The following is a 231803-nucleotide window of genomic DNA, read 5'->3' on the forward strand; positions in this document are numbered from 1 at the left end:
GACAGCATGTTGCATAAAGAGGTTAAGAGCTACACATTTTAACAAGTCTCCGGAGATACTGTAAACCTTCTTTTTAATCCCACAGTTGTCAGTTAGCTTCCAAAAGCAAGGACTGAGGTGTCCCTGGAACCCAGAGGATCCCTCAAAGGGGCCCCTTCCCTGCCATCTTGGTCTTTTGTGGGATGGATGCCTAGATGTTGTATTCACATCCTTGAACAACCCTCAGCATGCAGCTGCTGATGACTTTGGAGTGATGACACAGGAGATACCAATGAAGTCAGCTTGTGGAAGATCAGAACATGGTATGGAATTGTTGCCTGCAAGGATTCATAATTAAGATCTCTGGCCAACTGTTTGTTGCTCCTATAAGCTGCTTTGCTGAAATGCCACAGAGGTGGCACATAAGGGAAGGGAAGCAGACGTGCTGAGATCCATGCCTCTTGTTCTGAAACTTTCTAAAAATTATTTAGAGCTTGCAAAGCACTTAGAGTATTAAAGGGAAGGAAAAATCTAGACTTCATTCAGCACAATGGGAGTAATTGTACGACAGTGCAGTTAGAGAATCTTATAAATGAATACAATATGCAATTGCCTCATCATGAGGGAAGTTCAAATTGCTATCTGTGACAGAGATCTCTCCTCAGAACCTGTTATACCACTAAAAAGTATGTAAGTCAACTTGTGGAAAAGCAGATTTCTTCTCACCTGTTAATTAAAAAAAGCACAATTTCCAAGTTATAGTGTTCTGCATAAAGATATCTTCCCTCTTGCTATTCACAGCAGTAAGAAAGATTAAGTGGAGATTAGTGTACACAAAAACACCAAGCCCACAGTTACCAAAAGAGATATTAAATCATTATAAGTAATGTTGTCTAAAAATAAGTATTAAAGAGTAGAACTTCCTAATAAGGGCAATGTTCATCTAATGCCTTGAACATAGTAAGATCTGGTGGAGTAGGTAGTCTTCAGGCCTGACACTGAAGATAAGCAGGACTCAGAGAGTTAACAATGAGATAAAACAAACACAGAGAGGTGGAAGACTTCCAGGCTCACATGTGAAATGGTGGGTTACTGCAACAATCAGGTCTGTTTTTAATTAGACTTTTGTTTTCTCCAGAGGATCTTCTAAATATAGACTGGACTTAAGAGATTCTCCCTATTTTCAGCAGATTCATATCTTTTGTTCTGGTTTCTGCAATTCATGTAGGTCATTCTATTTCCACTGGTGTAAAAGGTTGATCTCAGGCACCTCCACCAAAGGCAAGGGAGAAGTGAAACTAAACGCTTTTTCACAAAGCTATAGCTGTTCTTTTTATTTGCTTCTGGCTGAAGCAAGAAAACTGGGACACAGGTTCTTTGGGAAAGGCACCTACTCCTCCTCCTGGCCCCACCAAGTTCCACCAGCGTGTCTGGCTTCCAGTTGCTATCACAGTCTGAACAGTAAACAGTAATACTGCTGTGAATTCAGAGAGAAGCTAATTGATCTATGCATTCTTAGTGTGATCACTGCTGGTTACCTCAATTTTGGCCACTGATTACTTACCTGGCTAAGACAATATACCAATAGCCACTAATACAGGCACCTGGGAGCCTTTAAACCACTGTAAACCACTGCAGTTCTGAGTTATCATCTTGACAGGTTAAATATGTGTGGCAAAAGACTACAAATAAATTAAAGTAAAACTTATCATGCAATTTGAACTTAGACCTCAGCATCTAAATGCAAGGATCTGTTGCCTTGGGATCTCCCAGAAGTCTTTCTGCAGCTCAGGCTGCTGGGATTTGAGTTGGCTCCAACTCCAGCTCTTGAGAAAACCACCCTGGTAGTCATGGCAGTTGAGGGTAATGTCTGATAAACCGCACACAAGCATGCACTTGTACTGAGCATTCTTGCTATTTGGGATTTGCTCAGGTGGATAGATACAACCCATCCATTGATCTCCTAAGATACATAAGGCATCTGAGTTTGAGCCAATTTCTGTATTAATAACCACCAGGACATAATTTTAGACACAGTTTCTTGACGTTGTCTAGCAAATACCTTCATCATTGGTAACGTTAACAAAGACAGGACAATAAAATAGAAGTATTTTAATAAGACTGTCATTTCAACATGTTATTTTCTCCTTTTTCAAGAAAATAGTCTCAACCTACTGTTTATCACATCTCTGAAAATGACAGCTCAAGCTGTGCCTCCTACCAGCATGTTCAGAAATACTGAGAACTTTCCACGTAGTATCTGCCTTCACCAAAAGCTCAGGAACTTGTAGAAAGGAAGTCTGCTTAATTCAGAGTCAAACTGAAAGTAGCTGCAATGTTGGTTTTTGTTTTTTTTTTTTTCTGTTGTTTTTCTCCAGCTGCACTGAAAAGTGATATATTGATATTCAGGAAATAAACTATTTTTCAGGCAGCTTTGAAATGTTGCCTTGAGGGGTCTTTGTGGGGATGGCTCCTTGAAATGTGTAGCTTACCCTGGTTAAAATGCTTTGTAAGGACAACTGCATGTACGAGAAAGGTTACTGGCAAGCCACAAGTCTGTGGCAAGTTTATTTCTGCCTTTGCTGCTATCAAATTAAAAAGGAAAGTAAAAGTGGTCAACAGAGTGAGTAAAAAAACTAAGAACACTTTAATTTTTTAGTTGTATCACATCTCCTGGGGCCACATACTACCATGCAGGGGGCTCTGTTCAGTTATTACAAAGTCTAAAGTGGTGCCTGTAGATGTTTATTTTCATTTCCTTTTTCCCCTTGGGTGCTCTCACTTGCACATTTTTGTATCTTTATATATCTTTGTACATATCCTGTCACAGACTACTTCCCCACGTGCTCTCAAGCTACACAGTCACCTGTACTACATTTCTTTATGTCTGCCTCCCTTCACTCCTCCACCTGTCCTTTTCCTCTTCAGACTATCGCACCACTTCAGTGCTGTTCAGGCAAAAACAGCAGGACCATTGTTCCCATTGTTCCAGAAGCCTTCTCTTGCCATCCTTCAGTTTATCCCTCTGTAAAATGTTTCTGTCTTCCTATCTGTGAATAATGAAAGCAGATGCCTGGAACCTTTTTGTTTTCCTGCCAAGTTGCAATGACCCTACAGCCTGGTATCTTAAGAGTTTTCAAAGGGTAGGCATATGTGCTAGTGAGTTCAAACAACCCATACTAGACCATCCTGACTGACAACTGCAGCTGCTTATGCTTTGTACTGAAAGTCAAGAGATATCACAGAGGTATGACTAGGGCATGTTGTTGGAAAAGCAAGATAATTATCCTACAGTGTGACCCTTTTTTTTTTTCTTTTGTTTTTAGAGCACAGCATTATAGGTTAATGCCTAATAATCTGTCATTAACACCCCTAATTGTATGTTTCTGTAATTGGATATCATGGGGGGGAGGAATGTTCACCTTTTGTATTTTCAAGGTGAATTGTCATGGATTTAAGAGTAAGAACTCGTAAGTAGGGTAAATGAAAAACTTGCATCCAAAGTTCAGGAAAAGAAAATCAGCGTTGTTTACCTTTTCAACAGTGAGTGCCTTACCTGGGAAAACTATAGGACAGCTTCTTGGCTTCCCTGCCACGGGGAGTGAGGTCACCAGAGCAGCAATCCAAGGTTCAAAAGAACTGCTCCACTCTGCACCAGCACATCCCCACAGCCTGCGTCACAGCCAGGCTTCCAAATGGCCACAATAAAACAAAATAATCTCACAAAGAAACAGCAAATATATCCCATTGACTGTATCAGGAATAACAGCATGCTTAGCACAAGCTTAGCAAAGGTGGACTTTCGAGCCAGAGAGCTTTTCATATTGTGATGTATATTTTCTGTACCTAATTTCCTAGAATAGGTTCACTGAACCTGCAAGCTGATCAGTGGAGAGTAGCATTTCTCATGGCAAGATCAAAGAGCTTGCAATGCCTTGTATGCAGTGGCAGCTACTTAACTTTCATGGCAGTCTACAGCCATTTTTCTGCATCCAGTACATTAATTACGACAAAGACACTGACAAGTTCCCAAAGCCTATCTAGCTGTAACTAAGCTTACTAAATCCTGGGACAGGAAAAAGCATTCAAATACAAGGAGCTTGCAATAAATTTCTTGGCAAAAAGGTCACACTTTACCTTGTAAAAAGAAAATAAAATTGTCACAAAAGTCCCTAGAAGTACTCCAGAGGTCACTGGGCTAGGAACTGCATGCAGCTTCGTTAGAAGTTAGTCACTGGATATCTGCAGTCCCTAACTCCCATCCTTACAAGACTTATGTTTGTCTGTAGTCTTACTAACTTCAACAATACGATCCACATGCATGCAGTAAATGTGCATGCAGTAGATAGTGACCTAAAGGAATTGGATGCCAAGGGAGGCTGTCAGAGGAAAAAAATGTTTCACTCAGGAACATGGTGTAAGTCACACGGTGTCTGCTCCAGTGAAATGTGCCTGCTTCCTGAGAGGAGGGGGTAAACAATGGGGGTAAACGATGTGAACAAGCTCTGCTGTGACCAGCATGAAGCCTGATTTACAAAGCCTTTAAAAATTAACATGGGAAGTGAAAGCCATCAACAGAGTGAATAAGGAATCTGAACAACCATTTTATTCTTAAGGCCAGACATACTGCTGATACAATGTCTTTTATTACATGCTATTATAGCAATACATATTTTTGGCACATCACAAAGAGTTTGCTTTTATTTATATTTCCTACTGAAAACAAAAAATAAAATAAAATGCTACCCTATATCCCGCTAGGTCCTCAGAAGTTGTATGTTTATTTCAAGCATTCATCTTTACTCTCTACCAGAAGTGCCCTACTCTTCTTCTGAAAGTCCCTTTGAAATACATCAGATCAACGTTTAAAGCCTAATGGTTTGAGAAAAAAAACTGATTACTTTCAAACATCTTGGACAACTAGATTGTTTCCAGAAGTTGGTCCTTACCTTTATGAGTAGAACCAGTTCAGTATCAGCCAAACCTAAAGATCTGGAAAAAAATAGCCTCAAATACGCAGGACATTTTAATAAGTGTTGAACAGCAGAAACAGCAAAAGACCAACGGGGATTCTGACCTAAAAACACTGTGTTCTGAGATGAAGAAAATAAAAACTGTGATGGAAACCGTTTAAAAAAAAAAAAAAAGAGCAAAAAGAAACTCTTAATGTACTTGAAGGTGTCAATTCAGTTAACTTGTGCACAGAGCTGTGTGGAGTAAAGATGGAGAGAGCAAAGTGAAAGAAAGTGGTGGAGCCTGGCACTTAGTTTGTATATACTGCATCTAGGGTGAGATCTCTAATGTGATCAAAGGAATAGTTTCTGAATAATCCATCCACACATGGTATGCTGGATGCTCACAAATCATTTGGGTGTGAATCATCTTCTCTTCCAGTGATTCCAGGCAAGAGGAACCTGAGATAACAGCTGACTGAAATCCATATTTTCCTCCTCTGAACACGTGGGGAAAATGTCACTTTTATTTAATGGTTTAAATGATGTCTTTATTTTATTCATTAAATTCTCGGTCCTTTTATAGCTCCTGTTAGGGAAGGCAAGGCTTTTTAATTTTGCAGAAATGTGGCAGTTAAATATGAATTGGCTTCACAGGAAGCCTTTATCAGTCTATTTGATGCCTGCACCATCCTCTCTCTTAGACTGAAATACCCCAGGCTGAACAGGTCTGACAAAACTCCACACAGAACTGTTTCCTGTAGCCCAACTACCTTAAGGTGTATGGAGACAAGCTGCTCCTACTGAGCTACAACATGGAGCAGGTGTCGCAGTGTGGGAGTTGGACAGAAGCACAAACTACACTGCTACATACTGTTGATGGATGAGACTTTTCAAAACACTGAGTGCCTTGTGCATGCTCAACAGCTGGTACCTTTACAGGACCACTGTTTCCTACAAGTGCTGGGTTCTTTGAAAATTAGGCTGCTTTCTGGCAAACCCTCAGTGGTACTTTTCAAAGAGGGTTGCTAACAACATTCATTATTTCCTGATAAACTTATTACTACAGTAAGTAGCTCAAAACTTTTTATTTTTTATTTTTTGAAATTTGACAAATACAGCATACATGAAACTCATAGATGTGCTGTGATCCATTGGAAAATAGGATCAGCTAGCTGGCAGGAATCCATGCCCACAGACTTCGTAAATTGAAGGCTGTACAGGAAAGACTTTGTCTTTGACCACAACACGAAATTGCTTCCGTTTGTTCTTGTTTTCTGTTCTCATTTCATGCTACTCAGCTCTCCCTTTGTGGAAATCAGGAGGAAAGATAAAGAGATGCCATCACTTGTATAAAATGTTACTCCAGAGATCTCAGCCTAGACGGAGGAAGCCTCAACTTGGTGTGACTCTGAATGTATTTACTCCTGCATTTTGCAGTTCATACAACACCAGTGCAGACAAAGCAGAAGACAGCACTCCTAGGTTGCGTAAGCTGCTCAGGGACTGACTCACTGTGTCACTGTGGCAAACACCATAAGCTTCAGGTGTCTCAATTCACACTTGCAAAAATAAGTGGCTACATACTTCCTGCTTCCTACTTTACTGGAAGAGAGTGACATTTAATGACTGTAAAATGCTCTGACGGCCAAAGATGAAATGTTACTTAGGCATGAAATTCTCCAGCTGCAATACACACGTGTGATGAAGCATGACAATGTGCTCAAGAAAAAAAAATGCATTTTGAAGCCTAGCACAGGGTGTGTTGTAGGACTAGCAGAATAATTATAGCAGCCACAGCTGGCATTTATTGTAAAATTTAAAAAGCTGTTAACAGGTCATTAATAATCTGTGACTACCTGCTTTAATAGTACTCTTCAGTCAACAGGCATGAGAGCAAGGGGGTGGAGGAAATGGGTCACACCTTCTCCCAAGTCACCATAGAAGGCCGATACCTTTCTTCTTCATCACTTTGAAACCTGCTTGTTTACTTCCTCCTGGTGGCTCTTCTGACTGGATCTTCTCTAACTGCTACCTCACATAGCCTTCCAGTCAAGATGGTAAGGACCTTTGTGAGGGGAAGCCAGCAACAGTGTCTGCACTGAGAGCCTGCTCTTGGTGATGGCCCTGATGGGGCCCTGACCCCTGCCCTGGGATGACTACTTTCATTCCTCATAGCTCCCCAGCATGCTCTCCTGCTTTTCAAGATTATTTTGCCTGCAAGGCGTCTCTCTGCATTTACACCACAGAGCAATTTGTTCTGTCTCGTCTTGCTCCTCGCCTTCAGTGCTTAGGCAGATGGTTGAAGAAGAGAAAAGCAACTTGTTTCCTTGCTTCTTCCAACAAACACATGCTCTGCAGAGCAGACAGATGCCTTAAAATCAGATACAGGGCATTAATTCATCTTTTGGGTTCAGCTGTAGCATGTATAAAGCATTTGCTGGCTCTGGTCTAATGCTTTTTGACATTGTCAGACCCTCTTCAGTGAACTTCTGCCTTGAAACCAACTTGACAGCAAGTATTGTTCCACATTTATTAATACCATACACGTCATCTTCAAACTGACTTGTTTCAAAGCCAGGCATCAGCTGTGTTCAGCTCTGGCTTGAAAAAAATGTTCAGACAACAACACAGACCTCCTGCTACTGCCAACTAAATAGATAAATAAGCAAACATATGCCTTTACCATTCTGCTGCTACATCTTTTTACCATTTCCATCTCTATTTTGTAGTTTATTTATATTTTTAAATCGGGGTTTCAGATTTTCAAATACTCACTTCCCTGTGCTCTCCCCTCTTTGGCTTCTTTAGGAAAGTGGGTTGGTTGTTTTGTTTTGGTTTGTTTGTTTGTTTTTTCAATTTGCTCCTTTCTCTCTCTTTTGGATGCAAACTTAAATTCCAGAAACTTGAGTCTACGTAACAGATAATTAATTTCAGAAATTGTTTTTCTTTTCTTTTTTTGTTTTTATTCTTATTTCAGAATGTAAACGCTTTGTTACTATAGCCACTACAATTTTCTATTATTCTTAAAATGTTCAGCTTAGTGGGTTATGTTTACTTAGTCAAGAAACTGATGATGCCCATGACAGGACCAGAGTGTTTGGTTAGCAGCAGGGAAGAAAAAAAAATCAATAACTCCAAGCGTTTGGCAGCTTTGTGGGAAGGAAAACATTTGTATTCTCTGGTTTAAATCAATGACCTTATTTTCTATGCTGTTCCAACAGGAAATTATAAATTCTGTGGACATTATTTGCACAGTGCCTTTCTGCAATACACTTGCATATTCTTGGGCAGAGTAAGATGTTAACCCCAACAGTGCTTCTCTGAGGTCTCTGTCAGCAAAACCCAGACCCAGCTTGGAGTGTTCAAGCTGCAAGCACTTTGTATTATTCTAAGTGGAGGCAGAATAGAGCATGATGTAAAATGATTTCCTTCTTAGTTTTTTTCAACTGCACCATAAAAAAGTGAAGGCACTATTATTTCATCATAGTACTGTCTACTGCAGAGTATGAAAGCACGTAACCTGTCAAAACATTATATTTTCAATATGATGGAGAGAAACTTGCCACTTCACATTAAAGCTGCAATTACCCCTTGGTTTCTTGTTTATCATTATTGCCCTAAGGTGCCAGGTATGGTTTGAAAGCACTGCGCCTTTGCTTGACCTCTACTTAGCATTACAGACTTCATGTCTACAAAAGTTTTAACATCCTCTATCCTGTCCTTTTACTAAATGCACTTAAGGAAGAAAAAGAAATTGCCCACTTGTGCTATTGCCCACCACTACACCAAGTCCACATTATTTATTTCTTAGCATACCAGAGAGCCACCCTTCAAAGACAAGCTAGTTTTACAAGATCAAGAGGGCGTGCAAACCTTTTTTCTATTTTATTTATTTATTTTTCTTCAATGTGATCACAGCGCAGCCCCAAAGCCTGGGATTCTTTTTCATGCCCACAGTGTTGCATCTTTCTGCACCAGCAAATGGCACTGTAGAGCTCCTGAGTCTAAGCACCATCCTTTACATGTTTACCTTCATCCTCTGCAGGAGATTAATGTGGTTTATCAGTCTGAAAAACATGTTTATAGGACCAGAAACCACTACAACCTGAGCAATCTGCACTGGAATTAAATGTCATGAAATTTAGATATCCAAATTTGTCTGCTTTGGTTTTACTTGACAAGTTCTTTCACAGTAGTTCTCAACATCCCTCCTCTGCTTCCAATGCCATCTGCACAAAGCGGCAGTCAAGAGGTGATACCTGAAGTACTGTTATTAGTTATTTCACAGGTCTTCCTAGAACACAGAATAAAATACTATTCTGAGTGGCTGAAGTGAAAGCAATATGTAATCCCAGCATTCATGCTTTTTTCCTGTTGTCAGATGTAAGGCTGTTGATCCTGACCTCACCAAACTTTGTCCTTCCTGCTGCGCATTCTATACGTTCACTGAGGCCCCTTCCAGAGCTGTTGGGTGCTAGAGCACCATGAGTGTTGTCAGAGTTTTCTGTTCCTAGTTGAGGGGAGAAGGTGTCTCACATTCTCACGACAGACAGAGCTCAAAGCAGAATCCAAGAACGGCTGAGGCTGGCAGGGATCTCTGGGTCCATCTGCTCCAACCCCTGTTCCAGCAGACATCCACAGCCGGGTGCCCAGGCCCACGTCCAGGCAGCTGTTGAAGATCTCTGAGGAGACCCTACAGTGTGTGCCAGAGCTCATCACCCACACTGCACAGAAGTGCTGCCTGGCATTCAGAGGGAACCTTCTGCGTTCTGGTTTGTGACCACCAACTCTCGTCTTGGCACCATTGAAAACAGCCTGGCTCCATCTTTTTCACACCCCCTTTCAGGTATGTATACAGATTGATAGGTTACCCAGAGAGGTTGTGGATGCCCCCTCCCTGGAAGCATTCAAGGCCAGGCTGGATGGGGCTCTGAGCAACCTGGTCTAGAGGGTGGTGACCCTGCCTATAGCAGGAGAGTTGGACCCAGATGAGCTTAAAGGTCCCTTCAAACCATTCTAGGATTCTAAGTTTTCTTGTGAGCCTTCTTCCCTCCAGGCTGAACAGTCCCAGAAAGTAGAATGCTAAAAGAAAGGATGAACTTTGTAGCTATTGTTCAGTTGACTTACTTCTATGGAGTGACTCAAAATCAAATGGGCGTTTCTTTCCCTGCTGCTTTTCCTCCCTTCCCCACACACATGTCCTAAAATGCCATGCTGTCACCCTTCCCTGTTGAACACCACATACCTGGAATCTTTCTATATCACAAGAAATGCTTTAATCTGGAGAGTAATGCAAATAGAGTAGCTCACTTCAGAAAAATGAACTGGTATGGTTAGTTTTATGCCTTGGACTGGTTTGTGAGTGATTTATGATTACATCCAAATAAAACATAATCAGAAACTGTGGAGTGATAGTGGTGCATGTACAAAGAAGAGTGGATAGTCTTCCCATGAGAAGAACATCCAGAGGAGCTCCTGTTATACACAGGAAAGTATAGCTCATAATCCAAGTCTTTTGAGGTTGTGAAAGGTGTGTTATGTGACTAACTCATTTCACAAATATAGGACAAGCAATTTTCATAAGGGAATAAATTATTTTCCCAGGTAATTTGTTTTTAATGTTAACCTCTTAAGGCCATGTGTTTTCTAGTATGCAGAAAAATGGTAAAGAAGAAAAAATGCTGATAGACCTAAAAACTTAGCTTCAAAACTGAAGCTTGTGGATTTTTGATTTTGTAATATATATAAAATATATGGTCTTTGAAGTTTTCTTCTCAGAAATCAACCATGTGATATATGTGGTCTGTTTACAAATATATATATATAATTATTTCTGGGAAAACAGAACAAAAGAGAATAAAAAATACAAACCTATACCTTATACCACAGGAAAATGTGATTTAGTGCTGCAGTATTCAGGGTACTTAGATGGAAATTTTGCTCAAAAAATCTACACCAAATTTAGGGCATGGGTTTACCATTCTGCTCTGGTTTTGCATTGCTCTTAAATGTACTGCTGTATTTGTATGGAATTGAATGAGATAGCAAGATTCACTCTTTCTTGAGTTTTACACAGCACTCGGACTTTGCTGAGTTTGTGAAACAGCCTGATGCATTTTTTTTTACACTTATAACATTAGTAACAAGGATCCACGCTCCATTTCTTCAGTATACATCCAATCGTTTTAAATGAGGTATAGCTATCAGAGAAGATAGGATGGGACTGCTTACTCTGTGGATGTACAAACAATAAGAGAGCAAAATTGGCTGATAGTTACACAGAGCTAAAACTTACCAGATCCATTCCTCTGCCCAAGGCTGGCACAGAAAAGAAGAAAATTCATCTTCTTGTGTCCTCTACATTGTGATACATCCTTGAGTGTCTTATTTATTCTTCATTTGAGTTGAGTACTCCTTTCTAAAAGGACATTCTCCTCCACCTAGCAGCTAGGTAAGCAATTGGTGCTATATTCTGGCTTGGAAGTTCCTATAAGCACAGGATTTTCCCCTGGGGATGTTTTGTCTGGGTCTTTTTATGATGCAAAGGTCTTACTGAAAGAAAGAACTGGCATTACAAGGTCTGGGTACCTTGTTGAGAGATGAATACTAGTTGCCATATATAAAACCCAGTCCTAGTGGGGAAAGCAAGAAGAAAACAAGCAATCATTTCTAACATCTGCAGCAAGCTGTGCTCCAGACTGCCTTTCTTCCTCAAATCAGCTTGTTAACTACAATTCAGTTATGTGCAATTCATGATTTACAGGACTGAGAGTCTAAGGCAGTTTTACTGGTGAAAGTAACAACTTGCTCATTAAACATTAATAGCAATGTTTTAATTAGTCCCAGGGTTCTGGTAGAAAGCTAAACCCTTCCTTCAATAACCAGCAGTTACAGATGCAGTAAGTGTTAATAACCTAATAGGAAGCAAACTAGGCAGGCATACATTCCATCACCCAGAAAATAGGTCTCGTGTAGCTTTTTGATGGACTCATGGTGCTCTAAACAAAACAAAACAAAACAAACAAAAAACAATGTTGTTTTTTAATATGAAGAGTTGGGTTTTTGCAGCACATGACACAGCATTCCCATAGTTTACACTTTTTCTCAGCTGTGATGGTTAATGTGCTTTCTGTTACAAAGTTTGAACCTGAAAATGTCACCTGGCTTACCAACAAGGAGGGGAAGAAATTCAGATCAGAGCAGCAACTATTGTCAGACTTTTAGCACTCTGTACTCAGAACTTAAAAGAAGATGAAACATAAAAAATCACAAGAGATTTTAAACAGCTTTGTTTCTGGTATGGGCTTTTCAAGCCACAAATGGACTTCCATGAAAAGAAGCAGTAGTATGCATTGAGATGAGGCAGGAGTGGGAAAGGGCTGTGTATTTAAGTGTGACACCAGAAGGGATTTGCTGGGAACAGCAAAGGAACAAAGTTTTATCAAATCTTGGCCTAAAGGCCAACTGGAACAACCAGCTGATTTTCATCTCCCTGCAAAATGGTAGCAGTCACTTTCACTGCCCCTCCTCCCTTAAAACTACAGTCACCAGGATTTTAGTTGGGGGAAGCTTTCTCTTACAGGAAGTCTAGTAAATTCCAAGGAAAACTACAGATGAAGTTTTTGAAACATTCCCACATCTCTAGGGACAGAGAATTTTCACTTTGATATGTAGTATCTCTTTCTGGTCCTTTTATTTCCTTGTCAAAAAAAGAGACTCACTGTTCATTTCAGTAACTGACCAGTATAGGTGTTGCTGTACTTTCTAGCTTAGGAAGGAAACTGAAGTTGCTAAAAGAAACTTTTTGTCATCTCCAAGAAGCAAGACGGTTGGGGCAGGGCTTTTCTAGTGATCCACTGTGGTTTTCTGGACTCAGCACTGCTGTAACGAAGGGAGTTTTTGAAATAGAACCCCACATCAATGCAATGTTGGAGTGTTCTAAGAAGACCTCATTTACTGTACTTTTAGTGCAACAGAGAGAGATCTGGCAACATAAGTGTTGGCTGTACACCATTGTGCTCTACAGGTCTTTCCCCTGGTTTTATCTAAAACAATTGTATGATAGGCTATAACTAATTATTTTAAGCTCAGTTGTGCTTTGGATGCAGATATCTGAGGCCTAACTTGCCATACTCAGATAGAAGCTCAATGCCTTAAATCTAAATTTTCAGGCAGCTGAGGAAGCAGACTGTTTTTTGACCTGTGCAACACTGCGTAACAACTACTTTTTGGTGCCACTCCCACCACTTGGTAGCCCCAGTCCAGCTAAAAACCTATGATGGTGGTTCTTATTCAGACTCCACCTAGAAGAAAAGGGAAAATGCAAGTGCCTGGGTATGTAATAAAGGAACAGGAAGAATATTTAGTCAGTTTTTAAGGATCTAGCGTCCATTTGCCTTCTTACCTCAAAACGAGACCTAGTAACTGTCAGACCAACTGCCTGTGTTTTCCTTATAATCAATTCACAGTAAAACAAGGTGTTTTGAGATGAAATTAGTCTCCTCAAACCCATTAGGGATCTCCTGCAGCTTTGTCCAGCCTCATTCACAAAAAAAGTATGAAAGTTATCACACATTCTTAGGCATGAAATCACAACTACTCTATAGGTTGTCTAAGCAGTGATAGCAGTACTTGTGAAAAGCAGGTAATACACCAAGGATTTAAATCCTTCAATCAACACAGAATATGAAACATAGTTTTCATAATAGACACTTCTCCTGTATAACTCTTCTTCTGTGGGAGCAAAGAACAACCTATCTCAGCCCATGTACCAGGAGCTCTTGTTTGGCAGTAAATCCAATTTTTTTAAGTAGCCTGAAAGTAGATACATTAATTCTTCTAGTGACACTTCACATTTACCAGTCTCCATGCATGCAGGATGTTTGCTTTGTACATGTAGCAGGAGGTACCATTTTTAGCAGAGCTGCCATTTTTAAAGATAAAACATTTCATGCTGTAGTCAAGATCTTTAAACTAGTAAGTCCTGTGAGAAGTGGAACAAGAAAGCTGGGAGTCTTCCAGATTTCCACATCTGTCCCTGGATGTGTTTAAGAGCCATTTGGATGTGGTGTTGGGAGATATGATTTAGCAGAGGGTTGTTAGAGTTAGGGTACTATGGTTAGGCTGCGGTTGGACTTGATGATCCTTGAGGTCCCTTCCAACCTGAGTAACTCTACGATTCTATGATTTGGGCTCCTCAGATTCCTTAGGGCCAACTGAGAGCACATTTCCATGAAGGCTCTCCTTTACAGAGCAGATCAAGTCTCTCTTCATTACCCAGCCACCTGCTCCCATAAAATTCTTAATTCCTTCAATCACTGGAAGACTCTGTGGCTCTACGTCAGATCTGGTTATAATAGGAAAGAAGGTTCCCAAATGATATATATGTACACGTACACAATGCACACACCAAGAACAGTCTTTCAAGTCTCACTTCTTCAAGAAACCAGCCTTAAGCAGAGAATCAGTTAATATAAAGCCAGGTCATTTTCAAGATAGCTGTTAAAAAGTTCGTTGAACTTAACTGTGAGCTTTTAACAGAGTTGTATTCTATGGCATCTCAACAGGACCTTCTTGAGTAATCCCTGTACGTAAAATGTAATGTTACACTATCACCACAGATTGCTCCAACAGATGTGAGACTTCCATCCGTTGGACATTAGTCTTTATTAATAGGACACTATTCCATTGAACTGCGGTGACATCTTTTGAAAACAAGTTTTATATCTACTGTATTTCTTTTGGACAAAAAAATCTGATCAGCTGCATTCCCAGCTGTATGTTTTGTTTCTCCTGGCCTGCTGTAAGTCACAGCTGCTTAGAAAAACAGTGAGTTATGTCAACTACTAGTATTTTCTACAGTGTATATTGCATCAGCTTCCCTCAGAAACATGTCTGAGCAGATCCTTTTTCTTGCCTTAGTCTTTCATAATGTCCTTCACATTTCTCTTTCAATATTTGTTGTTCCTTTCTGTGGAAGCACAGTTGCTGACATTTTAAGGAAAGGTTGCACAGCAAAAAGGTCACTACTGGAGAGTTTTTTGTGCCCCATCCCATGCTCCTAGAGAGAAAACTGCAAGACACCTTTGGAGAAAAGTCCTTTAGAAAAACCTACAGCCTTTGTTGCTGGTTTCAGAACAAGAAAAGGAATTTGGAGCATAAATTACATTAGCCATTTTAATTCTAAAAGTAAAGACATAAGGAGGAAAAAGAGTAAAAGAAAAAGCAAAACAAGGACAGTAAATTCAACACACTCTGGAGCAAGTAAAATGGCAAACGTCTAAATTATACCCTCATCCCCAGTCTTTAGGCAAGTGTGCCCCTGACCAAATTGTTCAGTCTCTTTGCTTTCTTCTTCACAAGTTAAGTCCTTATGAAATGGCCTTTTAAGTCAACAGACATTTGTCCTAAATGTCCTCTAAAGATTATGTACCAGAGCCAACTGAAGCTGCTGGGAGTCATGATTCCAGTTTACAGGCAATTTAAGAATGAAGTATGTTAAGTTTGACAATAAGATTTGGAATAATCTGCAAATGCAGCCTACAGAAAAAAAATCTATATATAGACACTTCCAACCTTAGGTGTATATGCTTGGAAGGCCTTAATATACAAGCTCAGGCAGCATGTGAGCTGGCTGTTTTCTGTTTGTTTATGTGGGTTCTCTTACAGGCCCTCATTCCAGCAAGGCAGTGTGAGCAATTGACTGATGTGGGCTGTTATGGTGAATCAGCTGAAAAGCCTGTTGAGGATGCTTATTTGGACCGAAGCTAAATGGCTGAATGTAGAGTTGGGAGATATCATCTACTGAAAAGTGGCTCCACTATTCTAAACACAGTGGTTCCACATGATCTCCTTGAGTAGTTCCAGTCTTTCTGTATAAATAAGAAGGAAAACTACTTCACAATCTAGGAAGAGAAGCTCAAATAAGTGCTACTACCAATGGCAAGCATATGTTCTTGGCCTATCTGAGAGCCCACTGAGGTCAAACAAGACCTTTTCATTAACTGCAGTGGAGTCTCTATTACACTCTATTAGCATGATCTGCTTAGGATTAAGCATTTCTTTCCATGCCATGGGACTCAATAACGATTCAGCTCAGCAAAATGCTAAACAATCTGTGTCATGTTTAACAAAAAGGGTAACTGAAGCACCCTGTATCCTGCAGAAGTGCTCCCTGGGTTTCTGTTTGTTAAGGGATCTGTGAAAAATAAATGAAAAAAGCTATTTTGTGCAGGCTTAAATTTGGCACAAATAGGCCTACAACTTTCTTGGAAGACTTCTAAGGGGAGGGGGAGTCATAAATAAAAAATAAAAAGAAAAAAAAAAAAGATTAAAAAGCACTGCACTAGAACAGTAAAGTCTAATTCATAATTTCTAATCTATAAATTCTCTCTAGGGTCACTAAACAGAGAAGATAGCTAAAGCAATGGATAATAAAATAGCCAAGCCTGGGATATCCAGTTGATGGTATATAAGAAATGCTAAAAGAATAGGAAATTATTAAAGCGGAGGGCAATATTTCATTTATTATTCATCTGGGATTTCTGTTTAGGAAATCACTAATGCACACTCATAATGAATACTTAGAAGAGTGTGCAGGCAGAAACATGTTTGTTACCCAAAGGAGTATGACTAGTGCTGAATGTTTCTCTTACTAATCTTAGAGCCCAAACTTCACTTCAGAATGGGAGGTTCCATTTTCACACTTAATTGCAGAATCAGACATGTGGAGCTTTTCCAGGAACAATTTGGGTTTTCATTTATTTTGTCCAAAAAGAACATCAAAGAATATTAAAGCCTTGAGCACCAGCTCTGAACTTGGTTTGCTGAACTGCCAGTGGAGCAGTTGGGTTGGGAACTTCCTTCTCTTTTCTGGGATGTAGAGAAAAAAAGGAAAAGAAGGGAAGAAGAAAAAAAAAAGGGGGGTGGGGGGGCATAATCTGCTCCTGTTCCAATTGATTTGTTTCAAGAAATTCTACAGAATTTAATCACTGACCTCTGCTGGACCAGGAAAGGCTTCAGTGCGTACATAAAACAGTCATCGGAGAACAGGTGGAGATCAGATTAGAAGGGAGCATATCAGAACTAGTTGATGCAGTAAGAGGTCCCTGGCATGTCCAGATCCCATGGTCACACAGTGATATTCCCCTCCCAACCTTGCCCTTTTTTACTGAAACCACTTGTGGGATCGTGTGAGCACTTCGATGGGAATCTTAGACGAATAGGCAGCTGCCTCATGCCAACTGATTGGGAAATGTTAGGCATGAGGTGTGTCTACCAAAAGATCTAAATCAGGATCACAATGCCCAACTCAGATGCCTGAAGTAGGCACTGTCAATCCAGGCCGCCCATTCCCTTTTTTTAAATCCAAAGTTGCACGTTTTCCTATTTGTTTTCAGCTGAAAGAGATTTATGTTGTAAAAAGATGTAATAGTTACTTAATTTTGAACGTGCTAAAAATTCCACAAGGACTACTTTGGGTAATGCTACTGAGGAGTACACGTCACATCCAGAAGCCTCACTGAATGAAGGGTTGCTATCACAGGTTATACCATTTGGATTAGTACGAGGCTGGAAGTTGAAAAGGTGGACTTGGGAAAAACAAAATGACATGAAATAGAAAAGGAATTTCTGAGCATACTGAGCATACAGGCCCACCTTTTTACCCCTCCCTCTCCTCCCTTGTCCCCTTGTCCTTTTGTAAAAATCCAAAGCAGCACTGATCATGTCACTACTACTGATCCTTTCTTGAATCCTCCCTCTTCATATGAGCTCATAGTTCCCAGCAAGCCTCTGGGGTGATGAGTCAGTGGCACAAAGAACTGACAGACTGAATGTGGTATTTATTTTCTTCTGCTTTTTTTTTTTTTTTTTTTTTAAAGTGTGGCATTAATCACATCCATAAGCATAGGGGGAGCAGTGATCAAACACACTGCAGCTGGCAGCTCTGAGGATAATGTCTGCAAAGTCTACAGCTTCCAGTAAAAGCCATACACATTTTCATACTCCTTTTTTGCTACAAGGGATTGCTGGATGTTTACTTAGCGACGCACTGTGTTGAAAGTTGAAACATTCATCTTTGAACATTAATTATCAAGGCATGATTGCTTCAAAAATCCACAGCCTGAGGCCAGGGTATAGGAAGTGGAAAATGTAATTTCGGAAAGAGATGAGAACAAATGCTGAGTGTTTTAATTGCAGGTTGGTACAAATGACTAACAGCAGTATTTGTTGTTCTTAACATTAAATTCAAAACTCAGCAGAGTTGCCTTGTTTGTGGGTTTTTTTTTTCTGCTTTGCTTTTTGTAAAAGTCAGAGAAGCCAGTAACTTTTGGAGAGGTGGTAGAAGTACATTTCTAAACATTCAAAAATCTTCAACTACACAGAAAAGAGAGAGAAAAAATTGTTTAGATGCATGCAGACTTGGACAACAGTTGCAGTAACTGCTGGACAGCTACTGTGCTCATTTTGAGTTTCATTTTGGGATGAAGACTGCAGTAATTCTTAGCATCTATCTCAGACTTCTTCAATTCTACTGAAATCTATCTAGAACTACAAACAGATCAAGCTTGTTTTATAATAGGTAGCAGCAGCAGGAGATTAAGTGCTGCTTTTACTCAACATTGCCATACCCGGTGCCTCAACCTGAAGCTGACAGAACCATTGCAACAGCAGTGGTTATCCATTTTGATTACCAACCTTTCTTGCTGCTGGCAGACTGGGTACAGCATGAGCACCTTTGTAGAGCACCAGAGGCACTTATTTTCCCACAATGGTAGAGAACTCATTCTGTCCACCATCATCTTTCAGTGTTGGCCATGACTGGAGGCATATGATCAAGAGGAGATGTAAATCATGGTCTGGTAGGCTTGTTTCCTGTGTGCCCATAGGACAGGACCTGTGATGATCTTAAAGTTGTAGTTACACACTGAACCTTGGGGCTGCAGAGACTTCTGATGGTGACACACAGCTTTTCTAATGCTGATGTCTACCAGGAACCTCCAGTTCTGCTTCTAGGAGTGCTCAGAAGCCCTTCTGACTTCATAGCACTAAATGGCTTGGTGCCTGCCTTTCTAGGATTGAGAAACAGCATGTGACTTTGTTACCAGAAAGGCCTGGTCCACCAGGTGTATCAAAAACATGCCTAACCTAAGAGGAGTAGAGAGGTGGTGGTGCTGATAGTGCTGGTGTCCCATCTCCTCTCCCCAATTGTTTTTAACTAACAGTTTTGTATTAGAAGCTGCTTCCCCAGAATCTGGGAGATCTGGTTTCAACACTCCATGAATCTTGCTCGTTCAATCTGTATGCTCCTGTTAAATGAGAAATAGCAGGCCATGGTCATTCTCAGCAGGTCTGTACTGTAGACTCCAGCCCACATGCCAGTTTTGCAGAGGGGCTCGTGACCACATCGTTATGTTTGGCTCTACTGAACAGACTGGCTGCAGCCGTGCTGTGTAGCGCTCAGCTCAGATCTCCTCTTTCAACCCTGTGGCTAACACTTGCTATTTTCTGTGCACAGACTTGGTGGTATTTTTCAGTTCAAAGTATGTAAAATAATAATGGGTATAAGCAGGAGGCCAGCAGAACAGTGCTGGGTCAAAACCATGCCAGAATAAAATTGTTGTGTGCTCTAGAAAAAGGATGGGGACAGGGCACAAATAATGCTATAGCCTAATCTGGGATTATATTGAAGCACAATTCTGGTTGTATGGAAACATGTTTGGTGTATTCCACATCTATTTAGTCTGTTTGGAGCAAACCCTGGAGTGAACTACACAGCTCACTTCATTGGCTTTCCCCTGGGAGAAACTGACTGATTTGTTCCAGAAGAGAGCACAAACACTAGCATGAGTGGCTAGGAAACCTGTCCCTGGAGCAAAACAGAAGTTTGCCAAGCTGCTGGGACGGTCACACCATTTTAAAGCAATAAATACTTTGATGGGGCCCACAAAGTTCAGGAAAGGTACCTCTGTTGAACTCACTCCACTAAGGCAGAACATCAAAACTAAGCATAGTGATGTATGGCAGCTATCAGTTGGTGAGGTCAAATAAAAACCATCAGCATTCATTTTCTCACTGTTTCTCTCTCACACACCTTCAAATAACCCAAGTGAGTGTGTGCTGCATTTGTAGAGTGATGCCTGAAGTGTAACATGGCCTGTCAGTGTGCAGGACGTCGGGACTTGCAGTCTGACATCCTCCCTTCTTTTGCCAGCAATTTAGTGACCAATTTTAGTTCTGTTATAGCAAAGGTACATCTGGGAAACTGAGAGGAGTCTCCTATGCCTCTGCTGTTGTCGTTCTTGAATGTTACTTCTTTCTACAGAAAAACAGCTGCCACTACGTTTTCTTGACTCTAAAACAATTGTCAAGGACAACAGATATTAATTCAATTTTAATTAAGTGAATACTATGGGGTTAATTACAGTTATTTAGAGGCAGCGTATGGGATTTGGAGGGCTTTCCTTCTGGTGTTTCTGCACAACGTATTGCCTCTTCCTCTCAGCTCTAATTAGCTGCCTTTTTTTTTCAATAGTCAGCCTCCAACTGATTACTCACTAGCTCCTATTTTGTTCCTCATCAGCAGTTCTCCACCACAGTTGCTACAGAAGTGAAGCAGACTTGCAGTCTGCCTTGCATGGAGTTGGTGATAAAGAATCTATCAGAAGTGGTTTAAACCCCAAACAGGACCCCCTTCTGCCCAAACAAAGAAAAATTTGAGAGGCCCAGCCCAACCTCTGGCATTGTCTAGAAAAGAGATTACGAAGGGAACAAAGGATGTATGACTAGAAACAAGAGGGAACAGCAACATCTGAGGTTGCTGGAGGTCAAAACTCTCCACAGACAGCTCTCTTGTCCAATTGCATGTTCTGCCTTCTTGCTAGTGCATAACACCAAGTGTTATCAACGGGAGACAAGCACGTGGGAAAGGCAGACTGTTCCAGCACTAAGTCAGCTGCACAAGTCTGAACAATTTCTCCTCTTATCTTTATTTTCAACATACATATTTTTTTCCTTCATAGCAAAACCTTTTCAAAATATAAAAGATTATTTGTTTTGAGAACCAGTTACTTTTAGCCACTCAGTGCACATCTATACAGAGCAAGGGTCCTTTCAGCACTTTGTTAAATTACAGGCGTACTGTAAACAGACTGTGCCCTGCTATCAGGAGTTTATTCCTGCCTACTTTTCAGCACCACTACATGTAAATCAATAGCACCTAAGCACCAACACAGAAGAGAGCTTTGAGAGTTACTTTATATGTTTGCTTGTTGGTTTTTTTCCTTAAAAAAAAAAAAAAATCAACACAATCAGCAGACAGCCTGTTGCTTTCACTCAAGTGCATCTCCTGCTTCCTGCCAATGCTCATGAGTGAGTGGCTGCCAAAGAGGGAGTAGAGTGCAGCAGCTGGGGGCTGAAGGTTGGCAGAGGAGCATCAGCCAACTCCCTCTGTCAGGTAGCAGCTGCGTGGGATGCTGCCTGTCTTCTCCTGCCCTTGGCAGCAGCTGGTGCAATGTGGCAGGTGTAGGAGTCTGAACTTGGCTCCTGCTGAGATGAAATGGGGTGAAGAAAAGATGAAAAAGGAGGGCTTTTGTAACCAAAAACAATAATGCTAGGAAGGGAAAATGGGAACAGACCAAGCAACACAGAGAGTAGAATATCCCAAAAAACCCAGCACAGATCTATGTGGTTTCTGAAGATGGAAAATCATTGCCTAAATTAAGAAAGCTTTCTTCCGTCTCAATAAATGAAATGTAAAAGTTAGACTCTCTCTTGCAGAAAAGTCTAACTTGTCTGGCTCTTCAAATGTACTTGAAAATGTTACCCACTTCCCTTTGCAGTGAAATGGTTTCACCTCCCAGGGGCATGAAGCTGAGAGCTCCTCAGTACCATGCTGTCACGAGGCCACCCCTGTAGGCACCACTGCTGACATCTTCAGGTTTCAGGGCCAAAATCCTTCAAGAATTCCCTCTAAAGGAGAAGATAAAGTGATGTCTCTTCTTTTACTATTTAGTAGGTATTTCCTGAGAAATGCATGTCAGGTGGCTTTTTGCTTTCCCAGTGTGTGAAACAACTCAACCATCAGCACCCGTAAACACATCACAAAGTACTCTTTACTAACATATCTGTGCTAGCACCTGCTGAAAGACATCCTCTTAAAAAAAAAAAAAAAAAAAAAAGGAAAAAAGACGGGAAAAAAGAAAGGGAATGATGTATTCAGATAGGTTTTTCTCCACATTAATGGCAAGACAAATTTCGTTATGAGGATGTAAAGACCCCAGTGCTTAAAGCTTTTGATCTTCCCAAGACACAGTTCCTCATTCACTTTGTTAAGATGCTATCTCATCTATGACTACCAGTCACCTCCCCACCAGCTAACCATAGGGGCAAAGCACAAGAACTACACAAAATGAGCACAGTTTTCTTCACAGGCTTAGAGGGAAGGGTTGGGCCCTGGCTTACCCTGTCTTGAGCTAAGAAAGCAGTATCCAGCTGGGAAAAAGTGCCTGGACCAAGGAGGTGTGGACACGCTCAGGCCATCGGTGCCACCTGCTGGATACATGTGCAATAATTTTAGACAGGAAGGTGTCTAATTCAACTACCCCGTCCCTCTTTTCGTGTTTGTGCGTGTCCCCCTCCCATTTAGATCCCTATTTATACAAGACATATCTGCGATTCTGGGGGAGCAGTGCATCAGCAGCAAGGTCAGACTGTGTGCAGCATGGGCAGACTGCTGCCCATCCGACCCTGCCTCTATGGGAAAGTATGTCTGACCAATGAAGCAAAACACTTCCTGCTCTTTGCATTTCCTTTTCTCTGAACATCTCTATAAAACAGCATGAGAAAAGTAAAGAGAGGTTGCTACGTTCAGCTTAAGGGATATCTGTGGGGTTGAGGAGAGCAGGAGCACAAAAGGGGCCCTCACTAACAGCAGTGGAACCATCCCAGGTGCTCACAACTATCCTTCCCACTAAGTACCAGCCTGCAGAGAGGAGTCTGACCCATCTTTCTGCCAGATTAGATTTAACAGCCACGTATGAATGCAGACATCTTGCAGTCTTGCCATGTGTCAACAGCCGTTGCACACTCAAATAAAATTGTTCCCTTCAAAATCCAAACCACAAACCATTGAGTGTGGTTATACCACAGGCATTCCTGTGAGCAAGGCTAAGGTTAGGGAGGCCATCTCATTTCTGAAAAAATCCAAAATTACATCTCGCGAGCAGCAGCTGCAGCTCTAACCATGCCCTACAGCTGCAGAGAGGGAACTGATGACTGTTTCTCAGTGGCAAATTTGGAGAAGATGTCTCCAAGGGATGGTTTAAAACCACAGTTAAGAGCAGCAGATCAGGTGAGAGTTCTGACATTGAAAAATCTGAACTGGTAGAAAGCAAGGAGCCAAAAGGAAGATATATGGGGATGATATGGAAGGCAGGAAGCAATGGAAAGTCATGCTGCAGTGAGACTCCTTGCTGAAGACTCGTCCTTTTGCCCCAAACTAAAACAGAGTGTAAGGAACATGGATTATGTGGAGCTTGAAGCTGGCAAATGCTTGCAACACCCACAAAGCATCTAAAGCAAAGGATCTCAACCCAGTGGCAGCTTTTTTTAGGGATTATTATTATTATGTGGGGTTGTGGCATTATGGGCAAAGTGTCTGACAAAGCGAGCTGGTAATGAAATGTGGTGTTAATGATGTGCTGTATGGAAGCTATTGCTCCTCTATACCGCAAATAGTACTTGTCTCCATTTCAGAGATTAAGGCACAGCAGTGATGTGGAGCCAGGGTTATGGTCCCAAAAGGGTACAGCAGTGGTGGAGCAACGTATTTATTTCAGCAGCTGGTGGAAACAGGAGCAACTTGAAATGTTTTTGTATTCCATTTATTATGAATATGTCAAAGCCTTCCTTTAATATGCACATCATGAAATGTTAAATACCAACTGTGCAGTGATTAAAGACACCTTGTAGCTCTGAAATCCCTGTTAAGATAACATAAGTTGATTTCAGCTGATGATCCAGCTAGGCTGCCAGTTCTTAGAGTGGGGCTCCAGTTCTGTTCCTCCATGTCAGCTTAGTTGCTGAGCAGCTAGCTCAAATTTAAGTACTATTATGCTTTTTTACAAAATAGCTTCACCAGATTTATTTTAATATAGACTTATTGAAAAACAGCAACAGGCTACTTTGCAGACCTGTGTCCTCTGAGCAAGTGATGAAAACAGCAGTTCACTCTCATCAAAATCTAATTCCCGAATCCTAAGCCAGGGCTTAGCTCCCACACCTTTCTGGAAAGAAAACTGATAGCTCCTACCTGGTGTCAACCTCAGCAGGATGTGGCACTCTAAGCCCTAAAGAAAGGGATTAGCAGACCAGTGCTCTGCTCTCTGGCACTGGTACGTAGTACTTGACAATACAGGGGATGTTAAAAGGGGATGTCAGTGGCATCTGTTTGCTCTCATGCTACAACACTAGCGTATTACACATAAACATTTTATAAGTTTGTCTCTGTATCGATTTTAAAAGCATCTTTAGCATGCAAACAGCTGTTTAATGTATTTTGACCTCAAAACAGGGCATTTGCATTAGTATTCCCACTAGAACATTTGTTCTTTCATGTCCATGCATTAAGGCCCTGTTTAAAATCTGTCCATGTCCCTAATCTCCCTGGGGAGCTTTTCCTGAATATTCAATGCTAGTCCACAGCCTGTGACAAAAAGAGGAGGGAAAAGAGACAGAAAGCAGTGTTTATGCATAAAGTTTAACAGCCTTTTCACACACAAAAAAAACATATACAACAGAAAAGTACTACAGAGCCTGGTATGTCCGCTGCAAAGATCTGACAGCGCATGCAGTTTTTCAAGTTAACTAATTTACAATAAGGGCATAGGGTGTCTGAGCTCCAGATGCACACATTCGGGCAGCCAGAGTCATAAATAAAGTAGAAGAGTATGCTCTGACTCCTATGTGGGTATTACAGAAATGTGCTGAAGGCTTAGCAGCTGGGTTTTGCTGTCCCATCTTTTACCTGTGTAACAAAGTAAATGCATGCAGCTGCTTACTGGCTCCTTCAATTCAAAACCTGTGTGTTTGCTCGCATTTGCTCCTGTGAAGATGGTCTAATTTAAGCAGTGAGCAAAATCCTGCCTCCAAGGGAAGGTGATGGCAAAACTCCCACAGGCTCCAGCAGGCTTTGGATGTTGCTCAAAGTAAATGTGACTGTCCAAACCTCGACTAACAGTATAACAAATACTGTAATCAAATTTGTATTCTTTCATCTGCAGATCTGCCACTCTGATGCTGCCTCTGGTGCTGTTGTTGCTCTGCAGTTCTCATGGAAGAGGAAATCAGCAGCATAGTGGCTACCATTCGCTCTACAGCCTTTCACCATGCACACAAATAGCTCTCTTTTGAGAAGGGGCAAGAAATCCGCATCTGAATTTGGAATAAACATCAAAGCATTTCATCAGCAATCACCTTTGTTTTGCTCAATCTATGTGCTGTTCTAATAAACTTCTTATGAAGCAGAAAACTGGAATCTTGAATTTAAAAGAGAGCATATGAGATAGCAGAAAATTCTGACTTTCAAATTAGTTTGCCAGTTGAGAAATTAACTTTTCCCTCATACAGAAGCTTCACCATCATCATCCAGACTATCTTTCATAAACCTGAGGATTCTTTTTGAAGCCAGATTGATGTTTGTGCAGATTACAAGGAAATTTTACAGTCCATTTTATCTCTGATGCACGTAGTCAATACTTGCTGTTAACTGACTACACACACACATATATACAGAAACAGACATGCATATACAGACATGCTAAGAACATACTCTGACATGTTCTGATGAGGAATTAAATTGGTGAAGTCAGATTCCTGGCCTCAGCAGACTCTAGAAACCCAAAGCTGTATACTTGGCTGACTTCGGGAAAAGCCAAACCAAGCCACCCATCTCTAGATTAGTATTTCTGGCAAATCAGTTCCTCTGTGTCTTTCTTAATCTTTGACAAAGTACACCTGCTCACCAGTACTACTCAGTTTGAAACACAACCATTTGGGTGGCCATGTACAGCTTGGGTACTGTGCACGCCCACTATTTACCATGCAAACTCAATACCCCATTGCAAAAGGATCTGTCCTTTCAGGCCTCAGGTCCTCTTGTCAAAAAACAGACTTGGCACTGTGTTAGACTCACTCCATTTCAGAACCAGGGAATATTTTTTTCCTCTCAAGGTTGGATTTAAAACAAGATTTTCCAGCACTAAGACAGGGGGAGGAGACAGGGAGAGGAACATACAGCTGAGACCCCCTTCCTTGTAACACATCCCCAGCTTCCAGTTGCAGCACTGCTTTGTAATACAGCAGAGAAAGAGGGAAGGAGGAAGAAAGGAATAAACGAATTTGAGACTGATGGCTCAGACTCTCTAAAGAGTAAGCTTAAAGAAAGTTTGCTTTGTCATTGGTGGGGCTCTGTTTGTTTACTCCCTTTTAGACGGGGTCATCCTGATTCTTTTCTCCATTTAATATTACATAACCAAGTGGCCAAGAGGAAGCTGCCTCATCTATCATAAAAGCACTGTGCCATAGTCATAGGAGGCTACTGTTCAAGACAAAGCCAAGAAGTCTGCTTTTAAGAATGTGCTGGGCTGTAATTCTGAAGAATGCATTTATTAGCCAACTCCTGTTTTCATAAGCTGCAAATCAAGACACAGCTCCCTTCAGTACTTGACTGGCTTTATGAATCATGAGCCTTGTAGTGCACAGCCATGATACATTGTTTCAGAAATAAAATTGTTTGTTCAGTAGTAGAACACCCCAGTTCAGCCTTCTCTTCTGCAACTGCTGGTTAGTCTCAAACCGGAAAGAAATAACCCTGGAATGACACAGGCATTTAATGTCCTCTCAGTATCCATCAGACTCATATAAAAGCATCATGGTGAGTTTCCATGTCTGACAGCTGCTTAATTAAGCAACATCTTCCTCTCCATATCTGGCTGCTTTGCAAAATGAGGCAGCTAAGTAGAACAGGCCTGGGACAGTCAGTCGTGTGACATTTTTAAATGTTGGGGGAAGTGGGTAAAGGCTTACCAGATATCCCTTATTTCACAGCAGGGAAAAAAAAAAAAAAAAAAGCAACAATGGCTAGCTCTGTAACAAACCACAGGTCTATGGATTTCAATGGGTTAAAACTGGCCTCCATCTAGCTACACACTTGTCCCACAGGTATTAAACAGGAAACTTCTAAAGCTTAAAAATAGTTACAGTTATGTGACTTACTCTTGTAAAAGGTTTTTTTATCGTGTACATGAAGACTAAAAGCTTTCCTCCTTTGAAATGTTATCTCTGTTTGACTTCCTCTATAGCACAGCAAGTCTGTTTTTCTCTCTTGCACAGGCTGTGGGTTGAGTTTTGTTTTGCTGTTTTGTTCTTTCACAAATCAAGCTGTCAGCAACTTGGGAAGTACATCAGTAAATGGGACACATAAGAACTCTGTTCTGAGACTGCATTGCTGCCCCCACTAAAGTCACCCTTGGAAACAAGAGCACTTGAGAATATCTTAGCACACAGTGAAAAGCTGCTTGCCTTCTACAGTTTATTTAGCTGAAAAGAAAAAAAAACATAATTCAAGTAAAAAGCCCCAGAGATTTGAGATGGTCTAAGTATGCACGGTCTCTGCTGATCTTCCTCCTACTGCTGCCACAACCTCTAAAGAACACTGTGTGAAAATCTGCTTTGGCGAGGACATCTTTTGGCTGGGGAGATAAGTCTAGTTTTCTTGGTCTGATATGAAAGCCAAACTATAATCTGTGCTCTTCTGATGCTGCCACAACCACACTGGAAGCTCAGAGCCCTGCCCAGCACTGAGAGCCAAGTGAAACAAAGCCAGCAGCTGCACGAGCTGCTCCACCAGCTGGTACCTGCCTGGGGTACCCAGCCTCAAGGTCTGTCTCTCCAATCCCAGATGCCCCGCTTGGCCACGAGTTCCCAAGTGGTGCAGACTCCCCGGTCTCACTGATCCTGGAGCTGAGCCCCAGCACCAAATGCACTGTGCTCAGCAGCCTGGCCACGCAGTGACCTGTGCAACTGCAGAAGTTGCACTTCTTGGCAGCTCTGAGTCATATATTACACGAGGAGCAGCTCCTGAACACACACTGGTCTTTCCACTCTGTCCCATGGAAAGGACATGAAAGCTTTTGGTGTGCAGAAAAAGGACCAAAGTGAGCTATAATTAACTCTCATGACTACAAAGGTTAACAGCTTCTGCAGTTGCAAAAAGAATCAGATGCAGCTGAGCTGGGAAAGAACTACAGCAGAACAAGTATTGCCTGAGAGCAAACACTGCCAGGGAGCTTGTTATAGAGTGAAAGGCTACGTTCGTAGGCTAGAGCTGTCTACTGAACCAATAGATCACCCTGCTGTGGGCCAAGGTACACTGCATGACCCTTCGATCTACTGACCTACAGACCTACCAGAGTGCTTTTTTTCAGAAACTGAAAAAACAAAAACCCCAGAGAATTTTTCTTACATAATCTGTTCTGACTTTTTTGGTACCATTCTTTCCACAAGGTAGTAGGAATGAATCTTGTATGAAAAAGGAACCTAAAAAGGCTTTACTTCAGCATGAGATGCTTACATTCAGGATGATTATGTGGTTTGCAAAGCAAAAATGAACGGATACATTAAAAGATTTATGGTAAATTAACATGTGACTGTTAACCCTTACTCATATCTCAGTCAGGACATCCAAGCTGCAGTGCACAACGTGCCCCTACAGTTTCTAACACTTTAAGAGCACCGCAGCCTTTCAGCCTCAGGAGCTGGCCTGCTGCTAGCAGCGTGCTCTGTCACCTCCATGTGCCACTAACTTAAAATACTAGGACAATGAACACATGCTGCCCATGTTTTGTAAGAAACAGAGGAAAAGAGCTGGGATTTGGGAAATGTTTTTTTTTAAGGCAGCCAACATTCACTCTGAAAATTAGAAGTAAAATGTATTCTGATAATCACCAGAAAAAAAACTATATCTGACCTGGAAACACACATGAAATAATGAGTAAAAATTTCTTTTCTACATGAACTGCTTTACACTGATTATAAACTTAAGGGATTTGCCAGGGATTAAAGATTCATCTGTCAGCTGCTGTGTCCTTTAATAAGCTTCTTAACATCTATACTGACAGAAGCAGCATGTCCCCAATTTAGCAGACCAGGTTGCCTCTGTCCAGGCTTCAGTGCAGCTCCTGGAAACTGGAAAAAGCATTAAATGCAGTGATTCTTTTGCCTTCTTCCAGGAAATAATCTACTAAATAGATTTGTTTCAAACTTAGTTTTTGTGGAGTGGACAATAAAAGTATTAACTAGATTTCCAGCAGCTGCACAAAGTGCGTGGCTCTTCACGCTCTGCTGAGAGGAAATTCATACAACAAAAACCGGTGTTGCAGTGGGCTGTCGCATGGTCTTGTACCTCCTGCCTTAGATCAAGTGCACAGAAAGCTGCTTCTCGAAGACTTAGCCCTGTAAGCATGCCCTTGTTTTTTGAAGTATCTGACAGCAACAGTATCCGCCACAGCTGGCACAGCAGCTCCTTAGCCCTGTCAAGTCATCTTAAGCTCTGTTTTGCATCCTCACCTGTAACATGTAGATGCAAAAAATTATTTCACCTTTCTAGGTAAGTATTCTTCTCCTTTTTAAACGGTACACTTCTTAGGACAGAGAGCTGTCCATATACTTAGCCACAATAAAGCATAAAGCACCCTTTGCTTTAATTCTTTGCAATCTTTGGGTAACAGTCACTAAGAGGCTGAATACTTTTTGCTTAATAGCATTTATAGTTCAAACCAATGCAACACAAACCAGGCAGGTTCTGACACTGGGCCCTTAGCTTCACCTGGTTTCCATCCTCCTATCTTCCTATGTTCTGGACAATTCCAAGCAAGTTCCTTGCTGGTCTTACATGTTTTATACAATCTTACACTGCAGAACCGTGCAAGTAAGGAACCGTAATAACAATACTAACTGTTTAGTTTTGACAGGATATAGCTATTTTTACTGGATTACATTTCTGGCATAGCACTTAAAACACCAAATGATTTGACACCTGTAATTTTATACTTGGAATAACACTAGGTATTCATACTTCTTTTGTAAAATAAGATAAAAGCAAACACTGCATATATTCTCATTCCAGTGCTGCTGTCTAGCAACTATTTGCCTGGGGGGTGAGGGGGAGAAAAAAAAATACTGTTGCATTACAGAATATGTGGAAAAATAAAAGCTATGGAAAAGAAATTATTAAGTATTTGACTTATTCCCCTGCTAGCACTAGACTGCTTTCTGCAGCATGTTTCAGTGTTACGTCCAGTCTGGTTTTACAAGTTTCACATTACTTTCATTTATACCTTTACTACAGTGCTGAGTCCAACGCACTTTGATACTGCTTACTTTCTTCACCTTTCAACTATAAGTCTCAGAAATAGACCAGCTGTTCACATAGCCTGCTCTAAAACTACTGAAAAAAGTCTGGACTTCTTCCACTGACTTCAACAGGCTTTGGATCAGGCTCACCAAAAGGAGAATACATTTCATGTTAGACTAAACAGGTTACAGAGAGCAAAGCAGAAAGAGGATTAGTTGTGTACGGTCCAAAGGTGTATTACCTTGCATGCTTCAGAGACAACTGGCTAGCATACTTTCACAGGAAGGAATGGCCAGATTCATTTCTGGTGCCCTGCCATTAAGCCAGCACACCATGCCAGCAGCAAATTTGATCTAGACGCTGCCCGCTGGCCTCGTTAAAACAGGGATTTGCCCAAACTGGATGTGCATAAATGTGTTTTGTATAAATACAAAAACAATAAACAAATGATTTCTGCTTTCCAATTGAAGTTTAGCTTTTTTTCGAGAGATTCCTGTGGAATAAGGATCAGGACAATGTATTCTGTCTCTTCCTTCTGTTAGGAAAAGATGGACTCTCTTCCCTCTTAAGAACCTAAAACACATCACATTTGGTTTAAAAGACATATCCTTAGGCCTTCACCAGATTGGCAGCCCTAACTTCTAATTCAAGCATATTGACGGACCACCGATACTTCAGCTTGTTCAACATTCTCTGTGTGTGCTTTGATTGTACCACTGCTGAAAGCTAAAATGTTTCGTCAAGAATTACATTATCAGAGGAGTATTCATTCTCAACAATACACCCAAAGATGGCGTGTGCAGTTGTTCTTCCCACTCTTTCAAGGTTCACAGCAAATCATGTCAATCGTGTTTTCAGCTGCTGAGAATGCTTTAATCAATCAGACTTTTCTGCTCTCCTTCTTCCCTGTGGACAGGGGACATCATGGCACTGCTTTGTTGTATGTGTAGAGTTATAACCTATGTTAAAAGTACGCCATCAGTGAATGAACACTGGGGGTGGGTGTCAAGCAGATGAGGATGTTCTTCTGACATTCTGTGCTCCACCACTAGTGGCAGACAAATGTCTAAGCTGCTTTCTTAATGCACTCAAGTCTTCTATCATATCTCAGATATTTTATTTTTAGCACATTTTATTTTCTGCTCTTCTACCCCAAATCTAGCTAGATGTTATGTAGTTGGGAAAAAAAAAAAAAAAAAAAAAAAAAGGTTTTTTTTTCTAGTTATTCCTTTTCCAGAGGGTTAGAAAGAAGATATCATGGACTACACGTTCTCTGTAACAGTCATCGTAAGCTTCTCAAAATTTTGTTTAATTTCAAAACAGTTTGCACAAGATGTGATTTCCTGCAAAAGCATGACATAGAATGTTCCTAATAACCCTTCCAAAAAGTATGATTTTTAAGCAGTGGTATAGTGAAAACTGAATCCACTTACTCACATTTCCACAGATTGAATGACAAAGCTATAAACATCAAGGGTAAGAGAAAAAGGGGCAAAGTAGCGCCTCTGTTCTGTAAAAGAAAGAAGTCAAACGAGCATTTCTCAGACATTTAAGCTGAACTACTAAGCCACTGTTGCCAAAGTTGGAGGACAAGTCTCAGTCTTTTTCTCAGACTCCCGGCTATATTTGCAGCCGCTCAGGTGCTCCTCTGGTCCTTTACCTTGTGTTTGTTATTTAGCTAGGTGATTTACCTCAATATTCCAGAGAAAAGTGTCCATCTTTCTGCTGTTAGGTTCAGAGGAGGCACTGAGATGATCAGAGGGCTGGAGCAGCTCTCCTGTGAGGAAAGGTTGAGGGAACTGGGATTGTTTAGCTGGGAGAAGAGAAGGCTGCAGGGAGACCTCATTGTGGCCTTCCAGTACTTGAAGGGAGTGAACAAACAGGAGGGGGAACGGCTGTTTGTGAGGGTGGATGGTGATGGGACAAGGGGGAATGGTTTTAAAGTGAGACAGGGGAGGTTTAGGTTGGATATTAGGAGGAAGTTTTTCAGCCAGAGGGTGGTGAGGCACTGGAACAGGTTGCCCAAGGAGGCTGTGGATGCCCCATCCCTGGAGGCATTCAAGGCCAGGCTGGATGTGGCTCTGGGCAGCCACTGTGGTCCTTTTCCACCCAGGCCATTCTATGATTCTATTTTTCTTCCAGGATAGTAGATCAAAGGAGATAATGGAGGATGGCTGCACACACCAGAACCCATCCAATGTCAGCAGCAAGATGACTGAGAACAAGAGAGCTGGAAGGGGAAGGAACTGGGGATTGCCACTTCTCCTCTGGCATTGGCACACAATAAAATTGTCTCATGGTGTCTCATGGAAGCACTGTCTTAGTCCAAGTACTTGTTAGAAGGAAAATGGAAATCAAATGCAGAACTGGAATCTCCAAACTGAGAAAGAGAACTGTGTTCTCTTTGGTGTTTCTTTGGAAGGTGTGGATACATGGAGGCGAACTTGAGGGATAGGAATCTCATATGTCTGCAGAGGATTTAATGTGTGAAAGAAATTGTGCATATGCAGCAGCTGCAGCACACACTAGAGCAAGTGGACGTATAATCTATTTGCAGATAACTGGGTAGTTCTCTCAACAGTGTATGGGGTTGATTGCACACTTAGTAGCTGCAAACTATGTTTACAGCAAGCGTGCTACTTCTGAAGAGTCCTGTACTTAATGGCAAGAGAGCACAGCACACAGCTGCTCTTGCTAAGCTGCTTCATGTTCTGCAGCTGCAGAGCACGCTTGGTCCTGACACTTAGTTTCCAGACATGCAGCAACAACTTCAGAAAAGTCTGCTTCCTGTAACTATTTGCATTCCAGAAAGCCCAGAAAAATTTATGAAGTTTTCAAAATCTGCCTAAATGGGATTTCCAGACAGAAAGAGTAAATGTGTCTGGGAAAAAGACACCTGCAACTTTCAGAAAGTCCTTCTCTACCTGTAGAAACCTGGGACAACAGAAATTTAGGCAAGTCTGTTCTTAAGAAATGAAGACAGAGCTGTAGCTCAAGTCTCAAACTCTTCACCTGTCTTCTCTACTGACCTGATTTACCATAACTCCACTACGCTATGAAGTTGCAATGACATGCTTTCTCATAATGGAAATATGAAAGATGTCATGCAGTTCAGCATCACAAATTTTCCTGCTGCTGTAGACATTTCAAAACAAATTCTACATTAGTAATTTATTTCAGGTCTAGACACCAGTCTAGAAAATAACTGTAAAAGAATAAGAAGCTATGTACTAATGAGAGAATCCACCCTTTCCTTTGTATGGCATTGGCTTCTAAAATTAATTACCTGCATACCTCACCAAGACACAATACTTAGTATTTGTTAAGTGCTTTGAAATTCTGATGGAAGACATCATGCTAGTGTGCATGATGATCAACAGAGCAAAAGGGATGCCAATGGTGTTGCTTAAGCAGAATGCTGGAGGGATATTTACTCAGTTTCTCATTTAAAATAGGGAGTGAGGATGAAGAAGGTTTAGGAATGTGTTTTAAGATTCAGTTTATCCTAATGGAAGAGAAAGAGCTCAGGAAGGGTGCTACAACAGCTTTCAAAGAAACTTAACTATGCAGTGTGCATTAATTCCTAGAAAGTAAGATAAGCACCTACAGTAAAACCCTGGCTCCAGTCTAGCACAGAGAAAATGTTTCATCAATTCCAGTGAAGTGAGGATTGTATTTTAGAATTAGCTTTTCTCATAATTTCCCAGAGATTTATCCAGCATTCCATACACAAGTTTTCAACTTGCATGGTTGCTTATTTACAGTTCAGGTTCAGGAAACAGCCTCATTAAGCTTACCATGTAAAAGCAACCTCAAATAATCTTTCTACTATGCCCCACATTCAGAGTAAATCTTTCCATTCTGTTAATGAATTGGAACCTGAGCTACCTATACAAGACGGTGGCAAAACTTAAATTAAATGGAAGCAGAGTGGAGATCACTGTAGATTTTGTAATGAAAGGAGGAAGAAAAGATGCTGTGTTTAACAGTGCTTGTAATATATATACAGCCCAAGATTCCAGTTTGTTTATTCTGAAGTCTGCTGAATTTTTGTTTGTCTCTGACAATGGAGAAAACAAAGTAACTTAAGCTCAGACAACATATTCTTTTCATGCAAGATGGGTAACATTTGTATTTCAAAATTAGTCCTCGGTGCCTAGCAAGATTAAAGACTGGAAGAAGTGTGCTCCTCTCCACTCCAGGGTAAGGCAGAGAGAGCTAAGGAGCACAATTTCCAACAGGAAGCCTTATGCCTGGGGAGGCTGGAAGAACGGCTGTAGAAAGTAGCAGGCTATAGGCAGTAAGAATTTTAAAAAGGTATCTGAGAGCTTTCTGCATCAAGAGGAGTCATTTTACTGCTGGAGTCTTGGCTGGAAAAATATACATTGCAGCCTAAATGGGTGACTAGCCCTTGGGAAAGAGCTCACGATAGCTTGGGAATGCACGTAAACCTCTAGCTTATGCACGCAGCTGGAAGAAACTGGTATGTGGGAAACTGCACTGTAGCTGTAACTAAGTCTCCTTGCTTTCTGTGAATGACCTCGCTCATACATGAGCTCTACTGTCTCCTGCTGATATATATATGGCCATGGTATCAAGGGGGGAAGTATCTGCTCGGGGAAGCTCCAGAGCGGACACGCTTCTGGCTGGCCACCACTGTACTGAGAACTTGGAGGGGACTGACTGGCCAGCTGCCTCCTGTGAGTACCTCTATTAAACTAATGAATGTTAACTTGACTCTGTTTATTTTCTTCAGGACTGGTAAACCTTACACAGAAGTGTTGGTGCTTTTGCATTACAAGTCTACAGATACTTTAGGCAGGAGACTAAATGTGCTATGATACAAAATTTGTTTGTGTTTAAGGGACTGAAGCTTGTTACTTGGTGTATAAGGGGTCCTTGGTAAGCTTTTACTTACCATTTTTTTATATTGTGTTATGGCTTCTGTTGAATATCTCTTAGTGTATTCCTATGTCGCATAGGGGATCCTGGAGGTACTAAGGTACTACTTACTGCAAATCATCTCTTAAGGTAGGCTTACCAGATATGCCATGTGCAGAAATATAATACTACAAGCCAGCATTTCTAAAGCTGTACTGTCTGCGCAGTTGCCTAGATCAAATGTAAAGATAAGAGAACACTAATATTATGCACATAAATTTGTAACTGCAGTTCTAATAACTTGTGTGCAGTTCTCTACTTTCTACTTAACAAAAGGTATTCTCAAGCATCCTGCAGCATCTCATGCTGTAGCTGTGTGTGCTGAGAGTTGCTTTCCAGTCCTAGTGGAATAAGCAACATCGTTCTTCCACCTAAACTTAATAGCCAGAATGGTTTGGCATATGACCTAAATCGTGTTGCAGCACCCAGATTCCCAAAGGGGAATGATGGTAAAGGGCCAAGGCAGAAATTCAAGCCTAAAGCTTTTATTCGCTGCAAGTTAAATGTCTGATATCCAAAGTCATGTGAAACAGTGCCACGTCACTTCTTTAGACAGATAAGCAGTCTCCCTCCTCAGAATATTCATTAATAGCACACTTGCTGGACAATCAGTCCCATCAAACAAGGCAAAAGTTTATTTGCAGTCTGCCTTTTACTATGGCTAGAAATAATGACGGAAAGGAAGGCAGCATAGAGGAAAAATGATTGTCTGCTGCTTGGCAAGGTTTCTTACAGGGAAGGCCTCTGGAAAGATGCTTATGTTGTGCTTTAGAGAGAGCTCATTTTGTGTAGAGGACAAAAGAAAATTATATAAGAGATCAGAGAATACCACATTATGTGCAAGTCAAAGATTTAATTAGTGATGTCCACATGGAACTAACATGACATATAAGTTTTTTAACTCAAAGTCCATTCCTCATTTTAAGACTTAAAAAAAAAAAAAAAAAAAAGGTTTTTATGACTTGTTCTCCTCACTAGAGGAGACAGACTAGGACTCCATCCATTCTGTTTCTGGCTAACCCTAGCTTTCTTCTACTGATTCATACTTATTTTTTCCTCTGGTAGGTTGAGGAGCAGCCTAGTGGAAATATCTCTCAAAACCAAGAAAAACAAATAAAAAACTCTTGCTAAATAGTCTATTCATCATGCATTTACAACTGAATCTGAATACTCAAGAATTTTCTTTTCTCCCAGCTCCTAAGTACCCAACATAATTTCCTACCTTCGAGTGAATAATTTTCCACATTACATCAAACCAAACGTTATTCAGATGAGCCTATCTCTTCGAACAGTCCAACTTTTTGTGTACCAACCCTTGTTTACACCTTCAATTTGTGGTGTTCACCAACACCACACAAACAGTTGTAGTGACTCCTGCAGAAGGCTAAGAGAGTTGGAAGTACTGACTATTTGAGACTTGGCCAGATTTTTAGTGGATCAAACTTCCCAATGTGTGTACCTATTCCCTGTGTGTCCTCCTTCTGTGAGAACTGAACTATAACAGTTTCTAATTAGTTTAACACCAGGCTGATAATCTTACTATTATTGCTGGCTCTATCTACATCAAGAAATAGTGCAGGTCAAAATATCCTATGCTGAGGACTCTTTTTGCACTATGAAGGCTTTGTGTGCACGTGTAGTTAGCTGGGACTAGTACCTGCCTGCTCTCAGGTACTCTTCCACCCATCTGGTGTGGGAGGGTGTGAAGCAAGCTCCTGAGGTGCAGCTTCTGGTGGTCCATCTGAAAATGTCAAGGCCAAGCCAACAATCTGCTTCAAAAGCACACTCTTGGCTCATTTAACATCAAAGTGAGCATCAGCCCTAGTAGTGAGATATAGACCAACACCTGCCAGACAGACTGGGAGACTGCTGCTGGCATTAATGAGGTTAATCTGCATCTGGAGCACGCACACATGGATGTGGAAGATTTCTATCTCTTTGTTAGTTAATAATAGGAGAAGCTTACAAAGCTGTTCTTCAAAGCAGATACAGTGACAGATATGAAAAAGGAAAGCATTCCCTGTTCATGTGCCTCCAGTTTGATCTGTGAGGGGCCTAATAACATGATGGCAGAATCCATTGTTAGCTAAAGGATAATAATCCTCACTGTGCTTATTGCAGTCATTTTAAAAAGTTGTCATTTTGATTGATTTAGGTGAAAAAGTGAGAAAGGTGAAGAAGGAGCAAAAAAACCCACACCAAATTATCTGCACATGCAGAGTATTCTGAGATACCTCCAGAAACAGGGACTAGGTAGTCGTAGCTTGTGTTATACTGTACAATTATTTAATGAAAATGTGTCAGTACAAACAAAAGCAAATTACAGTATCCTGGGTGAGAAGGAGTTTTAAATGTGACTGTTATTACTGCTGTGCAGTTCTTAAAGAAGAAAACAGCCCTGTCTCCCCAACGTATTTTCACATATTCTATCATGTCTTCTATCATCTAACTATACACACTCTCACATCAGACCAGAAAGTATCCCTGGAACACACTTAACAGCAAATGTTAGTGAAAGTAATTGGTAAGACTAAGATGTAACACTGAACTGACAACTGTTAAAAAGATTTCAATTTCTCCTGTGTAACAGGTACACTCTCACATCATTTTTATTCCTTACAATATACTCAGCAGATAAAAATAAGACAGCATCTTCAAGCTACATTAACTTTATGGTCATGAAACTACTGCTTACATATAGAAACTCGGAAAAAATGCAGGCATTTTCTATAGCCTCAGTTGTGCAAAATCACAGCTCTAAATACTAGATTGAGTCAATATAGACAAATTGAAAAATTCAGCTGAGTTCCTTCTTCCTCTCCTGTTAGAATATGTAAGCATATCAAATACGTACATCAGCTGTTGACTTCTGCTTTCTGGCAAATGTACAGTTGAGAGCCAGACAAGTGGTGTGTTGTCTCAGCAAAAAGTAGATGAGGACTGATGTGTTCTTCAGTTCTGTACATCAAGATCAGTTATGGTTCTCAGAACAACTTCAAGTATGGCTGTCACATGCGTCATGGTTTTATAATTTTGATTATTGGTATTCCACATCATAACATCATGTAGTGCACTGGGAGTTAAAGAGTTAATGCTCTGGTTCTTGACACCTGTCTGGAAGAGAAGAAGAACTGCATTCTCCAGAACACTTTGCATTCAAAGAGGAGATATAACCCCTGGCAAGGTCGCCTGATGCCCCTATTTCCTTTAGCTCTCCTCCCTGCTGCTCAACCCAACTGCGTGCCTCACCTCAGCGTTATGGTGAGGCCTACCCACCTTTTGGACATTCTCTCTCATTATATTTGATTTATTAGCTTAAATTCTAATTATACTGTATTATAGTGTATTATCTTACATTCTGATACCGTATTTAGTAAATTAGTTTGTTTCTCCTCAGATCATTGCCGCTGTTTTTAATTATTTGGTGTCCCGTTTCCCCTTTCTGGAGGTGTGGATCTGCAGGTTGCTCTGCCCCACTAGTGGAACCAGGCCAGTCCAGCCCGTAAACCGCAGACACACATGAATCCTCAGAGCTGCTCCAAGAGCTGCCCTGCAAACTTTCATAGGTAAGCCAGTCAGAGCAAATAAGAGAATGTTATGAAATACTGCTCGAGTGGACCTCTGATGTTGAATACATCAGTCACATTCACCTGTGCTGGTCAGACTGTGCAAGGTACAAGCCAAGTGCTGGAACAGCCACATTGCTGGGCAGGGCATGTGCCTGCCTCTCCCTCTGTGTAAGCAGCAACAGTAAAGCTACCTTAGTTGTAGTGAAAACAACCACCAGCATCAAATCTTCCTCCTGCTTGACCTTATGCTGTGGTCAGATCTGTGTAGGTATTTTGCTCCTTTGCTCCTCTGGCATTGAGTCAAAACTCAGAAGTTTGTGTGAGTGCTTTCTCAGCCATGTTTCTCCATCAACAGACACGCAAAGCCTGACTTCCAGGGAATAGCTGGCTTTGAATTAAAATGTGCAGCAATAATCCTTGAATGCTTCATTAACTTCACATCTGCTGCAGCAAAGTAGTACTTAGAAAAAGTTGTAACATAGTAATGAAGCAATTGGGTTTTATTTTTCTAATCCTGAAAGCACCTTATCTCTATTCTATGTTTGTGGGTTGGTTTTGTTTGTTGTTGTTTTTTTTTTTTTTAATTCAATTTACATTTTTAGTCCAAATCAAAGGTCATAAAAAAAAAAAAGACACTATTTTTTTTACTACTTTCTTTATCCTGTTCTGTCCCTCCTTCATGAGAATTCTTTCTTCCTTAGGGGAATAAATGCAACAACTGCAACTGCTACATTCCTTAAGGTAACAGTAACTTAAAGTGCTGAAATATTCAGAAAAAGCCAAATACAGCGCACACCAAATACGTGCAAAGTTAGAATAGAGCTAGCAATTATTTTGAAGTCTGAACTGTGACGAAACAATCTCTAAGCACTACACTGCCAAAAGGGCAGTATTTTGTTATCCGTCAGCGTGCATGCCTCTTTTTCTACCGCACTCCCGATCACACTGAATAACTTTTAACACAGGCTACTGCGTTAAATGAAGCTAGTCTACCGCTCCAATTTCAGTCTAAACCAATGGCCAAAACGGTTCGGCATAAGGCTACATGTAAGTGCAGCTCTGAGTTTCTGCTGAAAGGGGCACTCTCGCCCCTTCTGCTGGACGGGGCAGCAGCGGGGTACTCCGAGCCCGGAAAACTGGGACACGCCGGAGCAACAGGGGGTGCCGCCGGGGCAGGGGAACAGGGCCATCTTGCTGTCGCTGCCTGCTACTGCTCCAGCATGTAAGGCGACCTATGGGAGGCTCGCTCCTGTGTCAGTGCTTCAGTTCATTGGCATTAAAAGAAGCTATCCAGTCCACGCTTTTGCACCCTGAGCTACATGCTCTTTTAGTGCTTCGCGAGTTCATGCAATTAAGCAGAGTGTAGCTGACTTAGATCAACCAGCGTGGGAGTTCGCTTCAATAGCGAAAAGGGACGGGGGAAGAGCCTTGTCTTCAGGAATAACCGACCTTAGACTGGGGGGCTCTGATTTTTAGAGAAGGATAGCAATTCCTTTTCTTCAAAGTGTCATAAAAAGTGTATTAAAATAGGCTGATGAGGCCTCAATCAAGTCATACCTAAATGGTGAAGCAACGTTAGCGGCACTTTTCCTTCTGTGTATCTGACAGAAGAACTGACCTGCTTTAAGTCTGCCTTAATTCCTCGAATTTCTCCGACCACGCCTGCACGCCGGGCGGCAGCGGCAGCACCCCGTCCACCCAAACCCTGCAGCACCACGTCTGGAACCGACGTCCACACGGCTGAAACTCCCTCTGAGGGAGCGGCAGCCTCGAGCTCTCACTAGAACGCCAGCTATTTTCCATTTACAGGCTTTTGTTTGTAGCGCACTAGATTGAATCTGCCTCACATCTAAAAGCAGGCAAGATGCATTTAAAATACAATTACCGTCCACGCCGTCCCGGTAATCACACGGCGATTATCGCACTTCACTCCCTCACACGCCTAAGGCTCCAGCCGGGCGCGCAGCCTCCCGCCCACACAGCTCCCCCTGCGGCGGGCCGCCCACGCAGCGCTCCCACCTGCCCCCGTGCCGCGCCGTCCCTTCCCCGGCCCTTTCCCCCGCCGCCATTTTGTGCAGCGCTGTGCCCACCCGGCGCCGGGGGTCTCGCCGGGTGCGGCGGCGGGGCGCTGCCCCAATCGCCGTGACGGCTGTAATCGCGATCCGGGCGCGGCCGCCCCTCCCCACTGACGGCAGCGACGGTGGGCGGAAGGGTTCACGCGTGGGCTGTGGGGAGCCGCAATGGCAGCTACCTGTGACGCAGCCGGAGGCGGCAGGGAGCGATTCTGCTGCGACGGCTGGACGCCGCCGTGAATTGTTAATCAGCCCTTGTTTTTCTTTTTCTTTTTCTTTTTTTTTTTGGGGGGGGGGGAAGGGAGAGATTGAGAGAGGAAGAGAGTGAGTCCCACTGCCCTCTCCTCGAGGATAGGGTTGGGGTTTCCTCGGTCTCTGCCTTGCCCTTTCCATCTGTCCCACAAGCTTGGCGTCGGCTGTGGGGATGAACTAGTAATGGGAACAGCTCCGAGTAGGATGATAGAATTTAGTTACCTGTGCTCATGTGGCTAAAATATAAAATACTGCCTTTTTTTTTTTTTTTTCCTTTTCTTTGGATGCTTCATGCCTTTCCAAGGATAGCAGGGTATACAGTGAACGGAGATCCATCCTGCAAAGCTATGTAGGGACAGCTGCAGCTCTCAGACTGCTATCATGGCAAAGCACTGGCCTGGGCAGAACCCAAACCCTGCTAGCTTTGAAATAATAACCCCCCAGTAGCCCCTCCTTTCCCCTCCCTCCCCCCCCCCCCCCCCCAGAAAAAAACACCAGGCCTTTCAGTCTTGCTTTGGAATTTACTTTTGGGAGGGAGGAGGAGGTACTTAATTTTATTTTTCCAGGACAAGACCCAAACCAAAGGATATGATAAAACATACACCTATATATTAAAATGAATTGGAAAAAAAAAAACACCAAACCCATTCTCAACTATTTCTGTCCCTTTTCAATAATCTAGAAAGTTTAGTTCCAAAATTCATTGCATCTCTTGATCTGATTCCATAAACTGATACGCATGCTTAATTTCTGCTCTTATCTTTTCCTTTCAGATTTATCCCTCATCACTGTACCACATAGCTGATGTCCCTGCAAGAGTTTATTTGGCAGGTTTTCTACGGCTACAACAGATCAGCACTTAGGCTTTTGCAGCTTTTGTAAAGGGCATGAGCATGTTCTTAGAGTAGAGGATCCTGAGTGTCAGCTCACAATAGCGTTGATTCATCTGAAATTAAATGGTGACTGTACCAGTAATTTCAGAGTTTGCTCTCCTATTATTTCTCAGTGCATCATACATAGTTTGATGTATACTGAGTACTGTATGCTCCTGACTGAGGAGCTGAACTGAACATCCTTCTCGGTACTGCTGCCATGCCAGTTTGTTTTGTTATCCAAGTCATTTTCAATTTCTTATTTACACTTTTTGGCTTGTCATTGTGATTTAGTGGAATACTATTTGCTATTGAATTCACCCAAACACAAGTGGTTTTTTTTTTCCCTTCAAGAGCTTCTAGTTGTTGCCAGGCAAGTCTTATCACTAGAATGATGATTACTTTTTGCACTGTTTATGTGATCCTGACAAAGTTGAAAAGTGAGAGATTGCTAGATTGTAGCTGAAGTTAGTTTATACATCTGCTATATGCTATGACTTGTAATGTTCCTAGGACTATGGCTCTGTCAGCCTGGAGAAAAGACAGGCATGAAAAGGCAACCAACAAAATAAAACAATATGCAGGTAAAACAAAAAATGCTGTGAGAAATATGGTACAACTAGGAAGGAGGATGGCAGCCCACATTACTGGGAACTCATCCTATGCTCATGCCAATAAAGCTTGTTCAGAGGCTGTTTTGTGTGCAAAGCTGCAGGCTTTTTAACCTTCATTCTTTCCTCCTGCCTCTCTGCTAACATTCCTTCTTTGTGAAATCAGTTACTTTTATGCTCATGACTCCAACATACCTAATTACTTAAAAAAAATAAATAAATAAAAAGCCAGCCTTAGTACCCGTACAAACTGTGTCCTTACTAGTTTACAGTGGTGGAAGCTATAAAATATCCACCCGATGCTGTTGGGATTTTTTTGTTTGTTTTATTCTGTGCGCATGATGAAAAGCTCTTCATTATTTATAGACACTTTATTTCTCTGCTTTCCTGTGGAAAGAGGAACAGTCTGTTGAAGACATTTGTATACCAGTAGACCTACAGTTATGCTGGGTGCTATTTGCTGTGGGACAAAGAAAGACATTGTGAACAAAAGACCTCGCAAATGAGTAAGCATGTACAAGGTGCCCGGTTGGTACATGTGACCAAGGGGTTGTTACAGGGGTGTAAAAGGTTGTAAGCATGTACATGTATAAAGGTCTTCCTTCTGCACCAGCAACAGAGTCTGTGACTCTCCTGCCACAAATGGTAGCCAAACAGGGACCCTGCATCGGGGTTAGCCTCGGGAAATAATGAGCTATCAAGCTGACCGGTGGCAAGGAATTAGGGCCGCTGAAAAGAAGCAGAACCTAAAAAATTGCTGAAAGGAAGCAGAAATTGGGGTTGCTGAGAGGAAGCTGGACCCAAAATTTGCTGAAAGGAAGCAGGACTGTTGGAAATATCCGAATAATTTTGCCAGGACGGTATCTCTGATAAAAGCAGATTTTATTCGCGATTGCAATGGCGGGCGTCCCGCAAGCAGGAGCGCACCTATGGACACAGCATGACAACTTTTATACTCTTTTTCTCTCCCTTACCTCCCCCTTCTCCCCCGTTTCCCCACTTGCTGGGTACTCCGGGTTCACAATCTTATCGGAGGATTTAATTGGATCGTTATCTGATGTTCAGTGCTCTTCTTGTCCTATTGATAAGGTGATTTGCTTGGAATTCTTGTTAAACAAAGAGTACGGAGGGGAGGGGAGATGTCCGATCTTCTCCAGGCATTCCCCGTATCATGTAGTGAATTGTTCTTTTTTAAATTGGCAGAATACTGTTGCAATGTGTGAAATATATTCTCAATGTTGGCTATACATATATACATACATATTACTTTAACTTATAGAACTCTAATAAAGTAGTAAGGCCCCTGAAACGAACTATAAAACAAAAACCCCAAACGGTAAAGACCATGAAGTTAACAAAATTCTTATTTTGTTCTGATGCAGAAACAACATTCAATTCTCACAGGACCAGCTGCACAGCCCAAGCACTTCTGCAGGACAGAGGTGAGCAATGGGCAATGACGGGAACAAGTGTAACAAACCACGCTGAAGTGGAAAGCTTCCATCTAAGTGACTTTTTGTGTGGGTCTCTCGTAACGTAGGAGTGGATGGGGCTACGATCTGTGACACAGAAACTTGGGACAAAGCTGGAGTGAGGCTGTGGGATGCAACAAGTGCTCTGACCTGTGGCTAAAGACCTTCTGGGGCCCTGGAGATCGGTTTTTGAATTGCTAAAAGAATAAGCGGAATCCACCGTCCCGATAGAGCCCACTGCTCCATCTGTGGTGTAAGCCGCTGTAAATGACCACGATTGTAAGGACATAATTGTCCCTTTAGACCTCAATCTAGTGAGCCCGAGGAAGGAACCAGACTTGCACCTTCCAGATCCACATGATGTTTGGCATGTGATCCTCAAAGAAGCGGAGCGGGAGGGGGATTTTGACATGGTCCAGCCAGCTCTGTAATTTATGAACCTAATAAGTGCCTGAGATGGAAGGGTATAAGCTTTCAAATTATAAAAGAACTCGGGGAAGCAGTTCTTGAATTTGGGCTGGGCTCTCCCTATATTGGTAATCTGTTGCGTTCCGTTATGAAAAATTACACTCTTAGTCCTCGTGATTGCAAGACCTTGGCAGAACTGATTTTAACAAGTACTCAATACATGATGCGGATGGACTTTTGGAGAGAATCTGCACAACAAAAGGCAATGGAGAATCTGGGTAGACTGAATGAGGACCCTTTATAAGTCATTGGTATGGAAGCCCTGCTTGGGGAAGGTAATTATGCTGCCACAAGGGCTCAAGTGCAATTGAATGTTGCGGCTTTAGACCAATCCAAAGACTTAGCCCTAGGTGCCTTTCTAAAGGTCCTTGATGTGGGTAAGCCCCAGCATTCATTTATTAAAAAAAAAGTAGGGGCCAGGTGAACCTTTCATGCAGTTTATTGATAAATTGAAAGATACTGTGGACAAACAGGTGAAAAATGAGGAGGCACAGCAATACTGCTACAAAAGATGGCTATAGAAAATGATAATGAGGATGTCAGAAAATGATAATGATAATGTCAGAAAGTTCTCCGCCCTCTGAATAAACCTATCCTTTTACTAGGTCTGTTTGGGGGTTATAGATGCAGATTTCTTAGGGAGATGAAAATTATGGTATGGATGCCAGTGCCTTCTTGTGCCATTGGGTGCCCATATTGCACAACTGATATATTTTTATGCACAACGGGTACTAGCGATTGACAAAGAGTGAGGGGCTGAGAGGTTTGGCTGTACAGATTCCCCACATATACTGTGGGCTCAAAAAGTATCACACATTTGGCTAACCCTGACTTGCATGCTAGAGTCAGGGAGTCCATCACAGAAATTTGCGGTGTCTGACATCAAGGACACTGGGGCAGATGTAACAGTAATTGCCCAAAGTTCCTGGCCACCGCATTGGCCCACCTCCCAGGTTCATACCGCGTTAACAGGTATAGGAGGACAGACTCTCCCTGTAGAGAGTGCACATGTGATTCAAGTAGTGGGTCCTGAAGGCAAAAGAGCCTGTGTTCATGCTTACATCCTCCACCACCTCCACCACCATTGACTCTTGGGGATGAGACTGCCTCTATCAGTGAGGATTGATTTTGGGGACAAATCAAAAAAGCATTACCACTCATATGGAAGACATCTGCACCACTTGTATGAGCTGGTTCAGGAACAATTAACAGCTGGCCACATAATTCCTACTACCAGCCCATGTGTTTGTAACTAGGAAGAAGAATGGGAAATGACATCTGATATAAGACTTACGATAAATTAATGTTGTCATGGAATAAATGGGACCATTGCAGTCTGGACTACCATCCCCTACCATGATATCAAAACACTGATGTTTGACTGTTATTGATTTAAGGGAGTGTGCTTCCTTACCATTCCGCTGGATCTTCATGATGTGCCTAAATTTGCATTCTCAGTTCCCTTCATTAATGCATCTGAACCAGCTAAACAATACCATTAGACAGTGCTATCCCAGGGAATGAAAAACAGTCCCACTATGTGTCAGTGGTTTGTAGCAAGGGCTCTATCCCCTGCAAGGGAAAAGTTGCCCCACACAACTATTTGTCACTATATGGATAACATTCTCATGGCAACTCAGTCAGGGGAAGCGATACAACATGCAATGACCATAGTTCTTGAATGCATCAGAAGTCAGAGATTAGAAGTGGCTCCTGAGAAAGTTCAGGAGAGCTCGCCCTGGTGATATTTGGGTTGGCAAATTATGAATCAGAACATAGCCCCACAATGCTTAAATATAAGCTCAGAGGTTGGCACCCTGAATTATATGCAAAAACTATTAGGAGCCATAAATTGGGTCCCACCCACACTTGGCATAACCAACAAAATGTTGCACCCATTATTCCAATTATTAAAAAGGGACACGACATTAAATTCAAGGTGAACTTTGACACCCGAAGTGCAAATCACCATTAAGGAGGTTGCCACAGCAGTGTCAGGACAACAGGTTCAGCGATATGATCCAGTTCTCCCCTTTCAGCTGTTAATTATGAATCCGGACTTCCAGCCATACGCACTCCTATTTCAATGGGATGCAAAATTAAAAGACCCACTCCTGATGTTGGAATGGATCTTCCTGCCTCATCAATTTTCAAAAACTTTCACTGCAAGGGTTGAAATGATCACCACCCTCATCATCAGGGGATGGCAAAGAGTATTGTCACTGAGTGAGTTAGAGCCTTCAGTGCTTATTTTGCCAGTATCTCTAAATATGTTACAATGGTTGTTGCAAAGTTTGCTGCTTTTTCAGGTGGCCGTGGAAGACTTCCCTGGAACAATATCTGCGCATCCGCCAGGGCACAGATTATTACAATCCCATTTTTGGTTACAGGATCTTCCTAAATGCTCTCCTATTCCGTTAGATGTGTTGACTGTCTTTACGGATAGATCAGAGGGGACAAGACGTTCGGTTATTGTTGGCGGGACTCTCGAGGATGGTGGATGTCTGATATTCATATTGTAGAGTGATCTCCACAGATGATAGAGTTAGCTGCGGTGGTGCGGGTATTTAAAAAATGGTCTGACCCTATTAATATTGTTACAGACTCGGCATATGTAACTGCAATAGTCACCAGGATAGAAGCAGCATATTTAAAAGTGGTGTCTAATGAGCGGCTATTTGCGTTACTGTATTCCCTTTTGATTTTGATTAATATGCAAAAGGAATGTTACTGCACTGCACATGTTTGATCCCATACCATTTTGCCTGGACCATTAACAGAAGGTAATAGAGTCACAGATCAACTGGCAGGTATTGTGGTTGTACCTAGTATGTTTGAACAGGTGCGGTTATTGCATACCTTTTTCCACCAAAAGGCGACAGCACTACAGAAATCATTTGGACCTACACTGAACCAGGTGCCAAATAACCACTGCATGCCCTGATTGTCAGCAGATCACACCATCGCTGTCTTACGGAGTCAATTCAAGGGGGTTGAAACCACTAGAACTGTGGTAGATGGATGTTACTCATATTCCTGAGTTTGGCCACCTGAAATAATGTTCATGTTACAGTGGACACCTTCTCTGGTGTGATCATAGCCTCCCCTCATACTGGAGAAAAGGCATGGGACGTTTGTAAGCATCTCTTGTTCGCATTTGCAACTCTAGGAGTCACACAAACCATAAAAACAGATAATGGCCCCAGTCACATCTCAGTATGTGTCAGAGATTTCTTAAAGGCCTGGGGCATTAAACATGTTACAGGTATTCCACACACACACAGGCCAAGCCATTATTGAATGCACCCACAGCACGCTGAAGGCCGTGCTACTAAAACAAAAATGGGGAATGGGTGGTGTATCCCTAACCGAGAAACTGGCCAAAGCAAAATACGTATTAAATTTTTTGTACTGGTGGCAGGATGAGAATGGATCACCAATAGCTTGACATTTTGCTTTAACGAATGGTAAACAAGAGAACACTCCAGGGAGGGCACCTGTGATGGTTAAAAACTTGGGTTCTGATCAATGTGAGGGTCCACTTCTGTTAATAACTTGGGGAAGAGGTGATGGTTGTGTTTCCACAGGTGCTAGACCACGATGGGTTCCAGCCACAGTCATAAAGCCCTGCTTGACTGCACCATCAACATCTCCTGCTGCTTCTTCAGATCTGTGACAACCTTCTGCGTATCCTCCCAACCGAAGCCTTACGGAGACAACTGGACTGTGGATACTACAGCCAATATCTCAGTGTCAAGCAATGTGACAACTACCTCACAAAATTTTCTATCTGTGGGGCAAAAGCTACATGTTGAAGATCATGGGTTTAGTTTGATGGGTGGTATCAAGGTTTGGGACCGTGGGTCTGAAAGATCATGCAGATTAATGTGTTTTTTGTTTTTTGCATGTTTCTTAGTACATACACTTTATATTAATACCAAATGCTTGCTGTTCAAACTATTAAAGAAGGGGGAGATGTGGGACAAAGAAAGACATTACAAACAAAAGACCTTGCAAATGTGTAAGCAAACTTGATAGCTACGTGCACCAAATGTAAACACGCACGAGGCGCCTGGTTGGTACATGTGTCTAGGAGGTTGTTGTGTGAGTGTAAAAGGTTGTAAGCATGTATATGTATAAAGGTCTTCGTTCTGCACCAGCAGCGAATCCGTGACTCTCCTGCCACAATATGCTGCTGCTCCAAAGTCATCATCCCAAAGACTCCCCAGCTTCTCTTGCCACATTTCCTGCTCATCTCACAGCCACAAATGGTCACTCCGGAGTCCAGGTTCCATTCTACCCCTTCAAAGAAGCAGCTCCCTCACTCCCTAATCTTGCTCAGGTCTGGCTCCAAGTGTTGCATTTGTTATCTAGCCATATGAATAAACAAACAAACCAACGGCAGAGCATGGAGGCAAACAGCAAGCAGTGGAGCCAGAAAGTGTAGTTACCCAACAAGTTTAAACCAGCCTAAATGCTGGAACTTCCAACATGCTGGGAAGAAGCAGTTCTGTATTCCTGTTCTGCTTTCTGTTGCCACTCCTACCCATGTTTTGGGAGCTGATCCATTGAAAAAGTAGAGATTTTTCTCTTTTATAAGGTTAGTACTGAGATCAAATAGGCCCTGGGTACTGTAGAACATGTGGCTGTACAAATGCTAGCATTATTACTGAAGCCGAATACTGAGCTACATCTGCCTCTAATCAGTCCATATGCATTATTTCATACATTCTGCTATTCAGCATGGTTTCTTATCATGCTAATTGATTCATTACTTTATGCTAAGCATACAGTCACATGCTAGTTATTAGCTGTACCATATGTTGAACTTGCTTTGTGTATCTTTAAATGCCATACACCCTGGTCTGCTAATGCTTCTATATGCAATACAACACATATGTTGCCAACCTTCATTCATGCTTTGATGTTCTTCAAACTTCCTGCTCATCAGTCTTGTAAGTAATTCTTTAGCCACACTCTGGAGCTCCTCCTTATTGCAGTTGTGTAATTACTATAAATTAGAACTTCTGATGGGTAGATCTGTGCCTTGGCCACCTTGAACTGTGATGCTCCAAAGTGCCTGAAAGAGGCAAGTTATTTTGAAACATTCTGTGACATATTTGAAATATTCAGCATAATCATGTCAGTATAAACCCCATGTTCAGATAATGTTCTGTTAGACCATGGAGGCTGTGCCTGTGTTAGGACTCTGTAAGTGGCTCCGATAACATAGATAACATGACTACAGAAAAGGACATGTAGCTACAAGGAGGCTAAGTGTGTTCCTGACTTCTTGCTGGTGAGGAAGTTAGCTGCGAGAAGGAATGAGTGAGAAAATCTCAAAAGAATCCCATCCTGCAGAATTTTAGAATAAAGAATGTAAGGGATATATAACTGAATTTTTAAGCCTAGCAGGAAAAGACAAACTATGCTATTACTTCTTACTTAAATACAGCGTGATCTAAGAGTTACTTCAAATAGGCTGAATAGAACATGCTCAGGTGGAAAAGTGTTTTGTTACTGATTTCAGCAGAGTTGTTTCTACTTTACATCTGAGGCAAATTTATTCAGAAGTTGTTTGTTGCTGTTGTTTGTTGTTGTTGTTGTTTTAGTTTTTGTATCTCTAGACTGACTTTGGCAGTTTTAGGTGTCAGCATGGTCTGTAAATGGCCCACATCAGCATGATATAACATGAGCTGTGTAATTCACATTTTCATCCTTTCATACCCTGTTTATTGCAGGAACTACTGGCCTCTGGGAAGACAGCTGCACCTTCTCTGGCTTTTATCTTTCAAGCCCTGAGCACAAGCTCTCTTTCATGTAGATAAAAAGCCCAAGATGCAAGGTTAGTAAAGAGGGTAGAAGAAAGAGCTGGGCAGAGTGTTTCTCTAAGGAGAAGCTAGTGCTGAAGCCTAGCATTTTGTGTGCCAGGAACCAGTCTCTGTTGGACGAGGGGAAATAGCCCTGAGTAAGAGCTTGTGTAACGCCTGCTTTGTCCCAACAGCTACTTTCCATATGCAGCTTGCTAGGGCAAAGCCAGGCACAGACGTCATTGCTTTTCTTCTGGGAGGCTTGGCGCTGCTGAAACTCCCATCTTCCTGAGTAACGACTCAGCCTACTGCATGAAGCCAGCGGATGCAAGTGCTAATGGGTACCAGCCTCAACAAGCCTCGGCACGTAGGGGTCTGGGTTGCTTTGGCTTAACTGGGGTCTTCCCCAGACCCCCGGGGGAATCCGTCCCTCGCGACCCTGCTCAGCGTTTTCTGGTGAGGTGAAAGCTCGCAGCCTCAACGCCCGTGCAGCCTTTCTGTGGCTGTATCTGCTTCTGGCTATAGCCCGCCCCTACGATGTCCTTATTGGACTCCCGGCCAAGGGGTGTTGCTGCGATGATAGCAGCAGGGCGAGCTGTGCATTGATATGCCGGATCTGCAGGGCGTTGTGTAAGAAGGAGCTGCAGGGAGCGGAGGAGAATTAAACAGGATCACGTTTCTCCTCTGTGAATTTAAGAGGTTAGTGACTATACTTAATCCCTGCTAACAGTAATTAGGGTTTGGAAGCACCGTTTTTGGTTTGTGAACCCGTTCTGCCTTTCTGAAAATTTCTTGCCACCAGCGTTTCCCCCCCCTGCTGGGAAGCAGTATGGGAGTCCTGCACCTCTTGGGCTTCCTAGCTGCTGCAGGGCACCCGCCGTATCGAGGGGACAGCCCAGTCCCGGGAACGGGGGAACAGAGAGAACAGGGAACCCCTTTAGAAAAATGACTGAGCTGCACCGAAGCGGAGAATTATCTCAAAAATGACAAAAAGTATCTAGTTAGCATCGTGGGGTGGCCGGCAAAAGTTCATTCAAAACCTTTTCCCAGATTGTTTTCGAGCTTGCACAAAGGAGTGCTGAGCTTCCTGCAAGCCCTGTTAAAATCTGTGGCTGCTGCACGAATCTGGCATCTCCTCCTGAAGTAGTAGCCCGTTACCTTGATGCACTTCACTTTACCTGTGTGTGGTGTGGGGATGATGATATGTACGTTTTTGGAAGGAATGCGGTGGGGTCATATTCCAAACTACTTCTGGTGGGAAAACCGTGGTTCTCATTTTCTCAGATACAGAGTGGAATCTGTGTGTAAAGCTGACTCTTCATTATTATTATTTAATCCTTCAGTCACACCTGCCATTTATCTTTGTTTAAAAAAAAATGCATCATGGCTCTGTCTATGCACAGAAAGGGAGGCTCAGCCTTTATATAACTCTCCTGTCATTCTGAACTTCTTTGTTGGAAGTTGTTCAAAAAATCAAGCTAGTGTTAATTAGGGCAGCAGTTTACTAAACTGATTTTCTGTGAAATCATTTTTACCGAATTCCTTAAAATGGTTTGCCACATTAATTTTCCTGAGCTGAAGGTAGTCATTCAGCTGTTACTTATCTGGCTAATGCAGTGCAATTTGATACCATGCCAAAAATCTAAAACATAGTGTTTGAGCATCTTTCTGCCATCTATGTGAGTCATGGGAAAATAAAGACAAATCTGTTTCAATAATACAAATCCAACTTGAAGTTTAATTTTCACAGAATTAAGAGCAGTAGTTAAATGTTCAAAATTCAGCTAAGTGAAAGAAGACCAGCCTACCTAATGAGGTTTCCAGCTTGGAAGAAAATATCCTTTACAAATTTTATAATTAAAAGATGATAATATTTTCTAAGGAAACATTAGTTTTATTTCACCAACGCATGTCATTATGTCGCTGCCTTACTACAAAGGGAATCATATTGTTTCCAGTGGAAACTAACAGCATGAAACTTCCTTCGAAGCGCCAGAAGACTTCAGTTGGAGTTTAACTGAACAGATATTTAGCAAACACTTGTTCACTAAAGTTATAAATGAACTTAGACATTCCATGACTGATAGTAAAATACACAATTGTAATGGTTAATATGATTTCTACTGTAGGATCAGGGAACGTGAGAGCTAATGTATTTTGGACTTGTCTTCGTAAATTCACATGAATACTGTCAAAAGCCTTTATTCTAATACTAACCTCCGTTTCTTTAGCACATAAACTGAGTTTCTGGAAAGAAACTGGAGTTTAAGTCAATTCAGTATGGTTTGTATTTACCTTGAGGAAAGGGCAGTGCATATTTTGTATAACTAAAAAGGAGGATCAATCTTTGTAGTTTCTGTTTTTTGTTTTTTTTTTTTGTTTTTTTTTTAAACTGTCATCAATACTTCGTAAGTTATCAGGCTAACCAAACATTTCCAGAATAAACAGGCATACCACCACATTCAGTTCTGAGATGTATCATTTTAACTAAGGGTCAAATATCAGTATCTGCTGACTTCAGAAACCAACTCTAGCAGATAGAACAGGACGGCAGGAGGGCTGCTTCTATGTACTGAGAAGGAATCATTCTTGTTGAAACAAGTGAAGGTGAGTCTATACATGAACTGACAAGAGCTTGAATTACAACCGAAGTCACTTCCTGTCTTGCACTTTTGTATCAAAATTTCAGTAAGATAAGAGAATTAAATGCACATTGGCATTTTTGTTTTGCAATGATAAATCTTCAGTCACCTCAGTTTTCTATGCCTTATAGGAAGGATATTATGCTGCATGCAGTTCTGTGCAGATTTTTTATAAGAAGCTTTAGAGAATAAGTGTTTTCCAACATTGCTGATGTGGTCCATTGTAGTTTTGTCTCTGCTTCTCCTGCTATTCAGGTAAGGAGCAGTCAGGCACAAGGCATAAGTGTAAACCAGAGCCGATAAGAAGCAGAGAAACCAAGATGAAGGATTTGAATATTTGTCAGAAGGGTTTGCAGTAGGAGAATAACTCCCCAGGGGAAGAAGTAAGAAGTTGATTCGTTTGACATGTAGTCATATCAACATACATAGGACCAGCAATAACCTTTTAATTTTTAGGCAACCACATATCTTTCTGAAGCCTGCCGTTACTGCTTATTGTAGTAGGACTTGCTTAATAAAGGACAACGTAAACAATATTGTAAGGCATCAAAATCTTTACTTCATGGAGAGGGGAGAGAACAGGTCTTGCAGAAGAAAACCTGTCAGAAAAACAAGGCTTAGCACGTTAATCTTGGGTTAGGAAACATGGAATGTGTACATGTCCTGTTGTTACTCGTTAGAGCAAAGGTTGCTGAGGGGCTGCCTCCTCCTCGGGAGCCAGCCTTGAGCAGTGTTGTTATGCATGTAGGGCAAATAGGTTGGGCTTGCACCTGGAAGCTCAATAGTAATGCAAACATAAAAATACTTTTGACCTGTTTCTTCTCAAGTAAGCAAAAATTGGATTTTTGTTTATTTGTTTTGTTTTGTTTTTTTTCCAAATTAAATTTAATGAACTTAAGCATTCTTTACACTAATATTTGCACCCAGACACAGCTTTACTGTTCTACTTGGAAAAAAATTGCAGAAAAATCTCACCTGACTGGGAAAGATAATGACATGAATTTGCTAATCCAGTTATTCCAGATGTGTGAAATTCACTGTGTTAAATAGAACTGAACTTTGACAACATAAATTTAAACAGAATAAAAGAAGTCTGGGTTTTTTTTTTTTCCTCTTTCTTATTAGTATACCATTATAAACTTTGTAAGACCCTGGCTTGGGCAACCGGTGTTCCTGCTATGTTACAGTAACTATCCTGAATGCTAAATTAAAGGCTGTCCTATGCTTATAAAGAAAGCCATTCTCATGGCTCAAGTAATGTTGCTGTGTTTATTACTTTTCCTTCTTAGTGAAATGTGGAGACAGCATCTTTATTGTCTTACTTTGTTCCATGAGGAAAAAAGCAAATGAAGGCTTCCAGAGAGAATATAGAATTATTAGATCATCCCATAATCCCTAATTAAGAAAGAGAGAAGTAGTACAGTTTGTGAGGGGAAGAGCCAAGACCACTGTTGTTCCAGCCGAAACAACGTGGAAGGATTTAGCTATGATAAAAGTTGTGAAGCCTTGTGAACCTTTCTGTTTTTAGGGAGAGCAGCACTTAGTATTTATTAAGTGCATGCTCTGACACAGATTAGCAGCAGCAGTTGGGTTAGTCTGACATTTAGTTAGGCATTTAGAGACCACAGAGGCTTGTTCAAACTTATCTTCAGAGTAATTAGTTAATTTTTCTCAGGCAGAATTGTGTGGTTGGGAGTGTGATTAACGTATCTGTATAAATCCCTATCTGTATTTACACCTAATGACAGACACAGATTTGTATAGGACTGAGATTTTTGTCCCCATCAGATCAGATTCATAAGATATGGATGGAGAAGGCAAATTAACTCTTGACCTGTGTTCTCTTCTAAAGCAATGATTCTACAGAGTCAAAAATCTGGGAGGAATTAAAAGAAAAGGATAAAAATCTATACCAGTGACAGTTCACAGTTAAGTGCCAAGGCTGTAAACAGAAATGGTACAGTTCTGTCATTGGCAGTAATGTGAATTTTGTCCACTTTCAGTCTTGGTGTCCAATGTAAGACAGAATAGAGTTGTTATTTTGTGTTGTTTGTTTTTTGTTTTTTGTTTTTTTTTTCCTAAATATCCAGTGCTTGCATTTGCCATTTGAGTAATCTGGAGTGCAGTATCTTAGAAACAGTGAGATGTCTTAGGTTCATTGACATCAGAAACTGCTAGAAATATTTGCTTTGGAAAACATGTTTTTCATCTGGAATTTGTAACCTTCTCTAATGGCAGCAGCTGAGCAAAACTTTGATTTTTGGAGTCTAACTTACTTTCTTGGGGACTGTGAAGTGGAATAGTTTTGTGATTTAACCTGTCAACCATATAGCCTTTCTCTTACCCCATCATCCCAGTGGGATGGGAGAAAGAATAGGTAAAAAGATTTTTACTAAGACAGGAAAAGAAATGAGGAATAACAGTCAATTACTTTTATTACTGTTAACAGTTAATTACTGTTATGATAATTACTCTTATCATATACATATATATGATATATTTTACGAAATGTGATGCACAACACAGTTGCTCACCACGTGACAACCAGTGCCCAGCCAATCCTTGAGCATTGTCTGCCCCCCTGGCCAACTCTCTTCGGTTCTATACCTCTTGCATAACACGATATGGTATAGAACTTTGGCCAGTTTAAATGAGCTCTCCTGGTTCTGTCCCTTTCCTAACCCTTGTGCTCCCCCAGCCCCTTCAGTGGCAGAACAGTACAACAAGCTTAGAAGTCTTTGGCTCTGTACAGCACTGTTCATCAACAACTGTAACATTGTGTAGTATCAACGTCATTCTTCTCCTGAAGCCAAAACATAGCATCATAGCAAACAATGTAAGGAAAATAAACTCTGTCCTAGCCAAAGCCAGAATGAACAGCTATCCTTGCATTTAGGCCAGTATTTACAAAAATAAGACATATTATCTACTTTTATTATGTCTGGCATTTGAAAAGAGGCCTTAAGACTGAGGGTTGTTCTGTAAATCTTTCCAAAATAAACAAGCTATTTGCCTGACTGATTACTGCTTAAAAATAACAATATTCTGACAATCTGTGTTTCTAGCCCAGTCCTTCCTGGGTAGGGCCTGGTGACAGCCAGCCTGCTCTAATGATATTTGCAATATTGATGCAAATAAAACACAGAAGAACCATAAAAATGTCGAGCTGATCTTTTAAAATAGACTTAGATTGACTGGATGTCGTGGCCTTTTGTCACAGGGAGAGAAGAAATATAGATCTCTTGCACTCTGAGCAGGGAATGTGAGAACATATTTCTCTGGCTGCTCTGAACCTGGTTTTTCTGTTAGACTCCACCAGGAAAGATGCTGCCTTCCCAGGAGGCAGAAAGGGAGAACTGTCTTTATTCCCTGCTGGCTACACAAGGAGGCTCAATTTTGAGGGCTAGCTTTATTTTTTAAATGCCAGATAACAGTGTTCTTCCTTTCGTGTACTCAGTTGAGAGAACACTTATCAGAGAAAGTTCTGGTCCAGTTTACTACCATCCACATCAACTGACCAGTAGTTTCCCAGCTTAAATGGCCCGTAATACCAGAAACAAAATATTCCTGTTTTTAAAATATGGGTGGTGAAGACCTCCTGTGTGGGATGCTGCTGAACTCCTAAAGAAGCATGAAGGTGCTGATAACCTAGGAGAAGTAACCATTAAGCTTTGTTTGGCTAAACAATTACTAAAGGAATCTTCAACTCTTTAGCTTTCACCTTTGGGTTCTCATACTGACGTGCTGACAGAGATGATGTTTTTCATCAAGAAGCTCACCATCAGTGCAGGGAGAATAAATGGAAGTTCAAAGTACTTTCTTCTCTGCTCATAATTATCTTTGCCAGCCCCTACGTGACCTTAGATGTTTATATGCCTTCTCGGAATAAGCTTTATTTATTCCAGACTGTGGAAACAAAATTGATATAGTCACTGGGAAAAACCATCCAGCCTGAATGCAAGTATAGCCAAATGGCTTGTGACCTGCAAATATGGCTCACGAGCCGTTGTCTGGCCACACTGTCATTCTCTTTCTTTGGATCAAATCCAAAGCAAGGGGGATCTAAGTGGACTCAGAGGACTGCCATTGCAAACAGTTATGGCTTACATATTCTTATCTACCAAGGCTCCTTTACTTTCTTTATCTACATGAATTTGACCTGATATCTTTTGAGGGAATGTATAAAACAGTGACAACTTACAAATACCTATATGTAGTGAGAGTGCTTATGATGCTCAGGTAGGTTGCCTTATATCTTCCATTTCTAAGGACCAAAACATGAGATAATTTGTCTGAAACCCATTTTGTGGAGTTACCACAATTGTGCCTGAGATGCATATGGCTTAAATAATAGAAATTAACCTTGAACAGTTCTCACCCAGAACCTCAAAATAAAGAGAAATGAATGCATTTAGACTGAATTATTTTAAAGCTGTGAGGCTGAAAAATGTAATGAACAGGATTACTGGTACATTACAGAGTATCTTTTATGCTGCCATTGATAGCTTAGGATGGTAACGGTTCAGTACAGCCACTTTCTATTTCTCAGAACTTAGTGACCTCTTTGGCCACTTATAGGAATGGTGCAGTTACATTTATGCTGCATTTATGTTTTAGAAGTATTCATTTTGGAAATCTCTTGCTTCCATGACTGAGTTCTTTTTCTGCCTTTCTTACAAGGTACATTGCCTGCTTATAGTGACTTTAGTATTGTTGGCAGCTGAACCTCTATGGGAGTTTGCTTAAGTTACTGCAAAACTAGGCAAATGCACCAATCCTGCCATCAACAAGGTATTATCCAGCTATTGAACCACAGTGGTTAGAATAAATTACTGGTGCACATCTAGTAGATATTTTTGGATTAGGTTTTTGGGTAGGTTGTGTTTCTAAAATATTCTTCTGAGAAGGTAATTAGCTTCACTAACACCACTGAACACATCTGAAGGCAGATTGGGAAAAGTAAAGCATTCTTTTAAGCCAACTCACCAATTTTAGGTACAGACGTACTGAGATTTTGGATAAGGTCACAAGTTTTGTAGATGGTGCCAGCAGCCTCAGCAATCACTATCCAGCAAGATTTAACAGAGTGCGTTGAACCTACAATGCCTCTAGAATACTGTCACAATCCATCCTGTATCCTTCTTCAGCAAACGTTACTGCATGGGCCCAACCATCAAGTCAGGTTATCAGTTTCAGTGGGTTCTGTATTCATGACGCATGTTCCTGCTCAATGAACGGAGGTACCTGACCTGTGTGTTAAGGTATGCTCTCATTTCTCCTTAGATGTTTTTTGAATATTAGTAGTAGTTGGAGGGGATTGAGTTGGAATCTTCTCTTTTGCTGATGGCTGTTTTTAGGTCCCTTTGAGACTAGGCAGTGATTCTGGTGATGGTGAATCTGTAAATACACAGCTGTAAGTTGAGACCATTTTGTGAGTCTTTTTTTTTTTTTTTTAGTAGCTTCAAGCTTTGGGTTAGCACATGTTCAGGTCTTAGAGATGCTCAAAGCTATCTAACTGTACATGGAAACTAAAACTTCTGAGTAATTCAGCTACTCACTATATAAAACTGCCTCTCTCATTTTAGAAATCTCTTTGATTTGAAGGGGTAAACCTAGAAGTTGGAAGAGATGAAGAATTCACTTTTGAACTGTGTCCAGTTAAACACAAAGCATTGTCTTTCCTAAAACTACATAAGATTTTCTGGAAAGTTGAAGTACTTTGGAAAAGTACTTTACAGAGTTCCTATAGTCTTTATATAAAATGTTTTAATTAACTTTTTTTTTATTGGTATGATACCAAGCACTCCTTCTAGTGGCTGATAAAGACTTTTTTCAGTTTCTTGGGATATTCTTAAGAGGAGTAGCATGTGAGGACTGCTTGGCTGCTAAAAGACATAAAATTGCAGACTGACCGTTCGTGTGAAAAGAGCTTGGTGGCTGGCTAGTGGCAATTCTTGAGTTCTATGATGGTCAGTAGCATGAAAAATATTGGGCTGGAAAAGTATCAGGAATGTGAGTAGCCTTCGTTCTTTCTCCTAATTCAAGAGCTGTTTTTTTCCCCTACAATGAAGCAATTGCTATCATTGATAGATTTCCAGGATATAATTGAGAGCTTCGATTACATTTTTCAGGCCCTGTTGAAAAGGGGTAGACTGATAAAATGGTGGAGGTACTAGCCATTGTATGAATTATTTTTATATTATTACTATATTATATTATCCACTTTCGAAGTTAAATTAATCTAGTAATAAGTTTTCAGTCAATATCAATTTATTTTAAAGAATTTAAACATTTTTCTGGGTTAGGAGAAGAGAAACTCAGCAAAAAAAATTAATTTGTCTGACCAACTACAATTTTCTGACCAGCTTCAGACAAGATGTATGTTGTTTACTCTGCAGACAGCGTAGGCCAGGCTCCTGGTACTATGAGCTGAAGTGCTTATGATGGACACAGGAGGTTTCATCAGCCATGGCAAGCAATATCTTTGTGGTGACTGCAGGTAGCTTCTAGCAGGAGCGCTGTATTTTACTTATCTCTGTCAGTCTGTCTGTCTGTCTTTTTATCTCTTTATTTATTTTTGGGTGGGGGCAGTTCTCAAAATAGGCCAGCCTTTCACAGAGCTGGAATGCAGTGACCTTCTGTGGACCGGAAGATAGGTATCATCTTTTGGGTTGAGTTCATAAAGATATTAAAAGAACATGCTTGTGGCTGGGTATGTGCTTTGTTCTTGTGCCCACTAATGTTATGGTGAAATCTCTTATTTCCTGATGTAATTCTATAAGTATTCTCATTTATCAGAGGGATTAGTCATGATTAAAGCTAAGCATGCATATAATTAATTACTTGTAGGTCTAGGGCTTCAGTTGAATTTAACAGCAAGAAAAAGGAAATATGAAATGTTTGTTGTAGCTTATATTGTATGTTTTAAATAGGTATTTGAACACAAAACGTGGTTATACCCACCTTTTCTAGATGCCTAATCTGTGTGGGGTTTCCTACAGCAAAGGGGAAGAACACAGGTTGTAGTGATGCCTACTTACTGCATTACATTAAACATCAGAAGACCCGAGGATGCTTTGCAGTAGAGAGAGATTTCCCTTGCTTTGGAACTGGGAGGACTGACAGGGAAAAGGATCTGATTTGCTTGCTTTAGGTCACCAAGAGAACTTCTGGGAGAAAGTGAGAACACAGTCTGGAAATTGAGCTTTCCTGTGGCTCCGCAGCTGCTTGGCTGTGCAGAGATCCTGGTGGCTTTATTCTGGTTCTGCTTGGAAACCACGGAATGCATATGAATTTAGTGCCTGCACAGGTGTTAAGCAAACAAAGGTTGGAGAATGCATTTTGAGGAAAAGGAGATCATTCACTAGCGCCATATATTTTGTTTGAGTTAGAATTTACTCAGGCCTGTTTTCTCCAAGCTGTGTTCTGTCAAGACTTGAACTGTAGCAATACTATTGTTTGATCCCATGGAAAAAACAGGATCTGTGAATTGCTGATCGCTCCATACTACAGCTCATTCTTCTGAATGCTCATCTAAACTTGGGCTTTAAAGAAATTGACACTTGTCTATTAAAACATTCTTTTCTTCTTCTATAACCATGTATAAATTCACTTTCAAATATTGTTATAGCACACTAAAGCCCAAAATAACTTCTTTGAGATTGCTTGTGGCTCTTTCCTTTACTAATTAACCGCAGCCTTTTGGTTAACTAATAGTTCTTATGTGGGATTATTCATCCACCCAGGAGTTTCACAAGACTCTAATTCTCTCCAGAGTATTTCCTGGAAATTTCAAGAGCTTTTTTGAATAGTATATTTTTTATTAAATCAAAACTGGATCCCTTCATTTCTTGCGCTTAGCTTTTTTTTTTTTTTTTTTTTTTTGGAGTGCTGAAAGGTGAGCTCAGTTCTTTCCTGGCCAGTTTTGGTGCTAGCAGTGCAGATACATTCAAAAGGAGTTTGGCCATCTGCAGTCACCTGTAGAAATCAGTTGTCTCTTGCAAAGCATGTACAGTAGGCAAGGACCACCATTGAAACTGGCCCCACAAATCACCGTTATTCCCCCCACCCCCTCACTGAAATAATACAATATTCCAGTATCTCAGGGCAGATTTTGAAACAAAACAAGCCAGACCAAGAAGGACTTGGTTTCTTTGTATGTCTGTCTCTGGAACTCTGCCTCAAAAGTGTTACTTGCTTTGTTTTTTTTCTCTTCTGACTCTTTGACCAAATCTGAACCTCAAAGGCTCACTAGGGATGGAGAAAAGCAACAGGACAAGATGATCATTCATGCTCACACCGGTATTTCACAGCACTTCTGATTCCACAGGGTGGAAGATCTGATGTATTAAAGACAGATCTTCAGCTTCTCACAGTACCTCTCACAGTTTTATGAGTTTTGTGAAAAGTTTTTACTGCCTGTATGGAGTTGCAGGATGTGGAGTGCAGCCTTTCTGGGATGTGAGTCAGGGCAGCTATGGACTCTGGACTTGGTGGAGTTAGGCTGCAACAAGTATGCTTTAGTAAAATTTTTCCACTCTGCTCAGTTATTAATGCTGGAGACAGTATATTGGTTATAAGTCATCATTTATTGTTAACTTTCACTTTTTAGTGAAGGTGTTTGTTGGGCACCTGTAACACAATGAATGGCTGGCTAGATCTCAATCTAACTATATCAACTTCAGCTTTGGAAGCCAGCTGGAAAAACAGAATTTCATCAGAAAGCCTGGACAAGTAAACATGCCTGTAATTGTAAAAGCATGCAGATGTTTGCATTTAAAAGCCAGGAAGAGAAGCTTACTCTGGCTATTCCAAGGTGTAGTAGGGCCAGTCAGGATGAGAGACTGTTGTCTGATGGTAAACCTCTGTGAGAGTTGGTGCCTCAAAGTTTTAACTCACCTACCAGGCTCTGTGTGCCTGCCAGGAAGTTGTGGACTGAGATGTGCTAGCCAAAAAAGGGGTGCTAGCAAAGGACAAATGCTTGGGGAGGGTTGGTAAGACTGTTATAAGCAGCTCAAGGACAGCTCTGAAACTACTAGGTGCTGTTTTCTTCTGAAACAGGTGGATGGATGGTAAAGGATGGTAAATGGGTCTGACAGATTTTTGAGGTTACTTATCTTTGGTTCTCATTTTCTGTTTGTGTTCTGGAAGAGAAGTAACAGTGATAGAGTGCTGGGCGTTGCCTTCTTGATAATCTCTTTCTTGCAGAAGGGTACTATCTCATGGTTGCAGCAAAGTAGAGCAAAACCACAAACTGCTGCTCTAGCATGTTAGTGTTCAAACAATTACTTTCTCCATCTCCATTTTGTTTCTCCTTTTTTGTTTCAAGTTCTGTCTTTAGTTAGGACTGATGAAAGTGACCCATGCCAGGTTTACTTCTAATTTGTATATACTCTTTGTATATGCTTCGTATTTACAACACTAGGCTTCACTGCATGCAAAGGCTGAAGTGTTTAAGTAGTCCCCTCTAGAACAAAAGGTGTTTATGCTTTTAAAAAATGTGCTAAATGGGAGTATTTGTGCTGTTCTTCTCTTTTCTAAACTACACCAACAAAAGCCATACTGTTCAACTTCTGCTTTTTCTGCTCCAGGCAGATGTGTCTTGCAGTATGAGAGTAAAATGTGGCGGTGTCAGCAGTAAAATGTAACTAACATCTCAAGTACAGCATCTTCAGGACTCTGGGTGTTTGAAATGAGAGATGTAGCTCTGGAAGGATTCTCAGTGTTTCAACTTGTCATTTCTACACCCGCTGTCTGGTGTTCCCCTAAAAATCTTTGCTGAGAAAGGTGCCACAACCCCTTCTCTAGGCTTTACTGCCATAATAGGGAAAACATTATCTGTCTAATCCACAAGTCTGCTGCAAAATAAATTCTGAGGAACTCCCTCAAACAAATCTGGGTTATATTAGGGGAATATATTGGGCTGGATCTGAAAGTCTGGGAGGGGTGAGGCTGCTCTAGCTCCATGCTCTCAGGTCCAACCAGTAGTGTGGATGAAAATGTATTCCCTGTCAGCTCATTCACACGGAGCACAGACATATACCGTATACGGACATGTATGTGGCTGGCCCCATAGATCACAGGCGTTCAGGGCACTTGCATGAACGTAGCACCAGCAGCCTCGTCCTGCTGACTTCTCTGGTTGAGCAGGATGTGGTCTACCAGTAGATCCCTCTAGCGGCTGGGCTCGGATGCTCAATCAGTCCGGTAACTGCCCCTGCATCCCGGTCTCCCCAGTTGCCGGCCATCTGAATGTAGGAATTCCTCCTCTCCCTGTTTCTCATAGCAGTAGCAGAATACAGTCACCAGGCTACTGTATGTATGATGATGTATAATATATCTACTGCTGGTGGTTGCATTCTGTGTTTTTAAGTGGTAGGAGTAAGTGACAACATGTGAGGACTCTAGCTCTGGAGAGATAGAGATCTAATGTAAGCAAGGATATGACTTCTACAGAAGGGGACACTGGAGAAACTAACAATTACCATTCAATAACTGTGGGAATCAAATGTTTCAGCTATTGAATATGCAAAGTTTTGCTAACCTTCATGGCAGCATATTCAGATTAAGTACTGATATGCAAGGTTTCTGCTTCTCCTGGTACGTGTAGCAGTCATTTGAAGCAGCACACTTAGACTGGATTGGAATTGCTCGAGGAAGGCTTCTCACATCAGTGTGATAGTGCTGCTGCAGGTGAAACTGATTGCAAAATATTTTGATTTCTAATGTGAGTCACTCATTTGTACTTGTGGGAATGAGACTTGAAAAACTGCAGGAAATGTGTGACGCTTTATTAAAACACTTGGTGTGTGATAAGAGAAGGTACCTGTTACCTGCAGTGTGTAGATATGGCATGAAAAATATTTAGTGAGTAGGGCGATAATTAAGATCTGTCTTTTTATCATGCCTGTGCATTGGTTTTGCATGGCCTTAGTGATGTTGCACCAAATGGAGGTAAAGCTTACCTGTGTGAGCACTAGAAAGTTTTTTGAGATGTAAAGGCTGAAGTCCTGCTGTGGTTGCACCAGGGAGGAATGCATTTGCTGTGTGACCAATCCTTTCGGACATGCTCCATTGCCAGTTCTGTTGCTGAATATTCCTTTTACTACTGAATTTCCTAAGAATGCATAGAGAATACATTTTGCTGCATACCTGTTTACAGCTATCCAATGGAGGAAACAAGCAGCACAAGCACAGAAAGCTCGACAGAGAGCAGGAGGGTGATGGGGTTATGATACATCTGTGTGGCATAAATGAGCCTCTTCAGCTAAATGCTGTTCTCAGGGTAACTTCTGTGTCATGCTGGTCTCCTGGATGCTGGACCCTTTGGTGCTGGCCAATGTACTGTTGTATCACTACTTTTTTTTTTTTTTTTTTTCCCCCAGTACTACAGGAGCCAAGATTCAGCAGCCTTGTCGAAGCTTTAACTGAGATGACAGGTTTTAAGAAGAAGGCATGAAAGGCAGGCACAGCAGTTTATGGTTTGGGCTTTCTCTTTCATCAGCTTTGTAACTGAAAGATAACTGTAGTTGTTATTCTAGCATAAAAGCTTGAAATAATGAGTAAATTTTCATATATTCATCTGGGCTCTTAGGTGAATATTCTTTATTCTGCTTTGGTAGGTGAAAACAAAACATCCAATTTACCTTTCTCGCTAAGCAGTTTCCAGATACATTGTGTGAACAAAATGAGGGTAATAAAAACCATCAGCAGGGATGCAGACACCATGATTTTTCTCTTGGCTATGCACATAAGCAAAGCTCTGCAGTGTGCATGTCGTAGCTGTCTCTGTTTGTGTGAATACTGTATTAACCTGGAAAACCTTGGGAGCCTGCTCACTGTGCCTCGCAGCTAGTTGCTGTGGCAACAGGTTGCTTAGTAACAGCTTTTGTTCTTTGGTTGAAATCATCTTGACTCCCTTAAATTTCACTTTTTGGGAGGTCAGAAGTTTTTTCTCAGATGAAAGCAGGAGAGCTCTTCAAAGGAGATGCAAAAACACTGGTATTTGGTGAAATGTTCTTTATTTGTGGTGGTGGAAAGAAGACAGCTCCCACATCTTCTTTCCTTAGATGAAACTGGTGTTAGCATCTCACCAACAGATACAGCAGTACTTGGAAACAGGGTGGCTGTAGGAGGTCAGGGGAATTTGTCTGCCATGCAACCATTAGTCCCACTAAGGGCAGTAGGCAAATAGTAACAGCTTAAAACTCCCATAACCTAGAAAATACCTGAACTTAAAATAAGGCCTCGATTTACTGTTCTCTAGCAGGACCACTTCTAAGCCTCCATTGACTTGGTCCTGGTCTATACTGGAGTCCTTTATGAATCAGAATTTAAAGAGTGACAACCATAGGTTTCAGAAGAGTGGTTTTTGGATATTTACGGATGTGCTTGACAAGATCTCATGGGAGGCTGCCTTGGAGGGCAGAGAGCACAAGTACTCTGGTGTATAGCAAGCCGAATGTGACAGAATGCTGTGACGTGTGAAATCAAACTCTATAATCCACGTAAGGTTATGAAGCAGTATGTTTATTTCAGCACTGGGTGCGAGGGGGATATGTCCTAACTCGCACACCAAGAAAAGCTGTAGGTACGTATTTAAAGACATAATGTACACATACTCATTACATTCCAAGAAAATGGGCCAGAATTCCAAGAAATCGTTAACATATTGACCCACGCTCTTGAGCGTGCGTCTTTAAAATGTGGTGAGGACCTCTGGTAGTCAATGGACTAGTAGTTTACCTTTGCTGTGGACTTCCAACCTTTTAAGGGGAGTTAGCCTGAAGCAGCTCATACTGGTGTTGTGTTGAGCTGAGTCATCTGTTTCACTGTCCTATCTTCCACAACAGGGCATCAATTCTTTCTTATCAGTGTTTAGCAGTGAGTTTCCACTGACTCTGCATTATCTTCTTGAGCTTATGTGTATGCAGACATCTTGTCCTTCAGTTTGTATCCTCTGAAGTTACGGAATAAGGCTGTTCTCACCATATTGGAAAGCTGTTCTCATGATTCAGCTGGTGTGGATCAACAGGAACCATCTGACTGACCTCAGGTACACAGAGAAAGTACATGGAGGCAGATATCAGGCAGGACTTCCTAGGAGAGACACAGAGACAGCACCAGGATTACAGTGATGAAGCTGGGAAGGCAAAGCTCAGCTGGCGCTTAAACTAGCAACAGGAAGGGCTTCTGTGGCATCAAGACTAAACGTGGGCCTGCTGTTCCATTGGGCCAGAGGCAAGTGAAAATTGAAAGTGTTTAGCGCCTTTTATACCTTGGCTTTCACCAGTCTGTTCTCAGGCCTCCCAGGTTTCAGAACCGACTAACAGTCTGTGGTAATATATCACTGGAGGTTGGTGGCCCTGCGTGTGGCAGGGGGGTTGGAGATTCATGATCCCTGAGGTCTCTTCCAACTCCGGCCATTCTGTGATTCTGTGTGATTCTGTGATCATTACCCACAGCAGAGATGGACAGTGATATAGCTCTTTTGCTCATTGAACATGCAGCAGTCCCTGACATCCGATGTTACTGTGAGGCAAAAAGGCAAGTGTTTGCCTTGTTTTCAAGGTAGGAAAGTGAGTATCATGGGAATTGTAGGCTGGTTACCCTCACTTTGGTCACTGGGAAAGCAATGGAGCAAATCCTCCTGGAAGACATGCAAGCATGTAAGGTACAAGAAGATGTTTGCGAACAGCCACTATTGGATTTACTGAAGGCAAATAGTGCCTGACCAATCCAATCACCTTCCGTGATGAGATGACTGCTGCTGTTGACAAGAAGAAAATGGTGAATAGTTTTTAAGTTTGACTCTAGCAAGGCCTTTGATGTGATCTTCTGTAGTATTCTTATGACCAAATTGGTGAGATGTGGACTGAGTACGTGAGCTGTATGGTGTGTGGAAAACTGGCTCAAATATTTGTGATCTGTGACATAAAGTTCAAGCAATAGCCATCAAATTTGCACAGTCAATTGGTGACATCCCTCAAGGGATATCATGGCCCATAGTATTTAATATCATTACTAACCACCTGGATGTTGGGATTGAGTGCACCTTCAGCCATTCTGTGAGTAAAATCAAACTCTGGGGAGTGATCGGTACACCAGTAAAAAGAGCTGCTATTTAGAGGGGTCTGGGCATGCTGAAGAAATGGCACATCATGAATTCCAGTAAAGGCAAGTGTAGAGAGCTGTGCCTAGAATGGAATAACCCTTGTGCACCAGTTCCTGGCTGGAACACCAGAAAGTACCTTGCAGAAGGTGGTGGACAAACTGAACCTCAGTCCATATTGTCCTCTTCTTGCAAAGGTCAGCAGTGTTCTGGACTGCATTAGAAAGGACATGGCTACAGCTGCAGAGCTTTGTCCAGTTTTGTGTTCCGTGGTGCAAAGAAGTGTATTGAATACAAGAAGGAGTCCAAGGAAGAGCTTCAAAGATGGCCATGGTAAAGATGGATATTACTGCTGCCTAGAGCTTTCTGATGGGAGGGGGTAGAGGAGCTGAAGCCATGTGCTTTTTGGAAATGAATAGTGAAATGGCAGAGGGCTACACAGGGCAGTGGAGGGAGGGACACCAGAAAAGAAGAAGCAGGGTCTGAAGGGAAGCTTCAGTTGGATGAAATTAACAACAAACAAACAAACAAACAAACAAAAACCCCAAAACAAACAAAAAACAACAAACAAAAAAAACACAAAAAAACAGAGGCTGACTTGGATTGTCTTAAAGCTATTTTTTCCCATAAATTTTAGAATTACTTTACAAAGCATTACTTGTCCTTGCGGTAGATGAACAGCTCTCATTAGAGGTTTCTAAGGTTATGCTAATTGACTTCAGCTTCAACACATTGATGGCAAATCAGAATACAAAGAGTTCATCACCAGTGGACTGGCCCATGAAAGTACTGCCCTGCTCATCCTCCCTGTGATGCTGTTGTGGTAGGGATATGCACTTGGGAGATATAAATCTTTAAGCCATGCCTGCTTGTCATTAAAGAGATCACACAGCTTTCTTCATGCATGGAAATGTCAAACGTCTTGACCAAGTTATCAGATGTTTGGTTGCATCTTGGCAGTGTAGGACATACCAGCAGTTACATCGGGGAAGACAAGATAAATGTTCTTTGCTTTCTGTCTAAGAATACTTTGGCTGTGCTGCTGTGCAGTTAATGGCCATATGGCAGCCCAGGACAGGCTGTATTGCATACTCTCAGAAAGTCAGCTGGCTTTATATAAAACTCCGCTGGATTTGCAGAACTTTTTGGCTTCTTTCCAGAAAGGAAGCTATTATATAAATAGAAAAATGTCTCACTTTTAAAGTCTGCCATCCATTCATGGAAAGGAAGGACTTTCTGTTGGGGCTGTGATATGCTAGCTATATACAGGTCTTAAGAAAAGTTCTGTGATTTGATGAACCACTTGAACACATTTCAAAGGGATTTGAGTGAACTCAGTAGCCTATTGCATTACATTTCTGTTAGCTACTTGCTGACATCTGAATAAGGTTTGGCTATATGAAAGCAGAGTTAAAGAATAATCCATCCTCCCAATCCCCCTCCCCCCCAAATAGAGAGCTGCTTCTCTCTCTCTTAAGTGAAAAAAATGTTGTGTTTTTCTTTTTTCCTCTAGTCAGATTAACAGAATGTTTGGGACTGTGGTGGTTGGAGTTGGAATTGCTGGCTTAGCACGGATTCGAGATTTGATGAATCCAATGCCTGCTAGCCCTTCAGAGCATCTGAAGCTCCTTGGATTTGTATCCAGGTTAGATATTTCTTCTTAATGTGTGTATTGTAATGTTTCTTTCTTCTGGTGTACATGCCTTTTAATATGGAGGACATAATTTGGTGGGGACAGGGAGTGAGTATCAGAAATGTTATATTTCTCTTAATGCTGTCTGCAAAGGGAAAATTAATGCAAATGTGTCTGTCATTCTGAGTGTCAGCTGGGAAATGAGTACAGAAAGCTTTGCAGGAGAGAACAAATAGGCTACCTTGTCGAGATACCTTGCAGAAGTGACTCTCTTTAAAATAAAAAGTAAGAGACCTTCTCACCACAGAATTTGTGTGACAAATGCAGTTCTGTCTGGGTTAAATCTCGTGTAGGTTCAGGATGTACAGACGTACAATATTTATACTAATGAGCTAAAGTCTGTATGAAACTTTCAGAAATGTTTAAAAAACATAAGGTTTACAAATTTTAAAAGTGTATTGAAGATAAAATTTTATGAAAATATTTGTTGTAAAGCTCTTCACACTGCAATTTCATCATTAAGTTCTTTTTTTTTTTAAAACCAGATACTGTAACTTTAAAGAAACTCCCACAATTTAGTACTTACAGTAAGGCTGCCTTTCAGAGAGCAATGTTATTTTTTCTTGCCAGATTGGAGCAACAGAAATTTAGTGGGACTGTTATGCTATACTTCCTTCTTAGTATTCCTGCTAGACTCTCTGCTCCATAACAATAAAGCATGAAAGTTTTAAATAGTTACGGGCACATGTGTGGGTTTCAAACTGTGAATGTATTTTTTTCCAGCTATATTTAAGTCATGTAGTCAGATTGTTTGAGACTGAAAGGATCCAGTAGGTCATCCAATTTATCTCCCTGCCAAATGCAGTCCTGGTTCTCTGATGCCTTTGTTAGGGCTACAGCTAGTCTGGAACCCACTAAGGATAGGATTTCCACTACTTCTGTTGAGAAACAATTCTATTGAAATGCACAGTTAATAGGCAGCTTGCTTGTGTGTATGTACTGCCTTTCTCTTCACATTCCAGTCACACACAAGCATTGCCTGTCTTTCTTTTCAAGACCTGATTATGGCCTATCCTTGTTCTCAGAGTCATCTACCATAACACAGCCAAGTGTATGCTCTGTTTACTAATGTGAGGGGCATTTGCTGTTGGTGCATGTTTTGTTTTCATGTGGAGACATGCTTAGTGTGTTGACCAAGAGAGCCTTTGCCTTAGTACTGGCATGGTGCATGTGCTGCAGGTCACAAGCCATCACAGCCAAGTGTTTGTTTTGTCCATTGCATTGCATGTAGTCCTGCCAACTCAGGTGCTTTTGACCATGTGGCCAACACTGAGGAGTAGTTCTCCCGCAGGAACACTGTCCTCCCTCAAATTACTCTTATAAAACTGCTCCTTTTATGATGCTTCTAAAAATATGTTTCAACAGGTGGGCTACTGATATCACCACCTGCACACTGACCCATCTGTTTTGTTCTTTTTTGTGTTCCTCTTCTGTCTGTAAGTGCTTTGCCCTTCCTGGATCACAAACTTCCTTTGCTCTGCCTTCGTTTATCTCAGTGGTCCGTAGCAGCAGTTTGTAAGTGCTGCTGCAGAATGTGCAATTGGGAAGAAAGAACTGAAATAATTATGCTCTGGTTGTATTTATGCAAAATACACAGGAGAAGTTTTGGCAATATTAATGAGGCCAAGCAGATTAGCCTGGAAGATGCTCTGAGCAGCAAAGAGATTCATGCAGCCTTTATCAGCACAGAGAACAAAAGCCATGAAGAAGCCATCAGGTATTTTGTATTGCTTTTTCTGTTGTTTTCCCTTGCCTCCACCTTCCATGTTAATTTAGGAGCACAAAGAGTCAATGTAAAGCTGTTGCAGGAGAACACGTGGACACCTGAGGAGAGACAGAAACCTGAAGTAATGACTGTGACTTCCCTGAAGTACCACATAAGCCATGTAATGGGTTCATAGAACCATAGAATAACCTGAGTTGAAAAGTACCTCAAAGATCATCTAGTTTCAACTCCCCTGCTGTGGGCAGTGTTGCCAGCCACCAGACCAGGCTGCCCAGAGCCACATCCAGCCTGGCCTTGAATGCCTCCAGGGATGGGGCATCCACAGCCTCCTTGGGCAACCTGTTCCAGTGCCTCACCACCCTCTGGCTGAAAAACTTCCTCCTAATATCCAACCTAAACCTCCCCTGTCTCACTTTAAAACCATTCCCCCTTGTCCCATCACCATCCACCCTCACAAACAGCCGTTCCCCCTCCTGTTTATCCGCTCCCTTCAAGCACTGGAAGGCCACAATGAGGTCTCCCTGCAGCGTTCTCTTCTCCCAGCTAAACAATCCCAGTTCCCTCAACCTTTCCTCACAGGAGAGCTGCTCCAGCCCTCTGATCATCTCAGTGCCTCCTCTGGCCCTGCTCCAAGAGCTCCACGTCCTTCTTGTGCTGGGGGCCCCAGGCCTGGATGCAGTGCTGCAGATGGGGCCTCACAAGAGCCGAGCAGAGGAGGACAATCACCTCCCTCTCCCTGCTGGCCACCCCTTTTTTCATGCAGCCCAGATCACAGTTGGCCTTCCAGGCTGCAGGCGCACACTGCTAGCTCATGTCAGTGAGAATCAGCTAGCACAGTGAGAAATGATTATGACAGTACACTTTTTAAAGACTGATCTTGTATCCCTTTCAGAATGTTTTTAGAAGCTGGGAAACATGTCCTTGTTGAGTACCCCATGGCTTTGTCTGCTAAGGCAGCCCACGAGCTCTGGGAGATGGCTGAGCAAAAAGGTAATGGAATTTCTTCTCAGTGCTGCAAGCAGCATTACCTACTGAATAGCACTAAAGGCATCAAACCCAAAGGCAGGACCCTCCAGTCTACTATTAGTTACAGTATGCAAGGCAGTATGCCTGTCTGAGATGTCAGCCTAGGATTTAAGATGTGTGCCAACAGGGAAATAAATACACAGATGTCAAAGCTAAGGGTAAGGTGTGTTTAACGTCACTAAAGGTCAGCTTCTGGTACTGCTAGTGCTGTTGAAGAGAAGTTCCATCACAGTGATAGTCGGGCATTTAATAAACATAGCCTTAGGACTATGCACCTCCCTGTCTTTTCCCTGAAAATAAAGCTGGAAACAGCTCCTCTAGCTTCTAGCATTTGCGACTTGCTGGTCACACACAACTGCTTATGCATTTGCAGTCCAGCAAGACATCCCAGTTTGAAAGAAAGATGTTTTTAACCAAGCAAGATGTTTTTAACTGCAGAAAGCCTGTGGCCCCATCCCTGCAGTACAATGGATGAGAAGGTGGCAGTTCGGCTGAGGCCGGTAAATGGACTCAAGAAAAAGAACAATGTTGGCAGAATCAGAGTGCAAATCATTTGGATAGGCTGCACTGTTTATATTATCACTTCTTAAAAACTTTTGTCCTAAAATACTGAAGGTATAGGATTTCTGCTTTGTGCTTTCCTTATTCCGACACCAACTTGCTGCCTTGTTGCTAGCAAAATGGGTTCCCATTGAGCAAAATTAATACCTCTGCTCTTGAAGCAGCAGCAACTACTTTAAGCAGCTTGACTCTCTTGAAAACTTACCAAAAAAAAAAAAAAAAAAGATACTGAATGAGAGCCAGATTTAATTTTTATTAGATGGCATTTTTTCCAGAGTAGCCCAATTAATTACAGTGGGAGGGGTAGTTTTTATCATATTGTTACAATCTCGGTCTAAGTATTGTGCTATGTTTTTATGCTTCGTCTTCTATCCTTCTACTCTGGGAAGAAGAATGCAGAACAGGAAGCATGAGAGGAAAGGGGACAAGAATTCACCCATCTTTTACTTTGAAGTCTGATTTTTCAGCTTTAATTGGGTATTGGGTTTTGTTGCAGCATTTCTGTTGAACATAGTGGATACTGTTACTGTGGTCACTGCATTCGTTATCTCCTGAAAATCACAAACCCAAACAGATGCCTCAACATAGGGCCTGCATTTTCTTTTCCTCCAAACAAAATTTTGCAAGCCAATTGTGAGAGCATTTTTAAGTGAGCTCCCACTGGTGGCTGGTGAAGCCTTTACTGCTTAGATGTGTTTCATACAGAAAGTTCTTATTTAATCTGGCCTGATTTCACTATTTATTTATTAATGACAGGTAAAGTCCTCCATGTGGAACATATTGAACTTCTGACTGAAGAATACAAGCAGCTGAAAAAGGAGGTGGCTGGGAAAGACCTAGTGAAGGGAACGTTGCATTTCACAGGTCAGTAGTTGTGTGGAAATTGAAGTTCAACCAGATTTGTTGGCTTGCGCCACAGAAATGAATCCAGGCCTTCCAGACCAGACCTTTTAGATGACAGTCTGCCTATAAATTGACTTAACACACAAATATCACCTCTTGATTTTTCCTTTAAATTACAGAAGGGTCTGGAAAACACTTGCCTTACTAGTTGTCATCTGTGACCTATTTTCTATTCTCTTTCTACTACCGCTTGTGAAGAAAGCAACCCTGTATTTTTCAAGGGGCGGATCGTCTCTTCACCTCTCCTGTGCTTTGGTGATATCAACTAGCTCCCTCATTCTAATACCAATATGAGCTCTGAGGACATGTCCACATTTCCAGTGGAGACTTCTAGCCTTCCACACTAGTGATGGAAGTGATGGGAGAGATTTTTGTGCATTTCTTTCTCTCTGTGTGAATCCACATATGCCCTTCTGTCCTCAGCACATCTTTAAGGCATATTGCGTATGTACTTCGTACAGTGTTCTCTGTCATAGCACTCCAACAAATCCATTTCAAGGTCAGTCATGTTTGTTGATTTGCTACTCAGTTCATCCACTGATGGCCTTTTTACACCCTGCTCTCTAAGCCTGCAATACTGCAATTTCTTCAGCCTTTACTGTGCAGCACACATTATTATTTTCCATTTCTCAAGTCTTTCTGTTGCTATTGCACCAGGCAGTGTCCTCGATGAAACAAAAGCAGGGTTCCCAGCTTTCAGTGGAATTGCCCGACTGACTTGGCTGATTGACCTCTTTGGAGACCTCACTGTTACCTCTGCCACCAGAGAAGAGCAGAAGGATAAGAATTATTCTAGAATGACTGTCCATTTTCAGACTGCAAACAAGAGGTGAGTAATGGTTATGGCAGCAGATGAACCAGCCTGTTTGGGTATCATCTGTAGGAGGTCTACATCCTTTCTCTCATGGAAATAGAATATGTTTTTAGAACTGGTTTTAGAGCGTTACAAGCAAAAGAGACCTAAGAGTATTTCCTGTAGCAGTCATGGTAAAGAAGAGCCACAACCAAGCAATGTCTGTGGAAGAGCACAAGAATGTTTTAAAAGTTCTTTCCTGATGTCTGAATGTGGGAATGGGTTCATAATGCATTTATGCATTTCCTGTGCCTTAGATTGAAAAGCCTTTTTCTTGCATCCAGAAAAGGTTTTCAGAGGCAGGATATTTTTTGTTTAACAGTACACATTGTAGATGTATGTTGAACACTAACCCTTGTTTAAAGGTTAGAAATATATGACTATTTGAAAACCCAGTGGAGTAGTCATAATACGTAGCCTGTAGCACTGTAATGCTGTAGTTGTGTGCTACTAGCTGAAGGTTAAGAGAAAATGACACATTTTAAGCACTGTATTTTGATGCTACAGAGAGGTCTGCTCTCGATTAATGTCTGTCTTGGAGTACTGACATTGATTTTTCCTGAATGGGTCATCAGTCTATTTTCCGTATCTTGTTTTGTACTTGTTTGTTTGTTTTTCATTTATGTTTCACCAGTCTGTCAGACTGTGAGAGTGAGAATCCAGCAGCCAGGATTACTTATTATTTTGTCCAGCTGCTGTTATATGACTTCCTTGCAGAAAACTCTACTGATACTACAATTTATAATGCTGAATTAGATCTCCATTTTATTACGTTAACAATAACCTTGCTATAAAGTAGCATTTTATTAGTGACCTTGCTAAAAAATATGTTTCTAAATATTTTATGAGCACGCCATGTTGAGAACTAAGTACCCACCCAGTGCACAGTATGTTGTTGAATTTTGCTGGAAACTCTTAATTTTGATTATTGTGGACCATCTGCATGGAAGTCATCTCCTTTTCAAGTAAGTTGAAGTTGAAAAAAGGCTGAAGCATGCTAGAGCTGTAAGAATTGTCTGACTTTAAAAGATACAGAGAAGTTACCGGTCTCTGTGTGTTTCCTAGCGGGTAGGAATGGCGATAGAACAGTTTGTTCCTTTCTTTTCCTGTTTTTCCATAAAGTGTGTTCTGCCTTTATGGGCAAATGAGAAGACTAGGGAGAACCAGGGAAAAGATGACCACACAGGAAAACATCCTGACCTACCTTTGTTCATAATGAATTACCTTTTGTATGTAGAATAATGATCTGTAGAACTATATGTCTGGGCAGAGAAAAATCAAGGCTCACTTGGTCCATTGGTTTCACTGCAGATTTTGTTGAGCTCCTACAAAGCCCGTTTCAGTTTATGATGTGATAAAAGCATCTTGTCTTAGTGATCTTTCTTCCTCTCTAAATAAAAAAGTAAGTTCTGTCCTCTCTTAACTACAGAAATCCATACACCATCCATGTTTACCCTCTTAGCAATTTGGAAGTAAGGAGAGTATCTGTAAAGCTCAGTGTAGAGTGAGATTTTGAACTAATTCCAGCAGGTGGAACTAGTGGATGGTTTAAGCATTTCCCTGGCTGCCCTGTCTCTAAGTAGTCCTTAGCTGCCATGTATGATATTTACTAGGTACGGAACTGTTTCTGGATTATTTTTCTTGCAACACAGCTGACAGATAGCTGCTTTTCTTAGCTCACGGCTAAGTCTGCATGTGGGTCAGTCAGTAAGTATTTTGTCACCATAAGCATTTTCATGATCCCCGTGACAGTTGTTTTATGCTTCAGGATAACTTAACACTGGCTGGAAAGTTACATAGCGTGCCAGTATGCCTGTCGGTCTCTGCACTGCGTTTCCTGCTGACCTTCCCCCACTGACGTCAGTGAACGTACAACAGGAGGGAATTTGGCCCACCACTCTCCAAGTGAAGTTATGAACCCACAGCTCTATGAACTTACAGCTCTCACGTGCTCAAGTTCTATCTTGCTTAAGGGATGGGAAAGCTCTGCAGCTTTCCTGAAAGCTAGCACACCCTTCTTTGAAAGACATAAATACACTAACCTTGAGAAATCAGGTTAATTCAGCCCACTTTCTGCCTTAGAAAAAGCAGCAGGTGCAGAGCACAGCAGCCTGCGTTCTGCTTGTTTGAGCAGGGATTTGTGCAGAGGCAATGGCATGTCCCTGCTGCATAGCCTGCACTGGCTGCTAATCTGTCTCAGATGGATTTTGGAGATGCGCATTAACATCCCAAGCTCAGTTATCTGAGAGATGACCTCTGTCTCTTTTGTGTTTCCAAGGCAGTTGAGCTGACAGCCTTTCTGCGGTAAAATGTTAAGCAATCCAGGAAAAGGCAGACCTCAACTGACAGTACGGCTGGTGTGGGACTGCAGTGCCTGTCCTACTGTTATAGAGCCTGGATTCAATAAATGTCAATGTTTTACTGCAAGCTTGAAAGATAATGATCTGTGCAACATCTGTTCTGATGTTAGCTAGAAATAAAGTCTAGTTCTCATGTGAGGTTAGGCAGCCCTTGTTGATTGTTTAGTAAATAAAGATTACTGGTGTTTTCAACATGTGAAACAGGAGTTTAGAAGAAACAGAAGACATTTTCTGAACACATACTGCTTGAATAATTGTATTGATTGCAATTGTATTGCAATAACTGCTTGAAATTGTATTGAGAATGAAGCTTATGGAGTCTAAAAAAATAACTTCAGCATGAATACCCAAAAAAAAAAAAAAGTAAAACATGCTTTCTGTATCAAATGTTGCTTAAAATATTAAGTTGAGTGGATCCAGAACGCTTTCAAGCATGAAACCAGGTTAATTCTTCTGCAGGTAGGTACAAAGGGTATTTTCTTCATTTTGGTTTTTCAGCATGTTCAAGCAGCATGGTTACTTATCACTGAGGCAACAGAGAGTCAGAAAAGATTAAATATCTTCTAATCTGAAGGAAATGTAGCTGTGTAAGCTGTGATGGCCTAAAATCTGGAAAGACAAAATGACTCTATAAAATCAGTGTGGGTTTTTTTTCGTAGTAGTGCTTCCTTTTGAAATCAGTGTAAAAGTGGTTTCTCAGTGTTCAATTTAACTCTCCTTTTCTTTCTTAACTCTCCTTTTCTTTGGTTAACTGTCCAACCAAATCAGTTATGGCTTTCTCTAGCTACCAAAAATACCGGGTTTGTTATTTTCAAATAAAACCACTAATGCTACTAAATGACTAATTACTTGCATTACCAGATAGCGCTTTGATGAAGATCTTAAATGGAAGTGGATAAATTGCCTAATAAAAAACATCAGCGCTATTAAAAAGTAATTTTCTGATATGAAATGCAAACCTGGTTCTTAAGCAACATAATTGCTTAAATAGTACGCAGAGTTGCAGCATATGTGTCTTTATAGTGATTAAGGACAAATTTTAATGTGGAAGTTGTTAATTAAAAAGTAACATGTTTTAGTTAGCAATCAAGTGGAACATCTCTTTGGGAAAATAACTAAAAACCCAATCACAAAAGAGGATAAATCTATTAGTAAAACCAACATTTCCTGCTCGCAGATCTAAATCAGCCATTTCTATCTTTTTTTCTTTCTTTCTTTTTTTGTTTTTTAATTTTGCCTAACTTATGTGATTGTGCTTCTGGTTCAGTGGCTCCCCCAAGCTAGAGTGGAGGACAGCATAAGTTTGAATCTGGCCGTTGATGTGCATCTGCTCTCGATCACCCCAGGGATGGGACCCCATACTGATACTGCCTGTTTTGGATCATCCCATGCACTTCCCACTGTTACATGGGAAAGGTCTTTGCCTGTATCTGCCCAATGGTTTCTTCACACCAGCCTACCTGAGATAAAGCAGCTTCGCACAGCAGTGGTCTAAACCCTCCATGGTTATTTGCTGCCATAAGGAAAAATGCAGCAAAAGCAGCCACCTCAGTGGCCTGCCTCTGGCTGTGGTCAGCAGGAGATGCCTCAGGGAAGGAGAATGAGAACATAAAACCACACAGTGGTGCAGTCCTCAGGCACCCCTGTGGCCTGCAGCCTTAGGACTTCCTGAAACACGAGAGATTTGCATTTATTAGTCCTGTGGGGATTTTCCTTTATGCATTTTTTGCAGATTGTGGTTTGGATCCCTTTTTTTTTTTTTTTTTTTTCCTTTCCCTACAGTAGCTTAAATCTGTGGGTCCTGATTATGTATCTTACTGACAGTTTATTCTTGCTGGAGGAACGACTAAACATTGAGGCCTTGATTAAATCACTCACAAAGTGTTTAGATGTTTAACTGCACTTTTCATTCAACTCCACAATTGAATGAATGGATTAAACTTCTCAATTCCTCTCAAGGCGGCCAAACATGTCTGGCTTCGTTGTCCATAGAGAAAAAGCCGGGGAGAGTTTAGGTGTGCTGAAAGCAGTGGCATGCAGCAGTGGCTGCATGTTTAGGCTGTATCCTGGTGTTCAGCTCTGTAACCAGCCACAAGGCTTGTTGATCAGAACATCCTAAGTGAATGTGCAGTGACTGAAATTTTAAAAAGGTGCGTTTACTAGAGCATTTTCTGTAAGTACTGCAAAACATGTTTTAAAGTAGAATTGTTGATTCAATTTCTTCATAAACACTCTTTTGTTCCACTGTTTCTCCATATTAGGCCTCTGACTTGGGTTGAAGAAAGAGGACCAGGAATGAGACGTGAAAAGAAAATCAATTTCTGTTTCACCAGTGGTTGCCTGGAGAACTTCCCTCAAGCCCCAAGGTCTGCTGTGGGCCTTTTCATGCAGGATCAGAACCTCTTCGCCAAAAAACTGCTGGGACAGGTATCCAAGGAAGAGCTGGCTGCTGAGAAATGGCGAATTTTGCGGTGCCTTGACCTGGCTGGGATGATTCAACAGCAGTGTGAACAGCCTGAGAAAATCTGTTCTTGAGGTTGTTCTTCCAAGAGGAACACGGCAGACAGGAAAGCTGTAGGTCTAGAGCTAAGTGCTGCCATTAGGCAATTGCTGTTTCTCTTTGACTGAATGTCACTCCTAGGTCTCTATGTGGGCTGGAGATCCTGGGCTAATCCCCATGCCTTCTGGTGTTTGCTAGAACAAAGCAACGTGTTACCCTGCTCTGATGCATTGCTGTCCTTTCAGGCAGACAGGAATCTAACAGCAACAAGGTTTCTCGTGGGTACTTCCAAGCAGTTCAGTTGGTAATGTCCCTGAAATCAGATCATGGAGGATTGCAAATAGGTAACGTGGTTTTCCTTCTTGAGTTTTCTTTCTCTTTTATTTAGATGTATCTGGAAATGAGACATACAGGATTATCTAGAACAAAGCTCTAAATGAGTTTTTGACCTCTCTGCTTGATCTGCAAAAGTTGTGCCTCCTCAGTACCAACCTTTTTCTTCTGGGTACTCTAAATTGGTTTGTGTGCTTGCTTTGTTAGAAGTTGTGCCTGTTTTGTTTTGTGTTTCACGCTGGAAATCATCTACCTTCAAACAGAACCTATAGTGGTACCAAAACAGAATAGAAATATCTTGTTTCTGACAGATGCCAAGTTGAGCCCATTCTATTTCTCTGATGCCCTATGCCATCACAGAAATGTTTTTCCAGAAGAGATTAAAACAATACATTAAATTAATACATTGCCTGCTTACTTTCCTTTTTTTTTTTTTTTTTTTTTTTTTGCATTGGAAGCATTGTGTTATTGTCTTTCATTGTCTTTCATTTGTGCTCTGTGTTCTGATTCAGCATGTGAATGATTCTCACCTAAAAATAATATATGTCCTGATATTAAGAAAAAACTAACTGGTGTTCTCCTGGAAACAGTAAAAGTCATTAGAAATAGTGATAAAATTAGAATAGAACTGTAGAAAATAGAACAATTTGCAAATATAGCCATGCAATTAGCAAGTATCACACCTGTGGGGATGGATGTGTGGCATTTTACAGTAGTCCCAGGGTCACATATGAAGACATTATCACTTCCCTAAAGAATCATTTTATTGGAGAAGAAGCCTGAATGGTGCACAAAACTATTAACAATTTCTCTGTTTGCCTTGCCTTTATTTTCTAATTACAGCATTTGCCTGTGCTGTATTAATATAGTAGCGAACTTCAGTCTGCACAGTTGTTCTCTCAAATGCAGAACCACCATCTCTTTACCGTGTTATCACTCTGGCAATTTTGAATAAGGACTTTATATGTTATGGATGTGTATATAACTATGACTACACAGAACCGATGGAAAAAGGTTTTCCATTAAGTCAATCGTGTTTATTCTCAAGTTAGATACAGTTCAGTTGGAGTTTGAATCAGAGAAGGAAGTAAAGGCTGTATTTTTTTTCCCAAATAATTCAGATTTTAGGAGCAACTAGGGCTTGATATGTAAATGAATTCTCCATACAAAATACATTTAAATTTATTATATCTGTTAAAGTAAGTGAAAAGCATTTCAAGCGTTTGAAATCTACGTGTGTCACTAGCAGATCTGTGCAAGCAGATCACGTGCTTGTCCACCCAAACAGATTCCTTACTGAGAATTCTCAGGGATTTATTTACGAATGTAATGGACTTTGCTTGGGTGGACCTGATGCTAAGTGAGTGGGAAGGATTTTATCCCTATGGTTTCATGGCAAAACACAAGAAGTCCATCCTGGATCAAAATGAAATTAAAATCTGCTGCGTATGTGTATCTGCTATGTATGACAGCACACAGTTTCCTGCTTACTGTCAAACTCCTCGTCTGTGAGTCAGGGGTGAATACCACTTGCTAACTGACAGCGGGTAGTCAGGGAGGGACAGCAAAGGGAAGGGAGATTTCGCGCTCCAGAAGCATCTAAATTAACCACTGAGTCTCCCTGGGGCTGCTCTGTAGTTACTCATGAGAGCTGTAGTTAGCAGTATTCCTCTAAGGAGTAGGAAATAAGCTCGTGGGAGCACTGTAAAGCAGCATTGTAGCCATTCAGTGAATCGCCCTGGAGAAACCTGTTTCTGTAGCAAGCGTCTGGAGAAATTAACTGGTTATTTTGAGCTGGTGGAGACAGATTCTGGGCATCCTGCACTGTCCTCCATCCCCACTGTTCCTCCCAGCAAATCTACTGCACTTGAAAGCCTGGAGCAATTCAAACTGCGTTGTCTCTGACACTGTGAATTTGCTGATGTACTGCCATGGTTTGTATACAAGAACTACTGTGTATCAAGCTTCAAATGTATGTGTTCCTTAATCAGATGTCAAACTCACCAATAAAAGAACTGGAGTTCTTAATCATTCCTTTTAGTTCTGTTGTTCTTCTTAGCAATTCCCATTGTCTGTGCTGAAAACTGAAAATCTCTCTGTCCCAACGGGTTCTATTCCCCTTATGCCCTGTGAAGTTCTGCCAGCAACTGCATGCTGTGACCCTTTTCTAAAGCCCACAGCTGTCTCCTTCTCCTGTTTCAGAGTTTTGAATACAAGTGTCCTGGGGTCGGAGGCCTTATCTCAACTTGTGATCCCTCCCACAAAATTCCTGCTCCTCTGATCCTAGTCTGCCCCCTGCCCATGAGTGCATGAAAATTTAAATCTCAGCTGGACACTTCCAGCTTTCTATTCAAAAACTGGTGATTTCGAGCACCCTTTTTGAACCTGATAAATATAATCTAAAACGTGTTGAAAGAGGTTTCCTTGTGGTTTAATGAGTAGCTTAATCGTAGCAGAAGAACTTTCAGAAGAGTTTCTCGGATAGTATTTGGCACAGTCTGAACTAAGCCAGTTTATAGAAGTATGAAAAGCTAAGTATGAGGTATGGCATGGACGAATTGGTATACATTCTTTGTATCTGTTTTTTTGCTACTTCTGCTGGAACTGTCCCTGCTCTCGTGGCACAGCTGAAGAAATCCACTGAAGTATGCTTTGTTAACTGCTTAGTGCTACGGAGTTGATGCAGAAATTGCTGTTTGTAAAATGTTCCTATGTGAAGGAGGAAGCCTCCTCAAGGCTTGAGCTTTGTCTCTTGCCATTGAGCTGCTAAATTCATTCAACTGGACAGCTCAGCTGAGTTGGTTTGTTCCAAGCTCATTTTCAGAGAGTTAGAGGTAAGAGAAATGGAAAATTTCCATGGAGCAAAGAAACGATGATATGAGGTCAAGCAAAGCTGTGGAGGAAGTTCTCACTCAAGATGTTAGGTCCCTTCAGGCTGGCAGCATGGCCTTGAGCCTCACAATGTACTGGTGAGTGGCCCACAGGAGCAGCCTAGTGGGACAACCAGCTCCATGTTTCCAGCAGGCCAGAGATCTGCGCAGTGTGTTATGTAGTGTGTTCTGGACAATGTGAATAAGATTTGACACCAGAAAACTAAGTGTATCCAGAAAAATAACTCAAGATTTTTGGCAAAGAAAGCAAGTTCTTTGGGTAGCCTTAAGGGCTGGAAGCTATTATCTGTAGAGACTGGGTTAAATGAAATTGCAGGTGTCTGTTGACAAACCTCTGCTTTTATTCACAGAAGTTATGCAGCACTGGTATGATCAGAGCAAAATTCAGCCCTAACCTAGAAGACAGGAGGTGTCTGTGCACTACACTGTGATTTTGTACAAAATACCTGAGCCAGCTCTGAGTGGCCTCCTCAGGTACTACACGGGGCTGGCTACTTCAGTAATTGCATCTGAACAAATGCGTTCTGTTCCTCAGTGATGTTTGCCCTTGTGGACATACAGGTCAGACTGAAGGACCTGGTCAGCTCCTGGTCTTCCGCCTAAAACTGCCATTATCAATAATATTTTCTTCCTGTTCACACTTATTTGTGGGGCACCAGTAAGAACTGTAGCTTTTGCTTTCCTGCTGACCCATGCTGATTAAAACCAACACTTTGGAACAGAGGCATGAGGCTTGGGGCTGCCACGTAGCAACGCTTGTGAAGCTGTGGGAATGCTGCCTGTGTCACAGCTGGCAAAGCTCTGTACTTAGTGCTTCTCTTCCGTGTCCTGACAATGCATGCGCCTCTCTCGGGCCTGTGTGCAGGTAAATGAGAAAAGGAACCTCAAAACCATAACTGAAGTTCAAAATACTATAATCAAGAACTTCAAAAAATAGCCTGCGAACACACCTGCTAGTTCTTACAAGTATATATAGCCTGATCTAATGTAAATAGTTTGTTTAGCCCTGGTTACTGCTTCACAACTTCTCAGGAAGTTCATACTAGTGCATTCTAGGTGGCATTCAGTGTGAGCTGACTTTCTGATTTTGTCACTGCTGCTAATTTTGCAAGCTGCCTGCTAACGTTGCTGTTTGCCACACATGTGTGACATGTCATCCTACTGACAACCACAGAGCCACTGCTTTTCCCTGGTGAAGGTTCCTATACAAAGAGAACAGCAACTGGTCTGTAAAACTAGATTGCCTCCATGTAATGAACAACTAACACAGTAAATCAGGGCTTTCTGATGCTTTAGGCATGGGTGTTACTCAAGCAACAGATAAGCAAAAATAATTCTTAAATGTTGTGTCAAATACAAACAGAAAATCAAGAAAAAAAAACACAACAGGAATAATGTCCCCTCGTGGATAATGTATCATATGGGATATCTGAAGTCCAGAAACAAATACGTAAATTAGAAATTACTCTGTGTTTGTAGGAAGCAGTGGGTGAACTTTTTTTTTTGTTCTTTTTTCTCTTATGTAATTCAAAAACAGTCAAGTGTAATTCAAATAATTCACTGAATCTCTGCCTGTGATTTGGGACACAGCACACCAGTAGTGTTTGGTTTTAATAATTCGTTGGCGTGCTATCTTGATGAGTTCCTTGAGAGAAAGCCTGGGACTGTACTTGTCTTTCATGAGGTTCTGGTAACTGACTGGAGTTGTTTGTGCAAGGAATGTGCCTTGTGCAGGAATTTATGGCTGATCTCCTACGCAGGGCAGGCAGCAGTATCCTTCTACTGCATAGTTCCAAAGGCTACATCTCCCTCTCTCTCTCTCTCTCTCTTTATATATTATATATATGTATATGGGGTCAAATTGCACATTATTGTTCTTTGTAATCTAACCTGTTCCAATGATGACTTATTTTATTTTCAAAAATACACCATTTTATGGTAAGTTGAAGTGCCTCTTTTATTCTGGTTATCTTTAGCAGTAATGGAGGTGTGAGTTTGCTAAGTGATCATGGCATTTCAAATGAATGAGGATACTTTTTAAAAGGATTTTTCTTTCTACTACTGGCACAAAATACACATTTATATAGGAAAGGCCTAAATTCTGACATTTTCCTATTAATGACTGTACCTACATTTTAACGTAGAATTTTTGCATGCGAATAGTGTTTAATTTCACAGTCTTGTTCACACAGTGTTAATGTTTACTTTTTTCCTTTAACACTGATGAAGTCTGTTTGTGTCCAAAATTTGAATGTTATGGAAATTTCTTTAGGAACTTGTTAAGGTTTGGAATTCCAAATGCATTATCATACTGTCTTTACCTTATTTTGTCCTAGGGTAGAAAGCCAGTAAACCTAAACCATGTATGTCACTGTTTCCACACTATATGCCCTGAGCATTTCTGTTATGCAAAATGCAGTGAATTTGAATTTGTATTGATTTGTATGTAATTTTTCATGTACATCTTCCCTCTTGCTGGACATGCTTTTTTGCTTTACACAGTGCAATCCACCTCTGCCGCTAACCTGCCGTGTAAATACATTTCCTTCCCTCATAGTGCCATGTCCTGCTGTTTTGCCTTCACCTCTGTGTGCTCATGAGACTGTTGCTCATATCTGTTTTTTCAGATACCAGCTTAATTATGTGGCTATGCACAATATTACTTCCATATAGTTACAGCATACGTTTTTCTGTTAAATTATCAGCTCTTAAAGCTTTCTCTACTGCTTTTGAGCTTGATTTCATTAAGAATTCATCTTTTAGCCTGTCATCTCATCCTGTTAAGGCACAGCCACCTTACTTCAGTTATAGCCAGGCGGTACACTCAAGAATCATTTTGGAATGTTTTCTATTTCAGACATCAGAGCAGCTCTTTGCAGGGAAATGTCTTTCACAGGAAAACGAGTTTTTTTGTTGCTCAGGTAATGCACCTATTTTTTTTCTATTCAGCATCATGAGTGATGTGCTCTGCAGCTATCCTTACTTTTTCCCTGGTGCATAGCATTATGGGCACCTCAGTACAGAAAGGACACGGAGGTGCTGGAGCAGGTCCAAAGAAGGGCAACAGGGCTGTGAAGGACTTGGAGAATATGGACTATGAGGAGAGACGAAGGAAAATGCTCCCCAAGGAGGTGGTTGAGTCACCATCGCTGGATATGTTTAAGAACTGTTTGGATGTGGTGCTCAGGGACATGATTTATGGGAGGGTTGTTAGAGTTAGGGTAGTATGGTTAGGTTGCAGTTGGACTTGATGATCTTGGAGGTCTTTTCCAACCTGAGAAATTCTATGATTCTATGATTCGATGTGGGCTACACCACCCAACATCTTTGAGACAATCAGGTTTATTGAGTGCTTCTCTGCAGCCTGTCTCTCTGCAGTCCTAATAGTGTGAAAAACCATGGCAAGCAATATGTTTCTTCCATTCATATTATCTTCTAGCAGGATGGATTTTATATCCAGCAAGGGCAGAGTAAAGCAAAGAGTTTTCTATATTCTTGTTGCTTGTAAATCCTCTCAAAGCCATTATGCTCTCGGCTCAGCATGTAGCAGGGCTTAGCCATGGTGTCTTAGGCTGCAATTTGACATGTCTTCAAGCAGGGCCACCAAGCACCCACAGCTTGTCCCTGCCTGGCTGCCTCCATGCACCTGCAGTACCTCTATCTTCTGCTACTCTTGCCCTACCTGCTGAAGTTCCTCCAAATGCGCAGCGCTGCTACTGCTGTGGTCCTGTTCCCAGTACCTCAAGATGCTTCTTCTAGATGACTAGTGGGGTGATTGCAACAAGGGCTGAGGAGGGCTGAGAGGGAGGATGCTCAAAATCTGGCCAGCATCTGAAGGGATGGAGTCTAGTATGGACAGAGGAGTCAAGAGAGCAAACTGTAACTCTTGGTTGGCACTTCACCAACATTCTCACAAGGAAGAAAGAATTAGAAAAAGGAAGCTTTTTTTTTTTTTTGCTTTTTTTTTTTTTTTTTTGTATGGGTGTAGACAATAACTCAAAAAACATGGATCACCTTTCTTTTCTAGTGCTTGTTTCCAAATACTCCAGACTATAGTCAAAGCTGCAGTTTTTTTTGTTGAAAGTAGTTTGAAGGACCCAGATACCAGTAAGTGCATCTTTTTTCAGGTGATGCATTGATTTTTCATGGGTAAAAAGCCCCACTGTAATTGGCCTACTCTGCACTGATAGGTTTTCTCCATGCAGATGCACTGTTTGCTAAGGAAGATCCAGTGGTAGTAGGGCTTTTAAAACAAAGTAAGAAAAAGGAGGACAAAAAACAACTCATGAGCTCAAGTTTCTCTTGAAGGCGAGCCAATTTCTCTTGAATTAATCCTTAATTAATTGGTAGTTCCTCCTATCTCGGGAGTTGTTGTGTCTGGTTTAATGTTTGTTGTTGGATATTGGGAGGATCTTCTTGCACTTTGACGCGGACAAGAGCTTGAACAGGGGATATGTCATGGGTACTTACGTGCTAGACTGCATGGTCAGTTGTAATGGCAGAGGAATGACACTGGGGATTCAGTCCTATGTCACAAGCTTGATCTCCTCCTTGATGTTCTAGCAGAGATAGACAACAGTCACAGAAATAAATTTCATAAAGCAAGTCTCCCAGCCCTGTATCCCTTCTTCATGTAGACCTTCTTCAGATGTACTTTGCTTCCTTTTGAGTATCAGCCTAGCTGTGTTCTCTTTAGCAGCCATCTCAGGGTGTTCCTCCTTGCCAATCCATGGCACTACTCAGTTCTGGAAAGGAGGTGAGATGAAGGAGTGACGTGACATGGTGCTGAGTTACACCTCCTTGTGAAAGCAAGGGGAATGGTGGAAATGCAGCCAGAAGCAGCGGGCAGGATTTCACCAAGATGTCTTGGCCTCTTTTTGTGCCGGCTAAGTTCCTACCACGTGATTTGCAATTGTAACTGCTTATCTTCTGGCTTTGGAAAGTCTGGAGTGGAGAATTTGGAAATTTTAATGTGGGGCAAAGCTCTGGATCCAGTATGGGATCGGTCTGATCACTGTAATTTGACTTCTGCCTATCATCCTTAAAACAGCAGAATTGCACCTTCTCTTTTTGACAGCTTTGCTAAAGTCATCCTCTGAAGGAAGAAGCAGTGCCTTGAGTAGCCACATTAATGCTGATGATCATGCCACTCCACTAGAGGCAAGCCTTACATTAACAATACTTTTTGCATCTGCTTTTTGCAAGTAAAATTTAAAGTGAAGCTTGGTCACTTGACCATGAATACTACTGAGTTTGAGCCTGACTATTTCCTTGCTTCGCCATGCATAGACCTCTTTATTCTTCATGTGTGTTTTGTGCAGATTCAAGCTGCCAGCTCTGGTACAAAGCGGCTGTTATGAAGAGTGAGAAATTATAACATGGGCATATGGGGAAAGGATAAAACAGGGGAAGACAAATCATTGTTAAAAAAAAAAAAAAAGCATAATGAAAATTTTAGCTTTACACTTTTCAACATCAATAAAATACACTAGAAGGTTGATGTAACCTCTACGTATGTAATGGAAAGGATTTTTTCTTAATTGATATTCATTTTGCAACAGCTTGTAATAGGATGTCACTATCAATGCTGTGGTCGCTGAATATGTTAAAGTTTGTTTATCATGAGAAAACTGCAGTAAATCATATCAGGTAGCTATTACTGGCAGTAAGTCCTGCTATCAAAGCAGCTCTGATCTTTTGGAAACTCAGGACGCAAACTAAGATATGCCAATATCTCAGACTATCCTGGAAACATATCCCACTGATTCTTAATGCATTAAATAACCACATTTTAATCTGCCTGCCTGCTTTTAGTCATTCATGTCTGGGATCAAGTTTGCTTTAAATGTCTTGCAGCTATTTTCTTTTTGACTATTTAGCTCATTCAAACTAAAGAAAGAAATCTTGATGCCTAAAGCCTTGTGTAGATTATTATCCATGCAAAACAGTACAAAAGAGCAACTATACTGAAATGCACCACATCTCTGAACAAAGCGATAAACAGTGTGGAGTCTGCTGAAGTGTTAGGAAATTGGTACTTGCCCATTGAACTCCACTGAGGACTCTTTCAGAGGAGCTGCGCCATGAGCCCATCCAAGTGAGAGGGAGAAGTGGAGCTGGAGGACAAGCATTGATTGAAGATGTGACAAAATCACTCCCACAAACACTGAGAAAGGCAGAGGGCAGGGGAGGGGAGGAGAGGGCAGGGGATGGGAGAGGAGGGGAGACGAGGTGTCTAATTGCCTTGTGCAGATGCAGAAGTAGAACCAAGTCACCAATCTTGCTGTTGCTGAGAGCTCAGAAAATAAGTGCCAGAAGCATCCTGAAGCAGAGGTGGCAGGAGAATAACTGCATTTAGTGGTGCTGCATTTAGTGTTATTAAGACTGGGATAAAGAAGAATTCCCAGAAAATTTTTTGTGGACACAAACAATGAGTTCAAATAGTGATTGAGATCTATAACACCCAAAGTTACATCTGTATTTTACTTTATTCCTAACAGAATTATCTTGTTTACCATCTCTTTCCCATATCATTCCTAATCAGGTGGAACACAAATTTCAGGGACCGGTGTTTTTGTCATTCACTGCAGACTCTATTTCTCTGTGAGAAAATATTCTGATTTAATAAAACAGCAAATAGAAAACAGTTTTGTTTGGAAGACTGAAGGATGTTTTCCCAGGACTGAGCACCACTATGTGAGATTTCATTTTTCCAAGCCAGTTCAATATTTGTATTTTAAGGACTGTAGACAAAAATAGTCATGAGATAAATCAGAGCTTAAAAAAAAATGAAACAAAACAAAACTCACAAAACTCACAAAACCCCAACAAACTTTAAAAAAAACTAGCTAAAATTGCATTTGAAATTTAAATTCAATGTCTCTATTTACTATATTAAAATAATGTGATGAAAATGATAAATAAAGCAATGCATTTTTGCCACCTAAATTTAATATGAAGATGCTGGAACTGTGGGAAGCTCTTCACAGAATGGCAGGAGCCAGAGCTTGCTGAATTGTTGAAAAAGCTTTTTGTAGCCCTGATTTCGCATAGAACGGTTCGTTCATGTTACTCTATTTATTTCAGTGTAGTTCCCTCCAAAGAATAATTAAATGAATGCCTGGAAGTTTAAAAAGGATGAATGCTTACTTCGTTCTTTGGCCCTGTGCTTATGAACTATAAGAGGCCATCTAAACATTTGAAAATTTTCAGTCTTCTATTCACCTACTCCAAATAATACTTTCTTAGCAACAAACAAGTTTTAAATACAGCACATTTTAGGGGTAAACATACTATTTTTCTTCTCTATTCACTATATTCAACATAATTCTACATTATTGCCCTTTGGATCTGCCATCCAAAGCAAATAATGAGTGAAGTATTTAATAGATCAATTAACAATAAATGTAATTTTTAAAAAGATTTCAATATCAATGGGAATCTGAATGTATTTTTGGTTAAATGAGTATTTGTATCCTTTTATTATATCTTCCTGCATGCTAAGAGATAAGTAAAACTGAAAAGTAAATTTTGCACAAAAGTTGTTTTTGCTGTCTTTAGTGGTTTTTCACTGATACAGTTCAATTTTGGTTTAAAAAATAAATGGAGAGTACATATTCAACACAGGATTAAAGCCTGTTGTTTAAGTTGAGTCATTTTATGTTGCTGACTTAATTCCCAATTAGAATCAGGGTTCTAAATCACTTTGATTAAAATTTTTCCACATTATTCTCCACGGAGACTGCTAGGCATCATGAGTGCTGGATTTCCTGCCTTGGACAGCTGTGCAGGCACCACAGCCCTAATCCTAACATCCTTCCACACAGGTTCACAACAAATATCAGATAGCAATTGCTTTTGATCATATCAGAGTTAGGTTGAATGACAAACCAGAAGCTGAAGATAAAATGTCTGCTAGTCTGGTCCTCCTGCTTCCAACTTCCACTCCATCAGCTGTCAAGTCTTTCTTTTTGGTGCATTTTAATGGAATATCTGTGGATTCACTTCTATCAGGATAGGGCCATCACCAAACTCATCTTGCAAAAATAAAGCCTAAATTGATATCCAAAGTAAGTTGCATGTGGTTTGCAGAGGAGTGTGCATAGATGTCTTCTCATCTCAGAGTGTGATTTTTACATGAGCTCTGAATTGAAGGACTTTTGAGCCTTGTAGGATAAAGATGTATCCAAAAGCAGCTTTGGAGGTACCACGGTATGCATTATCCACCTGTTTGAGCAAATTATTTCACCTAGAAGAACAAAGTTGGCTATGATCTCTCAGGGCTCTGATGTTTTACCAAAGATTAATCCTCATTATCTTCAGTTATGGAATCTGTAGTGCAGCCTGTCAACGACAGCCAGTCCAACTGATTAATTGCTGCTCAGCCCTTCACATGCTTTTGCAATTGGTTCTGCCCAAATAGCAGCAGCTTCACATCCAGGTGGCTCCATTTTTAGGCAGCTTGGTGGGAACAGTGGAGACCATCCTGACCCTCTTTGAACACTTTCCACCCTCTCGTCGAAGGGAGCACACACATGGGATGAAGAGGGGTTTGAAGCACCTGCAGGTCCCTGTGCCCAAGGGGAAGCCATTCTCTTTAGCAAGCAAAATGGGACAGGGGAAAGACTCCCAGGAAACAGGCCCTCAGGTCCCCCACCCTCCTCCTTCTCCTCTCAGCCATAGGCCCCAGCTCCCAACACACTGCCGTGTTTTGGTCACTGTGGGACACTGTTAGAATGGCATCACCACAGGGCCTCCTGATGTCACAAGTCATCCCACAATCTTTGTTCTAAGCTCTGTAAGTAGGAGTCCCTGCATCCAGAACTTCCAGTCACTGAGTGACAAATGCCAGTGACAACTTACCCTTGAGCTTCAGAGCTGCCAAAGTGCCTTTTCTTCCAAGGAGGCAGGACAGATTACCCTCCTGCCAAGATGAGGCAGCTGACAGGGAAGTTCTGCACCGAGTTGTTGAAGGTGGACCCACCTGAGATCATTGAGGAGCTGATGGAGGTGGATGCAGAGCTGGAGGAAGAGCTGATAGGAGCAGATCCACCTCCATCAGGGCAGAACCTTCACAGAACCATTGCTCTCAGGCAGTAGTGGAGGAGACCCAGAACCCACCCCTACCATCACATGGTTGATGTATTTAACAATAGAAGTAATGCCCCCTATCTTATTCTGGTGGCCCATGACATCAGAGGTGGATGTTGGAAGTAGGGCTGCAGAGACTGAACCCTCCTGACAATATTCCATTACATGTTGCTGCCGTGTAACAGACGGCAGCAGAGGGGCAGTCTGACAGAATAGCATCTTAGATGTAAGTGTGTATGAAGCAAAGGTTTGGAACTGAGTACCTCCATGCTGAAAAAAATGGCACCCACTGACATTCTTTGACACTTGCTGAATATTTATGGAGATCAAATGGTAGATGTGAGCAGTGTGGTGGAAAGGGCTCAGGTGCTGAAGGAAAGACCTATCACCTCTTCAGTCAAGAGTCTGGGCATGGTTGTTTTTTTCTTAATCCTTCTCTTCTTAAGGAGCATTTTGTGTGCCGAGGTGACAGGCAGCAGGCCACTGAGCAAACTCTGTCCTCTCACTTACTCCAACTATGTCCTCTCCCATTTCTCCAAACCCTGAAGAATCCAGAGCCATTTGGACCATGTTGAGGACATATGGGGATTTTTTTGTTTTTTTTTTCCTTTTTCGTTTTTCTCTTTTTTTTTGTTTTTTTCTTATTTTTTTCTTTTTTACTTGTAGAAAAAGATTGTAACAGATTGTAACTGGCACAGGCTAAGATTGAGCAAGACAAAGTCCTCTGGGATCTGTGAGAAAAAAACTTCCCTTTGTAGGATCAAGAAGACTGGATCAGCTTAATACCTTCCAGATGTTTGGTAAGCAGATATATGAGATGCAGGAGTGATGCTGAAATATCCGCATTTCCTCATACTTGTGGGTTTGAGCTAAGTGAAAAAAAAGAAGTCTCAGCTGTGGCAAGGGAGGCTCGGACTCCATTGCAGGTGTAGAATGAAGACATTTATTGTAAGTGCTTACAACCTCTTATACTCTTATATCAAGTACCCCTTGATCACATATACTAGCCAGGCACCTTGTACTGTACTTGTCTGGCACAAGTAGCTGCAGAGTTGGCTTGCTCATTTGCAAGGCCATTTGTTCATAATGTCTTTGTTTGTCCAACATATCCCCCTCTTTACTAGTTTGAACAACAAGCACTTGGTTGATCACCTTATTAATATAAAGAATATATACCAACAAACATGCAAAAGCTGAAAAATACATTAGTCCGCCCATCAAACCAACCCCATGAGTTTTCAACATGTAGCTTTTGCCCCGCAGATAGAAAATTTTGTGAGGTAGTTGTCACATTGCTTGACACTGAGATATTGGCTGTAGTATCCACAGTCCAGTTGTCTCCGTAAGGCTTCGGTTGGGAGGATACGCAGAAGGTTGTCACAGATCTGAAGAAGCAGCAGGAGATGTTGATGGTGCAGTCAAGCAGGGCTTTATGACTGTGGCTGGAACCCATCGTGGTCTAGCACCTGTGGAAACACAACCATCAGCTCTTCACCCCCTTCCTCCCCCCCTATTTTTTAACAGGGATTTTTTTTTTAATCATTAAAATTACATATTCAGAACCAGAATTATGAAAGCCAAACAGGTGCAGGTAAGATATCAGTTGTAAATACATGTTTGTACACATTATATTAAAGAAGAGAATCTTTGCTTGGATTCCCACAAGTATCCCATCTTAAATAACTTAGTGAGTAAAGAGCTAGTTAAAATTTTAAGAGTAGTTGAGCATAAACAGTGGGAATGATATGGAGTCATTAGTTAGGGGTGGAGTTTGGGATGCAGAATAGGCATGGAATATTGTAATTAATTTCTAGAATTAATTGCAGTAACCACTTCTTGTACCATGAATATGCACGTATTCCCTCTATAAATAGAAATGTTTACCTGCTGTCGGTGTGCAGGCTAGGAAAGAGTTATCCCCCCTGCACCCGGTTGGCCAAATAAAACATACCTACTCTACAACTACTTCATGTTATAGAGTTTGTTCCACAAGTCACCAGGGCCCCAGAAGGTCTTTAGCCACAGGTCAGAGCACGTAGCTGTGTCCCACAGCCTCACTCCAGCTTTGTCCCAAGTTTCTGTGTCACAGATCGTAGCGCCATCCACTCCTACGTTACGAGAGACCCACACAAAAAGTCACTTAGATGGAAGCTTTCCACTTCAGCGTGGTGCTTCTGCAAAATCGTTTCCTTTATTTTGCAGACCGCCTCCTGCTCCTTTGTTACACTTGTTCCCGTCATTGCCCATTGCTCACCTCTGTCCTGCAGAAGTGCTTGGGCTGTGCAGCTGGTCCTGCTTCCTTTCAGCAAATTTTGGGTCCAGTTTCCTATCAGTGGCCCTTGGGTCCAGCTTCCTCTCAGCAACCCCAATTTCTGTTTCCTTTCAGCAAATTTTGGGTTCTGCTTCCTTTCAGTGGCCCTAATTCCTTGCCACCGGTCAGCTTGATAGCTGATTATTTCCGGAGGCTGACCCTGATGCAGGGTCCCTGTTTGGGTGCCATTTGTGGCAAGTGATGCATGGACTCCATTGCTGGTGCAGAACGAAGACTTTTACTATAGGTGCTTACAACCTCTTATACCCCTATAACAACCCCTTGTCACATATACCAACCAGGCACCTTGTACATGTTTACATCTGGCGCAAGTAGCTGCCGAGCTAATTTCTCAATTTTAACACTGTTCTAACTGTAGCTCTGGTACTCGGGTGGGTGTCTGTGGAAAAAAATATCAGGAAAAAAGGTACAAAATGATATATTTCTTCCTAAGTATCAAGGATGTTTGGTTCATTTTATGAACAACAACAACAAAGCTTCAACAAATAAATGGAAAACAAGCTATAGCAGGATTAACATGTAGAGTATTACTTGAGATACAAGTTATCAGAGATTTCACTCTCTGAAAGGCATCTCTTTGTGAGAAGATTCTGCCAGGCCAAGGATTGAGTTGATTATATTTATTTACTAATGCTTATTTTCTGGCATGGAAAAAAACAATATTCTCAGAGGAAGGAAGAAGGGGCAGAAAGGATGTACTTTTGTCCTCTGGGGGAAAGAAGGACATCTGAAAATTATCTCTGTATCCAAACTGGGAGCTGGCTTTTTCCCCCAGGGAAATGTTTCCCCATCTGCATTGCTGTTCCAAATCAGTGCTTCAGAGAAGCTGCAAGAGCTCATGGCTGGGGAGAGATTAGCAGAGCCAAGGGTCATCATGTGTAATGGGGACTCAGAGAAGACAGAGAGACTAGAAGGGAATAAAGTTTCCCTTGAAACAGTCCTTGGGAATGATATCGTTGGTTTTGATCAGGAATTATTAACAGTATGAGTGCTCTCCAAAACTAGGTAAACCCAGCTGATGCTAAGTTATTTCTCTTAGGAAATGAGATGAGTCCAAAGTTACTGAACAGTCCTCACCTCATGAATTGTACTAGCTGAATTGTACTGGCTTTAGACAATGTCAGAATTGAGGTCTGGTAGACCTTTTTCCTGCCCATTGTCTTGATTTAAGTTTATTGACCTGGAAAATGCAGCCCTCAGTCAGATCTTCCAAATTCAGAGGTATAGTGACAGTCTGTCTTGATCACAACTGGCTGCAAAAATGGCACCTCAAAGCTCTATGCAAAACCTCCTGGCTTGGCAAATTCAGTCTTCTGCACCTGTCACATAAAAGGACATTTTTTCTGCAGCCCAGTAAGCTTCCCCCACAATACGCGATTCTGAAATTATTGAACCTTTTCATCTTGTATGCAAATCTGGTTCTCATTCTGCTTTTGACTAGTACTTGCTAGAGTTAAGTGCTGTGGCCACCAGATTTTCTCTGTCATGACAAACAGGTAATGCCTCTATTTGTACACACACAGAGTACAGTTGGATTAAACACCAAGGCTGAATGAAGACAGCTTATGAATACTATTCGATCAGTATAAATCAACTGGGCTAGGATTATTTTAATCAGCTTCTTTTTTTCTGTATATGTGAATCCACTTTCTTTTGAATACAGAGAAATCCTCTGAATATCCTCATAGCTAATACATGCTTACTACCTTCTATTGCTGGTTCTATTTTCTTGTTATCTTTGTCCCACCATAAAATTTGGAGCATGTTGCCTAATTTGTGCAGGATGCCTCATAAATGCTGTGACACTGTGTAAATTTAAGCAGAACCAGATTTTATTAGTCTATTTAATGTGGCTTGTTGGAGCACAATGTGTACAATTTGCCTGGAAGGGCTGAGAGACAATTCAAGACAATGAAAACCCACGAAATATTCAATATTATTAAAACGTATGGAGCTTCTAAAAAAAAAAAAAAGAAGAAAGAGTCTGCAAAATGCTGGATGGAACTGATGTTACTACTGGAGAATCTTCTTTACTGTTGGTCATGTGCTAAAGCTTGCTGTTGGTGTCAGTGGAACGAATCCTCTCCACGGTTTCTTCCGTTTGCTAAATGAGCCAATCCAGCTGTTGCAGAACAGCTAGAGATAAAGCAGTTTCAGAGAAACAGTGACTCACTTATCCTTTGAGAAGCCTTTGTTGATATCATTTGGAGATTTATGAAGTGGAAGCTTCTTCATATGAGCTACTATACAGCCTGGCTGGCTCCACACCAGCAAAAGCCTTGAAAAGAGCTGGGTGCAGGTGAGGGATGCCCAGTGACCTCAAGCAAGATGAGATTTGCAGGTCAAATTAGAGTTTAGGCAAAGACTGAAAAACATCTGGCAGAAAATCTGTTGAGAGCAGGCCTCGGAGCAAGTCTCAAAGAGAAGAAAAAGGGACATGTAAGAGGGAGCATGAGGGAAGGAAAGTGTGAGTTTGTTGGTTGAGTAGGAAAGTGAAGTACTCAGGAAATGGAAGAAGCCGTTTAAAGATAAAAATTGAAGTTGGAGTGTTTGCATAAAGTAGCAGCCAGGCAACAATGGGAAAAAATATATGTATTAGTGACAAGAAGTTGTTAGAAATAGGTGTATATGTACTTATTGAAAGAAGAGCTTTATTTAAAGAGGCAGACTTGAGGAAAGAATAGGAAATATAATGTGTTTGGAAATGCTCATGAGAGGTAGAGTGACTTTTAGACAACTAAAATAAAATAGGGAAAGAAGAAAGAAGCTTACAGTTCAGAGGGAAGATAGACCTACAGAGCAGTAGAAAGAGTATGGGTGTTCCAACAGAGGTAAGATAATACAAGGAACAGAATGTCAGGACCAAAGCCTGAACTGAATATAAAAGAAACATATGAATTCAGAGGAAAAAGAGTTTTCTGGATAGAGAGAAGGATACAGCCCCACTCAGTAGCACTTTATTCTCCTCCATTGTCTACTTGATACTTGCTTTGCCTTTTATTCTATTTTTGCCTTTTATTTTTATTTTATCCATTTGTCCCTCCATCCATCCACCCTCACTCATCAGGAAGTAGTTCAGAAGTTCCCTCAGGTTGAATTTAGCAGATATTTTAAGCAGAATATTAGTTGCACGACTGACTTCTGATAAATCACAGATAGCTGAGAAAGCAGAGAAAGCACTCTGCTTTTCTATTGATCATGCTGATTTGTCTATGGTTTACTTTCTTGGAAAAAACTCTTTTTATCTCTTTATTTGAGAAAGGTGTTTCTCTTCCAAACAATATTGGGTTCTTGTTTGTTTGTTTGTTTTTGTTTTTATTGCTCTTTACAATTTGCAAACAGCTGGAAATCCTTCTTTGTTGTGGGAAGAACAGGTCACTTGGAAACGCAATATAAAAAGACTATTTACAGAAATCAATACATCCAAACACAACCATTGTAGCAGTGAGAGGAAATGATGTATCCATGAAAGAAGGCACGAAGTCTAAATCTGATCACTGAGTGAGAGCTACTTCCAGTAAAAGCTACTACCTTCTGATATAAAAGCCTGTGCAATTATATTAATCATGAACTGACTCAAACTAAAAGGACCTACGGTGACATCAAAAGAGTTAAAAAAGAAAGATATTAGTATTGGAGAAGGGATTTTGAGAGTGTTTATAAAGTTAGCATGATGAAGATTCAGAGATGGAGAAGCTGATGATCCCAGAGGATAAAAACAGTACTATTTGTAGCCAGTTTTCAGATTAGATTGCTACCAATCTTGAACATATGGATTGGAATTACTGAAATCAGTAGATAAGAGATATGGCATATGAGGTATTCTGGAAAGATGTGCTGGTAATTATTCAGCAGCATCTGGTATTGAAACCCTCAAAAATGTTGTTATACAAATAAGTCAGAATGTGTCTGAAACAGGTGCTGGAAATTTCTAAATCTCTCCTTTTTTCTTTCTTTCTTTCTTTTTTTTTTTTAAACAAACAGAAAATTGACAAGAATAGGACATGGCTTCAGATGTTCAGGGTTTTACAGATACCAACTACTGTTATAGCAGAGCAAAATGGGGCCTTGAAAGAGGATGTGAAAAATTCAACGCATTAATCAAGAAATAGATGAAGGTGAAAACCAAAAACTTGAACAGAAGGTCACAGAGTTGAAAGCTGATGAGCACTGTCGCATCTGATGCCCTGTGGTAGAAAAAGCCAAGAAATGCTGTGACGTATCAAAGAAGCAGATAGGTAGTTTGATAGTTACTGGAATGAATGTGGAAGATGGAAAGCTCACAGAGGACACTGCAAGAGAGAAGTGGTAGGATACAAAGGCATTCACCTCGGAAATGGATGTTTGTCAAGAGATCCCTCCCTAGGTAGCAAGCCAGAATTTCCACTGTTACTCTCCTTCTTCCTCTAGCAAAATCAGAAAGGGAGGAAAAGTCTTATGCAGAGGAGGAAAAGTACTGAGTCTGCCACAAAGCAACAGAGTGTGTCTTTGAGTATTTCAGAAAGCATAGAAAGCAACAGAGTTCCTAACTTGATTAGAGGGATAGATTGCAGATAATCCTGACTTTAAATTAAGCTATCTATGTCTCTCTTGTATCCATTAACATGGGAATGGATTTGTAGCGCATCACGGTGACATCTGCATATACCATGTGATAATAGCAGCTCCTGAGAAATGCTGGTGAAAACTGCAAGAGTGTTCTCCTCAGAGGTGCTGGAGAATAACACTGGGATGCTGCTGTGCAAAGCATAGAGTGAGGGTCTGTGGGAAGGCAATGTGTGCAGTTCTGCCTGATGTCTCTCCAGAACCAGTGACAACACATGCTATTAACATCTTGTTGTCATCTTTTATCCTAGGATGTTCCTAGAGGGATCAAATATTTTTTAAAAAAGTGTGAAGTTTTTCAGAGGATACAGGGAAAATGTAATTTGCCATCAAAGAAATGAATAACCCAGAAGTCACTCTGCATATAGAGAGAAAAAAAGGAAGTTCATGTATTACTTTATTACTTATTAAGCAATTCATTATTTTAATTCTTGGCAATGAGTTCAGTAATTATTGATTTATTAAGACAGTTTTAGAAAGTACAAAAAGTTTATTGGGAATTGAAAAATGGGATTTTTAAAAATTAGAAATCAGACAAGACGTTTCACCTGATTAAATCTTGATTTCCACAGAGAGAAGCAGTCTTTGTATCCTTTCTGAAAGCAAGAATTTTTTGCAAGGTGAATTAATTCCAGTAATTCCAGTTTGTTTCCTATTAAGAAGAAAATCAGGTAACAGATGGAAAAATACTTGCATGCAACTACATTTAATGTTAAATGAAAGGAAATAAAATGGTCTCCACACACTGACCCTTAATAAAAAATAGTTATCAATTTGCCACAAACTGCAGGCTAAGCCAGGCCCAGAATAGGTGCTCCTAAGTCAAATAAAATAGGAAATGAAATGAGTGAATTAAATGTAGTGTAGATTTTTATGAAATGTCCAGCTTTGTCAGCCACAGACAAGCAGGAAAGTTAGGGCTGCTCAGTACCTCCTAGGGTTTCAGCATAATGTAGTAGATTATGTAATAGTACCTGTTACATAGATACTTTACTCTAGTTGAAAAAATTGTGAGTACCAACACAGATTGTGCTTGGAAGCAGGTGACATCAGCTGTTGTATCGCATTCTTAAGGCTCAGTGGATGAGTGCAGAGGTAATCACATTCCCTAGCAGCCCACCCTCCTGAAGCTCTTAAGTCCATCCAACAGTGGGGACAGAAATGTGTTAGAGATTTTGATCTAGTCTATGTCTGCTCCAAGCATGATGAAAAAGCACCCTCCCTCCTTGATGCCCTGCAGCAATGATTAGTTAATCTGGAAGTCTTCTTCAGGATGACAGATGTTGACTGAATATAGCAGTGCGAACTGGTAGTGGAATAATTTGCAAGTAATTGGGAGCATCAGAACATGTTTAATAATGTGCAGTTTTGCAGATTACGCATAATGCGAAAATATGACAAACTTTAAGTTGCCATGACAGCTTTGTTACAAAAACTGTGTGTGCTTTTATATGGAAATGGTGACAGAAGCGATGCCTGATTTTTAAGTAACCAGTAGATGAGCTAGTATTGAGGCAGGGAGGAAATTCACAGCATTCCAGGAGGGGAATTACCATGTGGGGAGAAACGTGAGCTTAGGGATGTCAGCCCTGTGGACAATTGAGACTGGTGGGAGGAGAAGCAGAGAGTGAGGGCCCAGGAGCAGAGGTTATTGATGGACATAAATAGTTCTCAGGACTAAAAAAAAAAAAAAAAGACTTAAAAGCTGTTCAGAATGTGAGTAAAAAGATGTCCTGTTAACAAGTATAAAAATATCAGCTAAACCATTGTGTGCCAGAGATTTCTGTGTATTATACAGCACCCTACTTAGTTCTGAGGTTGCAAGTAGGATGTAGAAACATCTAGAGTGGAAGGTATTTGGATTCATATATCACAAGGCAGGGGAACAGGGAAAATAATAACTGTATACTGTTAGGGAAGGGAGGGAAAGGAGAACTTGGGGGTCCACTGTGCTTGGTCCACTCTCACTCTAGAGGATGGAACTCCTCACTATATGGTAGTGTCAGATAGCCTGTATGTCTGCATGAACCATGGAGATGGCTGTGTCACAGAGGTGTTTGTCCTCCATAGATAGAGGTAGGAATGCACAATGAGTTTAGGAAGTCCTAGATGCCTTATGTTTTCAGGGAGATGGTGGCTGGAGATGCTGCTTTGAGATGCTGAGAGTGCATTGCTGGCAAGTGATTTCCCTGGGATGAAGAGCCCCTGGACTGCATACTGCAGTTAAGGCAGCTGCTGGGGAAAAGATGAAACCTGGGCTGCAGGGGCTGAAGAAGGCATGTACTGATTAACCACTGAGGTAGTCAGAGTCCAGTATGTGCCAAAAACCCACTGACACTGTTGGAAGTTTTATTTAGCGATCAAGCAAGTAGCACAAGCAGGAGACACTTGACCACAAGTCGCAGACATCGAGCTGTTGATCTTTTGCTGTTAACACACTGGAAGCTGCAAATCAGCATAACTGAGTCCTAATTCCTCTCTAGTCAGGCATGATGAGCTAATGAACAGACAGCTAAAGGAGTTGATAGGAGTTTACGTGTCCAAAGATACACAGAATTGCTAGGAAATTCTGCTTGGTTGGAGTTACTCCATGCATAATCAGAGTATTCACTGTGTGCCAGAATTCAGTGAGCTTTTTCTAATGAAGTGACTTTATAATAGTGCTGATCATTCTCATGGACAAAGCTAAAGAGTTAGAAGGACACTTGAAGAAATGTGCAGGAAGCACAGATTTCAAATCTCTGGAAAGGATTTAGAAATTCCAAAATATTGAGATATTGTTATGAGATCTTGCTGGATAGTTTTTGAGGAAACAGAAATGAGCGTTAATAAAGTTTCAGAAGACTGATGTGTATAGAGAAAGTACACTACAGATATGAGACTGCAGAAAAAGAAGAAAATGCAGATGAAAAAAAGGTAATTTAAAAGTTAGCTGAAACTGATGTGAACTAGCAAGGGCTACATTAACAACAAAATAAGGAAATTCAGAAACTAAAAGTTAGCACAGCGGTTTAAAGAAAGTTTATTTGCCCCAGGCAATCCTACAGACTTGGGGAGGAGTGGCTGGAAAGCTGCCTGATGGAAAGGGACCTTGGTGTAGTGATGGACAGGGGGCTGAATATGAGCCAGCAGTGTGCCCAGGTGGCCAAGAAGGCCAATAGCATCCTGGCTTGGATCAGGAATGGTGTGGGGAGCAGGACCAGGGAAGTCATCCTGCCCTGTACTCGGCACTGGTGAGGCCTCACCTCGAGTGCTGTGTTCAGTTTTGGGCACCTCAGTACAGAAAGGACATGGAGGTGCTGGAGCAGGTGCAAAGAAGGACAGCAAGGCTTGTGAAGGGCTTGGAGAGTATGGCCTATGAGGAGAGACTGAAGGAACTGGGGCTGTTCAGTCTGGGGAAGAGGAGGCTGAGGGGGGACCTTATGGCTCTCTTCAAATACGTGAAAGGTGATTGCAGCGGAGCGGGGCTGGTCTCTTCTCACTAGTGACAGGACGAGGGGAAATGGCCTCAAGCTGTGGCAGGGTAAGTTTAGGTTGGATATCAGAAAGAATTTCTTTACAGAAAGGGTTGTTAAGCACGGGAATAGGCTCCCCAGGGAGGTGGTTGAGTCACCATCCCTGGATGTGTTTAAAAACAATTTGGATGTGGTGCTCAGAGAGGGTTGTTAGAGTTAGGGTAGTATGGTTAGGTTGCAGTTGGACTTGATGATCTTGAAGGTCTTTTCCAACCTGAGCAATTCTATGGTTCTATGTTAACACAGGAAAAGGCTAGGGAGTTCCAGGGGCATTGATCCCAGAGGGAAGAGAATGAATGATACTGCACTCCTGCTGTCCTCTTAGACTTGTGTCTGGATCCTTCTTTGGTTTTGGCTCAAAGTTTGCTTTCTGAGGCATTTCTTGCAATAAGACTCTGACTTATGTAGGAGATGAGAGGTAGGTGTTGCCCTGTGGCAATCAACATCACTTTGTGGACAGCTTCACATTTGAAAGCATTTCTTTGGAGCTGTTTGCCTCTGGAAGAGAGTGCCCAGGAGTGTTTTCTGGCAGAAGATCTGGCCTGTAACCAAATAACTCCAGCTTGGTGTGGGAAAACTGGGGAATTATACCATCATGTCCTGTGAAAAAAAAAAGATGAGGTGGGCACCTACCTGCTCCCTTTTATCTGCTGGCATGGCCCAGAAGATGGGAACAAAGAAGTTTCTGCTGAGATCTCAAAGCCAGAAGCTGCTGGCTCGACCACTTAGGACTTATAAATAAGTTTGTACTACCACTGGAAAGTCATCGTCGTCAACCGAACAACAACACCTGACGACCCACCACTACTGAAGATCAGCGACTGACCTAGGAATCACGCTGGACCCATGGTGGTGACTGTCTCCCTCTTGCTCTCTACAAGGACTCCTTGCTTTTATTTCCTATCTTTTCTATTGCCCATCTTCCCTTCCCCATCTCCCTAAACGACAAGGATTTGTAAATAAACTGGTCAGGCTAACATTTGACCTGTTGTCTCTTAATCTCACTGTTGGGTATAAATACATTAAAAGAACCTCCTCTCTCTCCTATAAACTGGAGTGAGACAACTAGTAGGTTACTTCACATAATCAGTTAAAATGTTACCCATAACTCATCTATGTAGGGAACTTTATTCCAAACACTGTTTCTTCCTGCATCTGAAATAGGAATCTGTAGCCTTGCCAAGGAGTTGTTTACTTTCTAAGGCCAAGTTCATCCAAGTTTATCCCCCGGTTACTATTAGTTTCATCTTCAAAGATCAGTGTGTCAGTGATGTCCACATCTAACTCCGCAAAATCTTAGTCCTTTAAGGGAGTTCTACATAAAACCTAACTGGAAGAATGTTTGGATATTGAAAGGGAACCCTTTCCCAGGTAAGAATGGAGAGAAATTTCCCTAGAGAAGCTTTATCAGACTTGGATCTCATTCATGCTGTCTGTCTTACCATGTTCCACGGGAGAGCAAGCCTCAAGATAGCCATTTTGCATCTCTGGGACAAGAAGGAGCTGCCTGGCATTTCTTCAATGTTTCATCCAATAAATGAAAAAAAAAACCAACATGAGCCAATTAGAACAAATTCCAACCAGGACTCAGTAAGGTCCAACTGTGTATTAGCAGCTGCCAGTGCAGGAACCTAGACCAATGTAACAGGGCAGGGTGTGTCTTTCAGCCTGGTGAGATGGGTTTATCTGTTCTTGATTTCACGATTCTGAGAAAGAAACGAAGAGCAGCCTGAGATTTATAGATAGTGTTATCTGTATGAAGACTCTCTGGAGCACTGGAGTGGCTTAACAGATGGGGGCAAGGCAGAGATTCACACTGTGATGCTTATTTATTAATCCAGCTTTTCCTGAGATGTAGGAAAAATATGCTGTTGTAGGAAACCTTTCTCCCTTCCCTGGAATGGAAAAAGAATGACATCTGGTCCTCTTCTGTTCAGCTGTGCTGGGGCTGAATATTTTCCCCAGACAAGCATTTCTGAATCCTGTGATGTTCTGGCTGCTCAGAATTAGCTCTGGTACCCCATTTCTTTTTCCTACAGAAAATGGTTTGCACGAAGTAATGGTTTTGATGCACATTGGTGCCCTGTTTCTGCTTTTATGTATCTATCCAGAAAATGTTTAAAAATATAACAGAGTCAAAACTGACCAGGGGCAGTTCTTGCTTGATGGGTACGGTAGCAGGCTGTTGTTAACTATGTTGTCTGTAAGAGCTTTGAAACGGTGGGAAGAAGGTTGATTTTTACTGCCCATTTTCCTGACAGGCAGAGAAAAAAAAAAAAGCAGTATTGATGGAGGAGGCACTATGAGCTCTCCTTTCCACTCATCAGTCTACATGAAAAATATGAAAATATCCTCATGTCCTCTTTGGTTCTCGGCCCAGGGCATCTTTGTTGTTTGCTTGTCTTTAAGGCGAGGCTGTGGGGTTTTGCACATGGGAATGATTTATTTTGAGAGAGGACCATCAGCAAATGCTGCATTAAGCCCAGGATTACCTATTCTGCCTTTGCGCTTCGGTAGCAGTCCTTCTGCCAGATGAATGACTTGCAGAGAGATACGTCGTGGTCTGGATTTGTGAGGATGATCTGGGTTAAAAAAAAAAAATAGCTGAGAGGGAAAAGGTGGTTATTTTTAACCCAGATCAGTTCATTATTCATGCTCAGCAGGACAACCTTATAGAGTCAGCGAGGCATCACTGGGAGGGCTGCATGTTGCTGGGCAGGGCATGGTTACAGCCACCTCAAGTCAGGGCTGTGGGACTGGGTTTTAGCCCCTGCTGTGAGCTCAGCTACTGGGAATGTGGCAGGTCTCACTTTGCTCAGGGTTTTATTTTTGCATGTGTTGGAAGATATCAGTCTGGTTATGAACAGTTGAAGATTAACTGTTAAAAGCTGCTGCTTTTCCAGGAAGAGTATCCTTATTCTATTTTTTATTTTTAAGATTCTTAAGTTGGTGAAAGTGCCCATCTCTGCAGGGAAGAGAAAACAATGTGTATGCTACCACTGAGGCAGTACCTAAGGCATGCTGAGGTGCAGCATGACCAAGGCTGGCCATACAGCTGGGGAACAGGCTTCAGAGCAGGGCCTGAAGTACATAAAATACTTTATCTTCTTCTTTTCTTGTTGTCTTTTATCTTGGGAGATTACTGAACTGAGTGCTTGTCTTTTCATAATGAGGCCAGAGTACATTGGAAATATCTTCAGGCATCAGTTAATAAACCACAGAATAAAGGGAGAAGAGCTGGTTAAGTGCAATCCGTAGTGGTCCTTGTCATCAGATCTGCAGAAAACAGCAGGTTGCTTCTGTGCTGGCAGGGGAAGAAGAGTGTTGGGGCAAGAGGCTACACCCACACCAATTTTGACAGCTCAGACCCATGCCTGGTGCAATTAAACCAAATTGCCTGGCTCTATTATCTACTGCCCTGTTGGAAAGCAAGTATCTAATCTGCTGTCAGGGTACAGCTGCTAATGAGACTGAGCTGTGCAGTGGCATGGCTAGTTTACCCTCTGCTGTGGAGGGTGGGATTATAGATGGTGGGCCACATAAAAATCCCACAACCTTCTGTAAGAGAAAGCCATTAAGTAGTGGCTGTGGCGAGTGGTTTGCAGTTACCACTGATCGGCACAGCTGGATGTTGGAACAATGCAAGTGAGAGTGTTATTCATTTTCTGTCCTTTTTATCACAGAATTTCAGAATAGCTGAGGCTGGCAGGGACCTTTCAGTCCATCTGGTCCAACCCCTGCTCAAGCAGGGGCACCCAGAGCAGGTTGAACAGTCCCAGCTCTCATCTTATTACTGTTTCACACAGAACTTGTTGCACTGCTATCAGTAGCGTGTCCAACACTTCCCTTTGTGAAAAGCTGTTTTCAACTGCTTGTAAAAATTCCTAAACATTTGGGCTGTAATTTTCCACACCAGATACCTGGCTCAACATAACTAGTCTTGGAAAATTTTCACGCATTCTGGTTCTAAGGCTTTTTTAGAGGCATTACTTAAAGAATATGCATTATTTTGTCTGTGGTAAAGCTCTAATACATTTCTAGTAGTTTAAAGTGAGAACATAGCAGTTGCTGTCCCCATAATGATCCACCAAGATTTGGCAATACTAAAAACGTACAGAAAAAGTCCTCAGTACAGGATCCCTTGGTACAGGAGAGACGTGGACCTGTTGGATTGTATCTAGAAGGACACAAAAATGATCCAAGGGGTGGAAAGCCTCCCCTATGAGGACAGGCTAAGTGAGCTGGGGCTGTTCAGCATGGAAAAGAGAAGGCTTTGGGGAGACCTGATAGCAGCCTTTCAGTACCTCAAGAGGGGCTATAAGAAAGAAGGGGACAGACTCTTTAGCAGATCCTGTTGTGATAGGACAAGGAGAAATCGTTTCAAATTAAAATGGGAGATTTAGATTCGATATAAGAAAAAAAAATATGATAAGAGTAGTGAAGTACTGGAACAGGTTGCCTGGAGATGTGGTGGATGGCCCATCCCTGGAGACATTCAAGGTCAGGCAGAACAAGGCTTGGAGCAACCTGATCCATCTGTAGATGTCCCTGTTCACTGCAGGGGAGTTGGATTAGATGACTTTTAAGGGTCTCTCCCAACTCAAATGAAAAATATCAGAAAATTCTTCACTGAGCACCATGCCTCAACTCCAAACTCTAGCAGAAACGAATGTCATGCTCCAGGAATAACTGAGCAAATAATCATGTGCGGTTTGTTTGCTGAGTCTCTGGTTGTCTTGTCAGAATGAAGCTTGCAAGTTTCTGTATTTCTATGTATGTTCATGCATTGAAAGTGAAGCTACTTTGTCTCAGCTCTTAAAGTAGTAACAACGTACTTTCTTTGAATAAGGTCTGCAGGATTTGTCCCTCAAAGCTCCCCAGTTTGAGCCAATATGAGTTTGTAATTCAAACCTCTGTCCTTAGTTCACAGTTACATTTATTTTTGATGGACCTGGGAGATGAATTTAGAAATGAGGAGTGCCTTTCCTGCCTTCAGGGAAACACTGCAATTAGTCAAAGGCGATTGTCTCGATAGAACAACACACACTCAGCTATTTGTCTAGTTTTGTGACTTTAGCAACGAAGATAAAATCTCATGTGTTCATCTGTTCGGATCAAGGAACATACAAACAGTGATAGTCTATTTATTTTAATGGTTGCTGAACTTCTATTAAGAGGTATTATGCATGGTATTTGATTTTTCTGCCTTCACATCTTTGTATCTCCATGGTTACTGTTCGGTTAAACTGTGATCAAAGAGAAGACAAATTGTGTACTTAGTTGTTTAACCCCCTGTGGAAAGGATTCCTAGGATAAGAAAATCAATCCTAATTCATACGAGGACAAAATCTAAAATCCTTTGTCAAGTAAAGTTCTCACCGAATTAAAATATATATATTTGTAGAACATGGAAGAGATGTAGTTTTATTCTTCTCTTTTTTTTTTTTTTTCCTGGTATAAACTTGCCATTCCTTGTTTTTCATCTGTTGACTAGAATTGTCTGCTCAAGAAAGAAAAAACTTGATAGTTAAAAGAACACCTTATATTCAGTGTTAGTGACATTGGCAATCAATACTTGATTAGAAAATCAATGCCACTTTCTTTCCATTCTTTGAAAATGTTTGCTTATTTGCATCATCGCAGGCTGAGTGTTGAAGATGGATAAGATATATTAGTAACATCCTGTTATCCTGACCAACTTCAGCTATTTGCTGGGAGAGAAAGGACTCACAGAGAATGATAAAGGGCAGCCTGGAGCTCATCATGTACCCATGTATATAAGAATTTAAGCATTAGCAACACATTCTTCTTTGATGTGTGAAGAGCCAGCCCAGGTTTAGGGAGTACTTTCCTGTGGGGCTTGTTTGGGCAGCAGTGCTTATGCCTGGTATTGCCAAGCCCATAGTCAGAAGGATCGAGATGGGGAAGTTGCCCTCTTCTGAGACTCACTTAGGTGTTTGTCTACTACTTTTGAATCAAACCTCGTGGTGCAACACAGCTGGCTCTTCTCAGAAGTGGGGTGAAGGTTCAGGATCAGGTCAGCCTGATCCCATGTGCATTGGAGCAAGGAGTGTTCAAGGCCTTGCAGTGTAGTTTAACAAGTCAACATATCTTAAGACAGGCTACAAGTCTCAGTGAAGGAGTATTCACAGGGAACCTGTGACATTCACTGCAGTACTTGTACTGGAAAGAGCGGAGTAAATTGCAAAAGTGAGGAGTGTGGGACCCCACCACAGGGAATGCTGGAAGCATTAGGCTGCCAAGTTGGGTGGAAAGGAGGGATTCCCATCTGTTTCATAGTTCTTGAAGTGGTTGGAAAAAATGTTATATTTTGTATAAACCAGGAAGCTGGCCATCAGAAAAGGTAGAGAGAAGCAACTCAGGTAAATACTAATACTGTAACAAAATGAGTCACAGTCAGGAGAACTGTTTGAAGTATAAAATAGTCCAGGGATAGGCATCGCAGACACTTCGGGGAAAGTCCTTCAAATAATGTGGAAAATAGGACAAGGAGACAGAAAACAGAGTTTTGGTTAGGCTGAGGCAGCTAAACAAACTTGATAGCAACCTGGCTAGTAAATGAGCCTTTGAAGGTGTGAGATATGCAGGAGTTTGGGGCTCTCATGCATAGATAAATCTGATAGTACTAAGAGACACAGAAATTAACTATCAAATCATCTTAAATGGGAAAAAGTGGCTAGGGGATTCTTTCGATGAAGAAGGGAATTACTCTAGAACTGCAGGCTTGGGTCATGTAAGCAAGAAGATACGACAGCCAAGTAGTTCATCTGGATTTCATTATAATGGAAAAAATGTATGAGATAAGAACGTGTTTGAGAGACACACAATTTGTGGTAAGATATGATAGCTCCTTCCCTACTCACACAAATCAGGGAATAAATGCCTTATTCATTTCTACATAACTGAGGTTCATTAATCATCTGCCCTGACAATGGTCAGAGACAAAAACATCTTGAAAGTATCTCAGATTGAAACATCTCATCAATCTCAGATTAATTATAATTTGCCATGAATTTAAACACAGATGCAAAGAAAGTTGTCAAGATATGTTAAACAGATAGGAATGTGTGATGCTGTCTGTTTGGACAGAGGACTTTGCTCCTTTCTTCCTTGCTTCTCTGCCTTGTTTGGCTTTGGAATATCTCTCATGGCTATGGAGTATCACCAAATGTTGATGGACAATGAGATTGACTGCCTAGGATGTAACTCATGCCATGACCCAAAACACTTCCAGCACTTTAAAACCACTACTTTTTATGCCACATGGGAAACAGCATCCAGTTGTCCACATATCAACTCCTCCCTTCATACAATCAGGATAAAGGGCAGTAGGAAGAACAACGCAGTAGACTTTGAAACAGGAAAACTCTGTCAAGGGGCAGTTTAGGCTAACTCCAGAATACAAGCTAAAGTGAGTGAAACTTCATAATGCTCTGCTAAGGACAGAAATGTATCATCTCAGTTTTGTCATTTAAGCATCAACAGAAATAAGCAGAGCTCTGAACTGAAAACTCTTTAGAAATGGCCACAGTAGTGTTCTTCTTTTAAGTCCTAAATATAGAGCATACGAGTATGCCATTATGGTTGATGTGGAAGATCCTGGATTGATTGAACCTTTAAGGTCTACCTCTTTCTTCTCTCTCTTCAGCTGACAGGCAAAATTGCTGAAGCAACAAAAATGCTGCTCAGTCAGACAAGCGGCAGACAGATGCCTGGATCATCTGTGTAGAAAATAGCCATTTCTGGTTACCAGAAAATGAGTTTAATTTGGGGACTTCTTTGGCTGATGTCACCATTTTTGAAAGGATCAGAAATGCAAAGTGCTTTATTGAGCCTCTGAACTTTTCATTGTCTGTCATGGAGTTCAGTGTGGGTCATTACTAGATGATGTTGTATACTTATGCCTATTTCTTGTTTGCTAGCTAACGTGAAATGATTGGAAAAGTCAGCTTTAAAGATGTCTTATGCTAGTTGTGCTCCTCCTTTTGCAGCACTGCTGGACAAACGTGAGAAAGAGAATAAATGACAAATGAGAAGCAGACAGTAAGTGGCTGTCACACAAGAAGCTGAAAAGAAAAGCAATGAGAACTCTAAGCACTTATTCTCTCCTACAGTTTTTTGAAGGATATACATTTATGATGCTTGTACCTGGGACCACACATACACATTTAAAATGCACTTACAAGGGGCTACTCTTGGTTTCCTTGAAAACAGCCTCCTCCTGCTTGGTTACTCCTCCACCTTTCTCTGCCTATCAAGAGAAAGCTTCTGCAAGTTCTCCTGCTTCTCCCTGCTGTCTCCTAGTTCTTTGGCACTTCCCACGGTTCTCACTTCCAGCAGCCAGAAAGGATTTTGGTTCTGCCTGTAAGATTCAAGCTCAGCCCCTGAAAGTGGACCAAGCCTGGTCCCTAAGGGGACATTAGTAACAGCTCCACAGCAGCACTGGAAATCTTTCTACCTATCCTAGCACATGCTAGAGCTGGAAATAGAAATATAAATATTTACAAATTGTAGGGGGAAAAAAAAAAAAAAGTAACGATGCTCTTCTGAAAAAGAAATTGGAGAAATGAGAGTTGTTACTGCAAAAGCTGCTTATCACACAATCAGTAAAAAGGGAATTTCCATCATCAGAAATAAATGCAGAACTGTTCAAATTGGGCAAACTCCCCAAATACTCACAGAAGATAGATATATACAGGCCTCTGATCTTATCAGGGGAGCTTTACCAATATGGCAAAAAGATTGTGACAGTTTACAAAAAAGGGGAACCCAGAATTTACCAGACTGCAAAAAAAACCTCTTGAGACTGTTCTCATTTTAACCTACTCACATTTTAACCTCCTGGGAGAGGATAAAAAGAAAAAAGAAAAAAGGGGTTAGCAGAGTTCAGAAAGTCTTGACACAAATATATCTGGGAAAGAAAAACATTTTCACGTCTGCTACTATAATTGATAATGCAGTGATGGCAGATCAGATCTGGAGTCAGCATAATAACAAATTTCTCCACCCAAAAGCAGTGGACAGGTATGAGGAATCCTAGAAAGCTATGAGAACAAGGTTAAATGCAGCTGCAGTGTTACTGCAACACATCAGGTAATGCTAATAGGGGAGCATGTTGGTCTGTGAACTATGGCCAGTTAGTCTTCACCTTGGTTGAACAATAAGCAGGCAAACTGTAAAGAAGTTAAAAGGATATTTAATTTGGAAGTTAATTTAGATTTGAGTTTGGTCTCCTCAGGGCACCAAGGAGTTCAGAAAGTGTTTGGACAACTCTCTCAGACATAAGGTTTGATTTTTGGGTCATCCTGTGCGGCACCAAGAGGACTTGATGGTCCTTGTGGGTCTCTTTCAATTTGGGATATTCTATGATTCTATTCTTGGATTACTTTCCTAACATGCAAACATGGAGTAATGAGTTTGCACAGGTTGTTTTTTTTTTAATTGTTAATTTTTCTTCAGTTTTCAACAGAAATGGATCAGTGGCAAGATCAATTTTTTTATAAAATTATGGTGAAATTTAGGTCCAGAGATAGTCACAGTCCTTGGTAATTCATCTCCTTCAAGTCAAACAAAAGTACAATTCAAGCCATTTTATGCAGTAAAGCATGATAGGCTGGGAAAACAGATTTTGGGCTAAAACTAGAGTAACCTCTAGAAGCTGCTTGAGGTTGAGAATGAGTGTGTTGGAGCAAGAAATATGAGGAAGGCATGGCCTTGAGAAGGTATGGAAAGTGTCTTGGATGTGGTACTGCTGGAGAGCTAATCAGTTGTGAATCAGAGCACTCTGCAGGCAGCAATTTCCTCTTCTGCTCAGGAAACAGTTTTTGTGTACAGCAGTATAATGAGACAAGACTATATTAAGAATTCATCTGCTTGGTTTTGCATAGAAATGTTATCCTTCAGGGAAGATACATGCGAGATCTTTTAAACTAACCATGTTTGGGTGAAAAGGGGCATCAGTGTTTTTTTCTGTATATCTAGATAATAAAGCTGTATCTTTTTGATGACTTTGTTCACTTGTTAGAGGTGAAAATTTAAGAAGTGCAGTGAATACTGCATGTGGATGCTGAGACAAAGAGGGACTTTCACTGGGGTGCACTCGTGGGGGTTCTACAACTTTTTCCTGAAGGATTTGTGTCTCTTGTGAAGGTGGAATTATTGAAGAAAATGAATGAATTACAGATGCTCACCAGAGCACCAAGCATTTTAATTCCTTCACTGCATACAGAATAATTATAGAAGGATGAAAGGATGAAGTACAGAGGCATCAGGTCAAACACTGCCTCCATCTCCTCCTTTTTTCCTAATGACCTGTCATTTTAATTCAGCATTAACTACCCACTTCCTTTAAATAGCTTTTTATCCTAACCCACCCTCCTAATTCTCAAAGCTGCTTGGTCTTATTTTTGTTGCCTGCCTGTCTCAGAAGGCTTTAATGCTTCATTTATTGTAACTGAGTAAGCTCTGAGTACTCTGCTTACATTGCTTCAAGCAACCAGGCAAAGGTTATCAGGCCTCAAAGTGCTAGCTTGGCTTCTTGAGCTAGAGGCAAAATAAACTCCATGAGTTTTGGGAGTAGGAGAAGGTGAAGGAGGAAATGTAAGTAAGAATTGGGGAGAGCTCCTATCTTGTATCAGTAAACACAAATGGGAAGAATTCTGTTTCATTTAGCTGCAGACTTAGAATAATTCTTTTTAATTTCTTCTTCCTTGGAATTAAATGACAGCATATAAAGCAATCATGTTATTAATTCAGACCAGTAGAACACATCCCTGCATTACATAATTATTTCATTACAGTGAAGGATCAGTTTAAAACTTCATTAAAATCAAAACAGTAGAAAATAATATGATTCCACTGACATTTGATTTAATTAAAATCTCTAAGTTAGGAATATTAAAATGCATATCAACTCTTGAACATCTCTAAAAGCTGCATTCCAGGTATCCTACTCCTCAGTGCACCCAGCTGCTCAGACAGCTGAAGGCAACACAGGGACATGAGGTGTTCCTGGGGTCCTGGCTCAGTAACGCTCAGCACACTGGCAATAGAGCTTGTGTGCACCCAGCCATTCAAAACATTCTTGAATCAGTCAAGCTGGCCTTCACATTATCAAAATTAGTATTATTTGTTCAATTCAGCCTCGACAGTCAAAGAAGCAAATTGGTTCTCTGAACTATGAGAAACAATGGCTGTGAGCCAAAGCCCACTGAAATTAAGAAGGAGATCCCTTGCTGACTTCAACAGCTTGCTGGATCTCACCCAATGTGAGTAAATTGCTCTAAAGTACATTTCTTTTTTTCCTGCAACACCTTCACACAGCATTTTCCATTTTGAACACTGCTGTTCTTGTATGTTCAATTTCACTCTTGTATTGTTCCCAATACTTTGTAATTTTACATTGTCAGGATAGTTTTCTCTGTGGTTTCGTAGAGTAAATTGACCTAGTTAAAATTAAACGCTGCCAGCATAAATCAGATTAGGTTGGCCTAGTGATCTGAAAAAGAACTGTAACATGCTGTTTGTCTTTATTTCTATAAGCGAGAGTGTCTGGATGAAAGGGCAGCTATTAGAGCAACTTCATGTACGCTGTTACAATTACAGGTCTGATGGTATGCTATTAGGATGCAACAAAACAAAGTGATCAGTCATTTCATTTGGAAACATAATAATTTCACTGCTTTACTTTCAGCTATTACATTTTACCTTCCATTTGAAACGTGTGTGAATCTAGTTAGTATTAAAGGAATGCAGTTTACTGACAGCAAGGATATGTCTACATTAAGTCTATCTACATTGTAAGCCCTCGAGCCTGAGATAAAAAGAACAACATATTCTAAGATTTGGAGATTGCAGAAAGCATCTATCCTTACACTTCATACCCCAGCATAGGCTCTGCCATTCATGAACAGATATAAAATGGATTATGCCTGTTATCAGCTTCATCTACTAATATGTATCTAAAGTTTTACTTTACAGAGTAGCCACAGTATAAATACTTGGAGTCTGAGCTGCAAAAATCTCTGGCTCAGGCTTTTAAAAATTTTTTTATTTTTAATTTTTTTTCATTTTATTTATTTATTTATTTATTTAAGTAGAAAAGCCAGACTACTATCTTGTTTAAGAAGGTTATTCTCCCATCGGTCTTATTTTTCATGTAAATATCACTTCCTACCACTAAAAAGGGACAAGAGGATAATGGGTATTTATACTAAATGGAGTCCAGAAGCACTTTAGCTTGGGAAATGCATCATTCTTCACAGGCAGAAGCCATGTAAACATCAAAGGGAGCTTTATTAATGGTAATAAATAGATAATAATTAGTGAATAATTGATGTTGACATTGCCACTTGCTGCTGTATCTAACTGCTGTGTACATAGTGAGCTGGATGTTTATCTTCACTGGTAAAAGCTGCATTGCTTTGTTGATGCTTGGCTGTCCCTCGCTCCAGTATTTAACCATGCAGACTGAACTGCAGGATACCAGCAATCCCATATTGTGGGTGCAGTTCTCCACAATTGTGTATCAGAGCACAACCCTTTCTTCTCAAGCAGCCCCAACTGACTTTTCTGCATTCATTTCATCAATGTTTGCTATCCCAGTAACTTTTATCCTCTACCACATCCTGTCTCCTGTGCCCAAAGACAGCCTTATGTCTACAGTTGGGCACATATCCCCTCTTCTGCATCAGTAAGCCTAGAAAATCCATACCTTCTTTCCCAGAAAGCAAGGAGATCCTGGAACTTGTTCACATGGTTTCTCAAGGCTGGGCCATCTGGAAAAAGAAATGGGCACGGGAGTACATGAATGTATATGAATGATTTTAATGATAGGACTTGAAATTGACTGATGACCAGGCAAATATGTGCTAAACTAAGACATGTGATGGTGATAAAATCTAGCGTAGTCAAAACAGAGCTGCCTAGAAGTCATTTGACAGTGCACAGCACACAGCAGCAGGTTAGGAACATCAGTGATAAGTGTTTTAGATAAAAAAAACCTGTAGTGCAGCTTAGGTAGGTGTGAGATGTTGGCCATGCAGAATAGCATTATCAGCTTCTTAAGGCCAAATAAACAATAAATCACTGACTTCATCTGACTTTACTGTTTACCAAGTCCCTACATTGAGATTTACACAATAAACTAGACTGATAGAATGCATTTTTAATTAGTATAGAAAACTGATACTCCTCGGCTGACGGACTTATCTTGATTTTCATGACAAGCAGCATAAATACACCAAGAAAATCAACGTGGTTTCCTCATGTAGGGCCTTACATGCTTCAGTGCCTTCATTCATTCTCACTTTTGTGCTAGTGCCAGGAAGAAATTCTTTGCTCTGGTTCCCAGGTCTCCTGAGGAAGGTCAACCTGATGGCTGGAAATAGTTGTTTTTAAGGGGAATAAAGCCACTACCTAATATCTTCAGTGCAGAAAAGTGGTAGGAGTTGTAGCAGGAAATCTTTGGAGAATAGGTGGATGGAGTTGCCACTGAGGCAAATATTCCCTGCCTAACAGTTGTGTGTACGCATGAATGTATGAGAGACACCAGATCCCAAATAAGGTTGAGTAAAGGTTAAATAATCTTCCTTTCCCCATGAGGCTTTTGAAGGCTGCTACAACAGAGCAAGTGAGTAGCATCACTGCATGGTTCTTTCTGTAGTCCTACATATTTTCCTTTACTAAAAATGTTTTTTTTTACAGACCAGATGCCCCATTATCCCTGTTACGATTTCTATTTATTCTGACAGTAGTTAAATTTTATCCCTTGTGATTTCTAGAATAAACCTAGTGCTGATTTTTTAAAATTTTCAATCCAGCAACAGCTTAATTCTCTTTCTATCTCATAACAACATGAGAAAATTGAGACTAATGGGGAAATGTTAGCTAATGAACCCATTCCCTGTAGTTCCCAGACAACCGATGCATTTTTTCCCATCTATATTTAATGAGACATTATTTCTCACATTGAAATAGCAAGGCTATCGTGGTAGAAAAATTCTCAGTATGCTATGTGTATTCATAGCATGCTGCACATCAGATAGATTCACAGTAAGGGGAAAAATACAAAACAAAGCAAAACAAAAAAACAGGAAATAATTACTACTTTAAATGGATAAGGAAAATCCCTATTAAGCAACTTGAACATTTTGTTTAACTTAGATCTGAAATCTCAAATTTTATTCTCCACTTGCACTGGCTTTAGATTTTTTCCCATTGGCTTCAGTGGAATTAATCCTAATTTACATTGGTCTGAGAAGAATGGGATCACCAGGGGCTCATTATTCCCATTTATAACCAAAATCCTCATAGAGCTTTTTATTGTTTGGATACAAAGATGCTGTTTTAGGTTTAAAAGACTGTGGTGCAGACAGGAAGACAAGATAAAGCAAAAATGAAGTGCTCCAGACTGTTTCATTCCAGGGGGATTGTTCTCATGAGCTACAAGGCATAGCTTTGCATTTCTACTCTGTCACCTTCTGCTTGGGATTACTTCCTCTAGGAAGGCAGCATGAAAAGTTCCCATTGTAACTTGACAAGCTTTTGTACTTACCTTGCTCAGGTCTGAGGTAGTCCAGAATACACGTGGCTCCAAAAGAACATGTTTAGGCTTCTAATTATCCACTGAACTCAACAGTAATTCTTTGGAGACTAAATGTTTCATTGACTCAAGATTATGTTCCTATAACAGTACCATGAATCCTTCTTTAATCCTCCCACCAAGCAAATATTTCACCTTTCACCACAGACTGTCAGCAAAGAGTTTGAATTTATAAATGATCCATCTTTCAGGAAAAAAATAACCACTTTCAGATCCTGAGTTCTTTAACACAAAGCATTAATATCTTTGCTGAGAGGATAAACTTCATTCTTGATCAAGAAAACAGAACGAAAAAAATATATACATATTATTTGATTCATACAGCTATTCTGGTTGCATTTTATAGTATGTCCAATCAATAAACTTCATCCTCCTGATTACTAATGCCTATCTCATGCTTGGTGCTCCTCAAGATACTGTTCATTATACAACTACTTACTTAATACGATGGACAAATACCTGACTCTGTGAGGAGTCTCAAAGCCACAGAATGTGAGCAGCAGTTTTCTGGAGCATAGGTATGGCAGTTTGTGTGCAATCCTTCCACCCTTTGTTTCTTAGCAAATCAGCTAAACATGGTGCTCTTCATGGGTGCAAGAAGTGCCTACTGTGATAGTATTTAGTAACTATGACTACTGTGGGCTCTCATCTGAAAATCTCAGAATACAGTCTAGTCAGAAGTAATTTTCTTCCAGTTTGATGATTTTTATTTAATTTCAATAGTTATGGAAAACAGCAGGAATTCTGACCCTTCCATGAGCTTTGCAGATGTTGATGATGTTGCTGGCATTGCATTAAAAAAATAGTATATGGATGTATTGCAATACTAATCAGTAATTTTTTTACTCATGCTGATCAGATCAATAATATCTTTCCATATTAAAACTAAGCTGTAGGATGTATAAATGGAAATTTACATTTCCATTTCAAGAAAGGCAAGCATATCCGTATCATCTCACTGAAATTCCATAGACATTGCCTAAAGATGTAAGCACTGAAGACAGGGGCACTGGGTTAATATGTTAATGACTTTGGAGCAGATTGCTAAAGCTTAAACAAGTCTCTCAGTCAGACTTCCTTTAACGTTTTATTTGAAGTAATTTGTAAACTTCTCCCTCTGCCACACAGGTAGAAAGAAAAAGGCACATTTTTTCAGGAAATGGCTCACGTCTTATGAGATGCATAGGATCTCATAAAGAAAAAAAAAAGTGCTTTGAAAAAGATACAGAAGCTGCAAAAACACAGCATGTTTGCACTGGTGGGTTACTGTATTTGTGAATACAATATTTTTCTGTTTTCAAATGAATAATGCTAATGTGATTTCTCAAAAGAAAACTGAGAATTTAGGAAGATATTTATGCATATTTTGTGCAATTCAAAAGAGCTTTCTTTCACTGAAAAGTGGTACTGATAAAAGCTATTTCCATTAAAATAATTATAAAGGGGAATCTTGAAGTATATTGGAATTTGTCTTACATTTAAATCACAGTTTGGAGAACAAACATAATTTGACAAATTCTAATAGCACATGTGAAGGAAGTAATAGCAGTAAATAATAAAATAAATTCAAAATTGTAGTTGTTTACGATTCATGCAAAGAAGTAAACAAGAATATTGTATTTGTTTACATAAAGTTGTTACCTGCTTCACTCACAGCTCTTGTGGAATCAAATGCTTCTCAGTAGTATTAGGAACAACTGTCCCGACATGAACAAGAAAACACTCAATAAAAAGCAGTTTAGAAGCATTGTACACTGCAAAAATATTCACCTGTCTGGTTTCAGAATAAATAAAACCTAGAAAATACCTTCATACATATGTATTCTAAGTTCATCAACACCTGTTACTCAATTAGAAAAAGAATTGGTAGAGAAGTGGCAGTCTCAAAAATAACATATTCTTTCAAGTTTCAGGAATAGAAATGGCTGAATAAAAGAAATACGATATTACTGGTACCTCCACTGAACAAAGGATTGCAGTATTTTTAAGGAATGCGTAAGAAAAGAGTGTAAGCCTTGATGAGATAAAATAAAGCTTATTAATATTGCTGATCATGGAATTAGATTATTTGTTTCTATGCATTCACTTCTGGGCACTTAGGTGTATTACTACTTGAACAGTGTACCAGAAGAAAGGCTAAAATCAGACTGGGGAATGAGGAGCTTTTTTCTACCCAGAGACCTGGCCTCCAATAAAAACCTTATCTCATTTTCCTGTTCCATCAAAACAATGCAGTGTGTACCCTCTCTTCTTCGCTGACTAGCTGTACATGGCAGATGGAAAGTGTTCATTAGAGCCTAGATGAACTCTAAGGGGTTCTGCTACAACTTGCACTTTAGCTGAGAAAATGTCACACGCTGGGCTAAGTCCATTTGTACTCTAACTCCACTAAAGCTAATGGTCTTTCCACAGGAATGAAGGTGGTTCCCCGAATTTAGGCAGAAATGAGAGAAGACATCACTTAAGGGAGCAGAGATATGGCCAAAATGAAATCTGAAACCATTTATGCCTGGGTCAGGAGGTGCTTTTCTTGTTTCAATTTATCCTTTGGCCTAGAAAGAATTCTGTAGTTAGGATATCAGTGCCCTTATCTAGGTTGGATAATATACGCACAAGAAAACATATGCTTCCAGACTGTGGCTTTCTCTTTCTCCTTCCTCTTACCTCTATCTCACTGTAACTAATCTTCTCATTGGGGAAAAAACAAAAAACAAACAAACAAAGAAACCCAACAGTCTTCATTTCTTTCTTTTTTGCCTCAGCTGAAACCTTCCTTTTCCTAGGAAAATAAATAAATAAATAAATAAATTAATGCTTTCTTGGGTCTCAGCATTAACTCAGAAGGGTTATACATGCTCATAATTAACTGATGTGAATCTGATACCTGGCTCTTGCCTAGGCATACCTGGGGCCATCAGCTGAAAGTACAGGCAGAGTTGGCCTTTAGGAACCACAATGCCTATAGTAACATGATCCCAGAGTCCTCTCCTAACTTTACTTCCCACCTTCATGTTTCCAAAGTCCTGCAAGAATTTGTGCCAGCAGCAGCAGCACAGGGCACTCACATTCAGCACAGCTGTTCAGATTCATTTGCTGCCTCTAGATGGATCAGGCTGGTTTCTGCGTGAGGTTATCATCAAGTATTGGTGTGACCCCAGAAGACTGCTACTTAGGTCATGAAACACAGAAAATAGGGGTGGAAAAGGAGTTCAGTGTTAAAGCTGTATGTCAGGGTAGAGACCTGGAAACAAATGATGCGTGTGCCCTTTTCAAACTTCCATGCAGTGTAACGTTTTTGATGTAATTCTCAACTTTGTTTGTCATGACAACGTGAGCTGACTTATCTTAGATGATACCTGATACACGATGTGTCTTTCTCTATAGCACAGGTTAAATAAAGTGGGACTTTCCAACTCATCAGACCTTACAGAGATTTGTGTGTACCGCTCAAAAGTTACCTCACCAAGCCTTTACTCTCGGGCAAAGTGATGGCTGTCACACCTTCTTAGATTCTTCTAGCATATTCCATTTGAAATGTGTGTATTCATCTGAAAAATGTACCTCACAGCTTTGGACTGAATGGTATCAAATAGAGATAATCAAATGTCTCATTGGAAACATCAGAATCAGTGGTCATTTAGGTAAAATGTGCACAGGCTGCCTGTGAGTGCACAATGTCATGCAGCGTGTGGGAGGTCCTTAGTCTACAGGCACTTGTTATATACAGCATATAGAGGATGTATGATGGCTGCCTGAAAAGTTACGTGTGCTATTTTATTATGGTGGCCCTCGACATCAGAGGCAGATGTTGGTGGTTGGGCAGTTGAGGTTGAACCTTTCCACCAACATTCTGTCGCATTTTGTTGCCATGTCACAGATGGCAGCAGAGAGGCAGACTGACTATATAGCATCTGACATGGAACAGCATAATGAAACAAAAGTGTGGAAAAAATGACACTTGTTGACATTCATCGACACTTACAGAACGTTATGGAGACCAAACAGTGGATTTGAACACAACAAGGTGGTGGGCGGTGTATTTCAGCAGTAGCAACAGCAACATGGAAGACAAGCCATGTTGCACATGGCCATGCAGATTTTTATGAGCACAACATGCAGGCTCTTGTTCATCACTGCTGAAAATGCATAGCTAATGGTGGTGATTCTGCTAGAAAAAAAAATGCAGAGAATTTGCTCTGTCAAACAGTGGTATTGTACTCTTACCCGAATGTGAAGAACATTGTTTGTCCCTGAAGCGATGCCAGGACTAACTGTGGTAAGGGTGGGAATGGGCTTGGGTAAGGAGCCTCCAAGCACCTCAACAAGATGGCAGTGAAATAAACATCCATGACATAACTACACTGGCCATGCATTACAGGGCTCAGTGCACCTGATGGTGCTCAAGAAAGTTCCTGAGATTTTCTTGAGAAGGTGGCCAAGGCTGTTGGTAACTAATTGAGTACACGAAAGATGACGATGGGGACACAGCCTCTCTGACAAGCCAAAGGCACACTCCATAATCATGTGGGTGCAAAGCCCATTCACATAGCTCCTGTTCTCTATCCATAAAGTGGCACAGTCCACTTCCTCCTCCTCTTCCTCAGGGCCCCATGTGCTGCTGTGCACTCCTGGCCTCCACAACACGAATTCTAGGAGCTGCCTTCCCCTGGTCTGGCCACTCCCCATCACACAAGTCACATCATGGAAGCAACCATCAGAAGAGGGGTGGCAGCACGGACAGGGAGGTGATTGTCCCTCTCTACTCTGCCTTGTGAGGCTCCAGCTGGAATACTGTGTCCAGGCCAGTAGATCCCAGAACAAGAAAGACAGGGAGCTGTTGGAGAGGGTCCAGAGGAGCCACAGAGATGATCAGTGGGCTGAAGCACAGCCTCTATGAGGACAGGCTGAGGGAACTGGGCTTGTTCTGCCTGGAGAAGAGAAGCTGCGGGGTGACCTCATTGCAGCCTTCAGTACCTAAGGGGAGCCTACAAGCAGGAGGGGAGTCAACTCTTGGAAAGGGTTGATAACAGCAGGACAAGGGGAAATGGTTTGAAGTTGAGGGAGGGAAGATTGAGGTTGGATGTCAGGGGGAAGTTCTTCACAGAGAGTGGTGAGGTGCTGGAACCCAGAGAGGCTGAGGATGCCCCGTCCATCCCTGGAGGTATTCAAGGCCAGGCTGGATGGGGCCCTGGGCAGCCTGGTTGGTATAAAATGTGGAGATTGATGGTCCTACCTGTGGCAGGGGGGGGTGGAGCCTGATGATCCTTGAGGCCTCTTCCGACCCAAGCCATTCAACGACTCTATGATTCTAAACAATTTGCGAAGTGAAGATTCACGTGGAGACAGTTTACGTGCAGATTTTATTTTCCCAGATCTATCAGCATCACCAAGGGCAGTCACTGAACGACGAGGGGTGATAAGGATGCAGGCCCGGCCTGGTGCCCAAATACATGCAGCCCTGCACTGTGAGGTCACCGACCAAGGGGCTGTGACAGCAGCGGGAGATGGCTGTGAGCTCAGTGAACCTCCGCGCAGAAAGCGGGGCACAGTAGAGCCCAGCACCACTCGTGCCTGGACTCCGGTTGAGCGCAGCAGCGAGACTTGGAGGAGCGGACGAGACTTTGTTTGGGCCGTGCTGCGGGGCTGCCGGCAGCAGTTCCGGGGCCATGGAGCTGCCCTCGGACTGGACCTGCCCCGTCTGCGGGCAGAACCGGGACGACGCAGCGTACGTGACGCCCTGCCTGCACCGGCTCTGCTTGGGCTGTGCTCTGCGGTGGGCAAAGCGGCAGCCCACCTGCGCCGTGTGCAAGCAGAACATCGAGGCCGTCCGCTACTCGGTGCAGTCAGAGGAGGATTACCTCGAGTGCCCCGTCCCGCAGCCCGCAGCCCGCAGAGCGCTCCGAGGACGAGCGGGACGAGGAGCGGGGCTCTGCAGAGCCGCAGCTCGAGGCTCCCGAGCGCGGCTTCCCAGCCGAGGTCTGGGCGGACTTCTTCCGAGGAGATCCGGGAGACCTCGAACCGCTGCTCCGGTGGCTCCAGCGGGAGCTCGAGGACATCACCGGAGATGAGTGGTGGGAGGTGGTTGCGGCGCGGACTGCCGTCATGGACCTGCTGTGCGCGTACGGGCTCGACGAGGATGCCCTGATCCTTATGTCGGAGTCACACCTGGAAGACCGCACGGAGGAGTTCGTCGCGGGGCTCATCGACACCGTGACGGCCCTGTACGGCCCAGAGCTCCGCCGGCGGCAGGACAGCCGGGCTGCCCGTGAATCAGGAGGGCAGGACGGCCTCGCGGCCACCCCCAGCCCCGCCACCTCCCGGCAGGATCCTCCCGCCGGCCCTGCGGGCCCCGGCGCCGAGCGGCTCCCCGGCGTCCCTCACGGAGGGCCCGAGCCCCGACCCGCCGCCCCCGAGTCCCCGCAGGAGCCGCAGGAGCAGCCGGGGCAGGCGGCGGCAGCGGGCCTCTCCGCCCAGGGCACGGACGGCTCGCCTGGGGGGCCCCGACGCCCCCCGAAGAGGAGGGCCAGCAGCTGCCCCCCGGATTTGCCCCCGTCCCCCAAGAGGCGGCGCTAGGCCGGCACCCACTGCGGTGCTGAGCACGGCTCGGGGCTTGGAAGCCCATCAGTGATCTTGGACTGCTTTTAGAAACAATAAAATATTTGCAAAAAAAGAAAATGTCTCCATGTTCATATTGATGATGAAGCTGGGTTTGCTGTCCTTCCCCACGCTGGTTTCTTCCTCTCCTGATGCTGGGGGAGGACACAGAATCCTAAATTTCACAATCAGAAACCAGGAGAGAGTGCTCCTGTTTGCACTTCACACTGAGGTGGGTGAATGGGATTAATGGCAACCTTTCGGTCATTTACTGATAGCGGACCTCAAACACCAACCTGCATCTCTTACTTGAAAGAAAAACTAAAATGAAAGTATCTCAACGATCACAGAATCACAGAAACGTAGGGGCAGGAAGGGACCTGAAGAAATCCCCCCATCCAGACCCCTGCTAAGGCCAGCTCGTGAAATACGGGACACAGGAAAGCACCAGCAAGCAGCCTGCCGTGCAGTGGGCACGTGCTCTAGAAAGGAACCCGGACGGAGGCACCACCCCCACTTGGTGCTGCTTGTGAACCAGAAGACATCAAAAGGAATCAAAGTATCAGAGAGTATCAACTTGTGGAAAGAAGGGATGCCATTCGAGGGACCTTAACAGACTTGAAAGGTGAGCCCAGGAGAACCTGATGAGGTTCAACACAGCAAAGTGCCAGGTTTTGCACTAAGCGTATAGACAGATGGAAAGGAACAGTCCTTGAGAGCAGCCCTGCGGAGAAAGACCTGGGGGTCCTGTGGATGAAAAACTGAACATAAGCCACATGTTAAGCACATGGTATCCCAGGCTCCATCAGAAGAGGGGTGGAAGCAGGGACAGGGAGGTGATTGTCCCTCTCTACCTTGTGAGGCCCCAGCTGGAGTACTGTGTCCAGGCCAGTAGTTCCCAGAACAAGAAAGACAGGGAGCTGTTGGAGAGGGTCCAGAGGAGCCACAGAGATGATCAGTGGGCTGAAGCACCGCCTCTATGAGGACAGGCTGAGGGAACTGGGCTTGTTCTGCCTGGAGAAGAGAAGCTGCGGGGTGACCTCATTGCAGCCTTCAGTACCTAAAGGGAGCCTACAAGCAGGAGGGGAGTCAACTCTTGGAAAGGGTTGATAACTGCAGGACAAGGGGAAATGGTTTGAAGTTGAGGGAGGGAAGATTGAGGTTGGATGTCAGGGGGAAGTTCTTCACAGAGAGAGTGGTGAGGTGCTGGAACAGCTGCCCAGAGAGGCTGAGGATGCCCCGTCCATCCCTGGAGGTATTCAAGGCCAGGCTGGATAGGGTCTTGGGCAGCCTGGTTGGTATAAAATGTGGAGGTTGGTGGCCCTGCCTGTGGCAGGTGGTTTGGAGATTCGTGATCCTTGAGGCCCCTTTCAACCCTGGCCATTCTGTGATTCTATTCTTCAGTGACCGCAGCCCCCACCCGTGCTCGCTAACACGCAGGACACAGCCTCCACCTGTGCGGGGGCTGATCTCGTCTGAGAATCGCGTCGCTGTTACGTGCTCCACAGACTCTACCGCCGTAACCCTACGGCCCATCCGCCCACGGCAGAGATAGGGTCGAGCAGCCGGACAGCGGGGCGGCGCCGCGACGGGCACCGCCTCTCCCCGCCCTCAGCCGCCGTGGCGGCGCCGGCCCTCTTTGTACCGCCGGCCGGGCAGCACGCCGTCCTCCGCCTCGCTTCTCCGCAGCGCTGCTCGCCCGGCTTCGACCGCGGATCCGCGGCAGGGAGCCGCCTCTGGGTCTTGGGCGTGGAGAGGCGGGTCAGCCCGCCCCTGCCCGTGTTCTGCTGCGGGGCTTCCCCGTCTCCTGCCCCGCCGCTCGCCGTTTGCCGGCCCTGCCCCTGTGCCGCCCGGCTTGCCGTCCTTCCGCGCGGTGCCCGCGTTCCCGAGCCGCCGGCTGCGTCTTCCCCCTCGTGCCTCTCCGGGCGGCGGGCATGGCGCCGTTGACCGCGCCCGTGCGCGTCTGAGGCGGCGGGGGCGGCGAGGACGAGGCGAGATGAGGCGCCTGCAGCCCGGAGCCGCGCTGCTGCTGTCGCTGCTATGGGAGGTGAGGCTCCGAGACTCCGCGGCCGCCGGGGCGCGGTGCGGCGGGCACGAAGGAAGCATCGCGCGCCTGTTCGCGGCGCGGCGCTGGAGGCCGAGGCGGGAGGCGCCGGCAGCCCTCGAGGAGCCCGCGGGGCCGGGGGTCGGGGCGTGACCTGAGGGCTCTGGACCCGTGGAGAGGAGCTGCGGGCGCCCGCAGGGAAAGTGCGCGGCCGGCTACCGAGCTGCTCTGTGGTTGTCAGCGCCAGCACTGAGCTCTTCGGTCCTCTTTGCGCGCAGCCTGGTTACTCGAGTTTTTAATTCTGATTTTAATGGGGTCTTTTTCGGTGGTGTTTTGTTTTTTTTTCTTCTTTTCTTTTAATCTAGAATGTTTGTTTTGCCATCTGAGTCTGTGGATTAGTTTATGTGTTTATTTTCGGAAGCTGAAGGTAGGCTTTTAGATAAGATGTAAATAAGAAATTATGATTTAAAACGGTTTAAGTTGTGTTCTGCAGGACAGGAACACCCAGAAACTGAGCACTGTGAGTTCAGATAACTGATCAGAGACATCTGGCTGTTCCCAAGGGTGTCTGGCATTTGAAACTTCTGCTGCATTCTCTTCCACACTGGCTATTAACTGAAATTGTGTTGCTGTTTGGTGTTTTTTTTTTTTTTTTTTTCAAATCAATTTGCAGCTTCCATATGATCTTAGTTAATATTTAACGCAGCATGAGCTGAGGAGTATGCTTTTAACTGAACGTTTTGCAGAAGGCTTTGATTACCCTACAGATACCTGGAGAAGAAGACGCACAGCCGTTCAGAGCAGTTTGCAGTAATTTACTGGTAGTTGAAGTTCTCGTAATTAAGGGACTTAAAATGCTTGTTGTAAGGTGTGGATGCGCTTTCTGTCCGTGCGTTTTCTGAACCAGGAGCTCTCCTTATACCAGTGAAGAGAATGAGCTCCAGTTGGGTGTGTGTTCACTGATGAAGACACTTGCAGGCTCAGATATGTGGAGTGCTTCCCTTTGACTTCCAGGCTGAGCTCGGTCATTAAGTAGCTGTGCTGTGCTGCACTGCTCTGGGGGAGTCGCGTCTTGTATGCTGTGAATGCTGTGAAAGGAGAGAAAATGGGAAAGACGGGCTGGGGAGCCTACATCAGCTGGTGAGTTACTGCACTGAGACAGTTGTTATAGGAGCAGGATTTACACATAAGGAATTCCTGGTTCCTGACCCTTTGAGAGCTTGGAATATACTGATTACAGGACCACTTGGAGGGCTGTATTGGTAGTAAAGAGTGATTAATTCAGAGTTTTAACAAGAGTTTTCTACCTCTGTCTTTTACAGCACTTTTTTTCTTTCCCAACCCCACAATAAAGAAAATCCTTGAATTTCTTACCTGGGTACTGATGCTGAGAAGATGAGAAGACATGCTGTTAGGAGAGAGAAGCTGTAGATGCTATAAACTTTGCTCACAGTTTAGTTGCTGACTTACTGAACATGTGAGCTGAATCAAGGAACTTCTAAGATGGATTACTTGATAGGTAATTTTGGTTCTTGCTGGAGAGAATGAATGCTGCTAAGTATTCATCCATCTTTCTTTTGCAAACTGTTTCAGCTACCTGGAGGTAGCAATATGTTATTAATTAGAGTTGCCTGGAACACCCTTTTTCATCAGGAGCCTGGAGTTCCAGTGGATATGTTGTGCGTTCAGTGTTTACCAGGATACGTGTTCAGCTGGTAGCTCACTGGTGCAGCTCGTGGTTGCCCTGGCAGGACTGCGTTTGTCTCAGTTCTGTACGAGTCCAGGGCTCTCGGTTCTCTGGAATAATTTGAGGAGTGCCTTAAAGTATGTCAGTTTGGCAGTCTGGGCTGTATAACAAGATTTTCTGCTTTTATTTCTTCAGACATCTCAAGGCTTGTACACATTTGGCTTTAATGGGTAGCACTGCCTTTGGGATAGGAAAAAAAATAGCCTCTGTCTGTATGATTCAGTGAGGTTGTTATCAGCCTGTGTGTGTGAACGCAGTATCTCCTGCTGAGTTGTTCCTCAGGATGGTGCCTTTTTCTTTCCTGCAGCTGCGGGTGTGCTGGGCTGTGAGTGGGTGTCTGTTGCTGAACTCATGGATGGAAGTGCAGAACTGAGCTGCTCAAGTCATGGCCTTCACCAGGACACTGCACATAGCACGGTGGTAATCAAGGACAGGGAGGTAGTTGTGCCAAGAGCAGCCCTTGCTGGGTAGCCTTGCTTCACAGAGCTGTCATGTAACTTTAAGTGCAGAAGCTTCTGGTTGGCTGTTATGTCCAAAGTGGCTTAGGAACTGGTAAAAGCCTGAACACTTTTGTATCAAGTCAGTTTTTATTTCCAGTCAAGCTTTTTAGTGCTCTACTTGAAGAAATACCCATGGAAGCTGGAAGCTATTGTAAATGGCATATAATGTCTGCTGGAAAAATTTAAATGTGGCAATACAACATTTAGATGACCTCTTCTGGAAATACTGGAAGTGGGATTTTGGCACACAGTTTCTCCTTATTAGTAATTACAATGCGTATGCTGATAGAAGTATTGATAATTGGGTAGTTGGAAAAAAGAATATCGGTATAGTTGTCTTTTTGTTAGTTTACCAGACGGAAGATGCTACAAAAGTGTCAAGTGCTTTTTTTTTTTTTTTAACAGAGGAATGGATATGTAATGTGAACAGCAAAATGCTTTAAATAAAATTCAAGCACTTCTGACAGTCTGTCATGCAAGATTTATTTAAATAAAAGCAAAGTTGGCTAGTTTCTTCCCAACTGGGTAAGTGCTGTGTGGAGCTCTTTATTATTTTTGTAAATGGAGTTCAACGGGGCAGATTCTAGCATATAAAGATAAGCTAGAATCTCTGCCCACCAGTGAGAGAACAAGCGCAGTAAATGACTAAGAATGCAAATCTTAAAGAAAAAGATAAAAAATGCACCAACTTCTGATGGGAGCAGGCATAGCTAGGGCTTAAAGAGTTGTGAGCATCCTTTCACAACAGCACTCCAGGTTCTGATGCTATTTTATCAACTATTGGCATTTTCCTTTATGTGCATGTTACAGGAATGTGTGTGCACTCCCAGGTTATCTCTACGATGTTCCTCTCTATGAAAGCTCCCTGATATTGTCCTGCTGAAGTTTTAGCTACTGTGGGCTTTGCATCAGTGAGTGGTGAGAAGAAAAAGTCCCATCCTTTGCCTGTAATGGAAAAAGGGAGTATCAGAATTCCTACAAAGGAGGATGTGTCCACTTACTCTCTGCTTCTTATTAGTTTTAGTTACAGAGGGGCTTATCAAGTTTAGGAAACTCTTTCATTTTTCTGACTGTCTTGCAGCCCATTGGAAAAGAACTATTGCTTTGCTGAGTGGAGGCAGGAAATAATTTACATAGGATTTGTCATTCCCTGATCCAGCTGGTGCTGGCAAGTCTTCCCTGTCTCTTGTCAGCAGTGAGCTGGGCTGTGACTGCCAGGCAGGAGGGCTGAGCCTGCATGGTTTTCTCACTTTGCTCCTGCTGATGAGGATTCATGTTCCCTGCAGGAAGGGAAAGGTGGCTGAGTGCTGTTTGCGTTCCGTAGGGGAAGACATGAATAATTGTGCAGTGGGTTTTTGATGTTTTCCATTTTTTCCCCCTCATCAGAAAAAGCGTGTATAAGACCTGTTGACTTTTTCCAACAGTCAGAAATGTTCAGCACCTTCTGTCATGCTCTTTCTATAAAAGGAAAACCCTTTGACCCTTTTGATCTGAGTACTCCCACTCAGCTAGCTCAGGTGTCTGTAAGGATGCATTCAACTTGATCAAAGTATGCCTTTAGACTTAAGCTGCTCGCTTGGAATTTAATGAACTGGGGAGCGGGAGGGAAGGGAAAGCCTCAAGGAAGTCTTGCTTTGGTTTAATGCAGAATTACTTTGGTTTACTCCAAATGGAAGAGGCTTAGGAAAAGCTGGAAAAAGTATGCCCACGTACAAGTTTGCCCTGCTTAATTGTGTAGGTTGAGTCTATGAACAGGAACACGATAATGCTTGAGTTTATACTATTGCATTTAAAAAAAAAAAATTCTGATTTCTTGCTAAAATGAGATTCACTTCTAATCTGTTGTGATTTAAAGTAATATCCATTTAAATAAATCATACAGAAAACCTCCATGCAATTGCCATCCTTGTTTTTGAAAATGTGTCATTGTTTTGCACCCTTAAGTGTACCTCTTTCCACAGTTTTTGTGTTTTGCTGAAATCTTTGTTGTTGGAATCTCTTTATAGTTTATTGTGGTAAATAAAAACTTTATTCTGAGTAGGAAGAGGCAAAACCTTTCTAAAACCATCTTTTTTTTTTTCCTTTGCTTTAGTAGTGCCTTTTGGGCACTACTAGCTTTATCAAAAGGTGGGGGCATAATCCAGGATTGGGGGATGTTAAAAGAGCCCTGCAAAGTAAGGGAACAGGTAAAATCTAAAGCAGTGGATATTATTGCTTTCTTGACATTTGTAAAGTACTACAAAATATATATATATATTTTGAGAATGATGTGTCTTGACAGCTTTCTTGCATATTAAGTGGAAAAGTTTGCACTCTGAAGTTAAAAATGTATTTCTTTCTCAAGTGTGTCTTCAGCTGTGTGCTAAATGAGTGTTAACTAAAGCCATGTTTTAAATAACTTGAGAAATCTTTTCCTCTTTTCCTGTGACTCAACTGTCAGTCTGGCAGATTTGGGGAAGTAAGAGAAATGAGGAGAAAGTGGTGTGTTTTTTTTTTTTTTTCTATATCTGATCTAATGCTGTGTGCTTCTAACTCCTGTGCTAGCTGCCTGTTTCTTCAGGTCTCCTTATTGTGCAACTGCAGATGAACTGGATTGGCCCTCATCAGCAGTGGGAAACTGCCACCAAGAAAAAGCTGAGAGAAAAAAAGCAAAGGAAGGAGTTTCCTTTGCTTCCAGAGAGGTTGGTACAGCAACAGCATCACCAGACTTCCTGCAAGAGGAGAGGGGAATACATGGCTGGGAGCAAGGCTGCCCATTTTGGTAGTATGCTTATTTCTGTATGCTAGATGTCACCTTTGGTCAGAGTTACCTGCATTCATAATGATCTGTAAGGAGCAGAAAGCAGTGGTGTGGATCTTCTACGTGCACAGCTTAAAGGGAGAACTAACAGAGTCTGTTTTTTATTTTCTCATTGAAAGATGCTATTAGTTGAGACAAGCTTTTCTAGAAGCTATTCTGTTGTTTTCCCACGCTACTTGCCAAGTATCTGTTGGAGCAGAAACGCTCAACATGGAGCTGATGATCTTCCTGACCTTTCTTTTTCTGAGGGGCAGGCAAGGGGTTGCGGCTGGAGAGCATTTTCCCAGAGGGTCCATCAGCACAGCCAGGGCTGTACATCTTGAGTCCAGCTGGCGGGTGCTGGCTTGCCCAGCCTTCCTTCAGTGCTCCTCTTTTGCCTTAGCTGGCAGTTGTTCTGAGGGTGAATCCTTCCTTCTCAGTTAGAGTGGAGTTAGAGATTATGATCACCAAGCATGCAGATCATATCTGCACAAGTCTTATGTTCAAGTACACTAGGTTAAAGCAAGCTGATTTATCACACCTTTGTGTCTCTCTACTGAAGTATATTTCCTGTCTGTTTGCATCATTGTTCAGAGAAGGAAGAACTAGAGAACTCTGAAATGAAATTTCTGTGTGAAAGGGCAGACCAAAGATCATGGGCAGCATGCATTTCAACACTGCTCTCTTACATTAGGGTGGAAAGCCTTTGGTAGAAGTATGTAGATTGCTCCAGAAGTAATGCTTTGTATTTATTTGCATGGAAACTACAACAGATATAAAGACCACTATAAAACTCAGCTACAAAACACCTTTTTTTTTCAGCATAGTCCTGACTCTTAGCAATGCATTTTTACCAGCAGTGAGCAAGAGCCTTCATGCCATGCTCATAAAAATCTGCATCAGCTGAGGTGACTCACTGTCATCTATGATTCTGTGATTCTCTACTGCTGAAATGCACTACTCACCACCTTGTTGGGCTCATATCCACTGTTTTCTCTCCGTAAACATCCAGGAGGGATCCATGAATATCAGTAAGTGCCATTTTTTCCTCAAGGAGAAATTCAGTGACACACCTTTGGTTCAGATGCCGCTTTTCAGCAGTCTGTCACGTGGTAAGAAAGTTCAATGGAATATTGGTGGGAAGGTTTAACCTCTACTGCTGTACCACCACCGTCTGCCTCTGATGTCATGGGCCAACACAATAAAATAGGAGGCTTTACTTTCAGAGCAGTCCTTGTATTTTGTTGTGTGCTCATTTTCTTCTTGGGATTCCACTGCAACATGACCCAAAGATGGCTGCTGCTTTTGCAGGCCTGCTCTGCTAAGCTTGGGGTTGCCAGCAGTGTAGGTGGAATGATAGGCCTTTGCTACCATGTAGCTGAGAGCGCTTAGGGAACCTGTGATACAGGAGCTTTGTCAGGATATGTTTACTAACAAAAGAAAAAAAAAAAAATACAAGGAGCTGTTGTAGCAAAAGCATGCTTGTCTTATGTTGCTTTGAACTTGTGTTTTGCTGCCATGATTGTCATTTTACTTATCTAATGAGTGTAGGTTGGCCAACAAAATTCTCTTGCGTATGCTGACCTGCACCTGTTTCTACTTTCGTGATAGGATAGCATCCTTACCTAAGCAGAAATGTTTAGTTGTTTATGCCACAGTGGTTTTAGTACAATCCATTTAGTGCTTGTACTGCACAGTGACTACGGTTAGAGAATGACAGCACAATAAAGCAGGCAGCATAATCATCTCCACAGAGGAATTGTCCAGGTGTGACTCAATGTTTTGCTTTTTAATATGTTATTAGATTTATTAGTGGATAGAAAAAATATTAATGTGGCCTGCAAATTCCTGCTGGCCTTTCCTGTGATATTCCTATGCATGTGGAAAGTCAGCACAGGTGCCTCTTGGTGCTGTGGGTACTTAAAGTATGCTTCTGTCTGTTGATAGAAAAAACGGGTAAGGATGAGTCAAGCAAGTGTTTTCTTTCGTTTGCACTCCTTGGGGAAAGATGTATTGCTCATCGCTGCAGATAATTATCTCAATACTGGTGTAAGTGAGATCCAGAAATTCACTGTTGGCTCTCTTACAATTTGAATTCCCAGCTCAGAGCTCACTTCCCCGCTACATTTGGAGCCTGAAGTTCAAACCAGTACAGGGAAGATTTAAAATTCCTCCTGCATCTGTTCAGTGCCATTAAGCTTGTCAGAATTTCAGTTCAAAACAGAGGAGAATACTTCTGCTCTGAAAATCCTGCTGTCAGGAGGGAGAGAGATGCGCAAAGTCTTATATCTACTTTTGCATGGCTGGCTTTTCTTTTCCAGGCTGGCATGAGCTGTTCCTATCCTGAGCGCTGCCTTGTTGATTCCAAATAAATATCCCTTGAAAGAACAGGGATTTCCCATGGTTTGGGATGTAGCAGTGCTGAGGACACATACCCATGCTGTGCTTTCAGCAGTGCTGTCATGGCAGACACGAGCCTGTATAGCAGGGTCTAGTGTGCGTGACCTCTGACCTGCTAATTGAGTAAGGCAACTCGTTTCTCCCATTTATGAAGAAGGAATTGCGGTGTATAGGATTCGGTTAAACCTCCTCAAAAGCAGGTCAGCCTTTGTGTTGAGATGGCGTAAGATGACAATCATCTGCTTCATTTATTGGTGTGGCTGGAAGGATGGCTCTCTCCATTCCCAACCTGGTGTCTGCGTCCCTGCAGGAACTGGTGACACCTGGTGCTGCGCTGAGACCAGAGGTTTTACTTTGTGTTGCTGGGGATGATCTGCAGTTCCATTAGGGAAACCAGCAAGCAGAGGTAGCAGTGAGGAGCCAAATGGCCAAATACTACTAGCTGCATAACCTGAGAAGGTGCTGTAGGGAGCAACCTTTGGATCTGAGTGTCATTTGAAGGAGGTAGGCTGAGATCAAATCTGTTGGTTTTGTTCCTCAACTGCAGCAATCCATAGCTATAATTTAACTTCAGTTTAATGCCCAGCACCGATTATGGTAATGGTAAATATTCTAGGACTTGGAGGTGAAATCTGAGGATCTCAGATCTTGCATTTTAAGAAATATCCTGCACTTTCATCACCCAAGACTTACACTGTCCTTTTCTTTTACTGAGGATAGCACTTCATGCTGGTTTCTTAAAACACTGGGCAAAAATTATAAGATTAGGTCTTATATCCTATACATGACAATGGTCTATGTAGATGTCTGTTTTTAACTAGAAGGCATCAAGTGAGATCTTGAGAACAAATTGGTGGATTCACTGGAGTGTACCCCGGACCTTTGAAGAGGTGAAGTTTTCCTGAGTGCCGCACTGACTCACATTGGGAGCTCTTCAAGAATAAGCAAGAGCCGGTCCCTGCTGTGGCTTTGCCTGGCTTTTGCTGCACACAGGAACTGCAGGCATGGCTGTGGTGTAAATCCAAGGCCATTTGGATTAAGTTTATTTTAATTCTGCAGTAATCTTGACCTCCTGTTTTCATTGAGGCCCTAATCCCGAGCACTATCTTAAGCACATTTAAAGTCAATGGGGACGCCCCACTTGATCTCAGCAAGTGCTGGTCCAGCTGCTCGGAGGCTGCTCTGCACCTTGTAAAATCCCACTGACTCTGGCACCTCAACACACTCAGATGCAGGTTGTCCCTGCTCTCTCTGCTTTCTGGATGCTTCTGTCTTCCCCAGGCCAAAGGCACGTGTCTGTACAGTGCTTTCTCCAGGAAGCCTGGTTGCCTCAAGTTGGATCTTGCCTTTGCCCCTCATGCACCACAGGGGGCCATAAGCCTGATGTGCTGCTGGTGCTGCTCTCACTGTGGAAAGGGGTTATTTTGGCTGACTTGTGTTGCGTAAGTGAAGTGCCTCATAGTGATTATATAAAAGATTATGTAAGCCACTAATTCTGTAATCCCTTCTCTGGTGAGCCTCAGAATGTGTATATCTCCTTGATGGCTGGCCACAGCAATGAAGTGCACTAAGCTGGGTGCTGGGCAGTGTGCAGGCTTAGTGACGTGTGCTGCTCCAGCAAGATCCCTCCACAACTTTTCTCTTTTCCCTTTAGCACTGTGCCTCCTGCTCTTGAGGTACAGTGAAGTTTCAAAGCTGTTTGAATAGCGAGTTGTTCTTAGCTCTTCAGTAAACCCATACAATGCTGCTAGCTGTCAGGTGCGTGGTTAAGATGACACGCAGAGCAGCTGATGGTACAGGGAACATCTGTTGTTTCTCAGTGAAACTTTTTACTCTTTCTTTCTTTCCAGGGTGTCTCACATACCCCACATGAGATATCTAGGCTGGACTGTGCTCAGGGTGCTGGCAGCAGCAAGAAGCCTGCCAGGCTGCTCTGAGACAGCGGAGGAAACCGTGTGTGCTCCAGCTCAGCTGCTGCCTGCCTCTCACTCCCTGATCTGTCCCTGTCCACTGCCCTGGCAGAGCAGAGCACGATGTGACTCACCAAAAGCAAATGCAGCCGGGGCTGAGGAGAGCTCACGTAGTGCTAACTGAGATCTTTGGGGGGGAAAAAAAAATTCTGGGGAGGAACTATATGCTGTTCTTAAATTCTCTCAGCCATCAGATAGCTGTGTGGGGATAAGCCAAGGATAGCTCAGGAGGAGGCGAGAGGCTGGCAAGGAGAGGAAACAAGCAAAAGGAGTTTTCTTAGCATCAGTGATTCATCTTGGTGCATGAATTGCAGCCCCTGAACGACTGCCACGGATCCTAGCTTAACTGCTGGAGTCTGGGCAGCTGCCTGTTTTATTTCTGCTTCCCCTACTCCTCTTTTTGTATTTTGCTTTTTTTTTTTTTCTTTTGCCTCCGATACACTGTCCTGACTGCATTGTTGTCACTCTTTCTCATTGCTCCAGCCACAGTGTCCTCTCTACCTTCAATTACTTTATAGGTGCTGAATCACATGCTGCCTGAAGCTCAAGATGTTTTTCTTCAAGCTGCCATGTAAGCTCTGACTCCATTTCCCCCTCTTCCTCCTCCCAGGATTGTTCTGGACATTTGTTCTGCTCCCCTTGGTGTTGGTTTCCTTCTCCCTTTGTGCATTATTGATTTAGTGACTGCCACCAATGCTGTTGGCAGATGTTTCTACTTCCCTGGCTGCTGAACTCTCGTCTCCTTTTAAAATTCTTCCCTTTAACATTTTATCTGCTCTCCCCACTTCTCTCTTTTCTAGGATTTCTTTTGTCCCTGCTATTCAGCCCTGGCATATTCACATCCTGCATGGATTGTGCTTCTTCCATTATTTCTTTCCTTTTGTGCAGAGGTCTGTTCCTGAGTCTGTACCGTCTGCATTTTTGAATGTGCCATAAATCAATTTTTAATAGATCTATAAATATGTAAATACATTTTTACTGTATTGCAATTATCTGTTTGATACAGGTAGAGAAAAACATTCCTTTTTGCTTTCATGTTTTACCAAATATTTCTTTTTCCCCAGCCTTTTTTGCTGTTAGAGATTTGAGAGTTCCATTTGATGTTTATCCCTAGAGTTTTCTTAATAGCACATGTGTCCCCTCAGTACAGAGGATTGCCCCATGTACAGATCCCTTTTCCTTCATATTTGTTCCTCCTCTTTTTAGTAGGATACCGGTGCTGAAGCATACAACTGCTGTCAAGGCAAAAGAGTATTAGGGGAATGTTTTTAATAGGCACAATGTGGATGGGTGCTAGGAAGAGGAGACTGTGTGCACAGCTAATAAGCTTCCTGCGACCCACTGCAAAGAACACAACAGACCTGCAGATGTTTTGCTTTGGTCTGGGGACGAGTCATGGGTGATATGAAAACACTGTAGTATGTCAATTCACAGAATTTTAATGGATTTATCTTTGAGGTTGAAAACATCTCGTCTGAGCAGAGATGTGAGTTCAGGTGCAGGTTTTAGTGCAAGAGCATGAAAAGGTGTGGGAAAGCTGTTGTAAGAGACTGTGTAATGTGAAAACTGTTTAATATGCATCTATGCTGACACAGTAAGAATAATCCCAATGGAACTGATATGCAAACGGCAAGTAGTGAAAAGAGGGACGACGGAATTCACCCGCTGTATTGACCTGTTCTGTGAACCTAGGGTTGATGCAAATTACATAGCATTTGTGAGATATGTCTGTAAACTCCTGCCTAGGATCAAAGAATAGCATGATGTTCTAGTTACAGATGGATGCAAGGACTTAATGTAGAAATACAGTGCAAACAGGTACCTGTGCAGTTTTTTCGTCTGTAGCAAAGGCCATGTTCAGTCTTTTCTTGGTAAATTCTCTACATTACCAATGTCACATATAGTGTGTATAATGTTATTAATTACAGGTATGTTGTGTTCCTTTACAGTCTGGGATTCCAGGTGCAGCTTTGATAGCACAGGTTGCTGGTCCCCAACAGGAAGCCTGCAACGGAGCTTATCATGTTGAATTTGGTGACTCTGTGGTGGGAGCAGGACAACTGGTTACATGTTTTGGAGTTTTAGCTCTGATCTTAGTTGGTGATATGCTAACTTCCACGAAAATAGGCGTCTTAAGAAAATTCAGTTAAATAGAGTTCCAAATGCAAGTCTTCTGAAGATCAAAATTAGTGGTGCCTGCAAATACCCTGCTGTCTGGAAATGCCTGATGGAGCCAAATTAATAATGTGTAAAAGCTTCCTTTTGAAATGTTCCTGTAGCAAGCTTTTAAATAAATCTGAAGAAGCTTGGAAACAGGGATCTGTCATATAAAGGCTTTCTTCTTCCAAGCAAGAACACTTAAGCATGAAGAAGGAAGGTTATAGAGGGACAGTTATTACCAGGCTTTCTGATGCTGCTTAGGGAAAGCTCCACAGCCTTGTTTACAGCAGTAGGAAGGGCACTTGCAATTCCACTGTCGCATGTGCAAGTGTTATTCTAGCACCAGTAATGATTCCCTGGACATCTCAAAGGTGACTGTAAGCACTGTGAATGCATGGGTCTTGGTATCTCCTCCAAATACCCATCTTCCAAATCAAATTAAACCTATTTGTATGTTTCGGATGTTCCTTCATGCTGTATTCAAATAGCAGTAATGAAATAAAGAACGAATTGCGCTGTTATGCTGCATGTGTCCCTGAAGTTAGCACTTAGATTTGCATGGGTGTCATGGTTTTGTGATTTTTTTTTTTTTTTTTTTTTTTTTTTGTTGTTGTTGTTGTTATTTCGCGTGGTAACATCATGTAAAGCAGTGGGAGTGAAAGTGTCAATGTTCTTGGACTGCCTTTTTTGGGTGTTTGGTCTCAGAGGGGAGGGGAGGAGTGGCATTTTCCCAGAGGACTGGGAGCCCCAGAGGAAGAAAGGTGGAAGTGCTGGCAGGTCACCAGTCTCTCTCTCTCTGTTCACATCAGAGAAGCACATGGTCCCCCTGCAGTCTATAGGGTAAGGCATCGGTTTTGGGCACTCTCATTTTTGTTTGATTTGTTGGCTTCAATTCCAGTTGTATTGTGTTGTATTGTATTATCTTGCATTTTGAGATCATATTTAGTAAATGAATGTTCTTCCTCAGATCGTTGCCGTTGCTCTGGTTTTTTTGTGTGTTTTGTGTGTTTTTTTTTTTTTTTTTTGACCCATCTATTATCTCCATACCCATTCCCCTTTTCCGCTCTCCTAAGGCTCGGGTCTGTGAGTCCCCTGCCTCATTAGTCACAGGGCTGGGCTGCATTGGTCTGTAAACCCTTGACACTTTTTTTTTTTTTTTTTTTTTTTCTGGGCCTGTGGACCTGTTGTCCCCTGTCATGGACATAGATCTAGAGATAACTCTGTGACAGTGGGAAACCAGAATTTTGCAACCATTTGTAGTGACTTTAAGCATACTTCTCAGACACCTCTCAGAAGGCATTTCATAGCACTTTAGAAATATGCTGTATCTTGTTCCTGTCACAACCAGGCCAGATGCATACCCATTGTACAGGTGGGTAAGTGGGCAGAAAGGAGTGGAGGTGCCATGTGCAGCATTAGCATCAGAATTAGGATCTTCCTATTTTTGACTACAGGTTTCTCAGTCCAGTGCATCGCACAAAAACTTCTTTGACCTCTGTAGAGCTACAGAAGGTGATAATAGTGTCTTCTAATAGGATACAAGCACTATGGAGCAATAGCAGGTAATAAAGTAGAAAAACTAGTTCACCCCTTCAAATGACCAGGGATGGCTCAAAAGATATACGGTCCCTATCCAGAGAAATGCTTCTCTCTTAACTGCTAACCCTTAAATGAGGTTGAGGAGGGGTGAATTCAGCCTTCACCCCTTCCAGTCACTCAGATGCGTTGCTTGAACCTAGGATAGCCATGACTTCTCACTTGGTTCAGACCGTGACCTGGCAATTCTGCTGCAACCTCAGAGTAAATGCTTGATTTGGGTGAGGTAAGCACATGTTTTGCAATTCAAAATGACAACTGAGTCCTTCCTTTTCAGGGGCATCTAAAGTGGACATTTTTTGATATCCCAGGCTAGATATCTTTGTAGATGGGGTGAATCATTCTGCTTGAATGGTGTGGAAAAAAGTTTCTTGCAATTGACCTCTTTTGCTCATGTGATTACCAGATTGTGACCCTAATGCTTGTCCAATGAATATTGCTGGTGCTGAATCCGACATCAGTCAATGCATACTGATTCTTATTCTGTGCATTTTTAACCCAGTCTTTTGATTATGTATTGGACACTTAATACCAAACTGTACTTGTATTGGGATTGTACTTGCGCTTGTTTTCATGACTTTCTGTTGCTCTATCTAGTGTCAGAATATAGTGATGACTAGAACTGGTAAAGGTCTTCACCTGCATCACACACCTTGGAATCACTGATTAAATGAGGATTCCTGTTCTTATTTTTATTTGTTTTTAATCAAAATGTCCCAAGACTGCGTTTTTCAGAGATTAAAGTTTTGCAAAATTGTGTCAATGCAGCAGAGTAGTTTTAGTCAAAATGGAAATAAAAGCATGTTGAAACTTTTCCAGTACTTAAAAAAGCTGAATTTGTTTATATGTGTCCAAAAGCCAAGGAATTGAAAGTACAGGTTTACAGAATGTGGCTAGAGAAGAGCGGAGCTTTTTTTTTTTTTTTCAGAAGAACTTGGTGCTCACCTAGAGGACTGGAGGCCAGTTTTATTTTCTATATGTCCTCAGGATTTTGTGAATGTTTATCGTGCATCTCCTGGAGGAGTTCCTATAGGAGGTGGAGTATACTGGAGTTAATCCGTATTAATTGTTGTTGTTATCCCTCTCTGTATGATATGAAACGCAAAGGAAATGTGCCTTAAGCCAGATGGAAAGGTCAGTGGTTTAGATGGCCTCTTGAAGAGGGAGTGGCACCTGCGTTTGTAGTACGTGCTTAACATACAAGTTAAAGACTAAAAAAAAAATGTTCGTGATGGTTAAGTCTTTTGGCTGCTATTTAAAAGCACGGCCTTGGCATAGGAAATGCTTGTATGGGGGATTCTACCTGGCTGCGATGGGAAGGAGGCTTAGGTTCCCTGAGGTGCAGGAGACTTGAACACAATTTGACACATCTCCACAGAACCTGCTCACAGTTTAGATGGGTCTTGTCTGAAATCGGACATCACCTCCTCTTTTCCCTTACCTCCAGATGCTGCAGATGTGTCCTTTGAGGTACTTAAGAGATGCTAAGAAAACAAAGATTTTATAAAATTATTTTAGGAGTGCAAGAAACAAATCATTTCAGATTAAAACAAAAACAAAAACCAACAGTTATGTGCCTAAGTCCCTAAGATTTTTGTTAGGGTTTCAAGGTGGAAGTTTATCTGTCACTATGTAATTAATTCATAATTCATATGCTGATATGAAATATTTATATCTAATAAAAAGCTCAAAAATCTGTCTCTTTTTAAACAAAGTGTGTCTTATATCATCATTATGAATGCTATTGCACGTTCAAACAGTGTTGGCAGTACTGGAGAGATGTCTCAGATATTCACTCTTCCTTTGCAGTTACTGGAGGCTGGGAAACGTGGTGCAGGTGGGCTGCAAAGAGGGCAGCATCCCAACCTTAGACCATTATAATGCTGTAATTATTGTTGTTCTTTTATCGTTGTTTTTGTTTTTTTCCCCTGAAATGATTAGAAATAATCCAGTGTCAGCAGCTTACCTTTTTCTGGACTAGGCCAGACTTCCATTGTTATGTTTCTGTGGCTGGTGATGGTGCTGTTAAATCAGGATTGATTTAGTACTGATAATGTTTTGTCAGCAGAGGGTATTAAAGGACTCTTTGCAGTGAAATTGATAAAAAAAAATGGTAAAGTTCCTTGTTCCTTGCAGAGTTCCTTGTGCCAGCATACAGACTGGCACTCGACTGTGTGGTGCTGAGCCACCTGCCTAGTTAAACATCAACACTTGCACAAGAGGGCTTGTACAGGAGCTGTTCTTCCCGTTAGAAAAGCATTGTGTTAAAGTGTATGGCCTGCATCTTGCAAGCACAAGCTCACCTTTGTCTGTTTATGGATTTTAGATCTGCAGGATTGTGGGTTATGTATTCTTTCATGCAGCTATGGGAAGATCTTAATGTTTAGCAGAGCCATATATGAACTTGGAGAAGGTCTTCTAAAGGTTACTGTGTTATTTCTCAAGTTCTCCGTAGGACTGGAGGTCATGTATCTGAAATATTTTATATGTTGTATAGGTCTCAGGTAATTAAGATTTTATGCTTGTCCCTGAGATATGTAGTAGTGGTTAAAAATTAAGTGGTAGTTATGCTGAATGATTACTATTTCATTTATATTCTTTGAAATAGGAAATAAAATATGTTACTGCCATATTGATTTCATTTTAAAGAACTTTGTCAAATCTAGATTTTATCAAGCTACTGTGTAAATAAGTACTTTTACAGCTAGTTTCCTGTGGGGACAAGGGGTTTTCATGGAAACTAGCGTTAGGGATTTTGAGAACTAACAATTTCTGCATCCAGTTTCATTCCGCTGTTCGTCCAGCCTTGCTCTTGCCCGTCACCCGAGTATCTCTAAATCGAAGTCTCTCAAACCTTTTGGGCTTTTTCTTTACGCTCTCACTATTCCTTACAGCTGCCCTTCTCTGTACTCTAAATTCCTACATGTAAGTGGAAAGCAGAAGTAGGGGTTTGAAGGTGCGCTTTGCATTCCTGAAGCGTTAGAATTTCAGGAAGAACTACTGGGGAGAAGTATGTTACTGGTGTCTGCTGAAAAGTTGGGATTGCTTCACTGCTCAAAGTGATTGTTACAATAAAGCTAACTTTAACTTCCAAGCTTGTAAGGAACTGTAATCATTATTTTGTTACAGTTTCTTGCAAGGAGTTGAGCTGGATTCCAGACTTTAGATTTTAATTTTCTCAGCAGGTGGTTTTTGGAGTAAAGAACTCTTCGGCACAGAGCTGAAGATCCTAAAGACCTTGAAATGCATGTATTGACTTGTGCCTCATGAAACTTCATTGCTTTTGATAGGTGTGGACAGGGGATAAAGCAGTATGTGTTTGTCTCCTGTGCAGATGCTGAAAAGCAGGGGATCTAGTCTCGCATCATTTTCCAAATTCGGTGCTCAGAAATGTGCTTGAGTGTGCCTGTAGGAAGAGAGACATGTTTTAGCCTAAAGGACTGTGCATACGCTCTGTTGAGAACAGGCACTTGGAATACACACACTGCTTCTCCAGCAAGCTCTCAGTTCTCTTGTGTTGTGAACGTCTGAGAGAAGGCTGCTCGTCACTGTGACCATCTTGTTAGAGCTGTACCACAGAAATTGATGTCTTGTCACATGATTTGAATCTTCCTGAGCTAACCCTGTCACCACAGGTACTGCTGGGGTAATAGCAACAAGACAGAATTGGAGCTGAAAAATCATCTATACATTGCCAACATTTACTTTCATGTCTCCTAACCATTTCTGCATTGGTATAAATAAAGAAAAGGTATGCATTTGAGCCTTAATTTAGTTAACTGGGCACAAATTGCTGAAGAAAGAACTGGACGAAGTAACTGGAATACATGTTTTCACCTGTATAATATCAAATAGTCAGATTACATAGGTGTGAGCCTATAGTAAGTTCATACATCAGTGTAGAGATTTTTCCTAAACGTGCTTGTGATTTTATGTGACTCATGGAAAAACTCGTGAAGTTGGGTACTGCTTGTTAAGAGGGATGTTTCTCCTATTTACCCATTTTATAATAACATATACCTGCAGTCTGTTTCACGCATGTTTTGTAGACTTTAATTTGCCTACTTTTTGTAAATAAATGCTAGGTATGTTTTTTAAGGAGGACTGTTTTGATACTTAAACTCAAATACCTGTGATTTCTATGTCATGTGAAATGGAAAGTGATTTATTACTATGCTTTAGACCTGAGATAGTTGAATGGAAGATGTGTGGGATTCAAGCATAGATGTGGTTTGAATATTCTAAATTCTTCTGAGGGTTTGGGACACAGATGCAATCAACTGGGAATAGTACTCTACTAGCAATCTGTTTCTGAGTTCCAAGCTCTTTTAAAATTGTTCAGTAAATAAAAATGTGAAGAAGTGAGGAAAAAAAATTGTCAGTATAACACCAGAAGAGTTTTGTTTGATTGTATTTGGCCAGAAAATCAGGCGGTAAACTCGTCAGCATGGATGAGTTTGCAAAATTGCTGTTTCTGTAATAATATTTGTGGTGGTGGCATGTTGAGATCTAAATCAAAATGAAAATATTTGTAGGCTTCCTAGGCTTATGTACTCCCTGTGAGTGCTTGGTATTTGTTGCTGCTATGCTTTGAGAAAGACTTGGGATGTGAACAGAAAGATGTATGGTGGGTCGTTCCTTGATCTGCTAGCGGTTCCTTGAGGCTGTTCATGTTAGGGTACTACTTGGGTAAACGGGGTAGTCAGAATAAGACTCTTTAGATAGGACTTGTCCTGTTGTTCTGGTCCTTGTTCTTTTTTTCCAAGTCCACTCTAATTTTCAAATAAAACTATGAGGCAACGTGAACACGGCTCAGTAAGGCACGTTCAAGTTGCCTTTTGCCTTTCTCATTAGGTCTCGTTTCCATGGTTGTTTTTACTGTCCAGTTGCATCCGACTTTCTGGTCCTTTTTTTTGGTTGTTGTTTTATACTTTGATACTCCCCGCTCCCATGTTGTATAGTGATTGTGTAGTACTGTCCTGGTTCCTGATTATAGCTTGTAGATTACACAGTAAGTATTAAATAACAATTATCCTACCATACTTACTGCCAAACTATACTTCTGGTGAATTTATTTCTGCTTTATTTCTTTTTGCAATGTAAGCACAGCAAACAGCTGCTTCTCCCAGCAGAAACTCAGGAGGACTGACTTTTCCTCTGTTCTTTTTCCCTTCAGTCCATCCAGATTTCTCCTTAGACCTGGGGAGAGATGTTCAAATCCTGCGCAGTTGTATAGCACGCTGTTGCTTGCTTTTGTGCCCTGAGCAAATAATGATATATCCTAAGTGCTTATGAAAACTTTAGCACCAGTTTCATTTCATCTTAATAGACCAATAAAAGCAACCAGTGTGTGTGCTGCTGGCTCCAGTACTTCTGCATAAGCCATTAGCAAAACAACATTACTGGCTCTACACAAAGAAAAACAGAGGTGACGAAAATGAGAATTGGCTCCAAGAATAAGTTGACCAAGTGCCAGTGAATGCAGAGACCTGCTCTTATGCATGCTGGCTGCTGCGATCTCTTTGTTTGAGGCTGAGAAGTCAGTGCCTTCTAATAATTTGTTTTATATTCTGTTTTCTTCTTTGTCTTCTGTAAGTATGCTTTGCAATGTTTCCAGCAAAGCTGGCAACTTCCCAGGAGCCTGTGGAGCTTTTCCAGTTAACTTGTATGCACAGAGACCTGGCAGATTTTGCATTTTATACATGAGAGCAGCTGGTCTGGCCTCTGCTTTTGCTCTGCCCCTGTGCAAAGTTATACCCACATGCCAGGTACAGTGGTTTGTCTTTGAAGGTTATGTGTATCCCCACCAGACATCCAGTTACCTTTCTGATAATGCGGAAGTAGGAAAGGAAATGTGCCTATCTCAAGGCACCCAGCCCTCAGTCCAGGACAACAGCAAAAATAGTTCTGGGTGTGCACCATTTACATAATGTTTGCTAAGAGTGCCTATACAAGTGATGTATTGTATATTTCAAAGTATACAGAAACTGTAAAACTACCAATTAACCCTCATTTAATGTAAACCAATACCATCTGCTTTAAGAAGCAGAAGCACTGCTGATGTGTTGGTACTTGCAGACTCCAAATTCAGACATGCTGCCTGCCAGAGTAGCTGTACCTGGGTGCTTTCCTACAAATGCTGAAATTCTTATCAGGGAGGTCTAGAGGCCTCAGCTTTGCTGAAACTCTTTCTACATGGCTTGTGGTTAGGCTTTGCCTAAGCCCACTGCAAAGACAGGATATGGTTTTGAGAGGTTTAATGCCCGCTTCCCTTCATGCTGAAAATTTAAATTCAGCAAGCAAAGTTAAAAGATGTCATGATTGTTCTTTCCAGGAAAAGCTTTTAGCATTTCAGACTGTCTGAAGATGTCCACTGAGCACAAGCATTCCCAAAAACAGCTCATCAGCTGGAGCAATTTAGAAGTGCAATATCAGCTAGCACAAGATAGGTGCTGGAGGAGAGATGCAGATGATCTCGGGGAGGGGTAGGAGGTAGTAAAGGATAAAACTATCCCAAAACAGATAGAGGCTTTTAAAAATATATATATATATTTAATTGTTCAGTATGTTTTAGTTTATTTGGTTGGGCATTAGGCACAAAGAATGCAATTGAGAATTCTATCTGTTCCCCTATAGCCTGGAAAGCAGTCAGTGCATTAGTGTAGTCTTCCCTTTTGTCTCCTCACTTTTACCGAGCTGAGTGAACAGCACATCATCGTCTTTCCCTCTCACCCAGGTCTCGTTTGTTTGCAGCGTTGTGTTTTGCTGCCCCTACACAACTTCTGCCAATCATCTAGTTGCTTATATCCTTAAATTTTTATTATTCTGTGTGTCACTTGTGTTTAGCATTCTCTTCTTTAGCAACAATCTTAGAGTTCATGATCTGGCATCCTGATTCCTTGTGCTTTCTCTCTCTGCTTCTTTTTATTTACCTTTCTAGTTGTGATCTTTTGAAGAATGCTCATCCATTTCCTATCTCCTGATGTGTTCTGTGGTTTAAAGGAGGTGTTTCTACCCTATGAAGAATGCCATTACTATGCTAGTTTGATTTTTATTTCACTCGATTTTTTTTTTTTTTTTTAAGAGGCAGGATTTTCTTTCTTTTTTTTTTTTGGTAGAGCTGTTCTGAAATAGGACAAGAATTTCCAGTCAATCATCCTTGACTCTTGGTGCATTGTAGAATTGTTAATTTCAGTAATCTTTGCTGTTTAGTTGTCAGTCTCACATTAGCCCCACAAACATGAGTATTTCAGTTTTGATTTTAAGAGTTTTTCCTTTCTTTTAATTTGAATGAACGTGCAAATTGCACTTTGCCATGATAAAACAGCTGTATGGTGTAGTGGAACGTGTTTTCTTTTTCTTTCCTACTAGTGGAAGGAGAACAAAGTATGCCCTTTGCTTAGCTGGGTGATACCATAGTTGCAAGCCTTGAAACTTCACTGAACACAGTTGGCTGGACTGGGATTTAAGTGTGAAGACCTTAATCCAGCAGAAGGATTTGCAAAGTGTGCTCTGGGTACCCTGACGACATATGGGCTGGTTCAGATGGATGCAGAAGCTGTGCGTGTGCATGTGAAGGATCTGTTCGTGTCTGTATCATAAGGCCTCATCCTAAAATCTCTGTGCTTGGTGGGCTGTTAGAGCTCAGTGATGACCAGAGTCTTGTTTGATCCCTTCCACGCATTACCTTCATAGAATCATAGAATCATTAAGGTTGGAAAAGATCACTAAGACCATTCAGTCCAATTGTCTACCCATCACCACCGTGCTCACTAAACCATGTCCCTCAGTGCCTGTGAAGGTCCAATAAAAATTACTTTCTGACTTTATGGGGTGTGCTTGGTGTGTCTCAAACATTTGCAGAACCAGGCCATCACCATGACAACCAGTCAGAGGAAGTTATTAGGGAAGTATTGGATCTTGTTCTCTCACGGGATAGTCTTGCTTTGCTGACAACCTGACATTACCTTTCCTGCAATAAAGTTTTACTAGAAACTTATTTTTCACAAACTTGTTATTGTGACCTTGGGACAGTGCACCTGCAAGCCCAGCAGGCACAAAAGCATACCTGAGATGGAACCCAGAGAGTTGTCTTCTTCCTCTTCTTTGTCTCCTTGGTTGTCATCGTTGCTGTTTGCTGGATTGAGAATACGGCTGTCAGACTAATGTGATTCCCCCCGCCATCCCTTCTCCAGCACTCTTGGGCGACACTGCAACTCCTCAGAACACACCTTTGAAATGGACCAGTCGTCAGTCTTTTCCTGTCTGTGTCTTTGACTCTTGTTCTTTTACCGTTTTTTGCTTGCTTCTTGAGTATCTGAAATGTATGATACTTATGTCCTGAATTATGGATGGAGGAAGCTAGTGTAGACACCAGGCAAGCATCTAACCCCCAAACAGACAAATTGGAAATGTATCTAGAAGAGGCCAAAAGCCTTAAATTCAGGCAGAGAAAGACTGAAAGGAAACTATCAGGCATGCGCTGTTTCTCCACAAGAGAGAAAAATGCACTCAGACATTTCCTGTACTTTTCTGGGGGCGAGTTTCCTAAATTTGACCTCTCAAGTGAGGAGACTAGAGGCTTTGCTAGAATGCCTGAGGGGAGGCAAGGGCTGCTACCAGGCAAAGATTTATTTAAAAAATAGACACAATTCTTGGGTAATTCTTCTGAAGGAGCCTACACCTGCTATCCATAATTTGAACTCTTTTTGGAGTAATCAAGACCTTTAATCAATGCCCAGGAGGCTCAGGTTGCTACTGGATAAGCCTCTACCTACGAAAGGCAGGACACGTAGGAGTGTTGCTGTGATTTGGGATTGTCTGTTTGTGAGGATATTTTCTGTTTTTCTTGTTTTTTGTTATAGCTATTTCTGCAGGTGCTTTGTGGCACAGGTTACTTTATTAGTATCTCTAATATGAAATGCAAAAGCTGAACAAAATCCATTTGGTGATTTTGCTTCCTTCTCTTTAGGGAAACTACTGTCAGCTTTAACTTTTAACTTTTTTCCACTCTCTTTGAATCTGTTCCTTGGTTGTCATGCTTTAGATTTTGCTGTTGCAATGGGCCCCTAACAAGATAACAGTTTTTTTTTTTCCCTTAAATATAACCTGCTGAATGCTCTGACTTTATGACCTCTAACTGTGCCCTTATGCATATGAGCGAGACAAATGGAGCCTAACATAAGAAGGTCCGAATTTCCAATTATAATGAAGCTTCCTGATTTTTTTTGTTGTTTCTGAGCCTTTGAATTTTACTTTTGTACCCAAGTCTTAGTTTTTCTTTCGTATTTCATTGGTACCCTTGAGTGTTGTGAATTTATAAGCATCGACTGCTAATTTGCTTGGTCTCAATTGTAAGCAGATAAGTTTGAGAAAATACTTAGCAACTGCAGATAGTTTTTGTTTTCCAAATTGTGAATTTGTATTGAGAACTTTTTTTTTCCCAGCTGTACTCTGTGAGCTTGATCTAACCAACTGGTGAACTGACTAATGATTTTAAATGAGAAAGAACAAGCAGGGAGAAATGTTTGTGTGGACACCCAGTGGTCTACATTGTGTTGTTCTCTTGCCCTGGTTGCTGTAACAGTTTACTTGCCTTTGGCATTCACAGGAACTCAAATAACTGCCTCCTGTTCATGTAGCATTGTGCAAGGTCTGAAACTGGAGCATGTTGTTCCATCATTAAATGAGCAATGTTGAATACTTGGGAAAGTATCAACAGCTGCAAGTTCTTCAGCTATTTTTATTTGACTGTAGCTGTAATTTTTCTGGTGTGTTTGTACTGAAGTTAGAAGTGAAAATAAAAATAGGACCCCCAAGAGACTGACTTTTTGTTTTTAATTAAAAATAAAAAGGATCGTGTCTAACAAAAGCATCCATAATAGCGCAGAAGGCAGCACAGAAATTTAATCAGAATTACATGAGTCTCTTAGTCTGGTTTTGGTATGAATGACTTTGTAGTCACCTGGGCACATGGTTTGGTAACTGGCAACTTCTTCAGGCAGTCTGCTCCACTAAAAACCCTACAGAAAGATCATCTATCTTCATAAAGATTAACAGCAGCAAAGGAATTTTGTTTTATGTTTTGTAGTCCTAGCCTAGATATAAGTCAAAACCCATGCTCCTTTCAACAGTCTTTGGATGAGGCCCTAAAATCAAGCTATGAAATCTTATGACGATGATGGTAAAACAAGATTTCTCAAATATCCTTGAATAAATAGTCCAGCTAACTCAGATATTTTTTTTTCCCAGGAATAATGTGCTCATATGTCAGGAATGATGAGGCAGAACCAATCCTTCCAAAGGAAAGGTCAGTGTGAATCTGTGAGTTAGCTGCTTGTTCTGGTCCTAACGGGGTTCAGGTTCCCCATCTGCTCCTTGCTCTAGTATCAGGCAGCTCACAGAGCAGTACTGGGGAGGTGGTGGGGAGAATCTAGTATCAAAGTTCACTCTTTGTGCTTTCTGGAGCACTTGAGGTCAGTGTTCTTTCCAGGGAGCTAGGATGTCTTGAAATCTGGAACATAGCAAGAAAACAGCTGGAAGGGTCAGTGGGAAGAAGAACAAGGTTTTAATTTAATCTGTGGCCTTTTCAGTATTGCAACTGAAGACTTAGAGAATGCAGAATGAATGAGAGGAAGCCCATGCCCGAAGCCTTATCTTTTTCACCAGTATAAAAAGATGCTACTCAGAAGTCTTGCCATTGAACAACAGGAGCCGGCAGCAGGTGCACTGGTGGTTTATTTGCAAAGCAGCTTAGCAGTGAATAATCTCCTTTAGCTGCGGAGGTGGGAGGTCCAATTCTTCAGCCTTTGTGTGACGCAACTCATGTCAAAACATCCATTGCTTAAACTGGACATCAATTTTGAAAAATATACACTTCTGTAAGAATTTGTAGTCATTATTTTACATGTTGAAAATACATTGTTATATTTCTGCATTTGAGTGGAAATGAGTAAAGGAGGCAGTTTTCTGTTATTCTCAGTTTCCTAAAACTTTAAGGACAAAGTCAAACCTGTTCCCATTATCACTTGTGCATGTGCTTCACTGCCATGAGCGAGTAACACATTTATTTGTGTTGTTTGTATGTGCAGTGCTACTCACATGTTTCAAAGACTGGATCGTAGAATCACAGAAGGGTTTGGTTTGAAAGAGACCTTGAAGACCATCTGGTCCCAGCCCCTCTTGCAATGGACAAGGTTGCCACCCATTAGACCAGGCTGCCTGGGGCCCCATCCAACCTGGCCTTGAATACCTCCAGGGATGGGACATCCACAATTCCTCTGAGCAACCTGTGCCAGTGCCTCATCACCTCTCCATGTAAAAAAACTTCCCCTAATATCTAATCTAAATCTTCCCCTCTTTTATTTTAAAATCATTCCCCCTCGTCCTGTCACTAAGACTGTGTAAAAAGTCAGTCTCCTTCCCATTTATAAGCTCTTTTATAAGTCACTTATGACTTCAGAGTCAATAAACTGAGGTGGAGTTCTTTGAGACACGGCTTTATTGACATGAGGTGACAGAACAGCATTTAAATCATCAGATGCCAAACTGCGATCAGCACACAGGAGGGAATGGATATCATCCTAAGGGACCTGGAGAGGATAGAGAGTAGCCTTCATGGTAAGAATGAGCTGAGGCTGAGCAGCCTGTCCACGGTGAAGTGGCAGGCTTTTTCTCTCATAAATTAAAGACTAAGCACAATAGAAAATGTAGATGTGGTTGTTGGATTTTGTTTGTTTGTTTGTTTGCCTTGCAGTGCATGAAGATGATACCAGGATTTTCATATTCCTTCAGATGTCTGGAATGAGGACCCACTAATTCATGGTGTCGTGCTTGTCTCTGTCAGGAGTGCTCCTAGTCTTTTAAGCTGAAGATGGGAACTGCTACCTCACAGAGGAGAAATGCAGCTAGTTGGCAGCACAACACATCTGTTATGGTATATAAATGACTATGACACTGGAATCTGCTGCTTTTCATCAGTAGCCTTCACAAAATGCTCTCAATCCAATATATTGGTCCTACTACTGCATGTCATTCAGAGTCTGCCTTTGTGTTTGGTTTCTGACCTCTGATGTGAGCAGCCTGTTTGGAAAAGTGAAGAAGCCTTGACTGCAGCTTGGAACTTGTGCCATTTGTTCCAAGTAGCCTCTTTTTCCACTGCCTGTCAGTTTTGCTTCTGAGGAGCAGAAAGGAGGAGGGAAAGTAGACTGACTGAGATCTGAAATTGTTCTGTACAATCCGCATCCTGAAAGTGTAACTTGTGGGGTCACTGGAGATTGTTAAGCATGATTCTGATTTGATTCTTCGCTTGTTACCAGTTAACTCCAGCTGGCATATACTCAGGTGAAAGAAGAATAAGCCTGAAATTTTATGGGTTCTTCTTTTCCCATCCCTTGACTTAAATGAGGAAAGAAGCGAAAGGTGATATGTTGCAGTGAGAGACTGCCGTAGTAGATGATGCCTATCAGAAATAAGAACTTATTCCTTTTTCAAATGGCATTCTAGTCTCTGATTGCCGTCTCTCTTTCCTTCCTGTCTGCTTTTTCTTCTCCTTATTCACAGGCCTTGTCTTCTCATCTTGCCTGCTGACTTTGGCACTTCAATTCCTCGTTTGCTTCTCTGCTCTGTTACTCTTGCTTTACTTCTTTCTCCCATCTATGACTTTATGTTTTTGGCTACAGAATAAGTGATTATTTTCTTGCACAATACTGTTTATCGTGATGCTGCCTTAGTGCCCTCATTTTCTGATGCTTTTTCTGTCTGAGTTGCACCCTGTACTGCAGGGAGGAGTGAAGAGATGCACAGAAGCAAAGTGCGAACCATGCAAACAGAGGCACTACCCTTGATGCCTTGGGAGCTTCCCACTGCTTTCACAGGGATATAATTTTCTCTAGAAGTTAGATTTACAGTGACAATGTTGACCAACTTTGCAGGTGCATCTGTAGTTTGTTCTGAGCGCTACTGAAGTTCTCTACACTTTCAGTTCAGTTGAATAATTTTTAGCTACTAGGTTTATGAATTAAACATGTGTGACCATATCTCATGCTGTTATCCATCCATAGCTGAGCTGTACCTCCAGGCTGAAATCTTCAACTTTTTTGGAATGTAGATGACATGTTAATGGAGGGCTGATGTTTCATTTATACCCCATCTCACTCTTGCAGTTATCAGTTGCAGAGTGTCTCTAAGGAGCATTCAGATACTTTTGTGAGGAAAATAATCTTAGTGAAGAGATTTGTGATATCTGTGTACTGTGTATGAAAGAGAGGGAAGTTCATTGCAACATCCTCGCTTTTTTTGAGTCTCATCAAGAGACCTTTCCCCTTTCATGAATGTATTTCACTAAATGCAAGCTGAAGAGCTTAACATTACTAAACCACAGACCACCAGAGTGGTTACCAGAGGTCCAATAGCGATTGCTAGAATGGCATCGTAACTGCTACTGGAGAAAGCCAAAAGCTTGATTTGGTCCAAGAAAAATCACAGTGTGTATGGGGGAGAGATTCTAGGGCAAGGAGCGTGCCCTTGTTGAACAGGTGAGAAGTCATGTAAAAAGTTCTCACCATCCAGCATAGCCTTCATCAAGCTGTGAAGTGTGTGGAGAGAGTTAAATTGCAGGACGAGCCAAGATGTGATTGCTATACCAAACGATTTTTTTGAATTTGTCTGGTTTTTAGTATCCAGTACCTGCAAGAAGATGGAGAATATACTGCAGGTTCCAGAGTTTAGGTGTTGTTTTTTTTTTTGCTTGCTTGTTCCCCTCCATTGTTGCTCCCTTCCGCCCCCCACTTTCTTCCAGGGAGACATTTTAAATGCGGAAAAACACAGATGATCACTCATTCTGAGGAAATAATGTTGTTAAAAAGTGCTGAATGCTATTGTGCTTTTGATTTAATTGAAGAGATTTGTCAATACTTTTACTGGATTATATTGAAATTTGACAAATTGGGACACTAGAAATTATTGTTTAAGTATGTTCAGGCTTCTAATGGAAGAAAGACAAATACTTCCTACATAAGACGTTAGTTCATTTTGAAAATTGCCTTGCCATTAGTAGGAAGGCACTGTCACCTGCCAGAAGGAGTTAAGCAGTCTTTTCATGGGAAGTACTCCAAGGATAGATGCATAGTATTTCTTCTGTTCGAATAAGAAGTGAGGTACAACTGTTGGATTGCGTTTGTACTGGAATTTGATAATAATATACTGTCACTATGGTAGTGACAGTCAAAGCAGGAGTTAGTTTATGTTCTTAGTTTAATTTAGAAGGCACGGATTTTTCAGTTTCCTTGGTGTCTATGCAAAAGGCACAATAAAGCATCTCTCTGAAAGCTTGAATTTACTTGTTAAACAAATACAAATTATACTAGGTAAAACTCTTCTGCTGGTTTTCTTTGAGGAGAGTTTGCCCTGAAAAAGAGATGTTTGCTGACAATTATTGGAAACCTTAACAAAATGTGTGCAAGAAGAGAGGCTTGATTATTAACACTAATTAACCCAAACCCATGAATTCCCTCCAGCATTCTAGGAACTGAGTCTCGAAACAAAAATGTTTTCTGGATTGCAACATGGAGATAACTATATTTTAGCCTTCAACTAACACAGCCCTGTTTTCTGAGATATCAAATGTTAAGTTGGTCAGGTATTCAAGGTTGTTACTGTTTGAGGATTTGTGTGTGTGTGTCTTTACTCAAAGTAGTTAGTAAGTTGGTCCAAGAAAACTTAAGTTTCCTTTAGAACTCTTTCTGTCATTAAGGCAGATTGAACCTGCATCACAAATCAGACATCTTTGTTTTTCTTTGCGGAGTCTGAGACAGCTTGTGAGCATATGAATGCCACAATAGCAATGGCTGTTAATGAAGCACCTGTAGGTAAGCATCTGATGGCAGGGCTTACAATTCACTGCTATGCAGGTGGAAGCTGACCAAGAGCAAAGCCTCCCTAGCAGAATATTGAAGTAGATTTTTCTACTCAAGTTTTTTCAAAAACTCCTTTTCTAATACAAAAATGCTTGCAAGGTAACCTCTTTAATCTTAACTGTATTCAGGTGCTCATTTGCTTAATACATGCATGACATATGTAATTTACTTTAAAATGAACAGGTGCTTATACCAATAATATAGCATTAAGCATGATGGGTTTCTGGAATAAGCATTTGAAAGTGAGAACTTGCCTTGGCCTTGCATACTTTACAGGAGAACAGCACTTACCTGATATTTCAGTATTACCAAGTTTCGGCCTTGCAAACCCTATAGGGAAATAGCACTTACGTGGTATTTCATTATTACCAGTTTCTTTGTTTCCTGCACTGAGTGTGCAGTTGGCCATGAACTCTGTATCTTGTTTCTTGAGACTGAGGAGTTGTTACTTTCAGTGATTCAGGTGTTTTTGGACTTCAAAGTAGAAAGGATTTTGATCCAGTATTTGCAGTTTTGAAATAAATATCACAAAGCCTTGAAGGGAAAAGTCCATGTTGAATGTTTATTAACCAATGTTAATACTTGGTTTTCCAAAAATTGCGCGTAAGAAGGGACTGAGGAATGTGTGCATCAATGGATTAAATGTCAAGAATGAAAGAGTGGTGAGAAGAGGAGCTGGGTCCTGTCAGCTCTTGCTGCCAAAAAAACGAACGTGCAGGGGATGCATAATACAATCAGAACAAAGCCCATCAACTCCCAGGGCATCTTCCCTGGGTTGTCATAGCCATCAAAGAGATGTGCTCTCCTGCAGTCTCTGATGGCCTGTCATCGTTTAACTAACCAGCATTTGTAGCACACTTCTGTTATTGCCTCAATCTTGTCCACTCTATGAACGACTGAGAAAATTGAGCTCTGAATCCATCTTCTTATACTCAGTCTTTCCTTGCTTTACTTTTATTATTACAGAAGATGAAATATGCTCCCCTAAGAATTTCAGTACAAAGCAATTTAAAAGTTGTTTTCATTTTGGAGATGGTAAATTGTAAGAATAAAATGTACATAGGAAACAGGCAAATATGCCAGTTCAGCATGAACTGAAGGGACTTGAATTGTAGCATGGATTTAGATTGAAAAATAAAATAGAGAGTGGAAGCTAAATCTAAACTTTCCTCTGAATAAAATTCTAAGCAATACAAGTTCCTGAGAGAAGTATGTTCCTAGGGTTAGGACTGGAGATGAAGCAAGCATCCCATCCTAAGTTGAAGGGAAGTGTGTTAGATGGAGGTATCTGAGGGTTAAACTGAATGCATTACTTACATTCATTAGTCTTAAAGATAAAATCACTGTATGATGAAATATATCTGGGAAAAACAAACAAACAAATAAATAAAAGTCCTAACATCTGATTTGTTCTTGTTTTAAAGAGACTGAGGGTTAGACATCCTCACTTTTGGCATGTCTTACTTTCAGTTCCTGACAAATAGATCCCTTTCCTCTTCCCAATATTCTTCTTTGCAGGCTGTTTTGTAAGATGACTTATGCCTTGTTCTGTAGCCAAAGAATGCAAATAATAACCTTGCTTTTATTTCTCATGCATGTATAAAAGGAAGCCTAATAACTGCAGAGATTGATTCAGTTCTGGTGCTGTGGAAGCTGCCTACTACCATTTGCAATAGATCAACAACTTCTAGAGGAGTTGGGGAAATCATAGAATCATAGAATGGCTTGGGTTGGAAGAACCCAACCCCCTTGCTGCAGGCGGAGTTGCCAATCACTAGATTAAGTACTAGACCAGGTTGCCCTGGGCCTTGAACAAGCCCAGGGATGGGGCATCCACAGCCTCTCTTGGCAACCTCTTCCAGCATCTCACCACCATCTCAGTGGAAAAAAACCCTCACATCTAATCTCAATCTTTCTTCCTTTAGTTTTAGACCATTCCCCTTTGTCCTGTCATTATCTACCCATGCAAAAAAAGTTGATTTCCCTCCTGTTTATAATCTCCCTTTAAATATCAGAAGGCTGTTATGAAGTGTCCTTGCAGCCCCTCTTCTCCAGACTGAACAAGTCCATCTCCATTAGCTTGTTTTCATAGGAGAGGTGCTCCATTCCTCTGATCATCTATGTGGCCCTTCTCAAGACCCTCTTCCGAAAACTCGACATCTTTTCTGTGCTGAGGACCTCAGACTTTGAAGCAGTACTCCAGTTGGGGCCTCATCAGGGCAGAATAGATATTATATATTTTCTTCTAGTTGGAACAGAAAAGGCTACCACTTCCCCCCTTGAAGTTGTGAGGTTCCAGTGTGATGTTGAATCTTTTTTGCTTTTCTCAAGTGAAAATGCTTTCAATATGTGGTATATCTCATGCTTTTTTACAGATCTGCCATTAGAACTTCCTTTGTAAAGTCAGTTCTATCAGGGGTTTAGCCCCCCTGAGCTTTTATGCATGTGCAAGTGCTGCAGAATCAGTGGATGTAGAAATAGGAAAACAAAGCAAGTCCTGGTATAGAGGATCTCTTGGCACTTTTTGTCTTGACATCCTTTCATCCAAGTTGGATATTTCATGTTGCTACAATAAGTCTCATAACTGATTTTGCAGACGGTTTGAAAAAGACTCAGCACGATTATTCCAGTCAATTATTATTTCTTGCACGAGCTCAAGCACCCAGGCAGCCTGTGGCTAGGCGCTGTCCCCGGTGCTGAAGACTTCTTTTCCTTTCTTCCTCATTGTTATTTTTTCTCCCTAGCTCACTTATGAAATGATTATATTCAGATGAGACTGTATTATTCTAGGACTGAAGTGCATTTGCAATTTGCTGCATAATGAACAACAACAAAAAAAGTCAGACTCCTGAAATGAAATTTAATATGAGGGATATTTATATTTCTTTTGTGGGAAAGGTTAATCGATCTAAATGTAAGGTGGAGTTTTTTGATGGGAGACTATCTAGTGCTAAACACACATGCATTTTATGTGAAAAATACAATGATTAATGCATGTGTTCTAAGCAGTAGAAGAACTAACAAATTAGCTTGTTGTGCTGAAATTGTACTATTGCAAAGGACAGACTGATTAATTCAAACTGCAGATGTTGCTTCTATTAAGAACTCTTTTTGGGAAATACTCCTTTTTTTCTCAGAGAACAGAAACAACTCCTGAAAAATAGGGAAATTTATTCTTTATGCAGTGAGTTACATGACTTTGGGTTTTGAATAAACAACTATATATCTGGTGTAGTATCTATTCTGTTCAGTGCTACATAGAGTAGAAAATGAAGGACAGAAGAGTCAGCATCCTATTATATACAACTTTTCCTTTTTGTTTTCTCATTAGCCTAGGAGATAAAAATAACTTATTGTAATCCTGATTTTTGGAATGAGTTGCTTTGTCTTGAGTTACAAGTGGATTTTTTGCAATTGCAAGTGACCTGGCTTGCAAGCTCAGTTTCTTAGATTGGAGATGGGCTACTTTTACTCTCATCTATTAGCGCTACCAGGGAAAAAGTAGGGATGAATTTTGATAGATTCAGACAAGGCTAAACCAGAATGTATTTTCTGTAGTAAATTGTTTTCACCCTTAGTCTTCGCTTTTCAGTATGTACTCTAATGATGACATTTTGCTCTTTTATTGGCTGTGGAAGTGCAGTATGTTCATCTTGTTTCTGTAAATCCAATCTTTCAAACTCAGCATGGAGAAGGCTCTCTGATTTTAGTGCACTGTATCTAATGAGCAGCTTGTATCTCTTATTTAAGTTCTTGTCTAGGCACTGAAATGGATAGTATTCTGAAAACTGATAAAATTCTAAAGGTCAAATCTTATAAAGTGTTGTGATTCCTATCCAATAATGGACCTTCTAGAACCAATTATTTAGTCTGAAGCCACACTGTAGACAGTCTTGTCCTTCGGGCTCCACTGAACACCTGCCAAGTGATGTGACCAGTAAATCTGCAGACGTTTGCGGCAAGTGGCTCCTGTGACAAATCTTGTGCAACATGGGCAGCAGGCAACGGGCTGCCCAGAGGAGTTGCTCCCTGGAAGTGTTCAAGGCCAGGTTGGATGTGGCCCTGGGCAGGCTGGTCTAGTATTAAATGTGGAGGTTTGTGGTCCTGCCTGTGGCGGGCGGGGGGCGGGAGGGATGGAGTTTGATGATTCTTGAGGTCACTTCCAACCCTGGCCATTCTGTGATTCAGGCAAAGCTGGCTGTGTGTCAGATGCAGTGGAGATATGTGTTCATGAATGTCTTGTGTCCTTCCCATTTCCTCAGTGACTGGTTTTGGTCTGGCTGTGTGGAAGACAGAGTTCTCATTATATGCTGGAATAGGAAATCCTTTTCTAACTACATTTCTTGTGATGCTCAGAACCGGTGAGGTCTTCTTCCATGTCTTAGATGCTTTTATTTCTTCCTGCTCATATACAAATGAATTAATCCTAGCAAAACTGCAGAGACTGTGGCCATGAGATTGAGGTTTGTATCATCTGGCCCCTATTAGTGCACAGCACGTACCCAGCTGAATGGGAGGCAGCAGCTCACTGATGTGCCATGCTAGAACACTGGGAGCCATTCGTGTCCTATCAGGATGGCAGGTCACTCAAATTTCTACTTTTTTTCCAGAATTTGTCTATTTTGTTTATTTCAATCCTTAAGGGAAATAGTGTGTAGCATCTTTCTCTGGTTAAAAAGAAAGAATGGTGCTCTCAGCAACTCGGAGCTGATAAATTTCACTGACTAAGATCGATAGCAGACCTGTGCCTTTTGCAGAATCTAGCTTTGAACAAATGTTACCAGTCCAACCTGAGCATTCCTTCAGAATACAGACGGTCATTATCCCACCCTGCCCTTCACAAACATGTATGTCAATAGCAAGCTGCTATTTTTCATTGCTTCCTGTCACAAAAATTGATTCTACTTGTATTGCAAAGTATTTACTATCTACAATTAAGGCTGTAATTGTTGTTGCATTGTTATAATTTAAATCTCCAGTAAAAGCAAAGTGCATAAATCCACTGCTCCCTTGATTGCAAAGACTAATTAATTGACCCATTCTCTTTTATTGTCCTGTGAACAGAGAGAGAATTATGTACAATTTAGAGGAGATTTCTGCTGGACAGTATTTCTGCAAGCCCTACAAAGCATAATTAATGATCTGTGGAACACTTTCCGACATTCAGTGAGCAGTCTACCTGGTTTGTCTTCCTCCACATCATGTGCATGCCTGTGTGCTCACACTCTGTATTTTATGGTGTGATCAAAGCCAATTTTTGCTTCGTGTTTTAGTAACTTCTCTTTTTCACTGTTCACAGCAGCAGCATTTGGAATTTCAATCTGTGGCAGAAAGCACATTTCCTTTCTTAGAGAAAATGTGAATGAATTTAGAAGCCACAGAAAAGCATGGCTTGCAGCTCCTGTTGTTGCAATCTATCAGAAAAAACAGGCTACAAGAGATGCTGATTTATTAAAATATATAAATGAATAAATAAGTCTTATGTTTTTTTCTCTTCAAATACACAATTTTAAGGCAGGTTTTCAAGCATCTGGCTAGTTCATATGCCTTTAATTCTCTAAAACTTACATATGCACACCCAATTAGACCTGTCTCGTTCATTTAAAAATTGACACACTGTCTTGTTTTTATATTTTATAGCAGTGCCAAATTGCTAAACAGCATAGGAGAAGGAACTTTATAAGCAAAGTGTGCTAAGTTCTGGAAAAGTGGGTAGCTTCCACAGAGCTGTACCTACGTCCAGTTTAAAAAACATATACACAGTTGTTTTGCTATTAGTGAATGGGTAAATGGTCCTTTCAGAGAAAATGTCGTAAAACTCTGAGGTGGCAGGAGGTTGCAGAGTGGGCACCAAGCCTGCTGAGTTCCCTTCCGATTGCAGTAATAAGACTGATCTTCCCTTTGTATGTGTGTGGACTGGAATTGATTGCTGCCAGCTGAGGTTTCCTAACTGCTTTCTCTCTGACAACCGCACAGGCACAAGGCTGCAAAGACTGAGTGAGGATCAGAGCCCAGTGCTGGGGACAGATGTCTCCCATGAGCTTGCACAGCTTGCTGGAATATTTGTACTTAGCATGAGACTGGTGATCACAGTCTGCTTCAGAGGATGTATGTGGGATAGGAGAAACTAATCCGTATCCAAACTACCCTCTTCATCTCTCTGGTTAGCTAAGGAGATTGAGATCCTTAGAGGCACCACCAGTGTCGTCATCCTATTATCAGTGAATTCCTGTGAGGTCTGCAATAGAGACTGTGGTTAGTAGCCTACTGCTTTATGCTGGGATTTGCTTATCAGTGTTGCCATGGAGATCAGGAGGAGTTCTAAATGCAGGAGCTTCAGCACTTGGTCTTATGTGTATAAATGTAACATGTACCAGATTCCATCCTGCAGCTTACGTTTGAGGTCTGCTTGTTTGTTTTCCTCATTCTTGTGTAGGAGAGCTGAAGAGCTTCTGTGCATTATTCATATTGTTGTGGTATTAAAAAACGCAGAATCGGGATTGGTGCCTGCTGTTTCAGGTCCCATATAGAAACAAGGTCTGTGCACCAGATTTTTTAGTGTGCGTATTTAAGCCCTGTAAGCTAGAAGGAAATATTTGCAAAACCATTTCTATGATAGCAGTAAGCATATTCTCTGTCTGAAACAGGTAAGTCAAAATAAAATAAGAGGCAGAAACAGATTTCTTACAGCTTGGAAGATGTGGAAAGGAGGAATCTTCCCAGTTTGTTTTAGAAATTGAAATGTGGGTAGGAGGGTGGCAGAATGAGTACTGAATGCAAACGCCTTCTTTACGTTTGTAAAGGGTATGCAGGCTCCATGTGCTCAGAAACATTGCTGAGAAAACATCAATTAAAATGCTTTAGACTGACAAAGGCTTTGAGGATATTGAGTAAACAGTGAATCATGTTTGTTCACTAGCAGGAAGAAAAACATTTTGCAATGTATGCTCCAGACTGGGCACTGGACTGAAATGAGGCTTCCCAAGGGCAGGACTCGGATTTCAGCCAGGGCTTGCTGCTTTGCAACTTTCAAAGGAAAAGAGCCAAAGTGTTTTGCCCTGTATCAGCAGCAGGCCTGCTGCATTTGCAATGGATATGTGTTTGCAGAGTGATGCCAAGAGAAACTTGTACTTCTAAATTCAGAGTAATAGGAAACAGCATGCTGATAATGAGATTCAGAAGAAAGCTTTCAGAAGTTGGAAGCTTAGAAGGGGTAGGATAATAGAGGGGCATAAAACATTTTCCAGTGATGGGCCCCATGCTCTACCATTGTCAAACAGAGGGAGGTAATTTAAGAAAAGAGGAGGAGTAGAAACAGGTCCCAGCTCAGCATCACAGGCAATCCCCATCCCAACCTACCTTGGTTCCCCAAGTTCTCCTTTGTAATGGGTTTGAGGCTCTGGAACTTGAGGGAGAGGTGAGTGAGGATGCAGTGGGAGGCTTACCCACAAGGTTGTCTAGGGCTTCCTGTGCCTAGAAGGAAAGAAGGGTGATTGTCAGACGCAACTCCTTTCTGAGAGGAACAGAGGGCCCTATATGTCAGCAAGAGCCTACCCATATGGGAAGTACACATATGGAAGTGTGCTGCCTCCCTGGCGCCCAGGTCTGGGATATTTCTAGGAAACTTCATAGTCTGACTCTCCCCTCTGATTATTATCATTTATTGATAATTCAGGTGACAGCAATGAGGTCACTGATAGAAGCCTGAGGACTATCAAAAAGGACTTCAGGGGACTGGGGTGGTTAGTGGACAGCGTGGGTCATGTTTTCTTCTATCCATTGAGTAGCAGGGGGGCATACTGAGTTGAGCAGGAAAACACTTTTCATAAATACATGGCTGAGAAGCTGGTGCAATTGCAAGAATTCAGGTGTTTTTGACCATGGGTTGGTTTGAGCCTGACCTGATGGCAACTGATGGTTTTCACCTTTCTCAAAGGGGTAAAATGAGCTGTCAGGGCTCATTGAGGGGGCTTTAAAGTAGATATGAAGGGGGAAGGGGATAAAACCAGACCTGCTAGAAATAAGCCTAGGGGAATTATGACAGACTGGGGAGTGATGCAAGGGGCTCAGCTGAAGTGCATCTACACCAAAACATGCTGCATAGGCAAGAAACACGAGGAGCTGGAAGCCATTGTGTGGCAGACAAACTATGACTTAGTTGCCATCACGGAAACATGGTGGGATCACTGCCACAGCTGGTGTGGTGCAATGGATGACTACTACTTATATGCTCTTCAGATAGGCAAAGAAGGGGGGGTTAGTGATGTTACTCTCTATGTTAGAGAGTACTTCAGTATTGTTGAGCTCAGTGCTGGGGATGATAAGGTTGAATCTCTATGGGTAAGGATCAAGAGGAGGGCCAACAAGACTGACATCCTGATGGGAGTTTGTTATAGACTGCAAGGCAAAAGAAAGGCAAAAGCCCAGGTTGAACTCAACTTGGCCTCTGGGGTAAAAGAGAACAAGAAACTTTTTTACAAATATATTAACAGTAAGAGGAGGGCTAAGGAGAATCTCTGTCCTTTACTAGATACATTGACCACTGAGGATAAGGAAAAGGCTGTGGTGCTCAATGCCTTCTTTGTATCTGTCTTTAAAAGTCAAACCAGTTATCCTTGAGATACTCTGCCCCCTGACCTGGACATCTCAGATGGGGAGGAGAATAAACCCCGTGCTATTCAGGTGGAAACAGTTAGAGACCTACTGCTCTGGACTGCCACAAGTCCATGGGATTCAGCTGAGGGAGCTGACAGAGGTTATTGCCAAGCTGCCTTCCACCATCGATCAGTGTTCCTGATAACTGGAGAGGTCCCAGAAGACTGGAGGCTTGCCAGTGTGACTCCCATCTACAAGAAGGGCCGTAAAGAGGATCCGGGGAACTACAGACCTGTCAGCCTGACTTTGGTGCCAGGAAAGGTTATGGAGCAGATTGTCTTGAGGGAGATCACAGTACATGTGCTGGACAACTGGAGGATCAGGCCCAGCCAACATGGGTTCATGAAAGGCAGGTCCTGCTTGACCAACCTGATTTCCTTCTGTGATCAAGAGACCTGCCTCATAGATGAAGGAATCATAGAATCACAAAGTTGGAAAAGACCTACAAGATCATCTAGTCCAACTGTCCTCATTATCACCATTACTACCACTAAGCTACTAAACCATCCCTTAGCACATCATCCAGATGCCTCTTGAATACTGCCAGGGACAGTGACTCCACCACCTCCCTGGTCAGGCCATTCCAGTGCCTGACCACTCTTCAAGAGAAAAATATTTTCCTTATATCTCATCTAAATCTCCCCTGGAGCAACTTGTGGCCATAAAAGGGAAAGGCTGTTGAATAGTCTACCTAGATTTCAGCAAAGCCTTTGACACTGTCTCCCATGGGATTCTCCTGGAGAAGCTGGTTTAGACAGGTACACTCTTTGCTGGGTAAATAAATGGCTAGATGGCCATACCCAGAGAGTGGTGGTGAAAGGAATTAAATCCAGCTGTTGCCAGCCATGAGTGGTGCTCCCCAGGAGTCAGTATTGGTGCCTGTCCTTATTGATGACCTGGACGAGGGGATGGAGTGCACCCTCAGTATGTTTGCAGACGACACCAATCTGGGAGGAACTGTTGATCTTCCTGGGGGTAGGAAGTTGCTACAGAGGGATCTGGACAGGCTGGATAGCTGGGGTGAGGGCAATGGGATGAAATTCAACAAGACCAAGTGCTGGGTCCTACACTTTGTTCCCAATTCCCCCAGGCAACATTTCAGGGTTGGGGCAGCATAGCTGGAGAACTGTGTGGAAGAAATGGATCTGGGGATGTTGGCTGACGTTTGGCTGAACATGAGCCAGCAGTGTGCCCAGGTGGCCAAGAAGGCCAATGGCATTCTGGCTTATATCAGAAATAGTGTTGCCAGCAGAAGCAAGGAAGTCATCATCCCTCTGCACTTAGCACTGGTGAGACTGCACCCTGAGTACTGTGTTTAGTTTTGGGGCCCTCAATATAAGAAAGACATTGAGGCTCTGAAGCATGTTCAGAAGAAGATCAACAAAGAGGTCTAGAGCACAAATCTTATGAGGAGCAGCTGAGGGAGCTGGGATTGATTAGTCTGGGGAAGAGGAGGCTCAGGGGAGACCTCATTGCACTCTACAACTTCCTGAAAGGAGGTTGTGGTGAGGTGGTGGTCTGCCTATTCACTCATATAACTAGTGATAGGACTAGGGGGAATGGCCTCAAGTTGTGCCAGGGGAGATTCAGGTTGGAAGTTAGGAAATTTCTCCGAAACAGTGGTCAGGTGCTGGAATGAGCTGCCCATGGAGGTGGTGGAGTCACCATCCCTGAAGATGTGGAAGAAATGTTTAGATGTTGTACTGAAGGACATTATTTAATGGGAATAGGTGATAAGTGAACAGTTGGACTGGATGATTTTAGAGGTCTTTTCCAAACTTGATGATTCTGTGATTCTATGAAATTTAAAGACAGCTCTGTGAACACCAGCATCTCCAACAGAAACCACGGAGCCCTCCTACAAATCCCCTGCATTTATTGTAGCGTAAATTTGAGAAGGGAACAAGGCTCTCCCCGAAGGAAAAAGTTCTAGTTCTTCCATCAGAACCAAAAGGTGTGCTTCTTGGAGCTGGTGGGAGCCTGTCATGGGATTAGTAGTCAGACTTGATCATACGCATGAGAATTCTCTTCTCCTACGCCCCTCCTCTGTACTTGTCTTAAGAATTTAATCCATAGCAGTTTGTCTTTGGAGGCTATAATTGATCCATCTGTGATTGAGCTCATCAAATGCTCATTAAATAGCTTGTAGCCTTTCTTATTCACGAGGAGTAAGAATCAGAGATCTAAAACCACTTAATCTTAACTGGATTCACTTAGTATTCTGGGATTCTGGGGAGGCTACTAAGGCTTACATGAGTTATTATCTAAAGGTGAGCTGCCAAGTGAACATGAAGGATGATCCAAGTGCTGCTCATGTGCAAGTGCTCTCTGACCTTGGGTGTCAGGTGTGAGCAGCGTGGAGAATTATTGTTAAAATCCCAGAAGAGATTACTTGCTGCTCTGTGGAGGTATTCCAGAATCCCCAGTCCGTATGTGATCAGACGATGCAGTTTGTGGTGGAGCTTCTGGAACTGTATGTGCAAGGGAGGCACCACTTTATGCTAGCACTGCCAGCAGGATATGCAGAAGTATTTTCTGCCTTGTATATACAGTTTGGGCTTGACGTTTGTTTTTCTTTTTTAAATGTCACTATTGTTCTTAGCTGCTGTCTGTACTCCTGCGGTGCCTGTGGTGATATGCATTTCTCACACTGCTTGCATCACCATCCCCTCCCCCCGAGAAAATGCCTGTCACCATGCCTTAGCAAGGATGCGCTGATAGTTTGCAAAAGACAACAATGGCCCTGGACTGCAGAAAGCAGTTTCCTTTCCCAGGTTATTTAATGAACACTTGAAACATTTCCAAGATGTAGGAAGGCGAAGTGGGATCTCTGTTTTGTTCCTTTCCAAGCTTGGCTCCGCATATAGAGAATTCCCTGAAGATGGATAATTTCCTGCATTTCACTGTGCAATCTTATGCCTTGCATCTTCAAACTCAGAATATGATGGAGATCTCTTAAGTGACTACAGCCACAGTGAGCTCTTAAATTCTCCATATTCTTTTAAGAGACCACTTTATCAGGCAATGCATGCAGTTCACAGAATCTATTAACTATAGTCATGAATCATGTTAACCTTTGAGGCCCCGTGGACACAGCCCACTGTGAAGGATCTGAACCTGAATAGGGCACATCACAGTTCAGATTCACTGAATTCCCAGATATATGTTTTAAGATTGCGAAGTCTTTGGGAAAAGACACCTTTTCAAATTGCTCAAAATAACAGTATTTATAAACACTCAGTGTTTGTGTTTATAATTGCACCTTGTTCTGTGTAAATATTAATAAGGTATTTTTCTTTCTTTGTAGTGTACAGAGGCCAAAAAGCATTGCTGGTACTTTGAAGGGTTATATCCTACCTATTATATGTAAGTAGTCATCACTTTCCTTTTTGTGTTTTCTAGTGAACAAGAGATAACTAGATTCTTTCAGCTCTTAGAATGTTATTCTTTCATGGATTATTCTTTTTCCATAAATTTTTGAGACCTTTTCCCCTAATTTAAAATTTAATTTTATCTAAAATTTAATTTAATTTAAAAATGAATGTGCAAGAAATTTTATTTCTCCCCAAAAGTATACAGACTCATTTCCCCATGCATTCAGATGATCTTTCCAGTTGAAAACAAAATGTTGGATATTGAACAGCTCTCTTTTCAGAATGATGAAAGGAAACATAAGTGGAGCTGTGTGAGGACAGTTCTCTCTTTGTTTTGAACAAGGGAAGGTAATCAAGCAGCATACCAAGAGTATCTTTGTCCCTCTGTTAATACTGTTGCTTAATTTAGGGATTTGAGATGACTTATTATCTGTGGCATTAACTGTCATTTTGATGGGTGGCATCTATATTCACATCAGGTTTGGGTGTTAACCAAATGCCAATTAACTGTAGGTGCATGATTGAGGATCCTTCTAAATTGCAGTTTTTTGTCCTAAATTGCTCACAGCAACGATAAAGAGGTGGACAAAATCTATGAGTGGGCGGTTATTGTTCTTGTGTATTTGGGGGCAGAAAGGAGATAAATGCACTAGACTTTGGGTTATGTAACTTTATAATTGCAAACATCTTTTAAACCTAAGTTAAAAAAAAAATCAATCGGGTGCGGAGTAGGTAGCAGCAACAGGTCATTGTTACCTGAGCAAACTCTTCCCCACTCACAGGTAGGAAATTACTGTAATCCTGATCTCCCCAGAAACCTTTCTCCTTTTTCTTCTCCACCTCCACTTCATCTGCCAGAAGCAGGAGAGAAACGCTAGAGACAAAAAACAGCCAGGAAGCCAGGCAAGAAACAAAGCTCCCTGAAAGACTGAACCACTGTGTGGTTTAATTATCTGTGATCCTGAATATTAACTGATAAGGAATTCTTTTTGCCTGCAATTTACTGTCTCTTTTTCATCTGAATGAAATGTTGAGAATGGCCCAAACTGTATATACAAGACATAAAATGTTTCTGCATAAATGGTTGGCTAGAACATATGAGTGAATTTAAATGAAATGATTTTCTTTGCATTCTAATAACAGCAGGACTTTGGTTCCACCTACATTTTATTTTGTTGGAATGTGGGAAAGAGGCTGGGATGTTATGAATATCCCCTTGTAACTTGACATTCAGGAGTGCATTATTCATCTTCGCCTTGGTGTTCTGCTTATGTTGCTGCCCATGTATTTCTGCAGTCAGTGTTTGTTTTCCTTGTAAATATAAAGGGGAAGCTGCTTGGATTTTGGTTGTTAGCTCTTTGTGCCACAAGTAAACAGGTACTGACTGAGTCCTGTGAAAGCAAGGAGTGTAAAGGGGAGGCTCAGTCTCTGCAATGGATCTGATGCACGCAAGGTTGCTTCTTAATTGGTTTCCATTTGATTACTAGTTTACTGGGTTTTTTTGAGCACTGAAATGGATTACCTTGCTGAAAAACAGTGTGTTTATTTTCTAGTCCATCAAAGAGGTTAACTGAAACTGCACACAGCTTTGAAGATGGGCAGGAAGAAAGTTGTGAATTAAACAGGGAATTGAGAAAGGGATTATATATATATATAAATGGTTGTTAGAAAGGATTGCATGATTTGAGAGATTTTATTTTGTTTTTTAGCATGGAGAGAAATCTGTTGTATATTGGCTATGTCAGGCAAGTCAAAAGAATGCAAACTGTAGTTATGTTTGTTGTGATAGTTACTACATGTTGGGAATTTTTTTTTTTCTTTTTCTCTGATAGGCTTGCTCAATTATCTTAATCTCAAAAAGAGCCAGAGGAGAGTCTTTAGCTTTCTTTATTCAAATAAAGAGAGAGACTACTGGAGGCATGTCTCTCAACCCACTAAAGGTTGCAGCCTCTTTTTTATCCTCTCTTCCTGACTACATTGTTCCTTCTCCTTTCTTCATTGGCTGAAGTAGTTGGAGGTTACAGACTTCCTGATCCGCCTAATATATGTTCCCCCTTGTACGTGACCGCCCTGTGTATCATACATTGCATGTGCAATTAACTTTATGCCATTCAGGAAAGAGAAGTTAATTGGTCTATTAAGCCTGTGCAGTAAGTTTAAAATTCCTAAGTTCAGGTTATTGATTGACCTTTGTAACTGAAGCCTTATTTGGTGAGAGTTTACAGACGTCAAACAGAGAGGAATTTGCAAGCCTGTGCACAATTTGTCTGCATGGACAAGTTTGCAAGCCTCTTCTATCTCACTATAGCACCCTGTTTTCCAAGGTATTGCATAAAGGTGTGGCACTGTCCAGTGCTGGACAGTGTAAGTAAATGGAAAAAGGAAAGGGAAGGTGGTGGGACGTGTGTGCTCAGTGGTTATTGTGATGGTGATGAGCATCTTATTAATGCCATTGTTATTATTATGATTATGAGTTTAAGTGAGGAAGAAGAAACTTTAAAGAAAGGTGGTAAGGATTTGGGGCTAAAGCTCAGAGGGTAGATGAGGGTAAATTTGGAAGGAAGCAGGTAGAGGCTGTTTGAGTGTGTATAAACCCTGTAGCATTGAAGGGGGAACTTGCACCAAAACTATAGGGAATCAATGCCTGGAGTTTCCTGATTTGTTACTTCTGCAATTTCATTTCTTGCTGGATAGGATCCCTTGCTCTTCCTACCTGTGCTGTCTTTTCATGTCTGCATCGTGAAGGAGATACACAACACCAATCTTAGTGTCCTAGGATAATGCCCCATTGCTTTCGCATTTGTTTTACCCATGACTGAGTTAAGTCAACTCACTCATGCCACAGAAACTGGAATTTTATCAATATCTAAAGTGCTGGTGGGGCCAGACTCTTTTTAGTGGAGCACAGTGACAGTATAAGGGCAGCACAAAAGTTTCATACGAGCGTGAGGAAGAACTTGCTTACTTTGAGTGTGACAGAGCGCTAGAACAAGCTGCCCAGACAGTTTCCTTCTCTGGAGATTCATAACACACTTGGACACTTACTTGTGTAACCTACTATAGAGAGATTACTTTAGCAGGGGGGTTTGATCAAGATGATCTCCAGAGATGTTTTCTTACCCCAATGATTCTGTGATGTTTCTCTCATTTTCTAAACTTTTCTACGTTTTCTATGTGAATCTGTTAGCTTAAGATATAGCTTATTTCAGAGTGGAATCCACCATGAAAACTTGCAAGGATTTTTAGAGACACATTGCTGTCTGGCTGTTGATAAAGTGAATTTCCAAGAGAATTCTTACTTTACTTCTCTAGCCAAAACAACTGGTTGTCTGAGTCACGAGATATTGTCACTTGGTTACTTTTGTTTTACTTTAGCAAAATATTTCTAAGACCAGGAAAAGTAAATAAATATAAAATAAACTCAGAAAAATATTAGTGAAAAATCCACACCTGTGCTGAAAAAATTAGATCATACTTCTACTTGTGTAGATGCACCAAAGGCGATTCAGAATTGAAGCTGTGTCATGTTTTATGATTTTGATTATCGGTATTCCACACCATAACATCATGTTGTGCACTGGGAGTAAAAAGAGTTAATGTTCCAGTTCCATGCACCTGTCTGTAAGAGAAGAACTACATTCCCCAGAACACTTTGTGTTCAGAGACAAGATATAACCCCTGGCAAGGTCACAAGACCTTCTCTTTCTTTTTTTTGGCTGTCTTCCCCGCTGCTCATCCTGACAGCACGTATCGCCTCAGCACTAGTGTAAGGCCTACAACTTTCAGATTGTGAATGTACACAAATGTACCCTCTGTATTGCAGGGTGAAGTATGTTCCAGATAGGACTGACTGTTCCCATAGATCTTCACGGTTTATTTTTCCTCCCGTTGTTAGCTACCTTTGCATCTGAGCATTTAACAAGGTGATAAATTCCAGATGCTAGGTCCTGCATTCCTCTAAACCTTTCCTTTCCAGACTTGGTGGCATTTTAATAAAGCAGCACAAATGTTTCTGAGTGTAAGCACGTGTCCAGAGATATGGAAATACTATGGGTAATGTTTCTGGGTCAGTGAGGTAGTCACATGCAATAAGGGTTTTGGGTAACTTAGAGGAAGAAAAGAATTTTGGTATTATCCAGCATAGTTTTAAGATTATTTCAAATCATTCTGTTCAATAATGGTGTGTTGAAGTTCTTAGTGATGTTTTATGCTAAGAGAATAGTCAGGAAAAGAGGGAAAGGTTCTCAGGATATCTCCAGTCCAACCTCCTGCTCAGAACAGGTCAGACTGGGTTTCTCAGGGCTTTATCCAGTTGGATCTTGGAAAAATTCTAAGGAAAGAGATGGCACAACCTCTCTGGACAGTATGCTCTGTTCCTTGCCCATCCTCATGGTAGATACATTTTTTTGCTGCATATCAAGTCAGAACCTCTTTTGTTTCAGTTTACATCCATTATCTGTGTCCCACACTGCACCACCAGGAAGAGCCTGACTCCATCTTCTCAGTAACCTCCTGGGTCCTGACAGGTTGCTCTTGGGTCCTTTGAAGCCATTTCCTTCCTAGGTTGAACAAGCTCACGTTCCTCTGCCTCCTCACAGAACAGGTGAGGCCTCTGAGCCTCTTTGTGGCCCTCTGCTAAGCTTACTGCAGTTGATCAATGTCATTCTTTTTACCAGGGCTGCAAAGTCAAATATATTATTTTAGATACAGTCCAGAAGTGCTTGGTGAAAGATAATAATTACTTTGCTTGATTAACTCACTAAGCTTCGGTTGGTCTTTATTGCTGCCATGGCACACTCCTGGCTTGTGTTTAGCTTGCTATTTAATGTGACCCCAAGGGCCTTTCCAGCAGAGCTGCTCTGTGCAAGATGTTTGTCCTTCCCACAGGCAAAGCTTTTGCATTTGTCTTTGTTCTTCTTTATGAGGTTCCTCTCAGGCTGTTGAGCTCACTAGCTGATCATCCCCAGGTTTAGTATTATCTCATGAACTTGGTGAGTGTACCTTAATTCAATTGACACGCTTGTCAACAGGATGACTTCAGATCTCTGCAGCACTGCCAGTGGTTTTTCATTCTCTCTGGGGAGAGTGTGACCTATAGACCACTGTCCTTGAGTCCTGCTGTTTAGGGTTTTTTTTAACCCATCCAGCTCTCTGGCTTGTCTAGAGGCCCTCAATCTGAATAGGAATGATTTACCCTTAGTAAATTCATGCTATCTGTTTTTAGTACCTTTCTTCTCCTTCATATGCCCATAAATGTGTCTCAGGAGAAGTTGGTCTTTGATTTTTTTTTTAAATTATTATTATTTTGCCAGCAGCTGATGTAAGTGTGATTGGCTTATGGATCTCCAGATTATCCTTTTGGCCTAGTTTAAAGGTGAGCAAAAATTTGCATTTTTCCAGTGTCTGGGGATCTCCTGCAGAGAAGTCTCTGGCTTTTTGGGGATGCTGAAAAGTGTTACGATATTTGCCAACTCTCTCTGTATCTTTGGGTGAAGCTTCTCTAGTCCTATGGACTTGTATGTTTATGTAAGTAACCTGTGACATGATCCTCATCAGCTTCTGGTAATTCATCACCTCCAACCACAGAGACTTAGGAGATGTTGCTAATGAGCAGTGAGTTGAAAAAGGCATTGAATACTTCACCCTTATCCGCTTCTGCTGTCACTAAATCACTCAGCAAGGACAGAGGGTCTGTGTTACCTTTCAGCTTTTTCTTCCACTTCTTGTGTAGATGTGGAAGCTCTTCTTGCTGCACTTCCGTGTCCCCTGCAGTTATCAGTTGTAGGGGACCTTTGGCTTTCTTAAAACCATCACTATTTGTGCATGTGATGTTTTCTAAACTCCTCCATTGTAGCCTGTTTCCTTTGAGGCCTTTGTTCCACCTTCTGAGCGCTGAGTCTTTACACTGGAAGTAAGTCTGGGTTCCCTATGTGAGTATGTTTTCGAGGGTTACTGTTGGGCTTCTACATGAAAGATCTTCAAAAGAAACATGTAACCTTTATTTGGAAGAAAATGCTATCACTGATGGAAAGCACAGAAACAGTATAGAGCAGTGTAGTCTTGTAACCTCTTCTAGTTCTTATCTGACACAGGACCTGAATTAATGCTAAAAACATGGGCAGACAGAGGTGCAGTATTTTTAGGCTTAAATGTTTCTGCCATAGAAAGTAGCTTACTGCATACAGCAGACAGCTGGAAACATACACAGTTATGTTAAATACTGTTTAATTTTTCTTTTGGAAGTAGTATAAGAACTTTAATATAAATATAAAGAAAAAGAATGTTTTGAACATGAAGAATAGGGAGGTGATTGTCCCCCTCTACTCGGCTCTTGTGAGGCCCCATCTGCAGCACTGCGTCCAGGCCTGGGGCCCCCAGCACAAGAAGGACGTGGAGCTCTTGGAGCGGGTCCAGAGGAGGCACTGAGATGATCAGAGGGCTGGAGCAGCTCTCCTGTGAGGAAGGGTTGAGGGAACTGGGCTTGTTTGGCTGGGAGAAGAGAAGGCTGCAGGGAGACCTCATTGTGGCCTTCCAGTACTTGAAGGGAGCAAATAAACAGGAGGGGGAATGGCTGTTTGTGAGGGTGGATGGTGATGGGACAAGGGGGAATGGTTTTAAAGTGAGACAGGGGAGGTTTAGTTTGGATATTAGGAGGAAGTTTTTCGGCCAGAGGGTGGTGAGGCACTGGAACAGGTTGCCCAAGGAGGCTGTGGATGCCCCATCCCTGGAGGCATTCAAGGCCAGGCTGGATGTGGCTCTGGGCAGCCTGGTCTGCTGGTTGGTGACCTGCACATAGCAGGGGACTTGAAACTAGGTGATATTTGAGGTCCTTTTCAACCCAGGCCATTCTATGATTCTAAGATTGTATGATTCTACGAATATTAGCAAGCATCTGCAGTGTTTAGGAGCAGCCAATTCTTTTTGTTATTTTGGAGAATGCAGATTGTATTGCTTTTCCTGTGGCTTTTGAAATAAATCTATTATGTATTTCCACTGATTTCTCTTCCTTTGCTGATTAATTTTTGTTCTATTTGTTACACAGTCATACTCATTTGGATTTAGAACGAAAGTCCTCTGTGGTTGCTTGCCAGTCTATGACAATATTTTTATGTTACCAAGAACCTGAAAAATGTTCCAGATAAAAACAGTAGAATAGATGTCCTCCCTCACTGTTGCTCCAAGTGCTCAGAAAGCAGCTCTTTTGTCAAAAGTGTACAGGAGAACAAAGAAAACACCACAGTTTAGATATGGGGATGTTACATTGTGGGAGTTACTTTCTGTGCTCCACATCCTGCTATGTTTACTGCTTTTGATTAAGTTAGCTTTCCTGATGAAACACTCTGCTTTCCAATTGCAATTACAGTTGCATAAAATGTCAGCAGGCGTGCGCTTAGGGCAGTAAGCTAGTTGTTGATTTATTCTTCCATTTGATTTGAAACCAGAGTGGGAAGGAGGAAGGGACCACCTCTGCAGTCTTGTATGATTCCAAACATCTTGAATGGCCGGCAGAGTATGGAAACAGAGACCATGATTTGGGCCAGGGTTACCATGTAGGAGTGAACATCTAGAGAAAAGGCCTGTTTGCTTATGTACGTTCAACTCCAGCATGAAGGTATGTGGCTTACGTACTGAAAGAAGACAGTAATTATCAGACCATCTGTATATAAAGGCAACAAAGCCCCACCACCTTTATTCATTCCCATGTAGTTTTAAACAGATACAAAACACAACTAGCTTCAATAGATCTATGCCTTGCAGGGGTGTGTTCCTCACTTGAAATAAGGGGCTAGGATACCTCAATGTTGATGGATCTGTTGATGTTGCAGTCATGAACATCATAATCACCTAGCTTCTGGAAGCCTTGCCACACAGCTGAATTTTCTTTGATGTATCGTCTGTAGTCCGTGCAGCCTGGGGACAGTCAGACTACCAAACTGGCAACCAACTCAACTTGATAAGAATGGCTCTTGAAGAAGGGTAAGGAGTTTCGTATCTCAGCCTTCACAGGCTGTCAAGCAGGTGACTGGCCCTACTTACTTAAGGTCTGAAGCTCTGATCTCTCAGAAGTGGGAGCTGAACAGACGTAGGCAGTTTATTCTGAAGGAGGGAAAGGGAAAGGTCTCTTTTTGATATACTTATCTAGGAGATGTGAACACTGAAACTAGGCTCTCCTCTGCTCAGGGTGGAGCAGGAAATGCAGTCCTACTCCCCCTTATCTCCACAGTTGTGATTTATCATGAGTGAGCCTCAGCTTTTCCAGACGTAGCCATTTGCCTTGAAATATTCATCAGAGCACGAACTTTTCCATGCTCCAGTTAAGAATCCTAGAGCAAGGTAATTTCTTCTGTCTTCCTGTTAGTGGGATGGGAAGGCTTATAGGTGATTTGAGCTCCAGTGAACTGCATCAAGGATCACTCAATCCTGAAGTCACCTTGATGCTTCTAAGCCTTTCTGCACAGGGAGACCTTGAATGAAAATTCTGAAAGACTTGATATACTTAACTAGTACAAATGAGTGCCCTACTACTCGTCATTAGTACCCATGTACTTTTCTATATTTGGCCCTATGGTGGCCTGATGGAGAAAAAGATTTCCTATACAGAAGTATGTTAAAGTTAGGCAGATAGCAAATTCTTGCATGCCCACTGCCTGCTACTAGCAGGCTGCTTGCAGTTTCTGAAAGCAGATAAGGAGTTAGATGCAGTAGGGATGCTTGACCATTGGGAACACTTTGAGACACAAAGAACTAATGTTGTGTTTAATAGGGGGCTTGATGATTAATTAGAAGTCCATATTCCTGCTGGTATGAGAAATTTACACTTTCTCCTCCAGAAAGGTAAGAACTGTCATGTCTTCCTTTTTCTAGAGCCTTAAATCAGGCTGTTTCTCTGCTTTGTTGTGCTAAAGAGAGGCCTTCGGCCTATGTTATAAAAAGAAAAAAAGGCCATTTGAGGTGTTGTATATCAGTAGATAAAGCCCAAAACCACTGGAGGAACAGAGAAAGTTGCAGGCTGGAACAACAGGAGACTTGCTGCCTTTGCAGAGTGGCTTTCCACTTGGGGTCTAAGAAGAGTGAGCTGAGGATACAGTAAGCCACAGGGTAGAAGATTTGTGGGATGGCTGGTGCGATAGGAACAGCTGAGCAAATACTGCTCATTCGATCAGAGACAGACAAGGTTTTACCATATTCTTCTGAGTTCCTGAATGAATACAGTGTTTATAAGCCCTTCACTTAAAGAATGAGAAATAATCCATTATTCAGCTGTTGCCTGCTCATATTTTTCATATTTGTATGAGAGCAAGGGGTCAAGTATCTTGTCTTGTTGTGAAAAATTTGATTGTGTCAAAGGAGACAGAAATCAAGTCTGAGCAAATAACCAGTTCTGTCTCTGTTGTTTCTACTTGTGGAGAAAAAAAAAGAAAAAATTACTGGAAAGCCCCTTTGCTGCTTTTGGCCTTCTAGCCTTACTTTGCCTGAAGTAGTTAAAAGCTGGGTGATTTATGAAGTACCTGACTAACTATGCCTCTAATAGGTTACCAGGAGCAGCATTTTACTCTCAAGTACAGGTGTGCTACCAAGGTCACAGCTGCATTAATCTATGAAGCAGTTGTATTCCTTATATATTTGTGTAATTATAAGCTAAAATCAGACCCACATTTTACAAGGGCCTGTTCTTACATGCACTCAGAAATTAGCTCTGCTATGTATAAGAAAAGAAGAGAAACAGAGGAGTGACTTACCCAAGCAAAACCAATAGCTGACAGAGAGCCAGACTGTACGCTTAGCTAGTGAGCCAGTGATTTTCAATCTATTTCAATTTCTGGGGCCCAAAATTTCATCAGGAGAGGTGCATACCTTTGCATAGCAAATGTAAGTAGTTGCAGTACATTTGTTTCTGTGATTTTGTGCGGTCTCCTTGAAATTCTTGATTCTCCTAAAAATTAGCCACACATATTAAGATGACCATTTAAAAGATCACTTCTAGTCCAAGGTATCTTGTTTGTGGTGTATATATGTGTAAGCATGCTCAACATGGATGCCTTGGGGTGCTGAGCACCTGAGAGTGCAGGTAAGCCATGATAGGGCTGTGTCCCTCCAGGAAATTAGGCCACGTAAGCAGACATTGCAGAGACATGATCACCTCTAAGATTGAGGCTGGAAAGCAGATGTTGACCATCACTTCATTCCACCAGCCTAAGACATTGCATGTGTTGTAGTTCCTTAAGCATTTGAATGAATACCAATGAAGGGATGTGGCATTTGTGGTGTAACATCTTTCTGTTGAGAGATTAAACCACTGGCTGCTGAGTAGTTACTGAATTGGATACCTGAGACACTTGGATTGGACTCTGTGTTTTCAGGAGCGTACTCATGAATTTTCACATTGAGTGGGCAGTTATAGCAAAAAATTGATTCCTCAAGATAACCTCTCCACCCTACTTGTAATGCTAAGCTCCTTCCTTAATGTTAAGCTCCTTGTCCGTATCTTCAGTCAATAACATAGGTCTTTCCTTGTGTAGAAGTACAGGCAGTGGCTTTGTTTTGAAAAGTCCTTTTTTATTGAAAGATGGGAATGCATGTACAGAATTGCATCACGGAATTGCAGGGGTTAGAAGGGACCTCAAGAGGTCTTTGAGTCTCCCCTCACCCCCTAAAGCAGGTTCCCTTCAGCAGGTTCAGCAGGTTCCCTTCCACTTGTGGTTCTCCTTCTGGTGTTTGCTTATACCAGTGTTATGAGGCTTTCTTAGCTTCATCTGATGCTACTAGCCATTTCCCCCAAATCTTTCACTTCTTAGTTTCAGTCAATTGCTACACAATCCTTTGTGTAAACTTAATTCTTGGTTCCAGCGAGGGGCCGTAAATGAAGCAGCAATCATTTAACTTATCACTGGCAAACAGCCTTCTTTGGAATTACAGTCAGGCTTGTGTATAGGACACTAGTCAGAAACCATGCAATTTACTGTATCTAAAGGACTTCTGGTTGTTGTGGAGGTTTTGTGATTTTCTTTCCTGCCCACTTCCTCTGTCCCTGCAGTCTGAGCCAGCTTTCTGCCCCTACGTAGATTAATAATTTGTGTTTCGTTTTACTCTTCCAAAAGACATTGCTAGTCAAACATTTCAGTGTTAAATTAAGTTTTGGCACATATGACACCAACAGTCTAGAGAGGAAAACTAAGAATAATGCAGCCTGCGTTTTAAAGGAATTATTTTTATGGGGAATATGCTGTCAGAGCACTGTGATCATACAGTGCACTGCAGACTGCAATCCTTTTTTACCTTTTTAACTTCTCTGGTTTTCAGCAAGTGCCAATCAGGGAATTGTTTTTAGATGCAGTTCTTTCCTGCAGCAACTCTGCCGGGAAGGAGCTTGTTCATCTGTGTAGGAACGGGTATCAATCGAAAAGAAAATCTGGACCATTTCACTGAGTGGTTGTTATCTGAAGAACACACGTAAGTACAGGGCTTGTTTTAGGGGCTTGGGTCATACTTTCACGTGAAAATTCATGCTTTGAAAAGAAAAGCTTTTGGCTTTGTGGTTTAAGTGCAAATCCATACAAAAGGATTGTTGCTGTGATCTGTCAGAGTGTAACTTTGACTCCTGACACAGCAGTTCTTTGATGCGCTGGCAATACCAGTAATTAGAGATGGAAGTGCATTAATTTCACTCCACTGAATTATGAATGAAAAAATGTACCTTCTGAATCATAAATCACTGGGAGGGCCATTTTGAAAAGAGAAAACATGCTTTCCAAGTTTCAGGTTAGCAAAGCAACTAGTGGATCATGCTTCATCCTACATAATGGATAAAACGTTGATCAACGAGACAAGCATTGCCCTAGGGAAAGGAAGATGTCATGATCATCATTTATGTGTGAAAGAAAGGAAGGAAACTGGCTTTAGCATAGTCTTCTGTAGGAGATGAGCACAGGCCAGCAGGCCAGGCCAGATTGATTCTAAAGCTCCTTCTTCAGGAACACAGTTCTGTTGTAACTTGCATGTTCAGTTTAGGAAAGGCAAGACCCAAAATACACACCTGACAAGCAGCTTCCTTCCTTCCTTCCTTCCTTCCTTCCTTCCTTCCTTCCTTACTTCCTTCCTCCCTCCCTCCCTCCCCCTCTTCCTTTTCCTTTTTTGGAATTGCCTGAAAGCTTTAATGCCGTATGTGAGGCAGACAGATGTTCCAAGGGACTGAGTAGGGTGCTGTCAAGACTGCTGGGTGGAAGACACACCAGCACTGTGCACTTCTCTGTTAGGAAGAGCCAAAGCACAAAGATAATAATTTAAAGAATATGCCTATCAATTCAATACATACAGATGTGCCTGCTTCATTGTCTTCTTCTGGGCTAGGGTCTTAATTCCTCTGGGATTTGCTGTCTGGCAGCAAGAGATAGAACATCAAAGACTGATCATGCTTAAGCATGTATGTTGCTCTATTAATAACCTGATTTTATTGTCTTCTTTTGCCTGCTAATAGTAACGTCTTTTGTAAGTAAGTTAATTGTGTTGTAATTTAGGATCAGTGTTGGTAGAGTCTGTGTTGTTTTTTTCATAGCATGTTGAATCAAGAACAGAAGAGAAGCTGAGCTCTCAAGCAGTACCAGAAGAGCAGTTATCAGCAAATGGCCATTTGTTCTTCAGTCTGCTTGGGCAGCTGCTCACAAGTAGTGGCAAATACTACAGCCAGCACACTGGGATTGTGGTATCACACTTGATTCCAGACTCCTATATGCATGTTTTCTTACCCAAGGCACAAAAAAACAAGTATTTGTTTGATTTTATGGGTAAAAAGTGTTAGTTTTACTTGTGTCAGATTTCAAAGGGATTTCCCTTGAGACATGATGATGGTTTAACTTCAGAGATCAACCCAGGAGGTGCAGTTTTCAGACTTGGCTCAGTCACCATGCAAAGCTTATTGGCTATAGTAAGATGGAGTTTCTCTAAACATAGCTGCAGGGAGAGACTGTTCAATTTTCCTATCTCATTTTCAGCCATTTGAAAGTGCAGTCATCTTTGTAGGAGACAGAACTTCTTGACGGTCTGCTTGTTTGCCATTCAGTGGTCTTAAGAGCTTCATAAACATTCAGTAGTTGAGACTTTATGTGACTTTATGAGACTTACTAAGACTTTAAAAATGGTGCTGACTTGTAACTAGATACCTTAGAGTTTAAAAGAAAAAAGAAAAAAAGTAAATTCAGGTGCTACGCTGAATCATACAGATGGTTTTGTTTTTTTTTTTTTAATTTTGGTTAATGGAATGATCATAATTACAGATTTTAAAATAGCCTTTTCCCATCCCTTCTTGCTCTAGTGAAAACAGATGCAAAATAAGCAAGGTAAGGATCAGGGAGGAATGTGTGTAGTCTTGGGAGACTCTGGATTTTGGTTGGAGACTAATAAAGCCAGGTTCTTGAGGCTTGGTCTGGAAAATTATACTGGGGCTTTCAAGTCGTACAGTGCAGCATCCACTTGCTCCCTGTCCCAGTTGCGTGCACCCTGCACATGGAGACCCAGCTACAGAATACTCACATCCCCAGATCCTTCTGTTTTCTGGCCTCAGTTGCCTCAAGAAGGGCTGCAAGAAGGTACTCCTCTGGTGATGTAGGGAAACTCGCTCCCTGTCTCTCACAAATCTGAGCACAAATTGCTCTTTTAAAATGCATAGCAACAAGAATTGGTGAGAAGTGTTTTTATTTACTAGCACACTTGGCCCACAGGATAGGCCTCCAGCTCCTTCCTGCCAGATTTACAGCCTCTTATTTCCTTTCTGCTTTTCTGACACATGCTGCATCAGCATGGCAATTTGGTGAACAGCCTGGTCCTGTTAATGTATTTAAGACTGGTCTTGAAAGCTCCTCTTGGGTTGATCCACATGGGGGGAAGTGTGGAGCAGTGCTTAATTTCTTGGTTCTGATAAGACCCAAAGTTAATGCTGACTTGCTAAGTCTTGCTGGTAGTTCTGTGATATTTTAGCCGCCGTTAGGATCAAGGCAAGCTTTAAAGAATCATACAGATTCTTTATAAGAATAACAGAATCACAGAATGGCCAGGGTTGGAAGGGGCCTCAAGGACCGTGAATCTCCAACCCCCCTGCCACATGCAGGGCCACCAACCTCCACATTTTATACCAGCCCAGGCTGCCCAGAACCCCATCCAGCCTGGCCTTGAACACCTCCAGGGATGGACGGGGCATCCTCAGCCTCTCTGGGCAGCTGTTCCAGCACCTCACCACTCTCTCTGTGAAGAACTTCCCCCTGACATCCAACCTCAATCTTCCCTCCCTCGACTTCAAACCGTTTCCCCTTGTCCTGCAGTTATCAACCCTTTCCAAGAGTTGACTCCCCTCCTGCTTGTAGGCTCCCTTTAGGTACTGAAGGCTGCAATGAGGTCACCCTGCAGCTTCTCTTCTCCAGGCAAAACAAGCCCAGTTCCCTCAGCCTGTCTTCGTCTGGGAGCTGCTCCAGCCTCCTGATCATCTTTGTGGCTCCTCTGGACCCTCTCCAACAGCTCCCTGTCTTTCTTCTACTGGGGACTCCACACTTGGACACACTGCTGCAGCTGGGGCCTCACAAGAGCAGAGTAGAGGGGGACAATCACCTCCCTGTCCCTGCTGCCACCCCTCTTCTGATGGAGCCTAGGATACCATTTGCTTTCCGAGCTGTAATCACACACTGCTGGCTCATGTTAAGCTTTTCATCTATCAAGACCCCCAGGTCCTTCTCCACAGGGCTGCTCTCAAGGACTGTTCCTTCCAGTCTGTATGGATGCCTGGGATTCCTGCGGCCCAAGTGCAAAACTCTGCACTTTGCTGTGTTGAACCTCATCAGGTTCACCCAGGCCCACCTTTCAAGCCTGTTGAGGTCCCTCTGAATGGCATCCCTTCCTTCCACCGTGTCAGCTGCACCACTCAGCTTGGTGTCATCAGCAAACTTGATGTTAAAGACTGGAGTGTGTTCAGATTCAGGAAAGTGGGTATTTTCTCTTCTGGCTTTGGCAGTTAGTTGTGCTCACATCCCAAACGGTGTGTCTGAGTACACAAGCAGACCTTGGCAGGCCAATCAGAGTATCAGATCCTTATGCTTATTACAAGCAATCCTGTCTGCTTGTCACTGGAAGAATGCACAGTTCTTTCCCTTGCAAAATGGTGATTGTGTGTTCATAGTACATCTTCCCCTGCCCCCATTGCAGACTGAAGTCTGGTTGACTTGATGAATACTGTGAGTGGAGGCACATTAAATGAGCATGTAAACATGTAATTATCTATACAATTAGCCAGTTGATTTCTTTTTTTTTTTTTTGTTAGCTTTGCTTGCAAGTATGGGAGCACAATTATCTAGTTGAGCGACTTATCTGAAGCCAGATGCTTAATTAACATACAAAACATACAGAAGTAAACGCTGTTAAAAAGATAGATCTAGTTGTGGTACCCTGTATGGGGCTGCTGAATCATGGACTGAACCTCTGATTGATCACCTGAGGTGAGCAATGAGTCAGCCACGGGAGCACAGGTGAAGGCAGTTCACCTGTGCTGCAGGAAGGGGTGGAGTCTGGCTGCACCTCTCCTAGAGCCATTTAAGAGCTGACTGCCAGTGGGGAAGGATCTCTCTGGAGATCTGCTCTGCTGGAGTCCATCTTGTGAGCCCAGGATAGGGTGAGTGACTTCCTTTCCTTACTCCAATATAACAATTACATTAGCCAAGCTCCTGGATATACCATACCATTTGTATATCCATTGATTATGCATACCCACTTCTTTCCTTTTGGTGTGTGATTTGCTAAATCTGAATGTTTTCACCTAAGACTGTCACATGGTTTCTGCATTACCTCTGTCCTTTATAGTGCTGCACATGTAGCATTTTTCCTTGTTGTAGGTATGGCACTTTCTGTAGAAATTGTTCAGAAGTTGCAATTAACCCATGTGCTGGCTTTGGTAAGAAGCTGTACCATGTGCTTGCTGTAAGATTGGTGCTACAATGTTTTTAAAGCTGTTCCATTTCCCATGAAATGCAGCATTGTAGGAAAGCCTACTGAAATAAGGGGGCTGCTGACAATTGCTGTTTGCTGCAACTTCTGGAAAGTAACAATGGCCTTTACAATTGTCTGTAATGGTGCACTTGAAGTCTTTCTGCACTTGGTGTTTCCTGTGCTGGGAAGCTGCCACTCTGTGGAGAATGAGGGATCTGGCAGTTTTGACCTTGCAACTCTTGACTTTTGCAGTGAATAAAACCCCAAATGGTTCATGCTTGATGTCTATAGCACTTCTTGTTGTTTGTCCTGTGACATGTAATTAAATGCTAAATTCAGCTCTTTTGAGTTGGCTTTAAAAGAAGTGTGTGCAAAGGTAGTTTCAACAACATAGGTAGTTTCAATAAGTATGAAGCTTCTGAATTGTGGCCATAGTTCTGTACGTGTGAATCACAACCTTCATCCAATTGGCCAAACATAGTTTGCTTCTACTCAGTTCAGTTTGACCTTGTTCCTAGTGGTAGCTCGGAGATCTGACGCAGGTTGACAGAAGATGTGAGGACCATGGTACAGGTTTAAGTGCAAAGTGATAGCTGAATCTGATTCTTTCTTGTTCCTACAACTTCCTAGACCAGGAGCAGCTCCAGGGACATTGTCACATTGTCAGGGTGCAGTTCGTGTGCGTCAGAGTAGATCGGGCTGGGGCTAGATGCTGGCTCCTTCAAGCCCTAAATAGACAGTGGTGCCTGTCCTTAGGAAGAGCACAGCTGTGCTCTGTGCCAGCAGGCAGAAGCTGCAGATTTTGCCTCCCAGGCTCAGGGCAGGGTTGTAAATAAAGCCTCTGGGGCTGGGCTAGCAGCATCTGTGTTGTAGACTCCTGTGCGTGTTTAGGCTCTGTAGTGTCAATTTAAAACAACTGAATTTGCTGAAAATGTTGTTTGAGTTTATATTTCCCTTCCCTACTCTGCTGTTTATTCTACAGTGAACAACAACCACCTTCTCTCTCTATTCCTGTGCAGATGTCGCTCCTACGAGGACTGCTGTGGTTCGAGATGCTGTGTAAGAGCCCTCTCTATCCAGCGACTATGGTATTTTTGGTAGGCCGCAACTAAATTCCAGATTGTAATGTTTCCAGTGTCCTGTTCTTGTCTTGCTTGTACGATCAGAATCGGTATCACTAGCCCTGTGATTTAAAGTAAAATAGATACAAGTATGCAGTAATGTGTACGCATAAATGAAATAAATGAAAATTTTCAGTTATAATCAGTTATATCATGATTTTGTAATACATTAAACAGTAAAAAAGAAATATTTTTCTGATGAGTAGTGAGAAAACACTGGAAAAGGAGGATACTTGTTTCAGGTTGGCTGTTTGCATTTCTGCATCCTGTTGGTCTATACAGCCAGTGGTCTCACATTTATCCTTACACCTATCCCAGCTACTACAGCATTTGTCCATTTTTGTTGAGCACTAAATTTAAAATTTTTTTAAGAAGATTGCATGAGGAGAGTTGTACATTCATACAGGGCTTAAGACAGTCTCCGTGCTTCGTGTCTTGAACATGTCATGACAGTTCTCTGTATTGAGGCTTTAGTTATACTGAGAATGCCCTTGGAGATGACAAGGGAGAAGGCAGAAAAGTTTGAGTTTGCAAAACCAGCAGCTCAGTAATCTGGATAAACCTTAAACTAATAACTTTTATATGCATAACAAAAAAATAAGGTAAATTCTTTTAGAGAGGAACTTTTTAAAGCACTTGAATAAAACCTTCCCGTTACAGTAGAGAGGAAGCAAAAGCTCTCCTAGAAAACCTGATTTTAGACATTCTTTTATGAAGAATTTGAAGACTGCTTAAAAATAATCCTTAAAAATTGAAATGAGTAACCACTGAAAAACAGGAGCCTGATATAATATAGAGATCTCCCAAAGCTGGCTGTGGGATTTCAGAGTACAGTCCTTATGGATATAACTGAGGAGTTCTGCTTCTGTATCCGTAGAGTAAAATTGTGAATCTGCTTTCCTGTTCAGAACACTGCCAAAAATAAATGTATTAATTTTGGCTTAGGGAAATAGGACCTCATTCTGCTCTTGTGTCCACTGCAGAAAGAAGAACAAAACTTGATCCTGTCATAAAATGTGTCTTAGTGTTGTTCAGCGCTGTGGTTCCTCTCAGCCACCTGGGAGTGCTCTGGAGGAGATAAGCATGGTGTGTAGGCATGCCTCTGGCCAACTTAAGGAGAAAAAAGGAATAATACAATCCTTTTCTTGCCTCCAACCCTTCCAAAAGTGCACAGTTATCATATCCTGTGGCCTTGAAGCGAGGGAGGCTATGGCCTTGAAAAGAAAGGAAATGATGTAGCCATTAAAGTCAAAAAAAAAAAAAAAAAGTAGGTTTACTGAAGCTTGTATCGGTCACTACAATGTCTGATAAGTACTCAGATTCAGAAAAAGTCGCTGTTCAAAAGTACTTCTAAGAAGATCTGCTGATGCACTCTTGCTGCATATGCCAGGGCATCTGAGCAGGGCAATCATCAGGAGGGTTTAGTCAGGTTGGAAAAGAAGCTGACAAGAACAGAAGCAAATTGATGGCCTTTTCCTTAAAAATATATATCTTGGCTAAGAAGTGCAAAATATGATGATTTTGTTTCTGTCATTTTCACTGTTGAATGCTTCTGCTTGAGCTTAAATGTCAGCTGCCATATTTTCCATGGGAGTCAAAATTACAGTTTTACTCACTTAAGAGCATAGAATCATAGAATCCTTAGAGTTGGAAGGGATTCTATACGGTAATCTAATCCAGCTCCCCTGCAGTGAACAGGGACATCTACAGCTAGATCAGGCTGCTCAGAGCCTCTTCCAGCCTGGCCTTGAATGTCTCCAGGGACGGGGCTTCCTCCACATCTCTGGGCAGCCTGTTTCAGTGGCACACTTAACACCTAAGAGTCTTTTTTTTATGAGCAGAATTAGCATTCCTCTTTGTACAACCAGTCCCCCTGAAACCTACTGACTAACCTAGATGATGCTCTAAGAGTTGGGTCTAGGGTATGCAGCTGTATGGGCCTAGCATTTCAGTTTCACAATCCAGTGGCATAAGTCAGATAAGAATCTGAACTTTCCAAAAGTTCAAGGGCACTTCAGTTTTGGATTTGTGTTTTATATGCCAGGAAATATTGAACAATAATACAAATCACAAGAAATGTCCACAGTACGTCCGTAAGTAACTCAAGTTATAGCTGTCTCAAATGACATAAACAACCCGTCCAACCTAAATGATTCCATCATTCTGTGATTTAAGAAACCCTGATAAAAGTCAATGATTGTTGGCTGATAGATGGTACTCTGTTGTTGAACAGTCTCAGTTTGAGAGCTCCCTGAATGCAGATGGGTTTTGACCTCCTCCTTCTCTTTGCCTAGGTTCCTTTTGATGATGGGAGTTTTGTTCTGTTGTGGAGCTGGTTTCTTTATCAGAAGACGGATGTACCCTCCTCCACTTGTAGAAGAACCTACTTTTAATGTGTCTTACACCAGACAACCAGTCAACACTGCATCAGGTCAGAAAACATTAAACAAATTTCACTAATTTCTTACATTTGCCAAGGTATTGAAAAATCAGTCACTAACTCCTTATCCATCGAGTGCTCCACCCATCAAATCCACATCCCTCCAATTTGGAGATAAGGATGTGGTGGGGGACCATGTCAAAGGCCTTGCTCAAGTCCAGATAAATGACATCTGTCACCTCCCTCTTGTCCACTGATGCCATCACTCCATCACAGGAGGCCACCAGATTGGTCAAGTGTGACCTTCCCCTGGTGGAGCCATGCTGGCTGTCTTGGACCACGCACCCATTCCTCATTGTGATCCGTATCATCCAGGAGGATCTGTTCCATGATCTTACCACAGAGGTGAGACTCACTGCCCTGTAGTTCCTGCGGTCCTCCTTGCTCCATTTCTTGTCAATGGCAGTGACGTGAGCTTTCCTCCAGCCATCCGGGACCTGACAGCCATGACTTTCCAAATATGATGGAGAGCAGCTTGGCAACCTCCTCAGCCGGCTCCTTCAGAACCCTGGGATGCGCACCATCCAGCCCCATAGACTTGTACACATTCAGTCTCATCAGGCGGTCTCAGACTTGCTCTGCCCTTACACTGGGGGGAGATCTACCACCCTGGTCCCCACCCAGAGGTTTAGGGATGCAGGGCTCAGGGATGTGAGAAATACTGGAATCCTGGCCAACAGTGAAGACCGAGACACAGAGCTCATTCAGTATAGCTTACTCTGTGGCCATATTCTTCCTTAAAGGGAAACATTCTTGTTGAGATGTATTCTGATGTACAGAAAAATACAGTATGCTACAGAACACTCCATGATGTCCTTTTTGTCTGAGAAGACTTTCCACCACACTCAGGAGCTGCAGTCTGTCTGGGATCTCAAGCCTCTCCTTTCTGTATTGCAATAGTTTTTCTATCTGGAGAACACAGCAGGGCTCTGTTTCAACTGGTATTTGGTTGGGACAGTAGTGCCCTTTGTTTCACTAAGTTATTTCTACAGCATGCAAAACTGAAATGTTTTGGTGAAATCTCATAAATGAAGGTATTCCTGCATTGGGATGGGAGGAATTTAGCTTCCTGTCCTTACTACTATGAACATTTGGAGAAGACGTCTCTGAGCGTGCAGAGCACAGGCACACTTTCTCCAGTCCTGGAAGAATGTGACTTCTACCTGCTGCTGCTGTTGTTGATGCCTTTTCTCTCCTGTTATTTCAGGGTCTCAGCAACCTGGAGTGCCATACTACACAGACCCAGGCGGACCTGTGATGAATCCCATGGCGATGGCTTTCCATGTCCAGCCCAATTCCCCACAAGGAAACCCAGTTTACCCTCCTCCACCTTCCTACTGCAACACACCACCTCCTCCATATGAGCAGGTGGTGAAATCCTCCACATGAGGACTCTGTGGCTCTCTGACCTGACTCTGGGAGAAGAAGGTGCCATTGCAAAACAACCAGGATGGTGGGCATCTGCCCCTTTGAACATTTGCTAGCTTTCCATGTCCTCTCTCCCTTCCTACCTTGCACCTTTTCTCATTAAATTTCCTTGCAAAGGGGTGATTTTTTTTTTTCTTTTTTTGCAGTAGAAGTGAATTTTTTCTTTGTCTTTAAAATGAAAGAAGTTGTCTTTGTAATGCTTTTAATGGAAATCTATATTTAAAACCTGTATGTCTTTCTCTTTATTTATTGTTTGTTTGACCTGTAGTTATAATTACTTTGTGGCAGACGACTGGTAACAGTTCCTTGTGCAACCCCAGATTGATGTGCATTCTCCTAAAATGGAGGAGAAGCCTTCACTTAGGGAAAATTACAGAGAAAGAGGGTAACTATAGAAAAGGTAGGACAGTCTTTTGCTAGAAATAGGGTAACCACTATCTTTTCTTGCTTACGGTTTTCTTGTAAAGCTCAGTTCTGATGCACACCATAGAGGCTCTGTGATAGAAGTCGCTGAGTGGCTGGGACACCGATGTTCACTGGGTGATGGAAGAAACTTTGCCAAGTGCCCTGAGAATGGGGATTCAGTGCTTTAAATGGTGCATATGAAAGTGAAGGACCATGAGCTGAGTGTTTCTTGGCCAGAGCCTGGACTCTGCCTATGTGAGCTACATCCTGGCTACACCTGTTTTGCCAGCGGTGAGATTGAATGAAACAGCTGATGACCTAAATATCAGTGGTGAGAGGCAAGTGCTGTAATCTCAGAATTACTTGGGCTTGTGCCTCTAGACTATACGGTTAGAAATATTGAAATACATAGAATTTTCTTCATTAAATTAGAGAACAGTTACACTAAGAGGGAATGGGAGCACATTTCCAAGTTTGCTCCCTTTGAAATCGATGGTAATTTTGTCACTGATAAATAATACTTTTGATTATGGTCTTGCTGCTGCCACAAAGAGTAACAAAGTAGAGCTGTCACCTCTGGGTGGCACATCCGTGAAATGCTCTCTATGGAAGAAAAAGCATAAAAGTTGAAATCCCACAGATTCTAGATGAACCTTTCCTTTATTCCCATCTTTTTCATTACAGTATGCCCAGGCAGTTCCAGACACACATCCTACACATTGGCAGCTTGCTAGTGTTACTCAGAATCCAGCTTAATTTCCTGCTGAAATTCACAAGTCTTTAAAATGTAGAAAGACACTTTTTTGGAATCCTGCTATTGTCTGTTTAAAAAATATATTCTTAAAAGGAAAATATGTGAAATGCTAATCTTTTTTTTTTTCATAGAGATTATGTAAAGTTTCTTAATTACATTCTGCATGTCTGAAACTAAACTTCCAGGTAGCATTATTACTTAATAGAAAAAGAGCAGGATCAAAGGATTTTTACTGAGAAAAATCAGCTAACAGCTGTATAGGGATCAAGGTTTTACACATGCAATAGGATACATATCTTGGAAGAAGTGTTCCAAACAGTTCTTCATAATGAAACTGGTAACCTGTTTCCTTTAACTATTTTGGTTAAAAATCGAGCCAAAACACTCGTATGAGAAAAAATATATTTGAAATGGGAAAGAAACATATGTTGCTGAACTTAAAAGGAAAAGGGGAGTAGAGGAGGAAAAAACCTGGAGAAGCCTGCAGGGAGACGTCACTGCAGCCTTTCAATATTTAAAAGCTTATAAACAGGAGGGGAAATAAATAAACTTCTCACAGTAGTAGACAGTGATAAGACCAGAGAGAACTTTTTAAACTGAAAGAGGAGAGATTTATGTTAGATGTTAGGGGAAATTGTTCAGTAACAGGGTGGTGAGCTGCTGGAATAGGCTGCCCAGGGGAACTGTGCATGTCCCATCCCTTGAGGCGTTGAAGGCCAAGTTGGATTTAGCAGTTGGCAACCCTGCCCAGAGCAGGGGGTTGGAACTATACGGATGCGTTCAACCTAAAACATTCTGTAATTCTATGAAAATAGAGAAGAAATTTTAACTTCTTCCTGTTTAAATAGTTTTGAATTTATTTTTCTAACAGCACCAATGATAAATGAAGAAATTATAAGTAATCTCTTTAAAATATTAAACAAGTTAGTGGAGCAGAACCAGTGAAAAAAGATAGGGGACATTTTTACATCTCTTTGGAATAATGAAATTTCTGGAAGTTGAAGAAAAAAATTCTTAGAACCTGGAATGAATATTAATATGGTATTCATTTTCCTGACACATCTCTCTTATGATTAGATGATAATAAAAGCTTGAGGAAAGAGCATCACAGGGACTTATTTCCAAACTGAAATGTTACATATGTTTTATAGATCTGGTGAGCAGTGCTAAGTACTTCTTTTTACTTAGGGGCTATTAGGAAAGATGCATCAAGGCATCCTTTGAGCACTGCTTCCATCAAAGTTACTTTTCTGATGCGCACCAGTGCAAGCAAGTGGTATAAAGAAACCCACAAAAATCATGTTTTTCTCCTCTCCTCCCCTGCCATTTCTCTGCCATGACTGTGAGCCCCACTGCTGATAACAGGGGCAAATTCCACATCGGACATGATGTGGCTGCTTGCATGTGTTCCAGTAATTAGCAAGCTGCTAAATCAGCTGCACTGCAAGTGGGAGCTAGGTTGACAAGGATGGGACCAAACTTCTGTTTCTGTCTGGGGCTCCCCCAGCCCCTGCATTGCAGCTGCTCCTGTGCTTCATTAGCACTTCAGAAAAGATAATGCAGCGACAGGCTTCTTTGTGCTGGGGACGGAGTGTCTCTTTTCTTCTTTTCTCTTAAGCCCTCTGATAGTTTACACTGCTGTGAAAGTGAACAGCTGGAGATGCAGCATCAGGCAATTTCTATGAAGCAAGTGCTGAATAATAGTGCTGTGGGGTACTGCACTGCAAGAGATGTCTCTGCAGAGGAAATAACAGCAGCTTTTGGCTGCACCTGTGCATTATTTTGATTTCACACAGTGAGAGAAGGCGCAAGGACAGGTGTGTCTTTCTGTTTAGCTCTCACTGCCCAGCTGTAGCTCACCCAATGGCCACCACTGGATTTACATTTGTGGAGAAGCACCAGTGGTTGAACACAGGTCACTGATGCTCCTGATGAACTGCAGCTGCTCTACTGGGTGCGGACAGAACTCCTTCCCCTGTAAATCAACATGAAACAAGTAGGAAAACGCCAATGCAATGCCACCAGGGGAAACTGACTGCTTTGCTGAGCGCCTCGCCAGCACAGGACGCAGGCAGTGCTGCTCAGCCATAGCCTGTGCTGCAGCAGGCAGCCCTCCTCTTCTGCCCTCACACACCTCAATTCTTCCTGCCTAAAACAGCACTTTGGTGCCCATGACTCACTGCATTAGGAAGTCCCACCACATTTACCTGGCAACAGCTGCCATAAGATGAAGGAAAATGTTTTTAGATTATCGTCAGGTTTGTACCTAGAGCCTATTAAATAAGGAGGGGGAGGAAGCAGCAGCAGTTGCTCTCAGTAGCAGAGGGCTGTGAATTGGCTTTGTGAAAATAAAAATATTGCCTCTTGCTTGCAGAATACCTAGTTTAATTCTATTAAGTCCTTGCTAAGGGAAAATGTCAAGCTTTCTTAAAGCTGGAAAACTGATGTCATCAAGACATCATATATTTGTTCTTAAAAACCACCCAGTCCTAAATACATTTGAGCTGCAAACTGTCCAACAGCACCTGACCAAAGGGGAAAGCTCAGTAAAGCTGAGTAAAGAAAAAAAGTGAAGGTTAAGAAGAGATCTGCCCATACTTTGGCCATTGTTTCATCCTGCAGCACTCTGAAATTGGAAGTAGCTCAGCAATCTGAGCAGAGAACAGCTCACAGTGACCCCTCTGGAAGGGAAGGAAATCATACAACACACAAAAGAACTGCACACAAATTACCACCACATAACTTGATCTTTACTAATAAAGCCAAAGAACAACACATCCGCATTTTTTTCCTCTTTTTCTGCCCGAAGAACATCTCCATTTTTAACATACGGCTTTTTGCAACAGATGGACTACTACACGTGGACAAAGCAAAACAGGGAATATTTAGCCATTTTCCTCATTTTAGTTTGATGAGATTTCTGAAAATGGTGTCTTGTTAAAATGCATTTTTTCCACCCCTTCCCACAATACACTTGGTAACACAAGGTGTAACAAACAGAAAGGAGAGCTACATTGAGAGCCATGTGAGGAAGACAAAGCAAAGGCATTCACAGACCTCCTTCTGTGATATATGACATTCCCAGTCTTGCTCAATTCCAAGATAATTCTGCAGAGAACCTGGTGCTGGGCCTCACCCCACAGCAGAGCTGCAGTGCAGGAGCACGCAGAGGACATGCTCACTCTACTGACTGTGGCAATCATGCACCTCTGATCTCTACTCACTGTTTAGCAGTTCATGTGTGTGCACCTGCATTTTTCAAACCAGCCAGTAATTTTAATTCTCCCTGAATTCCAGCCAGCCAACATCATCATATTCCACAGGTACCATCCAAGCACAGCAGCCAAGAGGCTCCCAACAAATGAATGAAAGCCTTTCCCTGTCGCCCCCAGCTTGTTGGTCATGAAAGACAGGCCTGGATCCGCCAGGAAGGTGGGTGGCTTCTGTGCTGCATGTGCAGGAGCTCCTGCAGACCTGGCAGAGGAATGCATCCCACCCAGTTAACCCACCTCGTGCACTTTACAGCTGTAGAGGAGATGAAGGAGAAAGAAGGGGTGGGAATGGATGTGAAACAGAGGATCAGGTGGTGTTTTTCTAGTGTTTTTTTTTACCTCCAGGTCTTCTTTTGTTAGGCTTTCTGTCAGGCTTCACTATGAGCTAGTTTCCTCCCTGGATTACAGGCAGTAAACCACACAGTGACAGAAAAAATACAGAGTTAGGCTTCAGCATGCACGCTGCAGCAAAGCATTTCACTTGAGCTGGTACATTCTGCACATTGCCTCCTGTGATCAGCTCCCTGTTCCTCACTGATCCCACTGCTTTCCGCCTCTTTGATCAGGGTCACTTCACCACAGCTGTTTGCCATGCAGTACCCTCCTCCCTGCTGCCTTTCAGAATCTTCCCTCTTGCCTGGCTGCACAGATGCATCTGGGCCCAGTGCCCCCCGCAGATCTACTCTTAAAGGAGTGTAAAAGTCTCTCTCACTGCTCCCAATCTTAACTGACAAATCAGCAGACATCAAGCTCTCTTAGCACTAGCACTGCTGCTATGCCTAGAAGAACTGAATCCAGAAAACATTAGCACCCCAACGGATTTGGCAACAGACAGGTCAACCAGTCACCTGCTACCTGTTTTATGCAGGTACAGACATGCACTTCCAAGCCGGACCACAAACACGAGGATTCAGCAGGTGCCCATGGTTGCAGATATCCCAATGGGCACCTGAAAGGCCAGAGTCTCAGCCATCTGCCACACTTTCACCTGATGTAAAGTACCAATTAAAATAAGCATCTGAGATGACAGAACACAGCAAGGCCTGTAAGGAAGGTGAGGATGACAACAGAACTTGAGCAAGTGAGAGAATGCCACTCTTGCCCTTCTCAAATAGTATGCATACTTGTTTATCTGGAAAACATGAATGTGTTGTAAATGTACGTACTTAAGAGTATGTTTCACTTCTCCCAAACAAAGAGCCCTTTATGAGCACATGGAGGCAGAACTCACTAACAATCTGACAGCTGAGACTCAATATTTCACAGCTCCACTGCACAGCAGGGGGAAGCAAAGCACTAACAACCCAGTCAAAAACTAAAACGAAAAGGCTTTTTCTGTCTTGATTTTAAGACAAAATAAACTTCAATTACAGCTTTTAGCAATGGTGCACATATTGCTTACTGATCTTCTGCAGCCTCCACAAGCAGCTGGTATTTATCGCTCCTGTCATATAGCATGGGATAAGTGCAATGGGGTCAGGAAATAGAGGGAAGGGCCTGGAACAATCCACCTTCTGATTCAGTAATAATAGTCATCCTGACTTACCAGCATGACTGGTATACAGTGCTGACTTCACCCTTACATGTACGCTATGTACTGCTGAAGAGAGATTTATTACAAATCCATGAACCACACTGGAGAAGCATAGTTACACTGTCCCTTCTCTCTTGTTGGAAGCAGGAGGAGGTTAGTTCAGGTGACTCTGCCTGCAATTTGGCAAGCTCCTAACATGCAGAGGTGGGAATGAGCATCTCCCCCTAGCACACAAACCAGGTGCAGGTAGCCTCTCTCTCTCTCTCTCTCTCTCTCTCTCTCTCTCAAAAAAAAAAAAAAAAAGGCTCCTAAAACAGCAGCAAAAAAAAAAGTCAGGCCACAGGCCAGATCCAACCTGATGCATTCCAGAAAACTGAGGCTTCATACCACTTCATCAAGCAAGGCTGATCTCCATCACCTCAGCTTCTAGGGACTGTGGAGGAGAAGAATGTAGAAAGCAACAAAAAAAACCATGTTTTCCATCTCTTTTTGAAGTTGTCAGCTCACTCGTGAAGCTGAGTACTCTCTTACAGTGAACTCTCTGGCATAAAGTGGAGCTCTCAGGCTAACCACACTGCAGAAAGCAACACTGTTGTTACAGGTCATGCATGAAGGTACAGGACGGAGCTTCACATAGAGAACAGCTCTTTGCTAACAACAAAAGACTTGAATCAACAGACAACACCAATAAACATGCAGGTCATGTCAAAGACCTGAAGAAGACGAATACAATGAAAGAGACAAAGTTCAAAAGCTGACTTCTCTCATTCTGCATGTGAAGGTGTCACTTTAACAGAACTTAAATGTAGCTTCTCTCAATTCATGCTCTAAGGACTTCATGTCCCTTGGGACAGGAGAAGTGAGAAACGGTTTATCCATCAATCAGCTTAGGGTAAGGTTGGTTCTGTATCAGAGGCACTAAACAGTCTCATCTCTTTTGGCATGTGTTTACTTTCCAAAGAACCGTTTAGCTGTCATGTTCCATTTTGTCTTCTCTCCTCTGAGGTCCAAGTTCAAACGCTGGAAACCGGGAAGTCTCTGGTACTGAAATATCTGAGAGGAAATGAATTGCTCCAGCCATACCTAAAAAGTAAGGAGACAGATTTTTTGCATCTTGGACATTAAAATATCACTGTTGACAACAAAGGCAATCTAGCACCTTGCTAAGTCTTTTTTGGGTAAACGTACAGCTTCTAGAAAGGCGAGTTTATCTGTATTTGCTTAGGAAACTAAGTTTTGCTCAAAGGCAAAAACAGGCTTATCTCTGCTCCTGTCTTTTTAGCAGCACAATCTCAATGCTACTTCAATTAAGAAAAAGCAAATCCTAGTTTGAACCACCTCTCACATTTTGGGCAACTCTCATTGGTCACTTCATGGGTCAAAAAGCAAAGGTGCAATTTTATTACTCCTGTGACATACTCCTTCATTCTTTATTCACAAAGGGGGCAGCCAGAAGCACTAATACTGCCATCATCTCATAAAACTAATAGGGAGAAAACTATAGGGCCACTGTTGCTATAGAAGAACAGCACACAGATACAATCTCACTGTTATGATCAAGCAAAATTACTGTATCAGCAACTGAGCACACACAAACACGGGATTTTTTCTTAGATACAGGCATTTGATAGAAATGAGTAGAACGATTCCGTAAGAACCGTGTGCACCTTCCCACGGAAGTGTTCATGTATACACATATGTGCTGAAATGGACAACTTCACGGATAATTTTAAGAAACAAAAAAACTAGTATTATTTTTTCCTCAAATATGACATATGGAGGTCTTTTAAAAAAAAAATCACATTAAAAAAATGAAATAAAATGTGCATCAACACTGAAGCAGAAATCATCCTACTGTTGGCATTACTCCACATCAAGTTTCAAAGCTCTCCTACTACATACCACCTGTCTGCTTCTTCCTTCCACAAATGCCTACAAGGGATCTCCCAGGGATAAGAATGCCTGTATTTTTTTCCCCATAAACATCAGCACAGTAACTGTATTTGTAAGAGATGCATACAACTACTGCTCTCTTGTGTTTATGCCTTGGGTTGGTTTACTTGTAAAATGAACTTGCTTCACGTGCTGTAATTTCACTTACTTGTGATAGGTGGCACATTAGGCTCACTGCTCTCAGAATAGCAGCACTGTTTATATCCTACTTTATCTGTGATTCCTTGCTATTGTGTTTTAAAACTTAATGATGAGATACAGTGTAGAAAAAAAGTTACAAATAAAGAAAACACATAAAGCTCTAGAAAGATATTTCCGAACCCCCAAGCATGTCCCAAAACTGCAAGGTAGCCCTTCTATCCTGTATAATACAATACTATTTGCAATACAATCACTTTACCTTCAAAAAGAGAATAAGGGCGGTCAGGAATACGGCATCCATGTGCACCATACTCCAAACACCATTCAGCAAACTGGGAAACATAAAATATATTAATTAATTTTAAATTTAAGATTGTTAAATGCAAATTTGAAGATCTGCATGGCAAGACATTTTAACAGGTACTGAATGTAAAATAGTGTAAGCAGAGACACAATACAGGAATTACTGTCCAAGATTAATTAATCCCACTTCATTCGTGACAAGGATGCAATTATTCTTTAGGATACATATTTCCACAGCGGGAGTTTCAACTTTGCAACAACATAATTAGGTGGGCTGTACTTAACTCCCGGTTTTTAAATCAACTGTGCAACACACCGATGAAGAAATACTGCAAGAACAGATACGAACAGTTTTTAAGACAGAAATTTTCTAATATAACATCAGTTCTTATCTGTCTCAGTGCGTAACTCATCCAGTTGCTAAGGACTTAAAAAAGTTGTTAACTGCATTTTTGTTTTCTTCCGCTTCCATACACTGACTTAGAATATTAAATCTCCAACTGCCATTACTTAGCTTTATTTATTTTCTTTCCCCAAGTTTAGGAAAAAAACATTATAAATACAGTCAATTATGGTCATCAATATTTTGTTGCAGAAAATGGAATACCTTTTAAAAACAAGTTAACAGTGTCTTCCTTGTGTCTGATTGCTGGAGTAGCTACACTAGCTATACACTACTTAAAAACCACATCTGGATCAATTTAACAGCAACAATCCAATTCTCCTTTTAAATGCCTATGGCTGCCCAGAGCACACATGTGTTCCCCTGACATTTCTGAACTTGGAAGCAAACCACTGCTTAGCCAAAATACAGTGATAAGAGCACAAGATTTCTGCAAAGCAAAGAAGCGAGAGAATTTCCCTTGCTTCCTCCTGTGACTTCTGCTTGTAGCAAGCAGCCTGTCCTACTCACTAGAGAGCACTCAGGTTCTAGAGCTGGAGCTACGTGGCATGTGAACGGGCTCCCAGACCCATCAAATTGTTAAACAGGAAGATTAAAGTGTGGTATTTCACTCCTTCCCAGCATCACACTCCCACCCACACTGTTCTCTTTAAGTACTTATTAGAGGATGGATTCCTTCAGTTGGTACAAGTGTGTGTGTGCATGTGAAAATGTCTCGAGGAAATCCAGCAATAAACATTGTGGTCCATGCTGTTAGTAAGAAATGATTAACGAGTTTTGGGCCTGTCACAGGTATAGATATTCAAACTACAGTTTAATTCTCTGTGCAATCTTCTTTTCTATGTGGGGTACAGAACATATTTATGGTATATTTCTAAATTGCAATCAATTCTTGCAATATCCATATCTTACTGTGTATAAGTCCTTACTATTATTTCCAGTCTAGGAACTTCAAAAGAAATAAAGAAAATGCACTCCTAGGCACAATCTGTTTAGAAACTCCTAGCTTTGGTACAACTCACAGATCCTGTAAGCCACATTGATGTCTCTGTTAAACTAAGGAAAAATAAATCTCTTCTAGCAGGAAGACATCTGCCATTACTTAACACACAAACTGAAAAAAATTGTCATCAAGAAAGAGCCATTCTTGAAGTTCTGTCCTGAATCTAAACAAACAAAACAAAAATCCAGAACCCCAACAAAACAAAGCATCATAGAATCAAACAATGGCTTGGGTTGGAAGAAATCTCAAGGATCATCAAGTTCCAACCTTCCTGCCACAGGCAAGGCTGCCAATCACTAGATCAAAAATATCAGAGATCTGTAACGAGGTCTCCCTGCAGCCCTCTCTTCTCCAGACTGAACAAGCCCAGCTCTTTTAGCCTGTCTTCATAGGAGAGTGCTCTATCCCTCTGATCTTCGTGGCCTCTTGAAAAGAGACCATCTTCCAAAAACTTGACATCTTTCCAGTGCTGGGGACTCCAGATCTGGATGCAATACTCAGACGGGTTCTCATGAGGGCACAGCAGAGAGCGACAATCTCTCATCCTGCAGACCAGGATACAGTTGGCTTTCCAGGCCACATGGGCACTGCTGTTAAGTTTTTCATCTACCAGGACCCTTAAGTCCTTCTTGACGGGGTACTCTCAAGGATTTATTCTCCCAGTCTATATATGTATCTGGGATTACCCTGACCCAAGTGCAAAACCTTGCACTTTGCTTTGGTGAACCTTATTAGGTTCACACAGGCCCATCTTCCAAGTTTATCCAGATCCCTCTGTATGGCATCCCTTCCGTCTGCCATATGCACTGCACCACTCAGCTTGGTATCATCTGCAAAGTTGCTGAGGGCATACTCGATCCTATCATCTATGTCATTACTAAAGGTGTTAAAGAGTACTGGTCTCACAACAGACCCCTGGAGGACAATGCTCATCACCAGCCTTGGCCTGGACATAGAACCATTGACCACAGTCCTCTGGCTGCAACCTTTCAACCAATTTTGTACTCACCAAATAGCCCACCTTTCAAATCCATTTCTCTCCAATCTAGAGATAAGGATGTGGTGGGGAACAATGCCAAAGGCCTTGCCAGAATCCAGGTAGATGACATCATTTGCCTTCCGTTTGTCCACCAAGGCAGTCACTCCATCGTAGGTGGCCACCAGATTGCTCAGGCATGACATTCCCTTGGGGAAGCCATGCCGGCTGTCTCAGATCACCCACTTGTCTCTATGTGTCTTACAGAATCACAGAACTGTAGGGGTTGGAAGGACCTCTAGAGATCATCGAGACCAACCCCCCTGCCAAAGCAGGTTCCCTACACCAGGTCGCACAGGTAGGCGTCCAGGAGAGACCTGAATATCTCCAGAGAAGGAGACTCCACAACCCCCCGGGCAGCCTGTTCCAGTGCTCCATCACCTCACCTAAAGAAGTTCTTACGCACATTCGTGCAAAACTTCCTATGCTGCAGCTGATGTCCGTTTCCCCTCGTCCTGTCTCCACGTACCACTGAAAAGAGACTGGCTTCACCACTATGGCCGCCACACCTCAGATATTTATAAACCTGGATCAGGTCCCCTTTCTCAAGGCTAAACAGACCCAGTTCACTCAGCCTTTCTTCATAGGGGAGGTGCTCCAGGCCCTTCACCATCTTTGTGGCCCTCCGCTGGACTCTTTCCAAGAGATCCCTGTCTTTTTTGTACTGGGGAGCCCAGAACTGGACACAGTACTCCAGATGAGGCCTTACAGGGCAGAGTAGAAGGGGAGGATCACCTCCCTCAACCTGCTGGCCACGCTCTTCTTAATGCACCCCAGAATGCCATTGGCCTTTTTGGCCATGAGGGCACACTGCTGGCTCATGGCCAACCTGTCGTCCACCAGGACACCCAGGTCCCTCTCTGCAGAGCTCCTCTCCAGCAGCTCATCCCCCAGCCTGTATTGGTACATGCAATTATTCCTCCCTAGGTGTAAGACTCTACACTTGCTTTTGTTGAACCTCACACTTGCTTTTGTTGAACCTCATCCAGTTTCTTACTGCCCAGCTCTCCAGCCTGTCCAGGTCTCGCTGAATGGCAGCACAGCCTTCAGGCGTGTCAGCCAATCCTCCCAACTTCGTATCATCAGCAAACTTGCTGAGGGTGGCCACTATCCCCTCATCAAGGTCATTGATGAAGATGTTGAACAAGGACCCAGCACAGACCCCTGGGGGACACCACTGGTTACAGGTCTCCAGTCAGACTCTGCACCACCAACGACGACCCTCTGCACTCTGCCAGTCAGCCAGTTCTCAACCCACCTCACTGTCCTCTCATCTATCCCACACTTCCTCAGCTTTGTTATAAGGATGTCGTGGGAGACAGTATCAAATGCCTTTCTAAAAATCAAGGTAGACTACATCTACCGCTCTTCCCCCATCCACCCAGCATGTGACAGCATCATAGAAGGCCACCAGGTTGGCCGAGCACGACCTCCCCTTGGTGAACCCATGCTGACTACTCCTGATAACCTCCTTTTCTCCCAGTTGTCTGGAGATGGTATCCAGCACAAGCTGTTCCATCACCTTTCCAGGGACAGAGGTGAGGCTGACAGGCCTATAATTACCCGGATCTTCCTTCCTGCCCTTTTTGAAGACCGGAGTGACATTGGCTATCCTCCAGTCTTCAGGGACCTCCCCTGTTGTCCAAGACCTCTCAAAAATGATGGAGAGCGGTTCGGCAATGACCTCCGCCAGCTCCCTCAGCACACGTGGATGCACCCCATCAGGTCCCATGGACTTGTGGACCTTAGTACTGCCTAGGCGCTCATGCACATCCTCTGTCCTGACTAAAGGGAAGTCTCCCATTCCCCAGACCCTCTCACTAACCTCCAGGGTGTGGGATTCCTGCGGGAGAGCCTTTTCACTGAAGACGGAAGTAAAGAAGGCATTCAGTATCTCTGCCTTCTCAGCATCCCCCGTTACCAGAACCCCCCCCTCACTTAGTAAGGGGCCCACATTCTCTCTAGCTTTCCTTTTGCTGTTAACATACTTGAAGAAGCCTTTTTTATTATCCTTTATCACTTTAGCTAGATTCAATTCCAGATGGGCTTTAGCCTTCCTCATTGCATCCCTGCAGGCCCTGACTACATTCCTATATTCTTCCCAAGTGGTCAGACCCTTTTTCCACATTTCACGGACCTTCTTCTTTCCTTTGAGCTTGCGCATGAGCTCCTTGCTCATCCACAAAGGTTTCCTGCCACCTTTTCCCGATTTCTTGCTCACAGGGACGCACTGATCCTGAGCTTGGAAGAGCAGCTGTTTAAATGCTGATCAGTTCTCAGAGGCCCCCTTACCTTCTAACACCTGAGCCCACTGGATAGCTCCAAGTAGGTCCCGGAAGAGATCGAAGTTGGCTCTCCTAAAGTCCAGGGTAGCAATCCTACTTACTGCTTTGCTTCTTCCACTCAGGATCTTGAACTCCACCATCTCATGATCACTACAACCCAAGCTGCCCCCAACCTTTACTTCCTTAACAAGTCCATCCCTGTTGGTGAGCATAAGGTCCAGTAACACCCCTCCCCGTGTCGGTTCCTCCACCACCTGCATCAGAAAATTGTCTTCAACGCACTGCAAGAACCGTCTGGACCGTGCGTGCCTGGCCATGTTGGTCGTCCAGCAAATATCTGGATAATTGAAGTCCCCCATAAGCACCAGTGCCTGGGAACGTGACGCTACATCCAGTTGGTTATGGAAAGCCTCATCAACCTCCTCATCCTCATCAGGAGGCCTGTAGTACACACCCACAACAGTGTCACCCTTACTAGCCTGTCCCTTGATTCTCACCCATAAGCTCTCCACTGCTACATCACTCTCCCCCAAGTGAAGTTCAATACATTCTAGCTGCTCTCTCACATAAATAGCAACTCCACCACCCCGCCTCACCAGCCGATCTTTCCTAAAAAACACATAGCCCTCCATGACAACATTCCAGTCATGCGAGTTGTCTCACCACGTCTCCGTGATCGCAATGAGATCTTAACATGTCTTCCAGGAGTATCTTCTCAGGCACAGAGATGAGGCTCATCAGCCTGTAGTTCCCTGCATCCTCCTTCCTCCCTTTCTTAAAAATGGGAGGGATGTTTCCCTTTTTCCAGTCACTGGGGACTTAGCCTGACAGCCAAGACTTTTTAAATATGATGGAGAGAGGCCTGGCATGCATCAGCCAGCTCCTTTAGGTCCATGAGATGCATGTCAGATAGCCCCATAGACTTGCACGCATGCAGTCTCATGAGGATTTGCTCTGCTCTCACAGTGGAGGAGGAGTTTGCTATTCCAGTTCCCATCTAGAGGTTCAGGGATGCAAGCTTCAGGAATGTGAGATATACAAGAATCCTGGCTGCCAGCGAAGACTGAGGTGAAGAACTCATTGAGTACTTCATACTTCTCCATATCCGCTGTAGCAAGTTCTCCCTTCCCATTTACCAGAGGAGGTACAATCTCTTTGGCCTGTCTCTTCTGACTAAGGCACCTAAAGAACCCCTACTTGTTTTTTTTAACATCCCTCACCAAGTCCAGTTCCATCTGTGCCTTGGCCTTCCTAGTCTCATCTCTGCATGTCTGGATAGCATCCCTGTATTCTACCCAGGTTTGACCAGCTGCTCCTTGCCAAGCCATGCTGGTTTTCAGCCTCCTCTGCCTGCTTTTTTATTCTAAGAGATAGAGGGCTCTTTTGCTCTGAAAAGCTCTGAAAGGCACCCTTAAAAACAAGCCAGCTTTGCTCCAGTCCTTTGTCTCTAAGGACACCTTCCTAGAAAATCCTGTCCAACAATTCCTTAAACAGCCCGAAGATTGCTCTGCCAAAGTTCAGGGTCCCGACCCCACTCTTTGACAGACTCACATTCCTCAAGATCACGACTGCAGCCCAGGCTGTCTCCAATCTTAACCTCTTTAATGATCTCTTTTGCCTTGGTGTGTCCAGGTCCAGTAATACTTCGCTTCTGGTTGCTTTGTCCAATACCTGAATCATAAAGTTGATGTCGATGGACTCCAGGAGTCTACTGGATCACCTGCAGCTTGCTGTGCTCCTTTCCCAGTAGATAACTGGGTGGTTGAAATCTCCCACTGAGATGAGAGCCTGTGAACGCAACACTTCTTGCAGTTGGAGCAAGGAGGCCGCATCAACAAGCTCCTCCTGATCAGACAGCCTGTAGTAAATTATTAGTTGTCCCTTACTGCTCTCACCCCTAGGTCTTAACCCACAGGCTCTCAACCTGTTCGTGTTTTCAGAGGGAGCTCCTAACAGTCTATCCACTTTCTAACATATACATCAACTCCCCAACCCCTACCTTGTCTATACCTTCTAAAAAACTTACAGCCTTCAAAAGTGGTATTCCAATTATGTGAATCATCCTACCATATTACTGCAATAGCAGTAAAATCTTAGTTTTTTAAGTGCACCACGGTTTTCAGCTCCTCCTGCTTATTTCCCATGCTGCATGCATCAGTACAGAGGCACTCTGCCTGGCCTTTCAGATGCATTGTCTTCCTAGAGAAACCCTCCCACAAACCTCTGGGACAAATCTGAGATTTTCCCCCACTGCTTCCTAAACTTGACAGTGTTCCCTGGCTCTCGCTCAGCAGTACACCAGTCATGACAGTATGCTGTGGTGATGAGATCAAACAGCTTGCTGCCTGGAATATTTTTGCCCCCGAACCACTGCAGCCCCCCAAAAAACCCAAAAATCCAGCACACGATAGTTTAATCACAGGCATGGGGCTTGGATGCTCTCTGAAGCCCAGGATGCCCTTTCTTCTCACAGGCAGGCTAACTAGAAGCAGACAGCATCCTGGGAGCCCTTCTGACAATGAAGTTGTGCAGATCAAAGTGGGGTTCATATCTCTGCGAGCAATTGCCTTTCAATCTCTTCATCTGTAACAGTATATCAGCTTCTGATGGGTAAACAGGGACTTCTTCCCCCAGGTCTCATGTTTTTGTGTGAACAAATACCCCTCGGAGGGGAGCTATCTAGTCCTCTCAGTTGCATGCTTTTAGGTACCAACACAGCTACATGTTTGCTTTCCTGCATGCTCTGTCTCAAAAACAAGATTTCAAGAATGTCCAAGACAAATAAACTCCTATGCCCATTTCAAGATTTCTCATGCAGGGAGAAGAGCCTTATAGAGCCTGACCAGCATCTATAGCAGAATGTCTGCAAATACACTGCCAGGCTCGACTGCAGTGGGCACCTACAGCAAAGCAAATAGGCTTGGTTCATTGTCACATCTCTACTCTCAAAGGCATTTCAAGTATGCAATCTCAGAATCACAGAATGGCTTGGGTAGGAAGGGACCTCAAGGATCATCAAGCTCCAACCGCCCCGCTGCATGCAGGGCCACCAACCTCCATATCTAATGCTAGACCAGGCTGCCCAGGGCCCCATCCAACCTGGCCTTGAAGATCAGGTTGTTCTGAGGGTGTTCAGAGAGGTCCACAACCTCTCTAGGCAGCCTGTTCCAGCACCTCACCACATTCGTAGTAAAGAACTTCCCCCTGACATCCAACCTCAATCTTCCCTCCTTCAACTTCAAACCATTTCCCCTTGTCCTGCTGTTATCTACCCTTTCCAAGAGTTGACTCCCCAGCTGTTTGCAGACTCCCATTAGCTACTGAAGGCTGCACTGAGGTCACCCTGCAGCTTCTCTTCTCCAGGCTGAACAAGCCCAGCTCCCTTAGCCTGTCAAAACAGGCACTCAAAGTAGGCACATCTTTTTGCAGCTAGGATGTGAAGTTTGCTAATCTCCCCAGATTAGCCTGGGCAGAGCTCCCGGGAAAGATTTCTGTCCACTTCTTTTTCTTACAGATGGAGGTTAACGTGTTGATGCCTGGGACCTGGGCTTCCTGCACAGACCTCACACAGTGACACAGTGTGCCTTCCCAGTCTCCCTGGTGCTTGATTCACCAAGCTGCAGGTGTGTGCACGTCCAGAGGTTCTTCCAGGTTAAAACTGGCACAATATATAAAAATACCATATATAGCATATGAAAAGAGGGAGGGGGAGAAAGGGAGAACAGAGTATATTTTTTCTACCCAGATTTTCACTCATTCTGCATTTAATTTTCTGTTGCATTTCAAAAGAATTTCCCACTGTCTTCGTATTTCTATTTCTGTTCTTTTTGACAATTTTTAATGTTTTTTTTTTTTTTTCTTTTATTCAAACCTCCTTCTTTGGCTCTGAAATGAGTATGCATACTTTCCTCTAGCTTTGTACAGAAGAACTACAGGGCTCCCCTGGTTAGGAAATGCAGAGCAACAGAAATTGGCAGCACTGCAAGAGCTCCCTGAAAACATACAGCAGTGGACGATGACAGGGAGACACTGACAGGTGTGTTGAAAGCCATGCATGCTCAGTAGCATAGCTCACACTTCAGCAGTGGTTTAGTCTACAAATAATGTCACATATTTACCATGGCGGTGTTAGGGTTTATTGTATTTTCTAGGACGCATACAGGTGACCTTGTGGCTGGTACATAGGTAAACATAAGATGACACAAATATCAACTTTTTAAAGCTCTGCTGGTGGTGGACAGGCTGACAGTAGAGATGAAAGCAGTAGCTTTCAATGTGGCTCATCTATAAGAGTGCAAGATGCAATTCATCAAATCTCCCGTTGTACTACCTTTAAACAAATCTCAATTAAATAGCTATATATGCAATATGAAATTCAGTATCAGTAAATTAAGTAGAAAACAAAACAAAAAGCTCTTTTGAGATCAAGAAATAGGGGCAAAAAAAGCTTTCTTCTTTGAGAATTGCTAGCATAATCAGAGCTGATAGCAGTTGATAGCAGAACCTTGATTGGCAGGAAAATTCTGAGCATGTCTTTCTCTACAATTTGCATTAATGAAAAAATCTAAATGAGCAGTTTAATAACTGCAATTCAGAGCTCTGAAAGCCCCAGACACTAGTCTGAAAACAAATAATTACAAGACTACAAACAGCATTGCTTGAGGAGCTGAGGATGACAGAAGATCTCTCAATGGAATAATCAGCACCACATAACATTCATCTCTTATTGTTCAGGCAAGCTAATTTTCAGACATTTACACCACAGCAAAGTGAACTTAGGTTTTTTTTTCAGTCTACATATTAAGACATAAAAGTGTCCACATAAGCAGAGTTGAAGTTGTCTAGTCAAGGCATTAGTTAAGAGGAATATGTGATGCTGTGCTCTTGTCCCACTGAGTTAGCTTCAAAGGTAGCAGTCAAGAGCTTAGTCTGATCACTCTATTTACTCTACCACATAGAAATGAAAGGAAGATTACATGAAATGAAATGCAGGAAAAGGAACAGTAATTTTGCTGAGATGCAGAAAGCTCACCTTGCAAGCTCGGTAGAGGTACTTTTTGTCCTGAGTTAGGTTATAGAGAGACAAGAAGGAGTAGCCATTGCCAGCAGTACCATGGCAGATCCCATAGCCTTTTCTCAATAAACCTCTTTGCCAGATGACATCACTACACTCCATAGCATCCTTCAAGTACTTGTCCTCTTTAAAAGTCTGTGGAACAAAAACAAACACATAAATAGCAGTATTAACAAAAACAAAAGGATGATGGACCTGGAAAATGCTTTGCTATAGGGGTGGAGTTTTTCATATACAGTTTATTTTTGAATTTTAAGACTCCATCCATTACAGACTTGCCTTTCCTTTAAGTTGCTTCTTTTTTCCCTGAATGGAAGAGGGAAGTTTTAAAGTTTTTGTATCTGAAATGAGGATCCCAAAGAAAAAAAACACAAGTTCATGGCCCTTGGTTCCACAGGCTGTAATCAATTTGAAGGGTACACAATCCTCTTACACTGCCTTCCCCCTCCCCCCCCATCCCAAATAACTATATTATTTGATTTGAAATAGAGAAATATAATTCTTGTCTCCAAGAAATTCAACAATACTGGCCATCAAATTTGGCCCTAAAGGGTTTTCATCTTTCTGAGTAATTCTTGCTGGTTATTCACTGCCTGCTTTCAACTCCATGCCAAAAAATGCAAGAGAAAAGTATCTCTTTGCAAAGAACAGGGTTCTCTTCTCTATCTAAAGTAGAAGTAGGAACACTCCATTACCTTGATTAGTATTTGCATTGGAAGTAATCAGAGGCAACAGCCCTTTTGGGCAAAGGATCAGATTTACAAAATATACTGAAGTGCATTTTGAACAAAACTGAAGCAAATTTTGAGCCCATCAAGGGAGCAGAAAAAGAAACATGAAGTAGCTTAGCTGAACAGCAACACAGACTTCCATCTACATAACACTCTGTTCTCCTGTGCCCGAGTCACACAATAGATAAACAAGACAAAGAAAGAATAACAATTTATGCACTACTGTAGATTTTTTTTGCAGATGGTATCCTCTGCAAAGATGCTATTTACTAAGGTAAGAATCTTCAATGTTAAGTGTTTCTAGTAAACCCATAATCTTGATAAAGAAGATCTCCCTTTTTGATCAGGTCTGTCAGCTACTCAGCAGTAACATTTCAAATGAAGGTCTGGCAACAGCATTTGTTTTCCAGAACTAATGTTGTTGTCTATTGTCAGAAGCCCCAGTGCTTGATGTGAAAGCACAGCCACCACAACATACTCCAATTCTTCTTAATTTTTCAAAGAGCAGATAAAAGAGAAAAAGCATCATACACTTTGTCACAAAAAAAGAGGACAAAAGGAAACTAAACAGAATTTAGTCCTATTCCTCTCATGTCTTGGAAAGGTCTGCAGTGATAAGCCAGACTCCTACTACAGTCCAAAGCAAAAGCTAATGTAACTGCTGCTGTTCAGCAGTGCTGTAAGAGATTTACAGTTCACATTTCACAGGTACCAGCATAAGTAATTATTCCATAAACAAAACCTGCTTTTTATCAGCTCACCCAGAAGCCAACCAAGTAATCTGCCAAGGTCAAATGCAGAAATCAATTTGCATAAATTTAATTAAATGGCACACTTTCAAATGTCATGCAAATCAGAAGTGCACAACACAAGCAAGATAGCCAATCTAGTTAAGGATGGAAAGGAGCAAGCAGCAGGCTCATGATAGCTCAGGAGTTATATTTATGCCCTAGAAAGGGCCTGGCATCTTTGTTCTGACATTAAGTTCTGAAGTACTGTCATAAAATAATGGAGTAATTCAGAAAGACATTCTTTAGCAAAACACATGAACCTACACTTTTAAAAACCAACATAATTCTTAAAATGCTTGGAATGAAGATTAAAATAACTTAGGTCAGAATAGCTCAGAACCAGGATTCTGATATCAAACTGCTTAACTACGTTGGCTCTTTTTCAAGAAAGCCTCAAGTCTATTAACAACTAACACCCCGAGAAACAATTTTATTTATTACTTCTTTACAAACACTCTTACACAGAATTTTGAGATATTGAGGTGCCTAGCCCAGGGTTTTCATTTGAAACCCTAGATCCAGAAAGACTTAAAACACAAGACTTACAATCTAACAGGCCTACATACAGGTCTTTCTGGGGGGAAAAAAAAAAAAAAAAAAGGGTTTATAGAAACACAGAATGATTCACCTTATAAGCTTGCATGAGCATGTGGATGACTCCAGGGGCACCATGGCACCAGTGAACCAACCTGTCAGTCTCATTGCTCAGTGATGATGGGTAATTCCCAGATCTGAATTTTTTATGACGCACATAGTCAATGCTTGGCTTCACCAACTCTGTCAAGGTCTCCTGATCCACATTTGCAATTGGCTAAAGACAACACAGAAAAAAAAAACAAAATCAAAGTAGTAATAAATTGGGTATCAACAATTATGTGCCCAATTTTCAATTACTCTACATATACGCCCTTGATCCAAAATACTGTCACTTCAGACAGATTTAATAACTGTCTGTTCACAATATCCTTACAAAGAGAGTTACAGCAAACATAAAGAAACTGGGACACCAAGTTGCTACCTGTCTTACTTGAGGTGACACAGAAAGACTACAGAAGAACTGAGAACAGAACACAGCCTCCTAGATGCCTAAGCCTCTATTTATATCGTAATACTGAGAGAGTGCTTACAGGAAGAAGACAGTTTTATAGATTAGTTGCTTATAATGCTTACTTAAAACACAGAGGGTTACACATTTTAAAAATTACTAATGTGGACAAACCTGACAAACGTTCATTAAGGTTAAAGTTTTCCACTGCAAACAGAACTCCATGAAGCTATGGATAATAAAACTGCATTTCTAATGTCAGAAGCAACAGCTACTTCTCAAAGCAATTAAGTATCTTTTTTGTACATGTTCATCCTTAGATTATTCTTCTGAATCTTTCTTTCCTATTTCTTCCATTTAGTTTACATCCTTCCCAAAAGGCAAATGTATCCATCAAACTGCACTTCCTCAGTATCTGTTAGGTCTGTAGCTGTTCTTAGTTAATATTCCTTCCTCTACCGGCCCACTTCACAGTATTGTCATAACAAAGCTCTCTATTTTTACACAGCCTAGATAATTTAATGAATTCCAGCAACTGGTGGAACAACTTGGGAGTCTACAGAAGCTAATAACTGGGCTATTTTGGTTATAAATGACTCGTCTTTGATTATGTCACACAATTTTACTGTTTCCTACCAGCACATCTGCACTCAAGGGCTAAGAATGCTGCTACCATTCACAGTCCTACAGCTACATGACTTTAAGTATCTGTATTTTTAGTAATCTGAAATAATAACCTCTACTTTACCTCAGTTAGGAAAGCTATGCTGGACTCCTGCCCACCATATCACTAGAGCAAATTCCTCTTCTGTACTTTTCTGAGTGCAAGCTGAATATAGATTAGCTACTCATTAAGAACACCTTGGAGTTAATAAGCCCAGAGTATGGAAGGTCACATGAAATCTTTGTTTCAGGATTTTGATTTCATATTGGAATCCTGCAGCAGAAAGTAAAGAGCTGTGCACTGAGCTGTGCAAGGCAAGCACAGTCCAGGGTTTAAGTGAGCTTATGACTGCAACAAGAACAGAATTCTTTCCTTCTCACCTTACGCCTAACTGTCAACAGCAAAAAAGTAACCCACTGATATGTGTCCTCATTATCTAGCCAAGAGGACAGATACTCCAATAGATATTTTTGTCTCAGCATTAGTGAAGGAGTTGGAGACTTCCCAGCAATAGAATCACCTCCCCTGCCTCCCAGATTACTTATTTAACACTCCTGAGCCCTTACTCTCCCTGTAGTTGTCTGGAAGCAGATCCTAGACACATTCCCTCACAAAGATGTTATAAAGAAGCAGTAATCAGTGGTCTTTGTATCTCAGGTGATAATTTGGATGCTTTCTCTGTTACCAAACAACCACCCAGCATCATGAATTTTTGGCTGAATACATAGAAAAATTTTTCTCATATGGACTAGGAGGAATGGAGGGAAGGATGAACTTTCACATGTCATTTCATCTGCAGCAGATGACTCAATTCTGTATGACTCACAATGTTTAACGTACAGTGAAAAGACAGTAATCTAATGCTGCATAAACAACGGCTTTGTGGTAATTGTTAAAAACAGCAATTAGATGTCAAGGATTTATTTATTTATTTATTTATTTACGATTTTACCATGTAGACAGAGTAGAGCTTAAAGAAGAATGCACTGCATTTGTGGTATCAGACTTTGAATAGCAAATAAAGGATGACTTCTTTAAATAAATGGATGTTTCTCAGAAAACGCAGTGAAAAAAAACGGAAGTCAAGTAAGAAGAGGTAGCTGGAAAGGGAGAACCACTTTATCAAGGACAGCAGGAAGTCAAGATAAGGGCACAGTAAATTAGAGCATCCTGAGGCATCAGCAGATGTCCATGGTACAAAAGACCCCAGGTAGCAGAGCATCAGCCACTTCCACACCGAAGTCAGCTGCTTTAGCATGAGCTACTGGTAGAAGTGGTGTGAGCTAATCTGAAGCAGACGGGGAAAAGTCACAGCATCCTTTGCAAATGAGGAATGGCTGAGCAGTAGCAACAGTTAATGCTACCTCAGTCACTTTTGTAAAGAGCATTTGTACAGAACTTTAGGCTGTGAGGTGAGGATGCACATTCCTTCCACTTGCCTGAAGGACAGTCATTTTCCATAAGCCGTTAAGAAAATTACCATTTACGATGATGCACAGACTGGCAGCATCTTTCAAAACCAGAAAATTATATGATACAGATTTTGCAGCTTTATGGCCAACTTCTGTAATGAAACATAAGGCTCTACTTCCAGACTGTACAACTGAACACACATACAGGTTTGTTTTGAAAAGCATCATAATACTTTTTGAGGATATAAAAGCAGGGGGAGGAAGGGATTTAAGTACAGTATACAGGTATACAAAAGAGAGGTATCTCATTAAACCATGACGAGAAGAGCAGGGGTCAGAAACAAACTCAAGAACATCAGATTTTTTTTATGAGAGACAGAAAAGGAAGAACATAAATAAATAAAACCATACTGAATATGTGATTAAGGACAATTTTCCTTAAGCTTCAACACAGTAGAAAAAAATAAATCACAGAAGAAAAAAAGGACATGAAGGACAGGAGGCAGTGATACACTCACTGAAAAATAGCAAAAATTGAAACTGAAGAGTGATGGATGCTGAGCTAAATGAATATTTAGCTTGCCTAACTGCAAGTATCAGAAAAAGTAAACATGAGGATGAGCACCTGACTCTCTTTCTTGAGGACAGGAAATTTCAGAATGTTGATGCTCTCAACTGCAACCCACACACATTCACAAATACATGGTGCATTCTGGGGCAAGGACATAGGTCTTGGCTATGCAAGCACAACACAATGTTGACATCCTGGAGTAAACTGCAGAAAAATGAGTCCCTCAGCCAGAGGTCTAACAGGAGCATTAGAGAAGCCATGATGCTGAGAGGCAAGGCTTAATTCACTCCAATGCAAGGATAGATAAGCCACAATTTTCTTCTGCGCTACTGGGGCCTTTGTTAGCTCTGTTCTTTGCTGCAGGGTTTGACTTCTAATTCTGAATCCCTGACCTACCACAACATTGCACTGTGCATACATGAAACCTGAAATGGAGATCTTCTGATGCAAAACAAGACAACGGTGGTGTTTCATCCCAGCCCACGGAAGACACTCTTACCTGCATTAGCATGTAATAGATCCCAGCCACACCGTGGGCCGCTCCAACATATTGCTTCCTGTGCCACTGATATAACAGAGGACAACGCTCTGTTTTACGTTCCTCCTTCGAGAAGTTTTTCCCTGACTCAATAATGGCATCTATTACCTAAGAAAGAAAACACATCCCTTCCATCTCATTTGCTTTGATTCAGAGAGTTTTGCCATGACTAGAATCACACTGAAAATAAGCCACAATAAACAGAATGACCATGATATTCCTACAGACTTTACTACTGAGGTAAAAAGGAAGTTTCTGCCTCAGTGACAGAATTACTTAGATTTATAAGAGAAATTGAATCTTAAAAACTTGTCAGTTTTTTCCAGGCCTGCTTTCTCTGGTTCTGGTATCTGCAGAAGACATGCAGGTTCCCCACTGAATTCTTCTTCACACTTCTTTCCTAAGATCTTCCATAACGATTTCTCACCCTCAAGTGCTCCAAGCCCAGTTTCACAGCAGAGCCATTTCCATAGCTACCTGCAGACCTGCCACATTAGCTTCCATTTCAGTCCCAGCCAGGCAGCAGGGAAAGAGACTAAGTTTGTAGTAGTAGACGTCTCTCCTCTCCAGCCTCATGCTCCTAATCACTTGAATTACATGAAGGAATGATTCCAGTTCAATTGCACAAGTACTGTGTGCAGTGGAACTGCCAGGTCACAGCCTGAACCAATGGCTGAGCATCAGGTGAGAAGGCATGGCTAACCCAGGGCGCTCAGGTTCAAGCAAAGCATCTGAGTGACCTAAAGGGGTGGAGCCTGGATCCATTCCTCCTCACCCTCATTTAAGGGTTAACAGCTGAAGAAGTAGCATCCCTCTAGATAGAGACCGTGCTTCTCTTGAGCAGTCACAGGTTGTTGGAAGGGGTGAGCCTGTTTTCCTTCTTTATTACCTGTTACTGCTCTGTAGTGCCTCTATCCCACTTGAAGTAACTGTCATCACCTTCTTTTGCCATACATAGTGGCAATGGAGAGAGAAAAAAAAGTCCTACCTCTTTGATAATGGACTGTGGGACAGTGTCTGAAGCAATTTCTGTATTCAGGTAGAGCAAGGCATACAGGTAACCAGCTCTGCCATAAAGCAGCTCATCTGGAAGTTCAGCATCCATGCTTACGACTGTCCTTTGCAGCTGCAACAACCTGCATCAGACAAGAACAGCAGGGTGAGAGAAAGCATTTTCTCTAGACGCCATAGTGGACTATACATTGCATAAGCCATCAAAACAGAAGCAGTTAGAGTACTTCAGTTCCATAATCTCCTTTCATCATCTCCTCAGCTGGCTGCCAGCTCTACACACAAGAGTAATACATATGTGCTGTCCCTGACAGGCAAGCAACTTGGAGCCAGTGAGTATAGTAAAATAAATGGCTTCCATGCAGAGAGAAACACATATACAGGTAATGGGCTGGAAAGCTACTCCAATCTAGAGCTAACACTGTTTCTAAGAGAGACCAGGAATACCAACCTGGAGATGCTATCTGACAACTAATTTGCACTGAAGCAAAAAGATTCACAGATGCCAGTTACATCACTTCTGATCTCAGAGATCAATCAAAAGAAATGCCACTTAAATTGTAGAAGTAGCTATAAACTAATGGGAAGAATGATGAAAACCTCCTGGAAGCTCCAGTAATTTCACCTGAGCAAGGACTCTTAATTTTAGATGCTTCAAAGGGGAGAAAAAAAACACTCTGCACTCCCCTTCCCTAGATACGCATTTTTTCAAATGATTAATAATAGTATAGAAAGAGTGTTGCTATTATGCAGAAGTGTTTTGCTTACCTATAGTAGTGGAAAAACACCTTGGGCTGGCCACTGCAACTCACATGCTCCACTGAGCATTTCTGCTATTACTCTACCAGTCTGCTTTCAAACTGAGAAGCAGAGAAATTGTTATCTTTCCCATTATTTCTCTCTCTGTTTCTATTTTTCACTGATTAAAACTAGCAATTAGATGAAACCATGGAGATAATCACATTTTAAATTTGGGGAGGGGGAAAAATAATCTGGATTAAGAGGAAAATATTTTCCCAGATATCCTTAATAGCAATTACTTGGCAGAAATGTTAGCACTAACATCATGCTGGAGCAAAAACACAGACCTCAATGGCTTGTTTACACTATCACTGCTTAATATCTGAAAAGCTACTCACAAAAAAGAGCTTTATGTTATTACTCCATTCTTGGAACTACTCTTTGGACTTGCAATTAAATTACTTTCTTTTAAATGCCACTGTTAGGTTTTATTATTCAAGTCATACTGTAACTAGACAGCTTCACGTTAAAAGTGCAATCATATATATACTTGGACACCTACAATGTAACTCTCACTGCTGATGCCCTGAATATATGTAGGTCACCCCAAAAGTAATGCCTCCTATTGATTTCCATGGTAACTACAACACGTTCCAATAGCACAATAACACTGCTTGATAGAGCAAGTTCTCAACTATAAAACACTATTTTTCAACACCGTCCCCACCACTAGCTATGCATTTTTGCCAGTGATGAACAAGAGCCTGCATGCCATGCCTGTAAAAATCCTCACCAGCAGAAGACCCACTGTTTCACAACTGTTTTGATGATGCTGTTTCTAAGAAAACACTGCCCTCATAGTTCATTCTTCATTGGCCCAAACAAATGGAAGTCAGAAGGTGCCACATTCAGACATGCAGTGGGTGGGTTGGATAGTCCTGTCAAGACTGGCAATATACTCCACTGTCTTCAAATTGATATGGGGGCTGGTATTATAATGCTGCAAGACAAAAGCTGTCTTCTTCTCTGGCCTGAATCTGGAAGTGCAGCCTTTAGTTTAGTCAGCATTACAATTTAGCAGTCAAGAGTTGAGGGTCTGCCCAGGTTCCAGGAAATCCAAAAGGATCACCCCTTTTCTATCCCAAAAGACAACACGCATCACTTTAGCCACTAAGGACTGCATCTTGAACTTTTTACTCGATGGGGAATCCATGGAGTGCTACTTTGATTCCAGCTTGTAATGGTGATACTATGTCTTGTCACCGGTCATGATGCAATTCAATTCAAGAAACTGCCACTTTCAAGCTAGTATTGGTTCAGTGGATCACGACAAACCTGCACATGGTTTTGTTTCTGTTCCTGTGTGAGCATCTGTCACACGGCAACAAAATGTAATGGAATACCGGCAGGAAGGTTCATCTTCTATTGCCATACAACCAACATCTGCCTCTTATGTTGTGGGCCAACATAATAAAATGGAAGCTATTGCTTTCAGAGCATCCCTGGCATTTGTAAACAAAACAAACAAACAAAGGAGGGTCGGGGGGAGGTGGGGGGAAGGGAAGGAAGAAAAGGAAGAAATTATCAAATAAGCTCCTTCTCAGTCCTCTGGAAAGTACCCAAGCACAGGTAAGACTAAAAGATTTATTGCTGATCTCATTTTGCTCTACTCATACTTCATGCCTTACAGCAACACTGCCTTCCTAGCTGCATCTAAAACGACATGACCAAGCTAACTGTCAGCTCTAAAAGTAATGAACAAACCGTTCATTCACTTCAAAACTTAAATCTCCATTCGGGAACAGTAACTGATATTATTCAGACTAGGATTCTAGATTAGAAAAAGATGGATAACTCAAACATAAACCAGAGAAGATGACATGAAGCCAATATGCAGATTCTGACTGGGCAAGGCATGCTGCAAAACTGCTAACAGGTGCTTTACAGAAAGCATCACATACTACACAAGCACTACATTCTGCCAATGAAAGGTGTGTAACTTCCATTACTATAACAAAAATGAAGATGTGCATGCACTACAGATATGTCCAGGACATCCTGTCCTTAGAGCAACTCAGAAGACTCAGTGACCCACTAAATACAACTGTAAGCCAAATTTACTAATTCTAAAAGCCTATCCTGTATTCTACTGAAAATACATCAGTACAGAAAGTATCTCCATGTTTTAATTCTGTCCTCCACGACTGAAATTGCTGATTTTACCGAACTTTACAAAAGAAAGCCATGGCTTTTCCCACCATCGACCACTTACCTAGCAACACATTCCTTAGATTCAGTTTCATTTTTCAGCATATGATAAACCACTGCACCCACTGCCAGTGGCCCAGCATCACCACAGAGAAAAGTAACTCGTCTGCCATTGAGATTGCGAAGGATTCTCTTCACATAATCAAGAGATCGCTGCAAATGGCTTTGTTTTTTTGTGACACGGTACAGTTGGAGATACAAGAGGGCAATGCCTGGAAAAAACACGGGAAAAAGAAATTCATTAATTTTCCCTTCTGAATACATCACATTACCATCTTTAGTGCCACTGAAACAGTACATCAAACATGAAGAGACATTTGGTCAATTAAAACATTTCAGCTAAGGGCCCTAGCTTTGCAAAAGGAACACATCAGTCTGTCTTTATTACATTTCTATTTGGATTGTGACAAACATCTAAATTTATTAGACTGAAGCCCAACAGTACATCCACTATTAGCACAGAATTAAGAAAATTCATGACTCAGGTACTAAAGCTTGGAGAAGAAATCACTTAAGACTCAAAATCTTAGGGTAACAAGTATACCTACAACCAAGCACACTGACTTTACAATACTCATCTGCTATAGACAAAAAATTACTTATTTCCCATTTGCTTTTTAAAAGGATATTTTAAGCAGTTCTTGGATTCAATTTGCCAAGTTGTTTATAACCCCTGGATGAATTTCACAATGACACTGTGACTCCTTAAGATTTAAGCTAGCTTGTATAAGCCAGAAAGCAAACAGGAGAATGCTGGAAGGTTAAATCAAGCTTCACTCCATTACAATGATTATATAGTTTTCATTTAAAACAAAACAAAACCCAACCTTAAATCTACATCATTGCAGCTTTTAACAAAGTGAAAACAACTCTAAGTGGATGTTTCTTGGCCAACTGGAAGTGTACATGTGTAGAAGCAAAAAATGTACCTTCTGACCATGCTGCAACTCAAACTCCTCTTTTTTGAGCAGGGAGGAGATTCTTCTGTGCCACGAATAAAGTGGAGAACAAACTAGACACACTTAGTTCCACAGAGAGGCTTTTTGAGGAGTACAAGAATGGTACCATAAGAGCAGTGGTACATGCTCAGATGTTCTCTGGGACAGCCCTGAAAAGGCATTTACAGATGGCTCCAAGAAGGCTGCTGCAGAGCTTGGTTAGGCCAACTCAGTGGCACAGGAGATTGTGGCCTATTTACTGTCCCCTTCATGAAAGCAATGGCAGGAAAACACTGTCTCTGAGGCTGTTGGCCTGACTGGCGCCAATTTCCGCAATTCAAAGCAACAGACTGCACCAAATATGCAGATCAAGGCTGTGATAGGGAACTAGCCATGAGGTCCAGCTCATCCAACCCTTTCTTGTGCAAAATGCTCCAAGACGTTTGCCACGTACTAACAGTATTTGTATTAGCAGATAAGCACAATGGATTCTACCATGGGTTTTAATATTGTTATGTGACAACAATAATCACTTCAAGATTCTGAAGATGCTTCCAAAGTACAAGCCAGTATTCAGGACTGCTTACTTCCAATAAGATTTGCCAAGACTTGGTACATAACAAGCAGGGCAGCTCTTTTCAGATTTGGCTTTTACCTTCTTTCACATTCTAGCAAAATGTTGCAAGAAACAAGCTTGGGGAGAAAGTATTTTCATGAAGTTTTTCAAAATCCAGACCATTTTAATATTTTTACTGAGGCAATTCCACAGAAACCTTGAAAGAATTTTAGAGCTTAAAGTAGATGTAATTAGCAATCTTTCTATAGAACAGAAAAAAAAATTCTGATTAGAGTGCATTATTTGTTCAGCTAACTGGCTGTGTTAGTTTTTGCTTATGACTCACTTTCAACATGCTCAGTAATGTCTGCTGTCAGTCATGGTGTTAGAATCACAAAATTGCTGAGGTTTGAAGGTATCTCTCATCCAACCCCCCTGGCTAAAGCAGGCTCCCTATTGGTAGGTTGCACAGGAAAATGTTCAGGCAGGTGTCTGAACCCTTCTTGTTTTTGGCTCAAAGTCTGCTTTCTGAGGCATTTCTTGCGATAAGACTGACTTATCTAGGAGATGACAGGTGGGTGTTCCTGTGTGGCAGTCAGCATCACTGTGTGGACAATTTTACATTTAAAAGCATTTCTTTGAAGCTGTTTGCCCTCAGAAGAGAGTGCTCAGGACTGTTTACTGGTGGAAGGTCTGGCCAGCTTGCTACGGGAGACTGATGAATAATACCATTGTATGCTGTGAAGGCAAAATACAAGTGGGCACCTCCATTCCCTCTTATCTGCTGGCAAGGCCCAGAAGATGGGAACAAAAGAAGTTCCTGCTGAGATCCAAAAATCAGAAGCTGTCACTCTAAAAGGAGCTGACTCGACCACTTCAGATTTATTTATAAGTTTGTACAGCAATTGGAAAGTTTCTCCATTGTCTCTACCATCTCCATCATTGTCGTCAACTGAAGAACAACACCCAGTGACCCACCTCTACTGAAGATCAACATCTGACCTACGAGCAGTGCTGGAATCCATGGTGGTGACTACCTCCCTCTTGCTTCCTACAAAGACTCCTTGCTTTTATTTCCTATCTTTTCTATTGCCCATCTTCCCTTCCCCAACTCCCTAAGCGACTAGTATTTGTAATGAACTAGTTGGGCTAACATTTGATCTGCTGCATCTTAATCTCACTGTCAGATATACATACATTAAAAGAACCTCCTCTTCCTCCTATAAATTGGAGCGAGACAGCAGGTTTTGAATATCTCCAGACAAGGAAACTCCACAACCTCTCCAGGCAGTTCTAATGCTCTGTTGCCCTCACAGTAAAAAAAATTTTTCCTCATTTTCAGATTGAACTTTCTATGTCTCAGTTTGTGCATATTGCTCTGTCCTGCTACTAGGCACCACTGGAAAGAGTCTGTCTCCGTCGACTTGATTCCCCCCATTAGGTGTTTATAAGCATTTATAAGATCTGTTCTCAGTCTTCCCTCCTCCAGGCTGACCAAGCCTCAGATCTCTCAGCCTTTCCTCAAAAGGAAGATGTTCCAGGCCCCATCTTCGTGACCCTCTGCTGGTGACCCTACAGTAGTTCTGTGTCTTGCTTGAACTGAGGAGCCCAGGCCTGGACTAAGTATCCCAGATGAGGCCTCACCAAAGCAGAGTAGAAGAGGATGATAACCTCCCTCAACCTGCTGGCCATGCTCTTTTTCATGTACCCCACGATATCACAGGCCTTCTTGGCTACTTGACATCTCCTGCACTCACTTACCAGCCAGTCTTAGACCTTGAAACATACCTATCGTTTACACATGAATTGTCTAAAACATCCCCACTTATCCACCCATAGTACCATCTGTGCTGAAATATCAAGAAGTGAAGAAATTTTGTATTTTCACTGCCAAAATTAAGACTAAGCATGGGCAAAGCCTGGAGAGCTTTTCCAGGCTGCTTCCCTCTCTCTGACACAAAGATAACAGAACAGATCTCCTCATGGCACATATCAAACATGCTATGCTAAAATCAGAAGAATGTCTAAAGCACAAGATAGACAGAGCAGGAATACAATTTGCCATTGTAATTGCAAAGCAGCACTTTAGAGGCCAAGATGGAAAAGTGTTTTGGCAGCTTGAAGAGCAGTGGCTGTGTCAGGCTTGACATCTGCAGGCTCTGCCTAAAGGATCAGTAGGGTTCATTCTGTCAGCATTAGTACTGGAAAGTAAAAGAACAGTGGTGTTTAGGGATAAACAGCACTTGCACATGCATATTTCTCTTCATATAATTCACAATTTTGCAGCCTTACCTTCATTCCACTCCTATCCACATGTTAATTCTTGTACAGACAAAACAGCAGAGCCAAACTACTCTCCAGTCTTTAATCAAGTGCACCCTCAGCAAGTTTGCAGATGACACCAAGCTGAGCGGTGCAGTCGATGCATTGGAGGGGAGGGAAGGCATCCAGAGGGACCTGGACAGGCCGGAGAAGTGGGCCCATGTGAACCTAATGGGGTTCAATAAGGACAAGTGCAAGGTGCTGCAGTTGGGCCGGGGCAATGCCAGGTATTGATACAGACTGGGGGAAGATCTCCTGGAGAGCAGCCCTGAGGAGAAGGACTTGGGGGTCCTGGTGGGTGAGAAGATGGACATGAGCCAGCAGTGTGCGCCTGCAGCCCGGAAGGCCAACTGTGTTCTGGGCTGCATTAAAAAGGGGTGGCCAGCAGGGAGAGGGAGGTGATTGTCCCCCTCTGCTCGGCTCTTGTGGCTTTCCAGTACTTGAAGGCAGCGAATAAACAGGAGGGGGAACGGCTGTTTGTGAGGGTGGATGGTGATGGGACAAGAGGAATGGTTTTAAACTGAGACAGGGGAGGTTTAGGTTGGATATTAGGAGGAAGTTTTTCACCCAGAGGGTGGTGAGACACTGGAACAAGTTGCCCGAGGAGGCTGTGGATGCCCCATCCCTGGAGGCAGTCAAGGCCAGGCTGGATGTGGCTCTGGGCAGCCTGGGCTGCTGGTTGGTGACTCTACACATAGCAGAGGGTTGCAACTGGATGAGCATTGTGGTGCTTTTCTACCCAGGCCATTCTATGATTTTATTCTACCTATACCATACACACTAAGGCTTCTGTGCAGAGAGCACAATCTCCTCAACGATTAGAAGATGCCATTACCATTATGCCAGCTAACTACCTCTAAGTCAGTTGAGCAAAAAAAGTGAAAACGAGTAATTTTAATAAAACCTTAAAAAAATGACAGGTAATTCAAAAGAAGAAGGGCCTTAAAAAATCCATTAATTTTGCAAAATAAATATCTCAATACACAAAAGCCTATTAATTCTCTATAATGAGATCGTTGGTCCACTGAAGCCAATGGAATTCACTGCAGTCAACAGTGACCAAGGTTACAGAGTTAAAAGAAAGCAACTCATACTGTATTAGAGTTCTGCTACTGCTCCTATGAGGATACCTGAAGGTCCTTTTGCAAAAAGACTCACTCACACCATTCAACAAACATTCTTCATTCACTGTCTAGCTCTCTCACCAGTCCAGCCAGTATAGGCAGAGCAGTCGTGGGGGTCTGCTGTCTTCAGCCCTTCCTCCATTTGCTGCAGAAGATCCTTGATTTTTGTCTGGATCCGTTTTGAGAACTGAGCAGTGACCTGTGAGTAGGAGAAAGGAGAAAAGGAGTGATTCAGAAAAGGAAAGAATCCAAGAAGCAAAGTGTTCCACTTTTTTGTTTGGAAAAACAAACAAAAAAAACCCAACCACCAAACAAAAAAATACAGAATAAATACTATATACAGCAATCAGCAGTGTCAAAGAAATAGCTAATGAAAAATAAATGTTCATATTTGAGAAGCAAAGTGTTCCACTTTTTTGTTTGGAAAAACAAACAAAAAAAACCCAACCACCAAACAAAAAAATACAGAATAAATACTATATACAGCAATCAGCAGTGTCAAAGAAATAGCTAATGAAAAATAAATGTTCATATTTGAGACAACCAAGCCAAAATCAAAACCATCATCTTAAATTATATGCTTAATCACATCACTCATAATTTACTCACATTTTATTTTTAAATCTGATTGCTCAGTCTGTGATCACCATACAAAAGGCAAGTCATCTACCCATAAAATGCCCTTCCTCTTACTTCCTGCTCTCCTCTCACCAAATACCATTAGGATTGGCACACTCTATCATGAGGGGAGGTTGTTAAATGCAGCAAATTATAAAAGAATTAACTACTTGAAAAAATAAGCTAGGCACAAAGAAGATACATAAAAGCAGCTTGGCGGCTTTAGCTCATACCTTCACCCTTTGGCACAAAGCTGAAGAAACAAAGCTTTGATTTTATCTATTGCTTGTTTTTACTTTCAAGCAAGGAAAGTTTACAGATAATTATATATGAAATACTACATAGAACACTTTATCTTGCCACCTCTCATTAAACATAATGCGTGGGACAATGCATTATTGATTATTCCCTTAAGACTATGGAGTATGGAAACAGTCAGTTAACTAATAATCGTTGTCCTATTGACTTCCATGGGAAAGTGTATTCATGAAGTCCCATCACAGGATAGGTTTACATTTGTAGTGAAGACATCAGGAAAAATGCTCAAAAATGTTTTATTATACATAATATGACTTACTAATTAACTTTTGCTATTAATACATTTATTGAAACTATTTAATATATTTAAGTAGAACCTGAAAAGAAGAAATAGAAAATTTCCTTGCTACTTGGGCTATAAGAAAAGCTTTATCAGTATCAGATAGCTACATCACTCTGACAAGATAGCGGTCTATACTAACTTCACAGGACAAAAAAATATTTCCTGAATGTTATTTTTTCACCATCTATAGAAACATCCACGCATGTGTCACTTGTCTTCCCTATCTTAGTTATCCAGGCAGGAACAGCGAGAATAGAACCTTTCTAGAAACAACCAAGCCAGGAGAGCTCTCTCATCCCAAACCAAGTGTCACAACAAAGTGGTCATCAGCATCCAGAAAAAGAGCATTACGCAGTTTTACTACTTGTCAGCTCACAGACAGAATTAGCCACTCCCTTCTGAATTCTGCTTGATACACTTAAATTGTCCTTCTAAACTCGCTTCCCAGCATGCTCCCTAGTGACAGTTAGAACAAGTCAGATTGGTGAAGGTTTGTCTGATGTTAAACACACCTACATCTACGATTTCTTACTATAGAAAGTGAAGTTAGCTCATTTAGAAAGGCAAGCTCTTGTTCAATTACAACACATCCCAAAAGGAGAGGAGTTCAGTTAAAAGGCAAATCCCAAGTGCTGCTGTGCAACTGATCACTCAGAACATGCATTTTGTATTCTGCTCAGAGTGGAACTTCAAGCAATGAATGCAAACACAGAATCACTGGAGTTTAAAAGTTTAAAAGTCATTTAATCCAACTCCCCTGCAATGAACAGAGACATCAGCAGCTAGATCAGCCCGTTCAGAGCCTGGTCCAGCCTAGTCTTGAATGCCTCCAAGGATGGGGCATCCACCACCTCTCCGAGCAACCTGTTCCAGAGCCTCACCAGCCTTACTGTAAAAACAAACAAACAAAAAACCTAACAAACAACAGCAACAACAACAAAAACCTTCTTCAAACTAAATCCCCGCTGTCTTAGTTTGAAACCACTTCCCCCTGTCCTATCATCACAGATCCTGTTAAAAAGTCTGTCCCCCTCTTTCTTATCGTCCCCCTTTAGATAGTGGAAGGCCTCCTATCAGGTCCCCCTGGAGCCTTCTCCTCTCCAAGCTGAACAGCCCCAGTTCTCTCAGCTTGTCCTCTTGACATTCACTTGATAAAGAAATCGAAAAGATAGCAGGAATCACACAAGTCCTCTGACACACTCAGAAATGTCTAGGGTCAACAGTTCAAATCCATTTTACAATGCTGAGATAGGGGAGGGAAATTGTGCCACTACACAGCATGTTGCACAAATATCACTCCAGCCTATCCTAGGAAACAGCAAGAGCTCTCTTTAGCATTCTCCAGTAACTCGAGAAGTAGAACCAAATACAGTAAGAAGCTGGCATCTGCTTTTCAGCTTTGATATGGCATTAAACATCTTTCTGTTAGGAAAACATACCATGCATACAAAAAAAAACCAGAAATCAAAAGACACCCCCCCAACCTTTTCAGCCAGACCAGTGAAGCCAGAACAAAACACAAAGGCAGGGCTTCCCTCCTTCCAAAGCTAGCTGTGCCAAACGTTAGGCATATGGTATAGCAGCATGAGCTGATGCATGCAGGCACAGTTCCGTTTATCTCACAAGAGTGAACAAAGGTTTAACAAAATTTATTTACCTACTGCACATCAGAAGTAGGCTGGTTACCTTCTTGTTCTGACAATACACCTGCTGTTACCAAAATGAGTTATTTATTAATCAAGCACCAGATCAAATGACTTAAGAGAGAGGAGGAAAGGATTAGGACATCAGGACAACTAGGTTCTCTTTTGAAACACCAGATCCACAGAAGTAATTTAGCTCAGGCTGGCATTTCCCTCTCTCCAGAATGTGAACTGTAACTCATTTATCTTGGTTCAGTGCTAGGAAAAGCAAAAACAAAAGGATTTTTTAAATTATGGTTGTTATCATTTATCAACCTAAACAAAAATAATCACAAGTTGACGCCAGTGTGGACAGGTTAGCGGCAGCAGTTTTTCCCAGATAACTCCTCCTCCACCACTTTCTTTCTTGCTGTTGCTCCAGCAACAGAGCACTGCTACTGTTCATTTGATAGGATTCCACTATAAGCTTATAAGAAATGCTTACATACAAGAGAATAAACTAATTACATAAAGAAATTAATGTTGAAAGGTAGGTTTTTAAGGCTTATAAACCTCCTTCAAGGAATCTTATGGAAGCATTGCAGTTACGCATAAGGCACACTAATTGGCATTGAGCTCATTTCAGGAGAAGCACGTTCATTTTGTGAGGATGAATCCAGCTGGCATTCTGCCTGTTTTGCCAGTGACTCACTATTCTCATTCTTGTTGGGAAAAAACAAAAATCAGGATAGCTCTTTGCTAACCAGTATCACATTTACTCCTGGTTCACAACGAACACACTGATAACATGGGCTGAAGAGTATCTTTCACAAGAAGAAATGTTTCACTCCAGGAATGCAACTGCTGAGTTACTGCTCCTGCTGCTGAAGGAAGAACATTATCACCAACCACTGCTCAAGGATTAGATCAGCAAGACACAAATGATGAGTGCTAGCCCCAAGTAATACCCATAAGAACCCACAACTATAGTGTCTAACAAGAAAGGCTCATTATCATGAAACAAAATTGGTGCAGAAAAATACAGCTATGTTTGTTTTGCAAATTAATTGTTTTTTGACTTATTTGAACCACAGCACCTTTCCTCCTGCACTGAGCCAAGATTCAAAATGCAAAGCTACACTCCAATTAAAAGTGTTCTGAAACCTTCAAAGAACTTAAGGAACATAAGAAAACCACCATTCAACTTTGGCATTAATAACATCGTGTCCAAATTATGCTGTCCTCAGCATTATTTTCTTCCTCTATTTGCAAAACTCTTAAAAAGAACTTCAGTGATCTTTCTTTGTAAGCTTGGCACTTTAGTTGCACAAATACATCTCGATGCAAATAATAATCATCTCCTAAAAAATCATGACTTGCACTGACATTACAGTAACACACTGATCCTTAATGAATAACCTCTTCATCACAACCATATTCAGCTGCATAGCTGTGGCTTTACAACAAAGCAGCACTAATCACTGATGAAGGAACATGCAGTTGCAATATATGTGATTTATATTATGATTTCAGGAAGTAGAGCAGGTAGCTTAGAAGTCTTCCAAACTTTAAAATAAGGTACGCATATTTGCACACCTTATGTTTCAAACGATTCACATAAGCATACCACACTGCTTATGTAAATCTGACAAAGCAATTGAGAGCCCATGGCACTCCTTTTGTGGATAGTAATACTCTGATTTGAAAGCCACAGGATGCGTTATTTCATTTCATTTTTTTTCAAAGATATTTAGATATCAGAGTGCTTTTCAAAAACACCTCTCAGCATCTAATAGCATCACAATGCATCTAAGTAACAAGTAACCTGTGTAGCCTGATGGCAAGACAACTGAGAACTGAGCTCGGCTTCCTGAATAGCTGCCAACATCTCAGTCTTTCTTGTCACCATCTGTTCCCAAAACAACCATCTTTCTGTTAATCCTTTTCTATCATTATGAGTTCTTTTGGAGGACTGATGATGTGCACAAAGCTGGGCTGAAAAAGGAAGCAAATGATTATGCAGAAGTAGCAAAGAGATGGCCTACATGCAGAATGCTACCCATCAAAAAAACTCTATTTCGTCTCAGCTCAAATCAGATTAAGGAAGAGAGGTATTTCAGAGAGAAGTGACTTCAATATTGGTGAAGAACAGGAGACTACAGTGCTGAGTTTTTTTGGGGGAGCAAAGAGTATTTCACAAAGAAGAAAATAAAGCTCAAGTTGGCACCACAGTAGGGATTCATTCAAAAATCAGCTTGCAGAGAATCACAGGGGACCTCAAGACATCAATCGAGTCCAACTCCCCCAATTAGAAAGTACCCTGCAATAGGTCACACAGGTAGTTCTTCAGATGGGTCTTGAATATCTCCACAGAAGGAAACTCCACACAAGTGCAAGACTCCACACTTGCTCTTGTTAAAACTCATCAGGTTCCTCCCTGTCCAACTCTCCAGTCTGTCCAGATGCTGTCAAACGGACAGTGCTGCGTCACCCACTCCTCCTAGCTTTGTATCATCAGCAAACTTGCTGAGGGTGGACTCAATCCTTTCATCCAGGTCATCAATGAAGATGTTTAACAAGACTAGGCCCAGCACGGATGCCTGGGGAACACCACTAATTCCAAGCCTCCCACCAGGCTGCACCGCTGATGACAACCCTCTGAGCTTTGCCAGTTAGCCAGCTGTCAATCCACCTCACCATCCACTCACCTATCACACACTTCCTAGGTTTCATAATAGGAGACATGACAGACCCTGGTAAGAGAGAGGAGAAAAAAATCAAAAAGCAACGTTCACTGAAAGATGAAACCCTGGGCATTTGTGAGGTCATTGGGAACTCCGCCAGTGACACTAAGGTAGCCAGGTCTCACACTCCATGTGCTGCAGCGTACATTTACCGAAGCAGGATGAGATCTTGCACTCACCTCCACAGAGCTCCTGCAACAGCAGAGCAGAAACAATGGTGGTAGGAGCCCAAGAGCAGAACCCAGAGGGTTGAGCTGGGAAGTGACCCATTTTTTTTGCAGATAAAAGCAAGATTTACTTTGTTTCTACCTAAATCAAAACACCTTTACATCTCCAACAGTAAATTTTTGCACCTCTGAAAATATCAGATAATGATTTCTCATAACTCAGCCCATTAAACAGTTAAACATAGGTCTCTGCTACTGCTCAATTACATTCTTCCATTTCTGCAAAACCAAATTATTTGAAACAGTGCTGTCTGTAAAACACATTGCCCTATTTTTCAGTGCCATCTATATGTCTCACTGGTGACCGACCGGGGAAAAAAAGAATAAGATTTTAGATCATCATAAAAAAAGCTTCTGTTTACTGACAGCAAAAATAAATATGATTTAACACGATTGATAGATGCTGAAGAACATTATCCCATCTTCTGGGAAATGGAGGATGATAAAGCAAAGGAGTGCTACTAACACCACTGGCGCTCCAGGAAGCCTAACACCAGTGTGCTACTTCTTGGCAGGCAAGAAGATTAAAAAACTACTGTGGGGGGGATTTAAATTTACTCACTACACAGAAGCCTCCATCTTAGCTAGAACATTTTCAGGTGTTCCACAAGATGTAAAAAAAGCTAAAATTTCTCACAGTACTGCCTAAATTATTTTGGTGCACAGAGCGCAGGAACTTCCACATAGTGAACTCGACAGTACATAAATGTCCTGTAGTCAGACTCAATCACTGTATGTATTACAATTTCATTTATTTTCACCAAAAAACACTAGTACCTACTATTGCGCTTGCTCATGTGACTAGTCAGAGAATATTAGCAAACAGGTCTGCAAGATGAAACTAGAAAATGGCAAAAACAGGACGGATATAAGAAAACTTGATCAGAACTTTGGTTTTAGTCTAAGAAAGTGTATTTATTCAGAACTTTGGCTAAAGCCAAAGAGGTTTTAAAAGCCAACTGAAGTATGAAAACCTGTTCTGAATAATAGGAAAGATCTTCAAAAAGCATCAGAGAAGTGCTAAATGGTATTTGATGCCAATATGCAGCGTGAGAAAGAAGCAGTAGCTTCTCTTCTCAGACTGTTGACACTGTCCTGAGTAATGCACAATACGGTGCAATAAAAATGATTCTCAGCCTGAATTTTGACCAAGACTCACAAGAATTAAAATAAACTTTCTTTCAACAAGAAAACAACTTGTCATACTCAGAAGCCTATTAAAATATGACAATATCACACACCTGGTACGGAGCGACAGAAAACAGCCAAAAAAGCAGCAGCCTGAAAGAAATGCAGACACCACAACTTGGGCAAATCCCACAACTCAGACAAAAAGGTGGGAAAAAAACATTTTTTGGCACTAGAGGTTCCAATTTGGCCTTCACTGCACAAGTGTTGCAATCCCCATTACTACAAGTGGTTGCAGTCAGTCCCACAACAGATGGACTTTGCTGCTCGCAACACAACAAATGAAATTCCCAGTGAGACAACTCTACCAATGCAGGAAGAACTGCAAGGAGGGGGACCAAGAGAGGGGCAATGGCAAATAACTTTAGGCCTTATTCCCCCTGCTTTTGCACAGGAGGAAGAAGACTGAAAAGGCATTAAATTCTCAGAATGGGATACTGAACTAACCACCCAAAAGATGAGTAAATATTCTTTATCCCTGCGAAATCATAACTTCTCCCAAAAAGCACAGGGAGCTTTACCACAGGTTCCCTGCAAGTTCACCTCAAAGCCTAATTAAGTGCACTATATCCATCTGTCAAAACACCTGTAAAAAGTTGTTTTTTTTTTACTAATGTTGTTAAAAAACAACTTTTTAAGAAGGAAAAGGCCAAAAAAAGATGTTTCTCTTTGAACTTCCTAATAACCTATCATTAAATTTGATTCAATGACAACTGCCATCAAAGGCCACTTCTGTGACTCCACAACAAACAGAAATAATCTTTAACTGAGAAAAGAGATGTGAGAGTGCCTCAATGTCAGGAGTGCTTTTTCCTTACTTACACCACATCTGCACGGGGTTATTTTCCTGGTTGATCAGGTAGGAGCGCGCAGACAGAGGTGGCTCCCAAATGATACCTGGCTCCTCCGAGGAGGACGCAGCCACAGAGCCAAGACAGCTCAGAGTAACCTGAAGCTGACACTGGCAGCTCACTCAAGGACTCAGGACAGACCCATCCTCAAACAAGTGTTTGGCACCTCTCACCAATCAGCCCTCTGCACCCTGCCCTCCTCAGCAAGCATGTAACGGCTCTCAAGCTCTCTGCTGTGACTGTTTTGGCAAATGGCTTTTGAGCCAGAGTTGCTGGCCACGCCTGCACTCATCTTTTCCATTCTTCACTCCCAAACTACAGTTAATGGGCAACATAAGTCCAACAAGTCCTGGCACTGACTGCAGCTAAAGGCTGCTTCTGCTCCAGTTGAACTGGAAAGAGAAAGCAAAGCACTGTACTGCTCAAGACAGTTATGTTTTGATTCCCAACTGCAGGGGCCCATACACTACTACAGCCACCATTAAGAACAGGACAGCTTATAACAACTCTCTGTGATGCAAAGGAAAATACCAAAATGTCTGCTTTTCAACTATTAATACTTTCCCCAAAAAAGCAACTAATTAAAAATTAAATTAAACTGAATAGATAAACTGTTTTTCCTCCATGTAGTTACGAAGTATGCTTTGCTTTTAGTTTATAGCTATCTATTTCTTTGCCCCTAGCTATTTACATTTCCAGTTTGAAAGCATTTGGACTACCCTGAGATGACATCTATGGGTACATTTCCAGGGAAAAGTATCGCTATGGAATTCACATGAAAATGAAAAAGGCTATAGAATATATACGCATTTAATCATTTTTTAGTGCTACTATTTTTAAAAAAGCAAACCAGCAGGCCAAAATCCTGTTTGCTCCTCTCTTCCTCCCACACTCTAACTTCGTTACACATACCCTATGCATATAAGCACACACTTCCACACGCAGCACTTTGCCCCAGTTGTCTCACATTCTAGACAATGACTTGAAGAGCTTCTTGTCCTTTTATCAACTGGATTAACTTTACATAGCAAATACGGCAGCTTATGAAATCAAATGGAGGGATTAATAATGCAGTGCCTTCCATGACAAAAGCAGAACCCCATACAGTTCTTGCTGTCATTATGTGAGTCACTCAATTCTCACCATTGCACACATCAGCAGATGGCAGGAAAAAAAAAATGCAATGCACATAGCGCTTCTGAAGCCTAATTTCATTTTTAGGAAATTTGTGCTAGTGCACAAAACAGTTTACAGAACAGTAAGTCTCCCCAACCTGTGTAAAGTCCTTTCACCCTCACAGAGGCCTTAGATGTTTCTCTGACAGGACGAGTCTGTTTGATGCAGCAAGGAAGCAAACAAATAAAAATAAACACACACAAAAAAAAGAAATAAAAAAAAAATCAAAGCAAATCAAAATGACTACCCTAAAATACTCACTAGGAAGTCTCAAAAAAGGCAGTATGGTATTAGGACTGGTAACAGGCAAATGTTGCCAACAGTACAAAAATACACAAACAAACTCCAAGCCATGCTCTAACCCAGAAATACACAGAATCATTACTCAGAAATTGCAGACGCAGAAACAAAAATAAAATGTAGGCACAGATCTACTCTCTCTAGCAAAATGCAGAGCTGAAAAAACTCCTGATAGGCCTGCTGAAAGTCGCTGCAACTACACTGCTTCAACGCAACACAGAAGAGACTTGGTGTTTTTCAGAGTTCCATGCTTTTGAACACTGCAAAGCCCCCTCTCTGTCTTCATACTCCAACTCAACACACATGGATAGGTTTTTTTTATATTCTAAGCCAGATACAAAAGAAATACCATTTCTTTCCAGGAAAAAAAGAAAAAAAAGGAAAAAAGGAAAAAAGGAAAAGGAAAAAAAAAATCAACATTGGGTATACTGTCTAGGATTTCTGTAAAAACAAATAACATTTTACTCACAAATCTACCTTTGTTTTTTAAAACTTTTCAAGCACCGTGATCTGTTTTTGACAGCTGCAGTAAGCTGAAACAGTAAGAAACCGAACCCCAAGAATGATCCTTTCTGTGCACCCACACAGCTTCATTCACTCCACTCCCAACAACTAGTAAAATCTCCAACTCACCCAGACCAAGAGCTAGCATGTGCCCTGCTAAGTTTTATCACGCTCACGAGCACTGCACTTCACCCAAGCACACAGGTGAGTGAGAAAAGTTACTTTTGCACCTCACGCATTTGTACTTCCAGCAGTGTCACCATGCAGTATCTTCATTGGAAGGATGACATTCCTTCTCCCGCTTACGCCAACTCGTGTGCAAACGGCCGAAGCACTTTTTGCGCTGTGTGCCCGAAATGCGTGCGGAAGAGCAGCTCGCCAGCAGCACGTGGTGTCAACAAGATAAGCAAAGCCCAACTGCCGGCAGCGTTACCGCACAGGCCTCCTGCAGGCCACCCAAAATAAAGCTCTTTCGGGAACATAACCACATGCCTTCAGAGTTACCGGTGAAGGGAATGGCCCAGCGATACCCGAACCGCTGCCGCCCACCTGTGGGCAGCTCTCTAGTTCATCACAGGGCGGCTGCGACGCCGCTGGGCCGCGAGGGGCCGGCGGGGAGCCGCTCCGCAGCTCCTCTCCCCTCCGCACGCCTCCCGAGCCGAACTCGGACGGGCCGCAGGCGGTACCGCAGGAGAGCGGCGCCAGTTTCGGGGCTGGGAGCCCCGCGCCCGGGCACGGCGCCCCATTTGGCAGCGAGGCGAGCGCGGCGCCCGGCCCGTCCCGCACGCAGGCCGCGGGCAGCCCCGGCAGGCAGCAGGCCCGGAGGCGCGCAGGGCGGCTCCTCGCCGGCGCTCACCTTCCCGTCCGCGCCGAAGGGGAGCGGGTCCTCCGCCGCCGGCGGCAGCAGCGCCCGATCCCGGTGGGCCTCCACCGCGCCGTGTGCTGCCGCGGCTCCCTGGGGCTGGTAGTCGGGGTAGGGGTTGGCGAAAGCCCGCTCCTCCATCTCCGCCTCGCCGCCCAGCTGCAGCTTCAGCCTCTTGGACATGCTCTCTCCCATCTCAGCCGGCCCCCGGCCCGCCTCCCCGCACGGCGAGCCGGCGGGGACACACTCCGCCTCGCGGAGCGGCGAATCGCGGCAGCGTCGGCTCCGCGGCCGGCACCGGCTCCCGGCTACGGCCGCCGCCCGGCAGGCGCGGGGTCGGACGGGCCGTGGCAGCCCCGAGGCTCTGGCGGTGGCGCGAGGAGCGGCGACCGATACATCGGGCCGCCTCGGGGCGGAAGAGCCGCCGCCCCCGAGCAGCGGCGACTCGACTCGGCGCGGCGAACGGGGGCTGCCGTTACCGCGGGCACCGCCTCGCTTCCCCGTCAGTCGGGGCGAGGGGGCGGCGAGCGCGGCGGCATCACAGCCGCAGGGGCAGAACGCGGCCGGGGTCGCAGCCGTGCCCCTCCGCGGGGAGAAGCGGCCGGTCGGCTCGCGAGACTCCTCCGCGGAGCCCTCCCGAGCTCCTCATCCTCCTCCGCCGAGGCGTCCGGCCCTCGGCTCGCTGCCGCCGGCCACGCGCCGGGCTGCGAAGCGGGGCTCCCGCCGGCTCCGCGCCCGGCTCGTGTCAGAGCAGCAGCAGCAGCAGCGCGAGGGGTAAGGACAGCCCCAGGAACAGGCAGTACGCCAGGATCTCTTTCGCCCGGCACATCCGCGACCTCCGGCGGCCCGCGCTCATCCGGAGGCAGCCGGAATCCCCTCGGCCTGGAAAGAGGCGGTGACGGTCCCAAAGCCCGCCCGCCTGCCCTGCGAGCAGAAGTCCGCCCTGAGCGGGGTGAGGCGGCAGCCGCCCCTTGCTGGCGGGAGTGGCGGCTGCGGCGGGGAGGCGTGGGCAGTAAGATTAAACGTAGAAGAAGCCTGTCCCAGCACCGGGTTTAGCTTACGGTTGTTGGTGGAGCTACAAATTGATAATAGAGCATGGCCGTTATCCTGCGGCGTGGTATAAATATTAAGAAATACTTGTTTTTAAAATTTGATCTGATGACTAAGCAAAAAATCTGAACAGCTTGTCACACCAGACTTACGTGCTCTGGAAATGAAAAAAAAGTCAACTCAAAAATGACACAACCATCTATGAAATAATGTGTTCTGTAATAACCTAAACAATTCACTGTTTGTGTTTTTCTCTTTGAAGGAAGTCTTTTGTGCTGTGTTGCCAAGCCTGAAGTGTAAGCACAAAATCATTTAAACAAATCTCATGTCTCCATGTAGACATTCTGCTATGTCTCTGTCTAAAATGGTGTCTTGCCTTCAGTTGGCAAACATGCAGTCCTGCAGCAAGCCAAACAGAACACCTTTCAGTCATGCAAGTGAAACTGCAATAAAGGTTTAACCGAGGTCTGACACCTGCTTAACAGAAAACTAGACTAATCATTCTTTACACAGGAGGAATTCACAAACCTCTCTTTTTTTACTTAATCTGTGATTTCCCTCCCTCTAATTCCCCTTGCATCCCACTATGTCCAATACTTTACTCCTGATGGGACTACTGCCAGTATTTAAAGCACTAAAATAAAGTATCTGTGACTTTTTGGGCCAGGACTGAACAACCATTATCCATCCATAAGCCATTAACAATGCTGTGGTTTCCCACGTTTTGCTGTTTGACCCCTAGTGTGCTTAGTAACTTATTTCAACAAGGGGAGAAAGAGCTGTATATCTCAGAGCCAGTCCTCCCAGAGCTAGTGCACAGCTGCTCCTCATGCTATGGCTCACGAGAGCTACATCATACTGCAACATGATGTGGCTTATATAATCTACAAGAGCAACCATCGGGAATCTCTGAATCATTAGCTGTGACACATTTAATGGTTCCTTCAACAGCTCTGTTCATTCTTCTCACATTAGCTGTTAAGCTATCATTTATTTATGTGTGTAGTGCCTCCAGACATGTGCAAGGAACAGCTCCATTTGTGTTTTGTTCAGCGGAAACCAGATGATGAGTATGTGATAAAATATCTTGTAAATTGAGGAGAACCAGTGCAGCAGCTGCATTAATCTCATTTTATTTCTCAATGTACATTGATGAGGTTCAGCTCATCTCTGGTGTATGAATAAAAGAGGGCCACGCTGGGCACTGCTTTCTTCAGTTTATATGTGGAAAAACAAACAAAGGCCTCTTTTTATCTGCTCAACGAAACACTGGAGATTGGGCAGTTTACACCTGCTGAAAATCCAGGATCATACCTTTATT

The 231803-nt window shown here is 42.0% G+C and overlaps 4 protein-coding genes and 3 long non-coding RNA genes across 13 annotated transcripts; 4 read left to right on the plus strand and 3 right to left on the minus strand.

Moving 5' to 3' along the window:
* The first annotated feature begins 9248 nt into the window (after nt 1-9248).
* LOC146544187 (uncharacterized) lies at nt 9249-30221 on the plus strand. Its single transcript, XR_014884050.1, has 2 exons — nt 9249-9780; nt 25217-30221. It is a non-coding gene; the product is annotated as an uncharacterized LOC146544187 (long non-coding RNA).
* Nucleotides 30222-37553: 7332 nt separating this feature from the next.
* On the minus strand, nt 37554-41053 carry LOC146544188 (uncharacterized). The gene is made up of 2 exons (XR_014884051.1): nt 40744-41053; nt 37554-38403 (listed from the first exon to the last, which is right to left on the minus strand). It is a non-coding gene; the product is annotated as an uncharacterized LOC146544188 (long non-coding RNA).
* A 9904-nt stretch (nt 41054-50957) lies between these two features.
* On the plus strand, nt 50958-81153 carry BLVRA (biliverdin reductase A). Of its 3 annotated transcripts, none has more exons than XM_003207332.5 (7): nt 50958-51114; nt 68681-68812; nt 70458-70577; nt 71479-71576; nt 72930-73037; nt 73734-73905; nt 78551-81153. In XM_003207332.5, the coding sequence occupies exons 2-7, from the start codon at nt 68694-68696 to the stop codon at nt 78822-78824; spliced, it is 891 nt and encodes a 296-aa protein (XP_003207380.2). In that variant the 5' UTR covers nt 50958-51114; nt 68681-68693; the 3' UTR covers nt 78825-81153. The 3 variants fall into 3 exon arrangements, with proteins under 3 accessions (XP_003207380.2, XP_010711412.1, XP_010711411.1); XM_010713110.4 differs by lacking the exon at nt 50958-51114 and adding an exon at nt 52902-53022; XM_010713109.4 differs by lacking the exon at nt 50958-51114 and adding an exon at nt 65976-66111.
* A 40691-nt stretch (nt 81154-121844) lies between these two features.
* On the plus strand, nt 121845-122807 carry LOC146544189 (uncharacterized). The gene is given in 2 exon segments (XM_085226724.1): nt 121845-122066; nt 122068-122807. Coding segments are annotated over 2 exon segments (906 nt in total). The 3' UTR covers nt 122752-122807.
* Nucleotides 122808-124364: 1557 nt separating this feature from the next.
* Nucleotides 124365-186089, plus strand: VOPP1 (VOPP1 WW domain binding protein). Of its 5 annotated transcripts, none has more exons than XM_085226726.1 (7): nt 124365-124819; nt 148220-148277; nt 149724-149903; nt 164846-164904; nt 181895-181963; nt 184291-184427; nt 185644-186089. In XM_085226726.1, the coding sequence occupies exons 3-7, from the start codon at nt 149841-149843 to the stop codon at nt 185823-185825; spliced, it is 510 nt and encodes a 169-aa protein (XP_085082852.1). In that variant the 5' UTR covers nt 124365-124819; nt 148220-148277; nt 149724-149840; the 3' UTR covers nt 185826-186089. The 5 variants fall into 5 exon arrangements, with proteins under 5 accessions (XP_085082852.1, XP_085082854.1, XP_085082851.1 ...); XM_085226728.1 differs by having other exon boundaries at nt 124366-124819; nt 181895-181934; XM_085226725.1 differs by having other exon boundaries at nt 124369-124819; nt 181895-181972.
* Nucleotides 125611-126567, minus strand: LOC146544190 (uncharacterized). Its single transcript, XR_014884053.1, has 2 exons — nt 126191-126567; nt 125611-125904 (listed from the first exon to the last, which is right to left on the minus strand). It is a non-coding gene; the product is annotated as an uncharacterized LOC146544190 (long non-coding RNA).
* LANCL2 (LanC like glutathione S-transferase 2) lies at nt 184290-230352 on the minus strand. The gene is made up of 9 exons (XM_085226723.1): nt 229427-230352; nt 218821-218938; nt 213804-214011; nt 210768-210915; nt 209741-209887; nt 206178-206360; nt 203986-204162; nt 194183-194255; nt 184290-192912 (listed from the first exon to the last, which is right to left on the minus strand). The coding sequence occupies exons 1-9, from the start codon at nt 229625-229627 to the stop codon at nt 192797-192799; spliced, it is 1371 nt and encodes a 456-aa protein (XP_085082849.1). The 5' UTR covers nt 229628-230352; the 3' UTR covers nt 184290-192796.
* Nucleotides 230353-231803: the final 1451 nt, after the last annotated feature.

The sequence above is a fragment of the Meleagris gallopavo genome, chromosome 6 (assembly GCF_905368555.1).
Source record: "Meleagris gallopavo chromosome 6, MGAL_WU_HG_1.1, whole genome shotgun sequence".
Lineage (NCBI taxonomy): Eukaryota > Metazoa > Chordata > Aves > Galliformes > Phasianidae > Meleagris > Meleagris gallopavo.

Excerpts from the sequence above, each read along its gene's own strand:
- BLVRA (XM_010713109.4), top strand. The coding sequence starts at position 66,065 with ATGATTCAGCTGGTGTGGATCAACAGGAACCATCTGACTGACCTCAG. Across the intron at positions 70,578-71,478 it reads AGCCATGAAGAAGCCATCAG|AATGTTTTTAGAAGCTGGGA; the intron begins GTATTTTGTATT and ends TATCCCTTTCAG. Across the intron at positions 71,577-72,929 it reads GGAGATGGCTGAGCAAAAAG|GTAAAGTCCTCCATGTGGAA; the intron begins GTAATGGAATTT and ends TATTAATGACAG.
- VOPP1 (XM_085226725.1), top strand. The coding sequence starts at position 149,841 with ATGGGAACTGCTACCTCACAGAGGAGAAATGCAGCTAGTTGGCAGCAC. Across the intron at positions 164,905-181,894 it reads TTATATCCTACCTATTATAT|ATGTCGCTCCTACGAGGACT; the intron begins GTAAGTAGTCAT and ends ATTCCTGTGCAG. Across the intron at positions 181,973-184,290 it reads CAGCGACTATGGTATTTTTG|GTTCCTTTTGATGATGGGAG; the intron begins GTAGGCCGCAAC and ends CTCTTTGCCTAG.
- LANCL2 (XM_085226723.1), bottom strand. The coding sequence starts at position 229,627 with ATGGGAGAGAGCATGTCCAAGAGGCTGAAGCTGCAGCTGGGCGGCGAG. Across the intron at positions 209,888-210,767 it reads CACAGTCCATTATCAAAGAG|GTAATAGATGCCATTATTGA; the intron begins GTAGGACTTTTT and ends TTTCTTTCTTAG. Across the intron at positions 206,361-209,740 it reads TCTATTACATGCTAATGCAG|CCAATTGCAAATGTGGATCA; the intron begins GTAAGAGTGTCT and ends TGTTGTCTTTAG.